This window comes from Penicillium subrubescens (genome assembly GCF_028828155.1).
Source record: "Penicillium subrubescens strain IBT 31985 chromosome Unknown utg000009l_segment0_segment0, whole genome shotgun sequence".
In the NCBI taxonomy this organism is placed as follows: domain Eukaryota; kingdom Fungi; phylum Ascomycota; class Eurotiomycetes; order Eurotiales; family Aspergillaceae; genus Penicillium; species Penicillium subrubescens.
In genome coordinates, this window is record NW_026643159.1 from 109,480 (window position 1) to 386,788 (window position 277,309).

The following is a 277,309-nucleotide window of genomic DNA, read 5'->3' on the forward strand; positions in this document are numbered from 1 at the left end:
GTGCAGCCCACGAGAGTTGACCGTAATCCGTGGCAAAATGAACGGTGTTCCGCTGTCGGTCTTGAGAAATGTTGAGGAATCAGCCTTATTTACCACTGGTGACTGTATTTTTCACATTGCTTTTGTATGACAGATAATCGTATTCATGGGGGTATAAAGTACCCTTCCACTCGGGGGTTCCTTCAAATCCCTCGAGTCTCCGATAATCAATTTTTGCTGCCTAGTTGGCGCATTTTCTTCCCTTCGCATCCAAAAACCTCGTCTCCTCAATAAGAAAGACCTCAGCCTTCAGCAACTGTACCTAGGGTTTTTAGTCAATGAACTTGCCTCAAATATGCAGTGAGTATTGCACGGTGGGTATGTTCACCAGGGGCATACTTGTTACGACGGGACCAAGATGAGTCAGCTATAAACAAACGGCGTTTAGCGGATAGATTCTACAGTCCTACTTGATATCACTATCGGATCCAATAGTCGAGGTCCAGATCAACGGAGGTGATATGATTAGTCGATCTGGTGGATCCCAATACGCAATTCGACACAAGCCCCTGCACGGCTACCGCACGGAACGCGAGTCAGCCGCAAGTCAATCATTCTTTTGCCGTTTAAGTTCACATCAACAGATAAGAACAACGATAAGTCCGTGGTTGCTTTGTCGAACCGGACGATGAGCCAGACGATGGATCTAGTCACAAAACGCGTCGCTCTATTCTTTGGCATCGTAAGTAAACAGTCAAATACTTGAAGTGCTCGGCACCCCCACTGCTCTCTGTCTGGCGGCTTGCTACATTCGCCGTCTGCCCGTTCCCCCAGTCACTGAGAAGTACATTCTCTTCGTCGTATTGGATGTATTCAATAAAAACAAGAACATTAATTCCTTGTCCGAATACAAAGTAATGTAGGTATCCCTGTTCCGTGCCAGAAAGAGATCAAACCAACTTGTGCATTTCACCCAAAGTATCAAGACTGAAGAGAGAAGAAGAGACAAGAGGAGTAGTATCTAGCTGGAATTTCTCTTCTGGATACCTTCCTGCCCGATCGGCCAGCCTTACCTCCTGCGACCCTGCCTGGTGCCTGAGGCCAGTGCAACTGAAATCGCTTAAACATCTCCTGTCGTCGCACTGTCGTCAAATCCTTAAGCCAACCCATCAGACAAACTCCCACTCGTGTCCAGGTCGGCACATTTGTCACAATCCCAAAGAAACCTGGGACATTTTTTTAATTGGCATCTCTCGGCATAACACGCATACGAATATGTCCATCCATCCATAGAGCCCTCGCTGCGGTCGCTTCGGATTGGTGATATACCGAACTACAGGCGCATAACGCCGACTGCAGTTGCAAAAAATGGGTACCCTAGCCTCATCAGTAGAAGACCAACAATCCGGGCTGCGGAAGACTAACTTGTGCCCCCGGCCTCTTCTGCCTCACCACACTGGAACTGAAAGTGTTTGCCGAGCATCCGCGGAATTCCTGGTCCCGTAACAAAGACTCCTGCCTCGACCGAGACACTTGACATCGTCTCATCACCATCCTTCTCCGTACCCGTCTGTAGGGGCGAAACGATCACATAAACATGGATAAACTCCTCAGCAGGGAAATTCAAGAACGTCTGGATTTGAGCCATCCCGGGCATCTTAACCATTGGCGCCGTATGATCCACTCCTCTGTGTTTTCGAGAGCTTTTGAGGTCCCCGAGAGGCAAATGGTGGCAAAGGGGTTCCAATAAACATCTCAGCAGGGTTGCTAACCTCCACCGTTCCCTGACGAGTACAGCATGTGTTATGCTTGGGACTAGCATATTCAAAATATTAGCCGTATGGCGTGTGCCACAATGGCCTTTTTATACCCATCCAATGGATTTCCAGGAGCTACTAATCGTTCGTGTTCGGTGTATATACTCCGACAGGTGGATCTCTGCCCCTTCGACCAGAATGACCACACTTGGTAATTTTATGCTTCGATCCGGATGATTCCACTCGCTGCAGTGATGGCTTCAATGGCCGAGGCTTTGGAGGACCTCATTTCAGTATTTAGAATTTGTTTGATGATACACTTTATCACTCATCGGCCAGAGGATACCTCATCTATTACGCTTCCCACTCCGACTTTTTCTCGAAATAATGACCCTACAAGTTGGGAGAACATCAACGCCGATCGATCATTAGAATGGGAGAAATATTAGACTGTTGTAGTCTAACCCTTGCATTTTGGGTTCGAGAGTATGTCTAAGAGCAGCATCCGACCTCGATACTATAGTCCAGAGGACATGTCCCGACATGCGGCCGTCCTTGGATGGCGTCCCGGACGCATGGCGAGCAGGGAATATCTGAGCGCAGGCACGATCCTACCCAAGGAACTATGTCGCCAGTCAGTCACGGCTCGTCCAAGGCACTGGAGGAAAAGACGTGGCGAACTGATCGTGCAAGGGTCGAGCCTGGTATCTCCAAGACATCTTCATCCATCGGGACCGCCCTCCTGATCGTCCATCCAAGGGCGGATATGTTTGTATAATAGGTTGAGATGAGCGGTAGAGTATAGGAGGAGTGATAGCATGTGCTAGCTATTACATGATATTGAAGGTGTCAATTAAAACAAAGATAACCCCGGAGTGGAAGCGTGACACCCTTCCCAAAGGCCCACTTTCCCATACAAAGCTAGCGTGTCTCTGGGAGGAGTACACTGCCTGGCAAGATTTTTGCACTAATTTATCACAGTAGATTAGTGAACTGGGGGTGGGCCGCACTCGCGCCCATGCAGTGACTACACAGACTTATGCCTGCTGACAGAAGCCCCCAGTCATATAATATTAACCAAGGAAGCCTCGGCGTTATTGACGACTGCTGAAACTCAGCATAGAGTTACGATCATGAGCAAGGTGGGAACATGCTGTACTATATCATTCATAAAGGTATCAAATTTTAGAAGGGAAGGAACGGAGAGAAGGATCGAGTAGAAAGGATCAACATGATACTGGAGCTCATTTCTTCACAAATGGCAAATCCAGCAAACACCTCGAGCCGATATCATCGCCCTCGCCATACCTCACGCCATTCCAGAATCAGCCGTTGTGCTTGAGCAACCTGACTGCAGCTCAGAGTCCATGCGGGCGGTCAAAGGAAAGTAATCTTATCCATCTCAGCATAGATCGGATCTGACGCCGTAATGTCGAACTTACCGGAGTGGTTCAACGTGGATTAGCAGGCGACTGGACCCGACGCTGACTCGAGAAATTAGTGAACGCTGGTGCGAAGAGATGAAAGGGGCGCCTACAGGCTTACAGCTGTTGGAGTAAATGGCGATAAGCCAGAATTGCCAAGACCAGGAGTCCCGCTTCGATATGGACGAGGATCGCTGCAAGGATAATCCCTATGATTGTGGGAGTGTTCCACGCGGACGTAGTAGCAGAAGCATTTGAGTTCGACATTTTCGATGGTGGTAATTGCAATAAATGTGGGCATTCGGCGGCCATATTATCTCTGGTTGTAGGAATTTAGGATTCACGAAGATATACAATAACCTAGTCCAGAGGAAGCTGCAACTGATACTACTAGTTACTAAGACCCGCAGGAGTTCACAATTTAGGAATTGTGCTAATAGTTACCTGAGAGTGTGAGGGACTATCTCGGACCCGGGTGCGGGACTAGGTACTGTAAGACGAATAGGAGGAACAAAATCTCTTCAATTTGTGAAAAAAACAGGATTCAAACTCTTAAGAGGAGTAGTAACGTTTGAGAAGTTAGGATCTGTAAAGAATTTAACCATCGCGACTGCCAGGCATATATGAACTACAGGCATACGGGTGGTCGTATCATCATTTTCCCAAATCGAGAGGATATACACATTGTAGCCCAAGGCCCAAAATGAACCGAACCCTAGCAGGAATGAGACTTTCCATTGGGAAGTTAGTATTCAGGCGTAAGAGCCGTGCTACGCTGTCGAAGTCCCGGAATAAAGTCGGTAAGCTTCCGATCCTCCTAAATCTTTAATTTATCTGGTGAAGCCTGGGTTCTCGGAAACAGAAAGGAGTGGATCATGCGGGTGCACCAATGAGATCGATAACATGTCTAAATTGCCAAAAGGCCCCCAGCCCCCGCCGGCAATTTGGGTGGGGCTCTAATATGACCAATCTTGGCGGGGAATATCAGAGTGAGCAGTTTGACTAAATACATGCAATGGCCAATCTCGGGAAGGAAGAGGAAATGTCTCTTCGGGAGGTAGAAGGATTCAGTATAGCTTTTGTTCCAACTAGAAAACATGACGATAACACAACGGGGAAGCTCAATAACAAAGGAGAATCGAAAGGGAAGTGAGAATGTTGGGATTCTCGTTGCTTTTTTGCTGAAGATGGATATTGAATGCGATTGTTGAGAATCAATATAAAAGAACCAAAGTTCTTGGTAAGTCAACGCCGGATGTTTTGCAGAGACCCGGCAGACGATTTCACTGAAATAGTTCCTGCCTTATAATTTAGGCAATAACACCCAGGGTGCCCATATATGATATATGCTGACACTGATATATTTTTGGTAAATGCAAAGCGTCCCTGCATGGCAATGTTAGCACGGCGGTCGTCATGTAAAAGCTCGTAGATAGGGCGCATATTTGTATCTATACCTGATTGCGACTTAAGCTTAATCATCAAATGTAGTCAGCTGCATCTGAGATACAACTTCCTCAACAGTGCGATGATCATCCCACATGAGCTGAACGACAGCGTCTGCATCACGAAGGCACTCAAAATCCTCCTCGTTGAAAATCCGCAACGGTCCAGTGTAATAAAAGTCATCGTCTGCCTTATCAACGTGAATTTGGTGGGCCGTCTCCACATTGAACCATTTCAACATTTTATAAACGGCAGGCACGTTCTTCGACCAAGCGTGATCGGCTGGATTTTGGCTCTTCTGGTCTTCATCGAGTAGCTCCTCTCCAACCATCTGCAGGGTTCCATGAGGGCAGATCTTTATCGCTGTTATCTCAATGGTCGTCTTCTTGATGCTTGTCAAATATCTCTGAGCGACTTCTCTGAGAAACTCTGGCTTTCCTGCTGTTGCACATCTTTTAGCCCATATATCGATGGGTTCAAAGTATTGTTGGTCGCAGTGGTGGCACTTATCAACGCTGTGCAAAAAGCTAACCCGTTTTAGGCAGTGCAGTGGAGCCATGCCTTTAGCATATAATACCGTTCTCAATCTCTTTAAAGGTGAAGTAAAATGGTTGAATCCAGTTTACCTGTCTCGGCGAACTAGGCTTATATGGTCGGTAGAAGCTTGTACAGTTGGTAGTAGTTCCCATTGAAGCAACCTTTACATCCTCTACTGTTGATCCATTTCTAACCCTACATAGCTAACTATGCTCTAGCAGAGTCTCGCCGACGCTGGATCTTACTCAGTAGTGGCTGGAATTCTTGATATTAAATTATCTATGATAGTTGTGGGTGTAGGAATGCTAATAGGGTGTCAGCACTTGAAGGTGGAGTCTCAACCGGCGCATCCCAGTGTTCGAGTGTGATTCCACCTAACTGACGCCCATGGTTCTGCCAAGGACAGGTGCGAACCATGTCTCTGGTATTCGACAAGGCGTGCTCGAAATTGGAAAGCATGATTCCTGTGGCTTAGGCAATGCGTCCCCACGAAACCATTGGAATGGAATTGCCCTGTGTGAATAGCCTCTTTCAAAAGCCTCAGACATGTGTAAACCTGACCATTAATTGGCCAGTGGCCTCTTATCTGGGCTTTACCTCCTTACCCGATTGATTGGAGCCTTGCTTACACAGACGTACGAGCAAATATACGCAGCGATTGGGTGACCAAGAAATTTGATGCCACCATCACTGTCCCTTGCATTAATTTCCTGGGCGGCGCAAGCGAGGGGGTTTGCTCCTGTAAATGCGAGCTAGCACGATGGTCCAACCATCAGAGGAAACAGACTGCATTCTTCATGGATCATTCCTCGGCCACCGCCGGCAACGGCTTACAAATTCCATAGTCTTGACGGCTTGAGTTTGTCTTTAAATAAGCCTCGCTCATCCTCCAAAAGTGGGTTAGTTAAAAACCAAAGTCTCTCGACTTATATGTCATTGATTTTGAACGTAATCTATCGGTCATGGTGGGCGAAGTCTTAGGGAGGCTTTGGAAGCCATGGCTGGATAACCCTCCTGAGTTCAGTGGAGAATCGATCTATATTGCGGTCGTTGGCATGACCGGGGCAGGCAAAACAACTTTTATCAACAAATCTACAAACGTTAAAATGTAAGTTGGGCGTAAATTGAAGTCTTGTAAGTATCCCACAGTCTTCGGTTGAGACTAGGCCTTTCTAATTGTTGTTAAGGCACGAAGGAAATCCAGATTGCGACTACCGAGATGGACAGATACCAAGTCAATCTTATTGACACCCCGGGCTTTGACGACACCAAGATGGAGGAATCGCATGTACTAGCCATAATTACCGACTACCTTAAGAGCGGTGTTCGCCTTTCGGGAATTTTATATCTACATCCCCTCAACCGTGGACGAATGGGTTGGGCTGCGACAAGAAATCTGGGAATGATTCAGAACTTGGTTGGGCCAGAAAACATGAAAATGGTTCGGTTGATAACCACTATGTGGGACAGAGTTTCTCCTAAGGATGGTCAAGATGAGGTGGAAGAGCTTCAAGAAGAATTCTGGAGCGAAATACTTGCTGCCGGGGCAAAGACGGATCGCTGTATCGATGCTACCGAGGATGGCAAACGTATCATCCGGTCGATCCTAAAATCACCTCCTGTGCGATTGAAATTCCAAAAAGAAATCGAGAACGGCGTTGAACCGGCGGCGACGGCTGCTGGCAAATTTGTCGCCGATAAAATTGTGGAACTGCTGGGAGAACGTGTCAAAGAAATAAAGGTGTTACAAGATCAACTGGCCGGGCTTACGTGCGATCGCACTAAGGAGGCAGAAAGGGAAAGAGCGTCCCAAGAAAACCTTCAAAAGTTGAACGAAGCTCAAGAATCAATCAAAGATCTAAAGGAAGAGTTGAGAAAGTTGAAGGAAAGTGTGGCGGACCTTGAGAATTCGAAAAGTGGTGGGTGCATTATACTGTAACTAGGACATGATGACGCACGTTCATGAAGTCACTTTTTGTACTTAAGTTTTCCTGGCAGAAGAGCTAATGCCATGTAAACACTCCCTTTGACGTTGCGGCGCCGTACCTGTTGTATGCCTCGGGGAAAGCCTGTTACATCGAACTCTGTTATTCGAAGTAACACCTGAGGCACAAGAGCGATAGAGTCGAGATGCGGCCACTATGACCGAGGCTGACTTCATCGACTATACTTTAGTAGCCCAAGATATTTACCAGACCCCGTCATAATTCTGCTAAGATCTTTTTTTTTCGACTGCCTCCATTGTCAGTTCATGCGGACGTTAATCTGCTGTTCTTGCACCTTCCTTGAGTATTCTTGGGTTTCTCGCTGTTATGGGGCATATCGATTTGCCGGGGCAAAGATATGTGTCCAGCCCCCTTAATCTCTGAAACTCTTGTGTAATGGAAATTCCCTAAAGAAAGGACGACGGCTCTCGATATCTGAAAGCTGCTTCACCGGAACAAAGATGCCAGGACTGCTTCAGGTTTTGAATTTCATGGGTCATGCGCAACCAATTTTCTGTTTGAGCCTTCGCTATCCCGCGTCATTTTGCCAGATGATCAACCCACCTCAACAAAACGCAACCCCCCAATCGGAGTATACAAAATGTTATCTGTTCAAACGATTGGCATGATATTGGAACTTCGTCGTGACGAAAAGACGTCAGACTGACACTGTGGGTCCAACGCGATATTTCAACACTTAAGAGAAACTGAAGAAAGACATTCACCGGGCACTGGTGTGTTTCCAACACATACTTCCTCTGGTAAAAGACAAAATGATATCTAGAGGAGACAGTCCGGAGGCGCAACTTCGGGGTTATTCTCATGTCCTCCTTCTCCCTTGTCTTCACCACAAAGTCACAACTCCAGTCACAAGCCAGCAATACGAGCCATACAAGTTAGTCTCAATGAGCTTCTCTCGGTTGAATTGGCAATGATCCAACGGCTCCGGTGCTCAGTATGGCATTTGATGTACGAGCCATCAGCAAACTTGGCACATATATCCTCCATTTGTAATGTCGACGAATCTCCTATCGCGATCATCTAAGCGTCCACTTGGCGTTACCGCTTTGGACCGGTATTACGCATGCTGCCCGTCCGTACCCCCACCTTTTCATACTTATGAAATATTACCACAGGATTATGGTAGAGATCCGAGGTAGTACATTCAATTTCTCCGGGAGCGCGTACCTCGCGTTGAAACAAGCTTTACTTTTCGGTGACGTCTGTAACTTGATATGGCAGAACAAGTGCCGGGGAACATCGCCGGACAATGGGCGTGTAATGACGGATCATACCTTACACGGGGTGAACTGAGTGGTAGATTGTGAAAAAAGGAAAATTATATGGGGGGTCTCTTGAACAGCCTGCACTACCCTATCCAAAGAGATTCAATGATCTGGGCTCATTAACGAAGAACCAGGGCTGTAATCACTATCGATGCGGCCACGCTTAGTGTTTTTCCGTGCCGCTTCAGAGTCAGACTCAATTGGTGAACTGGAGTCATCCGAGGGAGTCTCAGTCCTTTGCCGTTTCAAAGCACCAGGTCTGACATTGTTGACTGAGCCAACTCGTTGTACATACGCTTCTTGCCTTGCTTCCGCTTCCAGCAAATAGCCATATAATTGTTCGGACGAGATGGTAATCTCCTTGTCAAGATCTGGCAATTCATGCGTCAACTCTTCAGTTCCGAAATCCTTAAGCGTAAGTTGTAACAGTTTGGGACTAGATGGCTGGCCATCATTTGTTCGGAAAATCTTTCAACCAATGAGCTTCTCCGTGTTTCGCTTCGAAAATTAATTCAACTGACCTGTTCCCGTATCACGCACGTAGATCGAAATTCAACAGCGCCATCTCTCGTATAATAAGTCGGGCGCCACACAGAAAAAGTCGCCTTTTTGGATGCCTTGTAGTCAACGTTAATACATACCACCGCGTTAATGCTACCATCGGTGCTCAGAATATAATCATCAGCGAGGCGGTAAATTTCGCGGCTCTTCTGAGAATAGCAGACTTCGAGTACCACCCCGGGGTATCGAGCTTGACAGTGACCAAAGGACGCATCTAGCTCTCGTCTAGAAAACCTCCTTTGGCCATCAATAGATTCTTGAGGCAGATCTATTCGCGACGAGCCTAGGTTTCTGATTTGCTTTGCAAATTCTGCCTCAGACCCGTTCCCTTTCTATAGAGCCTTCAATTGATTTGAAATTTCCCACACTATTTCGGACAGAGTGTTTCGTGGAGAGGGCTCGGCATCCGGACTGAAAGACGGGAATAGCGCGGGTCGTAATCGTATCTGTCACACCCTCTCTCCTTTCAGCAAATGCGTTTCGATGTCACCGGGCCAGTAAACCTTACCGGATCTTATCATCGACGTAGGTTCGAAGTCTACTGTCAGCATCAAGTAGACTTAAAAGGCTCTTATAGTCGCCGGAGTCGACCTGGTACTGAGTCCACGCGCCTGGCCGGAAGCCCCCCGATGACGTCGGAAAAAGTTGATGACGGCCTCGGTTCGCTTAGATGAGGGTTTCTCCTCGGTTGGTGGAGGGGTAAAAGGACGCCCAGCAAGACTCGTTGGGGTTGTTACGCCAGCAGCCATGGGGGAGAAGGAGGGCGTGATAAAGATGGCTAGTTGTCGACGCGCTATTTGGGATTTGAGGTTTAGGGTGACCAGAGGACAATATACATCACGTGACACCCGCGGGTCAAAACAAAAACTAGCCCGTATTCGTATCCGGGTGAGACAGGCAGTTGACTATGGGGCGCACGGACAAAAAGCGTGAAATGGTCGACTATTCCACAAGAGACTAGTACAGTAGTAGTGCTTGAGATAAGAAGCCTATTTCGTCTGAATATTACCTTAACACGTTATGAACCATTTTATCTTATCTTATATTACCTTATACTAATTATAACATTATAGAGGGGTCCTCATCCTGCTTTAGGTTGAATATATATCACCACGTTAGTCAACCTCAACTATGTTACGCGCAGCCGACTGGTCACTGCGAGTTAGGATAGTTCTGGGTTATACTTGCCTTATCCTCGGTCATTGGGGACCTACATCCGGCCATAACTCTATTCGTAATGTTGCACGCCTCCTCTGTTGGTGCACTAGACGGCGGATAGAATCTGCCAAAAGGCTGCCAAAGCGACTGACATATAGCTTTTGCGATGACCGTCTCCGCTGCCCGGACTCAAAGGTACTTAGATGCATTGGAGGCAGTCAGGAGGACAATATGGAATATCTGGAAACGGTCACGAAGAATAATTTGGCACTGATAGATATCCTGTCAACAGTAAGATATACGTCAGACCTGCCCGAAAGGCGAAACTTACAAAATCATCAAGTGGAAGCTCTCCGAAAGAAGCATCTGCAAGTGCCCTAAGACTGGACAAGATTGTATGGGCATTATGGTCTTGTTGCAAATTTCAGACATGGTTAAACCGTCGACTCACTAATACCATAGACAGCCAAGACTTTTCATCGATGAATTCGAGGATGATCAACAATATCTCAGATGGTAAAGATGCTAAAGCAGTCTTGACGGCCGGGATCTATGAGCTACGTTAGAGACCTCCAAAATGATCGGTAGCATGAGCTCTTTTTTCTCACGTACAGAAGTTTGTCACTCCTTTTGTGGGCCCTTCATTCTACAAGCAATGTACTCTAATTCACGCAGGCGCCGCTTCGTGCCTCGAGTTGGCATTCTGGCTAGTAGCTATGGACGGTAGACCTGCGTAAAATTGTATTTACTATCTAGATAAAGGAGATCGTGGGAATCTCGAAGGAAACCGTGTTCAAGGCGGCTTACTTGTCCAGGGGAAGGACGTTGTAGGTAGATGCGCAAGGTAGAACGGGAATGAGGGTGGTGGTAAGCCAACCTTTTCAATTTCTACCACTGGCAGACAGGGGGATAAGCAAATGGCGCAGAAGGCGATCGGTTGGTTTCGCGACCCGGATATGGATCAAGTCGGACTATACATTTGGACGGCTTTTCGCATGGCGTCTGCTAGCTGAAAAAAAACCTTTCGCAGTATTTACGGGCTTGTTTTTTATTCAGCTTTTTGTTGATCGTTGCGCTCCGTCTTTCTGGTACGCTTGCACTCGATAAAACGTTATGACCTAGACTTTCTGAATGTTTCGGTGAAATACGCCGCAACGAGGTCAGATTTCAAGTCGGACTTTGAGTGAGACGGCGCTTGTGAATTGACCAGAACATTTTGATAAGTTCGAAATAGTACTCGTTAAAAATACCTCCATGTGTAACACCATCAGTCCTCCAAGCAGATGTCCGGAAAAGGGATTATTCGTACACAGGTTCGTCTTCAGCGTACATCGAGTCATCACGAGCACTGTACGCTGGGACACGCAGCTTTCTTGCCTTTGCTTTCCACGGTGCTTCCGTCGCTGGATTCAACGTTTCCATCATGCAAGAGCCCAAAGCCGGCCTGTCTTTCAGCACATCGTGGAATTGAGTCACTTGGCGCAACCTGTCCAAGCTCCAAGCCGCATATCGTGCCAGCCAATCTAAGAGGTCATCACGGGCTGGCACTCTAGTGAACGCTTCTTTTAAACAATCCACCACAGCCAGCTGCTCGTTGAGTGTGCCCGGCAGCCCCATTTCAATGAGCCCGGCAGTTAACTTTTCAAATGCCAAAGTTCTCAGACCCGACACCAAGTAGGTATCCGCAAAGATGTAGACTCGGAGGTGACAGAGTAACGTATGATGCATAAGTACTCCCTCTGCATCCGCATTATCTTCACTTGTTGCTATAGTCATTTCAGCCCCTGGTGCTTCTTGCTTGTGCTTGTGCTGTTTCCATTGACATTTATCCACTGCAGATAAATCTGGTTCGTCATAATCTCCTTTGTATGCCCACTCGACGAATTGTGATATCGTCAAGTCCGCCGTCTCAGAAAAGGTGTAGCGCTTTGATTCTGCCTCTGGAAACTTATGTCGAAACGCCCCCGATGCCGCCTTGCATTTATTTTGCAGGAGCTTCTGGTGAATTCTGAATGTACATGTTGAGCCCGAGGCACACAGCTCAATCATATCCGATTGCAAAAATCTAGGAGAAGTTGTGAGCCAGTGAATGCGGCAGTTTTTTGTTTCACGTACTCGACGTATGTGGACATTTTGCTTCCCCATACAGAGAGAAATGAGTGGCGGTGAGACAGCCTTGTAAGACGAACTTAACTTGTTAGAGGAGATTGTTTGAAAATGTTCGATGTATTCTGGTTCTCAGGAGCAGCGCTTGTAATTATATGATTCGATGGCACGTATGGGGACTGCGCAGGTGGAATGTGCTTGGGGTTTCGGAATTTCAATTTTTTGTCTCATTCCTGACAGACGCGACCCTTGACCGTCAAATACACTTGAGAAACATTCCAATGCATAAATACATGGACTGCGCACAACCTTCACTTCTCTTTGACAGCCGAGTTCCTTGGAAATGGGAATCGAGGGCTTCTGGGAAATGGTCTGTGGTAAATGATCGGAATATTGTGAACAACCAGCATCTTCAAGAATCCAAGGTGTGGAACCTTTTCTTATCAGTTCGCATTACGCTACTTTCGATGACCATTCTTGTTTCGTAGAAAAAATAACTATCCCCAACATTGCTTCCGTTACCCGTTCACCCAACACTGAAAACACCCTACTTAGATCAGCTAAAACCGGGAATACCAGTGTCGAATTACTGATTTCGACTTGCCGCAACGCGACGCTTTTTGGGTTCAGGAGTTTCATTTGGTTGCCTGCTAGTGCGAAATTGCATTTCGGCTTCATGTTCGGCAAGTAGATGGTCTTCGGTGGGGTGGTGGTGTGGGATCCAAACATAATAGGGAAGAGTACAGATATCCCTGGGCCTTGGACAAGGTTAACAGGGATACGCTGACCTTCCGCCAACCATCGACACAGTACAGGATGTTCAACATCCCTTCGGGCTCTACCAAAACCTCCTAACGAATAGATCGTGAGCACCACGGCGGAGATTATGGTATCACTAGGTCTCTATACGTTTCCATACTTAGTTGCCATAACACTTGAAGTATTGTAGGGTATCGTGTTGCTGGTATATGGCCAGAAGTGTATTGCTGTTTTTTATGCAATTGGCTATGCGGCCGATGAGCATCAGTCTTGAGACCTTTCAACTTCCCAGGTCGCCAGAGAAGATTATCAAGATTTATACTCCCTATTGTACAGTCATGACATTTTCTTACCAATATCCCGAATTGAGCAAAGTTCCTGAACTCAACAGAAATGGCCTGTGCAGCTATGGAAATATGTTGGATCTACTGGATGATGTGGATTTTGGCGTGAGTCACCCGAGATACCTATCTTATGTGCAACGCTTGGCTCGATCGAAGTTACAGGTGGCGAAAATCTCATTTAGTGGACAATTAACTGAGTTCCAACCTGCGGAGGACGCGATTTCTGGCAGTCACCCAACGACGGAGGCCATTACAAATGGCCTGGCAGAAATCCTGTTATGTCTGTTTATGCCGTGGGAAGATTTGGGCCCCGTCCTTCGTCGGTCAAGGGAGCGAGGAAATAATTACTCACAAATATGGGCGACTGTTGAGCCTACTCTCTCTCCACATAACCAAGATTTCGCTAGAAATATTGACCTACTGCGAAAGTTCAAGGAAGATTGTCAGGCAGACGCAAAGCTACGTGAATCAGCCACAGCAAGCGCTGCTTATGAGCCATATGATCACGACATTGAAGAGATTCAGCCGACCGATTTCTATTCGGATGATTAGGAAGGTATCGACTCTGTCCATCTTCAAGATGAGACCTTTTAAGGCAGAGACATTGACTGCGGCCTACGATTCTATCATCAGGATGTGGCAGAAAGAGCTCCTTGCTACTGGACGACGCATCCCTCCATTAGTCCATGGAATAACGTCAACCTGGACCGTAGTGCCGCGAAATCTTCGACCCGTCAATATTCTCCATGACCTTGCGGAAGACACTTCCGATCTCCGTTTTCTCCCCCGTCCACCATGAGCGATTGGGGGGTACAGTTAAAAGATCTTTCCAAAGCTAATGATGAGGACGCACCTGCGCACAGTAGCTCACTTGCCGGCATTGGCTCTGACTTTAACTTGGAAATGGGCGACGGGGCTTTACAAACCATGCTCACCACAGTGAACATCTCATCGTTCGATGACCGCCGACTCCTGGTTGGTCGCACTCCAACTGCTAATTCTCTAACCGCCTTAGTAGGGGAGCAAATCCCGTTGAACGTCAAGCAACGCATGGTGGTCGCAAATGTTCTCTCCGAGGCTTTGGCCAGGACTGAGCACCCTTTTGATTCGTCCCAGAGGAAGCAGATGCTGCTCTGCATCATGGGCGAGGGCGGGACAGGGAAGAGTCAGGTCAAAGCCATTGTGGCCGGCATGGATCTGCTCCATCATAAAAAGATGTAATTCTCACAGCAACAACTGGCGCTGGGGCTGACAATATTGGCGGAAACACCTACCACACGTCTTTCCTTTTGCTCAATTACAACATGTCGGAGCGAGTTGAGACAGTAATGGCTAGTAACCTTAGTAGGCGAATGAGATTGACCAAGCGGAACCAATCTTGGATGCAAAGGTTGAAATACCCCGTGGATGCTAAGGTACACGGTGTTACGACAACCGTAATGCCAAGGATATCAAATTACATTACTATACAAAACATAAAGGAAAGCGGGTCACTCAGTATAACCGGCCCCTTACAAAAAATAACGTGCGTCCCACCGCAGCCGTGTCCCCTCGTACCCGCTCGGGATTCAGGTACTTTGAAGGACAACGCCAGCAAAGTCGACGGTCTGGTGGCAGACCATCAAGTTCGAATTGAAATAAGTTTTCAATATCTCCATTATACAGGGTTTTATTTTCACACAAAATTACGTTGATCTGTTAGCATATTTCATCGCAAATTGACTTCCGTTCCCGAACAAGGTTTCTGTGGCAAATTGTGCTAAGCTTCCCTAGTATCCAACCAGCTGTTTTTTACGGAATTAAGCTTATAATTCTTGGTAAACCAATCCCACCGAACAAAGATATACTAGAAATGATATACTCTACATAGTGTTCAACTCTGAAATAACTTGTTCTTTGTTCACACATGAAATTCTTAGGGTACCCTGATCTGCTAATGAAGGTTGTTTTGTAAAGTCGATTACATACAAAGCGTACTGAGCATGTACCGTAAGGAATTCTAATTCTAGATATTCCCGGCCACGTGCTTCTCGGGGTCAGTCGTGTTGCCCACCTCCAGAGCCAGCTTTACTTTTTACCTGTTACACCAACACGCGCTAAATCCCATGACCGACTATAACGACCCAGCAGCAACTGTACTCGCCCTTAACGAACAGTCTGGACAGCCTAAAAATTACTCTGCCCTATCGAAGTCTAGCGGTATTCCAATCTCCACGTTACGGGATCGTGACAATGGTAGGATTTCTAGAAAGGAGCGAGCTGTGGACCAGCAATACCTCACTCCACAGGAAGAAAAGTCGTTGCTCGAATATGTTCTACGGCTATCGAAAAATGGTTACCCTCTCCCGGTCAAATTCTTACGTGCTCTCGCGTGGGAGATCGCTCGCCGACGCTCATCAGCTATGCCAGTCCCGGTCGCCGATGAAGACACTCGCCCACCAGGAAAGAACTGGCCACAAGCCTTCTACAAACGTCACCCGGAGCTAACATCGAGGACACTGAAAGCAATAGACTGGAAAAGGCATGATCACAACATCTATGACAAGGTGCAGGATTGGTTTCGTGTCATCAAGACGGAGCTGAGCAATCCAGCGATCCTCGCTGAGAATGTTTATAACATGGACGAGACAGGTGTCTTACTGAGTGTTTTGGGCGCTCTCAAAGTGTTAGTAGGGCGGGAGGAAATGTGTAAATACCGTGGCGCTGCTGTAAAAAGGAAAATGGTTACCGCCGTTGAGTGCCTGTCAGCAGATGGTAGGTCTCTACATCCCCTGGTCGTTTGGCCTGCTTCTACCCACCGTAGTAATTGGACCACTTACCCCACTCCCGGATGGCATTTTGCCTGCTCAAAGAACGGATACACAGACAGCACTATCAACTTGTACTGGATCCAGCATGTCTTTGACCCTCAGACCAAGGCTCGTGCTGGTAGCCGGCCGCGCCTTTTGATCAGCGACGGGTTTGCTGCGCATGAGTCCCTCGATGTGTTGAAATTTTGTCTTGCAAATAACATCATTCCCTGTCGACTTCCGTCGCATACCTCGCATAAGCTTCAGCCGTGTGATGTAGGAGTGTTCAGTTCACTGAAAACTGCCTATCGGGAACAAGTAGAGCTCCTCTATCGGGGTGGAGCTAATGCTGTGCGGTTGGAGCATTTTACTTCTCTCTATAGCCGAGCACGTAATGCCGCCATGACGACCCGGAAAATCAATGCCGGTTGGTCCAAAACTGGAATGTTTCCTTGGAACCCCGAGCGGGTACTGAAGGACATTCAACCGCCTCCAGGAGGAAGTGATCCCACTGAGAGAAATATTGTCACGCTGGCCCGTCGCTCCGAAGGTGACGAGCTGGTACAAACACCACTAACACCAATCACGGCTGACAGCCTAACATTACTGTGTCGTAAGGTGGACAGAGAAGCTCGTGGGTGGGACACTGATTCTAGGCTTCTCATCAAGCGCCTTGCCCGGGCCGCGGAGAGGGCGTTTGCGGACCGTGCACTTCTTCGCAATGACAACGAGCGACTGTTGGCACAAAACAATGAAAAACGAACTCGAACATCTCAACCAGCCAGAAAAGTAGGCAATGCTAAAGTTATGAGCTACGAAGACATAGTCGAGGCCCAGAGCAAACTTGAAGCAAAAAAATCTTCTGAGACCAAGAAGCGCAAGCGCAATTCCAGTATTGGCTGCCGACGAACACGGTCTTGCGCTGATGATATACGAAATGCTGAAGATGAAATACAACGTTGGGGCCTTGGAGAGTACTGCTCGGTTATTAGTTTTTGATATATCGACTACTTCCCTGGAGTTGCGAGTTAGACTACTTTTGATTTTGCACTTTGTGAACTTCTTATATGTTGTCGAGGACCCTTGACGCTTGTAGATGCTTTAATTGGCTAAATTCGGTATCATTCCACGTTAGCCGCGTACTCCGGAATGTAGGATGCTATTACATATCACTTAGATCCTAGCAAAGCCGGATACGGATACGGCCTATTGTTGACCTTCATCCGGATAATACACTTGTGAACAAGTTTATATGCCTGCTATAGTTTTAATTCAGACGAATAAGCCTCAGCTGATGAGACAAATTAATCACAGCACTGTTAAGCGGTACAAAAGGCGCATATGTGTTCAATCATATACCCTGACCTCTCGCAAAGGATATGAGAAAGTGAGCAGGTACACAGATAAGATAAGTGAGATCAATGAACAGATAGGGTGAGCCATCCACCAAGTCGCAAGCCCGCAAGGGATCCCAAATTTGTTGACCCGTCCTCGCTGATATCTAATTGCTCCATGTCCCTGAGGACCCTTTCAATATATTCACCTGCGCCACTCAGTTTCAGAATAAGCGCAATCGCACGATGGACATCGAGGAGCCGGGAGGATGGAGGATCTATTGTATGGGTGGGACTCAAGGTGAGGTCGCGAGTGACAGGAAACAAAGGGTCACGCAGGAAAGGACTCTGCTCTGTGGAGTTAATCCTGTACTGGTGAGGTATGCCAGTGGATTGGAAATAAATCTGAAACTCGCCGAATAACCGGTGGTAATCGAGGGTTAAAGTGATGGCATTTGAGGGGCTGTCGATTTTCGGGCCATCAATGAGATGGCCAATTCCAGGATCGAACATATCTAAGATGCGGAGAACGTTTTTCTTTGAATCACTCTAGGCACCCGCATTAGCAATGGTCAAATAGAACGTCCATATCGAACATACCAAATCCGTCTCTCCAGAAGCTATTGTTGTCAGACAGTGGGGCAGAATATGGGCAACCTCCAAGAACTGAAACTGGTCATTGGACTCTTCCTTCAACAGGTTATCGTCATCATCTGTGCAGAGCTCTCCATCCTGTGCGAATCGTTTTTTGGCTTCGGCTCGGTCAAATTTTCGAGAAATTACACAACGGTGGCGGTCACGCACAAGACAGCTCTGTCGTAGGACGGATACACGTTGCCTGGTTCCGGTTGGAGTAGAGCTCTGCAGGGATGACAATGATGTGGGAGTCGGTTGTGGTGTCTTGACAGATGAAGCTCTAACTGACACAAGTTAGCCTACACTTAGTATGTCTGAAACCATATGGGTGGGGGAGCAACATACGAGGAAGCAGAAAATTTTCAACAATATACTCAGCGCATTTTTCAAGAGCTTCCTTGAGGTTGTTCAATTGTTCAGGTTTCCGTGAAGCCAAGCCATCGAAGTGCGACAAGGCGTCATCAATCTTGAAATCAACCACAGTTGTATCCTTTGGGCGTGATTCTTCGTAGATGTATGAAACGAAAAATGTTAGGAAATGATCCGTAGATGCGACATGCTCAAGGGTAGCCTGTATAAGCGCCGCTGGCTTGTAACCCTTCCGCCCGACCTGTTCAAGGCCATACCCATGTGAAAGCCAGGTCAGAAGGTCCCTCGCCGACTGGCGCTGTTGAGCTGTTAATGATAAAGGTATTGAGAAGTCTATAACTCCCTCCAAAGAGGACTGGTGACGGTGACGGTGACGGTGGGTGGCCATCGTAGTATTCTCTTTTGACTAGCAAGAGTGGGTGAGGAGGGAAGCTTCGATACACGTGACAAGGCGACATATCTCGGGTTTAATCTCGGACCGGGCAGGGGCCCCACCTACTTCCCCATGATTCGAGAAAGTAAAGGTACAGGAAAAACTGAGTTCCGTTCTAGGAGTAGTTTCATGCTGACTTCACGTGACCAGGAAGATGTCAAATTTGGCCTTGTTTCATACAGGACAGGGTTGTTACTTCGCCTCTGTAATGGTATTTTACAATCATCATTACTAAGCGATTGAAAGTACCCCAAGGATTTCAGTTGAAGAAAACAACAAGCATTTTACCTGATACAATGTGAAGAAAAATTTTTATTCTCGTTTGCGACGTATTCATATACGCGGCTTTGATAAGAAAACTGACGCTTCCCTCTAGCCACTGGCCGGTTATGAACTACGGCTAGATAACAGAATTTGCCACCCAAAGCCCTGCTCGAGACGGCAGTGGTTTCCACGATGAAACGAACACTCAACCGAATGTAATTTTCGATCAAGTTAGGCATGGCAAATAAAGGGGATAATGGCAATATTATCATCATTTCATTGGGAGGTTCCGACAATATATAATGGTAGAATTTTTGGGGTGACTTCGAAAGTATCTCGGCTACGAGCGGTGACGGCGGGAAGCGGTTTCGAAGGGATAGACGTAGTTAGTAAGTCACCCGGCTCGTAACTGGTTAACTAACTGTAGGGCGACAATTCAGGGAATATGACTGGTCGATAGCCATCACACTGAACCTCATCACACCGTCACCCGTGAGCACGTATCCGTCCACTTTGGAAAAACGTTTGGAGCCTTCGAGGTAGCTTCCTTCCCTTTTGAGAGCAGGGTATAATTTGGGAAATTTAAGTTACCCGTTTAGTTGGGTGGGTTCTGAGAGGCCTAACCCAAAAACTTGAGACTCGAGACTTAACCTACCAGCGTAGTGTGCCGCTGTTTGGGAACCCGGAAGATGAAGCGGTCGGGTCCCTGGTGGGGCGACTGCTCCGACCCGAACGGGCAGTCTCAAGACTTAGCCGCAGGGCTTGGAGAGATTTTTCTTTTCTGAAAATTACAGTACCCGAAGGAAATTAGAGTAATTTACCCCAAAAGTACACGTGGTAGATGATGTGCTCATGAGTAAGCGTATGAAGTAGCGTAGTTAGTCTATAAGTACCGGGTAGGGAACCCCCGGTTTTCTTTTTTGTTTATATTTTGTGATAGACAAAATCAAACATGGTCATGTCAGACGACAATTCTTTTTTCTCCAGAAGGAGACAGGCTCTTGTTTCTTACCTCTTTGATAGATTTCAAAATGAGTGGAATGTGTTATCCCCTATTCGTGGGAAGGCAGGGTCTGCCAGTGCCGACACGGGAGCTAGTTCAGAAGATATTTCTGAACTACATCAAATACATGTGGTATTCATGGAGATTTGTTTGGTTTTGTTTTGCATTGGTGATGTGTTTGGGTACATCTCAACGGATGTGCAAGGGCTTGTGGACCCTGTTTTGTCGGATGACTTATTCCTTGAGGGATTTCTAGTGTGTATGGAGATTACACACGTCTCTTGCTTGAAGCATTTGGATTCACAGGATACGGTGAAAAAGCCGGGGTTTGACGGTGGGCTTCCAATGATTTACAGAGCTGCGTTGGTCGATTCTCCATACCAGAAAGTTCTTTCGACGCGGGGAAAGTCAGTGGATATTACCCGTTCGAGGAAGGAGGCAGTCGCCTTGTCCAGTCTTTCCAGCCTGGAATTGCTAGGGCTCTTCTTGGATGTGTCCAAGGGTATGTGCGAGCGTGCGCAAAAAGCGTCCGTTCGGGATGGTGGTTTGCATGAGCCTAGTATGGTTTCATTGAACGCCTTTGGTGTAAGGCTTTTGAGAAGTCGCAGAATAGGCTCTTTGCAGAACAAGTATTCTTTGGCTATTGTGGTTCTTTTTAAGAACGGATCTAAATCTGCAGATACACAGAAGAGATTTTTACGATGGTTGAATGCTTATAAAGAACTTGATTGTGAGTTGGGATGTTATCCTCCGTCGAGGGGTATATTCGATGAGTATATGGGAAGATAGTGTTGGGCTTTCAATATGAAAGGTAAGTTGTTTTGAAATAGAATTAGATTTATTTTCATTTTCTGATGACCTACACAGTATGTGTTTGATTATGTAGGCATTGTCCAAGGGATATGTAACTATCCTCACGATTCACCACCGCTAAGTGGACAAACTAGAGTTCCGCACGATTCAGCGTTGGGTCCGAGTTACAGTTGGGTAACCCAGCCTGGGTCTGAGGCCCCAACTTGGTTTACAAACGTAACATATATGCCAAGGCTGTGACTACATAAATTATGCATTTTCCCGTGTGCCCTGAAACGAGGGAAACGGGAGATTTCGGCCACGACTACACGTGAAGGACACGGCTTATGGCCGCGAAAGCTGGCCTGCTAAACTTGCACCTTCGCCTATCTCCGATTCGCTCATTCTAAGATAATTTCTCGTTTCTCGTGGGTTGCCGACTGTGTTTCAGTATTGGTCTCTCTCTCCTGCTTGTTGTCTTTGCAATTGATCTTCGAATACTTCCCGTTTTGGCTTGACTTCATTGCTCTGCCACATTGATGCTGGATTGTGCTTTCCTCTACATTCGTGATCCTTGTAGACACTTCTGTTACCTCTCTTTGGCCAATATAGTGCTTGTGCTATTCGCCTACCTAGCCACTTTGCTTTCTATGGCTCGCGACATTTTCTATTTCATGTCTCCAACGGGGTAGGAAAATCAGTTAACACAAACCACCAGCACCATGACGCTTGTTGTACCTTAAATTTGGCATGATTAGAATCAAAACGATGGTCTTTTCCCGGAATTACTCTATCTTTTAATCGCCCTCCAAAGTGGTGGCAGGATAGGGCAAAAAGTGTTTCAGCCAATAGAAACTCGGACGAAAGCCAGACTGCCCCTGACCACGCGGCTGGTCCAGAAACGCTTGATGCTGGCCCATTCCTAGTTCCACCACTCACGCTGCACGGCTCATTGCCTTTGCCCAACGATCACGATTCCTCGCTGGATGATCTTGGGCTGTTCGATTCAGACGGCGAAAATGCTCCGTGGCACGAGGGGGCAAGTATCAACTTTAGCCAGTCCGCTGAAGCAGTTCTCCTAGACGATGAGCACCACGCTAGCGTTGGAGGTGGCGACCGGGTCCAATTCACTTGAGGCTACATTTCTTCGTCGCTGGCCGCCTTGTAAGCGATGTTTCTCTAATAGATGACGGGAGGAATTCTGTCGTGTGGTAAATCATGAACTCGAAAGTATTGCTGTAGTCGAGGTTTACTTTAAAATATAAATATACAGGCTATAGTCTAAACGAGTTCACACTAAATTCAAACATCATCGGTTGGTGTCACAATGAAATATCTCACTAGCTGACATTGAGTGAAGAAGGTCTGAAAATACGCCTGGTGCTATGGCATTCGTCCTTGATGAGAGACATATCATTGATGCTTCTGATTATAGTGCTGACTCATTCTGTCTATCCTGGTTGTGCGCAGGTTGCAGGTATCGAAGTGACAAAGGAAGTCTGAATGGGTAGGCAGGTCCCGGATTTCTGTGATTCCACTAAGCGGTTGCGGGACATCGCCTGGTGTTCGAGCCATTATCTTGAACTGCTCATCCTCTATGAACAGGCGCTCATTTCTCCTCATGTTATGTTTTTCGAGTAGGTGCCTTGAAATATTCTGGCGAGCATAGCAGCCACGGTGTGTAGTGCATAACATCACACGCCATTCTGGCAAGAGTTGCAAAAAGTGAGGCAATTGAGAGAGCGAAGGGCCTTTTGGAGAAATATAATAATCTTCAGTTGTTCCGTCCACCTCAGAGCCACCATGGCTGGTCCAGTCGTCTTGTTTCCTTTTTGAACAAGGGGTGGACATCGTGGTGGGCAATATTTCAAACGGTGGGCGATAAGTCCGCCCGGAAGCCGAGGTAGTTTCGAGCACCGGATGAACCTGAATGAAATTTCATGTTCCATCGAGACCCAAGGAGCGGTGCCATTGAGAAGTCACTGGCGAATAGATCCGAATTAATGTGGGCTGTAGTTTGGTAGGAAACGCACCGTCAAGTCCATAAGTCTGGGCCCGTTGCAGAGGTCGGTGACCACTCTGCCAGGCAAAACCGACCTCGGGGTCCGCCTGAGGACTTGTATCGTCAAGTCGATTGACAAAGGTCGCGGCGTCTTGAACGTGTTTCTGCGCCACGGAAATAGAAATCTGCCTGTACCAGCGAGGGTGAACTGCGTTGCGCCACACCCATTCCGTTGCTCCAGTGAGCAGCCGCCGAATCCTGCTAGTCGGCCACCGCTCGCCACATAGGAGAGATCGAAACAAAAAGTCACACACTGGGTCAGGCCAGGTGTGGAAGGAACCCTGTTGTCGACATAGAAGTTCGGCGAATGGCCGGATATAGACTAAGTAGAGAAACACAACGCTTGCTGCGCGGTAGGCCAAAAATCGTGCCACGATAGGCAAAAGGAGCAGAGTGCGACATTGAAAGATGACGGGGTCCTAAAATTCTAATCGAACAGAAAAGGAGTGAAAATGGCAGCAGTTAACGAGGAGAGCTCGAGAAACCCCAGGGCTTCTCCATCTGTACTACCGCTTTCTAGTAACGCGACGCGTCGCGTGTTGAGCGATGGAGGTATATTGCTTTTTCCAACCCCTTTTATCGCCATCGTTACCGATGATTTGGGATTGCTACCAGTGCTAGGGAGATTTGAAAATAATAGGTTCAGGTGTGTTACCCCCGAAGACCAAGTATGTGCGAAGCATGGTTCGATCTATAGTAGAGTACATGCTTGGGAAGCACACGGGCCAAAGTATGACTGTAATGGCGAGACAGGTCCTTGCGGTCAGCCAGACTCTTTACTATAGGGCGCACGGACAAAAAGTGTGAAATGGTCGACCATTTCCGAAGAGACTAGTACAGTAGGGTGTCAATCGAGGGGGTAATAGACGCAGCGGCAGAACGACCAGCACTGTAAGCAAGAACCAGAATCAAAGACCACTAGGGCTCCAGTGTATTCGTTGCAAGAAACCAGGACATACAGAAGAACAGCGAGTGATACCAATTTAGAGATAACCGAGGTTAAGGCCACAGAGGCCTTAATGACAGAGATCTGACGAGCAAGGCCTCTGCTGCCACAGGAAGTGCGGAAGCTATAGAGATACCAGACATTGCCATCCAGGTGTTTTCCGCGGCCAGCATACTACTAATCCAACTAATCCAAAAAATGAAATGAATTAAGACCCTTTATCTTTCTTGAACCCAAAATGATCATCCAACTCCAGTACACAATCGATCCCGACGAGAGAAGACCTGGCCGAATTCGAGTCATTTCTGCAGACTTAACTGCTCTGCTATCATCGTTGATATATTACTGGCTTTGATATCCGAGTCTGCTGTGTTTTAAGTGCCAAGGGTGTTATGCCTTTGGTTAAGGCATCCCAATTGATCTTCGAGATCAGCGACTGCGCGCTCGCTCATGCATCTGTATTCATCGTAGGTATTCGTGGAAAGATCGAAGCTATTGTAAGCGACAATGAACCCCGTTGGAAATTTCGAGCTAGGAAATCCTCTCCTATGTGTTGTTGTGATACCAGGCATTTGCTGCTCAGGAATGAAGCCGCAACATCGGAAATAATTCCAGCTCTATGTATAGGAAGAACCAAGTTGATTGGAAATCAACTTGGACTTCATGTTGTATATATAGCCTCATGTATTCTCTCAAGAAGAACAATCAACAAGCTTCCTTTTGCAAGTCAACAGGTTATGAGCCCGAGTGCAGTCACTCGGGTGCCGTCTCTACTCACACCGAGACCCATTTATCTCTTTGATTTGTGATTATATATTACCCCGCTTTCTCAAACATCATGTCGGCTCTTGCCCAGGACTCTCCTGACCGATCCGTCATGGCCATTGAGCCTCTGACAGGAAGCGATAACTTCGCAACCTGGAAACGTCTCATGACCTCCTACCTGAAAGCAAGGCAGGTCTGGGACGTCGTGTCGGGCGATCTCCAGCGTCCTGATTGCCAGTTCAAATATGCCAAGCCAATCACGGCGGACATCAGTCCGCTTGTGGAGCCCCACCTCAATGGAGCCGTGAGGCAGCGAGCAATTGAAACCCGCCTCGAAGTGGAGGTCCAAGCTTTCGAGCGCCATAAGGAATGGTCGCGACGTGAAGCCGATGCCTACCACATCATCTTGCGATATCTGTCACCTAATGTTAGCATCCATGTCGCGGGGCTGGAGACGTCCCGCGACCTGTGGAATGAACTCGAAGAACGGTACCGGCGCATGGAACTCGCCACGTTTTGCGAGCTGTTCGCCCAGCTTCGTGAAACGACAGGCGATAGTTGCGCCAGCGCGCGTGAATTTGTCGACCGCGTACGACTGTTGGTTCATCGATTGAACACCATCGCACCAGGATCCATTGGCGATCGTGCCCACATTGCGATCTTGTTGACGCAGATCGGACCGGAGTACATCCTGATTGTGGATGCTATCCAGAATGACAAGGATCTAGTCGATCCGACCACGGTCGGAAACCGTCTGGCTAATGCCGAACAGACGGTGCGGGGGAAGAACTCTCCCACACCACCACAAAGGGGGCCGGGAGCATCGATCAATACGATCCAAACCAACACACGAAAGTGCTCCCATTGCAAGAAGCGAGGCCATGTGCCCGCGAAGTGTTGGAAGAAACACCCTGAATTGCGTCCGCAGAAGGACCATGCCGACAAAGCAGAACGAAGTGCTTCCGGCTCACCAACATCATCAAGCCAGGTGGAAGAACGGCAGGGCCCGCCGACTTCCAAGAGACCGAGGATCAATATCGTGAGGGCGGGGGTGACGACCCTTTATACCCACGCGCCGCAACCCCGGTGGATCCTGGACTCCGCCGCCACTAGCCATATCTGCTGGGACCGAAGCTGCTTTAGTAGCCTGCGGCCCCACCATGAGATGCTGGACACAGCGGGCGATCCAGTGGAAGCCGAAGGGATTGGTACGGTGAAGCTCACGCTCCGGGGGAAGTTCAACCACCCCCTGGTGTTAAAGAATGTTTACTTCGCGCCACGCATCGGGATGAACCTGATCAGCGTGCCGAAGCTATTACGAGACCGCTACTCAGTGGTGGCGCACCCACAGAACGTCTTTGTGCAACGCCGAGGACGAACGGTGGGGACCGCCTACCATGCGGAGGAGGATCTGTTGATCCTGCGGTGCTATGTGAGCCAAAGATCCCGAGAACGAGTCCAACTGGCGAGGACGCCGACGGACCGTGTCCATGCAGATTCCCTGGAACCACAGGCGGTGGACATGGACGTCGACGACCCTCTGGAGTTAAGTGGTACGCAAGGCACGGCGACCACCTCTGAACTCGGTGGTGAAGCTCGGATACTCGAAGAAGATGCGAACACAGGAGTGGACCAGGCCACCGAAGCGCTGTGGCACGCTCGGATGGGACATCTGAATCGGGGAGACTTAAGGGTGGTCCTCCGTCAGACCGGCACTCCGTACCGACAGCTGACCCGGGCAGAACTGCTGGCAACGCCGCAGTGCCCGGCGTGCATGTCGGGTAAGCAGCATCAGAAGAGGAACTCCCGTGCAAGACGGCCACGTCTGCACTCGACAAGAATATTTGAAATGATCCATTCGGACATTATGGAAATGCCAGTCGCCAAAGATGGCTCCAGGTACGTCATCACCTTCACTGACGATTATTCTCGTGGCTCGTGGGCATATGCTATGAGATGGAAGCATGAAGCGCTGTCTAAGTTCCGACAATTCGAGGCCTGGGTGCACCGACAGTTCGGCGCCCGGATCAAAAGATTCCTTACCGACAACGGAAGAGAATACTTGCCTATCGGAACACACCTCGAGTCCCAGGGAGTTGAGTTTGATACCTCGCCGCCGTATTGCAAAGGGCAGAACGGACTGGCTGAGCGCACGAATCGCACTATCCGGGAGCGGATCAACACGCTCCTGTCCGATGCGAAACTTCCTCCTTCCTGGTGGCCCGAGATCCTGGAAACGGTAGTCTATCTGAAGCTGCGCGCACCAGCATCAATCCTACAGAAAAAGACACCGTATGAAGTCATATACGGGAAGCCGCCTAAGCTCTTGCATCTTCGACGGATCGGCTCCCGAGCATGGGTATTAATCCCAAAAGAGCATCGAGCTAAACTCGGACCAAGATCGTCTGAATGCCGACTGCTCGGTTATTGCGAACCCAATCAGTACAAGCTTTACGAAGTACACTCTGGAAAGACAGTCTTTTCCCGTGATGTCGAGTTCGATGAAAGGACCCCTGTGGCGCCGCTCATCGAGGGGGAAACAGGCAACGACCTCCCGGATAACGCTCCTCCGTCACCTGTCTATCCTGAACCAATGGCGCCTTCATCTAACGCACCACTTACGCCGCCTCCGTCCTATCCGTCGCCTGATGATCTAGAGAACGTGCCTTGTGAACCAGTTGATAACATGCCTTCTGAACCAGTTGATATTCCTTCACCCGTCAACCCGGTCCCTGGCGAAACACAAGCCACACAGGACCTAGGCTACTCCTTGTATGGCCGAAGACGAAGACCTTCCAGGCGTCTCTTGGAGTCTCTAGGCAAAGTTTATGCAACAGGGACATTAAATGCAACTGTCATAAAAGACATGGATCCCTTGACCTTCTACGAAGCCGTGTCAGGACCCAACCAGCTGGAATGGTGGGCCGCGATCCAGAAAGAATACGCTTCGCTTCTCGAGCATGGCACATGGGAGAAGGTTCCACGGAATGAAGTTCCCTCCAGGGATCGGATCATTGGCTGCAAGTGGGTATTCAAGACGAAGGCTAATGGAATTCGGAAAGCGCGACTGGTGATCAAAGGCTACCGACAGAAATATGGCATCGACTATCACGAAACCTTCGCGGCCGTGTCCCGAATGGATTCGGTCCGCAGCATCGTTGCAAGTGCCGTGCTGCGTGGATGGAAACTCCACCAATTCGATGCCGTCACTGCCTTTCTCCACGGTGATGTCGATTCGTCTATCTATATGGAGCTTCCAGAGGGCTTTGAGGAAGACGGATACGTCTGTCGACTTCGACGCTCCTTGTACGGACTGAAGCAGGCACCACGGATTTGGTACCAATGCGTCCAGCGTGTTCTGGTGGCTCACGGCTTTACCATGGCCCAGTCCGACAATTGTGTCTTCTATAAGCCAAACTGTGTCGTCTGCGTCTACGTCGATGACTTTCTGGTTGCAGCATCGAACGACGCCGAGATCCAGCAACTTCAAATGGCCCTGGAATCGGAGTTCAAGCTAAACGATCTGGGAACCCCCGTTCATTCCTAGGAATCCAATTTGACTTCCACGCAGATGGATCTATTTCCATTCACCAACATCAATACATCCAAAAGGTGCTTTCCGACTTTTGCATGGAGACCTGCCAGCCGAAATCCACACCGATGGCACCAAAGACTCTCCTGAATTACGTTCCCGAAGAAAGCGACCTGGATGAAGATGCGAAGGCTCGGTTCGGGACAGCAATCGGGTCACTAATGTATCTTATGGTCGGTACGCGCCCTGACATCGCGTTTGCGCTTGGGATGTTGAGTCGCTTCACATCCCGACCGCAGTCGCATCATCAGGCCGCATTGCAGAGACTGCTACGCTATGTCAAGGCGACGCAATTCTATTGCATCACATACCGCAGCGGGCAGTTGATCGGATATACAGATGCCGATTTTGGTGGCTCTGTTGTTACCGATGGTGCATACTCCACGTCCGGCTATGTGTTCAAACTTGCAGGAGCACCAGTTTCCTGGTCGTCCAAAAGACAGGGGGAAGTGGCGACGTCCACGACTCACGCCGAGTACATTGGCCAATATAACGCCATTCTTCACCTACAATGGCTCCGCACATTTCTAGCGGAAACCCACCTGTTTCGATCACCGGTGACCAACATCATGGCTGACAATCAATCTGCCATTGCTCTCTCCCGCAATCCTGAGTTTCACAAACGGACGAAGCATTTCAACGTGAAATTCCACTACCAGCGAGCCGTTCTGAACAAAGGGGAGATCTGTCTCGAATACGTTCCAACTGAGGAACAGGCAGCTGATGGACTGACCAAGCCTCTGGGACCCTCTCCATTCACCAAGTTTTGCAATCTCTTAGGAATTGGCACTGAAGTACACATGAAGGAGGAAAATGTGTAACGGCGATGGCGCTCTTTCCACTATTTCTTCTCTTTGAGGTTTTGAGTGGTTTTACCGAGGCCAGACCGATGTGCATGCATTCAGTATCGCCTCGCAGCAAGGCGATCCTGAGGGGGAATGTTGTGATACCAGGCATTTGCTGCTCAGGAATGAAGCCGCAACATCGGAAATAATTCCAGCTCTATGTATAGGAAGAACCAAGTTGATTGGAAATCAACTTGGACTTCATGTTGTATATATAGCCTCATGTATTCTCTCAAGAAGAACAATCAACAAGCTTCCTTTTGCAAGTCAACATGTGTATCAGCAAGACCGATAGCAACCACTGCTTTGTAGCTGGATAAGAGTCGACTGAACGCATCGATAACTTCACTAATATATCTCAAGTGGGCCTAGATCCGTTTGGCAGTGTTGAGTTACGTTCAATAGTCTCCTTGAATAACTTGCAAGCATTGCTGCAAAAATATCTTTGACGTGGTCAACATAGGTGGACATTCTGATATTCTAACAAGCTAGTCTAAGCGGTGTGGGTCAGATATCCTCTACGTATCCGAAAATTACTGCATCGTTTCCTGCAAAATGATATATCAACCTTTTGCTTATTTGCGTGAACAGGTAACCACCTATTTGGGTCTTCAGCAGGGTTTTGTGTGTGCTGTGAGCGGGTTCTGGCGAGGCCCAATTGGCCGATATACCTGATCACATGTGCGTGGCTTTTCTTCTTCGTTCAAAGAATAAGCTAACGTCCAATCATTTGACGCCAGCTCACTCCCGGGCCCCGCACGTATACAGCCCGCACCATCAAGATACCTTGAAACCAGTGAACTGAACGTGATATCGTACCGAGTGTAGCCTTGCCTTCCCTCGTCATCATAATCATCTGTCCGCCTCCGCCGTTATTTTCTGCCGAGGGCAATGGCAAAAGGCGGCATTTTACCTCTTTATCTCGCAATTTAGAGCCCGATTACCCTCCCTCAATTTTAGTACGGGGTCTTCTCTCTGTCTTATCGAATCTCTAATTACCAGTGGTCTGGGTATTTTTGGTTTCCAGGATGTCATCTATCGGCAAATTTTCTGACGAACTCGGCGCTTTTGGAAGCAATCAAAACATCCAACTTCTTCTCGCGCATCTACCTCATGATCCAAGCTTGAACGGTTTACTCGATAAGTGTTCAACTATACTGAGATCCCTGAATCGCCGTAATTGGGATATAAGAAAGAAGGTGTTAGAATGTGTCAGTCAAAATCTGCCACAACTGTAAGTCTCGCACCTTCTTTTGCCATGTTCACCCCGCTAAAGTCTGATTCAGGTTGGTAGATTCAATGTCCTTTCGGCGATATGTCGAAATTTTCCAAGATTCACTGGACAAAATATTGACTAGTACGCAAGTCAACTCTGTCCATCCCCTTCAACACCCCGAGCAGCCAACCATGCCACCTGTATTGAACAACATCCACCATGAATTCGAGAACATTCAGCAGGAACCTGGAAGCACGCTCATCATAATATCAGATAGACGGAGACCGACGGTGGTAAAAAATCTCAAAATTAGCACGGGATCACAGGTTATCCTGGGCCCCTACCCTTGAGGCATTAAACACCCCGCAAAAGACCGCAATCATATTAGGAACTATCATTGTTAGAGTCAGGCTACTGTCCTTACCAGCTCATTAGATGAGTCAACCTTCAGACGAATGCATCATTCCTTCTGCCTAAACCCCATAGTTGAGTGTCATTTCATGGTGGAGAGTATGTGTGGTGTTGTGCTCCAGCGGTGGGAGGTATAGAAACGACACCTAATGTTCCTGGGTGCGCGCAATGAGTCATGTCTGGTGTTTGCTCCCACAATTAATCATCTATTGATTTATATCTTGAAAAGCAGGCCTTTTGGGTGACGACAGCTACCCCGAAGCCTCCTGATTGCCCGAATGGGCATACCGACAGAGATGAGGACCGGAACGTCAACGGATGCCTCATGCTGGAAACCTCAAAAAACATTCCGCACCGCCTGTAAAGATTACATGACGTATGAAACCTAAACACTTTGTTGGGTCATTATGTCCAGCCCGCGTTCTCCTTAGCGCATTGTTTGTTTTGTCCTATTCTCATATTCCGGATCTCTTCATTGCATGACAGATTAACCTCTATAGCCGAGCAAAGTTTACATTTCCTCAGTTCACAATTGTGTCAATCCATCGTTTCTCAAAACCATTTGTCGCTTATCCGGACTCAATCAAAATTTGTAAAAAATGGAACGGGTTATTAGGTGAGCAGACAGTTCAATCTGGACAGGGTGATCTCAACAATGACCCGCAAGCCCAACGAAGCCTGTTTCCTATCTCGGCATTGTCATTCGATCGGCTCTACGGTGCTGAACGCTCTGTCCCATCCCATCAAAGTCACCCCCCAGGGCTGGAGTTCCATCGTCCAATCCATTGTCCTGGCTCCTTAGTCGCTGTACGAATGACCTCTGCATTTCTGACACAATCCCGCGTCCACCTGTCATGGCAGGAATAAGCGGCGTGCTAGTCAACAGAATATCTGGAAATCGAGGCCGATCAACCCACATGTAGTCCTCGGTTTCGCCGCTGGCATTGTCTTGCCGACGATGCGCTCGTTGATACCCCATCGCTTCCTCCAATCCATCACCCACGACATGGGATAAATGAACGGGAGAATACCAAGGCACACTACCAAAGTCGCTCACATCGGCAGAAAAGGGCTCACCGCCAAACCCCAACCCATCATCCCAGTGGTCTTCCTATTCGAGCGAAGAGGAAATAGGAAATTCCTCCGAATTGCGCTCGACAGGCGCCATCTCTTCACGCCCCTCCTCTCCTGCTTCAAATACAGTGCCTCAAAATCTGAGCCAGGAATATCATGATCCAGGTCCAGTTCCATCATCAGCGCATTGTCTGGCTGCTCGGGAATCCTGAAATTGTCCATCAGACCAGCTAATGCATCATGCTCAACCTCCCGATGCGCGGTCTGTTCTTCTTCCAGTCTTGCAGTCTTTGCGCATCCCGCAGATTTGATCCAGGAACGTCCAAATGATGCTATGTGCCTTTTGTGTGCTTTCCAAAGGCGTTCGTCGGCACGAACTCTTGTCAAATCACTGAGGGAGGAAGGGGGCATCCCGAAGCTGAAGTGCAAGTCTGGTATCGTAGTGAAAAGTATGGTCGCCATGGTTTTTTATAGGATGGGGCTTCCTCGTGAGGAATCACTGATTCAAAGTTGTGCGACTGTCATATTGTAGCAGACTGCTCACGTATTGATCAATGGTAAGTTCCTAATGCCTAGTGCGGGTTACTCACGTCATCCAGGTTAGGGGGAGGGAGCCTCGAGTCTTGCGGAGAATCCAAATCTAATATGCACATACGTTTCGTTAATCAAGCAATAGCGCAATCCTTGATGATGTCGAACTGCAAGAGGCTAGGATAGACCGATCGTAGTGCAGTTGCTAATTCAACCAGCGAGTCAAGAGTGAGAAAATGTTTTGGCCAGGGACTCCAAGTTAGCTTTACAGGCTTAGCACCAGTGGCTCTGCATATGAAACTCACACGTGGTGCAGCTAGGACAAAGTGGCAGACCCTTAATGAAAGGTAGTATGTCAACCCCAATGGGTTGCTACTCGTACCAAAACAAGGATGAACATCACGTCAATTGTTTTCTAGATGGTGCAACACTTTTATATGGCGAATCTCAGTCATTTATGTTGTCATTAGGCACCAGGATATTCAACATGCGTGGACCTCCGTTACACTGTAAGTTCATGGGTATTTCAACCCCCATGAGCGCCCTCATTTTATGTTCTTCAATCAATCAATCATATACTCAATTTCTCCCCTTTTGATTCCGTTGCCCTGATTGGCCTATCTCCAAGTACTCCGTAGCTGTCACATTGTTGATAGTTATGAGCCCGATAGCCCACTGGTGATCGGGTGTACTCAATCAGTTTATACTTCAATTCAATTCAACCCATTCGACCCAATCACCAGTACTTTTGTCGCAGCTTGGTATAGCTATCTCATCACAATGTCGTTGCTTCAAGACACTCCAAGTCAGACCGCAACGGAAATCCTTTGGGATGAGCGCCTCCATTCTGACGCACAATGGAGATCTTGGATCGGCCATGTTGAAGCTATAGCAACGAAGGCGGGGATTTGGAACTATATCAACCCAAGCCTCCCAGAGGATAAGGTGAAGAAAGAGCCAATCGATTCAAGGGATACGTTCCCCCAGGCCTCGGAAGTACTTGAGGTTGCGACAGATACATCTACCCTCGATGAAGCCCAATACACCAGATACATTAGGCTGGTCGATATCTTTTCAAAAGAGAGATCGTATAACGAGCAAGTGAGGAACAAGATCAACAGGATTGATTCGCTCATTTATCAGAACGTCGCTCCTGAGCACCGCCATATCCTTGAGGGTAAAAACACTCCGTACACGAAACTCGTGCGGCTCACTCAGCAATTCGCCCCACAGGGTGACAATCGTCGTCAGCGCGTCCGAAATGCATGGCGAGACCTAGTTAAACGACCTCTCAAAGGACAGAGCATGGACAAATGGCTCGCCGCTTGGTCAAACCTCTATGAAGAGGGCAAGGCACTGAAAATCCCTGAAATTGCGTACAAAGACGACGACGGCAACCCTGAAGACAGAGATGCAATCCGCGATTTTCTGCAGGCTGTTGAAGCAATTGATGAGGTCTTCGTGCACTTATGGAGAAAGGATCTTGATGCAAAGCCAATGGAGAAGGTTGCTTTTCAGGATATCCTTGCAGCGTTCCGAAATCACCGAGGATCGAGGCAGGTTGCAAAGCAGAATGTCAGTGCAGTGGCATTCGCTGCCACACTCAATGGTCGCAACAATTCGTCGCGTGGTAACGACATCTCATCTCGATCAAAACTCGGTTGCGTTTGCGGAAGAACTGGTCATGTTCCAAAGGATTGTTACCATATAAATCCTTCGATAAGACCCTCGACCTGGACGACCCCCGAGCACTTCAAGAAACGCATAGAAGAGAATATCAAGAAGCTCGGATTGGAGGAAAGAAGAGAAATTGAAAGCCTAATGAAGACCGAACAGCCGATAATCGCTAAAACCGCCCAATTGACTATCACTGACGAAGGCGATATCCCTACTGATACGGTTGCATTTTTCACAGCAACGATTTCGTCTCATGTCTTCAAAGCCGCTCTTACGCTTCCACTTTCAACGTGCTGGATTGTCGATTCAGGGGCCAACCTGCATATCTGCAACCGACGCGACGCATTTGAATCCTTTGTATCCGACCGACGAATTATAGCGCTGGGCACAGGTAAATCTGTCGCTCTGGGACTTGGAACTGCTAAAATTAGTGTCGTTCGGCCTAATTCAGGAAAATTTGAAGCGACAGTGCAAAACGTTTGGTATGTTCCCGATTTTCAGACCAATATAATCTCGGTCTCCGAGATAAAGAAACATGGGTATTTCTTCAACAGCGAAGGCCCTTATATCACCAATTCAAAAGGAGTGGTAGCCCATTGCACAGAGCAATATGGTCTATATTTATTGGAAGAAGACCCTCTGATTGCACCAGTGGCATTGAATACCCTCAAAAAGTCTGCGAAACCTCTGATGTCTGTCGCATCCCGGCAGCTTTGGCATCGCAGGCTTGGTCACATCAACATGGAACGCCTGGAAGTGTTGGAAAAAATGGCAGCTGGCATCAAAATCAAACCAGAATTGGCCGAACCCCCAGCATTAACCCCGGAAAAGTGTGAAGTATGTGAGAAATCGAAAACACAGCGACAGGTCTCCCGTAGGCCGGCTGGCAGGACCCATGTCCATGGGAAATTTGGACGACTTCATTTTGACCTAGTTCATATAAAAGTTGGGTATAATCAACACCAATGGGTCTCACACCTTTACTGCGAAGGAATTCGACTACACCTTGCCCAAACCCACGAAAAGAAGAACGGCTGTATCAATGCACTCATCGCTTTTATCGCTATCTGCCGCAGTCAATTCAAAATGGATATCCTCGTACTCAAAAGCGATAGAGAGCCTACCTTACACAGCGTGTTCCATGAGTATTGCCCGGAAGCAGGGATTTCGGTGGAATTCAGCGTGGTCGGCACCCCGGAGCAGAACGGCTTCATCGAACGTGCTGGTGGCATCATCATCACCACTGCGAGGGCTCTCATTCAGGAATCAGGCTTACCGAAGAAGCTTTGGCCGGAGGCTATCACTGCTGCAGTGTATCTGCTAAACCGCGTGCCTACCAAAATGCCCACCGGTGAGTATATCATCCCTTGGGTGGAAGCGATGAAGCAGAGAGACCCTTCTATTGAGCTACGTCCCAATCTGGCGAATGTGAAGCTGTACGGCTGCAGAGCGTATGTGCGAATCCAAGGAATTGCGAAGTCTGATAAAATGGCGGCACGCGCGGAAACTGGCTACCTGGTTGGTTTTGTGGCGTCAAATATCTGGAAAATCTGGTTACCCCGATTAAACAAGGTGGTGGAAGTGCGTGATGTGGTCTTCGATGAGAACGTTCACTATAGCGACACCGAAGCCTCGCAGCCAATTCCCCAGGACGTGCTCAACGATGCGATTTGGGATGTCCAATATGAGGATTCCGAACACGAACGTCCACAATATGACCTGGACGACATCGCATTAGAGATCCCACCGTCGGTGTTGCCATCAGCAACTCAGAACGAGACCTCAGTATCGCATCAAGAAGAGTTAGTGAGAACAATGGATCACTCACTGACCAAGACACAACATAACCGCATCAATTCGACACCTCCGCCAATAATGACGCCATCCCCGACGCCAACGCCCGTAGCACCAAGGAACGAAGCCCTACCGGGTGCATTTCCAACTGATCGCACCGAAGCTGAGGGGGTGAGGGCCCTAGATACCAATGCCAATCCTGATCAACAGCTCCTGAGCGACCTATCCAACACTCTCCAAGCTGAGACCCCACTACCAGGCTACCGGCTAAGAGGAGAGCTCGCACCAAGGGATATCGAAGGATCTATCACTGCCGATAATATCATCGAGGGAAGCCGTACTAGAAGCAGTAGCAAGAGGGCTCATTTTAGCGTGGCTATTGCTGATGAGGCCGCTGAAGAGGATCCTGATGAGTTTCATGAAGGCTTTTTGATGGCTTTCAATGCGGTGTTCACGAATAAAAGACCCCACCGGGAGGATTTACCTATCGGTACGGATTATTTGGGATTGCTGCCAGTGCTAGTGAATAAGGAGAGGAGATTTGAAAATAATAGGTTCAGGTGTCTTTTCCCCGAAGTCCAAGTATGTGGGAAGCATGGTTCGAACTATAGTAATGATTTCATAGGATGGGAAGAGTATATGCTTGGGAAGCACACAGGCATCAGTATGGACTGTAATGGCGGGACAGGCCTTTGCGGTCAGCCGGACTCTTTACTATGGGTTGCACGGACAGAAAGTGTGAAATGGTCGACCATTTCCAGAGACTAGTACAGTAGATCGAATCTGCGCAGAAAACGATATTATACCTCTTTGTATGCCTGCGCTTTCATCGCATCTATTACAACCACTAGATGTTGGGTGTTCTGCAGTGCTTAAACGCGCATACGGTCGCTTCGTAAGCGATCTTTCCCGCGTAGGATATAACCATATCGACAAGTTTGATTTCTTGGATGACTACCAACGCGCGCGGCTAGAAGCCTTCCAATCGAACACCATTTAGAATAGCTTTATAGCTACTGGTATAAATCCAGTGGATGCAGATAGTGTCCTTTCCAAGCTGAATATCTCTCTACGAACGCCTACACCACCAAGCAGCCGACCAAGCAGCAGATCTAGCCAATTTACACCAAAAACGCCTAGGACAGTGGTTCAGCTACATAAGCAAGCTTCAATGCTTAAAGATCTGCTAAAGCAACGGTCAAATAGCCCTCCGAGCCCATCAAAAAATATATTAGATCGCATTCTCAAGGGCCACTGCGAAGCGCTATATAACACTGCAATACTTGCGCAGGAAAACGCGAATCTCCGCGCAGCTAATGAGAAGAAGCGCCAGAAACGTAATCGGTCAACTAGGCAGATACCATATGAGGGTAGCCTATCGGTCGAAGAAGGCATACAGCTAGTTAAACAGCTAGACCAGCCAGTGGAAGGTGATGAGGTAGAATCGCAAGGGCAGGGCGAATTGCCTAGTCAGGCAAATCCACCACGTACTAAGGCCCCGCCTAAGTGAGTGGGTGTGGGGAAATTGGCCATAGGATCAATCGATGTAAGAATCTCTAGTAGTAATAAATTTCAATGCGTTTTGATTGAGATAATTAACTTTGAAATTCTCTTATGGGAGTGGCTGTCCCGCGCACCGGGTGTCCCGGTCGACCGGGAATTACGTTAGTTAACTAACTATTCCTCCCAAGAATGCCCCACTCCAACACATTATACTACATGAACCACACAAGTAATTAAAATTCCGTTTGAACAATCGAAAACTTCGGCACTGGTTATACTAGAATCCAGATAACTAGCCTGGGAGGATGTGGTGGTCCTGCAAGGGCAAGTCGGCTTCTCCTTTATGGCTCCAGCCAGGCAGAGTCCAGAACCGCCACTGAAGTAGGATCGTAATGCACATATGGAATACAGCTACAGGCTGAAAATGACATTGCAGGACCATCATAGCGCCTACAGGAAGACCAATAATAGGTCTACACGATGATGGGCAGCAGGCGCGGTGCGTTGGTCTTTTTGCGACCCGGAATAAGGCAACCGGCCACGGTCGGAGATAAAACAGGTCCCTAAACCACCCCAGGATCTTCTTCCTCGGGTCGTCAGTTCTCGGTCCGCAATCCGGTCTCTCTATCGTCGAGAGGAAAATAGGTCGACAATGGATAAAACGAACTTTGCTTGCAGTAAGCTATGTGTCACGCGCGTTGGAGGCCCACCGAATTGAAAAAACTACAGTTGCGGACGATCCCATCGAAGTGAGAGAAGCGGCGCGCAAAGGTTTGGGCGTTTTTGCGAGAATTGACATTCGTCGTGGCACCCGTATTATTTCTGAATCAGCATTACTCGAAGTAGGCGATGAAAAGAATTCGGAAGCAAAAGGCATTGTGCTGGCCTTTGAGCAGCTTGCTCCTCCCCAGCAAGAATTGTTCTTACAGCTGCATGGATATGCCTGCAACAAATTTAAACGTGCTGCTGAGCGTGAGATGGAACAGGCTTGGCAGGATATCTCGGAATTGCATCGTACAGTACTCTCCATCTATGCAGCGAACGCCTTTGGCAAGGTTTTCTGGCTTGGCTCCCGCATCAACCACTCATGCCTTCCAAATGTCAACTTTTCATATAATCCAGCGCTCAAACAAGGGACGTTCCACGCGATACGCGATATCGTGGCCGGTGAGGAGCTTACCGTTATGTATATCAATGGTACAAACCGTACCAAGAGCCAGCGCCAGGCAGAATTGAAAAAATGGGGGTTCTCGTGCTCTTGTCCGGCGTGCGAGGATACATTACAAGGCCAAAAGAGGGAGGAGAAAAGGGCGGAATTGTTTGCCCTGGATCAAGCGCTCGCCGTACACGCATTCTCTGGCACGGCGAAGTCTCTTGAAGAAGCACTCTTGAAGGCGCAAAGAATGGCATCGATACAGAATTCGGAAGGCCTCGTGCATAGAGAGTTGAGGGTGACGTAAGTGCTAGCTGCAAATGTATATTTACTGTCCTAACATCTTTCAGGTACCATGAGGCTGCCAGTTACAGTCTGAGAACGGGGCGTCTGAGAATGGCACTCTTGTGAGCCGAAAAGGTCTTAGAAGTTGACCAGTATTGCGTGGGGGAAGACCACCCAGACTATGTGGAAGAGCTTGAGGTAGTGGAACGATTGCGACTGTCAGCAGAAAAGTCAAAGCCTCTCGACAAGCTCGTGTTTGACTGGTTGACTTTGCGGGAGCAACCCACCGAGTCGTGTATAGTGATGTAATTCTTCGGTCTACAACGATAGTTGGCAGGTATATATTGCAGTCGACCAAGAGTTCAAGAGTGTTGTTGAAATGAGCGGACGGGAACTAGGAGGAGGAGTAACATAAGCCAGGAAATGAGTAATATTGAAGATGTCTTGTAATCTTGGACAACTCCTGGGTGGAAGCGTGTAAAGAACGCTTCCCAAAGCCCATTTCTCCCCCAAAGCTAGCGTGTCTCAGAGTGGACGAAGAGCAACGGAAGCCCCAGTCACATGGTATATATCAGGGAAGCCTCAGCGGTATCGAAGACGGCTAAACCTGACAAATGTAGATAAAGCGAGGTGTAATCGCCGACTCCTTGTTCGAAAGATATCTCTCGCTTGCTCCGTTCACCACGCCCTCCCACTGGCCTCAAGGAAAAAGGCGGGGCAAGACAGGTTGAGTTTGCCCGTTTCTCAGGCCTGGCCGACGGGGGCTGCATTTAGTTTCGCGGCAATCAACGCTCCCGATTCAGGTAACAGATGTCCATTGTTGCCGATGCGTTCTTCACACCAGGGTTCGGGGCATTGGTATGAGTCAGATAGCCTATGGTTCCACGAGACGACAATCAAATCGTAACCTGCAAGCACACCACGGAATAAGTCCCCTGCGTGCGGTTTCCGCACCAGTTGCCAATGATTTTTTTGCTTCAGTCGGTAACGATAACAGTCGCAGCAAAGGACCCAAGCGTGACTGATGCGTCCGTGGACCCCTTAACAACTAGATAATCAGTTGTGGTGCCTTTAGTAAAAAATCGTGGTGTCCTTAACAACTACCTTACACGGTGAGCAAAACCAAATTGATGCCATTATTCACGATATATGTAGCGGATAGTTTTACGATTATATTAATACTAAAATTACCTAGATAGGCCAGTAGCTAGCGAGATATTACGATCGTAGCTTCTGCTTGATTAGTGTCGAAGAGAGTGGAGCAGCTACTTACAGCTGCCTCCTCTTGGTTTCTTCAGTACCCCACTTTTGTTTATGTTTTTGGGCGGTTATGGTCTGTTGATGTCAGAAATATATATTTCCACCTGTCGCATCAGCCCGTCTCGTAGTCGCCCCCATCAAAAACACCCCATTTTGAAAACCTCATCACAACCTCAATTCAGTTACGATTCCTCTTATTTTGCAGTCTAGGATACATAATTACTTACTCTCAAAAATATAAAACCCTGAAGTCCGTAGCTTATCGGGAAGGTTAACAGGAATGGAGTGTAAAAAGAAATCGGAATGAACTAAAATCGGAAAAGTGGGACCATACAAAATAAATGGGGTGGGCCCGATCCCACCAAACCCCCATGGTGTAGGCTTTGTGACTAGCGATATGGACGACAATGCACGCGGTTCTTTAGTCGATAGAAGGCACGATAGATCCAGGATAGTAAGAATACACTCAACGAATTTGTAGTATACCTACAAGAAGTGATAGGCTTCTCTCCTCTATCCTAATGCTGTGCTTTAATCTTAATTGGCTGATCGTTCAGAATGTGGTAGCAAAGCGGGGTTCTCTCTCGATGGCCCTCCTCACACCAGACCACACCGCTAGTCACAACGTCGCGCTATTGTGAAAGAAACGGTGCCCACAAAAAGACACCGACCGGGGATTTCAAACAATCACCCCAGATCCTAGGTTACCGTACGCATAACATCCCCTACTCTCATCTGGAGTACGAACATGGGTTTGGTATCAGCATACTGCCGATCACGCTGGCACGGAGGCGTCCCGGCGGATGCCCCTCAGACCATAAGTGAGGCATTTGATCGTATCGACGAGGTTTACAATTCCGGAAAACCTTTCTTCACGAAAGACTCTATCCGTGCCGTCTATGTCCAGTTTCAGCGCTCCACTAATCGTGGGGATAAAGTCCTTGTCAAGGATGTGGCGGGCACTCTAATAGAATACACTCTTAGAACAGGGGAAACTTTCATCTGGAGGCTGAGTTCTGAGCAGGAAGAGGAAGAATGGCTGATGTCTGCCCCAAGAACTTGCTCCCCTTGTAGATCTTGAAGCTGATGCTTAGCAGCCAGCAGCCGATCCTGCACTACCACGGCCGTGGTCATCTCAAGGAAACTCTCCGGATAATGTACCAAGACGCTCACTACGAGCCCGAAAAAACAAGCCCCCTCCGCAGCTTGCAAGTTTATCATAAATCTGAGAAGCTCGTCTCTGGTACAGAAGAGCTATTTCAGGACCCAACTCTTCCGAGCTATGATGATCTCAACACGATCTTCAAAGAACAAATCCAAATTTGGCAGGAAAGTGAAATGTGTGAGAGAGTTACCCAGATCCTGAACTCCTCCGCTGCAGGACTGAATATCAGAAAAGTTGTGGCCGTAGCGCTAGGGGGGATATCCAAAGACGTTGGTCATCGCTCTGCCTTCCAGCATGCACTTGTCGTGACTTTACGCGAATGGTTTGACGATCAGCAGCAGTCAGTCTGCTGCTACGCCCAAGATCCAGAGTATAAGGCCGTGGATAAGGCTGTCCTTCAGGCGCACGGTGTTATTGCCATCGATGATCCACGTGCTTGGCTTGAAGTGGACGAGCGATCTATCCTCTTTTCGTGTGCTCCGAATGTACCCGTTAAGGAGATTGTGGCAGACATCACGCGGCCAGCGGTTATAATATGGGAGCGGATCGACAGTAAGGATTATGATGTCGAGGAGGAAGGAAAAGTGTAAGAAACTCAAATCCGAGGCTATGATGCGACCTGTTAATGATCATCTAGTACCGATCCATGTACACCTCGGGTGAGAACTATGCTTGAGGGATACGAGGTATTGGAATTCGGGGCTGACGATCATTTTTCTTCGACGGTCATCTATATCCGGCGTTGTAAGGGTTGAGGAAGCTGCCTTGTGCTGTCTACTACTGCTTGGATCCGGATCTTGCCCGGAAAGCCATGATCTCTCAGTATTATCGGATTGGTGATACTAGCATACAGGTCGTTAAACAGGCAAAACACAGCGAACTCATCACTTGCTTTAGGGTGCATAAATTGTGCAGTGTTAAGTGGATATGTCTTAAAATATATACCGCTAGCGCCCTTGTTCCGTTTGGGCGCAGCCACACTGTTCCCAATTTTTGCTTCCTGGCGAAGTGACATGAAAGTTGCGATAAGGGAAGTATGGAGGAAAATTCAACAGCCTCACATGGGATATCAATTTTCATCTAGCTCCTCCTGACTGCATCCATCACTTTCGTCTTTTAGGGTAGTTGCCTATTAACTGATTTTTGATCATGTTAGCTACTGGGCAAGCTGCTTTCGATTTGTTCATATGTGTCCTACCCCGCTTGTGCCTCTTCAAAACCAGCATATTTATTGTTTATAGTAAAAGTGTTCTCGACACGATAATAGAGTGGTAATTCATGAAGCGCCCCAAAAAGATGGATGATATAGGAACACCTTCTAATCAAAGCTGAATTCTAAAACTAAGCTGGTGAATTCATTGAAGAATGAACCACACTATCCCTACTGTTTGCCAGTCTCATTCGACATTCCACTGTGCTCAACTACAGCTACAATTATGTCAATTTTCCAAAAGATGTCTGCTTCAATCACATCTACTTAGCACCCCGGAAATTGGTTCAACCTGAACAGTCCAAAAAGTGAACGAGGCCCGAATACCAACTGAGCAGAAATTCGTGTTTTCTCTGTGATTTTGGAAAATGCATTGAGCTGGTTGACAGCCCAGTCGACACCGATAGTCGGCTTAGATTGATCTGTGTTACCTGATGCGAGGTATCGCTTAGAGCCATCCAAGGATTCCGCTGCAATAATCTTGAAATAGGCGAAGGCATGACCCGTTTACACCGGGTTACACTTTCTCACTAAAACCTGGAGAAAATAGCCAATGAATGATGTCAATTATGCGTATAGATCTCTTTCTCTTGTATGCAAGGTGTCTTGGCTTGGTTTGAATTTTGTAGAATTGTGCAGTCGCTACCTACCACTACCCACAACCCGGCAACATCCCACGAAAATACTCTCATGCACTTCTGTCTTCCCACCCCACTACCGCAACCAATAGCCCCGATCAATGACCTGATAAAGCGGATCAGATTCTTGAATCAAACCTCTACTAGAAGTCTTCGGCTTCGGCACAGGCGGGGGGAACATGCCCTTGTGCCCATCAGAACTAGAGCCAGTCACCTCCGATGGAGGCAGTGGCCTCAAAGTAGGGAGATGAAGCGCTGGATCAAAACTGATCAAGATAAGCGCTTTGTGCTGGCTTGGTAGACCGGGACAAGAAATAGAGTATATCAGGGAGCGTTCGTCCGCGAGGGCGATTACCACGCCAGACCGTTGATCTGGACAAAGCAGATTTTGTAGCTCGGTGGGAGGTTTCTCGGATGGCCACACGTGGACGCCACGAGAGACGAAGCGCTCTTCTGCACCTTGGATGGGAAGGCCATTGGGGTCGAGTAAGGTTGGCGGGAAGAGGAGACCTGGTATACCCGCTGTTCCTTCTTCGTCAATGGGGCATTTAGGTTTTCGCGAAACGGTGCGCAGGCGCAGGCGATCCTGGACACGGACGCCGGTTGCTTGGGGTGTGGGATCGTTGACTAGATCGATGAATGTGGAACTGGCGAGATCGTAGCGGTGATGTTTTGTATATGCGTAGATAAACTCCTGCCGGTCGATTGGATCGTCGCTGACCTCGTGTTCCGGGTGGTAGTTCCGTCGGAGACGTTTCTCAGGCCGGTGTTCGTAAGTCCGATTGATGACGGGGTCTTTACTAGGTCCTGCTTCTTCGTTGTCGGAGTCGTCCCCTATTAAGGGGGATTCGGAGTATCCTTCTGGATGGTCGGCTTGTAACTCCGCTGGTGTGGGAAGGGGTTCGATATAGGTTGTTCGGTGATTTTCACTGTTGCCGTTGGGCCATTCACGGCGACATTCGAGAATCATCGGGCGGCCGGTGGCCTCATCCTTGCGTATGGAAAGATCGGTCCACATGTCGTTAATGGGACCCTCGCGATTCTCGCGACGCCAGAGGCGGCCGCGCCATTTTCGGGTTTTGTTTCGGGGAGCAAAGCAGGACCAGTGGTAGAAGGAGGAAAATCGTTCGTCATCCTCCGAGATCACTTGTGTCGAGATTGTATAGAGATGGTCATGGTGGATCTCGAAGCATATAGTCTTGCCCAGATCCCCACACGCCACCTGCTCTAGCTGAATCTCGATGGTTTCGCCTGTGGCCAGGTCGACTCCATGACATAGCCAGGCTCCTTGAGAGCCGAGTGTTTCTACAAAGACACCGTACCACAGATAGGCGCGACTATGCCGTACCACTATCGGACCGGATGATGGGATTGGCTTATGGAAGAGTAGTCTCTTATGTCGACTCTGCCGCGGTGCCATATCAATTGCAACCAACGAGTCGGGCTGTGCGCTAATACCTTCTAAGCGAAAAACGACAATCCCATTGCTGCAATGAAGGGATTTAACCCTCGATGCGGCGTCCGGGGTCTCCTCCTGCAGGACAGCGTCAAGTCTCGGAATGACCTCGTATAGATTTAAAACCTGCTCGTGGCGGGCTCCATGATGCACATTGAGCAGACGGATCTCATGCGCGACCCGATAGCATAGCACACCCTGGTGATACACAAAGTCCGCCGCATATGCCAGCATCGCCACTGCATAGGGGGAGGCCGTGGCAATCGCTTCGCAGATATCGAAGCGGTGCCCAACAGCCTTGCGGTAGCCGGACAGGGCCGCCAGGGCGGTGCGTCCCTCCTTACTGTACGCAAGCACACTCTGCAGTGGGCCGTCAGCATCCCGGAATTTGTCGGCGTAGACTGGAAAGAAGAGAGTAGATTTGGGTTTTAGGGCTTGGTCATTGGCCCCAACAGCACCAGAGAGGAAGAAAGAGGGGGAAGACTGAAAGTGAACGTTTGACTTTTCGTATTTGGTTCTGATCAGGACGAAATGGGGAAAGTATGGACAAGAATGCGGCTCTTACCTCAACAATTTTACGCGCGATAAGGTCACTGTTCATTAATTCATGGATGGCGCGATTGGTGCGGCTCAGATGAATGCAGTCGCGGTCGCCCAACAACGTCGCGATCTGATAGAAGACATCGAATGGGAGGCAGTCCAGGGTCGCAGGAGGATAGGGGCCTGCCATTGTGGGAGGAGCGTAAAATGTGTGGCAGGGTAACCCCCTAATGATGATCAGTGGCGGAATTAGGATGCGTTAAAATGGTAGAGGAGGAGTTGGTCCGAGGTTAGCATAAAGAGCAGATGCTCTATGAAGTGGACAACAGAATATGGAGATAAGGCGTGCAGGAAGGAAAGTAGGAGGAGAGGAGCGGAGATGGCCAAAACCGGATGGTAGAGAGAGGTGGTTACGGTGAGAATAAGGAATGGAGAATGGAGAATACTAGGAGGAGAGGAATGGCGAAAAGAAGAACACGTTGAGGTATTTGGAGCCGCTCGAGTTCACAGTGGGTGACGAGAACGCAAGAGCAGGAGGCTTGGGAAGTAGCGTGAGAGCGGAAACAGTGAATGCCATTTTGGGTTTCTGATGTGTTCCCCTTTGAGCCTCAAGTCTCACGCCTCACGAGATTATCATGATTATGGCCCCTACCGGCTAATAGAGCCAGAGATGGGCTCATCCAGCGGTGAGCTACCTTTGGATCCTCAGCAGAGCCGCATGTTTTCTACGCGGTGAAGCAGCGAAGTGCCACTACTCCGTATTAGGCCCCATTATCTGATTGGGCCCACATCCGTATTCGTGCAAATTTGACTCCTGCTGCTCTGGGATCAAGGACCTCGAGTACAGCAGAGCCTCATCATGGAAATGATGTGATCGCCTCGAATGGTTCCTTGACCTGTCACCCCCCAACCCATTGCCTTGCGACCGGACCCGCTCGGATCGCCGATGCATGCTTCCGGACCAGCCTGGAGACTAGGGAAGAGGAGATGGTAAGAGATTGGGTATGGCCAATCAGAGGTGGAAGAGATGGAAGGGGATTGGGGACGACGAATGAGAGAGTCGAAGCGCTCGCTATTCCTTGTCAGCATAGCAAGGGAAGGATCCACCCTCCGAATTCCCCGAAATGACTCCACCCTTATCGATTATCGAAGTCTGGTTCTACGAGAAGCCTTCCGAGCCTTCTGCAATCCCCCGGCTCAGAACCTATACTTAACTCTGCCTCTCCCAATTACCAATTCGGAAGCATAGCTGCTCGGAAGTGTTAACGTTAGCTCCGTTTCATCAACTCACCGCCTCCTGCTTTTGCTGGTACAAAGCGGATCGTGATGTCGTTGTGCGTACTAGCATGACTCGTTGGTGACACGATGGAAAAGGCAACATGCACAAGCTCTTCTGTTGCCTGGACCATGTCATGTGCTACGAAGAGCTGGGGCTGCCCTGGTCCCCATTTCTACCAACGGCACTTAAATCTTAGTATCTTGCACAATTTGCTCATGGACTCGGCATGATGGTTCTCGGTCGTGAATGATTGCAGTCTCTTCAGCCGTGGGAGGTTGAGAGGTGACGGGTGACTTCGGCTTCTTGCCAAATAGAACCCAGGAACAGCCTACCATTCTGTCGAGGGAACGGCATGGAATGGCGTACCCAATTTGTAGTCAGATATATAGCGCCTCCTTTCGATTGAATCGGAAGGTTTGTCCGATATATGGAACAGATTTCAGCATAGAGGACGGGTGCCTTTTATTGCCTTCTTTTGATTGGACCCCGCCTGTACGGAGGATTATGGAGGGAGAACCAAATCGAGGTAGACGACCGACTTACAGTCGGCTGTTATTGTGACGGAAAAATTGGTCGGTAGACTGATTGACGGGTTACGAAACTTCCATACATATTAGCATTGAGCGGACCAATTAAAGAGTTGATTGGAGGACCTTATCCCGCCGCAGTATAAAAATGGCGGTGAAACTACATGAATAAAGGCTTAGTGGAGATTGGGACCGTTTTAGTATCCGTGCAAGCATCATCGAGAGAGGACAGCCTGCCAGGCTCTGTTTTTAGGTGATGCCTCTTCATAATGCCTGCCCTAAATAGAATACCTCCTTTGAGTGGCACTTCTTCAATCTTGATGCGGTCGAATCAGTCTGTGGAGAATCGGAGATTAAATGTGCGAGGCAATCCACGGGACTGCTGTTCTCTTTTGGCTCGGCTTTCCTCCCATTCTGCCTCACCCAGTACATTCTCTGTTTCCTCCACCATTGTCCCAAAACTCTTTGGTGCAGAGTCCAGGTGTACATAGTCTGGGCCTGACATGTAGAGTCATAATTTGTCGGAATCCGCGATTTTGAGGAGCATTGTAGCCTTGTATGGTATGGTATAATAATTGTGATTATGAGGTCTTGTTGAACCTGGAAATTGTCTTTCCCAGGCAAATGATTCCGAAGGATCAATCCGTGGAGTTCATTGGCCTACTTTGATAAACAGACTTTGGTGAGGGGGAAGGATAAATATCACGAATGCCCTGTATAGCTACAGAAATACGATGGATTTACTAGTCGATCGGCGTAACGGAACCAAAAGAGGAAATATCAAAGGATGAGGTGAAAAGAGTTTTGATTCTGGTTCTCTACGCAGTAAAGTATTCATTCTCTATCTGTCGGGAGATATCCTCCCGTCAGAATAAGCAAATACATGTTGTACGTAATCTTGCTAAGCTGCGGCTCCCGCCGTATGGATCCAGGGGTATTGGACCAAGCTTGACCTGGAACGTCTATCTACCAAAATCAATTGACTTTCGCCTTTCGAGCATACATGCTGTCCACTTAGCTGTGTACACAGTACCTAGCTGGTGATACCAACAGCCCCAGAATAATAAAAACAATAATAAGGTGCATACTGTTGCTATAGCAAATTGTTGGAATTCAGCAAATCTTACATAATATCTGATATTAGATAGTTAACCTAATCAGTTTAGGGTGTCCTTAGCAATTCCCGATCTGCTCACTGAGCAAGCATGATCCACTCACTGAGCGCTCTGATTTGCTCACTGAGCACAACCTGAGCGTTAGGCACCTCACTAAAACTCAACACGCTGGCGCCATCCACGTGAAACCCTCGTTCTTTGATTTGCCCCACTCTCCCATCAAAAAAGCATTGCCATCAATAACTTGACGTTTCATTTTGGTAATCACCCCGTCAGCCAATCAATTAAACTGCATGCTCCTGGGAACCCTTGCCTACTGGTTCCATGGTCTCTTGGACAGGCATGGAGGGAGTGCTAATCCTATAGCGAGTGCATGAATCTACTGGGAGACCCCAAGTCTTACCCTGAGCAAGGCTCTACTAAGAAAATAATATTCTGCATGTAATGTCGAAGCATAGCTTCTCTCTACATTGAGCACGCGCACCGGAACGCATGTTTGACGAACCGCCAGATCCCCGGAGCCAAGAAGCCCACAAAAGAGATTGCTCCTGGGAACCCGCTGGATAACCGATTAATTAATCTATTAATTTATAGACTGTTCCATCCGAGGAATCCACTGGATATTCCTGGAGCCCATCGGAATCCATACCATTCTGTGGACGCGCGTAAGCTGTCTTCACTAATTCGCTCATAGTCATAATCATCTAGGTTTCCAGGAACCCAAAACGTAGTTGGTACTCCTGACGACGTGCCAGAGACAGGGAGTGTCAATTCCACTGAGAGTATATATTTAAACCCACCCTCAAGAAGTATCGCCTCCATCGAATTCCAATTGACCATATCTTTCCAGGAGATAACCATTTCCTGTGTATTATTATTAATCAAGTTTATTGTCCGTATCGAGCCCTAAAGCTATGACAGACCACGGGTCTGAGGTTGGGTCTGTTTCCGCTTGGTATAGCTGTTTCCAGACCCCCGCTGCTATGAGTTCCTGGGCGTGAGCCCCATGTATATACAGTCAGGTCCTTTTCCTCGCCCCAAGCCGCCTATTTGCGCAGGGCATTCGAGCCTTTTGTGGCTCTCCTCGGTGTCTCAACCGGGATGGGTGTCCCCTAGGCTGAGTGCCTAGGCTACCCTTCCTGCTATCCTTCCCCCATCCTCTCAGTTTCCTCCAAGTCCTCTAATCCCCATTCATCATCTCGTCGAGCTCGCTCTGCCAAAGCCAGGTGATGGTCTTGAGGCAGGGCTGCCTTCGTCATGGCCAAAAATTGTAAGATGGCCTCTGTTGCCTTCGGTTCCCCAAGAAGCCTGCCTTCTGGGCACTCTTCGGCTGCTGACGGTCTGGTGACCCCAGCTCGATCCAGCGCGCGGTACAGCTTGATTCGCTGGTGCTGCCACGCTCGACATTCAAAGAGAACGTGATGCACGGTCTCTTTCGGTGCATCGCCTTTCTCACACGCAGGGCTTTCCCGTGCGTGAATCTGGTGGAGGTGAGCTCCGATAGCCGCATGGCCGCTCTTTAACTGGAAGAAGCGGGTGGCCAGCGGTTTCAGGGCTCGCGATGCGACTGGGTCCAGTGTCCAGCCTCGATACGGTCGATAGGTTCGCTGTTTATAGCGAGAACGCTTTGCTAAATCTCGGGCGAGCCAGACTTGTTTGCGGTTTTGGATGTTCTCCGTGCACGTCCGGTTGACAAACGCCAGTGAGAGTCCTGTGATTCCTTCTGGATGGCACCCCGGTCGACTAGCCGCGAGCTTTGCCGCTTCATCAGCTTTCTCATTTCCCTCGATTCCGGCATGGCCGGGCACCCATTGAATGATGGTTTCTCGGCCTCGCTCCTGTAGAGCTCTGGCTGCTGCGTGAGCTCGAAGCGTCAGTTCCTGACCGGGGCCTGCTTGCGTGTGTCGCAGCCTCGCAATCGCGGCTTGGGAATCCAGCAGAACTGTGATTGGACCACTGTCATCCACTTTCAGTGCGGCCTGGAGGGCCTGCACGACTCCCACAAGCTCCGCATCAAAGACTTCTCGTCCCGTTCCAAGGGGAAAGCTCCGGGTCCTCCACTCTCCGCAAGGCTCTTGCCAGGCAATCCCTGCTCCTGTCCGGCCGTTCTCGAGCCTCGACCCATCTGACCAAATCGCGCTGCCTGGTTGCACCGTCCGCGCTGCGGTGAGAGAGTCCTCAGTCCTTTGGACAATGATCCTCCCTAGAAATCCGCTGCCATTACCACGCCGAGCGCTCTCGAAGCCCGCAGATGGATCGGCTGGGAGGATGTTTGCTAGTTGTCGCGCTAGGTGCTGTCCTAACGACCATGGTCCCCGGCCGTGCGGTTCGGCCCAGAGTCGATTTCCAGGGGTGTGCTCCCCAGGTTGCGCATGTTGGTCGCCCTCCCGAAAACTAACCGGGAGGATTGATCTGGCTGGACTATCGTCCGGTAGGCTAAGCAGCCGAGCCGTGTACCGCAGCTGACGGCCCTCAAGGAGGACCTCGGCCGGCGTTAGACCCGCTTCCCTATTCAAGAGACCCACGGGTGTGGTCTTAAGCATTCCTGTGATCGCACGGGCTTGTCTGTTGATCATCCGCTGCATTCCCGTGATACAGTCCTTTTGGCCGCGCCACCAGAGTTCTGCTCCGTACAGGGCTACCGACTGTACCGCAGCCACCTGGATCCGATGGACCAGGCCTGGCGCTAGGCCTTGTACGCGACATAAGGATTGAACCCGAGATTCTGCATTCCGGGTCTTGCGAAGGCGTGTCTGATAGTGCATCTTTAGTGTGAGGCCGGCGTCTAGCCAGATCCCCAGCCACCGGGTGGCCTCGTGGTTAAATGAGACTGAATGGCCTCCTACCATGATGCGGGCCCGCTGAATTTGATTCCGTAGCTCCTGTCCACGCTTGCGGGTGAACAAGACCGCCTCGGTCTTCTTCGCCTCGAACTGCACGAGGTTGCTCTCACCCCATTCGATTGCAACCTGGGCAGCTTCCTGTAGTTTCTGACATGCTTCCTGGACCGAGTACCCTGGCGCTAGAAAGCCCATATCGTCTGCGAACGACAGCAGCCGTACCCCCGGGATGGCCCTTTCAATTGCGTCGAAGATCCCGCTTAGGTAGATAAGGAACAAAATTGGGGACACCGGGGAACCTTGAGGCACGCCTGAGTCGATCCTGTGGGCTGGACATTGTATATTGTCGATGACGAGCTGGACCAGTCGACCGCTCAGGAACGACTGTACCCATCGGATCAAGTCACCGTCGAAGCCTAGCTCTTGCATGCGAATCACGAGTTTTCTATCGTTGACATGGTCGAACGCGCCCGCCACATCCATGAAAAGAGCCGCCATGAGCTGCTTTTGTTTCCACGCATCGTGAGTGCTCTGGATCAAGCATGCCACGGCATCCACTGCGCTACGTTGTTTGCGGCCACCCATCTGTCCGGGGTGAAGGCTTCCTGTCGTCTCACAGTGATCTGCAATAGCCTCTGCCGCGATCTTTTCCACCACCTTCCCTAGGCAGTTTAGCAGGCTGATGACCCGATATGCCCTGACGAGCGTATGGTCCGGCTTATCGAGTTTTCTCAGTAAGATTCCCTTAGCGGTCTTCCATGCTTGTGGGTGAATGCCTAGCCGGAAGCACTGCCGGGCTAGCGCTACGATCCGTGAGCTATCCCATTCCCACACGAGTCGAAGGGCTCGAAAATTCAGCCTGTCGATGCCGGGCGCCTTTTGAACCGCCTGATGGAACAGGGCTCTCTTGACCGTTGCTTCGTCTATGCACTTGTGGAAAGATCCTGGGAGAACTTCAACAGCCTCCCTGTCGCCCGGCGCTGGTGGAAAGGCGGTTTCTCGGACCAGTGCCTCTTTCTCGCTGATAGACACGGCTATCTCTCCTTGCGGCCCTTTGAGGGTGGGGGTGATGGCTGTTGCTTTGGGCTTGGTGAGCCTAAGCGCTTGCCAGCATCGGGCCGTTTCCACACACGGGTGGTCTGGGGTGTCCGTCGGCCCTGCCAGGAAGGTTTCCCAGCACGTTCGTTTCGCCCTTCGAATAGTCCTGTAGTAATCGTTCCTTGTTTCTCGAAGGTCGATCGTGGTGATGTGCTGCCCCTGCCACGCTCTTCTCGCCTGGCAGTAGGCCTCGCGCGCCTCTTTGACTTCTCGATTCCACCAGCGTTTGGACCGTGGGGTCACTCGCACTGGCTTCGCATACTGGTTGAGCACTGCCGTAAGCGTTTCCTGCACCCATACTGCCTCTCCCTCGACCTCCTCCGCCGTACTTGCGTCGTCTAGGAGCCCTCTCTGTTCGGCTTCTGCTTGCCACATCTGTTTCGCTTGCTCCAGAGCTTGGCTGTCTGCCTGGAGAGCCTGGATCTGCCACCCCGTCACTTCGTCCGATGGGGGTTCCCATCCGTGCTCTATTGGGGCCCATTCCATCACCAGCAGCTCGTGATCTGACCCGGTTGTGTGGTCCTCATCCACCGTCCACACCTGCAAGGGCCCCATGTCCACTGTCGTCAAGCTCAGGTCGATAATTGAGATCCCCGGCGTTGTCTTCGGCCGTGTCGGGATCCCTAGCGTGTTGTTGATATAGAGACTTTCGCTCTCGATCAGATCCTCCAGTGGTCTCGCATTCGTGCGACTATTCGCTTGCGGGTTCCATAGCGGGCTATGTGCGTTGAAGTCTCCGAGAAGTAAACATCTACCCTCCAGAACATTGTCCCAGTACACATCCTCTATCGCTCTCCTGCGTTCCTCGATGTCCCCCTGCCAGCATAGACCCGGACCAAGCCAGTTATCATAGCAGTTAATCACGCGGGTTCTTCGCTTCTTTTCCTTCGCTCGGCCCAGCTCCCAGACGTCCACAGCCATGATATATGGGTGATCTATGAGATCTGTACGGGCTTCCACTACCACCTGGTTGAATAAGTCGCGCCGGATTGCCACGGCTACCCGGCGATTTCCCTGTGCTCCCGCCTCGGGCCAGTAGATCTGGTATCCGCCGTGTCGGAATTCATTGCCTATATAAGGTTCTTGAAGGCATACTAGGCCCACCCCTAGCTCTAGCCCAGCCTCGAGTGCCGCAATCGTAATTGCATAGGTCTTGCGGCAGTTGTGTTGTAGGATGCGCATTATTGATCAGATTGGTCATCCACCGTCGCGTTAGTCCCTTCCGAGGCGTCGTCACTGAGGTCCATCGCTTCCTCTGCTCTTGGCTGTCGGTCTGCGGGGGATTGCCGATTCGTCGGGGCTAAACCCTCCGAGGCTACGCTGCTACGCACTCCCGCGGTAGGCCTTTGCAAATCGATCGTGGGTGATCCCGGGCGATTCGGGGCCGACGGCACCGAGTCGCTTCGATAGGCTTCCCTGCTATCCCGTTGCTGCTTTCGAGCCGCACGCCTAGCTGGGCAATTTCCAGCGGTGGCGGAATGTGGCCCTCCACAGTTACCACATTTCGCGGGCGTGTGTTGGCAGGCGGTGCCTGCCTTAGCCGAGCATTCTACTACGCGACAAGTGTGCTCGTGTCCCTCATGTGGGCCCGCACAGATAAAGCAACATGGCGGATTGCTCCCACAGGCTTTGAAGCTGCGATGGCCAAGGCGGCAGCATCGAGGGCAGACCGTATCTACCCCCACTTCCCAGTAGTGTTCTGTCTTATACCGGTTTCCTCCAAACCGAATCCCATGGATCAGAAGCTCCCGGGCCTCCTCGAGGGACCCTACAGTGACGACGATAGTAGACCATTTCCTGCTGCCATCCTGCATATCCCTGTGTCGCCGAAGCCACGTAGGGTCTCTCTTCAGTCGGATCCGGCTTCCTAGTTCGATTTCCTCCCTGGCAAGGCCTAGTCCACAGCTTAGGTAGCGACGAGTCGGAACTCCGTGCACCTTGACTCGGTACCACTGCTCCGGTAGCTCGGCCGAAATGATTGCCGGATCTGCCTGTCGTGCTGCTGCAACCACCAAGTCCCAGTAGGCAGGTACTAGCATAGACCCTAGAGCTTCTTTCTCCAAGAGCACGGTGACCGCACCAGTGCTACTATATCCCGCATCAATTACCCGGACGAAGCCTGGGAATTCGGCTTGGGCAAGTCCGCGGTTGACCGCAAGGATGATGTCCTCTTTGTCCACACGGGGGGCCGTTTGGCTCTGCTCGCGTCGAAAGACAATTCGTCTGGCTTCTTTCGGGGCGTTTTTCGCCGGCGTAAGCGCACTAGGTTGGGCTTTCTTGCTTGGGTCGGTTCTTTTTGACTGTTTTCTCTTGTGTACAACTTCTTGCCAACCGTGCCCTCCAGGCTTGGTGGCCAGCAGTGCGGCGATGTCCGCGAAGCTCGATGACGGTTGGTTGTGACGAGATACGGGCTTAGGTCCTGGTACGTAGTCTTGAGCGCGGGCTCGGAGATGGTCTTGATCGTGAGTGCGGAGTGTTTTTGGCACCGTTGGCCCACGCTCAGTGGACTGTGGCACTGCGGTTTGCTCTGGCGTCGCCTTTCGAACTTGTTCTAGTTCAGCCCGAAGCTGGGTGACTTCGCTTTCCAGTGTGGCGATGCGTTCTTTGAGCAGGTCTTCCTGAGCCTGCTGTTCAGCCTTCCAGCTCTCTAGGTCTTCGGCCAACTGTGTCTGTATCTGTTCCAGCCGGTCCTGGTACACCCTTTGCACTTGCGCTAGGAGGCCTGCGAGTGCTTTACCCGTGTCCTCAACATCTGTATCCAAAGTGGCTCGCCCCAGCACCCGGGACGCCTTCCGCTTGACATTTCGAGCCTCGAGGGCCCTATGAGGAGTCGTTTCACGTGCAGGTTCGGTCAGCGACTGCCCCAGTTCAATCAAAGGCGCTGGGACTGTATCAGAAAGCCAGCGATTTGGCGTTGGAGTTTCGAGCCCACCGCACAGTGATGAGCTGCGGTCGGGAAGATCAAGGAACGACGCGTTCATTCCACCACCACCACGTGGTTCTAGGACCTCCATGGTGGTTTAAAGTGGCCGTAAGGCCTCTCTCGATTGGTTGACGCGTAAAAATTACGTGTTTTCGATAGGTGCTGATTTTTGGTTTTCTCGCTCCTTATTTTGGGTTTTTTTTTTCACACTGTGGTGGAGCGTTCAGTTTCTCGCGGAATGAGTTTAACAGGAGGGCGGGAAGGAGCAGCAGCACTCCCAGATGTCGACGAGGTTCTTGATCTTTTCCTACAGAGTCCAGAAAGGCATACGTGAGTGATCCTCCATTTGCCTATTCCTGGCATGTAGCGCAGGGCCACATTATGCTTGCCAATCCTTCCATTCATGTATGCATTCGCGTCGCCTCGTTGCTTGCCATAATGTTTGCCCAACCGATCATAGCTTTCGTCAAAAAGGGCTTTGCGCGTAGGTGGATAGCCGATTGTGGCCCGTGCATAGCTAAGTTAACAAGTATGCTCTGCTCCTGGCCAGGTTTCCGTGCAACTTCCTGGTCTGGAGTCGCACAGCCTGGCCCAGATTTGTAGCCTTTGATTCCATTTTGTTCAGCGAAGCTAAGAGCCAGTCAGCAAGGCACACGGCGGGCAATCCTCCTGGACAAAATACGTCACAACTCACTCCATCCAACGACGGACAGCGTCGGAAACATCCTCTTGATCTTGGGTATCCGTTTATCCTTTTCACGGATAGCGTCCTCTTCTGCATGAGCGCCAAAAACATAGCCGCTCTTTGCCAGTTGTTTGGTGGCCTCGTCTTGCTGAGCAAAGAAGGTCTTTTGGCCCATGACTGAAAGTATCCCGACAAACGCCAGAGAGAATAAATTGAAGTAGAGATTAAAATAAAGGATAAAGAAAATCTGTTCTGTAGGTTGAAAGGAAGGGACATAGCTGCAATTTGTACTTCACGACTTAAACACAGATCTTAGTGTCTGATACAGTAAGAGCAGAACACTTTTTTCTACGCTGGTGCATGGCAGGCGGTTTAAGCCCTCCATTTTTGCGTCATCGTACCCCAGTTCGTTATTTTTCGAGGAGGAAAAGAGATTGGAGGATTGAGTACCTCAAAAGACGTGGGCACGGTGAAAATTGAGGTCCATCAAAAGTTTGGTCGGACGACACACAGAACTGTGGGGCAAAGCGCTCCTTTGGGTATGGGCTGAGCGTGGACTGGGTGCTCAATAGATATCTATGGTGAACATCTGAGTGATCAGTGATGGCTCAGTGAGTGATCAGTGAGCGCTCATTGGACCTCACTGGACCTCACTGGTCATCACGTGATGACACTGAGCAGCTGAGTGAGTCTGATTCCCGGTCTGAGATTTACTTATTGAGTCTGACTCTGAGCGCCCCCATAAAAGCGGCGGCAGCTAAAATAGGAAAGCCCCACCTGGCATAGGAAAAATGTTACGCATAGTGTCCTATGTATCAGAGCTGGGAGAGTTGGGATTTCTGGATCATTTATGCAGCATTGGATCTTTTCGCCTTTGTTGTAATCTACTGGCAGAAGATCGAGACACGCTTTTTCGGGCCTTCTGAGAACCCTGGAGGGAGCCTGGAAAGATAGACTCGACCTGCTGGGTTAACCCCTATCCGCTGGTCAAAAGTAATGGTGGCAAAAGCAACATTCAAGTCAGCCTTGCCGTTGATTTGGCCAATCCTGGTTGGGTTATGCAATTGCGAACGCCAGGAGACCGCCGTTTCAGCCAGGTCAAAGTAAGCCAATAACACTATTTTAGAGCCCAGGTGAGAGGATCAGTGCGGGGATCGCACAACGGAGGGTGAGAATCACCCGCTCTCACACCGATTCTCACCCTGTCTATTGCGCACTCACCCTCTCTCACCCTGGTCGCGCGACTGTTGAATATCACGGTCACTGATGTAGTCACGGGAACGTGAGCACGTGCATGTATATATGTCTACCTGGCTACCAGCTTGTTTGTACTCAGAACACACAATCAATTCCTATCAACTATACAAACATTGAAGCGTCACTTATAACTCAACAGGTTATGAGCCCGAGACTGCGCACATCAAACTGGAAAATACCTCCTACTAAGTTTCCCCTACAAGTGATAGCTTCATCTATTGACCGAACTGGAACAGCTTGCTTCGAACTTCAGAGAAAACACGGTTCTCACGTCCAAGAGGAAGATAAATTGTGCGGATCATCGCAATAATCTCAGAAACAACCACCACACCGCTACGGGCATTCGTCAAATCAATCCTGGGATACACCTCTCTGTTACAAATACGCGACAGCCATCACACCGCTCCAGATGATTGTCAGACCAATGATATCCTACGGTCATGTTGCACAACAAACAACGTCCGGCCCACCGCCGCAGACACATCACATCGCCAGATACACAGGCAATAACCTGATTTCTGTAGCACACCGTTACCCTAGTTTTTCCTTCTCAAACCCCCGATATCCTTGACACGGGACGCGGTTTTTGTTCTATCTCATGAGAAGAAAACACGGATCACAGAAGGGACACAACTGGATTGACGAAGAGCTCAGTCTGGTGTGCTATCTTCGAAACATCCGCCATTGGCGCTTTACGCAAATCCAGAAGACGAATTTCCCATCACTCTCCCGACACTCGGTCGGAGGAGCCTATAGAAATTTACCTCCAGAAGAGCGAACACGTCGGGCGCTCGCTGTTGCCTCTGTGATTGCCGATTGCCACCACACTACAGAGCACAACTCTCTACGTCAAGCTCAAGCCGCACTCCCCAGTCCGGAACAAGGGCCAAGTTATCCCAGCTCAACAAACACCGATGCAGTTTTGACCTCGACCGGCAACAACCAAGCCCGGTACAATCTCCGACCAAACAGACCCTCAACCTTCACAGATCAACAATCACGATATGTGGTCGATCGCATCCGTTTTCCTCACTTCTTCGAATCGTACAGCCAACATCTGAAGCCCTACGAGCTACCAGACAGCGAATACGTTCCTCCGTCGCATACACCTAGCCCAAGGTCGTCAGAGCGTTCCCAATCCGTTCATTCCAGTCAACCAAGCAAGGCTTCGAGCCTGGAACTCTTTGGTCTCGAGCCAAGATCTCCCGAATTGTTCAGCTGCACACCTTCTGCCCTTTCGATCCACTCGAGTGACACTTCAAGCGCTGAATTCTTCAGCACCGAAGAGTCCCCTCATCAGGATGGATTCGAATAAATTCGAACAAATAGGCCTGAGCTCGTTCTACAATGCCATACCAATTCTTGATAATGCCAACGACTGGGCTCAGTGGAACCTAAAGGTCAAGGAGTTTCTTCGTATATCTCCAGTGGCTAAAGATGGACCGATCCCACCTATGGAAGAGGAGGAGGCACAGCATTGGTCCCACCGCCAGACATTCTATTCGTCAATGATTGCGGCAAAGCTGACCCACAATGCGGCTCAGCGGATAAACGCCTTCGAAATCACACGAGTCCAACCCCTGATCAAGGCGGTCAAAGAAAACTTCAAACCAGAGGGCTCAGGGACATATGTCAATCTTCAGCGAAGGTACATGTCTCTTACCCGAGCAAAGTGTGGGAGTGCACAAGCCCTCGGCGCCGAGATCAGAAAGATCCATGCGGAAAAACTCCTGCTTGACCCCGCCTGTGTCACGTCTGAAATCGAACGAACCTTCTTTTTCTTGCATGCTCTAGGTCCGGAATATGAGAGCTTCCGCGACCATGTTTTCAGACAAATGGATATTGTCAATGATAGAGATGAAGATGGAAATATCACCAAAGCCGCTCCCACATTCGACTACATTGAGAACAAGGCCATCGAGGAGGAGCATCGAAAAGGACAGCTGGGTAACAACCCTGTAGACACAAATGCGCTTCCTGCCTTCACGCTGAGCCGAAGCTTTGGGGACAACAAAAAGATCATACCGTCCTCAGACGGACAAACATGCCGAATAGAGATAAATAATGTCCCGTTCTGTGTTTTCTGTCGAAGGCCCTATCATACAGAGCCTGAATGCTTCGAGAAGAATCCCGATCTGAGGAACCCAGAAAAACGGAAAAAGGCTCGCAGGACAAGGTCCAGCGGTGCAAACGCCAACTCCAGTAAGCCACCTATGAAGCGTGCCAGTACAGACAATGAAGACGACGACTCTGAGGGGCCGAGGAACCCCAAAAGACCTACCTTCATGGCGACACAAGTCTCGAGACAAGACATCAATGAAGCGTTCGGAACGGAAGTCGAAGGGAACTTTGCGACCTTAAATCATATTCCCAGTCTGATGGTCACGAAAGCTCTCTCAATCCGTGACGCCTGGATCGTGGATAGTGGATGTGCCCAGCACGTCTGCAACAACGCTTCGAGATTCGTCAAGATGGACAAATACGATGGCCCACCACTAAGGAGCGTCGACACCTCTACGGCCCCTTCCGGCATAGGAGTGGCAAACATCCTGTGCAATGTACGAGGCAAAAAGAAGTGGCTGGTTCTAGATGACGTCTTGTTCGTCCCGACCGCCCATGCAAACCTCATATCTGTGTTGCAACTTCTCAATCGAGGGGCAAAGATTGACTTCTCAAGCAATGGCGCAAAGATTCGGAATAAGTCAGATGGGGGGAACCTGTTCACTGCAAGCCAATATCATGGAGTTTACGCACTCGACCTGTGGTCGAAACCCGCTTTCCCGGCTTACCACATCAGACCGCAATCGGCGCTTTGGCACAACAGGCTTGCCCACATGAGCGATGCAAACATTCAACGACTCAAAAGGCAAGCCTATGGCATTCAGGACATTGCACCACGCCAACCATGCAACCCATGCCTCCAGGGACGAATGACCGAAACCCCCCATCATCGTTCAGAGGCGAGCACAAGATCCAAATATGCCATGGAACTCCTCCATATCGATGTTGCAGGGCCATTTGAGGAAGGCCTTGATGGTAGCCGCTACTGGATGACCATTGTCGACGACTTTACTGGATGGGTTGAGATCATCCCCATACCACAGCGCCAAGAATTCGTTGTTGAGTCTTTGCGGTATTTTCTCGATCACAATGAGCGCCCCGAGCGCAAATGCAGACGAATTCGTCTTGACCGAATCCCTGAGCAAGTGGGAGAAGAAATGAAGTTCATCCTCTTCTCAAGAGCAATCCATGCCGAAGTCACAGGTGTCGATCAGCACCAACAGAATGGAGTGGCAGAAAGAGCCCATAGGACAATCTACGATCGAGTCGGACCAACGCTCGCGCATGCAAAACTACCGCCGAAGTTCTGGCCGGAGATTGCGCGGACGGCGGCCTTCCTCTCGAATCGATCACCATCATCCAAACGTAACATGACTCCGTACCAAGCTTGGTATGGTGACAAGCCCGACCTATCGCGGCTGAGAGTCATTGGATCCAAGGGAGAGTACCTCATTCCACCCAGACAAAGAAAGAAGTTGGCAGGACCAAGAACAAGGCCATGTCTGCTACTGGGATACGAAGGAAATACGAACTACCGCATCCTACTGGAAGACGGCAGGATCATTGGTACACCAAACGCAGAATTTCATGAAGTTCTCAGCACACCCTCCACACAGACTATAGAAGATGTGGGAGCCGATCAGCAGAGCTTACCTGGGGCAACGGCTGCTGCCTCAGGGGGGAGTGAGACGGTGGGACTAGTAAACCAACCTTCGGCAAGTGTGCGACATGCATCCGTGCCAGCCTCGGGACGCCAAGCATCCCTGGCGCCGCAAGGGCAAACACAGCCTAGATCATCGGACGACAAAGTGCAAGAGCATATGCCTCAGCCGAGTAATAATAACTCGCAGCCCACTGTTACTGGACAAGGAGAAAGGACCTTTTCACCAACACGGAGTGACGATATCTTCGGGTGTTTATCATCTTCTTTAGAGGATTCCGTCCCGGGGATTGACTCACCACTCGGCGGTGACCAGCAACAAGGCGATGCTCAGCAAGGGCGAATTCCACAAGATTGGCTGAATTATTCTGAGCTTCGAGAGGGTGGTGCAGAACACATCGTGCCACAAGGTACACTTGAACGTCACCCTGAACTCAAACTCCGAGAAACACAAATCTCTCAAGACACATCTGATTATGATGAAGAAGAACTTGCATTGATGAATGTCCCTGACGAGAATGTGATTCCAACTTTCTTGACCGTAGCTGCGGAAGAGACTGAACCCTTTGAACCAAAGTCCCTTCGTCAGGCCAAGAATGATCCACGATGGCTCGAATGGGAAAAGGGAATGACCGAAGAAATACAATCGCTCAAGCAAAACAAAACTTGGGAACTCGTTGACTTGCCCAACGATCGCCGAGTCCTAAGCGGGAAGTGGATCTTCAAACTGAAAAGAGGAGCTCGCGGAGAGATCGTCCGCTACAAGTGCAGATGGGTGGTCAGAGGTTTCACTCAAGAGGAGGGTGTCGATTATGACGAAACTTTCGCCTCGGTGGTCAAACCGATGAGCTACAAGGCTCTATTCGCAATTGCAGCAGCCCTTGATCTCGAGATCGAGCAGATGGATGTCAAAACAGCGTTCTTATACGGCGAGGTTGACCACGAGATCTATGTCGAACAGCCCCACCACACTACGGATGGCACATCTAGGGTCTGTAAGCTCCGCAAAGCACTCTACGGCCTGAAACAAGCACCTCGCATCTGGTATCAGACTCTTACCAACTTCCTTCGGGGCCTTGGCTTTGAGCCCATCAACGCTGATCTCAGCATCTTTGTTCGGAGTGGCATGTACATTGCAGTATATGTTGATGACCTCTTAATCGTCGGGCCAAGCATTGCAGAGATAAAGAAGATCAAACGGAGCCTCAGAAATCGCTTTCACATGACAGACCTAGGACCATGCAGCTACTATCTCGGCATGGCCATCCGGAGGGACCGGCAGAATAGAATCCTCTTTCTCAGCCAAGAGGCTTACGTGCACAAGGTCCTCCAGCAATTTGGCATGTCAGACTGTGCACCCGTCAGCACGCCTATAGACACTTCACCTCTGCCAGAAAACGGGCCCGAATACGTCTGCCCCTCAAGCCTGAAGAACAAGTATCAGCGCATGATCGGATCGCTGATGTATATCATGCTTGGAACCAGGGGTGACATTGCATATGCCGTCTCAGCGGCAAGCAGACATTTGGCAAACCCTGGTCCACAACACGTGAAGCTCGGCCAACGTATTCTTCGGTATCTCAAAGGCACCATATTTCTCAGCCTCACATACAAAGGCCCGCTCCAGATGCTTCGTGGTTTCACAGATTCAGATTGGGCTGGCTGTCGCCAAACGAGACGGTCGACGGCCGGATACCTGTTCAACATCGGAAGTGGAGCGATCAGCTGGCAGTCGAAACGACAGAGCACTGTCGCCCTATCAACCTGCGAAGCAGAATTCATTGGCCAGACACAAGCAACTAAGGAAGCTATATGGTTGAGGAGACTCCTTCACGAACTGAACATGAGCCAAGGAAAATGCGCAACAATCATTTGCGGCGACAATCAGGGAGCCATTGCGCTGGCCTCGAACCCTCAATACCATTCGCGTACAAAACATATGGAAATCCAACGAAAGTGGCAAGGAGAAGTTCAAGACTCTGGGACAGTAGAACTGAGATATGTCCCAACAATGGAACAGATTGCTGATGGTTTGACGAAGCCCCTTGCCCGAAACAGATTTGAATGGTTTCGAAAGGGTCTCGGCATTGAGTGATACTCTCATGACGCACCAGCTTTCAAACCAAACCAAAACGCAACATGCAGGCACCCTTTCCCTCCTTTTTACCACGGGTTTTTGGGGGGTTTTAATGGGGCTTAGCAACCGTGATGAAGTGTCGCTGACATCCTTTATGACGAAGGAAATCAGCGAGTGGGAGTGTTGAATATCACGGTCACTGATGTAGTCACGGGAACGTGAGCACGTGCATGTATATATGTCTACCTGGCTACCAGCTTGTTTGTACTCAGAACACACAATCAATTCCTATCAACTATACAAACATTGAAGCGTCACTTATAACTCAACATGAATATCACGCTACCAGGTCTGGTCTGCTCTAAAGTTAGAAAGCTTTCGCCGGTGCCTGCCGTGATGCATGGTCATTTTGATTTCGGCCAGTTCCTTTCGTCCCCCGGGGTATTTGCTGACAGGGACGTGAACGACGTATCCCTCCTAGGCACGGCGACGGCGCGAAATGATTGGATCACAAGTTTTTGAAGTTGGGGTGGGCGCGTGGACTATGTTTTCTGAGACCCAGTCTGCACGGCAGACTCCAGGGTGGACTCCGCCATAACTAATTGTACAGTGCCTTCACCGCTTCTTCTTCTCGCCTCGTTAAGTCTGAGCACAACAGCGCTAAATGATTGGCCGTCAGTCGAGTACTAAACAAGGTTGTTGCAGCGGGTCAAAGGTGTAGACAAGGCGGGGAGGGCAGGTTACAGTTACAGCTAATTCAGATTGCCGCCTATTCGCTTTCTTCGCCGTTCTTCTACGTAATGGCTGTTTTGATTTGCTCCATTGCGCTTATATTTGGAGTTTATTTGCACCCTAAAAATCCCTGCGGTGTCTCACTCCATCCAGCAGTTGGCTCGTTGAGCCCTCGTTTGAAAATGTTACGAGTGCCGTGCGTTACATAAGTTGGGACGCTGGTATTCCCCCTGCTAAAACTAGATCCTAGACACCATACACAACCCCCTTTTGCCCACGAATTCCCCCGCCCACGTTTTACCACACCCCGTGTGCAGCTCTTGAACGTTCATCACCGCAGCCACCTTCTCAACTGCATCCTGAGAATATCAGTTTGGGTCTACGAATAAAAACGACCTTGACGATTATTAGGCGCTTCAAATCTAGCGGTAGTAGGTTGATATAGAACGAGTGATCATTCAGGGCCTCCGCCTAGCAAGCCCCCAGGAATGATTGTTTAGTGGACATGGGGCAAATGACTTCTTCATCATCATAAAGGACAGGTATCGCTATACAGCAACCTAGGAAACTCATCCAGAAAGCACGAAACAGACGGAGTTTCCCTTCCGGTGAATACATAATTGACAAAATATTTGCGTGACGTGTACAGTCTGGGAAACACCTCACACCCTCAAGCAAGATGCCCGTGGACCGGTTTTAATCACCTGCTTGGTGACCAATATTTTTTGGACCGCTGGAAAGGTCTTGCAGATCTTGTCGAGTGGTACGATGATTCTGTTAATGGGCCCTGAGGTGAACACTGCCAGAAGCCGGACTGTCACTAGGTGGACAAGTCCAGCCAGTGAATCGCTTCAGGACGAGCCATGGACTAACGATCCGTATTGGGCACAATTATCACAAACACGTTTTTGACATATTTTTTCAAACTATAGGCCACGCAACCCACAAATTAACCCTCCAGGAACCCGGCTAGTTAACTAGCTCCGCGTGCGGCTACAATTGTGGGCATTTGGTTGACAATCATATAAGGCGTACGCGACGCGCGCTAGTACAGTGAGCTCCATTGATCGGTTATCGCTCTATATGGGCTGAGAGAGGCGATGGAAATTCCAGCTTGGAGAGTTAAATTATCCAAATCATGAAAGCGCATTGATAGTTCAACGAGCGGCTGAGGATCAGCCAAATATCCCCTCGACTGTCCGCTTGCGCCTTTTAGTGCGATTACGGATGTGTGAGATATTAATTACTTCATCAATGTACTAAGTTAAAAGGCTAGGTAGGCTATTGGCCATATGTGGCGACGAAAACGTACGGAGAGGCCGCAGCCAATGACTTAGTTACTCCGGCAAGCGCCCAGATTGGTTATCTTACAGGTATATGAGCAGTCTTTGACATTGCATGCTGATATCCCTAGCACGTGATAATAGGCAACGGTGTTACTGCAGGGGGATAACCTTCGCACAAGGAATAGCTGCCAGCTCTGTCAATAACCTTCATAATTGAGCCAGTCTCGTCGCTCTTGTATTGACATTGAGCTGCCCTCTCAGCAAATTGCGAATAATCCAAACATCGATCAGGTCATATCTTCGGGATCAGAGGCACAGAGAAAAAGAAAATTGAACAAAAAAGATTAGGCGGTAGGTACAGTACTCGCCTGAAGGCCACGTCAACTAGTCTCTAACCAGAGCACACATCCGGGTACAATGGGTAGACTTGTTCAGCCAGACACATGTCTGCAGGAATCAATGACCTATCTCCTCGAAACGAGCCCTCAACCGATCCTTGTATTCCGCGTCTTCTTCCATCTTTTCTTGAATGAAATTCCCCGCGTCCACGGACCAATAAGGGCTTACCGTCCGATCGAATATTCGCTGAGTGCAGTGCTCTTCACAGAAAATTCGCTGGATATGCTCGTTGAACACTCTGAGAAGGCCCTTAGGGCTATGGACAGCTTGAAAATACCAGAAGCTCCCTCTGTCCCAGCATTTTTTCATTATCTCAGCTTGAGAAGTGACAAGCGTACGGATAGATTTTTCCTGCTGTTCAAAAGCCTCTATGAATTCAAACATGACAGATTGGAAACTTTGAAGATGTTCCCCATGCTCAATATCGTCGATAGGTCGACCAGTCAACCAGTACGGTGGTGTCTGTAGCTCAATGGGGAGAGTGCATGCCCATTCCAAGTCTATTAAACACGTAATATGCCAATCTTTATCCACAAAGATATTACTTGGATGGAGGTCGGTAAGTGTGAGTAGAAATGGACCGTCGCGATATTGATGAGAAATGAACTGAGGCAATAGACTTCGCATCATAGTCAAAGCAGCAAGCTGTTCCTGGCCGTCGTGAAGATCATGAATAGCATTTGGCTGGTAGAGAAGGCGGTTGTCGTGACAGTGCAACAGATCCAAGATGTACGGCTCCACGCACTGATACGTAGAGTTCCTTGGTATGGTAGGGATGCCTTCATTTTCGAAAGTTTGAAGTCGCAGCGTTAGGGGACGATTTTTCAAATGAATCAAGCCATCATCATCTAAAGTCAAAGATCCAATACGTGGGAATTGATTTTGATTAAGTGTGAGCATGATCTTTGCAAGATCGCTGAAAAGAGCATGCCTTCGAGTCTTGTCCGTCAAAAGGAATTTTGACAAAGTGTCAGACAGCATGCTGCCACTCTCAACGAAGCTGATAATCATATATCCGATGCGCAGAGAACCGATTCCCTTCGTGCCGATAAATGGAGATGCCCTGGGGTACCCAAGCACTGATCGTATCGTTCGTTTCATACGGTGATACCATTGAGTACAGACACCCATGGATTTTTCATAGGTAAACTAAAGTAATTAAGCACCTCCAATCAAATAAAAGGTGAAAGGGTATTATCTCACAGTTTGCCCATTGAGGAACCCGAACCCATAAAGGAAAGGTATTGGGATGGTCGGACAATTTTCGCGAATCCAAATATATGTAGCCACTTCGCAGCGCAGTTTCTCATCTGAATTCCCAGGATGCTTCTCTTCCCCAACTTTGAAAGGCAGTGGGATTCGAATTAGGACACGTTCGCCAAAAGGCCGATTTACGTAGACTGGAATGCACACGTTGTAGCTCCCAAACAACCAATCAACCTCGTCGGCAATTTCACATAAATTCACGCCAAGATGGAATGAAACCAAAGATTCGATGTCCGTCTTGTGGCTCAGTAGATATGAACAGAAGTCATGCTGCTTTTGCGGGTAGTCCAGACGGTGCAGGATATTATCGTCGTCGGCCAGGGCATCTTCCAACGAAATCTTGTTCCGTCTGAGCAAAGGAAGAGTAGCCATATAGACAGTTCGCATACATTTGTGCTGGCCGTCCCAGCAAAGTGAGCTCAACTGAGGTGCTGTGTACCTCGATCTGAGACGAGATGTTCCGGGAAGTAAGGGGATGAAGGTCACATGACCAGCTCCTGTAACTCATTGCATCCAAATACTGCCTGAACGGTGAAATAATTATCCGTGGCCGCAAGCAAAATTGACCAAACACAAGCCATGTGTGATACCGGAAGTGGGAGACATGGATATTCCGTGTTAATCAATGAGCCCAACCAGAGGGCCAGTTAATTTAACGTAATTCACAGGCGAACCAGCCACACAAGTGAGCTGGCCACCAGTCAGCCGTGAACTACGTTAGGGACTAACTCACACTCGGTATTTTTATTTTCATCGCAGTATATCTACTCAAACCTGTCTTTCAATTCGACGTTACTTTCGCCTTATCCTACTTTGACGGTTTGTGCTACAGAAAATCAAAATTCGACGTTTCCCACTTCTCCCGTGTGCATTGACAAAATCCTACGAGGGCTTCTCTGACTGAGACACCATAACTGACGTACACTCGATTCTGGAGTTTCTCTAATAGAACGTTCCTTGAACCATGCGCAGTGGCTTTGGTTCCTTAGTCATGTGGTACAGATACAACAGATTGGGCCAAATAGTGCCTGGGGCACTCTGGTGGATATAATTTTCCTGTGCCAGATCGGATATGATGTTGTAACTTTGTTTTGGTACATTAGCCTTAGAATGGTCTCGGACGTTGCTGTCGAAGGTTTCCCTCAACTTACACCCACCACCGACAGCCTGAACCTCCACCGGACATCTCATATCGATCGCGGCGACGGCTGTAGATGAGACGTGCGAAGTATAATACAGTGATTCCAGCGGCAACTGGGAAGTCCCAATGCCTGATGGCCGATGTGGTCTGGGTGTAGGCATGTTTAGTCCAATCGAGTTTCCCACTTGGATCCTCAAACTCTGCTCTCATGTTGATGCGAGTTGATGAGACACGATCAGAATGAAGCAAGTAGATGGACCAATGATTGTCGCTGGTATTAGGACCTGCTGCACCAAGAGTGTGTACCACCACACGGACATGCGTGACTGGCGTGGTGTCCGCTTGAACGACGTCCGGAAGCAATGGGATAGACGGCATAGTGAAAAGGTAAGAATCGAGGAACCTCTCGAAGAAAATTCGGGTTGGAGGCTGGATCCTGTGGCTCCTTCGATTTTTTATGGGATACAGAACTGGGGTAACTGGGCAGGCGGCTACAAGGACTCGAAATCACGTATACGATTCGACAAGAAAGGCGCTGGGGCCATACTCACTAGCGTAAATCTCAGGAACCCTGCAAGCACCAACCAGTTGAGGGGCGGTAACTTGGGAAAATCGTTCTTAGACTAGCAAGATTGGATGTGTGAAAGGCACGCACGGTCCCTTAGGATTGAAATGAGATGAGAGGTCGGAACGTGGAGTGGGACGATAACTGGCATACACCCGTTAATAAGCCAAGCCAATCAACGGACCTAAGCTAGAGTCACTGAGTTGTGCCTCAAGCCGACTCAGGGTTTTCAAGGCATTACGTCATCAAACTTGGTGCCAATGGTCAGTAAATCTCCCCTGTTCTGCCCCCTTGGCGCGTATTTACACCGCTCCGCTCCGCATTGAAAGTTTGTATCGCCTTTTCCAAGCCCTTTTTGTCTCGCACATCTCTCGCAGGTGTGAGGGTTCAGATCCGAACCCTAGCCCCTTCGTTTCGTTCTTTGCACCTTTGATCTTAATTTTCAGAGGCTTCTAAGCGGCAAGTTCTTTGTTTCCGCAACCCTATTGAAGACATGTCACTTCCGGGAGAATTTCGAGCCTCTGTGATAGCATCTTGTTCAAAACCGCAGCCTGACAATATTATCAGTCAGTACGGAAATCGCATTATCAAGATCTCTGACGACCAAGTGGTCAAATGGGGCCCAGATGTCACGAAAGAAGAAGCTGAAAATCAAAGAATAGCGTATGAACTTGTGGATAATCGCATCGTTCATATCCCACGCGTGTACGCTTTTTTTCCGACGAGCAGGGCTGGGGCTATATTGTGATGGAGTACATAGAGGGGAAGGTTATCGATCCGTTGGAAGACATCAACGCCATAGAAAAGGTTGCGGGTGTGCTTGATTATTTCGCAACATTGCGACATGACATCCCCGGGCCTCTCTCTGGCGGGATCTGTCGCGGGCTTCTCTTCCCGGAGACTGAAGATCTGGTTTTCGACAGTATTAACGAGATGGAGAAGTGGTTCAATAGCCGGCTTTTTGCACATAATCCGAAACTTACTTTCCAGGGCTGCGAGCTAGTGCTTTGCCATCTAGATATAGCGCCTCGAAATATCTTATGGCAGGAAGATGGTTCTCTCTGCCTCATTGACTGGGCATCTGCTGGGTATTATCCAAGGTTGTTCGAGTTTTGCGCGCAGTGGATTATTGAAGGAAAGGACGGCGGGTTTAATTCCCTTCTCTTGAAATCGATGAATCCTTTACCATACCAAGAGATAGCGCAGAAAGAGTCCGTCCTATGTGCATGGAGGAATATCCAAAAGTATCCTTTGTAAGTTCAGGGGACTGTATCTGTTTGCTGATTGAGACTAATATCTTCTAGCCGAACCAAAAATACAAATTCTTCCAAAACATTATCAAGAGATTCAATCGATCGTATTCCTGCACCAACCCATCCAATGCCAGATTATCCGCCAGGCTGGTATGAGCAAGCTCAGCGGGAAGGCGTTACCCCGACAGGACCCACTTTTGGCGCTCCTCTATGCTCCTCTCGAGGAACCGGAGAACAAGATCGAGTTTACAATCGCGTCGCTCGTTATTTGCGCGCAATTTGGGCTCCGCACCCTAAACCATCTGATGCTGCGTAAATTCGGCTAGCCGCAGCCGTTTGGGTTGTTTAAATTGCTGTGGCATACACCACCAATTTTGACCAAAATTGTATCTGGGCTATTTGAAAGTTTTGTGCCATGTATGATAGCCGAGCAACTGCCCATGTCTAGCGAAATCCTCTTCGTATTGAGTTAATATATGGCCGTTTGGGCGTGTGTCACCGCGTGAGATTCGGCCATCGGCACGCGCATGCAATGTAGAGTAGGGTATATCATATAGCTTTGCTGCTGCGCGAAGAGATGCGATTCGACCATCTTTGATATCGGAAATGGCTAACAGTATCCTGCCCTCTTGATTTACCGATTTTGCAAGGATTCAGAAGTGGTTGAATTAGGTATGTCTGTGAGATTAATCATGAGACATACTATCGTAACCATCCGGCGGCCCAGGAGTACTTGTATCGGATGTATGAGGACTGGAAGAAAGATAATGAGCAGGTGACGAATGACGAGATGTCGGGGAATGAGGGGGAGGTGGTGGTGGGGAAAACAGAAAGCAAGTTCCTGGGCAGACCTGAAAAATATTAGTTTCTTGGATCGCCAACTCAGTTACACAAACAGTGCAACGTCTGAAGATTAGAGTAAGTTACTGTATTAAGACTGATACAGGAATATTTGAAAGGGTGTAGGTGGTGGCACCGGTTTCGAGACGCACTGTATTGTTGCGGAACGACTGTATTCCCAGGTACAGCATAGAGGGACTGTAGTTCAGGCACTGGAGGAAGTTGGCCTAGAGGAAAGGATGAATCCCCAGCCTCCAGATCCCAGGGCAGGCAGGAAGCCTTTCCCACCTCTCCGCCGACCGTCCTCTATCTCCAAATCCGCGACTCCCCCCACTCCACCCGAGCTACCTGCCCCACAACGGACCACACAGGAGAAATTCTTTATCTCGACCACCTATTCCACCATCACGGCCAGAGCGCTGTCATTCCGCGGACAGGTGCTCAGTGGCGTCACCCCGCTTCAGCTGGCCAAGAATGGCTTTCACTACCAACCTTTCTCCGGTGGCGGCCTGGCTTGCTGCTTTGCGTGTCAATCAGCCAAACGCCTAGACAGCTTCCAGCGCCTACCTTTCCAAGAGATACAGCAACTACATAGAGCAGACTGCATATGGAAGGTCATCTCCAGTGACTTAAAACAACATCTCGATTCCACCGACACGCTCTCCTCTTCAACCGATACACTCCCTCCGCCTCGGTCAGACCCTAGCCCCTTTCTTTCCTCGAAGCGCGAACAACCTAAGAAGACGACCACCGACGCGAGTACACAAACACAAGCCGAACCAGCACAAAAGGTGCCTCCTACAGCAGAGGAATACTCTAACGACTCCCGTGCTCGTCCGCCATCCAACACAACCGACCCAGAATCACGTTTACCTCCACCGACCGTCTCTCCTCAGCCTCCCCATCCAACACCAAGTATCACTACCCTACCCCTAAGCCATCAGCCAACCTATGCTTCGGTCCTCCAGCACCCCACCACGACTTCACCACGATCAATTCCTAGAACCCGAGAACCCGTCCCTCCCACTAGACCTATACTCACAATAGAAGATCTTCATCGCCGCTTTTACAACAAACCATCACCGTTCCAGCTCGAGTCCAAGACAAGGAAACGCTCAGCTAGTCAAATTCGCAAGAAACCCGTATCCGCAACAAAGTCATTGTCCAAATTTTTGACATCAGCATTGCCCGCATTCTCGCGCTTCCTAGCAGAGATGCAACCAAATCCGAACAATCCTATCAGGCCACGGCAGGCCCCAACGAGGCTCCAAGATCGTTTAAGAAGTGGTACACGATACATGTACGTACATTGATATATAGTTGTTGTATGCTGCATATCGCTTAGCGAGGGGTCAGCGTAAATGAATTACACACACACACACACACACTGTATTGTTGCGCACTATATTGTTGCCCGGGACATCCTGTTCGAAATGTCCACGTGACTTTCTTTTCTCCAATGCCCTTAAAAAGCAAGCCACGCCATCAGCTCCATTGTGCGTCACCATCTTTTAGGACTGCTCGCCATCCATTCAACCTAAGTTTGTCTAGACCTTACTTTTGAATTCATGATGGACAAGCTTCCGCCAGAGATTGTTCTCCATATAACGCCACACTTGGGTGCGTTTGATCTCTACCACCTCTTAATCGCTTACCATTGTCCGGGTCTCTACCACAACCTACGCCCACGTGTATTCGATTCCCACCAGGATGGCTCAATAGCCCTTTATCATGCAATCCGCATGGGGAGACTGGACCTGATAAAAGAGATTCCCAATATACATCAACTCATCACAGCGATCGATAAGTTTACTCGCTACGGTCAACTTGACGAGGGTTGTTATTTTGCCGGGAAGGAGAGGGAATTTGCAGCAAGCAACTGTGGCGGTTATATCAACCCTCTAATTGTTGCGATCATCCAACGCCAGGTATATCCAACGGACGATCTTGAAATAATTCGATTTCTTCTCGAAACTGGTGCGGATCCAGACGCACCAGACCTGTTCCATCGGCAGTTGCCACTGTTTGTTGCCGCCAACAGTGACGATCATGAGGCTGTGTCTCTACTCCTCGACTTTGGAGCTGACCCAAACAAATGCTCTTATGAAGGTAGCCTTCTTCTGCACGATGGTTCCTTGTCTGAAAACCCTACAATAAAGCAATGGAAGATTCGTTCTCCACTCGATGCTGCTGTCCGGGGAGGACATCTTCAGATAGTGAAGCTCCTCATTCAAAAAGGTGGTGGTCTGGCATCTTGCCCCTTCAATCTGCTAGATCTAAAGACCCGCAAGCCATCACCAGAGCTTATGGAAATCTTTCAAAATCTCCACGAATGTGCAGTCTACCGCATGAAGCAGTCTCAAATATTTCGGCTTTTCGAGTGGACCAACCCATCCGTTAACAGGAAAAGTCGACAATCGCCCAGAATTGAGAAGCGAACAAAGACCAAGACGCACAGCGTTAACCGGAAATTTCAAGAGCAATTCAATGGATTTCTCTCCCTCTTCACTCGCCAACCTGTGCAACTAGCGCACCAGACGCGCCAGATTACCTGCCCTCCGCAAATGACACCTTATCAGGACACGTCCACTGGGCCCGCCCCTTAGGCATAAGGGCCGCCCACCGCGTCGCTGTCCCTCAACAGACAAAAGCCGCCAGTCCCAACCTATCCCCAGATTCCCATTCTATCCTTAACGCCTACCCTGGAGATCGCTGCCATAAATTTGCGGCAAGGAACCAGTCTGGCAGACTCTTGTGAGAGACTATAAATTTCAATATGTGGTACTCATTACCTACTTTGAATTTATTCCTAATTTTCTTACACAGGAAGTTCTCCGCTTTGATGTTCCTGGCTCGACGGTCACATCTTGCCCGCCGCGAGATTTTGCTTTCCGAGACGAGTTTCGACAGGACCACGGCTAGACCTGGCCCTCACCCGCGGATGCACCTCAGGGTCCCTGAACAAGACAAACTGGTAGGAAACGTGACTTGCTTGCAGTGCATAAATTATGTGGATTTAGAGAGAATTTCTGGGTATCATTTGTAATTTTAAATATAGCAGTAGAGTAGAGAATTGAGAATCAAGAGATGAAATCATAAGAAATCATTGTACGAATGCCAACTTAGGATATATAGAATTAAACAGTGTAGTAATTATTGAGATCCAAATACATAGCCCTAAGTAGCTTCGAGCGCTTGCCCTTCCTCCTAGATACACGCTGCTGTGTGTCAGGCAAAGGAGGGTCTGTGTAGAGAGCGCCTTCGATACTATCTGTCATAGCGTAGTACTTCGACAGCCTCTCTTGCGCAGCCTCAAAAGAGGAAAGCATTAATTGCTTCCATGGCACCTTCTTTCGTCGGAGTTGACGGATTGAATTTTTAAGATAATCAAAAAGCTTATTGTAGAAACTAAAGACTATGTGGATACTTATATCTTTAGTCGTACAATCGACGGTTGTGTACTTAAAAAACGAGCTGCAGGATAAACGGTATATAATCGATTTGTAGCTACTCTTCGGTTTTAGTGTATAATGAGGCTGATCGTACTGTGAGCAGAATAGTCGAAAGTTGATTGGGACTCTTAGCCCGGCGAAGCATAAGATATGTTGAATTCCATGGGAACGAGTTTTGGCTCGTCGGTTTGAAGATTGTAGAAAGTGTCGCGGCGTTGAGGCTTGCGTTACTGTAGACAGCAAGACTACGAACCTTAGCTATATAGATATCAGTGTGACCATTATATAGTATGAAGTAAGAGAACTAGTTAACCTTATTTAGTGTATTAGTAATCTCTCGCTTTTGCTGTCGAGCACGTAGGGCTCGTACGCGATCCTCTTTCCACTCGAGCTCCGTGGTATCGTTATTTGGTGAAGCCTTTATCTTCGCATAGGCCTTATCCAGGAGATGTAGGGAGCGATGCGGAAATTAAGGCTATCATTAGCCGACAGGATTCTGAGAATCGGCAAGGTCCTCGGTACCAATTCACGGCGTAATAGCAGACTGCTTGGGATTAGACCTCGGAATTACCCTCGCGAGGGTCTAAGGTCTGGACCCTCGACCTTCACCTCGCGAGGGTAAGCTCAAAATTTTTGACCCTCACCCGACCCTCGACCATCGCCAGCCCTCGCGCGGGTGACCCTCACTGATCCTCATAGACCTCATTTTTCATAAAATTTCCACGTTTTGAATAGGATGGATAAAAATGCTGATTCATCTCATAAAATACTGTTTTTTACACCTGTTCTAGCACGTTAGATGATACATACTGTAAACCCACCAAGAATGAATTGAATCCTATTGAATACCCTCTCGCTTTGATTACTGCGCGCTCGAATAGCTAATATTTAGACTAGATATATAGATAAGTCTTTATGATTAAGTAGTTAGGATTGGTTGGTAAACAGATATACGCTGCTTGGGTGGAAGATGTATTTTTAAAAGTGCGGTGTATAGTGTCTCCTTACGACCTTCTATCCCGTATGCTACTTCAATGCTTATTTTCCCCTGAGATTTGGAAACATACGCAGTAGAGGTTTAGTAATTCTACTAGTAATATGAAAAAAAAAGAGTGCGTAGTCAGCTGCATAAGAGTCACATGGGATACTGAAACAGGTTAAGTTAGCGATTTTTATGCTAGTGCGGATTTCTATTGGATTTTGCGGACATCCAACGGATATCCGTGGATGTCCAACAGTTGGATGCGGATATCAATTTGACATCCAACGGAGCGGATTTGCCGCAACCTACCTGGATCTGCCATTGATTATTAGCAAGCTTTTTACCATAGAGTCGAAAGGGACATCCAGTTCGCTTTGTGCTTGTTTTCCGGCGCTTTGCACCATCAGCAGCCTTGATTCTATCGTGGTAGACACGCCTCTATCGCAACCAAGTGTGATATTCCTGCTTAGATTAGATGATATAGTAGTGATAGCGTAGCCATGAGATAGGGCATGCTGCTGTATAGAAGGAATTAGCTGCTCTCTAGTCCCAAAGACCTCTTCCTTCGGTGGCTCCATGATTAAATGAAGAATCAAATGAAGAATCAGATTGACAGCATAATGGATGGTACACTTCATCTGAATTACACACACAGAAAGAAAAGCAGTAGCCACGAAGAATTCAGAAATTTCACATCAATATACAATCAGTTGGAGAGGTTTGCTGACTGCCATTCTCGCTGACATTGTCATAGCCTCTACGGCTGCCGCACTCGCTGTCACAGTCACTCCCTGGCACAGGGAAATAAATAGGCTCAGAATCATGCAAATCACATTCCAAGCCGTGGGGTAAGAAATCGCTACGACAAGCACGTAATGAAGCACGACTGTGTCCTCTATGAAGTGCAGCGTGAAAGAGGCAACAGAAAGACGCTGCACGTGCCCTCGTACGTAACATGGAAGGTTGCCGTACTTGATCTCTGGATGGTATTCGCAGGTGCTCCCAATTTCCGTCTTCCCCGATCAAGCACTTTTCGGCTTCCTCCATGTCTCCATGCAAGTCTCTTAACCTTTCAAGAAGAAAGTCAAGGTGATTTCTGGTCTTGTCTATGCCTGATTCTCTATGTCCAACCTCCAATAAAAGCTGCTGCCACTGGTCGTTTATCTCCTCTTTGAGATTGGATAGTTGGCGGTTTTCTTGCTCGTTGGACCTTTCTAGCTCATCGATTGGAGTCTCAATGAGTTCTAAGTTGCATTGAAGACGTTCGATCTCATTACACACTGATAATGTCGACAGCTCGTGTCGAACTTTTTCGTATGTAAGTAGATGTGTATGTGCCCAATCAATATGCTGTACTTACTTCGAATCTGGTCTGATCGATCAGCGAGTTGCCTTAATGAAGAGGCAAGCGACTCAAGTTCGCTATTAGTCATATTTTGTGCGTTTTCTTGTTGCTTTTTGTAACTTATTTTAGGAGTGCAGTTGAGTACTTTTTTGAGGCTTAGTGTGTCAGTTCAACCTGAGCGTCCGTCCTTCATATACCAGGATTGTCTCCATAGCGGGTGACGCTCGTTGCATTCCGTTGCTAGGAGTTATTCTTGGAATGAGATTAAGAATCCGGGTTTCAAAACTAAATTTGCGCTCCAAATTCCGTTAGGGGTTTAAGATTTCGAAGAGCAGGCGAGGGAGGGCAAATTTCGAACTTCTTTGACTGTAAATACAATAAAAGCACTTGATATACCCCCGTTATTTCCCTGACCAAGGTCACATATGGACAATATACCGGCTCATGGGGTGCCATTCTGCCAAGAATCCTTGATAATGACCTCCGCCCATTTCCCTGCATTTCCCGATAAAAATATGACTGGGAGATTCCAAGTCTGCAGCTCCAGCTATCGAACCTTAAACGATCAAGATTCACTCTATTTTAGCTGGGCGAAGTCCTGATCTTACCACACCTTGGAGAAGTCCGCACTCCGACCACCGGTAAGTCCTTAGCTTTAAGCTCCAACACGAGAACATAACCACGACAAAATCGATTAGCGACCAAGAACTTTCTTCATATGGACTAGGACAACCAAGTCGCATACCACGTCGTCGCTTGAAGATGTGCCCGCCTGTCAATAGCCATTGCTATTCCTGGGTTTATTGGCCTTTATGATGTATCCCAACACTTCTGCAGGTATCACAGTCGACCAAGCAAAGAGGAGCTTTAATCGGACCGCACGCCTGAAACGAGACCTCATCGTGTCCAGACCTAGCTGACGCGTGATAAGGGCAACAGAAGGACAACGATCTGGGCCTTCTCGCCACTCTGACTGGAATTCCCACATGGGCTAGGTTTTTCGTCTTTGTGTGGACCGCATTTGCTCTCAAGCATTGAAAATGTTGGTATCACCAGCTAGGTACTGTGTACACAGTTAAGTGGACAGTGTTATGCCGTAAAGCAAAAAGTCAATTGATTCAAAAATGTAGATAGATGTGTGTTCTCCATCTCCAATGCCCCTGAACCTCAGACGGCGGGAGCCGCTGCTTAGCACGATTACGTACAACCTGTCTTTGCTTATTCTGACGGGAGGATATATCCCGACACTGGCAACTTTTCTCTTGTGCAAAGGCCAGTGTCCTCAAGTAGGAAATGAAGAACAAAACGAACGAATGAAAAAGGGTCAAAAGAAAGATCAAAACGAACGGTCAAAGCGGACAATAAAAAAATCAGACTGCGCCTTGTTGCACACCTAGACCTCGCTGTACCATTCTATTTTCTCTCCACCCATCCCTCAACTCGCACTCGTAAGGTGTTTGTGGTGATGAACTTCTCCAAGGCCTTGTTGGGTTCTGCCTTGGTCATTGCATCCGCTGGGTTGTCGCTCCCGTTGATCCACCTTATCTCCATTATCTCCCTTCGCTCGTATGACTGGCGAAGTGCCATGATATCGATCATCAGACGCTTCTCCTTGGTGGTTCCGAGTTTGACGAGGCATTCGTAGAGGGAGTATGAATCCGTGCACACGATGGTAGGAATCTTTCCAAAGCCAAGTTGGTCCATGATCATCTTGATTGTTGTGCCAATTGCAATTGCCATATCGACACCTCCTACCATTCCATAGATCTCCGATGCCAAAACGCTTCTGGTAACTCGTTTGCTCTTGGTTGAGCTCCAATGGATCAGGTTTCCTATGATCTCAAATTCCTCGCTCCTTGTGGACTCGTTTGCGAGGATGATCTCATATCCAATCTGGGAGCTAAAATCTTTGTTGTTCGCGAATGATCCATCGACGAATACGAAGAGCTTCGCCGTTGATAGGTCAATTGCAACATATTTGATACCCCTGTCTAGGTTCTTCATTTGCCACATGATGCGTTTGTTCAGCGCGTTGACGTCGGCTTCCGTGGGGTCCTGGTGTTGGGCGGCAACGGATAGGTCGAATGCAGCCTCCGGCTGGCAGATTGTTGCAATGTAAGCTCCGCGAGCACGTTGTTCCATGTATGCGTGTTTAAAGTCCTTGAATTTGTGGTCGATGAGCTTAAGTTTCTTGCCCTGCTCCTTCTGGCGTAACTCAACTGCAGCGTCTCCTTCCTTCTGTGTTAGAACGCAGCCATTGAATATCAGCGGGTACTCTGGAGACAGTGTATCCTTGGGCTTGGCGCTGAACTTTGCCTCCGCTAATTCCTTTTCTTCAAGCGCGGCGAACTCGTCGGATCCCAAAATCAGAGTATCGTCGGTTTGCATCCCGACCACGCCGAAAGCTCCTTTTGCTGTTGAGATCAACAAGCATGGGTCGTAAGTAGATGTGACCATCCCGAGCCTTTCCCGGTGGTGCTTGTGGTACGTTGCCCACCAATGGGTTCCGGCTTCAGGGATCCCGTATAACGGCTTCCGCACTACCATAATTGTGCCTGTCGGGAATTTGCTCTTGGTCTCCTTAGGGAGATGTGCCAGAATCAGTCTGTTCAATGAGGTCGTTGACTGGACATATGCCTGTGTTATATCCCGGATCGACAGACTGATGCCTTTCTCGCTTAGTGACGGGGCGAGTGCAATGATAACACGTTGGCTGGCTCGCTGAATAGTCGGGGATTGCGTGAGAATCATCCCCTTCCCTTCATCATTGTATGCCTGGATAACAAGTCGTGACTTCTCGAAGGGCGTACCCGTAGCCTTGCCTTTGATCTCGTTGACTAGGCGCGAATTGAAGATGCGTATGCTAGCGTGCTTGATTGGATCGTATTGTACGAACTCGAACACGCCTCTGGCTATCAATCCTTCAATCTCCTCGTTCCGGGATTGTTCGAATGGCAATCCAGGGGTCGTGATGACACCTTCATTTCTCAACTTGATAGACAGTTCCATATCGGCTCGTTCTTTATTTGTCATAAGCGCCATTGAAACGTCTTGTCCTTCCCAAACAGCGTTGATGAATTGATCCTCGAGATCTTGATGATGAGCAGGACCTCGTCGGGTGCCCCGCCGCACGACTGTCTGCGGTTTCGGTTTGTTCTTCGATCCTGGTGGTCGTCCTCGACCTCGTCGTTGGATTTCCGTCGGTTTATCGGGCTCGTCAATAGGTCTCGAGTCGACAATCTCATTCACTTGGTCGTCCTCTACCTTAACACAACGTTGACCTCCCTCTCCCTCTGGGAGCTCTTCTCTATAGTAGGGCTTAACAACCGTTGATCGGAACTTCGTAGGTCCATATGGCATATCCACAGTACAAGTCTCTCCATCCACCGCCAAGAGCTTATATGGGCCCTTCCATCCACCTTTCTCGCGCCAGACTCGAACATCCGACTGTAATGGTAGGTTCAATGTGGCGATTGTACTAGGGCCGTTGCGCATGGCGAGAGCGTCATTCACCTGGCGTTCCGCATGTAGGCGACGGACCTCTTTGGTTGCAGCGCGAATAGCCTCAGCTCTCTTGACTACCGAAGGTGATGGTGGATCCATTTCCGTCATTCTCGGGTATGCCCCAAAGGCAAGCAGTGTTGGGACAATTCCATCTGGTCCGGCTGAGTCGTTGACAGCCTTCACGGCCATTTGCAGGATCATCTCCTTGTCAATGTTCTCATCCTTGAGCTCATCTCTGAGAATTTCGTAGGCACGGCGCAGCAGTGTATGGTATCGTTCTACCTTCCCTACGCTATTGTGAGCTTCCACGGGGACCTCCTTAACTTTGATTGACATCGACAATGCAAGCTGCTTGAACTCTGTAGATGTGAAGTTCTTCCCCGCATCGTGCACAACGTAGTCCGGGGGTCCCTGGTAGGTATCGATCCAGCATGCACGAAGTGTGTCCCAAGCATTGCGTGCAGACATATCTCTCAGGAATCTCGCAGCACCAAATGACGTGGCTGTATCGATGACTTGCAAAACGGGCTTTCCTTCGAGGTACAGGATATCGACGATAACTGAGTAGTTGAACTCATAGTCATCTTTCAAAGTGAATTTGAATCGTCCTGGGGACTTGCCTTTCATCTGGCAATGGTGGCAGAACTTCGTGAGGTAGTCGATGCACTGCGAATTTATTTCGTGCCCGGCACGCTGAAGGATTCGGGTCAATCTTCGCACTGATGGGTGTCCAAAACGTCGGTGGAGTTGCCGTAGCTCCGTCTCAGTGAGGTGGCTCCATGCTGCTATCTCCTCCAGATTATGTAGCAACATCCATGGGTGTCCCCACTTACGAACGATGGGCACTCTCTTGTTTCCTCGCTCAAGTACGTTTTTCTTGTTTCTGAGCTCCACCCCCATAGCATCCATGTCCTTGAGGCAGAAGAGAAACGGTGTGTTCGTGGGAAGGATATGAAACGTAATGGATCCAATTGGGGTATCGACATCGGCAGTCCCCAAGGAGACTTTTGGATCTCCGACTCCAAATTTGATTCTATGTTCCCCAGCCCGGGACGTATCGAGTCTGACTCTGGGGTCGAGCTTGCACAATGCCCTAAATTGAGGCTCGCCAGCAGACGAAACACCAGAGGCTCCGGTATCCGGCATGATGCCTTGGAAAGTGTCAGATGAATACCGGTTGTCAAGTGTGAACACTTCAATGGCCTGTCCGTTGGCTTGTCGCTGCTGGAAGATGTCGTCTTTAGTGAAGAAATGGTATGCTGACTGGTCGTTTAGGATGGATATCATTCTAATCCCGTCGACTTCCCCGAGCTCTGTCAAGAATCCCTCGTGCCCGTCATCCTCAATAGTCATGTCTGCGAGCATCAGGGTTGATTCATGCCTATCATTGCTGTCTAGCACTTCTGTCTCCTCCTCTCCTTCAAAGTCGTTGAGGAACATCTGGAAATCCTGTGGGGTGGCCGCTTGGCCCGTGGTGAAGTAATGTTGCTGGCGGAAGTTATCGAGTGATTGTCTTCGTTCCTCCCCGGTATGATACTTCGACCAGCATCCTGGCTTTCCACAGACATAGCATCTCCCCTGGCGGGGTCCTTGATTGCCCCGTCGACTTCCACGGTAGCCTCCTCGTGGTCCTGATCCACGAAAGGGAGTGAGTTCACGGTTGTTACCGAGTCCATAGCTTCCTCTGCGCTGGCTATAACCTCCGCGGCTGTATCCACGACCTCTCCCTCCGTATGTCCGGTCGGTCCAATGCTGATCGTGCATCTCGTACTCCTCATAAGCCTGAAATTGCCCCGACCGTGGTGAAAAAGCCGCATTAGCAACTGCTGATCGCAGTTCCGCTTGCACTCCCTCGAGAGTGCTCGCCGGCCTATATAAGGAGAATTTACATTCCTCAACACCTCTACAGGCATTTATGGTTTGTTCCCGTAGGGTCGTCTCCGAGCGGTGTTCGGGGGGCAATCCTGGCTGGATCTTCTCGAGTGTTTCGAAGAGGATCTCGAGGCACTCCGGGCGCGATTTCTCCGGATTTTGAGCAATAATACTCGGAAAGGTAGTCTCTCTCCATTCCGTGATATATCTTTGACGGTTTTCTTCTGTGTCGAAGTGCGCCCTCATCATGTCTATCATTGTGGGGAAATCTCTTGCCTTTCCTTTGATCCGTGTGAAGTAAAATTTCTCCGCTCTCCCCTTGAGCATAAGGGAGAATGCGACGTGGAACTGATGCTCCTGTAGGCCGATCTTTTCACAGACGTCGTAGAACTTGACTAACTTAGTGTTGAAGTCGTCATACAGTCCTCCGCCATACTTGTCGTCCGTGTTGCTGTACTGCCTCGTTACTGCTTCGATCATTCTCGGTAACGGTATATCCGTGGAATATTGTTGGGGTCTACCGTAATCGGAATGTTGCTGTCTGTGATTGTCCACGTAGGCTGTATCAAGCGTGATGGATCTGGCTTCTTCCCATCTCTGGTCACTTCGTTCGATGTGTGGTTTCTCGAGATTCGTTCGTGGGGTTTGAGGATTTGGTGGGTTCACCGAAGTAGCTCGTGCTGCTGGGGAGTGTGGTCGGACGGTCGGTGATCGGTCGCGTGCAGGGTTCCATCTGGAGCTGAAGTTGTCTGGGTGCTCCTTGAGATGGTCTTCGATCTCTTCTTTGGTCCATTCGTGCTGGGTGACCTCTTGGAGACAGTCGTATAGTCCCTTCGCGTAGGATGTCCCTATGCGTACTCTGATCCATACTCCGTGGGTAATCAGGTAAAGTCGAAGCATCTTCAGTGCGGTTTTGTTGGCCACCTTGAATGTGTCTAGGGTCCACCCGTTGAATTCTTCACGAAAGTCATTCCATAGGGCACGATCGGTGATGCGCATTATGTTCCATGCCTGCATTGTACATGCTATATGTCCGTTCAATATCTTCTCCGTCTGGTTCTTCTCGTCGAGTGTATCGATAGATTTCTGCCATGTTTCCTCCTCAACAGCGTATCCGAGGTTGTCTGGGATTGGCATGGTTGTTTAATCGACGGTAATCGTGAATGAGATGGATAAACCAAATGAATGTGTTGGGTTGCGTGTCGTGACGGTACTGCAAGGTGTTTCCCGTTAACGCGTTGTTCGCGTGGTAGACGCAGATCTTCGTTGCGGTTTCAACTGTAGATCTTTTGGAAATCCTCCGTGTCTCAAAGGTACTGCAAGTGTTTCCCAATGAGATACTTTGATGTCCTTTAGCACACCTTCCGCAATGAGGGTACTGCAGAGTGTTTCCCCGTTCCCTTGCGGTCAATGCCTCTTCCAGGTCGTGTAAACCGAGCTGTTCTGTGGTTGTAATCAACCACTGATCAGTGTTGGTATCACCAGCTAGGTACTGTGTACACAGTTAAGTGGACAGTGTTATGCCGTAAAGCAAAAAGTCAATTGATTCAAAAATGTAGATAGATGTGTGTTCTCCATCTCCAATGCCCCTGAACCTCAGACGGCGGGAGCCGCTGCTTAGCACGATTACGTACAACCTGTCTTTGCTTATTCTGACGGGAGGATATATCCCGACAGAAAATAATGCAGAATCTCTCGAAAGGCTTTGGCAAAGTACATCCGCATACCGTGATTCATCGTCAAAACAAGCGGCCATCTCATTTCATCTTCAAGGACCGAATATACCGAGACTCGGCGGAGATCTTCCTCGAGCTCAAATTTATTGAGAATACACTGGGTCTCTTCCTGGGCCAGCTCATGAAGTTGCGAAATCCTTTGGTTCAAAGTACGTCGTAGTATATCAGCTCTCGCGCTTAATGCATTGATATTTTTCTCCTTGGCAACTTGTTGCAGTCAGTCAACGGCTTAACTGTATTTTGCACTCGGGGGCACATACATGTCCACTCTTCTTCCATGTCTGCTAAACATCGCAGGAAGGTGCCCAGAGAGTTTGAACTGATTTTACACTGGACCGATCCCTGTTCTGGTGTTTCATAAGGGCCGGCATCGTTACTGGGAGGTACACAATCGTGGTTCGAATGCATTGTTTTCGCGAGAAACCAGCAGCGCTTGAGCTGTGCACCTCGTATAAGGGAAAAAGAATTGGAGCATGCAATGGAGTCTTAAGGTAGTTTGCCCTTTATCAGTCTTGGACTGGACGGCCAAGCGATATGTGTTCTGTTCCCTTGCATGGCGTAAGGAATGAGAGGGCTGGGAATGTTCGTAAAATGATATAACCCTGGGTCATTTTCAGAAATACCACACGGCAGGTACAATTCGGAAATGAAGCCAGACTCCAGCAGAGGGGGAAACATACCTCGATCAACAGTAGCAATTACATTAGATGGTAGGCGTGCATGGTGGGAAAGCACATGGGCATCGATGTAGACTGTAATGGCGGGACAGGTCCTTGCGGTCAGCTGGACTGTTTACTATGGGGCGCATGGACAAAAAGCGTGAAATGGTTGACCACTTCACAAGCGACTAGTACAGTAGTAGACTAGGTAGCTCATGTCATTAGTCAATGAAATCAGTTTAGAACCATAGCAATTAATAACATAAACGGGGTTTCTCCCGCATTTGCGTTTAAGGAATGGGAAAACCCTTTAGGAAAAAACCATCCCGGAGAAACCAAAGAAAACAAGAAGCAAATAACCAATATATCACCACATTGGCCGAGGAATCCACTACCTGACCATATTCCTGGACCTAGATCCCACGGCTGAGCGATATCAGAGCACAGCCCTCTTTGCAATTTCTAGAGCTTCTCGAAAACGGGCAGCTTTGGAAAGCAGATCATTTCGTCTGCTTGCCGTTGTGAAGTTCTCACCTGCAATTTCTGTCAATTTATCCTCCTCAAAATCGCCTATCAAATCAGGCGAGAATGTTTTCACGGGACCTCCATCGCCCAAAATGTATCGCTCACAAACCTGGATGACCACGTTATCCATGAAACGTTTCATAGCTACCTTGTAAAAAGCCTTCAAGATGTCATGGATGTCGAAAACAGCTTGATCCTCGTTGCTCAGATGTACTCCTTGCAGCACCCTGCTCATATCGAAACACATCCCATTACTGAGTCCTAGTTGTTCAAGTCTAACCGTGACTCTTTCTTGACGAATTGAAGACAAAGTATCGGCATAATAATGATTGACAGTTTGGAGGACACCGTCTCTTTCGTCATTCACAATGTTGAGGAGCTGATCATGTGCTTTGCGGTATGTTTCCTGTTCTGGTGGAGATAGGATTCCCCACAGCTTCTCCCTTATGTCGTCGTCAGGCAGGATGGATGACAATGTTTCCTTGTTGAAAGAGTGAACTGACGAGGCCACATTCTCTAGGTAGCGGAGCGCTATTTTTTCCCACGGACTCGACTGCTGGCGGAACATATTCTCCAGCACGACTGGGTTTACAGTTCCCGGTAACTCTGAACCTCGAGATTCAAGATAGCAACGCCTTATCCAGTCGTATATGTTTTCCGAGTCAGCTGCTGGCCTTTGAAATTCAGGGTCACTTTCATCACGGATTGTACGAAAGACTTTCGCGTGCCCGTTCGTTGCCATCGACTTCGCAAAATCCTCCGCATGTTGTCGTATGTGCATCCGAAGTTTGAGTGGGCTAAGCGCGTCCAAGTCTGCGCTATAATTTCCCCTCAATGCCTTTTCAACCTCATTCTGGTATGTTGTCGAGATACGAGTCAAGAACCTTCTTTGCTCCGCAGGGGTCTGACGGGATGGACCAAGGACCTCCAGCTCTTTTTGGGTCTCCAGAGAAAGTCGTTCAATATCCTCAACGACAGCAGGAAATTCTGAACGAATGTGGTCGTACAAAAGATGACCCAGGAAGGACTTCAGCGCGTTGATGCCGACTCGATCTTTTCTCAGCTCGGTCCAGGGATGGGCCGTTGAGAAAAACTGTTTCTCCTTTCGATGTCGTTCCTCAATAGTGACACCCGCTTGTATTTCCTGTGTAGAGCGATTTCTAACCACGAACCATCCGTGAGTGAGACGTTCGACTTCATTTTTGGCGATACTCAGAACCTATTTCGCATTCAGATTAGGAATTTCATTTCAGTGCAAATGGGACGTACGCCAGCTTCGTCTCCCGCTTGGAGAGCATCGCATTTGGTAATGATTCCAACGGTCCGCTTACCCGCTGGGTCGGCGGCTCGGGCCATGGAAAACCTGCTGACCGTCAACACCCTACATTTAGTGGTGCAGAGAAAGACTTCTTACACTTCCTGGTTGGCAAGATTATTGCGTGCATCCATAACAGCCCTTGTAAAGCAAATAAGCCAAATGCCCGCCCAAACACCCTAACGGAAGTGTACCTGACTCACAGAATGATAGTACGTTTGTCTGTCAGGTAGTCTTGGATGAGCTTTCGGATAATGGCGCGGTCCTCTTCAGTTTGAAACTTGGTCGGGTCTTCATAAATAATCAGCACCAAGTTCAATATGCACGCGTGGTTACCTTACTGTGAAACAAGCCTGGAACATCCACAACGCTGAGGTGCCGATGATCTGGTCCTGAAAGCTCAATCTTGAGGATATCATCTGAGAACCTTTTTTCTACATCTTCCAGGTTGGCTGTCTTTGGGCCAGGTACCCCCATACAAGTCGCCGCCTATTAAATAGTTAGTGAAAATGTCTTCATCCCTAACAGTCCACATAATTCGCACCTCATCAAAGATGTCCTCAAACTCCTGGTATCCAAACTCGACGGCTGCCAGTCTCCTCTCAAATGCAAGAAGTCGCTGGTTCAGGGCTTCGTCTAGACGCGAAGTGGGTCCCGGGATGATCGTAATCCTTGCTTCGGCGTCTTCCGCGGGCGCTCGACGAAGGACTATCTGGGTGGCAAATCTCGTGCAGAGATCACTGGCTACCGGAAAAGAAAGGCCTGTCAACCCTTCCAACAGGGACGACTTCCCGCTGGATTGATCACCGACCACAACGAGCTGTGATAGTTCAGTAACGCGTCTCTTCAGAGGAGCTTTTTCAACCTACCTGAGGAAGGGACACATTCTCACTGATGCCCAATTCTCGGAGTCTATCGATGATCCCTAAGAGCCGTAGACGCTTTTCATTGTCTAAACCTTCTGCCTCTGTAAGGTCGATCCCCCGTTGCCTGGTCATGCTGGATGAGATATCTGGATTCTTAGTTTGAGAAAAGTAAAGGAGCGCAGCGTAGAAAAACCTTGATTTGCAAAAACCAATAACCGCCCAGCAGAATCTACGTAGGATTCTGGTATTTATAATTGATGGCAAGTATAGGACAAGTCCGTCTTTTGGCAGTGTGGTTGCAATGTTCCCTTGCCTACGCATGCATGCTACATTCTTTGGCTGGTATTAGCCAGGCCAAGGACACCAAGATACGCCCTGGACCAGCCTAAAATTGCAAGATAGGATTGTAAAGAATGCAGTCACCTTAATAACAAACGTAATGCTAAGATTTCTCATGAATAATGTGCTAGCCGCGTTACAGTGTTCCAATTGTTCTTTTCATAGGAATGGAGTGTAAGTGTAAGTTGTGACATTGATTTGCATATCATTGACTGCGTGCCTAAAGAATTCAGCTTACAATACATGATATCTCGTGATGATGTTTAGTTGCTTCTTTCAAAATAATAATTCGGCTTTGCCACCAAGAAACCTTACTAACAAATATATTTGGAAGCTTAAGCATCAAAAGTTGTTTAGGTTTTAGGTGAAGGATTGGCGCTAGGCAGAATTGCCATACCTGTGAATCAGCAAGATTTGCGAGCGCAGACCGGGGGATCGATTGGCATTTGGCCATGCGTCGCAAATTTTACTCGTGCAATACTCGCTTCAGTCCCTTCTTACAGAGGCCTTTGAGGAAATCTTCAAACTTCTACATACGTATTGAGATCCTGGGAATCTAGTTGGTCGTGGAGTCATAGATTATGAACGAACCCGGGGGATATTTTGCACGTGTTTTCAAAACGGGACTCTGATAGTGCCCAGGAGCAATATCTTGTGAGAGTCTGGTAAACCTGTGGAGATGGGGTTTGACCACGCATGTGTTCCGATGCGCATGGTCAAAATAGGGACAGATCGCCCAGAGTACCGTAAGACTTGCGTTCTTCAAGTATGTTCATAAGATTCCTCTTAGTCTCTTAGACTAGCTCCGTACCCGACTAGAAAAGTGTAGAAATCTGTAGGCAAGGGTATCCAGGAGCATATAAATTGACTAATAGCTTGATTGACAGTCAGGGTTCACGAGGCACAATGGTTGGTCTGTTGGTTGATACCCTGATCCCTCGCAATAACAAGTTGGTTTACCCAACTAAGCCAAAATACGAACCCGTACCTAGCCTAGGAGGCTGTGCTTTATAATCCAACTTGACAAGCGATAACGTAATTCACGGTCGAGCGAGCCAACCCAAAACACCATACTAAACGCGATTTTTTAGGTCATGATATATCAACAACGAGAACATATTTTTATTTAATTTTCAATTTACTATAACTCTCTAGTATTAGAAATAGTTTGGTATAACTTATATATTCAGGAAATGATTATTTAATTATATTACCAAAAATATGCCCCAATCAAGGGATAGGGATATATATATGTACATTATCATGCCCTAAAATATTCTTAGAGCCTATAAAAATAATTAGTGTAACATATTCAATACCAACATATTTCAAAGACTATATAATTAGCCTTCAACGTTGGAATATGAAGTTGTGAAAAATCGCATTTAGTACGGTGTTTTGGGGTGGCTCGCTCGACCGTGAATTACGTTATGCATGCTACCTCAACTATATTATACGTCCGTGTACGTATGTGTAGAATTTTCCACTTCCTGAAGACGAACTAAGAGTGTTCTCCGGTTCCTTTCTGATAACTTTTTAACATCCGCATACAGGTAGCTTGTTATTGTACTCTTGGTGCTATAAGATCTCTGGGTATAGTCCACCTGCTAAGGGTAATACGGCTAGGATATCGTCAATCTCAGCCATCTCCTCGTTCGAGGTACCAATCAGCTTGCTATTCTCCTCCACTCGTTCTGCAGTGGTGGCCCTGGGAATAGGAATGATAGTAGGAATCCCGGGACGTCTAGATGGCGCTGTAGTCCTGTTGATCGCGAGCTCGGCCGGGGTGGAGCGTTTCTTCTTCGCGATCTCCTCGACCTTCTCCACCAGCTGCACATTTTTGTCGAAGTTTTCCTCCTACTACTATAACAAACCTGCGCAACACCTGCCTGTATGGCAACCTAGTGAATTTCGGCGGTATGCCAGAGCAGACTTCGAACCAGGAGAACATCGAAAACTTGTCCCTATCTTTTGGCCTACCCGAGACTTCGGTTACAAGGTCGAGGCCTACCCCCGGACGCAGTTCAGACTCATTTCTGCTAGACCGTAACGGGCCATAAGAGGGTGTTGCGACCATCACACTAGCGCCCTCGCCTTCTTATCAGTTGGCCAATCTCCCTCTCTCTTTTCATATTTTCAGAATCGCTGGAAGTTTAAAGAGAGTAACGGCGAGCCTTGTGGAGGGTCGTCCAATTTTCTGAATTGGCCGGTCAATATGCCTCTGCCAATAGGCGAGTAGGCGAAGATTGGAATCCTATACCGGGCCCAAGCCAGCTACGGCACCAATCTCTAGGATATCGGTAGAGATGGCAGAGAAGCTATTTCTGTTGATATCTATCATAGTGTTTTGGAGGGCTGAGCTCTCTCTGTAGGTTGTCTCAGCCTCTACGGCGAGGACCCAAGTGTGTTTCACGGCCTCATGAATAGTCTCAGCCCGAGCCTCGGAGACCGCAAATCCTCCGATCTTGCCGGTTTTGATATACTCCTTCTCGATTGGGCCAAAGATCACATCCAGAGGGACTGCTAGGTCCCGACGGCCGAATTCAAATATATCGGTTTTCTTGCGGCCATTCGGGTGCGCAATACAGTCATCTAAATCCTCGGCGCGTATTCTCCGGCGAGGCATCGTTCTGGTGGGTTTGGGGGTTGACTCCACCCCTAATATTCAGGGAGTTCTAGTACTTATCAGTATCTTCAGGGTACTTTCCCAGATATTCCTTGAGGAGAACGTGGCTGTTGTACTTAAAATGGCCCATAGAATTCACCGCCGTTCTGAGTGTACTTATAGCAGCATTAACTGAGAAGTGATCATAGCCCAGCGTCTTTCGCCGCTAGCAAAGGTCATCTCAAGTCATATCACTCAAAACAGGAAGGAGATGTATCCTTGGTAGGGGAATGGGAGCGGGGGAAAACACAAGGCTTGTGTAGCCTCCACAAGGGTCTTCCTTGCAGGAGTTCATACACGTACTGGCAGCGAAGCTCCAGTGAACCTCCGCCGAAAGCTTGCCGACTTACCAGGGTCCAGGTAGTCTGAGGCACCGGCATCTGTGGATAACCTCATGTCAGGTATATCGTAACATTTTCGAGCTGGTGCTGCCGTCAGAGAATGTGAGCTATTGGGAGGACGAAGATCCGGACTGTTGACAGGAGGAGGGGGAGACCCAGGATTCCAGTTCCTCTTTTCCTGGAGCTTACCGATGAAGGGCAGAATGTCGACCTTGCATAGCAAGAAGAGACTAGCCGATCGATAAAGTGCGTCAGAGAGAGACGTGACAATCTCTAAGCCATCCAGATCGGATGCTCTGCCAGCCGTCATCTTTCGTGGCGCATATCAGGATGAAGAGTGTGAGAGCCGCTAGGTGTGAGTTTATGGCTGATCTAGATGGTCCATTCGAACGGGCTTCGGAGCCTTTTGTTAGCACAAAGCTGGGGAACCCGAGGAAACCACCTTCGTGCAAAAGTTTTTATGACTTCAGAACACCCACAGGGTAGTGGCCTGTATCATACAAAGTACCGTCAATACTAAATACATGGCCATCTCCAATCTTAGAATAGGGGTGCGCGTATACGCGGAGCGGCGTTGATCTTGGGGATAAATAAATCCAGAAGATAAATCATTACCTTCGGAATTTTTCAAACTTGGCCGTCTTGAAATTGAGATTCTCTCCCAGCATCTGCATGGGCGTAGGACCAGTCTGAATCACCATTGACTGAGAGAAGCCGAAGAACCCCGCGTGAGAATTGAGTCTATTCAGGGTCAAGGGTCAACTATGCACTGATTGAGCACTAACCATGCACATTATCTTGCACTGGATTGAGCATCATATTGGTAGGCTAGTCATCATCCATGGAATATAATTTGCACTACAAGTGAACCCCTCAACGGTTGAGTTCCGGTTTTCGCGAGACATAACCATGTTGTTTCGAGCTGTTTGCACATATGTTGACATGCCACTTTCACAATTAGCTCAAGCCTCTTTTCCCCCACTGAGTCTCTGAAATATATTTGCGGACGTCGAGGGGCTTCATGCTTATATACGGACCTATCCCCGCCGATGGGAGAATAGACACTCGGCCACTCCATTTCAACAACCACAGATGATTACGAAACATTTCGCAACACCGCGCATATCATTTCCTTCTTATTTACACCGTCAAGGATGCGAAGAAAGGTTGTCGGCCACCTGGCGGACACTAAGCCCGCTAACAATAAATCACGAAAGCCATCACTTCCTCAACCAATTGCCTACCTGTCCATCCAACCTAAGCCCTGAAACCACCCCCCGAGACTGTTTTACTTTCTTTACACCTAACAATAAGATTGAATGTGCCTTGCTGATAAAAGGCTATAGCTGTTCAACACATGTGGCCGAGCCTCCTTTTTGGCGGGATATACAAGGGTAAAGGCATCCTCCATGAGTGGATAAAGTTGATTGCGAACTCCCGCCTCTTCTACAGCGCGTGGCTTCACTCAGCGCAGAGCACCTCCTCCTTCGGCGGAGAGCACCAGAACAGGTAAAAGCACTGCTAGTTTCATTTGAGTAGCTCTATTTCATTGCTATACTTATTTCTGAAAACAGCCACAACTGAGAATGGGCCAACAACCTCTGAATCAAAGCCTGCACTATTTCTCTATAGTGGGAATCAAAATCTAGGCAGAAATGGAATGCACATTTACCGGATTCGGCCAAAGGCAACCGCACGTTATGTACAAGAGATAAATAGAATAATGTAATGAAATCTCTGGTGGATATGTGCAGGGCGGGCAGGGCGGGCAGGGCAAGGGAAAGTCAAACATAGAAGGCGACGCGCATAAGGGATGGAGTGGCTGAACGTCTAATGAGTTTCGCGATACAAATTACCACATAACGTGCATTCAAGACGAAGGGAGCTAACTGAACAACACGTGGTTGTTTTGAATTGGGCCATGTCGATGATGGGATGAATTAAATACACCAAACGCTACACTACTGAAAGCTACTGCGCGCTTTGGGTGGGCCTATTGGATGGGGCTAAAGATAGCGTTAATTGACAAAAGCACGGAGAATACGGCCTGGAGTTATATGCTGAGCGCTAGGGGTCGCTTCAAACGAAGCATACGCACACGGCAGGCAGAGCCCTGATTCACGACAGTGCCTTAAGCAATTGTCCATCCGCAAGCCCCCAAAAAATAAAACGCCATAAAAAGGAATCTCTATATAGGAGTATTCCGTGTTGTCGAGTTGTCGAGTTTCGTTTCTTCCAGGTCATCCATCCCTGACCCAGACTAGAACAGGTACTCGCCCAGCAACCTAACACATGGTGGGCAGGCAAAGAAGGTTGTTCGGGTGTCCGGCAGTGGTGCGGCGGTCAGGAAGTCATCTACAATCAACAAGGCTTGGGAAAATCCAACGATGGGGCTTGAAAATGGAGCCAAAGATCACTCCATGCTAAGCGTGTAACTTCTCTAAGAATATGATACGGACGGTCGTTTGCCTGTCATTGGTAAGTGTCTCGAAATTCAGTACCATTCGGGGACCCCAGGGACTCGGACGATCACGATCAGTGCCACGGGAAGTAATGTGGGGGCTCATTGAGTAAGTGGGGTGGGTTGGAGTTTGTCTCACTTCAGCCATCGGGGGGCCCCGAACCTTTCTCCTTTTGGGGCGGTGTCCCTGTCATGCATAGCTAGCGCGGGCTGCGATTGGCTCAAAGCCAAATTCTGCAATCGCGAATTTCGGCCCCAACCGCAAAGCCAATAAAATAGCCGAGCACCGATATTGTATATCGTACTTTTGTTAGCTCCTCAACCCCCTTATTGCCAGCCGTAGACATCTTTAACCTGAGAATTTTCATGGGACTTTGACTGAATACTGGCAAGCCTTCCTAACAGTTTGGAGCGATGTCCGCAACAACCACAATCCTCCCTCTAACGACGACTTTCATTGCTCCTCACGATCTTTGCCTACAGTCTGCCAACGTTGAACTGTCCTTCAATGGAATCAGCACCGACACCTTCTATACACTCGGGCCAACAACGAGTGACTCACGATGTTTCCCGCCGGGTTATACTTCGGCCTCGTTTTTCTCACCGGGGCTGTGTCCGAGCGGCTATTATTACGCATTCAACTCAACAGTCAACATTGGGGACCTGGTTGAGACGCGCGCATCTTGTTGTCCTCCGTAAGTAACCAAAAACAACTGCTGTGCTCGGTAATAGTATCTTTAGTTAGAGATTTGCGCTCATATAATCGCAACCCAGGAAATATATTGCTAATCCCACTAAAACGGGGGCGAGATGCTCAGCGGATTACTACGGAGGACCTACTGTCATAGGCACAGTCTATGCAAATGCGGTATCGGTCCGATGGCAGTCCACCGACTTCATCACAGCCCCCAGTACTATAATATCCGGAATAACAGTCCCAACAACAACACCCAATATTCAGAATACATCTACCAAATCTGAAGAACTCGCTTCAAAGAGCCATCCGGTGTTGACCACAGGTGCAAAAGTCGGACTAGGCCTCGGGATTCCTCTGGGACTAGTCTTTGTTCTTGCTCTATTCTTTTTCATCCGACAAAAACGACGCGGAGGTCCCCAAAAAGATCCTGATGAATTCGTTGACGGGACCGAAGATGAGAAATTGTCGCCTTTAGAGATGCCTACATCGACCTATTTCACGCCGGAGTTGCCCAGCCTGACAGCTTCCGGTGTATCCAAGCCAGTGGAGCTAGAGTAGTCAATATTAGCACCGCTGGCAAAATGCGAGGCTGGTAACCGATGTCGGGCGGGACAAAAAGTTTAGGGACCAGTTTTGTACTATGATATGTTCATGGATTTTGCTATACAATGGGAGTTTCGGTACGAATGAGGACAATAATATGGAGTACCGACCTTTTCTTACTTTTTGGTAGGACTCGAATGTCAGATTCGTCAGGATACTATTTGGCTGATATTCCTGGAAAAAGTGTTTGTGGCCAGGGTGGTTCTGCTGGAGTCATTCTCCGGTAATGACTGAAGAGACCAATATCTCTTGCTAGAAACCAGGGGAATGCGCGTTCATTACCACTGGGACACTTCCACTTTCCTGGACTCCTCTGCTCAGCATGACTACCCGATATCCGAGATGAGAGACAATAAACAGCAAGGACGATTCCGCTCGTATTAAAATGTGACAGCATTGATCATATAGCAATGTCTAAGCAAGTAACAGCAATCAATACCTTGAGGGCAGACTGGGCCTGGTAATCAAATTTAGTTCTCTTGAAGACGAATAAGGTGATAATCAAGGTCCTGAACCATCTTCTTTGTGTCCCTGTGAGCCGAAGCTGCAGCCACTGTATCCCGAAGCAGTTTCGCTATCCCAGCATAATGTAATACTCGTAGCCTCTGAGTTTCTTGCTCAGAGAGCTGGCCTGAATTTGCTTGAGATAAGTTTGCGTTCTCCACGGTTTGGGAGTCTAGTAGCTCCCAATGTCGTTTACCGCGCAGACATACCCAGTCGCATACGTCTGCACAAATGTTCCGCAAAATCGATGGCGCAAGGTCCACCAAGGGTCTTCTTCCAGCATCTTGGTCGGCAGGCCAAGGTCTTCGGATCAACTCTGCCAAATCTACGGCTTCGAACATAGCCTGAAGACTCTCGTATTCTATACGGTGGGTCACTGCTTCCGTCCGGATTGAACCGTTATCCTGCCAGCCGTATCGAGATACACAATCATCAATTTGCATGTAGCAATCGATTTCAAGAGCCCACAAAATTGTGTGGTAGAGATCGATTTGTCTGCTTGTAGAAACTGGAGTTGATTTCCAATAAGAGCGCTCTTCTAGGGTGAGTTCGTCCGCTCTGTCCTTTGGAGTCCGTCGCTCTGAGGGGAAGGTGCGCTTGCGCCACTCGTGAAGCAGCTCATATAGACAGATTACATCCCGGTAGTCGATACCTGCCTCAGGGGCTGCAGGATTGCAAAGAGTTCGGAGTATCCTCCGCGCGATGATGGCCAGGCCGAGCATGGCATCCAGATAACCTCCTCCACCCCGACACGAAGTATCCTCAATCATGCTCAACTCATCATCTGGAATGACAGAAGTTGTCTTGCGCGAGAGACACTGAAAAGAGTCAAGCGTATACACGTGAAAGTAGAGTAGCATATAACGCTCGTCAGCACGTGCTAACAATCCCGAGGGGTCCGATGCCATTGGCTCTCGATTCGGACCCTTTAGAGTTTCCTTAACAAGGGAATCATATGCGAAAAGTCGTCTCCACTCGTGTTTATAGCCCAAAAATAAATGTGGACTCTTATATTTCAAATCCATCATGAGTGCCATCGCTTCAAGGTCATCAAGGCGCAATCGCTCAGAGCCATCGCGGCTCACCCCGACCTCCATGATTTCATCCATGCACATGACAACGAGTAACTTTTGTTTTTCCCATTTGTCTTTCGCATTCGTGAACGGTATACCGCGGGACGCGATGGCTGCAAGAAGTGTCGGGCTGCATATCCCTGCTCTCAGGTCTTCCCAAAAAGCATCTTCTGGGATGAAGGGATGAAAAATTCCGGGAATATCAAAGTAGGCACGCAGTGACTCAGCGAGATCTTTGACCGTAAGGTGGCACTTCACAAAAATATCTTGATCGAACTTTTCGCGGGAATGCACCAACCGATCAACTAGAAATTGTAATACGTGGGAATGTGCTAAGCGAAAATCGTTGGACGCGATATCTGGTTGAGGGAGCTTCGGGCTCACCGGCGCAGATTGCAGGCTCGGAAGGGTTGATGAATCCGGCGAGTGCGAAATTTGTGAGTCTGGGAAGGTGGATGTCACGCTTGGGCTCCGAAAGCTCGCAGCTTGTTCATCTACGACGAAGATACTTCGTAAAAATGCGGCCCCGCTGAAGCTTAGCCGGGGGGGCTTTGCAAAACTTGATGGAGCCCGGGCTCAGATGAAGCAGCAGTGACCTCCATGGTGGACGGAGAGGAGAAATGCGTTGGGTCACTGCGCAGGCGAGAGAGTTCATGGGGCTCCACAATGCTAGTACTGCGGCTGCTACTGGGTGGTAGATCGAGCAGTGAATCCTGGGAAGTTGACCCAACGGGGTTAATTCCGTTCTCCCACACACTGGACTCTCGGCTGGGGCTCCGGGCCATCACACGTTGGCGCTTGGGTACATCTGTTTGCTCAAAGGCTTCAGAATGGCATTCCCTTTTCTGGGTGATGCATCTTGAGCAACCTGCCCCTCCTTGGTCAATCCGGGAAGAACGGTCGCATTTCCTCTTCTGTTGATGGCAAAGATCGCAGGACCTCCGCGGGGCTCCTCGCTTAACGGGCATAGTGAATATAGTGAATGTTTGGAAAGCAGTGACGAGTCCTGATAATAGATAGGAGGGGTGAGATGTTGAGAGAGAAGAGCTGGAGGTTCAGGATGGGACCTTTTAAAGGGCGAGATGGGATGGCGCGACTGTAATCGCCGCAATAACCTTATAAGGGGTTAATTCGCGAATCTCCGCACCAATTCATCGCCGCACCAATTTCCCGCACCCAATTTCCGCACCTAATTTCCGCACCCAATTTCCCGCACCCAATTTCCCGCACCCAATTTCCCGCACCCAATTTCTCGCACCCAATTTCTCGCACCCAATTGTGTTCATTTTCCACAGCGATAAAGACTGAAATTCTCTAGTCAGTACCGGTGAAAGTTTCTAGACTGCTATTTACGCAATTGTGTAGATGAAATTTTACATCGAGCTCTCACGCAGTGATCGGTGCAGGGTATCACTGATTGGAAGAGTCTGTCAAGGCGTTTGCTTGGCGTGAATTTTATGGCAGCTCTCTCCAGGGTAAACGTGTCAATGATTGACTGGAAAGCTGGGGACTTATTGAGACTGGTGGCGAGGATGCGAAAAGCTGCACGACGGGGTCTATGTCCGCGAGCTTTGTTGTTGTTTTTCTATTTCAGCCAATGTGGTGGGAAGTGTTACAGTAACTAATGCAGACAGTCTCCTCGCGGGCACTACTGACCGAAAGTCAATTTAGGGATCGTATGTGAGGAAAAACGAGTAGCTTGAGGCTTTCAGGAGAAATAGAATCTCAAGCAGAGTCCAAGTATCGGCTTATTGTGTAGTCGTGATCGGACAAGAAAGCCGGGTCGTGCATACAAACGTGAAATGGGCCGGGGTCGCACCATCTTCCTTGACTGCCTCGCTTGCTGAATGCGTCGGGCCCACCAGAGACCACGATGGGACCTTTCCGCTCTTATACCGGGCAAAATTGGGGTACCAGCTAAAGCTCCACAACGGTCGTTATATCGATTTGATTTCTTCTCACGGGGATGGGTGGTCAGGTAGCTTAGAATTATAGGTAACGACAGATGCGGGAATTGATAGGAGCTTTGTTACAGTACGGTACGGAACCACCGATTGAATTTGGCGGTTCGAGTTAAATACTGTCTGTTGGTCGGACGCCCCGTTGGTGGTTCAGAATCGCGACACTGGAAGAACCTGTGCAGCCGCGATTCCTTTTTGCGCCAAACCATACGATCTCCAGGAGTTTCTATCGCGTTAAGATCCTAGGAGGGTACAGTAATGTCCCCAGGGATGTAATCAGTGTTTCTGGTTCCTTCCAATTCGCTGCGCCGAAAGGCCAGAAGAATATCGGAACGGGAATCCGAAGTGGGCTCCAACTTAAGGACATACATCTAGTATCATCTACCTACAAGTTACTACAGGCTAGTATTTCCACTGACTTTACACCGTGCTTCTATTGGTCGAGCGCCCTTCCAGTGCTTTAAAACAACGACTGCGAAGAAAGCTATTTCGAACAGCCACCTGGTGAACCGCCACTTTCTTATGCCACCAAGACCTTACGTCGGGGACTGCGTCGGAGTGCCACGAAGCGGTGGTGAGGCTGCTACTGGAGACAGGAAAATTGCAGATAGGGCAGGTACGTCTTTTCTGTTATTTGGAAAGAGTTTCCGCTGACTACTAGCTTCGTTATGCACCTTCCTCACAGCGAGATCATAACGCAAGTTATCCTTTCGAAGCAAATGGCTTTTATTGGAGGACGGAAGTGGCCTCGCGAGTGATGCAATAGAAATAGTCGTCTCGCTACTGTGACTGTACTTTGAGGATTGGAAGGAGGACCGAACTTATCCTTATACTGACGAGGCAAATCTAGATACCATCAGTCGGCGCATGTTTTGGAGACAATGCCTGAAACCAACCGGAAGTTCCGTGCATTAATGCCTGAGGCACTGATTGATCTGAGCCAAGGGTTGAGTAAGCGGGTAAACAACCAGACTCGCATCCTCCCGTAACAGTCCATTCCCTGTGCCACCTGGGCCCCCCTACTCTGTTGACTTCAATTTGTTTCGTTCAATTGTCTGATAAATACTTCTTTCCACAAGGGATGGAGGAAACGATCGCCGAATTACGACGTCAGCTTGAAGAACAACAACGGCTCCGAGAAGCGGCAGAGCGCCGTGAAGGGGAAGAGAGACAAGCGCGAGAGGAAGAGAGAAAGGCGCGAGCAGAAGCAGAGCGGCGAGTGCAACCCAACACACTGTTTCGCCTTCTCGATCGCTGTCATGTCTCTCTGTCTCAAGCAATCCGAGTTGAGACGGATGCGACCCTCACGACACAGGGCGACGCGACCGACCCAGTGAACCGACTTTACCCTAAGCGCATCGTCCCTTGGCTTGACTTCCCCCAACTACAGGAACAAGTCTGGGAGAAATTCGACCGCACCGCTGCCTTTACCTCGCGCGCCCTTTTCCCTTCTGACACCCAAATCGATTATGTTGCTACGAATATACAGAATAGCCCAATCTATTCAGAAGCGTCTCTTCGGAATTTTGAGCGAGACACGGTGGATAACTTTGTTGAAAAAGTCATTAAGGCTTTGCAAGACGATGAACCCCTTCGACAGGAGTTTGGAATCCAAGGTCGAGTCACGTTCTATGACCGCGCAAACCCATCGGAAACTTCCCTGGAGAACAGCCTGGAGCAGATGAATCTTCAGGACGCGCGGACACCCCAACGACCGGCGAACGCTAGACGTGGAAGAGGCAGAGGAAGGGGAAGAGGAACGGCGCAGAGCCAGAAGAGGGATGGTACTGGACGAAGACGCAATCGCCGCGCCGACCAGTTCTGCGTGCACCTTGTGGCTGATGAACGACAAATACCAGTGTATGCAGTGGAGTTCAAAGCGCCGCACAAGGCGACAATCCCCGAATTAGTGGCGGGTCTACACCAGATGGATCTGGCTCGCGATGTCATTGACCAGGAAGGCGACACATTTGAATTTTATGCCACCCGCCTCGTTGCCGCCGTGGTCACTCAGATATTCTCGTACATGGTCGACAGTGGAGTTCGATACGGCTACATCTGTACTGGAGAGGCTTTCGTTTTCCTCCACATCCCAGAGGATGATCCTACCGTTGTTCAATATTTCTTGTGTATCCCGAATCAAGATGTGCAGGCGGACGATGGATTGCGTCTCCACCGGACAGCCATCGGTCAAGTGCTTGCGTTCACCCTTCAAGCGCTGGCCGTCGGACCTCCGACTCAAGAATGGCACGATGCGGCACACGATAAGTTAACGACCTGGAAGGTCGAATATCTAGACGTGCTGAGAGAAATCCCCGAAACTCTCCGTAAAGACCCGCGGGCCTCTAATTATCGGCCCTCGCACTGGAAACGAGAGCGGAAACGAGATCGGAAAATACACAACACACGCTCTCGCGCTAGCTGTCAACCAGGTGCATCTACACCGAAGCACTCCTCGACTGAAGGCAGCGGCAGTGATCAAGAATCGCACTCGCCGTCTACCGCGGCAGCATCGCGCAGCCGATCGAGCCGCGGCCGAGGCAACAACTGCCAATCAACTAGAGGAAGCGAAAGGACACGAGCCGACCGGGGCAACAAACAGACTTCTCGAAAAGACAGGCATTCTACACGACCATACTGCACCATCGCCTGCATCCGTGGTATGGTCAACCGAGAACCTCTGGATACAAAATGCCCTAACTGGAAACTCCACGGTGGTCAGAGACACTCCTTGGGACCGCAGGAGTTCACTCGCCAGCTTCATCGTCAACTTGCCCGAGATCGAGATCTTGGATTCGAACAGCTGCACGTCTGTGGTCGGACAGGCTACCTCATGAAAGCCACCCTCCTTTCGCGCGGATACACTGTGACCATTAAAGCTACGACTGTGGAGAAGCAGCATCGCCTCCAAGCGGAAGTGGACAATTATCACCATCTCAGGAGTTTGCAGGGACAACACATCCCTGTCTGTCTTGGGGACTTTAAGCCTCGCGTTGCATATTGGTACCACGGCGAATTAATGGCCCGAATGATGATCTTGAGCTGGTCTGGAACGCGGCTTCAACATATCATCAATGATGGGAATTCTAGCTTCTTCCACCAAGAGCGCGACAAAGCTCTGGCTGTGCTTCGGTCGCGCGGAGTTATCCACGGCGACAGTGCGTGGCGTAATATGCTGTGGGATAACCTGAGTGGCCGTCTGGTCGTCATTGACTTGGAGGATGTGAAATGGTTGAAGCGCCCTCGGGCCCTTGAACCCACGTCTGGCAATACGCGACGCAATCATTGCGTCCGAGCAAGGGAATATAAGAACGGCTTGAAAAGAGTGGAAAACTGCGATATAGCGGTACATTAAGGTTCTGGCTGTTCATTTGAAAACAATGCAAAACATTACTTCACAAAACTTCGAGACCTCTCCAAGCCCGTGTACCAACTAGGTATGGTGCAACAAGAGCCCAACTTCTTCAGCAACGCAATTACCTCTTTGTCCTTCCCAGGTATGCTGCTAGACATACATTCCATCAACCGGCCTCTCTCTGTCAAACACCCTTGAAAATTTCTTGCTTGATTCCGCGGCTAACTCCAAGTATTTATAGCTCACTTGATTGGCGTCCGCCTCAGCAAGAGCATGTGCGATTGCCGCGATGTTTTTGATCTTTCTGGCAGTCAGCAAGTGAGAAGTACATATCAGCGCTCTGGAACCCACCTCTCGTCCATTCAGGGCTAAAGACTCCAATCGTCGGAGGTCGTGCTCCTCAACAAGGGCAGGACCTTGCATTGTACGTGCTCTGGCCAGAAAGGTTGACCAGAGACCTCTACGAAAGTCCTTGCTCAGGTCTTCATACTCGATGATCAAATGGATCCGGCTCAGAATTGCATCGTCAAATTGAATACCCCGATTCGAAGTCAAGAAGAGAACTCCTTGATAATATTCCAGCTTTCGCAGGAATATGGTCACCAGTCGATTGTGGTTGTCATGGAGCGCTGTGCGGCTTGCCATGAACGCGTCCGCTTCATCTAAGAGTAGTATAGCATTGAAGTGCTTCGCGATTTTGAAGATGACTTCAAGCTGTGCTTCAAGCGCATGAGAATCTCCGTGGTCAACAACAAGTTCGCCTGCAGATATCTGGCAAAGTTAGCATGGCCACAATCAGCGCGACGAAGGGTTCCTACCGAATAGAGAGGGAGCTTGAAATATTCCGAGGTTGCCTCAACCGTGAATGTCTTTCCGACACCTGGTGGGCCACTAGGAAGAGTTAGCTCTAAGTCATGGTATATTATAGACAGTTTCTGACGTACTTCAGAAGGATGTTGAGACCTTGGCCCTTTCCATCAATTATGTCGTCAAATGGTATTGTCGGTATCAGGCCTAGGCGGGTTTTCGACATCGACAAGAGGAGTTTCTTCTTCTCTGAAGGGATTTGCAGGCAGTCGAACGATTCGGGTGACCAATCCACGTCTCTAAGAGAACTGACTGCGCACTCCACTGCAATCAAATTAGTCGGTCGCCAAGCAGTTGTCAGTCGTCTCACGTACGGAACATTTTCTCCTGGAAACTGAAACAGCATACTGTTGGGCAGGCGACCAATAAATCGGTCTCGCTCAGTTTTTGTGCATCCACACCGTCTCCTCTCATTTTCTCCTTCTCTCGCTCGCGGTCCTCCATCAGCATCGCCCCCAGGTCAATGACTGCAATTCCATCCTTGTCCTTCACCCCTAGGTCGCGGAGTGATGGTCGGGCGTAGTTTGGCTGCATTTCATGAAAAAATGCGGCGTCCACTGCCACTCGACTGCTGACGTTGACTTTGATCGCCTTCCCCTTGTTCATAAAGAACGCACTGCCTTTACACTGCCGAGTATGCGAGCCGGCCAAATCCCGAAACTTTTGGCCTCTTTCGACCAGGTCTTTCCGGACTTGCTCGTGCCTTGGATGGTAGCGGAGAGGAAAGGCCTCAAGGCTCTCGATCGGCTTTGACCCCCGAAACTTTGCCACACGCAGGAATATTCCGGCCTCGCCGAACTTGACTCCGTCATAATCCATGAATCGGCACTCGAGATTCCACCACGTCTCATCCCTTTGTGTCATCTCTTCCCCCGCGTCGAATCTGACACATCGCGGCTCCTTTGTGCCAAGGCATGTGGTATAAACATGGCCACCAGGCTTGAAAAGCGCCCAAAGAAGGTCATATGTGATATGACCGTGCTCCAACATTGATTCGAGACGCTGCGAGATAGAAGCATATGCGTGCTTGAGGTGTTCGATGAGCAGGCGGAGATGCTTTGCATGTGCCGAGTCATGGTCTGAACTATTGTCTATGTTCTCCGCACATCTGTCGAGCTCTGGGAGGAAATGGAAAAGGACTTTTTGCTCAATCTAAATCCACGTCAGCACTGTCGTTGGAAATAAGACTCTGTCTCAATTACCGATGGCTTGTCCTCCGTTAGGCTAATAGCTTTGATGTCGTGCAACGACGTACGCAGGGTATCGCGTAGGCCTTCTGATTTGACGTCTATGTAGGATGTCACCTCCTTGGAATTCCGGTCTAATAAAATTATTAGTATGATTCGATCCCCTGCGCGAGGACATTACGTACCAACACGTTCACGGACAATGAATGCATATTCAGCATAGTCATCCAGACCACTGTTGGTCTCCACCGACTCTGCTATCTTGTATTTGCATGCTTCTTTGTCCCAACTTCACGCATGTCAGCCAGTTTCTAAAAAGGAATGAGAAGTGAAGTTGGTGACTCATACGTTTCCACGACTGTCTTGAATTGGGATGTCGAGGCCCACTTTTCAAACGATTTAAAATCGTCCGGGGTAGTACAGATTGAATGTTTGGGATCAAAACCACCGGAACCAGGAAGCCTTTCTTGTTCCTCGCTCACAGAATTAGACTGAGTAGGCTCCGTTGCCATGGAAAGTTCAGCTGAAGCACACTCCAGCACCTGCTGAACCATGTCGGGACCTGGTGGGGATAGGTCCTCGGAGGCAGGAGTGTTTGGAGGTTCTCGGTTGGTAAGATCGAGCACCTTTTCAAGAAACACACCAAAGAGATACTTCAGATCCTTCACGATAGCTTGAGACGTAACTGTCCCCTTCGTTGGGCTATCTGGGGGCGTCAATCCGTCGTGACAGGGAGAAGGCTTCTTCAATTCCATGTTGTGCTCGGAAGGTAAAATTGGGCAATTCTGAGAAGGTGCCATGATGTTTGATCCAGCTGATGGAATTCTTTTTGGTACAATGGAGGGGAAATGTTGAATCTGCAGGGCAAATCCAGATGAGTATACTGTTAAAGAAATCCAAGAATGAGGGAGGTTGCTCTCATTTATAACCCCCTCTGCAATCCCTGACCCCTGGTCTCAACAAAAAAAGTACGTCTACAGATGGAATGAATGGACCGGACCATGCACGGTCCTGGGAGTATTGAACTGCCGTCTAAGACAGTGTTAAGCCATCTAATGTGATTCTCTTTGGCATGCAATTTAGGAGCCATCCATCGTTTAGGTACAACAGATCTGCGTAATGCTACTTTGGAGAATTATGCCTTCCAAATTGTGTTATGAGATGAGAAACATTGTCGAATTCTTATCGATTTTTCGACGAAATTTCGATGAATTTGCGTAGGTCAGTCTGCACAGATATTCATCCTCGATTGTATTTATTTCCCTCAGATGAAGTAACAGAGGTGCTTGGAGAGATTAGCCTAAGAGTTCGACCATTATTGTTTTTATTACATTGACCTTGAATATGGCGAAAATTTTCTGGTCTCTTTCAGTAGTTCGCTTCGCTGCTTATTAAGGTCTTGCTTGATGCCAAGTGCCTAATCTTCGGGCCAAAGTATCATCACGTGATGATATAAGGCGGGACTTCTTCCTGCCCCTCATCTGCCCACTCGCCGATTTCCCAGCGCTTTACAGTAACTGCTGCCTGACTCGAAAGTGATACGGCCCAAATGAGTGTGGTCATCATCCCCGACTGAAAATTTTTGTCACTTGAGAGAATAACTTGAAAGCAACGTCGTTGGTGATGATCGTTAATTTCTCATCGGATTAACCGGCGACGTAAGTAATGCGTGCTTCCTTCTCGTCTTGTGTTCTTGTAATGGAATCTAATACTGGAAAGCGTTTACTTTGGCAAGTTCGCCGTTTCTACCAGAAAAGCGCACAGAGAGACCGATACTATGGATAAGGCAGCCAAAAAAGTTCGCACCGAAAGCTCAACAGACAGCGGCGTTCTCGAAGAATGCAAGAAAGAAGTGAGGATTATCGGTCATCAAGTGACCACCTAAGAAAAGTGCTAACTACTCCAGGTACAATGTGACTTATGCGATCGAATAAACTGGACAACACCATCAAAAGGTGTTCAGACTACCCCTCCCTTGAGAACGGTTGCAATTGTCGTGGATCTTGTTCAGAACAGAGGCGCAATACGGATTTTCGAGAAAGAAAGCGGGGAATATGTTGACGGAGTTGGTACTGAGGAGGAAGGCTTCCGGATCATCATACCATGGCGAGACACTTGGCGCTTCAGAGCATCGGGCGTCGTTGAAGTGGGATATATAACAGCGAAGGATGGAGATTAATTTGGCGGCTGGTCCCACGTTGCCAAGGGACGGTGTAAGATCAATCGGTCCGTCAGCTCGTTACTGACTGGAATTGTGACAAAGGAAGTTGTGTTCACTCCGTATGTGTCTGTGAGCCATATTACGCCAGATATCTGACCTGATTCTATGATATCTCGAATATCTTGCAAGTTGAGCTCGTAGACATCTCCAGTCAAAGGGACTTCAGTTCCAGTTAGCCAGTTAAAATCCACTTTGTGCTGAGGCCATACCTGTGTCATGCTGTTTCTCGGGCTGAAAAGCAGACAAGTCCGGAGATGGGGCTACTGGAGGTCCTTCACCATGTTAGCCCACTGCATAGCCCATGGGATTAGAAGCCATACTAAAGGTCCTTTGACCAACTTGGTAGCTCCCTTGAACCTGCTCGTGACGCTCGGAGAGATTATGAGACACCGAGACTTGGTCAACCGTTCCACCACCGGCTGGTAAGGGAGGGCGGGAAGCGTCTGAGTAGACACCAAAACTAAAATACTGACGTGCAAGCCGTCGGAGCACAGGGTTGTCAAGGCCAGGGTGCTTTTGGATCTCATATGGAAGGTTAAGTCGTACGCTCTCCTTTGCGATAGCAATTGCTGACAGTCCCAAGCCAATAGCACAAAGAACGACCATCGACTGGCCGTTCAACTGTAGAACTTTGAGAAGGAAGTCGAGATAAGTCGACTGTCGACCAGCTCCAGCAGAGTCCTTAGGTGGGTACCCGTTCCTTAGTAATGTGGCCGCCGCTTGTATTTTTTTCTTTTCTTTTTCTTTCACACCATTCCGACGCTCAACATCTCTTGAAGTCTGGACAAGCTGCTCGAAAGCACTTGTAAGCGACAGAGGCATACTTCAGATCATTGAAGTGAAGGTTTAGTTGAAAAAGAACTTAAAGAGGGTCGATGATATGGCCTGATTACCACAAATCAAAGTAGAAAACTCGAGCTTTCGAAGACGAAAATTAATCGAAAATCAGTCGAAAATCAGTCGAAAATCAGTCGAAAGACTGCCTTATAGTAGCGCTCCCTAATAGAGGGGGTGCATGCGGCACTTTTGCGGGTTGATAAGTGACTGGCCAGCGGGTGCGGGCCCCACCACGCTTAGGAGACAGTGTTGCATGCATAGCTGCGCTCGTTATTGGTTCTTGCTCTCTACCATATCAGCCTGGGCGTGCTGAGGCCCGAAAAAGTGGGGCAGTCAGTGAACTTCTTGCCCGAACAAAAAGACCATGCAGCCTCACGCTACGTGGCCCACCAATCCCAAGGATTGTACAAGTACCCGGTCCACCCCTACATCGATGTAGCCGGCGGTCTAGATTGTGCGCGAGGCGCTAATAAAGCGCTGGCCGTGAGCCGCTCATTCGCTAATGCGTGGTGGTCACCTACACGCCGGGAGCCTCTTATTCCTGTCACAGATATGCCTGCCTTCAATCAATCACAAGTGCATAGAGGCTGGAGCCTTGACGAACAAACCACCGGAACCCCCTTTGGACGTGGTTTTGGACGGAGTTGCATAGATCGAGCGGGGAACCCTGTCTACAAGATATGGCTACGTGACTAGTATATTGCGGCTTGCCTGGATTTCCATTTAGAATAAATAAAAGGCCGCTTATATCTCAGGACTTACCACCTCAACGACTTCAGTTGGTTTTGTATCTTCAATCTCGTATCATATCGTATCCATCGAAATGGCCTCCGTCTCAGTCATCAAACAAGCTGTTGTGCCTGGCTTGCATGTCGCCCCGACTGAGGCTGATCTGAAGCAGTCATCCGTCCTGTATGTTCTGCTACCCGTTTAAAAATTAGCCCTACTAAGAATAACTCCAGGTACAACCAGCTTCCATCTGACGAAGCACAACCACCGCTTCTTCACAATCATTCGCAAGAAATTCGAGAGATTTTGATTCGCCACAATGTCCAGGCCAGAATCGGCATCCATCTAATCCATGGGCATTTCCAGATTCCGAGTGATCAAGTAATGCTTGGACATTATTTTGAGAACCCCACTGGATGCTGGACAAAGCCCGTCCCTATTGAAGAAGTTGACGCCTCTAATATACACGGCCATATTTTCAAGCTTTCCAGGGACGGAGACCTGGTGGCTTATGAGTACCGGGAAGGTCCGCCGGCAGATCTTAGCGAAATTAACACTTCTTTTTTCGAGGAAGTCTTCACGTACCTCCTTGATCACAACCTGACGGACACTTTCGGGCTGCAAGCACTACACCATGGGCCGTCTTCGCCAATGATAGAGCTTGTACTTGGCAATTCTGGAACAGTGATGCTCGATGAGACCCAAGCCCAATATGGAAAGGTCTACAGAACAACTGGATGGTACGTTGGTAATGGGAGCGAGAATAAAGGCTTGGAGGATGGTGAGAAGCATGCTCAGACCACGAAGGGTACTCACAGAGTCTTCGTGGATGAAATTCCTCTTTCTCATATTGGGGAGCTGAAAGGCTTCCTCAAAAAGGAGGAAATCATTCAGTAGCTAGAATGAGCTGTCGTTTTCCGGAGTCCTTTCTGCAGCACGTCCTTGTTTTATTTGCCTTTTTCACGCAAACGTTAACCTATTAACTAAATACATTCATTTCCGGGTTACTCACTGGCCCTCATTTTCAATACTAAAACTGCTGGTATAGGCTGGAACTCTAGGGAGGTTCTAACCCCCCAAGCGATCTAAAAATGCGTCTAAATATCTAATCGAAGAATCTTGCTCATTCGCAGGCCTTTCCACATTCCCATCTTCCCAGGTGAAACCATAACGAAGAACCAATCCTGTCCGTTCCGCGATTTTCATGGCCTTTTTCTCAACATCGGAGATCTTTCCCACCTGGCTATGGAACGTATCCCAGAAAATGCCTTCCAGTCTGGAAGAATTTTCATGGTAATGCCAACCGCTTGAGTTCATAATTCCAAGCATGTTCTGAAATCCCCATAGCGACATTCCAAATGGCAAAATTTTTGCTTCGGCCCAATCAACAATCCCATTGATGCCACCTAATTTGGCATCGACGATAAGATTCATCTCACACAGGTCAGCATGAGTTAGAGCCAACGGATACGTGGGAGCAAAGATTGCAGGAAGTTCTTCGCGAAGCTTGGAGATAACGGCTGTAAATCGGGAAGGGAGCCCGTGCACAAGTATATCAAGCTTGCCTTGAAGATCTTCTAAAGACTGCTCGGAGTGATGAGCCTCCGATAGTCGGTTCAACCATGAATTGGCAAAAAATCTAGCAAGATCAGTTGTGGTCCATAGCATAGCGACATTAAATGTACCTTGAAAAATCCGATACTGTTTTCTCTTGCCATGAAGTGGAATGTAGTGTTGTTAAAGGCACTTCAATGTAGGTTATTCCGGGAACTTTCTTCATGACATAGATAGTGAGCGAAGGCGACGATCCTATGACACCTTTATTGACACAGGAGGGAACAACGTTGCCGAAAATCTTCCGAGCGAGACCCAGCTTTTCTGTATCTAAGAGTGACTCGGGAACACGGAATTGTACCAGAAGCCCCCTAGCTGCTACAGTGTAACTGAACGCTCCCTGAAGCCGAACTGGCTCCACGGCTTCACCCGTAATTTCAACAGCGATTTGGTCACATTGCTCCCGCGTGACGGTGCGGCCAGAAAAAAAGCGATTAATTGTATCCTCAAGCGAATAATAAGACATTCCGACAGGAATGGAAATTTCCTAATAAAATGTGTCAAGAAGTTGGTTGGGGGGAAAAAGCAGGGAGGCAATACTTGGGCCTTAAATAGCGTAGCGGTCAAGTTTGCAAGAGGGTAAGTGCATGGAAGTTAATTACGCATCAGTCACGGTGGACAAACGTACTGACCAATGGCATCGGTAGGATATCATTCACGTGACTAGTTGGCTTAGTCCAGAACCTTTCGAAACTTTGAATGACCGGATAGACTGTCACATAAAAATGGGGCATAATACCGCTAGACCAAAAATGCACCATGGGCAACATTCTTAGTCTAGACGGTCATTTATTGTTCCGACAGAACCGTAATCGATCACGTGGCGCTTAACGATCAGGTCGGGCACTGTGGGGTATACTTTATGCTTCGCGGTTAAAGAAGTTTGCGGTTCCGAATAGCCACGCTTGAACCTCGGTCCTGAAGCAAAGGATATGTGATGCTAGCTACTTAGCCACTATCCGTGCCCTTCGCTACGCTGCGACCAACCCATACGCGGATATGGAGGTTCCAAGCCGAAGAAGAATAAATAGAGTACACATCATAACCCACTAAACAGCACCCATTATTCAGGCTAGAGTCTTAGCAGTGGGGGCCTCCACTTAAAAGATGAATCCCATGGCCAAAATATATATTTCTCCGTATACATGATCAAGACTCCCGAAGTCCGCTCCCAGTCGCGAAGCTCGGAACGGATCTGAAGTTGCAGACGTCCTGATATTCTCACACTCCGCGATAACTCAGCGTGGCTCCTACGCTATATACGTCCTCAGACAATTGAAATCCTCAACTTGGCGTCACTTTTTTAACCCCTGTCCTTCTCCAACTATTCTGAGGAATTTTCCTAACTATTTGCATCTCGCACAATCACTTCGTTCCAGTCTCTCCTCCAACCCTTTTTCATGGGAACATCTCATCATACATCCTGTTCTGAGCTCCCAAGCTCTTATATAGACTAACTCCATTCATTCAAAAGGGGACGCATACGTAATTTGAGTGACCTGGGTTGCTTTCATAATCCTCTAACTATCTCTTCAGAGTATCCACTGTTGCTGCTGTTCCATCAGGGGTTGCTAAGCCCAGGTTTGCAGCCATAGCAACCAGGCCTTAGAGGCCTCGATTCGCCAGTTACTATGCAGCCTACCGTAATATGTAGGTTTCTAGCTATGATTTACCCGAGGAAAGAATGCTCGGTTGAGGGGTGTTGCAAACGAAGGGGTCTAGATATAGGATGGAATTCGAAGCTTTCAGCTGCAGGGGTCGCATCCCGTTTGACTCGTACGCGAGATTGCAACTAACTACTTAGTTAGGGGGTGTATACCACTCTTCTACCTAAATGATAGCCCGTGCCCTGCGACAATTACTCAACATATCAGCCATAAGACCTCCACAGAAGACTCGAATCATCAGGGTCTCTTGTCAAAAGGGCAGAACGAGTGATCGGGTCGGCCGGAAACTACGTTAGCTATTTGCTATAAAAATAATGCTCAACAGAGTTTTTACCATCAGCTCTTGATTGTGCCCCAGACTCAGTCTTCAATACCTTCAATTATTGGGACTGTGATATCGACCAATGTCAGCCCCACAAAACATCGTCGAACGGCGAATCGATAGTTCATGAGTTCTAAACATATTTTGCCCCTATGTAATCATTATTGATGAAACGTAAATGCGCGATAACCGCTCCCATAACTTGTATTTACTGTCAGATAGAATCTCTGGGAACCAGTTAATGCTAGATAGATCTTATAAGAGGTTCTCAATTGGATGTTGAAACTGAGCAGGCCAATCTGTCACGTTAGTCGCGTAGAGTCTCGCGTAAAATGACTGGAGTATGTGTTGACGCTAGACTGTGGCACAGTTTTGGTAATGGTTGACCGCGCCGATCATCAAAGACAGTGTCGATAGATAAGTTCCATAGTGTAAAGGTTGGATTTTATCGTGTGTCATGGGAAATGTTGGCTAGCTCTCCTTGTACCATACACCTGCAGAATTTGACACCTCTCATACCCGGTTGTTCCGCTTGAATGGGGTGCTCAGGACGTGTCCGTCTAATCCCATTTTCCCTACCGTATGGCCGCCTCGGCTCCACTTCCCGGCATTCAGCCTCAGTGAAATAGGGGTAGTTTTGCGGTATTCTTGCTTCCGCGACAAAAATACCACTAATGCAGTCAATGACTCGCCATCACACTTCCAGTTCATACCCATGTCGTTGGTCGATTTGGGGGGAACATAACAAAACGTTGGGGAGGACCCAGCGGAAATCGCCGGAAAAAGTAGCGTATGCTCCGTAGAGCCACACAGGAATACAACTGGCGTCTGCCTGCGTGATGCCCGCAGACCTGCATGGTGGAAGACCCTGTGCTTTCGCGCTTGCACAATGATGCGCTCACGCCGTTCAGGCTATTCAGGTACAAATATGCCGTGAAATATCTCAGTGCCGCCATTGGAATCAAGATAGTCTGGCTCATCCCGAAACCAGCCCTCGCCAACCTGAATCATGTTGGAATTAGAAGCCGAGTCCAGCAGAGCAGAGTCCGGCAGAGCATAATCATTTTAGATCGATGTGGGATTGGCAAACTTCCCTAACTCAGGGACAACATTAGAGTCACTCAAGGCCATTTCAGGCCATCCACACAATCAAGTAGATTGCACAGGAGACAGAATTGTTCTGCGTCCCTGGTGATATGATTAAACGGAGGGTGACGAAGGCGATGGCTTCCGTGAGAGTAGGCATATATATATATATATATATATCCTACAGGGAAATTAAACCACTTGTTTGTTGGACATCATCACAAGTTTTACTTATGTTTTGAGTTCCTGGGAATCCAGATGATCATGGATTCCGAGCGAATTGCTTGGCCTGTTGATTTATTCAAAGACTGTCCCCAGCCGCCCTATCTAAGCAGCTATGCAGCGTTCGACTATAAGTGTAGATACCCCCGTCCTCGCTTTCAGAAAACAAGCCGTTCCTAGCACGAATAACATCCTCTGTCCGCTCGAGTTAGTTACATCCCCCTCGTAGTCTTGGTGACCGTTCTGTTTCTATCCACCTGTTGAACCTTTCCTGGACCTCCCCTGCTTCGACATACCATAAATGACTCTGCTTCGCTATGTGCATTTGAGTACCGCGGACGGCACTGCCCCGAATTGTGCTAGCTGTCTAGTCCTCAAAATTATCTTGGCTGCTTCTACTACCATCTCCCTAGTTGTAGATAATGAGCTTGATGCCAATGCATGGAGCCTTATTTGCCCACATTCAATGACGTTCTTCCATCCAATTCCGGCATTCGAGCAGGATGTGTCGTACCCTCTGTGGTTCATGGCCACACTGATCTTGGTCTGTATCGGCCTCATGGATGGCGTGAAGGCAGGCCCGTAGGCCGATCTTGCCTGTACGCATCTGTGTGGTTGCAGGGCTGATTGCTCCATCTGCCCCAACGTGTGTTCGAGAATCGCTTTCACCGGTCGCACTCCAAGCATAAGGATCTCTCTGCCGTGTTTGCATTTCTCCCAAGTCACGTCCCACTCCTTTCTCATCGCTCAGCAATGGTATTCTTGGCGGTTGCTGTGAGCGTTCGCAGGGAAGGTGGCGGTTCGGCGTTCGCTCTTGCGTTCGGACCAGCCTCTTTACCAGTCACTCCATGATATATTATCTGCTGTTGCAACGACTATCCAACATGAGGATTATAATGGGAAGAAGAATTGATTCTCATATATCACCCCACAGGTCGGGTGCAAGACTTGTAGAAGCACACGCGGCGGGCGACCGTTATGCCTTAGCGATGGCTCAGTGGACGTGACCCAGCAAGGCGTCGTTTGTGGAGGGTAACGAGTCAGGACAAGTTCGGCGCGCTAGATGCTAGATACAAGGGTGGGCCGAGTGAAGAGAGAGAGAAAGTTATCGAGTTGCTCTCCGAATTTGTGATTAACCCTATCCCTCCTCTTCTTCGTCCGCTTCTCAATTCGCGACGAATGTCGACATTTCATGTTAACGGATGGATTGGCCTACTTGAATAGCCTCAATATTTGAGACTGGTTCATGCAGTACACTGTATGATTGTGGAGATTTTGAAAAATTTCCATGAGTTCTGGTGATGGCTTGCGGGTGTTAAGATTTATCAGTCTGAACCGCAAGATGCCAGACCACCGCCGTTTCCAATGAGGAGCTTCACTGTCTGAAGATGGCCTCCCCGGACAGCACCATCGGGTGGAAGAAGCGTGTTCTGAGAGTATCTATTTTGGTTGGCTCTAAAGCGAGAAGTAGAGACAAAGCATCATCATCGCCTCTGGTCGCGGCAACAGACAGAGGCGAATGTCGATGAACTAGGTCGCATCCGTCTGGAACGGCACCAGAGTCGAGGAGAAATTCCATAATTTCCAGGGCCTTGGTTGAAAGTGCCTGGCGTTGAATGATTGCAACAACTAGCGAATTGATATAGCCGCCGAAGCTACTCGCTGCAATTGCCTCTCCTTCCCAGCAAAATAACAATCCTCGTGATGTTGGCCAGGGTAGCTAGTGAAGTTATCGATCGCTTTGATGAGTTGGCGTATGTTGGGAATCTCTTTCATCAGGTCCAGTCTCCCCATGCGAATTGCATGATAAAGAGCTACTGAGCCATCCTGGTGTGAAATGGATACATGTGGGCGTAGGTCGTGGCAGAGACCCCAACACAGATAAGCGATTAAGAAGTGGTAGGTCTCAAACGCACTCAAGTGTGACGTTATTTGAAGAACGATTTCTGGCGGAAATTTGTCCATTATGAACTAAGAAGCAAAAATCCGACAGACTAAGGCTGAATGGAAGGTATGCAGTCCTCAAGATGATGACACACAGGCGAATTAAAGGCGCGGCTTGCCTTTAGGGGGAGTTACGTGAACACTTGAAACGAGGTGACACAGTGCATGCTATCTATCATTTGGTTTGGATCGCTTTTGGACCTTTCAGTCCTGACGTGACAATCCACCACTGTCTCAATCCGGAAAATATTCTTGTCTTGACATCCAAATCGGTGAACCAGAATGCCCACATATCACATCTTGTCGTGAGTCCCGTGATAAGAAAGTGAAGATCTAGCAGCGCTGCTATTGAGGCCTCCGCAAAATTCTGCAATCTTTGCGTTCCCAAGCGCGTCCGGAGTAACGTTGAACCTGCGATTCTCGTATGTTAACCAACGACGGAACTGCATGTCAAATCGATCAGCTTCATTTCTCTCCATCTCTATCAAGAACATATTCGAGCGCTAGAACCAAAGAAAAATGCGACAAACCGTTGCTATTTGCACGCCTAGCCAGAGGCATCTTTCCATGCGAGGGATGGGAATGGTATCCGGTTCAATAACGGGTCTGTCGTCCTCCGAGGGGGCTCCTTCGAAAAATTTGTCGGGGTAGTAGAGCTGGCTCCAGGATTGACCGCGGATAAGGAAATCCTCCGGTAGATGACGCGTCGGCATATCCTCCAGTGGGAAGTTTCTATCTTCGATTTCGTTGAATTTGCTGTCGGGGTCGATCTCAGATTCACGGAGAGCGTTGAGGAAAGCGTCGATAAGAGTGTTGAGGAATCTCCCGATGCTGACCCACGGGATGAATGCGTCGACTGGTTGCATGGCGAGCGGGTGGAGGGCAAGGCACCAGATGAATGATAATGAGATATGTACACTTGGGTATATACTAGGGTCACCTAGTTGGTCGAGCAAGACTGAAAGTGTGTGGAAGGCGAGAGTACTGCCGTGAAAAACCATTGGAGGGAGATGGGCGCTAGGATGTGTTGGCTGGCCCTTTTCTTTGATCTTCACTTTCGAGCCCAAGTCCAAACCCGACGTCCAATTGAGCGCAAGTTCAGAAGCACCTGCAGCCGATGCATCATTTTTATGAGCAAATTCCATCACTATATCGGCATCGACTTCGTCGTCACCGTATTGAAGGATCGACGCGAAATTACACGACATAATGTAAACTCCTGTTTGACCCTGACGACCCAGGTGCCGGGATTCTTGCCGCAAGAGTATCAAGAAGTGATTTGCCAAGGCGACGAATTGATCAGCCGGCCATTTATTGAATAGGGCACTGTGAGTAGCTATAAAAGCAGTGACCATTGTGTGCTGATTCAAATTTTGATCTTGTCCATTATACGGACCGAAGAGAAGGACCACACTCTCTCGCGCATTGGGGAAAGGACGTACACTCACTAGCGCTTTGGTGTAGTGGAAAAGCTGCAGAAGCACGTCTGGACGAGCTAATACTGCAAGATGATGTTGAATACGACCAACTTCAGGGCTGCGATCAGCGTCTTGATTGTACCAGTATCGCGAAACTCCGGCCCAAACCTCCCGGTCTCTCATGTCAGACTCTTCCACAGCCATGCGATATCGTGCTAAATCACCCAGGCACTCGATCCAAGTCTCGCTGAATGCATCGACGCTTTCAAGTAAGAGTGTCATCATCGGGTATGCGAGGTAGATGAAATTCAACATATAATCCAAAGAGCCGGGCAGCTTTTGCCGAAGCAGCTCCAAAAATGAGTGAATGCCATATCTCCACATGCGTGCAGGCATTGCATATTTGTCGGCCAATTCTTTCAACACCTGACTGGCGGACGGGTGTTGGGAGGCCAGAAAAAAATCATGGTGTTCATAAAGTAATGTTCGATGCAGGGATATCATTGCTTGCCATTGTAGGCCAGATAACTCGGCATTGGATTCAGTTTGTTGTTTGTCGACCTCGATGCATTTCTTTTCCACCATCACTAGTCCAGCATAGATCGAGCGCACCTCTTGGATCAACTGATCTTCTGTGATGTCATTGGTCTCTGGCTGCTTGTACATCGGGGGTGGATCCGACGACTGTGACCCCGATGGTGGCTCCAAGGAATGGGATGAATACGTGTCATTGAGATCATCATTGGGTTCATTTTCTGGGCTTTGTTCAGGGGATGGCCCGCCGAGATCCATTGGAACATCACCATCATTATCATCAGCATCATGATCTCTATCCCCCACCCTATGCCCGTCTTCATGCACATCATTTTCACTGTTACCGCCATTACCATTTTTTGTAGCCGTTGTTTGAGGTACCGCGGGGTCTGCATGGTATCTCCACGGTTCTGCTCGCGGCATCTCATGTCTTGTTTGATAAACAGATACTCGAGTGAACTCCGATTCAGTGAGCTGTGCTTTCGACAGTACCCCACTAGTATCATCATAGTTGGTGGGTTGATTCAAGGCAGACGTGGACCGCCCTCGATCCCGCTCTCTTAGCGTGCGTGAACTGTCTCGGCGGCGAACGTTCTTTGCACGGGCAGCGAATTTTGTGCGCGAGGATGCTTTGGACATTCGGGCACCCTGACTACTGGAGGTATCCACAGTACTATCATCGGATAGCATCCCAGTAGAGAGTGGCAGGCTGGCTGATGAGCGCAGGCGAATGGCCGTGGGCACTTCAGCCGACAACTCATCCAAGTGTGCCCGGCTTATGGGACGCCTAGGATGGCAGTTAGTTGGGAGGCCTCGCAATGCCACGGAGGTGACCTTCCTAGGAGATAGATATGGTGAGGACCTGTCTGCACCTCGCCAACCGGGTTTGGGATCCACCCGAGAGGAGCCAGATTTGACTCCGTGGGAGCCTCGCCGTCTTCGAAAGGACGGCCTGTCCATCATATGTCTCTGTGTGACTTGATTATTTTCTTGTTTCAGGACTTTGTGCAGTCGCATCGTCTGACCTGAGAAGTGACTATATTAGCTAATCGGGCTCGCCTAAACCAATTGGGTGTCCGTGCTGGCATTTAACCCTGCAGGTGGGTGTGTATTTCAATCGGAATATGACGGGAAAATCAAAAATGGTCGACTAAGCGTGGCAGTGGCGAGAAGGATGAACATAGAAAGATGCTCGGGTAGAGTCAGGTTGAATGGGAGCTAGACTGACGTTATTGTTGTTGCGATGGTTGGGCTTTCCGTCGCACATCGATGGGGTAAAATGGTGGTTAATGACCCTGGTGCGGCATCTCAGAGTTTATAAAATGATATCGATGGACATTGGAGCCTGTGGTCACCTGGGCGAAGCACCCCGGGTTGTGGGTAGGAAATTATACATATATAAGACGTTAAGAAATCCTGTGGAGAAAACAAAATACCGGTAATAACACCCTTGGCCTGACGACTCAGACGAGCTGTAATTGTCTAGGCCGCAAGGGTGTTGCCAGAGGGTCGTACCCGCTTTCCGGGTTTCTAGGCTTTAGCGCTGGTTGCCTTCTCGACCATCTTAACCCTCCACCCATAGGGTTGATTAACCGTGGATCCTACAACGGTGACCCAGGTGATAGAACTAGTGGAGGTAGCTCATCAAGGCCATTGACCCCACTCCTTGATCTTTTATAATCAATGCCATCAGTCGTAGAACCATTCTTATCCTCATTTTCGCCAGTATGCATTAAGTAAATGAGGCTAGTTGCTCCACAGCCCTCTCTAGCCTTATGATCTGAACTATACGTTGAGATTTAGCTAACTAAAATAGCGTCGCTAGCTGTCCGAGGCCACTAAATTCACTCTCTCGTTGGATGGTGTGACGGTGTCACGTAGACGGATGCGAGATTTGAAGCAATAGAAGAAGTGATTTGGGTGAGAGTTTTGGAATCTATAAAACGACGCGATGTATCCTTACTAGAGACAATACTCTTCGAGGCCTAAGAGCTCAGGCAGTAGGTAACTGGAATGACAGGGTTTAGCAACCTCTCTGGATCGTATTCTTTATTGGCTCAGTCCCAGGGTTAACTTTTAGTGCCAGTTGCCTTTTAGCGGTCCTTCGAGCAGCAGAGTTAAGTCCAAACATACTTGATATCCATCAAATGCGTCTACATTCACTAGAATATGGAAGTAAGCTAAGTCAGGGACAATCCAGCTAAGCTATCAGCCGCACTGACTCCACTACGTGCCCTCTCGGGCTTATTTTGGCATCTGCTGGTGCTCTACGGAGTACAGCCTCCGGGCTGGAGTTTCACCCGGGTTGACATAGATCACACAGGTCTAGACTAGCCGAGCAAGCTTCTGCTAGCTGTATTGGATTTCCCGTATCATATTCGAAGGGGAAACCTGCGGCAGCAATCCTGTACAAGGGCTTTATCCCTGCTAGCTTATTCAATACTTCCACGGGGGATTTCTTGTCATTCGAGCACAGAAGTACGCTTCATCGGCGAACCGGGATGTGGAGAGCGACAATCAGGGGGCTCCTCGACTACCACCTCTCGTATCCGCTCATTTGAACCAAAGGTTACCCGTTCTAACTCTGCACTTGATGGTTTGTCTATTTGCAAGGACCTTGCGGGGCGTACAAGTGATGAAAACCCCCAATGCAGCATTTGACCTATCAAGGCGCCATCCAATGATCCAATTAGGTGCCCATCTCACTAGCCAATTATCTGCGTTTTCCACTTGTCAAAATTTCCAGATGACTTATTTCGGTCAGGTAACCTATCATGGACGTATTTACGGAGCCCATACCATGTATGTATGTATCTCCACCCGCACGTTGCTCCGCCCACACTTGATCGTCCTAGTCTATCCGCAGAGAAAGAATTGAGGCTGAAGCGGATGCAATGAGAAGAACGCGATAAATTACTCAAAATACGTTCTGACAGTAGGAAAGGTCTCAAATCGTAGTGATCTTAATTCTGGACACAAAGTCTTCTTATCATAAATATGAAGCGTTCAATGTCGCCGATTATTTTCGCTTGGCCGCATCTAACATTTCCAAAAGGTTCAACTCTCGAGTTGCAGCTATCCGAAGTTCGGTGTTTGTGTTGGCGAAACGTGTATATTCTTGCGTGTATTAAATATCCCGCTCGATAGTGGCCTTCCCCCCAAAGGCCCTTGGAAGCGGCAATGCTATCAGCGAGAACTAACCACCAGACGCCTCTCAAAGATAATTCCTCCCCTCTCACCAAGCCCGGCCAGGATACAATGGAAAAGCGTATCGTAGCCATTGGGCCGCACTCATGGTAAATGGAGTGATGAAATTATGCATGGAGTCAAATATGGCTGGGCCACACGGGGCGGTCATAGAAGACTGACGGTACCAATACGTTCACTTGGTTTGCTTGTTATGAATGTCCAATTGGGAGGTTGTGACCCTTTACGATCCTATACGGCTCACCAAAATTCTGCATTACGTATGGAGATAGCAACCCACTCATTCGTACACGTATGTAAGACCAGCCCCCGATGCCTAATCATAAGACATACGCCTAGCACTACTGGGCCTGTATGTACCTGCCCAGCATGAATTCTACGCCTACTGGATCGGAAGGGCCTCCTGCAATCAACTGTCTACGCAAAGTACGCGCAACCTTTGAACCGTTGGAGCCGCCTAAAGGCCATGAAATAAGTCTCAAGGCTCTTGTCCGATGAAGTTTCACGGCTGTAGAAGGCCTTGGGGATACTATTGACAAGTTGAATTGGAATGACAACGTTCCCATCCATCAAATACTAAAGTAAACTTTGTTGCCTCGATGTATAGAAACCTCGTCACAGAACTTAATCGCGCTCGACTTTTGTTCAAGATTGGGATTTTGATGATGGTCAAAGGTATTCCAGGCCTGCGAGCAATGCGATTGATCATTGGGCGAGCCGTGCCTGCCTGGATTGAGCTATGACCACCTAGATCACCGGTGAGTCATTCTCACATGGAACTCTCGATAGCAATATGTGGCAAGCACTGCTAACTCATTAAAAAAATTGAATATATATTCCGACGTGGTGAGCGGTGTAATACGAGAACTGTCGTACAGGCCTCTTGGCCCAAAAATATATCTGGACTTTCAAGCCCCACACTCCTAAATTATGACTCGCGATGAAGCATGACAGTAAGTTGATTTCTGGTAATCTGACACGTCATTTCCGTGCGCTGCTGCCTCTACCCGATGCCTTCCTTACCGCCCTTTCTTTGAATGGTATACCCACATAGGTCGGCTCCTAAGCATAACAGGATATCTCACTAGATAAACAAAGGTTTTCTAGTTCCAGCAACCTCTCTGTAGCTATTGTTAGCGTCCTTCTTGCTCGTTTCCTGTACTTCCAAGCCCTTATGATTCAACCAAAAACTGCTGGACCGTTCCGAAGACTTCCAGGCCGCCGCATGCACGAGAAATGTGCCTCCTCTGACTGGCTCTTCCATATGGTTCTCATTCTCAAGGCGCTATAAATCTTGGTATTGTAACTGAACCCCTAATTTAACCCTCAATGACCCGGCTGGGGATTCTCGAATATACCGGAACTCGGAGTTTTCCAGCAGAGATTCAATGAAAGGCTAGACGAAATTCTCCGACACAATACTTCATTAGGCCTAGCGTAGAGCAGAATGCTTGTTTATCTGTTTCCGAATGAAAGCAACCTGCTTCCTTTATCAGATTCGTCAACAACCGTGAATCTACCGGAGCTCGTACCAGAGACATGGAAGGGAGAATATCCGATCGACTCGTGTAGTATCCTGTCAAGAGATTTTCCCAATAGCAGCCCCTCGTCGGCACCCAGCTAAAATACAAACTCGGGTTCCCCTTCCAGGAGTTCTGTCGAGATCGTTTACTTAACCAAGGGGAGCTAGACAACAATTTTGTGAATTCCAGCAGACTTTTCCATCTTTTATCGCAGAATCACATGAAGTACATCTCGGACTCGAGAACAAATCAAGCGCAGGGACTGGAAAATAATCCTTGGGCTATTGTATCAAAAGAAGTACGGCGGACAAGCTTCAATATCAGGAAGAAACTTCCTGTTGTTGATGCGCAGTAGCTCAACGGTGAAGTAATATGTCAGTTGTCTGAAGATCATGCGTTCCGCCTCGCCGCCGAGGATGTGGTATTGAAGATTACAGCCAGGGATGGATTGAGGATAATGGCTTCATCGAGGCTCTGTATCTTTAAGCGGCGGTTGTCGCTCGCTTGTAACAACGATGGAGAGAGGGTGCAGTTGTTGCAAGTACAGGTGAAACCGAAGAATTGTTCCAGAAACCTCTTCCTTGCGCTCGACGGGCCCCCATGATCATATGAAGTTGTGAATTCCGTTCCACTTTAGATAGGTCGGATCGCGTGAATAGTTTCCTGTTCCTTGCTGCTGTTCCAGCTGTTGTGGGCGTTCAGAATGCAGCTGTGGTTGATACGGCTCACAGTTGGGTAGACGCCGGCAACATAAGAACCAGATCCACATGGCAGAGCATTTGTCTTGACGATGCCAGTGAAAGGGTACTTGCCTGGGAAGGTGTTGGGAAGGGATAAGAACTGACGCCGTGACTCCCTTGACAGGGCCTTTAGCTGCGCCGCAAGCAGCAGCTTCAATTCTTCACGTGGCTGGTGTTGGGAAATAAGGGGCGACTTTTCGCAAAGGATGTAGGTACCGCTAGATATATCAGACGAGCCACAATGCCCTTGCTTTTTCAGTGATGTTTTTGATTTTAAAGAGCGGATATCGATTTCGCTGAGCACAATCATTCGGCGAGAACATATATTTAGAGCTTCTATAGAAGGAACTAACTGTCATTCTATTGTATTTTCCACTCGGAAAATATATGGTTATCGTATTCATAGTTTTCTCGCCAGCGATGGACTGTCTTGTAGTTGATATATGTTAGAATAGTACTCAACCTACTGACTGTCCGAAGAAAAGAAGCAAGGAACGGCTGGGGAACACCCAATCCAGGCTCTATGGATACTTGCAGGTGCTGATGTAGTACAAGCGTGAAAGTAAACATGCCTGGCACAGCGGCGGATATAGGAGCTCTTTTTCCCCTTCGCAGAAAGAGAAAAGTCATTTCCGTCGTTGCCACTGCCGTTATCAAGACTGCTCCATATGTCAAGGTTGCTCAGACCGCCCAAGACCATTGACAAAGACATCATTCCATTCCCGTAGGCGTTTTAGGGTCCCCGCGAGTACATAAAACTTGAGAGACCATTCGGCGGCCGGCTTGCAATGTTCCATTGTGTAGAGGCTGGTAGAATCTTTCTGCAACAGTTGCCAAGTGCGCTATGATGCGTGACTGTAGAAGCAGCTACATCTCAGCGTCAAGTAAGACAAGTGCCAGACGGCAGAAATACAAGCTAATGATCGTATACTGCGATTTGGTGTATTGCTGGTGGAAACATTGTTCATCTTGGCATACCTAGCTTCTCAGTGGTCTTTCATCCTGCCCTATCCGTGTCCCTACAGCACCAACAGAGGAGGCGTGCATCATCGATATGAATAAAGCGTTTGCGGGATATAGGCCCCTAGTGACCAGGGCTTCATTCTTGTCACACGGATTCGGTATTCCGAAGCTCCTGACTAAAGCCGTTCCAATGTCATAATCACGTTCTGGTGGTAGGTACGGTGAACCGCTCAACTGCGGAAAGCTTGGCTCGAATATAGATAAACCACGTGGTGAATCCATCGACTTGCTGGTTGGCCGAATGGGACTGGTTGTAACATGACTTCATCACGTAGATTTAGTAGCAACTTGACCGGGTGACTGTGCTAATCTTGAAGCCATATGCTGCTCTGCGGGATAGAAAAGCCGCAGGAGGGCTTGATGGCACAACCCCCACTAATCAGAGGGCAGCTGAAAGATTCGAAGACAAAGCGTCAATATCTGGATCGTGAATGGATAACAGGAGCATGTAATGGCCGTGACGGAATTGGAATATCACTGCTATCATGCTGTCGCTTCGGTTGGAAGGCGTAGAGCAACTTGATTATCACAGACTGAGCTCCGGATGCGGAAATTCTAGAGCCTAACCAGACCAACCGGTATACGTCGTTATCAGTTGAGGAAGCACTTGATCGACGAAATTACGGCTCGCAAGATCATTAAGCAGCACCCAAGCCTTTCCCAGAATCGGATGAGCGCAAATACGATGCTCAATACGATTCTTTGGAGTCTTCATTCTAGATTCGGCGGCGATGTCCATTTCTCGTACTGCTGTTCGTATCGCCTTGGCTGATCTACTTGCTGTTCAATTTCAATCGAACACCAACTAGCAGACAAACAAAAGGGGGTGTAGTGACACCTCAAAAGTGTGTCAGCTTGGAATTGATAATGTGGCTGAAGGTATAGAATTTCAAGTGTTGCTTCTTGGATTTGATGGAATGCCTCCAAGCCGGGATCTTTGAATAATTCTACGATCCGGCATCAAACTTCCATCGTGGTGCCTCTCTGACAGTAAGATAAGCTTGCTGCTGTTCCCACGACCGGAAGTTCTTCACTGACACAATGCATTCTGATGTATCTGAGCACTAACCTCAGTCTGACTGCGGGCTTGATGACCTTCCCGGTGTTACGCTCGGTATCCGATGATTATTTTTGACCCTTCAATGGGATCCGCAACGACGCGAGGAATCAGTGCCCTGGCAAAGTCTACCAATATATCACAGGGATGGTTTCTACGTGGCAACTCCGAATGCGACATGTTGCTCTTGATTCAACCGCTTCCGCAGTGCTGTATACTAAGCAGTGTTAAAGTCATTGAATGATGTGAGGTTTCGTTACACGTATGACGATATAGGGAGGTTGAAAATGTCTCAAAGAAAATAATTTCCTAAGTCGTTCATCTTTAAAAAATCTTTATGCCTTGGGATCGACCCCGCGTGGTGTTATTGGTCGTGGGCAGTAGGCAGGTGATATGAAAACTTGCCCTACCGTGGAAGTAGGTCGAACCGAACCCTTCGTTCGGTAAAATTAGGGTAAGGATGGAGCCCACGAGTTCGTCCAGATGGTGCTATTTTATATATCGGAGTTAGTACGGTCTGATATATGGATGTTTCTCTCTATTCACATGAGGAAATGACAATTGACATGAATAATCGGCCGGCCATGATTCAGTATTGGCTTGCGCTGTGCGGATATTGGCCTGCTTGTCAGTAATGAGCCACAAAGGGCTCGTCAAATAGCATGTGATGGCGGAGAAATCGGTCTTGTGAATTTGCTCCTCAGCGTCGACAACTCTCGGTGGACAACACTCCAGGGGGCAGTACGGTACCGATGCGACACGATGGTTCAGACCTTGCGACAAAATGGGGATTTTGAAAGAATGAAAAATACCCCCAGTTGCTTATGGGCGGCTCCCAATCCATTTTGCTACCTACGGGGCCTGGCTTTAGGACGATGCAGCTCCTATGGAATTTCCATTCAGGTCCGAGATTGGGAAGGGTGGAACATAATGCATACCGCCCCAACACGCAGAATAGAAACTCAAGAGCGCGAGAAGGCTCTCAAAGACATCACAAAGTGCTCGTCGACAATGGCTGCGATTATACCGCTCGAAGCAGTGCAGGAGAAACCCAGTACGAATACGCAAAGTGGTTACTGGCACCACCACAGGCGTTTGGTTCCGGCCACTTCAAGAGGTCACGCGTACTAATAATGCGACGAACCCGAGATTTGAACATGTGGAACATGCAGCATCGGAGCCAATAAGATACATTCTCGGAGGAAGCTACGGTCATCCAATTGTGATCTACGACAATGCATCACGAGGTGACTCCTACATTATTACTTCCGGGAAAAACCAACAATCTTCCTTCAGGCCACCCAGTCAGCCTACCGGGCGATGCCAGCAAAGGGAAGAATCCTCGGGAAATAGTGGATACAACCCCAGAAAACGCCCACGCCAAATCCATAGTTCCTCCCTTCGTGAGGACCGCTTGTCGTGAGCGATGTATCTCATAATTCTTGAACTTAGGACTTGTTGATGTGTACCTTGGCTATATGTTCGATTTGACCGGCACCGGAGAGATCATTTAGTTTTCGAACTGTCTCGTGTAGGGAACTGTCTCGTGTAGGACATCTTGTTTCTCTCGTGTGATTGCACCCTTTTTTCTATTTGCCTGTTTAGCAAATTTCCTGAATGATTCATTTGGCTCTTCCCGCTCGCATTTTCTATATCCCCCGCTTAAAAGAACCGCGAAGAGAAATCATTCGGTGCTAAGTTCGCATTTCCCCCGCTAAGTCACAGATTGATAGGGTGGCAAGACAGAAACGAGTCCGGAATTTCGGGTAGCCGAGTGGAAAGTCCTTGTTGGAGATAGAAAACTTCTTGCGTGCTTTGTGTAAATTAGGAGCATCATCTTCAGTAGGATTTCGCTTACGCGTACGGTTCGCTCAGCAACCAATGGCAATGGCTGCCATCATTTAGAAGAGTTCATTATGGGAGGGGTATATAATACGCAGAATGTTTATCTTCGGCTCAGGTTTTTCGGTAGGCCCGAAGAGGAATTCCTTGCTTCTAGAGCATCAGACGATATATCGTATTTCACTTCAACCATCTCTATCGCTATCACCATTTGTCTGAATATAAACTTCCTTTTGGGGAGCTTGTGATTGTATAAGCACCCATTTCACAAAGGCTTTTCAAGCTTTTTCGTTCGCGGAGGCTATGGCAAGAGGCGCTAGAATAGAAAGAGCAGGACTGGAGGGCGAAAAGGGCCTTGTAGGTTATAGCTCGATTATACTGCTTTTCTTGCTGCCAATTTGCCATTCCTTCGAGACCTCACATGAATTCCTCGACACGCTCACTAGATGTCACCTTGGAGGCACTTTCCTCCCTTTCACTCAGAGGCGAGAGGAACAAACTGGAAACTCTCATACATGACTGTTTCCTCCCAAACATACGAAGCGGCCGACGTATATCTGAATTATCAGCAGATGGCCCATTTCTCCAGGAGGCAAGAGAGATCAGGGGGAGGGTAGGCTGGGATAGGTTTACTAAACTAAATTACTTTACATTGCGGGATATTGAACTGTGCAGCTAGTCTGTTGTTCAACTCAAGTGACTGGGACCATCATTCATGGGTCGAGATGACTGGAAAGTTACCCATATTGACAAGGCTTGAACGAACTTTATGTCTTCTGCTTCATTGCGATTGGAGACAGCGGACGAGAGGGGATCTAAAAACTCAAATCGGCTTGCCGGGACCAATGGGCGAGAAAACATGTCACAGTTTTTGATCGAAAGAAATAAACGCTTGGAGACTTTGTGAACGTCCAAGTGGTTGACCCGAAATACACACGAATGCCTCTCGATGGGCATAGAGTGGTTGCTATGGCGAAGGCGAACCAGAAGCTTACCGACTGATTCAAATTGGCGGCACACAAACACTTGCCACTCGGGAAGCTAATTAAATAGCTGCTCGGGGGGGGGGGGGGGAAGGTGGACAATGTGTGTACATTATGTACCTGGGATTTTGCTTGGGGTTAGCCCCAGAACGCTCGAGTTGGACGAGAGTCATCTCACTAGATAACAGAAGCCATTGGGTAGCAGGTCTCCAGCTTTCGAATACCAAAGCATATAGTTAGAGTATTCGCAGATCATCTGTGGAAATTATGATCTCATTTGCCCGTAACAGAGGATACAGAGACAAAGCTGCACAATGATAATATTCTTGGCTATGGGCAGAACCATGTGCATGACTGTAACAAAACGAGTGCACCTGTGTGCAGAAACAACAGAAGAGTTTCGCTTTCTCATTTTCCGGTCGAAGAAAATTGCATTGCTCCAAGATGAAAATAAAGAAGAGAAAAAAAGAGTGCTTGCTATTGAGATCCCTGCAATTGGAACTAGTAAGAGGATTGTACCAGAAGGCTTTGTTCTGCGTGCTGTTGCGGCACTAGGTCGATGCCTGCCATTGTTGCGTAGCTCCTGCCGAATGGACTCATGTCCTCGTCGTATGGCTTGCGGTACATTCCCTGGGCGCTCACTATGGGACCTAGGCTAGCAACTGGCTCGTCATATTCGGTGAACGAAATATTGCTGTAATACACCGGCATTTGCCGGTAGGGCCGATGGCCGTCGTAGGATGGTAGTGGTAGGCAGGAGAAGACTGGTGGCGGCGAGGCGGATAGTTGGCGGGTACATTGTTGTCCGAACATACCGCGCTCATCTTGTGTGGTGTTGTTGTAATACTCGTAAGAGGCTGGGCGCTCGCTTGTTGAGGCCTGTACTGAGTGCGCTTTGTTCTCGGTGGCTTTGTTGGCTCGTTGTTGTTTCGAGCGAGCCTTTTTAGGCGCAGCCTTGGGACGTGCCACCGGCTCAGCGTGTGAGGCTTCTGGGGAGGCAGAAGATGCTGCACGGCGCTCTAGATCCTCCAGTCTTCGCTTCAGCTTCTTGCCTGTGGGTGGGTGCGGTTAGTAGGATGAATACCGGGTGGTTTGGGGACTCGCGATGGGAATACTAACGGTAGTTTCGTTGCGCAATGCGGTTTTGAATGCGCCGACGCTCCGCAAGATCGGGGATCTTGGTCCAATCCTCATTTGGGTTTGCGTTGGGACTGAAAGCGCTGCTGTTCCTATGACTAAGGGAACGATGCATTGTGGGCAAGCAGTAGCTGTAGTGGTAATAGTGTATAGTATAGATCTGTTTGGCGATGTGGGGAAGCAGAACCTATCCGAAGAGATGAAATAATTGTATGTAAAGTATACTGTATGAGAGGTGTAGAGTTATAGAAGTCAAACCGAAGGGTATGGGAAGAGGCCAGACAGGAAGGGGGGCGTTTAGATTCGTTATGTAGCATCGGGGCTTCGGTGTACAGGAGTTAGTTGTGCACTAGGCAGAATAGGGCAGATACGAATTATGATTCATCCCTACACAGCCACATCACACAAACAGAATAAAATGAGCGTTACGCGCATAGGCGGGCAGCTATGGATCCGGGCTGCCGTTCAGCCTCGACTGGGTCCTATACGTCTTGGACCAACCTCCTCCACCCCCCGACCTGGGCCATGTTATTCGATTCCCACAAGGCTGCACGGGGCGCATCATTTTTGAGATGGCCCTCTCGACTTTGCCACCCATCCTAAACCCGAGCCAGGCAGTGGGGTTTGTCGGGGCTGTTTTGAATGCCAATCTGTGACTCCTCATCTTAAAATGGCGTGGTTTAGGCAGAAGTTCCTAATCACGCAGCCAAATTTTGAGTGTTGTGTGATATGAAATCGTCCAGTCAGCGACAGGTTACTTTGATTGTCTTTCGGCTGCATTTCATGTTGGAAGCTCGCGTCGCGAAACATCATTTCCCCCGTCACTAGTATTCACCACACTCTACGGCCGAAGGGAGGTAGCAAAATAAAGCCCCAAATCCCGCCAAACGAAGGGGGGGGAGTGGGGGGGGGTCCATCTCGGTTTGGACGGCCTCTACGCGAATGAGGTGGCCGCACCGTTTAGCAATTTGCTGCGCCGTACGAGCCATATTAGCCATAGCCCAGTGGATCAGCCATAATGGATGCAGAGGATCCTGCTCTAGTGGCTCAATCAAGGAATGGAGGGTCTCTGCTAGCTAACTCACTATGTTTTGGGACTACCGCGTACGACAGAGTCATGGCGTAGCCTAGTTATCTCCACCGTCTCAGATCTGACGGTGTTGCTTTTACTAGCTAGTCAAGAGGTTATCTATCGTAGAAAATAGTGGCTCAGGCTCTGCTGCCCATGATTCTACGGGGTCAATCACAGCAAAGTATACTCGCGTAACTCGTCTTAAGGTGTGAAGAGCAAGAGGGGGTTTAGGCGATTGGGAAAAGGAGTAAGCATATCCTTGGTGGTGAGTTCGCCACTTTTGATTTATACTCATCTTCGTACGACAGATGTAGTGGCTTGAAGCGGTACGAAGCATTGGATTCGGTCCTAATGAACAGGAAGATGTTTGAAATGGGGTGGCTGACAGGGGACCATATTGAAATCACAGCTAGATAATGACTGGGGCCACAGGGTGGGGAGTTAATTCTTGAATCTGGAAAGCCGTGCGACAAGGAAGAGGATGAGAAGGAGCTTAGACGGGCTACGAGTTAGTTGATTCGTACTGCTGATCGGCAGTGGTAGCAGATGAGAAGAGGAAGAGTGGAAAAAGGGGGGGAACGGTCTTCGGTAAGAGAGGAAATATTCGTCTCCATATCAACAGTAAAGAATTGTGAATGCTAGAAAAAGCAGGAGTTAAAAATATATATGCAGGTTTTGTACTGGATTACCAGCCTTGGTAAAAGGTTGAAGCGTGCGTCTCAAGACGAAAAGCGGTGTCCTGTGATCGGACCCCCGGGGTCAGGTGAGCTAGGCAGAGAAAAGAGTTTGATTTGCGACTACTTCTCAAATTAATCGTACTCTACTGAAAATTAGGAGCTCTAGCAACCATAAGTCTGACGCAAGACAGTTCCTCAAATGGAAAAGATTGTTATAAACTATAAAAGGAAGGAACTTGACGGTTTTCTAGACCTATATTCCACTAAACATAGCCTGCAGGCGTGGATACGACGACACGGACATGGAAGCGCCCACAACTTGGGTATTCTATAAAACACCGTAATATCGCGCAACCTAAAGATGATGCAATTTATTTGTCGTTTTCTTCGTTTTCTTCACTATCAGGCGAAGGCTAATATAAATCGGGAGTTCTAAGTCGTCGGTTCATACATGCAATTTACACTAAATGATCTGGGCGTTGACAATCAAAGGAGAGTTCGGTCATAGCCCTACTCTGCTGCTTTGCATCTTTGGATAATTATAGAATTACTATTTTACTGATTTACTATGTTTACCACGATGCCGCTTGTTTTTTCGAGTGAAGTGAAACATTACTTGCCAGAGGAATGGTACAAGCACATTCTAAATAAAAGCCAAGACTACGAATCTCTTCGCGTCGTTACCCTGACTCGAGTCAAAAACCTTGACTCAGCTTGGGGCCATGAATACATACAATTCATTGTTGAGGATGAATTGTCAAATGAACGAGCGCGTGTCTATGCGGAGCGTGGAGTACCAAAGAGTAGCATCGACGCCATTGCCACGGGAGTCACTCCCATCACTTTTGGCCGTGAGTCGGTGGATGGAGTGACAATTGGCTTTGATGAAAAGGGCGAAAAAGGCCGATGGAACGGTCCTCATGACCTTCCTCTCCCTTTAGAGTCTTACATTTACACCGCCAAGAAGCCCAGCTTCATTAGCCTCGCTGAAACCATTTCGTGGGTGAGCAAAAAAGGGGGAAGTTACAAACCGATTGGGAATAACTGCTACTGGTTTGCCTACACCGCGATGAATGATTACGGGGAAAAGAACAAAGGGACCCCTAAAACGGTCTATGCCACCATAGGCGGGAGGGGCGGTGGTGGATTGCGTGATATAATCTCGTATCATAAATTTCGGTTGCGCAAAGAGTACTATAGGGTGAGTAATGCTCTTTACTCGCTTTTGAAATTTGGCTTGCCCGACACTAATAAATTCCTCATACAGAAAGACGCGGAGAAGTTCAACAAAGAGCGCAGAGACGGGGGTCTAATGGACGCACTAACTTTGTCTCGTGGTTATATCACGTCAGTGAAAAGATTGAAATTTTAAAACAATTGATTCTGAATGTGAGGACTGTATCCGCCTATTTGGAGATTCTCACGGATGAATCTATGCTACGAGACCAAACTACGGTACGAGCTGAGTGCTTTTATTCGAGGTATATCGGCAGGTCGAATCTTATCTTAATATCGCTTAAAAGGGCCAGGGAACCGATAACAGGGAGGTGGAAATGAGATGGACTGAACAGCGTGATTGCCCAATTTTGCACAGACATAGTAAAAGAATAAGATGTGTTAGCCTTACCCATTGAAACCGAATTACCCTGGAGTTTGGTTTACTTCCATATTGTGCTGGCCTGGTCATTCCCCAGCGCAGGAATGGACATCAAAGTGCGCAAGAGAGCCGGATAAGCTGGATACTGAAAGCTATGTTGATCCATTACACCATATTTCCCCTATTCATCGTGTATTCTAATAAACCCGTCAAAGCTACCCGTGATAGCTCCCAGGAAGTCAAGATCGTTCCAATCTGGATAGTGCTCCTAGGAGCGTACATTCTCAAATCGCCGTAATCATCTGTAAGCTGCCTTGCACTAAGACAAATGTCATAATCCAAGATATAAATAGTACGTAACATTACTAGTGCGTATAAACAAATAGTAGGTAGAATGCCATGGAAGCCCTCGAGGATCTCATAGGCTTTTGATCACGACTGGACTATACATTCTCCAAATAGAAGGGCTCTGAAATCGTACGCTCTTTCGCCTTATTCAAATTTCGAAACCACGATAGTTTGTGTGCGACCTAGACCTCGAGATCAGTTAACAGAACTGATTAAGCTTATCCACCTCTCTTCATCTTCATCTTATGCCCGCTGCTTACTGTGTCGATTGTACAACTTTGGCTCGCATATTCGACTATGACTTAACTCTTCATGTCTATGAACTTCCTGAAGAAGGGATTGCCCTGAGAGTTTTTCCAACAGAGCAGATAAATACTTAGGAGAACCCCACCTACCGAGTCCGCAGCAAAAAAAGAGTGTTGATGGTACTACGTGGTCGGCTGGATATTTCGCAGGGATGTGTCGACGTGCAATACCTTGACCTAATCATAAAGCTGGATGATGTTGGAAACTTTCAACAATACCTCTTCCAGGGAATTGACTTTATGGATAATACCGATAATGTACAAAGTAAACCCCCGTCTCTGCAAGGAGGAATTCGCTCACTCTACTCTACCGTCACCGTAACCTTGATTTTCTGCTTTCAAAGGGAGGCTTCTCGAGCAACTCATACGTTCGAATTAAATCACCACATTCAAACTAGTTGGCAGTCAGAATCCTACCCTGCTTATAATTTCCGCTAAGCCCCACTGCAATGAGATGCTAGAAAATAGAGATAGTAGCCTTTCGAGCTCTGAGAATGTGAGATTGAAACTCCTACTGACCATTCAAACGTGTTGTAAACTTATATCTCAATTTTGATCTCGCTCACTATTGTTGCTCGTCGCTTGTGTCATCCTGAAGAGATAAACGGAATAATGCTTTCTCACGCTAGTTATACATCACGGGGCGGATGGAAGTTGCTGTAGAGGACTTGGTGCTCCCCCGTCTCCTTTTAGATGACGATCAACATAAGACCGAATGGCTAAAGAGTTCCTCCTGTTGCATCGGTAAAGCCTACTTAGTAAAAAGCCTGGTGGTATCAAACCAATACCGGCACTTAGGAGAATTCTGGCAACCATTCTGTTATACACAGATCGAGGGATTTCCAGACCAATGTTCTTGATCCTATAGATTAGCATTAACGCAAAAGCAGTGTTAACAATATCGCCGACCCTAGAGGAAGAATCAGTAAGGTAGAAAACAGTACGTCACCTAAGGAGAGTATGCAGAAGAAGACCAAAGCAGCATGATATAGATGACGTACACCGGAACTAGCCCAATAAAAAGGCCCCATCTATCGAAGAACTTGGCCTGGTGTTCAAGCTCCTTCAGTTGTATCCCTTTCCTTGATGTCAAGTGTGCACGGGGATCGTCCACACCTGCCCGTTGGGTTTGGCATGGGTCGTTTCTTGACAGGTTCCATGAGACTTCGACGGTCGGCGACAACATCTGATTGAGGATCTTTGCGCAGCCCCCAATGATGCTGTATGTTCTTTTTAAGTGAAATTGAGCAGATACGTAGAGAAAATCAAATATGGTTCACAGAGGGGGTCATATTTGGATTAACCTCCAGTGCGACATATTTAGCATGAGGTTCTTCATTTGTACATTTTTGAGTTCCATCATCTATCCATGTTAAAATGGGTGATAGTTTTACTCCTCGGTCAATTTATAGGCACTCCACTCACAGGGCTGTTTGTTTGACTGTGGAAAGAACTCTCTGCATGTAACGTAATGCATGACCAAAGGATCACACTAAAACACCATACTAAATAACATTTTTTGATTCGTCCATTTATCAACCACCCGCAGTTTTTTTCTCAATTGGAAATTTAGAAAATGTATTTAACTAACGTTAATCCCGCTGCAACCGCTTCCCGCTGCGCCCGCGCACACTTAAGGTACTTTGGAAACCAAACGCTCAAAAAGCGAATAATGCGAATGATATTTGCAATTAAAGCAAAATGATGTTGTTTCATACTACTGATCCAATGAGATACTCTAATTTCACCTAAAATTACGTTTAAAATTGGGTATATTTCATTGGGAGAATTGCTGCCGTCTGCTCTGAGATTTCTCTTACAGTTCGGTCAAATCTACCATGGCTCACAACCACCGACTCTTTGGAGTAATAAGAATTTATTGCCTTGATATATAGATACATCATAACAAAGTCCACGAAAAATTAGATCCTCTCCTCACGTTTTACATCTGAATGAGCTTTATATACGCTCGCTCGTGAAACCTTGGGAATACATTGTTTGCTTAATAAGGCGACATGTAAAATTACAATACCGACAGCAGTGTAACGGACCTGTCCCGTCAGAAACCAAATTCTAAATTTGACCATCATCTAGTCACGTGATTCTGTCCTTGTTGAGTCCAAAAATGACTTCAGCACTCGTCATTGGCATCATTCGGACTCCGACGGCCTTATTCACGCACCAAACATCATGGACCACCGTAAAATGGTAGCGGATACCAACCCATGACAGTGCGAGATCATTATCCATATGACACACAAGATAAGAGCCGTATTCTGCAGCCAAGTTGACAGGCGTAGTGAGTATTCTGTCACCAATCGTACAGACTCAAGGACAGGCACCGGGCAGGATTATCAAATACCCCCATTCCATGCCGGCCAACATCCAGACGCCACCCCCGTCATGCAAAACGTCGTCAGACTCACTGAGTCAAGACGTTGGGAAGAATCCGATCTGATGACTTGACGTCTTCGTCCGGGTGGCAGGGCAGGTTCTGATGCTGGTCCAAGCCAGGAGAAAGCCGGATGCCCTTTTAAACATGGCAGTCAGGGTAAAATAAAAGGGTTGAATGACGACCGGTGCTAAAACATGACTGCTATGGAGCATGGGCAATGCGTTTTCGTTTACCCTCGAGGCGCTCGATCAATAATACTTTGTATTTGGTCTAAGACCCTGCTTCTGGTCGTTATTCTGATAAACACATCGTCAGTTCATGATATTCAAAACAAAGAAAAGGGGCCTACCAAAAGCTCCCCAAAACTTCTGACGAGATTGGTTTCATATTCGCAATATGCAATCTCGAAAGGACCCATATTTTGAAAAGTTGTCGCAACATCAAAATCGGTCCAGACAACCCTCTCACCACGAACAACAAGCATGTTCTTCGGATAAATGTCACGGTGGTGCACGAAGGCATTATGGATCTCTTGTATACCCTCTACCGCAGAGCGAAAAAGACTCTGGGAATAATTCACACAATTCAGCCTTTCCGAATCTGGCAGGTACTCGAGAAGAATGGCCCTTGGTTGGTATTTATCGCCAACAAATCGTTCAAGCGGTGGTTGAAAAGCGGATGGATCCAGTCGATCGATATAGCCGTAAAATGCGGGAACAAAGCCACGGTCGCATACACCAAACTTATGGAGATTTTTATAGGCGTTTAATTCGCAGCGGAATCGATTTAAGTCTCGGCCTCTCTTCGTGTATCCTGGGTCGCCGTTATCATGGAACTGACAAGTCAGCGCTGTTCTGCGGGCGCAAAAATCGCACTTACGAGTTTCATAGCACACGTATTTCCATATAGTCCTATTTCGTATACCGTAGAGGCATCTGAGCGGTTGATCTCTCTTTTGATGTCAATATCGAACGGCTCCAAGTCCAAAATGTAACCAATTTGAGAACACATGGTCGCTGCGCAGGCCGATTTAGAATGAGAAGCGATGGATGAGGTTGAATCACACCCCTTGAATTATGTAACATCAGTCATCGATCATGTGATCTAAATATCATGTGATAGACCAACCCCGCAATTCCAGACCTCAACCATGGTTCCATTGCCATTTTCTTACGAACATGCAGATTGGATTTACAGATAAGAGATGGCAACTCAAACGCTACTGCACTACCTTTCTGTCGGTCTCCCAAGAATCCCGACCCAAGGAACTACTTCTAGTCCAAACACTACTAATCCCCAGTACGATGCGGGCGATATTGCTCAGATCGAGCCGTGGCCTGAGTTCAGCTATCCTTCCGTCATTGCCCGATACGGACAGCTATTACATTCGAAATTGATCCGCGCGGAGCCTTTCACATCTCCACCAGCCCCGATAAAAGATGAACCCACTTTTCATCTTCGCTTCGCTGATCTTGTTATGAGCCGGGTTAGGCGGGCCCTTCGAGCTGGTTTCCAAGAGCTTGCCCCCGAGCTACGAGCCCGACAGCTCTCCGCAATCACAATAGACGGAGGGGGATCTGCAAGGATCATTGATCAGTTCCGACCAGATGTCGCGTTTATTGTAGTCGACGCTAGCCTCTCCACTGGTGTCAATCGTGCCCCTGGGGATTTGAAGGTTTCGTGGAAATGGGAATCATCAATGCAGTTTTCGCAGAACTTGGCAGACCGGCGAGAATATAAGCAAGTTTTGGCACAAGTGAACTTTTATATGGACCAGCACAATGCTCGGCACGGGTTTATTCTAACCAATTCTGAGCTTGTTGCCGTCAAACGACTGGATAGAGACGGCCACCTGGCCGTCGCTAGGCCTGTCTTATGGACAAGCGGCGGGACTGGACAGCTTTCAGTATTACTAGGACTATGGTACCTTGGAATGCTAGCCGCCGAAGATAATCACTGGGCTCTGAGTTAGGGAAACAAAGAAATGAAACTAAACCCATATCGCATATACCGAAAACTGTATGGTTTAATGATCATTGGAAATACCAAAAATGCCCTGTGATCTCTTCGACCGTATGGAACACGTAGTGCGCGCACTTAATCGCAATCTAAAAATAGTCTAACTGACGAAAGCTGAAAGAAAGGCAGCCTATCAAAAGCTAATAACTGAACAGTACTCTCTAAAGCCCCAGCTTTGTATTTCATCTTCAGCTTTTCGTACATCATCGCTGCATGACCTTTTTGGTCGGCACCCACTGCTAGAATTGGTCTTGCGCTTTCCAGGCCGGGAGGCCTTTTTTGCTTCAAGGTTGCGCTTGGCCTCGATTATATCTTCATAGCTCATAACTTTAGCGTTGCCTACCTTGCGTGCTGGTTTCGAAGTTCGACTTCGTTTTTCATTGTTCTGTGCCAACAGCCGCTCGTTGTCATTACGAAGTGCACGGTCCGCGAATGCTTTCTCCGCTGCATGGGCAAGATGGTTGACGAGAAGCTTAGAATCTTCGTCCCACCCACGAGCTTCTTTCTGCATCTTACGACACAGCAATTTTAGACCGTCGGCCGTGATGGGTGTTCGTGGTGTTTGTAGCAGCTCTTTACCGTCAGAGTAACGGGCCAGTTCAACAACATTGCTTCCGGTGGGGTAACTGGCACCTGGAGGTGGCTGAATGTCCTTCAACACCCGGTTAGGGTTCCAAGGAAATAATCCACTCTTAGACCAACCGGCGTTGATGTTCCGGGGCGTCACGGCAGCATTTCGTGCCCGGCTATAGAGGGAAGTGAAATGCTCCAATCGCACAGCATTAGCTCCACCCCGATAGAAGAGCTCTACTTGTTCCCGATATGCGGTCTTCAATGCACTGAATACTCCCACATCACACGGCTGAAGCTTATGCGAAGTATGCGATGGAAGTCGACAGGGAATGATGTTATTTGCAAGACAAAACTTCAAGACCTCGAGGGACTCGTGGGCAGCAAACCCGTCGCTGATCAAAAGGCGCGGCCGGCTACCAGCACGAGCCTTGGTCTGAGGGTCAAAGACATGCTGGATCCAGTACAGGTTGATAGAGCTGTCTGTGTATCCGTTCTTTGAGCAGGCAAAATGCCATCCGGGAGTGGGGTAAGTGGTCCAGTTGCTACGATGAGTAGAGGCAGGCCAAACGACTAGGGGATTCAGAGACCTACCATCTGCAGACAGGCACTCAATGGCGGTAACCATTTTCCGTTTTACAGCAGCGCCACGGTATCTACACATCTCCTCCCGCCCTACTAACACCTTGAGCGCGCCCAAAACACTCAGAAGGACGCCTGTCTCATCCATGTTATAAACATTCTCAGCGAGGATCGCCGGATTGTCCAGCTCCGTCTTAATGACGCGAAACCAATCTTGCACCTTGTCATAAATGTTGTGGTCATGCCTCTTCCAGTCTATTGCTTTCAGTGTCCTCGATGTCAGCTCCGGGTGACGTTTGTAGAAGGCTTGTGGCCAGTTCTTTCCTGGAGGTCGAGTGTCTTCATTGGCGACTGGGATTGGCATATCTGATGGGCGTCGGCGAGCGATCTCCCACGCCAGAGCACGTAAGAATTTGACCGGGAGGGGATAACCATTTTTCGATAACCGTAGAACGTATTCCAGCAATGACATTTCTTCCTGTGGAGTGAGGTATTGCTGGTCCAAGGCTCGCTCCTTTTTAGAAATCCTACCTTGGTCACGATCCCGTAACGTGGAGATTGGAATACCGCTAGACTTCGACAGGGCGGAGTAGTTTTAAGGCTGTCCAGACTGTTCGTTGAGGGCGAGTACAGTTGCTGCTGGGTCGTTATAGTCGGTCATAGGATTTAGCGCGTGTTGTGTAACAGGAAAATGTAAAGCTTGCTCTGGAGGTGGGCAACACGACTGACCCCGAGGGGCACGTGGCCAGGAATCTCTAAAATTAGAATTCCATACATTACATGTTCAGTACGCTTTGTATGTAATGAGCTGTACAAAACAATCCTTAATAAGCAGACCATGTACCCTAAGACTTTCATGTGTGAACAAACAATAAAATTATTTCAGATGTGGACAGTGTATAGAGTATATAATTCTAGTGGATATTGATCGGAGGGATCCATTTACCGTGAATTATAAGCTTAATTTCGTAAACAATGGCTGGTTGGGGACCATGGAAGCTTAGCACAATTTGCCACAGAAACCTTGTTAGGGAAGGGAAGGTAATTTGCGATGAAATATGCCAACAGACCAACGTAATTTTGGTTGAAAGTTGAACAGTGTATACTGGATATTATTAAATCATATTTCTAGTTGAGCTTAACAGTCTGACACCAGTTGGTCGACTATGCTGGCGTTGTCTTCCAAAGTACCTCAATCTTGAGCGGGTTCGAGGGGACACGGTTGCGGTGGGACGCACGTTAGTACACTCATATATTGGAATGGCTCACATACATTTTGAGCCATTTGCACCATAATTTGGATACGTTACCATCAAAAACACGTATTATATACGTCTCCATCGGTAATTCCATTAAATTTCTTATAGTATACCAGTGTATACCAGTGAGCTAGCAGTAAGCTAGATACACTATTTAAATCATGATGCCTTTGGAATTCGTCATAAAAATATCCGATTCTTACGGTTGTTAAGATATGAAGTTGTAAATTATCGGACTTAGTATGGTGTTTTGGGGTGATCTGCTCAGTCGTGAGCTAGTTACAGTCAATATCCTAAGTCACGCTTAGGCCTTTCTCGGCTTTTAGTGCAAGTTTTCCACTAGGGGGCACTGAAAAGTGCGAAGCATAGCGGTATATCTGATAGGCGTGAAGTGCTATTGTATAGAAATAATATAGGGTTTTCTAGTACAGAATACGCAGCACTTCCCACTAAAATATTAATACAAAAAGCGTGGAGATGTACCATGACCACAACTTGCCTAATCTTTATGTATCTTCTCTACGCCTAAATATCCTCATGAACGGGACAGGGTATGGCCAGTATTACCCAGCAATGACTTTTCGCCTGTCAGATATCTGCTTATATACTCGACTAGCGGCAAGCCTTCATAAATGGTTAGCGATTTGGTAAAGATTTGCTAAGAGCTTGCCTACCGCAATACCTTTGAACGAACCGTCCTCCAATGCTTTTTGCGCTTCTCGCTGTATAATTCCTGGCAGTCGACGAAGGCCGTGTGAGGCTAGTCGTCGAAAAATGAGCGTGCATAGGGACCCTATAGATCTATCCTCGAATCGTTGATATGTACATCTGCGAAAACCAAATGATGTGTCCGAAAAGGTCAGAGGTTTTTTTGGATATATTACTAGGCGCCCGTTAAACTGACGAGAGCACCGAGGACACGTTCGGAGATAAGCTGAAGAGAGGCGGTTCCTCCCTCCTCGCCGCCTCTCACGCCTTGAAGCCCGTAAGAGAACTAATCTGGCCATAGTAGATTGAATGTTACAGCACATATCCAGGTGAACCGTGTTTTATCAGTCAACAGTTGTTTAACATCCATTTACGATCCCACCCCCCCCTTCCTTCTTCTAGTCTCCGAAATAGGCATACCTGATTTAGCATGTGTAGTGAATTTCATGATAGCGTGCTAGATTTTACTACAGATCCTATTAACGTGTGGTTTGCCAGAGTTGACCGTCATTCAATTGACGCGCCTTTGCAGTCAAATGAGACAAATCCGTCTCAATTAGAACGGCTTCCAAAAATGGAACTGACAGAGAATTAGTGGCTTTGAAGGCCTATTGAGTTCATTCACCCCGGAACATTCTAATAAAAGCCCTGCCTTAAGCCAGATTGTAGCTCCGTTGGCACAAAGCTCCGACTTTCTAGGTGGATACCCAACTAATTCCAACGCCTGCTTCGATAGAGTAATTCCGAGCTCCCCCCGGTGAGGTTGATTTACTAAAATTGGATCGACTCGCGTATGTTTAGCGAATGGGCCACTTCAGTCCGCATACAGCATGCTGCATATCATATGAATCATTATCCGACCCTGCGAACCGTTGGAGTTATAAGCTTACGATTACGTTTTCTACTCTCTTGGCAGTAATATTCTGCCACAAGAGCAGAAGCCTATTCATTAGTTCCCACGGTCGCAGCTCAGGTACATAAGAGCCACAACATCATCTTATAGAGCCCACATAAATCTGTTAAGGAATTTACATCAGAAAGCGGGTAAATCTTGGTGATAAAGTAGGACCATGATACGGATATTTAGACCATGTTGGGGCGGTCAGCTTCACTTATGCTGTCTCCTAAACAGGCGCCTACGGTACGAATTTTCGCGAGGGCCGCTGCTCTTAACTAATTCTACCTTCTCAAGAGTGTCACACGCATATTTTAGGATTCAGTTATGAACACCTAAACTGCGTGCAAGCTCTAATTTTGATTTAAAAATGGAGTCGAAAGGAGTCATGAGGTGCTTATAGCATTTGAGTAATATATTCGCGATTCAACGGAGTTTTGAGAGCCGAAGTGTCGGTATCGCAACCCGGCTGACTAGAGTTACATATCGATTACCGTATAGTTAAGGATGTGATGAAACAGCCTAGTCCAAACCGATCTAGGAAGCCTTACAGCGTACCGTACCGAGCTACTCAAGGTCATGTGGAAGTCTCCATAAATATGGCACACCACCTGCCTCATGCTGTCTCCGAGGAAAACGAAACTATTTTCCTGCCCGTCAATATCGCACAACTTTCCCCTAGCTTGTCGAAACCCCTACTACCAACACCATCTGAAGTAGAGAGGAATCCATTCTAGCCCTAAAATTTAAGAGCCTTGGAAATGCCGCCATCAGGAGACACGCACATCTACGAGCATTTTTTATACCTCTCTCAGCCCGGTCAAATTTTCAAGATTTCCAATCTCCCCAATACATGTACACCTTACTGCCTCGGTAGGATACCTAGTCAGATATTCTCTGACACCTGCCTGGAAAAAACGCAAGCTCAAGAGCTTTTGATGAAAATACCTCTGGATAAGAAGCTGCAAAAGAACATTCAGTGTTGCCCTGTATGACGACTCCAAGATTTTCATTATAAAATCGAGCTAAGAATAGAATTGCTTCCATGTGATTTACAGTGGGATTATAATAAGCCCGTGGACGAGAAGTACCGAGAGCAAGCTGGATCCGTGAATGAACCTCGCGTCAGATACGCACGAACATTGATCTCAATTCCATATCTTGGAGAAAAATTTGACAATTGGCTGATAGGAATCTGATACCCTACCACCTGATTCAAATATCGAACACTGGTCACGGTCTTATCAACTGGCCAGTGCATTGCCAATGCTCGTACAATGTTCATTGGGCGTCGAGGCTGCCTGTATCAAGGGACTCGATGCGATATCCTTGAATTATGATCCTTCAGTACAGGACGCTCGAAATTAGGTCCAACAGTATTTTAGCAAAAAATTATGCGTGTTGTTCTGGGGCTTTTAGTACGTTGATTTGGTCCCATGAACCAGCTCAACTCTAAGGCATTTTGTCTAAATACATTATTTGGGATTTGCCTTGCAGAAATTAACAATATCTATAATTACCAAGCCTCTTTCAACTCACAAAAAAATGCCTTTGCCGACCCGGGAGCACATCCTAAAGTCCGTGAGACCTAGGGCTATCCTGTGGCCCCTAAACACGATCATTGTATTGAGAGCTTTTTCTTGGGGTATGAGCAGTCTGGGATAATTGGAACATATGATTATAAAGGACTCGGTGTATAAGCATTGTCAAATGCCTTACAAAAGAAGTGAGATGAAGGGTTTTAGGGAACATGGATATTCGTTGTGCGTGAGGCGTTGCCCTGAAACGAACGTAGTGAGAGAAAGGCTTACCTTCATGGGCAGGGAGTACCCGTGTCCAAAAACCTTTCGTTATGATTGTTGATATTAGCCAAAATCTTGTTTTTCATTCGTCGCTTTTTTTTTGCCCTTTTTTTCATTCGTTCCCTCTCTTTCCACGCTCTCTTCTCATTGCTCTCCTGCAAGTATCAGACTGTGAGTGCTCATATGCCGCCGCCTATTCGCTATTCTGTGCTTGCATGCTTTTGCTACGCACTTCTATAAAGTCTCCTTCTGATTGGACTTACCACCCGTGTAACATTCGTGTTCCACTACACATATCAATCTAATGGACAGCTGGAGGAAAGCGGGGTTAGGCAGCAATGCGTCAAAATTTTATTCTCTAAATATGGAGCAACATCTGCGGTCTCCAGAACAAACCCCTTATTTTGGCTCACCCATCCGTGTTCAAGGTCTGCCAGCTTCGATTACATTTTCGCTTCTTCCATTACGCTTCCCAATGAAAAAGAAAAAGAGCAGGCCTTTGTCCTCCTCTAAGTTGGAGTATAGAGAGTCTTGCCCTGAGGAATCCAACCCTCCATCCCTGGAGGCACAAACTACGGAGGACCAAGAGACCATTCTCGGGCTCATTGCGAGGTGAGAAATAGCTAGCTCATCTACTCCGACTTCAGTACAAATAAGGCCAGATCTTTAACATAGCATAGCTTGCATCTCAATTCTGACTACAGCGATTTGGCCATTATTTGCAAGGACAAGATTCTCTCGGCCCATAGGCTTGTTGTTTGCCCTAGATCAAAATACTTTCAAAATGCTTGTTACGGCGGGTTCAAGGTATTTTAAGGTCTATCTGTTACCATCCACTGAACCTAAGACTGAGACTCGGTGATGACTTGCAGGAAGCCGAACATCCGATTTGTCTGAACGAAAAAGATCCGGTCCTTATTGAAAAAGTGCTGGAATTCCTATATACAGGAAATTACAGCGCTCCCCGGCCTACACATACCTTGGATATTACACAGGCCGATCCTGGATACGTACCTGAGATGGATAGGCCGCCCGCAGAGGAACTATCGCCGGGGCCCCAACCAGAAAATGATGTCATTGATGAAGTTGAGGTCCTTTCAGACGAGCACTTGAATGGAACAGTTATGAGAAGCCCAGGGAACGCGCCAGAGACACTTGCGCATGGCCCACGGACGAATGGGAACTCAGCTCCAATTGATAAAGTCCCACCAAAATATGGAATCGAGGAAGGGGATAATGGGGACATTACAGACCCTCCGGTCGATTCGTTACTTGACTGTCATCCATGTTACTTCCACGTGCGCATGTATGGTGAAGCAGACTACTTTATGATCGACGACCTGAAAAGCAAAGCAGAGGTACATTTCTGCGCATCATTCATGAGTTCCCCTGAAAGGGAGTCCTTTGCAGAGACCATCGAGGAATTGTATTCGACACGAGCCAATTACCACGAGCTGAGGCAAGTGGCGATCGAAATGATAGTTGGTAATCTGCCGAATCTGCGAAACGGACACACGTCGATAATTACTTCAGAACTGATGAAGTCAATTCCCGATTTCACATACGATTTGTTTCAAGCCACCCTAGATAAGTATGTGCGAGAGCCGTCCGAAATAGAACGAAATGATTCTCAAGTGAAGTTTGATTACTGGAGTCCCTCAAACAAGTACTAGTTTGCCTTTTGGGTTTTGTGATATACTGTGTTATATATTTTTCCTATCCCAAATCGACAAGATAATCAGGTTTCATGTCAATAAATCCACATTGTTTCACCTGGACTTTCACATCTTTGCAGGGCTTACATCGTGCGTCAGCGCGCGTCACCAGTACCTTCGTGCGCAGGGAATACCTTTGTTAGAAGAAACCTTATCTAGTTATAATTTTTGCATTAGTCAAACTCTTGTTCTCATTCCTCGCTCTTCGCCTGCCTTGGTTCTCATTCACTCTCTGTTATTTTCATGCTCTCTTCTCAATGCTCTTCTGCATCGATTGCGCTTTGTCAAATTACATAAAAGATCGAACTCATGTTGAGAGATGCCAATGCCTAGGGCATGCTGGTGGCTCTCGCTTTCAATCCTGATAACTTTGAACTCCGAATTCTTCTCTTTAACGTGTTCGGGGTCATGCGTAGTTGAATTCATCAGCTAGGTAATCAAGGTGGCATTAAAAAGGATAAAGTAGGGCAACATGTAAATTACAAACCTGAATATTGAGCTGTCTTTGGGATGCCTGCCTGTCGTGAGATAACAATATCTTTCATGGAGAAGGTATTGTTCTTCAGAAGACCCGTTCGTTCTTGATTCGCAACTGGCAGAGCATTGGAGATTGTTACCCCGTGATAGCTGGGGGGATTTGCTACTTCAGAGCGCTCCTTCGGAGCGCCCACGGGATGAGTAATAAGGACCGCCATCCCGATGAGGATGTTAAGGGAGGAGTTGAGTGGTGTAGAACGAGAGGATGGCAGTAGAACGTAAGCTACCATCATGGGATCTGATGATTGCTTAGCGCCAAAGTACGTTCTCCCCCCCCTCTTTATTTAATCAAACGACGTGGCATTGGTCGTCTTTGATGTGAGGGCCTGTCAATCAGGTAGAAGAAACCAAGTCAGATTACTTCAGAGACTGTTTCTTGAGGTGGTCGATACCTCATGGCTCAATTTATGTACAGTCTCTTCTCCAGAACAGCAAGGACGGATAAACGTCAGAATGAGAGATGACCAACTGACGAGGTCACGCATGTAGAGTTCCCTCTGGTGAAGCCTATCGGAAGGCTGACGATCCGCTGCCTGGCGTCCCGACAGGACCCTGAGGCCATCACACAGCCTTAGGCATCAACATGGGAATGTCATAACACAAAAACCGCAGCCGTACATAAAAATGAAGAAATCTAAAAACACGAATCAGGAGTAGATCAGATATATGCATTTCAGCTCGAAGTTAAGTTCCTTCCTCTCGGAGATTGGCTTCGCTTATTGCTTCTTTTTTGGTACCATTCTATCAAGACAGTCACTGCTATCTTTGTAGTTCTATTTTTATTCCTCGTATCGACCCCCTATGAGTGACTGTGGTTTTTAGACCGCCTGGTTTGGTTTTTAAACCACTAGGGTCTTATGACTGTGGTTTTTAAACCACCGTGGTCTAAATACTCCCTGGGCTGGTTTTTAAACTACTAGGGTCTTATTACTGTGGTTTTTAAACCACCGTGGTCTAAATACCTCCTGATCTGGTTTTTGAACCACTAGGGTCTTATCACCGTGATTTTTAAACATTTTTTAAAAATATAAAGCGTGGGTATATGCTGCTTCAAAAAGACCTGATGTTCATGTCTATCTGTAACCCGAGATCTGCTTTAGGATTGCGAATATCACTTTATCACTTTATCATTAACAATAAGCTCACCCTCATACTAGCCGCGTTTTGTAATATGCTCAAATTTTCAAGTATTTTGGCACCAGATGTCCATCTGTGCAGCTGCTCCTACGTTATCCGGTCATCTTGGAAAATCTATGCATCAACTTTCGGAAGTTAGCGTGAAAGTCAAAGGATCAAACAGATTCATGCTAAAGTCTCTTGTCTTCGACACTGTTAGAATCGCAAGAAACATCCTTTAGCCGTAAGTCTGGCTTGTGAGGTTAGTAAAATTTGTCGCTAGCTTGCTTGTAGCTACCGTTTCAGCTTGTTTATATTTCAGCTTGTTTATAACCCTCGGTCTCGCGCTCTGGTTAGGATGTTCCGGCTTACCCCATCTATCCCAGATATCCCTCCTCGCATACGGGCTTACGTCAGACAGGTTGATAAAGATGTCAATACAAAATAATATATTTCAATCTTTACGTACAACAAACAAAGCCTCTGAATGAAGTCCTAGAAATTCGAAAGTGCACACATACCAACCCATGATTCGTAATTAGACATTCATATCGAATAAAGATCCGTGTCAAGATCAAAGCCGGCTTGAATTCGACCGCAGGCCTGATTTCTATTCCATAAGCCGGATTGGTGCGCTCCAAACTACGTCTCCTGATAGATAAAGCTCTCTATTTTATAAACCTCGATCCAGCCGTCGGCAGGTACTGCTGCGCCCGACAATCGAAGAGGACAAGGTGGACTGCCTGCGATGGTGCATTGCCTTTCCTTACGCCAGACTCTCTAGTAAGTGTACTGTGTGAACCCGGCATAGGTGGCCACTCTTCAACTGGAAGCGGGTGGCCAGGCTGATACTTGCCTTTGGGCTCTCAGAGGCACGTGACAACGGACAAAATGTAAGACCAAGGCCCACTGGGCCTGTATTATCTGGAACTTTGGGCTAATTTTGGAATGATCAAGCCAGGCAAGTCAATTTTTGGTTGCGCGGATTCTGAGGAAGGCAAAGCGGGGATCACGAACAGCATATAAAACGTGTTGTGATACCAGGCATTTGCTGCTCAGGAATGAAGCCGCAACATCGGAAATAATTCCAGCTCTATGTATAGGAAGAACCAAGTTGATTGGAAATCAACTTGGACTTCATGTTGTATATATAGCCTCATGTATTCTCTCAAGAAGAACAATCAACAAGCTTCCTTTTGCAAGTCAACAGGTTATGAGCCCGAGTGCAGTCACTCGGGTGCCGTCTCTACTCACACCGAGACCCATTTATCTCTTTGATTTGTGATTATATATTACCCCGCTTTCTCAAACATCATGTCGGCTCTTGCCCAGGACTCTCCTGACCGATCCGTCATGGCCATTGAGCCTCTGACAGGAAGCGATAACTTCGCAACCTGGAAACGTCTCATGACCTCCTACCTGAAAGCAAGGCAGGTCTGGGACGTCGTGTCGGGCGATCTCCAGCGTCCTGATTGCCAGTTCAAATATGCCAAGCCAATCACGGCGGACATCAGTCCGCTTGTGGAGCCCCACCTCAATGGAGCCGTGAGGCAGCGAGCAATTGAAACCCGCCTCGAAGTGGAGGTCCAAGCTTTCGAGCGCCATAAGGAATGGTCGCGACGTGAAGCCGATGCCTACCACATCATCTTGCGATATCTGTCACCTAATGTTAGCATCCATGTCGCGGGGCTGGAGACGTCCCGCGACCTGTGGAATGAACTCGAAGAACGGTACCGGCGCATGGAACTCGCCACGTTTTGCGAGCTGTTCGCCCAGCTTCGTGAAACGACAGGCGATAGTTGCGCCAGCGCGCGTGAATTTGTCGACCGCGTACGACTGTTGGTTCATCGATTGAACACCATCGCACCAGGATCCATTGGCGATCGTGCCCACATTGCGATCTTGTTGACGCAGATCGGACCGGAGTACATCCTGATTGTGGATGCTATCCAGAATGACAAGGATCTAGTCGATCCGACCACGGTCGGAAACCGTCTGGCTAATGCCGAACAGACGGTGCGGGGGAAGAACTCTCCCACACCACCACAAAGGGGGCCGGGAGCATCGATCAATACGATCCAAACCAACACACGAAAGTGCTCCCATTGCAAGAAGCGAGGCCATGTGCCCGCGAAGTGTTGGAAGAAACACCCTGAATTGCGTCCGCAGAAGGACCATGCCGACAAAGCAGAACGAAGTGCTTCCGGCTCACCAACATCATCAAGCCAGGTGGAAGAACGGCAGGGCCCGCCGACTTCCAAGAGACCGAGGATCAATATCGTGAGGGCGGGGGTGACGACCCTTTATACCCACGCGCCGCAACCCCGGTGGATCCTGGACTCCGCCGCCACTAGCCATATCTGCTGGGACCGAAGCTGCTTTAGTAGCCTGCGGCCCCACCATGAGATGCTGGACACAGCGGGCGATCCAGTGGAAGCCGAAGGGATTGGTACGGTGAAGCTCACGCTCCCGGGGAAGTTCAACCACCCCCTGGTGTTAAAGAATGTTTACTTCGCGCCACGCATCGGGATGAACCTGATCAGCGTGCCGAAGCTATTACGAGACCGCTACTCAGTGGTGGCGCACCCACAGAACGTCTTTGTGCAACGCCGAGGACGAACGGTGGGGACCGCCTACCATGCGGAGGAGGATCTGTTGATCCTGCGGTGCTATGTGAGCCAAAGATCCCGAGAACGAGTCCAACTGGCGAGGACGCCGACGGACCGTGTCCATGCAGATTCCCTGGAACCACAGGCGGTGGACATGGACGTCGACGACCCTCTGGAGTTAAGTGGTACGCAAGGCACGGCGACCACCTCTGAACTCGGTGGTGAAGCTCGGATACTCGAAGAAGATGCGAACACAGGAGTGGACCAGGCCACCGAAGCGCTGTGGCACGCTCGGATGGGACATCTGAATCGGGGAGACTTAAGGGTGGTCCTCCGTCAGACCGGCACTCCGTACCGACAGCTGACCCGGGCAGAACTGCTGGCAACGCCGCAGTGCCCGGCGTGCATGTCGGGTAAGCAGCATCAGAAGAGGAACTCCCGTGCAAGACGGCCACGTCTGCACTCGACAAGAATATTTGAAATGATCCATTCGGACATTATGGAAATGCCAGTCGCCAAAGATGGCTCCAGGTACGTCATCACCTTCACTGACGATTATTCTCGTGGCTCGTGGGCATATGCTATGAGATGGAAGCATGAAGCGCTGTCTAAGTTCCGACAATTCGAGGCCTGGGTGCACCGACAGTTCGGCGCCCGGATCAAAAGATTCCTTACCGACAACGGAAGAGAATACTTGCCTATCGGAACACACCTCGAGTCCCAGGGAGTTGAGTTTGATACCTCGCCGCCGTATTGCAAAGGGCAGAACGGACTGGCTGAGCGCACGAATCGCACTATCCGGGAGCGGATCAACACGCTCCTGTCCGATGCGAAACTTCCTCCTTCCTGGTGGCCCGAGATCCTGGAAACGGTAGTCTATCTGAAGCTGCGCGCACCAGCATCAATCCTACAGAAAAAGACACCGTATGAAGTCATATACGGGAAGCCGCCTAAGCTCTTGCATCTTCGACGGATCGGCTCCCGAGCATGGGTATTAATCCCAAAAGAGCATCGAGCTAAACTCGGACCAAGATCGTCTGAATGCCGACTGCTCGGTTATTGCGAACCCAATCAGTACAAGCTTTACGAAGTACACTCTGGAAAGACAGTCTTTTCCCGTGATGTCGAGTTCGATGAAAGGACCCCTGTGGCGCCGCTCATCGAGGGGGAAACAGGCAACGACCTCCCGGATAACGCTCCTCCGTCACCTGTCTATCCTGAACCAATGGCGCCTTCATCTAACGCACCACTTACGCCGCCTCCGTCCTATCCGTCGCCTGATGATCTAGAGAACGTGCCTTGTGAACCAGTTGATAACATGCCTTCTGAACCAGTTGATATTCCTTCACCCGTCAACCCGGTCCCTGGCGAAACACAAGCCACACAGGACCTAGGCTACTCCTTGTATGGCCGAAGACGAAGACCTTCCAGGCGTCTCTTGGAGTCTCTAGGCAAAGTTTATGCAACAGGGACATTAAATGCAACTGTCATAAAAGACATGGATCCCTTGACCTTCTACGAAGCCGTGTCAGGACCCAACCAGCTGGAATGGTGGGCCGCGATCCAGAAAGAATACGCTTCGCTTCTCGAGCATGGCACATGGGAGAAGGTTCCACGGAATGAAGTTCCCTCCAGGGATCGGATCATTGGCTGCAAGTGGGTATTCAAGACGAAGGCTAATGGAATTCGGAAAGCGCGACTGGTGATCAAAGGCTACCGACAGAAATATGGCATCGACTATCACGAAACCTTCGCGGCCGTGTCCCGAATGGATTCGGTCCGCAGCATCGTTGCAAGTGCCGTGCTGCGTGGATGGAAACTCCACCAATTCGATGCCGTCACTGCCTTTCTCCACGGTGATGTCGATTCGTCTATCTATATGGAGCTTCCAGAGGGCTTTGAGGAAGACGGATACGTCTGTCGACTTCGACGCTCCTTGTACGGACTGAAGCAGGCACCACGGATTTGGTACCAATGCGTCCAGCGTGTTCTGGTGGCTCACGGCTTTACCATGGCCCAGTCCGACAATTGTGTCTTCTATAAGCCAAACTGTGTCGTCTGCGTCTACGTCGATGACTTTCTGGTTGCAGCATCGAACGACGCCGAGATCCAGCAACTTCAAATGGCCCTGGAATCGGAGTTCAAGCTAAACGATCTGGGAACCCCCCGTTCATTCCTAGGAATCCAATTTGACTTCCACGCAGATGGATCTATTTCCATTCACCAACATCAATACATCCAAAAGGTGCTTTCCGACTTTTGCATGGAGACCTGCCAGCCGAAATCCACACCGATGGCACCAAAGACTCTCCTGAATTACGTTCCCGAAGAAAGCGACCTGGATGAAGATGCGAAGGCTCGGTTCGGGACAGCAATCGGGTCACTAATGTATCTTATGGTCGGTACGCGCCCTGACATCGCGTTTGCGCTTGGGATGTTGAGTCGCTTCACATCCCGACCGCAGTCGCATCATCAGGCCGCATTGCAGAGACTGCTACGCTATGTCAAGGCGACGCAATTCTATTGCATCACATACCGCAGCGGGCAGTTGATCGGATATACAGATGCCGATTTTGGTGGCTCTGTTGTTACCGATGGTGCATACTCCACGTCCGGCTATGTGTTCAAACTTGCAGGAGCACCAGTTTCCTGGTCGTCCAAAAGACAGGGGGAAGTGGCGACGTCCACGACTCACGCCGAGTACATTGGCCAATATAACGCCATTCTTCACCTACAATGGCTCCGCACATTTCTAGCGGAAACCCACCTGTTTCGATCACCGGTGACCAACATCATGGCTGACAATCAATCTGCCATTGCTCTCTCCCGCAATCCTGAGTTTCACAAACGGACGAAGCATTTCAACGTGAAATTCCACTACCAGCGAGCCGTTCTGAACAAAGGGGAGATCTGTCTCGAATACGTTCCAACTGAGGAACAGGCAGCTGATGGACTGACCAAGCCTCTGGGACCCTCTCCATTCACCAAGTTTTGCAATCTCTTAGGAATTGGCACTGAAGTACACATGAAGGAGGAAAATGTGTAACGGCGATGGCGCTCTTTCCACTATTTCTTCTCTTTGAGGTTTTGAGTGGTTTTACCGAGGCCAGACCGATGTGCATGCATTCAGTATCGCCTCGCAGCAAGGCGATCCTGAGGGGGAATGTTGTGATACCAGGCATTTGCTGCTCAGGAATGAAGCCGCAACATCGGAAATAATTCCAGCTCTATGTATAGGAAGAACCAAGTTGATTGGAAATCAACTTGGACTTCATGTTGTATATATAGCCTCATGTATTCTCTCAAGAAGAACAATCAACAAGCTTCCTTTTGCAAGTCAACAAAACGCACCGCCTTAGTTGCAAGAGTAGATGTTGAGCGCGATCGATAGTGCACCTGAATTGGCTGATCATGCGCATACGAAGAACAAAACATTTCCTTCTTGACCAGTACGCCCTAAAACGCATCCTGGGTCTCATTCATTCGAGGCTAATAAAAACAATTGGAGCAACATATGTGCTTTTCAAACGAAGGCAAGGCTCTGTCTCCTTCCTGCTGTATTTCATCGCTCTGATGGTCACCGCGAAGCCATATTTGGCCGGGCTAGCTAGTTTATTTCGGAACTATCTTAGTGAGCTCCCCCACTGGCACCAGCTAACTTCCATCCATACTTACCGCCAACAGCGTCCACTGTCCACATTCAGTCCTCAAATGAAATGCACGACATGCTTACATCGTGGATTTCTTCCCGTGGGTTGGAGAGCACGGCAAGGTCCTTCCTGGCTAAAGTGGATACCGCACCGGGGGCTACGATGAACGACACAGATAAAAAGCTGCTGAAACTGTTGCCTCACCAGGGGTCGTTTTATTTTTGGTATAAGGGCCAATTGCTATTCTACGAGGCTAGGCAGGAAGACTACCGCTACTTCGATCAGGAGAAGATCACATTAACTTCACTGGGGCGGTCATCCTACATCCTGAAGGATTTTCTCCAGGAATGTCGTTCCGAGTATCTGAATAAAATCAGAGATAAGATCACCATATTCGGTCATCGTGGCGTTCAGTGGAAACGGGATCGGGTCAAAGAGGCTCGGCCCTTGTCAACCGTGATTCTCCGCGAGAGTGAAAAGGCACCCCTGGTAGCAGATATGAAAGACTTCCTCAATGCACGAACCAGAAGATGGTATGCACAACGGTCCATCCCGTATCGGCGAGGCTACTTACTGCATGGGCCCCCCGGCACGGGCAAGTCTAGTTTTAGTCTCTCCGTAGCGGGGGAACTGGGCTTGGACATTTATACTGTAAGTATTCCCGCCGTGGACGACCAGTCGCTCAAATCTCTATTTCAAGAACTTCCAGCGAATTGTGTCGTCTTACTCGAGGACATCGATGCCGTAGACTCGGCACATTCTCGAGATTCAATGGCTGCTACGCCTGCTTCCGGGCAGGAGTTGTCGACAGTGACAAAGGGAGTGAGTCTCTCTGGGCTTTTGAACGTCCTTGATGGCGTGGCCTCTCAGGAGGATCGAATTTTAATCATGACCACGAATCATGTCAATGCATTAGACGCAGCACTCATTCGGCCAGGACGTGTCGATAGAACGGTCCGGTTCCAGCTCGTCGACCAGGACGTTGCCATGCAGATCTTTCATTACATGTTTGCCCAGCAAGGGGATGCGTCAAATCAAGACCCTCACAGTCAGCCTAGACTAGGCGTTGAAAGTCAGGCCAGGGAGTTTGCTCGGAAGATTCCGGAAGGAAGGTACAGCCCAGCTCAGGTGATGTCCTATCTGCTCCAACATAGAAACGAACCAGATGTCGCACTAAGCAATCTCGAAAGATGGGTGGAGAGTACCAATGGACCAATAGCCCCCGTCCAGAGACGCTCAGTATCAGCACCGTAGCCTTGGGCAAAAGTCCAGCGTAAACTGGGATAAGATGATAGCATGTCATATAGTCAAATCTCAGACTAGGTCTAATACTGATTGTTCTCTAATAATGGTAGATTAGAGACTATCTTTCCTCAATGGAATAATTCATATAAATTAGTATATGGGCAACTAGAGCCTGGTGCCTAGAGCCAGTCGTCGAAGCCGAGCGGATAACACATCAAGAAAAGCTAACAGTTGTTATCTGGGTAAGCTCAAGGTTCATAACATAGCGCTGTACAATCTGTGAGGGTATGGAAGAAAGGGCAGCGATTCCAGGGCCGAGTTCGGACACTCGATCTTCTCAAAATAGAAATCAAAGTGCAGTGTTGTTATTTCTACCATTAAAGAGAACTTAGCACCAGGAGTGTGGCTAAAAATTGGTCTTGTAACAAAATCTAGCGGATAAGTATCTAGGCAACGAATGCCCTCAGTAAGGATAATATGCGATTGACTCATTTCCAGTTTTCAAGTCTTAGGATGGGTCCGATATCGATCGAGTCTATTAGGCACCAATAACATCCAGCTCCAGCCGCCTGTTCTTGCCTCTCACGACATGCAGAAGCGCAAGTAAAGCCATGACATGGCCCAAAATAATGACCAGTATTGTGCTTCGCTCTGGACATGCCAACTGAACACTTTGAAACGGGCCTGGTGGACCAAGAATGGTCGAACGAACAACAGAGTGCTCATTCCATACTAAAACTTGATAGAGATTGTATGGTTTCCAGGGTTGGCTTTCTAGGTTCGGTTCATGTCCGTACTGCTCCGTAGCCCATTGCTCGTAATCTTTTTGTGACTGGCGACCTAAATCCTCTTGAGCATGTACAGGAGACATCGATGACTATTTGGCTGATCAGTTTGCATGTAACTTAGGCATTCTGTTCTGGGTATTTCTGTACCTACAGCGCGCTTGTAATGTGTTTGAAAGGTAGAGAAGGTTGCTGAGAGGAGCTGCCTAGCAAATTAAGGCGCCTTTCTGTGAGATTGTACACTCGATGGTAATTTAGTATGCCTCTCCGAGAGGAGCCTACGGAATTCTTTTGTCCAATCAAGTACGTCAAATTTCGTACAGAATTCTGTTCCTACTATGTAAAATTAGACCTTTATATCAAAGCGGATTTCCATGCTTAAGAAGCTCACCTGTACCGGGTGGGGTGTCGGCTGCAGGAATGGTAATATCATGTTTAAATTACTTCGTTCTTTTGTGACAATTCAGGTGGGGCAGCTAGCACCCTTGCCTCATTTTTTAAGCTAGCCAGCAAACATAACGCTATAATGCAGTCAACATTACTATACAAGTAACTTCACGGAAAAAAGGATTTCACACGAAGCATAATTAAGATTGGCAACGCTCACAACCAAACCAGATGACGAACACTGTTTAGAATTTTCAGACATCGTCACACCTGATTTGGCGCTGAACAGTGAACGTGCCTGAAATATATTTCGATCAAGATCAGCACCTCGCTAACCCCTTCATCATGATGCCTTGGAACTTTCTGATCTGGAAAACCACATATATGCGAATTGAATATCACATACCTACGTCCTCAATAATCCAGAGTTGGGACAATTTCACATCTTGCCCATATACCCACATCATATGTTGAAGACCAGCGAGGTGGTAGCGCCTACTCGTCGCATTTCGGTCAATGGGAAGGGACTACCCGCCCCCCTCGGCTGGTATTTCGTATCATTACGTCCATAAACGCTACTTTTTATGCTATTGTCTATGTCGATTTCCCCTCAGCTCAAGCGCTTATTACCTCTTGAAAAGAAATGTATAGTATTATGTTCGATACGTACCTAGATTAGTTCTATTTCTTTCAAGTAGCTCTTTCGACTTTCAGTGTTTCCTTTGAGTGGGCACTAGCTGCAGGTTTTGAGAAATTGGCGATATACTGTATCGACCTCTTTTCAGTATGGAAGTAGACTCTTTATCTGACTATACTTCTTGTCGAAGACCGCTTTTAGAAGCAATCTCGGTTCATAAGACATAAAATGAACGATCCAACATCATTAGAGTTGGCCCTCTCCTAAAAGGTCTATTATTCCCGTATTATTCAATAATTGCAGTCCAAGCTATGCTCTCTCATCATGCGAGGGCTGCCCCTCGGAAGGCCTCAATGCTATGATACTAGAAGGGAGTAATTGACGTGAGTTGGAAGAATCACTGGTTTCCTCCATATTTCGTACAGGATCTTCCCATCTATGCGAGTAAGGCGTCCAGTGATTAAGACAACATTTCTCTACAAGACGAATCCGATTGAAAATAATGCTTCATCTGTAATAGATCACTTCGATGTCACAAAGCGCAAACTGTTCATTCCATATGATGATTGCGACTCAACAATATTTTTGCCTTTCATATGATTTGCTATGTTTATCTTGCGCGAGGATAGTCGGCTGGAAAAGTGAGCTTCTCGATAGGATTGAAGCCAGTTCGCGACAGATCACTCGAGAAGCGACCGTACGCACGGTTTCGTACTGCGAAACACCTAACATCAAGTGGTTGTGGTAGATGCGAGGAATGCGAAGCCACGTAGAGCTTTACTAATTTCGGAGCAAATTCGATCCAATTGAGGTCTAGGTGGCTATCGCGCCCGTCAAAGGTCATCTGCTGGTGTAGCTAGATACTGCTGATCTGCTGCCTTCTCGTCCCTTGATAGCCATCCTTTCCTTAAATTTGTTCCAGGCAAATGCCACCGCTGTCGTGGTAGCTGTATCCCAGCCAACCGGAAATCTGCTGAAAGATATCTGCGCCCACTTCCAATGGGCTGTGAAGCCTGAACTCTTCGTTTGGGTTTTCTCCAAAATTGCTGCAAATTCAAGATTTTGACTATGAAACATGGCTTTGAGTTAGAGCGTTGGAAACAAAAGCTCTCTGTTCTTTGGACGGACGGAAATTGGAGGCATGCAACAGTTGGAAGGGAGGATCATTTGCAACGTGAACAATAAGATATCCGTCCTGCCAAGTAAGGCAGATTGCCCATATATTTTCCGCCAAACTCATGCCGCGGTGGTGGCCAAATCCGTGGAGTCTATTTGTACCCGTTTGAGAACATTCCCAAATGCTGTTGCCTTTGATATTGATAAGATTAGCAAGAGAACTACGAGCCCCATTCACCGATTCGGCCAACAACACAAGAGGTATATGATCCATGCTATCTCGCACAATTTGCGTACAACCGACAGGGGCCTTCTGGCCTGGAGATGATTGTAGGCATTCGTCACTGCGCTGCGCTGATTTTTGTGACTGGCAGCCCGGCTTTTTATATTCATGGGCGTAATCTCCCATGTCTCCAAGATTAGGCATACAAGGCTACTGAACTCACCCTTGCCCAAGATCCTCCCTCTTAGTTGATAATTGATGGATGATGAGTATCGGTAATGCAAGCGAAAAATGGTCCTTGCTTATCTAGGGCGGCTAAGAGTATCTTCGGGTCTCCATGATAACCTGACCATGCTAGGATGGGCCGCGCTGTCCTTAACACGAGTCCGAGAATTGTCGCAGTGACACCATGTCTGACATTCGCTTGGTTACAGTATTTGCCCCCTGGTGAGGGTAGTCTGATTTACTGGAAATATCTGCTCTTATATTGAGGGTTCGGTAGAGGATTGAGTCGACTTGGCTGAGCCTGAACCACACAAAGATCGATATAATACGACGATATAATACGATGTTGAACGAGATACCAGGCAAACCTCTGGTGGCGAAAGGACAAGATGAAGTTGCTTGCGGAAATAGGTAGAGGGATTGGAGCAGAAAGCCACTGAGTCACACGGGGTTGGAAAAGACCAATAGGCAGTATGCTGATTCAATCAGTGAGCAAGTGCGAGCCAAATTTGGATGCCAGTACTGTATGTCCGTAACACTGGCTTACAATACGGTATAATCGTGACATCACCGTGACAAATTGTCGTAACACCTTTCGTAACAGATGGACTAGCTCGGTCACATGAAGTACCTAGGGCTGAACTTCAGAAACAAAGTTCGTACGCAACGGTAGGTACGCAACGGTAGGTAAACCTCAATACTAGTACAATAGCTCAATAATATAATTATATGTGTGAAAAGAGAATTAGATATTCTGGACCACTGTAACGAGGGGAAAAAGTTTATTCTATGCGGGTTGGCGCGTGATTGCGCAGCCACCTCCGATCAACACGATGTATTATTGATCTAAAAGTAGAAATCATTCGACTGGAGAGGCAGTGGATTTACATGGTAAAATATTTTTAATTGTGTTGCAGGTATCTTGCGGCATACCTCCGATAAAACCCTTCATTACTGCAAGGAATTCGTAGTTGTTCGTAGTTGGAGCATAAGAACACGAGAAATAAGATTAAGGCACTGTAGCAGACTTCAGTACTGTAGAGACTCTACTTGTGAGCGAAAGCGTAGACGTGAACCACAAGAATTGGAAAGCCGAGACCTCCTTGCATTTAGCAGGAAGATATGGTTACACTGACGTGGCTCAGATGATAATGGAAGTCGACAAGGTTGATATTAACCTGAAAAACGCAAATGATGAGACTCCTCTCTTCTTAGCGGCTTACTATGGGCAAACCTCTGTGGTTAAGCTATTGATAAACAGCAGGGACGTGGATATCAATGCAAAGGCAACGAACGACTTCACGCCTTTGTCGGTGGCGGCCTATCAGGGTCATCGAGAAGTGGTTAAATTGTTACTTGCCGTACGGAATATCAAGGTTGCGGAGGTAACCTTTCTGGCGATATCGCCCTCTCTCTGGCAGAACGCCGTGGGTGGGATGATATAGTACAGTTGTTGTTACAATATGATTGATAACTTTGAGCGCGATAGGAGAAATTTTCAATTTTGCTACAATATCTTAGAACTCAAACGACAACATTTATAGCGTATATACAAGAGCTTCCTGGGGGGTTGAGTCTTCTTGTAGGCCATCTTGGCCGAAGAAAGCATTTAGAGTTGCTCTGAAACTGCCCATTAAAGTTGCGAAATTTGGAAATGCTGAACTTTCCGGCGACAGCAATCATGCCGTGGAAGCATTGCAATCTAAGAATGCAGAATTTTACTATATTAAATTGGTGGACCGTGGCACATCTCATAGAGAGATTTACCTCTCAGGAAAGTCAGCGAGGACGGTAAGTGACAGTGGCGTCCGTTGTCACATTCCATTTTGGGAACGAGAAAGTGGTCTTTCAACCCCTAATCACATAATGCACCGATACCAAATATGAATAGAGCGTAAATTACATGTCCCCATAAGCAATGTATTGATAAGAATGCGACGGAATTGCTAAGGGAAATGAACTGACGACGTCTTGTTAGCCGCTCGATCTCCACAACTCTGACATCAACGAAGAGCATTTTCAAAGCCTCAAGACAGATCCAGAAAATGTGTCTGCTTAATTTGCCTTCCGAATTACTCCTCGTCGTTGCAGATTTCCTGGAGGCCGAAGGAAACATTAACTCATTAGCTCAAACCAACCACTATACTTACTCTCTACTAAATCCGTACTTATATCGACGCAATTCGCTGCGCTCTGGAAGTTCAGCTCTATTATGGGCAGCCCGACATGGTATCGAGGCGACAGCTCGAATGTGTTTGTCTGAAAGAGCAAATGTTGGGGCGATCGATGGCGTCGCCAGAACACCGTTGTCTCACGCTGCCGGGAACGGCCACGACCGGGTGGTGAGCCTGTTAATAGCAAATGGAAGGGTGGATATCGATGCAAAGGACGACTTCAACATCACACCGTTATCAGAAGCTGCGTTCGGTGGCCACGAAGGGGTGGTGAGGCTGTTACTAGCGACTGGGAAGGTGGATGTCAACGCAAAAGACTCGGAAGGCTGGAGTCCGTTGACTTGCGCTGCCCGAAAGGGCCACGAGGAAGTGGTGAGGCTATTGCTAGCTACTGAGGGGGTGAACATCGACGCAAAGGACTCGGAAGGCCGCAGTCCATTGTCTCACGCTGCCCGTAAGGGCCGCACGGGAGTGGTGAGGCTGTTCCTAGCGACTAGAGGGGTCAACGTCGACGCAAAGGACTCGGAAGGTCGCAGTCCATTGTCTCGCGCCGCCCGGAAGGGCCACGAGGAAGTGGTGAGGCTGTTACTAGCGACTGGAAGGGTGGATGTCAACGCAAAAGACTCGGAAGGTTGCAGACCATTGTCTTACGCCGCCCGGAAGGGCCACGAGGAAGTGGTGAGGCTATTGCTAGCGACTGAGGGGGTGAACATCGACGCAAAGGACTCGGAAGGCCGCAGTCCATTGTCTCACGCTGCCCGTAAGGGCCACGCGGGAGTGGTGAGGCTGTTACTAGCGACTGAGGGGGTCAACGTCGACGCAAAGGACTCGGAAGGTTTCAGTTCATTGTCTCGCGCTGCCCGGAATGGCCACGAAGCGGTAGTGGGGCTGTTACTAGCGACTGGATGGGTGAGACGGCTACGCGCCGTTATCGGGAGCTTCCTTGAGTGGATATGAGGCTGTGAAGCTTTTACCTGCGACCGGAAGGGTAGATATCAAATCTAGAGACTCTAGCTGCCGGACACCCTTGTTATAGGGAGGGAGGGAGGGCTATACGAGTTGGTGAAGCTGATGTTGGCGACCAGGCGAGTGGAGGCCAACCTACAGAACTCCGTCGTGAGTGGGGATAACGAAGTTGTCTCCTGCGACTAAGCGGGAGGGACGATCTGCGAGATGCTTCTGAGCGAGAGTGATGTGCTTAAGTTAGTAACTGTTCCTGACGTCGCTATACGCGGTCGCTTGAACCCGAATTCTATACGAGATCTCAGGACAGAGCTTCGTGAAATCCAAGATTAGGCCTACCCCTGGCACTGACCACCCTAAGCTATGCTTAGTTTCCGGCCAAATCGTCAACGGCTGAAATGTCCCGTTCTGCCGAAGAAATAGAATCCTCATTAGTTTGTTAAACAAAGTGCTGACTCAACTCACCATTCTAATGAAAAAAATATACATCTGTGTTTCCGGATTTGGAAAGCAATACCAGTTGGTACTGTACTATAGGCCTCATTACCGTGCGTTCCTAATCTTGAGAACGTTAGATCATTATCTCTGCACGAGCCCGATTTCTAAACAGGTGTTTGTTCTAAGCTTGAAATAATTTGTTCTCGTAGCAACTTTCCGGCACTCCTGCGATTCAATCCGTCCCTAATGAGGTAGCATGGCTTAGTCCTGGCCTGAGCTCTAACCTGCGGTTATTTAAAACCAAACTACATATCAAGATTGGCAAACTGGCAGATTTTCACATGTGTGTTACGGGACGTGGAGACAGAATACCCTACGGAAGACAATAGGGCCTTATAGTTGTACCGGAGAGAGCGGTCTACTATCTTTTGAGATGCCACACTTGATGTACGTATAAGTTACCGTGCCGAAGTATCGCAGAGATATTTTCTTCAGTAACCATGAAATATTCATCACCCTCAGCAGTAAGTTCGGAAAGTTCATCGGACGCTCAACTTGCCATCTGCTCTTTACTACGGCCGTATCGTTATAAAAAGGAGTCTAATGATCCTGGCTGCGACAACAGCGAACCTTGATCACTTAAACCCTATGAGATCGTCATTGTGTCACTCACATGTTGTACACACCTCAAGCAACTTTTTGCTCCATCCCAAAACAAAAGCCAAGCACAGGGTAACCGCTGTAGCAATAAAATGTACATATGATAGAAAGATCTCTAAAAATACGCGTCCGCCATGGGGTACTCATGTCGATTTATTGCTAGGTCTTTATTTGCATTTAGTCAGAAGTCTTTCCTCTACTTCAAATTGTAAATTGGAATTTATTTTCCTGTGGACTTGAAGGGAATACAGCCATGACTAGGACACCACCGAGCGGGCTAGGGACAGCTATTCTGTTACGGGTTGTAATTAATTTGGACGAATGAGCGCGGGTCTACATTTGGGGGAAGTAAATTTGACTCCAGAGGCTGCTGCTCTCGTATACTCTCGTTTCTCTATTTAGGGATCACGCTTCGACCACCGCCTGATGCTAATTTTGGATCTAAGTGACTGGAATTAGACACAATTCCCTTCGCGACAAACTTCTCTTTACCCTTCACCTTTGAAAGAGAAAGGAATATCCACAACTGCACAGAAAATTGAAGAGAATTAGGAAAGTCTGCACCTTTTCATACCTTCCTAAATCATCTGATACCGCCGCACCGTCTGTGGCGCCCGTTCCCTCTACGCGTATCTCCATCGACTCGGAAACGACCATGCGATGTCGACGCGACTCATTCAGGGCCAAAGCTATCCAAAAAAAAAAAAAAAAAAAAAAAAAAAGCGAGCGGAATCGGGTGCTTGAGGATCGTTTTCAGGCAAGTGAATCCGTCCTTGGTTTAACAGCGATTCCAACCAATCGAGTGATCAAGACAATAATTTACACAAAACACAATGCGCAATTTAAGATACGACAGTAAGCTCTTAATACTACTTTTGAGTCTGTGAGAAGTGCTCCAGTCACTAGTAGAAGACTGCACTTGTGTGGAGTGGGTGGCTTCGCAGGCAAGTTAGTGGGTCGAGTGTGATTTCTTGGATTGAATAAGCTTCAGTCACTCGACGATCAAGTACTTTGCTATACCCTAAGTATCGATCTAGCCCCCCTCTTATAAATCGAGATGGAGCCATAGCGAGCGAGCACTCCTCTCAGTGACTCCTCTCAGTCATTACGTCCCGGCAACCCGAAGAGCAGTAGAATTGTATCCCAATCTTCACCATATCTTAGAGGTGCATTTCACATTTCCGTTATCATAATGTTAGTAAAAATCTGGCAGCTACAAGAAGAGAGCCCAAAGTCCAGCACGGGCTTAACACGGGAGAACCATTTATCAACAGCGGCGTTGAACTAGGCAACATCTGTGAGGACTGGTGCGTCCCAGTTGCTCGGGCAGTTGCCATCTCCTTCGGTGCCATAGAAGATTGGTGTGCCATAGAAATATGTCCCGCAGAGGCGGACGACACTCTCGTTGAGGAAGGGACTGTCGTAATTGAGGCTGGATCCGCCATTCCTGACACTGTTTTAGAGGACTCGGTTTGTTTCATCCTTGTGGTCAACGCGGAAAGCAGAATCGCAGTTGATTTGGGGCTGTTTGACGTCAATTTGGTCGCTTTGAGAATGCTTGTCGAGGACTGGATGGCCGTCAAGGCGGTTTGGTTATGTAAACCGTCGCAATAGAACAAGAATTGCTGAAATTGTGGAAGGACAGTAGCGGAGTTGCGGGGCAAGTCAAAGGATGCTACGCAGGACTGGCATGCTCGAACAAGAGTGATAAATGCCGCGGCCGTAGGGCATAGATCAGTGGTTTTACCAGTAGACTCCGCTTCTAGCATCGCGTCATTGCATGGATCGTAGCATTTCCCAGGAATCCGCACCGACAATTCTCTCTTTGCATTCCCTGGTGGTCCTGGGAAGATGAAAATATCATAGTCCAAGCCAAATTCGTACGGGTTTAAGTTGAAATATCCTGGCGAGACTTCGAAGAAGCTGGCTTCACCCGTTGCGTCGGACGCTTTTCCGAACTGGGGGGTTAGCAGTGGCGGGCTTGGTACACACTGGTCGGGTGCGCAATAATAGGTGTCTGCGGGCGGGCCAGCCTCAAAATTGCACTCCCCGTCCGGTGTCTTCTTATCCGGCTGGCAGAGGTAGTGTGGCGGACAGCCCCACGTATAGTCAGTTGGCTGAGGGAATGGAGCGGTATATGTCGGGTTTTTGATGCGAGTCGGGCAAATCGAAAGAGAAAATTCTAGAATACGATGAGCCAAAATCAATGGGCCGGCACACGGGAGCGATGATGGACGTACGAGTCGGTTCTGAGGTAGTACTCCAGTTCGGATAGCTCACAGAAGTTGCTGGAAATGCGCTTCGCGTAGGCTCAGTTGTGAATGGGGGGGCCACGTTCACAGAGGTTGTTGAGACCTTATATTCCGTCAAGTGATCAGAGACTGTTAAAGCACATGTGCAGTCTGAAAAGGCTGTAGCTATCGACGTAGATGTGACGGTAACAACCTCTCCAGCAACAGAAACGTGTGGGCCATCAAAGAGGAGGAAAGAGGCCATGAAGAGCCTCGCCAGGAGAGCCATAGTGACGGTCTCTAAGATATTCCAGACATCTATAAATTCCACTTTGCCGGGAGATCTCTATTAAAGGATCCGTTGTGAGAACTGCCTGATGCGAAAGGCCACGAACGTGCGGCACTTGACCTTATGTAAAGATCTCGTAAGTTAATCCATCATGTATGAAGCAACGACTAATGGTTTAGCTCTAGCCTAGTTTCCTGTCGAAATATAGAGATAAAATTTGTAATGAGTTTACATTGAATGATGCGCTATGTGAGCAATACTTCACGCTGGTACTGAGTTTCACAATGTAGGCAATCTTTGGACAAGATTACACCAGTGGGTTTGAATTCCATAGAGCAAGCTGACTTTCGTCAAATTTCTACGCTGACGGTCGCAGGAAGTGCGCAAGTAGACGAGCATAGCGGAAGGCCCAAGCATGTAATCCTGCTTCACCTGAAAATCCATCTCAGTCTTGGGAAGTTCCAATTTTCTCGCGACTTTTTCGGTCTGCTCATTTAGTGCATCGTCGATGGCTTCCAACTTGTTTCCTTCGTTGGCAACCAGCCTCGTCCGATGACGTGCGGTCATTTGTCATCAGCGCGATGGTAGTAACAGACCAGGGAGGGGTTCCATGGCACGTTGCGCAAAGACAGTCTAGGTTTCCGTCACCAAAATAGTCGTCACAATAAAAAACAGTAATCTCTTCTCCGTTTTCGATATTGCGAAGAGCCTCTACGACCATTCTGCCGGACCTCACAGTGAACAGACGACAGTTTGGATTACAATCATGGTTGACAAACCGCGCAGGCCCTAGTAGTACGGATACGGATTTCTTGCCCGATTCGACTATACTGAAATCCTTCCCTGTTTGGCGTAGACAAGCCTCTTCCTTGTCACTCAGGCGGGCAGTAGTCCCTATGAGGTACTTGACAAACTCACCGGCTTTGATGGGCTTTCGGGCAAAAACGGCAGCTTCGAACCGCGTGTAATCGTACGCATTGATAAACTTAATTTCGAATGGACATTGTGGCCGAAACATACGGAAATATATGCGAAGGTGTCTCCTCAGCAATTGTTTCTCGGTGGGACTAAGAGTCCTTTCTGTCAATTTTTGAAGGCCGGGTAGACCGAACAGTTCTTGTTCAGTCTTGGCGAAATTCCCCTTCGCAATCAAAACATCGCGGATGATACGCGAGGCATCAGCAGCAGGAAAACCTCGGAGCGGTAAGTATTTAAGACTACTTTTGGTTGTTTTCAAAATGGGCTGATCGACGTTGGCTTGAGAATCAGGGCTCGGACACTTCAAGAACAGACTGTCAATTAATACCTCTATGGCAATGTCATCATTTCGGGCCAGCATTCTCTGCGTCAAGGTAGTGCGGGTTGCTCGTAGAGAGCGAGCGCGGGCTTTCGCGGCCATTTTTCTGTGGGTATTCCTTCCAGTAGACTGTCCCGGACGCGAGAGCAACTTTTTATTGAAGGACGCATTCGGTGCCAAAATTGGACAATCAATCAGACCAGTCCCCAATAAATAGGGCTTCGTGCCAAATATGGCAGTCTCGCCGGTGCCACGGGTAGACTTTTGTAACATGGGCCCTACACTGGGTGGAACAGAGCATGACTCTATCTACTGAGAACCATTAAAGTTCTATGGGGTGAGGAGTATCAAGCGTGTTTGTTACTCCGTAGAGCCAAGATGACGCACAGTGGATTCTCGAAACAGTTCACCTACGAACCGACTTCTTCAAATGAGGCTTCCTAACAATTATTATACAGTGGCTTTCTAGCACTCTGGCCATCACATACATGACCCGATATTCTCTTTTCACTTCCTCAAAATGCCACCGGGCAGAACATATATCCAAAATCGTTCCACGATGTCTCCCAGACTGTAGTTACTGTCGGGTCAGTGGCGAGCGCTTGCCGTCGCAGTCCTCGGCCTTCGCTCCGTCAGAAGGGTAGTCGTAAGCCTCACTGGAAAGCTCCACTAGCTTGTCATTACCTGGCGCCTCATATGACAAGTTGGCATCGCAATACATCTGAACTGGCGTCGCGGCAATGGAAAAATCATTCGAATTCCGGGAAGGAAGACAAGGAGCGGGTAGCTCGCTGATCATGTCGCTTAAAGTCCTGACCGGGCGTGTTGCCTCTGGCTCTATTGGATTCCCCTCAATCTCACCGGGGAGATATTGATTAGTTCCGGGGCAAAACTTGTGCACCCAGTGTCGTTTTCCAGGACTACATCGACACTGTCCGGGCCGGAGGTGGTGTTTCCGCTTGAGTAAGACCCATAGGATGATCGTGCAGGTGATTCCGGCTACAGGGATAACTGTGCCAACAGTAACAGGCACAATCCAGTGGGCTTCTTGGGCATCTGAATGGGGGGTAGTCGTGGAGCTGGAGCTGGTCGTGGCAACGGACGTGCTATATGGATACCAGGTGGCTATTGATTTTGTGTAAGTGGCACCGAATAGGGATTTCAACTGTGGATCTCCCCAAGAGGCGGGTGCTGTTTGAGTTGCTTTCCCCTTTGCCCTGTCAGTATTGCCCTATGTCAGCGAACCAAAGGCCTGCTTTTTCTTCATCATATGTATATAGATATGTCACTGGAATGGCTCTTGACTCACGTTCCCCCAATCTGCCTGGTCACAACGTTAGGCACACGATACTCCTCCACCGACTCTGGAGAGTATGTTGTCTGGAACTCTAAATCGTTGAGACTGAATGTCTGTAGGATTCCACCCTCGAGGCAGAATGACGGATCTTTGTATAGACCCCCGACGACCAGCATATGACTAGGTAGCACACCAAAGCATTGGTGACCACTACGGCCGTGCCTAGAAGTGCCATTGTAGGCTTTGATCCACACGAAGGACGGTAAAGAGAGAATATACACATCATCATATGGTGCGGATGTCGAATTCTGTCCGCTGTAGCCACCGTAGATGTAAATGTTGTGAGAACTCCCATCCGATGAAGACGCAAGAGTAGAACAAAAAGAGGCATGGCCGTTTGGTGGCACGTCGCCCGTCGTGTTTTGGAGATACCTTTCATTCAACCCTTTAGCTGTCTGGTGCCTTGTTCTATAGAGCGGTGATGAAACACACCATCTGTCTTGTGCAATGTCATACAACGCGATTTCTCGCATGAAGTTCGAGTCGAATTGAGACTGTGCGAGGTCAGTCAGATCTGATCCCCCCAACGGGGCAAGAGAGGTAATAGTACGTCTTGTTCTTGCTGGGACGAAGAAAGACCGGACGGAAAGAGATACTCTGGGGTCTTCACCCCACCAATGGCTACTAGAACCCCTTGCTCAGAGACTGGTACCCAGATAAGCTGCGCATCAGCTCGACTCATGATTGATTTGGGTAGCGTTGAGTTTCTCCAAACCTTCTGGTCTCCTACAGCTGTCAGGTTAAGCATGATCAGAGTGTCAGCTGTTGTGTTCGCAGAGGCATCATCTGATGTGATGGGACCCCATCCTTGTCCTCGCATACCCCCAAAGTAGAAGGCTAAATTCTCGCTGGGCACTGAGACTTGTCCGCCACTTGTGACGTATCGCGTTAAATCAGTTGGTAGCGATGAATTGAAGAAATACACCTCGTTTCCAGTGGACACGCCCTTGGAATATCGAAGCCCGAGCAGTTCCCTGGGCCCAGGGGTAGCCTGGCTATCTGTTGGTCTGGTCAGGCCTCTATTGCAGCGGAATTAGCGAAAGCGCTGAAAGACCGAAACACCTTGCCGAACTAACCCGTAGAGGATGATCTCCTGGTTGTTGCCAAACATTGCACCGCCTTCAAAGTTGGCTTGTTTGGTAACTGGGTTGGGTCCCCTGGAGAAAAGTCCAGATAGATTGGTTGTCTTCACATCGAACGAGTCAGCGAGAGGCAAGCTGAAGAACGTGCCCTCAGCGTTTCCTTCATGGGCCGATTAGCTTTGATTGGCCTCATCTTTTCATCCAGCGTTCCAGAGCTTACCATCACTCTCAGGAACATCGATAGTTCCATCAGAATACCCACTGGGTTGGGTTAGTGATGCTACAAGGGACGAAGGGGTAACAACCGACCTTTGCCACCACAAGGAACCACCGTTCAGGATGATGGTTTGCTGGAGTTGAAAGGCTTTAGGTGATCAGTACTAGACAAGGGGATAGTTCCCGGTTTGGAGTGAGCCGAGGCGTACCGCAAAATTGGTTCCAGTTGCACATTGTAATGTTAACCTGGGTCTTCCAAGATTCTGCAGCGACAAGCAAATGACAAAGAATCAGATGAACCACCGGCCATGGTGATAGACGAATACGCGGCATTGAGGGTGGGATGGACGGGCGAAATGTTGGCATTTTATGGATCTAGCAATGCATTTTATACAATTGAGCTAGACGTGCGGTTTGTTACTATAACGAAATGTTACATGAACCACGGCCAACTCGTCCAACACAGGCTGAAGGAACTGATAACCTCGTCGCCTGTAAGTAAGCTCTTCCTACCGCAACCAATTGATCCAAGTACGGTCAACTGGTCTGAACCGAAAGATTGGCGTACCCTTTGATTTCTCAATACAATCGGTAATATATACAGCAGTGTTTGCCCTCCTCATTAAGCCTGTTTGACGTGTTCGGTTTAGCCTCCATATTCCTAATTGCTTGCGTAGATGGTTTTAACTAAGAAGGTGGCGAATTCCGTGAATTATGGAAATTCTGGAACTGTCCATTAGGGGAAAGCAGAAGTGTGTAGCCATTCAGTCCAAAGTCTGCGGTAGCCATTTAGCGGCTCGGCCCACGTACCGGTGGACGGCCACCTAGGAGGTCGGGCGGATAGTCAGTGCTGCCAGAATTACTAGGAAAATGTTTAGTTGAGGAGTATAACGTAGACGAGTTTGCTATTCTCGATAAAAAAAGATCCGAGTGTCTTTTGACTAGCCGCCAACCCACATTCTCACCATCTGCTGGACATTATACGCAGGGCTGAAGTGGACTTGATTGATTCAATTATCTAAAAAAAAAAGGCAGGGATGGTGAAAGTGAAATAGACGGAAAAGCAAGCCGTAATTCACGGAATCCATCCAATACCGCTCAGCCACTTATCGCCGATCCGAGGCTCTCGCCCTTTTGCGTAGTCGCCGTCATTGGAAGTCCTATGTTACGCGTTATCACGTGTTCTTCCACAAGGATACTGCTGATCCGAGCGTAGTGCGACGCCATGAGTGCTACAACCCCATGATTAAAAGACAGCGTTAAGCGGTTAACATAACGACTTTATTGAACAGGACTCGTCTAACTGACTTCCCTAATAGAACGCATCTTGCGATCCCACCGTCCATTTAGAGTCGCTTGGAGAATTCAGTCGCAAACCACATATTTCTCACAGGAACGCCACACGCGGCCGCAACGTTTCCCTCGCACGGTCACAAAGGCGTTTTGCCGGATCCACCGCTACGGAGATCAAGGGCATGAAAAGTCAGTACATGACATACCTTTGCCGCGAAGCTTGCAATCAGCTTTCTGTTCTAGATCCAGTCTGGGTATATTTCTGATGGTCACGAAGGCCTGGACTAAGTTGGCCCTCGTTACAGTATTTTTGTACAGAATTGTAGTATCCTCTGAAATATTAGGTGATTTTATATACTGGAAAAGTGGATAGCACCTATCCCAATTGTCCTGGCGAAGTTAGTGCTCTTTTCGGCTAAAAAGAATGCAGCCGACGGAGATCCCGAACAAGCGAATATAACATTTTTAACAGCAACGGCCTCTTGGAGAAGCAGGTCAATATAGATTTACCGTAGCTGGCCGGATAGGTAAGGTAGGCATTGACCGTCTCGACCTACCCACCGAAATTTTCCCGAAGGTGCTCCTTGACCGTTGTTAATATGTACTCAAAAAGGATACAAAAACGGGAGGCGGGTGAAAAGTGCCCCCCATACATTTCTGCACCTGCTAACAAGATTTAGCTAGGTTAGGGGAATATAATTATTTCCACTCATATCGCATTTCCAGTCCAAGAACATCTGGCTGTTGCGGACTGATAAAACATCAGAACTGAAATGAATGAAAATTCCGTCGCTATTAGTAAAGACAAGAGAAAGGGTGGTGGTATCTTACTCGTCGCTGCCGCCCCCTCCCCCGCGCGGGCAGAATCCTTATAAAATACCTTACAGAATCTAGGCGGTATTTCATCCGACTATACTCCGTAGAGCTAGCTGAAAGAAGGAGCCAAGCGATCGGAAGGTGGGACTTCAAGAAGGCGCTCAGCCAAACTAGGAAGGAGTCTGTCTACATGGTGCGCTATGTGGACTTCGGGCGAAGCTTCTGGCTCCTGTACCACTCGATTGTTTGCCGAACATCTTAACTAGGAATAACAATCAACTTTTGTACCATGGGGCTTGGGTACTATGGTGCAGGTTCACACAATCTGACTGGGGAGTATATCTCCCATAGCATATCAGATTATGTTGAAGCTAAAGGAGATCAGATATAGTAGATAGGCCAGATTATCAAGCTCGATAAAAAAGGCCATAGACACTACTGTATTGAGCCGATCCCCGAGGCCCCGTCGATCTAGCGCGTCTCCACCAAAGGGGGGACCGCGGCTCAAGCAGCTGCAGGGTCTATGGATGGTTCATGCAAGGCACATACTGTAGCTAACGTAATTCCCGGCCGATCTGGACACCCGCCCGAGCTGGACGCCCCAAAACACCATATTAAACGCGATAAATTACAACACCATATCTAGGCAACTGTGGATATCTTGGATAATGAATTAAATTAGTGTATTCTAGATAGTATTCCTAGCTAGCTGGCGCAGTATTGAAAATTAATTCTTAAGTAGTTGTAGAGAGATATATATTCTCGCCTTCATTGTCTAAACTACCTTATATTTTATGGTACAGTGACGGAATAATTCTCTAAAGGGTTTATAACCTGACTATGTTGTTCCAGATGCTTAGAAGATGCTTAGAAAAGCGTTCCTCCTAAATTCCAACCAAATGTTTTGCTGGTTGAATGATAGAGGGATAAAAATATGGCATTTAATATGGCGTTTTGGGGTGTCCAGATCGGCCGGGAATTACGTTAGTTAGCTAAGCGTCTGCTGAGTCATGGATTCAAATTGTTGGTGGGGGAGAAGGAGGGTAAGATAGAAACAGCTTTATCTCCGGAAGAAAACTGGACCCTCCCTTCCTTTCCTCTCTCTCTTTCTCGCGGCCTCTCTCTATTGGTGTAATAATGGGTGTAATAATTCATGCGAAAGGTCATTTTCGCCGGCTCCGGAGTCTCCAAGCCACCAAGTCTAAAAGTGGAAGGTACACATAGGCGCGTCCATATTTGGATCGCCCCAACTATGCCTTTCTAATTGACGCGCAGACTGTGGGGGAGCGTCAATTGTATACTGTCCTAGACGACGATCATTTCTGGCAAATCACGCGTTGACGGGCATGCCATCATGAAATCTACTGTGCTGAATCAGGCATGCCTTTTTTGGGAGACGAGGCGATGAGGTAGGTTATAAACAGACGTTGGGCAAACCATTGATGAGCCACTTAAAAAGACGGTTCACCTGGAAACATGCCATAACGTCCGATCTACCATGGTGAGACTACTCCGTACACCCACGCCCTTCAAGCCGTTAGTGGCGGCGATGCGGGAGAAATCGCATCCACTCGGCTTTTCTCCGAACGTGTTCTCGACGCTCTCGCCAGTTTAAGGGGTGCCTAATAATGAATCTAAAAGCCTCTCTGTCATTTTCATGCGCAAAATTTCATTTTAGCAGATGTACACCGTACACCGTACATAGAAATGTCATGGGTTGACGCCAATTACGACGGGATTTGGTATTAATCCCTTGGCATTTCGTACGTCAAACCTTCTCGGTAGTAGGAATATTAATATTCCCAGAGGCGTAAGCCGCAAATAAATTCCAGCTCCCCGCGACGATCCTAATTTTATTTATTCATTACTGGCCAATGAAATGAGCGTCCGTTTGTTTTTCTCGCTTCTTCTTTTTCTAATTAATCACAAGAGCGAATCAGGGGAAAGAGAAAAGAGAGACCGTAGCTGCAAGCCGACTAGCGCGGTGGTTATGGTCCCACCCTCCATTCGAATTTTCCCGGGTCATCTTTTGACAATAAGAAGAGAATATCGCCACAAATACAAACGGAACACGGAGTGGGCCTTTAAGGAACTACCGGATTGAAAACCTACATTCACCTGCTCATCATAAAGCCTGAATTAAAAAAAGAGGAGCAGCAATGCAAGATGCGCCTCTGGTAAAGCCGTTGATCTCGAGATCAAGACGGTAGTCTAGACTCGATCGATCATACACCCTGGCTCCGCAAATGACCCCACTTGGTATACTAATATAGGTTCGTGTCGTTCCTGAAAGGGAGGAGCCCCAAAGCTCCTTCGCGCCGATCCAAGAATCCTAGGAGCCATATCTAATTGCGAGGATGTTCTCGGGCTTGGCCTCGGTTCGTCTGCCCTCTACGAGTAACCGTAGATTCCAACTATTAGTCAGCTACGATCTTGCGTTGTTTGCGAAACGGGGGTGGATCATTCAAGCGCCGCAGCTCTGACAATTTGGCGTCGTCCTTTTCTAGAGGCTTGTGTTTTAGCGTACTTGGTGTACGTACTTTTGGCGATCTGCGAGGATCTACGGCCGGTCCAGTTCTCGCTGAGGCTAGGAGGGGAAAAAAGGATCAAGCACGGGCCGCCATTTGCCCATAAAGCGATGGTGGGGTTTTGGGGGGGGGTGGGTGTGTCGTGCTTCGAAATACGGTCCACCCCCGTAGCGCCTAGCCGTAGCATTTCAAGTCCGGCCCGAAAGGGGTAGCGGGATGGCCCTGAACCTTAGTATCCTCGCGAGCTATCACCCACCCTCTGTATGGAGGTGCTAGAAAAGCGCCCCTCCAAGGCCGTTCAGCCCCGCTGACGGCCTGCCTTTTTATTTGCTTTGCTGTTACATCGCACCACCAGGTGGATTGGTTCCAGTGGAGCACTGGGCTGGGGGGCCGAGGGTTAGGAGGGGGAGGGAAAAGAAGAGCATCGTCCGCCCTGTTTTCCCCCTAGGCTACCCACCCTACATCCGATCGGCATCGCTGGACTGTAGCTCCGTACACATTCTAAAGTATGTTATTTTTCATACAATTTGACGGATTCTGCTTGCCTCATATATACAGACAGGAGATAGGGGAAGCTGGCCAGGTTTTATCTGACGGAGCTCCGGTGAAGTGGTGCTCAAAAGAGTGCAAGGCAATCCGCCACTCTGCCAAATTCGCTACTCTGCCATCTTGATCCCAGCTTGCTAGCTAGACCGACGGCGCCCCAATCAGAGCTAGTGAGACTTTGGCGACTACGCATGATAGTGCTCCGGCGGGGCCGTTAACGCAGCCGTGCACAGCTCTCCAAATGCATGGTCGATCTCTTAATCACTGCCCATCAGTTTTTTATAATTGACTGTCAGCTTACAGCTGCGTATATTCAGAATGCCCAGACCAGCTTCATCCTGAACGATTTATGCTTCGCTTCATGATATCACGCAGGTTAAGTCCGAAGCCGCTAGTAACATTAAGCAAACGCAAACAAGCAGCATCGCAACTCGGCCCACTCAAGTCTCAGGATGTATGCTTTCTAAGAAAGATGTAAGAAAGAAGTGAGCGGGTCTGGACTGCAGATTAGTTCTTGTCAGTTCCTGAGTAGGCCCGTCTGGTCTCGTGAACTCCTCTTTGCCGCGAATCCCCGGCCAATGTTGGAGCCCGTTGTGGGTATCTTACGGCGGAAGATTTGCCACAACCGTCTGTGGCCATTTGGACGTCAGAGGTGGTCCGCCGGCGCAGATCCAGTCGTGCCTCACATGCTTGAGTTCACAGCATCATGTTCACGTTTCTTAACGCAATTACTCTCCTACCACCGCCTGCCACCCTCTACGGGCTGATTTCCGCTTCCAATCCCTTGCTCGGTGCTATCAACTTAAGGTATGGCGGGGTGAAGATGACGTGCAGCAGATGATAACAACCGCAAGGCAAACACGGGCCTATACTATCCAATATGTCGTACCTTTGTCCAGAACTTCCGCGATGCGCTAAGAGCTTAGTCCAAAAGCGAGCGATTGTCCCTATACTCATTTGGATCAACGTTTGGCCCGCTAGTGCCCATCAGTCAGTTGTAGCGCCGTGATGCCCTGGTCTGTCTGTCGCTTGCGCCGTTTCACTCATCATCCCTGTCTTAGAGCTAATGCACGGGGGTACGCTAAAGCGCCTGTTTAATGAGCCAACTGTGCCATTGAGAGCGTTTCGCTTTTTGCCGGAACGGAGTATAGGCTTCAGGTAGTCACTATAAAGAGCATTAAAATCCTGCATTTCTTGGTTCTTTCGCAATATCCCTCAGTTCTCTTTGAAACCTCATAATGATCGAAACACCCCAGGCAGGCGCCCCATGCACTCCTTCTAGCTCTCGGCAGGCTCGTTGCGAGCAGGCTGATGACATGGACACACAGGCTCCACAGCAACAGCCATCTCCACCGCCATACCCCCATGAGGCAATCCGTGACCAGTCCATGGATGATGGGCGGCCATCAAACCCCCCATTCCAGTCTATGCAGAACATGCAGAATATTCAAAACATGCAGAATATGCACAACATGTTTGATCCTTATTTTGAATATCCCTCAGCGTCGCAGGAGTCCGATCCCATCATATCAGGCGTCGAGAACGTATTCTATCAGGCCTTTGCACAGTTCTTTTATGTAAGTGACTATCCCTTTGGAAAAGTTCACTGCAGAGATTCTGACCCGTAAAAAGGCTCGTTTTATACAAAATATGGCGACAATCGACGGCAGAGCGAACGTTGTCTACTATTTCACCGAAATTCTCCGACATCAATTTCCGAATCCAAGCCCTGCTGGTAGTAACAATCACTTTATGGCCAACCAGGAGATGAGTTGAACTCTCACATCAAGGTGCAAACACCGAAAGGGAATCGTGGATGCAAATTTCCCAGGGAGATGGGGAAATCGCCGTCACATTTCGTGTAAATAAGTATTGCGAACACTATTAAGTCATTGTTATGAAGTTCATCGTGACACCGTTCGCGGTAAAAGCGTTATCGTTGTTTATAGAAGACTGTTGCGCTTCACTGTGTTCAACAACCTATATATTACTCTATTCAGTCTAATTTCACATTTTTCCTGTTCGATAGAAAAGGCTAGCGTGCAAGGATCAGTATCGTGCTACCCAGCTGAACAGAATAATCATCGAGCCAACCGTCCCTTACCAAGCTCTACTCCAGGGGAGAGCTGAATCGGTCAACAAGTAAAGTAAGGGGATTTTGATCACTTTCCAAACTGCAGAAGTCAGGAACCTCATCTGGAATGTTCAGGCAGCCGGAAATCAATCTACAGAGGCGGACGTTTCAAAGGACGGAAGGAGAATAAGCCGTTTGAGGAAATTTGGGACTTGACGTCAGTGGAACATGTCCTTTGCTTGGTAGAGCTTGATTCGCGTTTCCTGAAAGCTATAACCAACTTCCCCTTTCAAGCTCGTTGTAGTGGGTGACCAGGTGACAATCCAACGGCGTCTTTCCTCTTGAAAAGACTTTCTCTTAAAGAGCTTGACAAACCTTCCATTCCCGGTAGTTCGCAATCACTGTACGAAATCTTTCACTCATAGTGTTCTGCGTCGAGCCTGGGCTGATGGAAATGAAATCTGTTTAACCCGGTAGGGGTAGGGTCGCCCAACTTCCCGTGGATTTTCCTAACGATAAAAATCTCTTCGTTAAATCGATTATTTTAGTAAAAATTAGTGAATTGTCGCTTTTGCAAACAGAAATTTTCGAATACTTAAAACGCGCTAATACGAGCTTTATAAGAGCACAATGGTTTTTTTTGCCTATAATTTGATCAGATTACGAGAGTACTTTTACTCATAACGTAATTATAAAAATACAAATACTTGAAGTCATAAGCGGTTGCCGTTTAAGATTAGTATTCATTTTGCGGTTAAAAGATTATTCGAAATAGAAAATTCGTGGTGCTCTTTACGGTGTAATAACTCAATTAATTTATAAAGATATTTATTCAAGTTGCTACTACGAACATGAAATAGTATATAGCTTCTGGAGCCTCTATTTCTCTGAAATTACATTTCTAATTATACACAACTATAAATACTGTCTTAATATCACGAGTAGCCTTGTGAAAGTTGTACGATTTTCACACTCTAGTATCTATACTGCAAGTTGTACTTTTGTCGTTAATTATATGGCTCATAAGGAGATAACATGCTATGATAATATATACTTTACAAAATAAATCGCAACTGGTACCAGCACCAATACGGTGGACGCTGATTTCTAAAAATATCTTCATGTAAATATGGACATTTATTGCTCGAGAAATTACTCTCTGTGTAGTCTGTTTTAAAGTGAAGTAGAAAGAAGCATGAGGTCTCTATAACGCATGAATGACAAAAAATCACGATTCAATGGGATTCAAAGGGCTAAATTTCGCCGTTGTCCCAGCTCGGATTATTGGACTCCACTTTGATAGTGCTAGGTAATAGTCAAGAGTAGATGGCAAGATGAATGTCCGAGGCGTTTGAGGTACTGACTGCTAGGAGTAATGAATATTTTCTGGTCATTGAGAGAAGCGCTTCTGCAGAATTTCAGCATGGTTACTCCGGTCCCAACGGTATGTATACTTTAAGTTACAGGTACAGTAGCGACCGTTATTTCCTTCCATATCGGGAAACATAAAGACACTGTTTAAAACCCCAATCACGTAATATGCTAAACCCAATATGGATCTCATGTATATTATCGATTTTGTATATACATCGTAATTCTACCTGGTATTGTACTGTACCTATCTGTATGAATACAAGTCTCGAGGGCCAGAAGCATGGACGACTGGCTCCATGCAAATCGAGCAAACTAAGTGACCGTTGGCAATCTGTCAACTTCCCCCTCCATCCCTCAGTTGCATTCACTGCAGAGGGTCTGGCGCTGCCCTGGGTGTCCATGTCGGGTCAAGTTGATAGGCAAGGCTTGACAGTAAGGTTTGTTTCGTGATCACCATCACTTATCGTCATGTGGCGGCTTCGGGTCTTTATTGGGCGTCAGGCATTCCTGGATAACCGCTTACAGCTCTAGGCTACCCCTCCCCCAGCGATAATTTGCGATGACCCATAGCTCTTTCGGTGACGATACCGATTAACCCCGGATGGTCGACCCATGGGAAGAATATTGGCAGTATTCCCCCGCTCCTGGTAACTTAGGTAGCACACCCCGCAACCTTGTACCCCCCTAGCCTTGCCCCGTATCGTGCCACGGATGAGTCACAGTAACTCCCTGTGAGCCTTCTCCTGGTCCTTCGTGAGGGCGCCCCGTAACATCAACGGCCTATTGGGCTGCCACCACCACTTTAAGCAGAAGACAGCTACTATGACTTACAAATAGCTATAGTTAGAGAATGATCATTACACTTGAACCTCAGTCTAGGGTCTCAACTTAGCAAGAGGTCAGCGTAAATAAAATCATCCATCTTTCCTTTTGACTGTAGTTGTCCGTGATGCCCATTATATTATTGTCACTGGATTGTCTACTGAAGTAGCTGGGCTATAGCCGTATGTCATTCTCAATCGCAATGGTCAATGCCGTCCGGGCCTGGTCGTTTTTGGCATCCATATCAACGTGCGCAATGTCTAGCAATCGTTCACGACGGTTTCGTGGCCCCCTTTCGGGGCCCACAGTAGTGCTGTTTGGCCATACTCGTTGTCTGGTATTCGCATCCGCCTCCCCGATCTCCAGTAATAGTCCAACTACTAATTCGTGCCCCCACTTAGCAGCCAATAACAGGGGAGTTATGCTTTGGAGTCTTTCGGCTGGACATCGACGCGGCTGGACTGAAGCAATAATTCTACCACGGCGGCATGTCCTTTCCACGCAGCCAAATGCAACAGGGTGCGGTCAGTGCAGTCTCTGGCGTTCAAGTCAATCTGTTTCGTTCCAACTAGTAGCGGTACAACAGTCTCCTGCCTATAAAGTGAGGCCCATGCAAGTGCTGTCCGACCGAACTGGCGGTCGCGGGGATTGACCTCAACAGAGCCAGTTGCCAGCAGCATCGCCACCACAACCGCATCACCCTTTCCGGCCGCCCAGGAGAATAGAGTACGGCTATGCGGACCTTCTGAGTTCGCATTCACCTGGCCAGTCTCAAGCAGTAGCTTCACGACTGCCAAATGCCCTTTAAATGCCGCCACAAATGAAGGTGATAGACCTGCGGAGTCTTTCGTCTCCACATCCACCCTTTCATCCGCAAGTAACAATCTCACCATGTCTTCACTCCCTTTAGCGGCCGCGAACGACAGCGGAGTCCATCGGCGAGAATCTGAGCTTCTTGCATTGATATTCTCTCCCCCATTCTGCAATAAGAGCACGGCCATCGGTACATCTCCTTTATGCGCTGCCCAGCATAGCGGTGTCAGACCCCAGCTGCCCATCGCAGTCATATTGGCTCCGTGACGGAGACTGAGGTGTGCCGTGGTCTTCTGCCTATATTGAGCCGCCCAGATGAGAGCTGAGCTTTCCGAAACTTGCACATTGCGCTGGTAGAGGAATGCATTCAGCCAGTCGTAGTTCAATCTGTTAGTTTGGGCTAAGGACTTGATATCGGCTTCTCTCTCGAGGAATGACGCGATGAGCTGAACCAGCTCTACCGGAAGAGAAATTAGCGACATTGAGGAGAACAGGTCGGACCATGGATATGGATTGTTGTATCTGAGTCATCTCGAAAAGGGACAGCGTGAACGACGTTGTGGTGGTTGGGGTTATTATTTTTGGACATGTAACAGTACATGACTATACAGTTTTATACTTTCATCATTGGTACAATATAAACCTGGAACAAGATTTAAAATGCCCTGAAACGAGGAACGAGTGAAGGGTTTATACTACCCCGCGCGAGTTGCCCGCAAAGTTTTGGTGTGTTTATACCGTAAAATCACGCGAATTCTCGCCGCCAAGACGTGTTATGCTTCGCTGGAGTCTATTGTTCGACTTCTCAGTTGTTAGGGTTCTAGGGCTTCGTTCCGGACTTCTAGGTACGTTTCCCTTCTATGACTGGCTCATGCTGGCTCGTTCTTGGTTGTCTGACTCTCTTCCTGAATTAAACTTTCTTAAGGCATTGACATTAACTTGCAAGGTTATCGTTGCTGACTCGCTGGATTCTGTGGCTTGGCCTTCGCTCATCGCTTCACTGATCTGTGAGAGTACACTAAGCGCTGTCGGAACTTCGGTAGCCACTTAGCTTTATAGTTTGATTCGATTGTTCAGGCTATTCATGAATTGAAAGATCCTATCGGCTTCATCTGCTGTCTTCCGTAACTTTATGCACGCTATCGCTATACAGCCGTAGCGTAGTCCTAATATCTTCTACTATTACCTCATAAGGAAAATTTAAGTATAATTCCCTACGACTATAAATCCAGCACATACGACCATAGGGTGTGGAGAACAGGGCTTCCCGTCCGCTCAGCCGTACTTAAGCCACACGCCGGCCTGTTAGTAGTATGGTGGGTGACCACATGCGAATCCTGGCTGTTGTATGTTTTTCCTTGTTTTTTGGAAGGCAAAAAAATATTATTATTACTGTTTTTAGCATATGGCTAGTGTAGCTTCGGCTTTATAGTGATCAATACTGCACCACGATTTCAAAAGTCGTTTTTTCATATATTTTTGCATCCGTACTCGTCCAATCACCACACCCTGTGGCGTACTTTGCTTCACAACTCGGTATATATAATCGGCTGATCATAGGACAAACGTATGTACCTTTCCCGTGCCTTGTTAAGTCCATACACGTCCGACTTCTATGTTATCGCTCAATTTACGATTCATTTTTCGTACTTGTTCCGTTTCAGGGTCACAGCGTGCGACTGCGCACGTCACCAGTTTAAACACGGAAGTAGCTATATAAGGTTTACCGTATCATATGATTGGGGTTTGAAACAGTATCTCTATGTTTCCCGATATGGAAGGCAATAGCGGTCGCTACTGTAAATCTATTCATGGTGTCTGTCAATTTAGGCAGAATCCCACTCTTATATGGACGATATATACTTTATATCTGCACAATACAATACCTTGAAACTGGCATGCGATCAATGATTGGTGTCTGGTTTCGACTTTTAGGTAGGTGCGTTGGTTGAATGCGCTTTATGATGTTCGTTTTCTCACATTTTAGTTGGTGCCGACACACAACCTCCACAATGAGTAAATTTTTTATGACCAGAAACCAGAAAGATCTCCGTTTGTGGTAAACGAACGCCAGTTCCCTAACGTTTATATACCGTGGAAAATGGAGTAACCGTGGTGAAATACTGCACAGGTAGTTCACCGGCCGATAAAGATATATCATCCTTATCAGTCAGTCGATATCAACAAGAAAGTTGGTTTTTTTCTATTTTTAATAGTATGCAGTAGCAATTTTAAGCATTACAAATAGCATGTATACTGTACCTAAGCTATACAGGAGATTATCATTTGCCTGCATTTCTAAAAAAACGCTCCCGTCTGGTGACGCCGACATACATCTCTACAGTGTGAAGCCATGGAATTCGGATGGATGAAATATCGCATTTACTACGGTGTTTTGGTGTCCGAATTGGCGGGAACCGCGTCCATCTAGCTATACAGTACCTATTGGCTCTCACCTGGTGTCTACCAATGCTGTTGTTCCAACGGTGCCTGATTATCGTGCGTCTAGGCTAGACAAAACCGCGTATGTGTTTCTCGTGCTTGTTGACTGGTCGCCATTTTTATCTGATGTATTAAGGTATCTGAGTTGGTACGGTATTGTACCACGCAGTCAGCGCCCTTAGCAAATGTGGAGCTTCTTGCTTTTCCCCCTTACGCTACGTAACCGAGAGACCACAAATTCGATCAAATTAACTATAGGTTTAGGGATCTCCTTCGCACTGGTCGCAAACGGATTCCTGGGTTTGGTGTTTCTCCAGTGGGCAGCAGCGAGATCACGAATGTCACTACTGGGGGATAGGTACAGGACCTGTATCTGCTTTCTCGCCATATTGGACCTGGTGATAATTTGTCTAGGCTCTCACTAGTTGCTGATCTTTTCATAATGGTGACAGCGCTGATTCTGGCGGCAGGTCAGGCAGTATGCTTCGTGACAGCTGGTATCCTACTTGTGGCACATGATCGACGACTAAGAACGCTTTTCACAGTCCTTAGAAGCGATTATCCAGCCCAAGAGCCATTTACTCGTTTATAATTCAGGGATGAAAGGCACAGTGCTGACCTTGAATGCTCGTCTGGCATGCAATTTTCTTGAGACCTGGGACCTTTTTAACGCACGAATACCCACTTCAACTTCATTTGGTTCGGCTCTTCCCCCTAAAGGGGAAGAAAATAATGCATCTCTATGCTTTGCAGGCATGGCGATGTTGAAATCACTGCCTGTCGAGCTTTTGGTTAATAATTCTAGCCTATTACCAAGACATGCTCTCCTTTAGCGTAATCGACAAGGATAATTATGACTCTCTTGGCCGTTAACGCACCCTTTACAATATTCGAGGACAACTAGCTCTGGAATATTGCATTCGGCGGAATATGGTGCAGAACCAGCGACTATGAAGAGAGTTCTGAGCAGATCTCAATGCCAAATCAAGCTTGGTCATACACCGATATCACTAGCGTCCACATATAGCCAAAGCAAAGTGGTGGAGACTTTACACCAAAAGTCCCTACATCTAGCTACAAGGTACGGTAGTACTGATGTGGGTAAAAGAAGTGTACACTGGCCTGAATAACTCAAAACGCAAAGGTCCTCTGTCCTAATTAATAGCTTACTATGGGCGCACATCAGTGGCAAAGCTCCTCAATGGAACTGGTGTAAATGTCATTTCAATGACAAAATATGGCTTCAGCCTGCTGTGTTGGAAGCGGCGCATCATGGCCACCGCGCAATGGTGTCGCTTTTATTTACCCTGTCCAATCAAGTACGCTTTCTGCCAAAATGAAGCCGGTTTTTCCGTCAGCACATTCCTGAACTTCCTGGAGCAGCAGTTCAGCCCTGCAGTCAATGTACTGCCCCTCTCAACAGGCAGTACTACCTCAAACAGTCGGGAACATGACGCATGAAATAAGATAGGTGGTAACGTAATCCAGGGGTTGACCACTCACACCAAAAGACCATACTTAATTTCCTCTGTAAATTCAACCACCATTGCTTTTTGAAGTCACTTGGGAATAAAATTCCGACAATTTAATATTAAGTACTGCGTAGAATTTCCATTGGACACATAGAATATATATTGTCATCCATACCTAAAGTAATCTTCCCATGTACTTCAATCATTGTATAAGCTGGTATCGTTTTCATATCAATTATGGCTACGGGAATATGAATTTGTAATTTATCGCGTTTAGTACATATGGTTGTTTGGGTGTGGCTCGCCCGTGTGAGCAGTTCGCTTGTGAATTACGTTATCATACGGCACTCGGGCCGTATCATACTGCTCTGATCTTGGACTGTACAATTAGTGTCAAAATCTGGCATTGGAGGAATTCGGTGAAGTAATCATACGCATATGTAGCGAATAGTGCTCAGTAGACCTGATCAATAGCTAGCCGGCTAAAATAAAGAGGGGCTTTCATTTGATAATAGGTTTTCGCAATTTCTGGTATTTCGAGCAAATATCGTTCAAGCAACAGCGTAGCATCGATCATACAACGCGGAAAGCAAGCCAGCAGGCCCTTCAAGAAAGGGGCGTATCATGGCGATAGCTCCAGCTTTGGGGAAGACATGCTGGCGGCCATCAGATCCACTAGCAATGTGGTTTGCCTGCCTTATCAGTTGAAGATAACTTTTGGGAAGGGGATTGCAAAACAGAAGACAGTGCCCACAGCAATGAGACGATAGAGGAAGCAATTTGCTCAGCTGGTTGCTGTACCTTCATTGGTCGGAAAACTGGAAGTGACACGACCACTAAGTCTAGAAAGGTTTCGATTTCTGAATGCGCGACGTTTAGAACTTTTCCGAGAGTGCTTTGAGCCTCTCGCGTGTGGTGACCAAACACGAATAGGAGTCCCCCGAAAGAGGATCTTCCACAATGTCATGTTGCCGCATAAAAGGTCTCTGGAGCTTGAGGCGGTATTTTTATGAGCTTCTTTAATGGTCGTTGGAGAACCTAAAAATAGAACGAGTTCACACCCTTTTCTGACCATTGTAGTCGGGAATGGGTCTCTGTGCCCATCTAAATTAGGAATTTACATGTACTCGTTCATAGTCCCATTAGCGCCCTTTCGTTGGCAAATGTATTGATTTAGAACCTCAGTTCAAAAGGAAAACTGATCTGCACAACCTTAGGCACGTTTCCGGGTCTCATTGACTGCCAATTTTTCTTGGCACGAACTTGCCGTGGCGCAAGTGGTCAAGGTTAATCTAAGGGGACTAGACTAGCATCGCTCTCCTTTCTATAGATGCTGGAATGAATTTTTTGATTAAAGCGAGATGGCTCTGCAATGGGACGGGCCCTGCATATTGCGGTATTCAATTGAGCCCCAGCATCCAGTGCTCTACAGCCAAGCAAATAAGAGTTATTTTAACTAGGGTTGATGTGTTTACCCCGGAGAAAGAGGTGGCGCTTGGACCAAAATCTTCCGTACGAGTGACAAGAACGAAGGCAAAACGTCCCACCTCCCCGATACCATCCATGGCGGATGAAAATTCCTGACACGGAGCTCACTGTGCTGAGCTCGATATAGTGGCTGGTATGTACCAGAAATAGAGAAAGGTGAATGCGGCTAGCAATGCCGACACAATTAGGTACCTGACATCAAGATCAACACTGCGCTTTCAACCTTACAACCAGGAGAAGGGACACCACAATAGCCATTATCACGTCCTTTCTTTTCAATTCTGAGTATATATGGTTATTATTCATTTCTGACACCATCTTAAGACAAAACTATGATGAATGACATAATATAGGCCATAATCAATTAAAAATTACCGCGATGATTAATACATTGTGTTATATTTGGGAATGATAGTCTGGTTTTACGTTGTTGATTCAATATTTATCATCGACATGATTAAAGCCTGATACGTGGCCCACACAAACAATGTACATAATGATCCGAATAATACGGAACTGCTAATGGGAGTTGAGCTGACAACCTCTTGCTAGCTGCTCGGATTCTACAATTCTGATAGCAAAGAAGAGTGTTTCCAAAGCCTCGAGACAAATCAAGAAAATGTCTCTGCTCAGTGTGCCTTGCGAATTACTCCTCCTTGCAGATTGCTTGAGTATCGGGAAAAATATAAACTCACTGGCTAAATTCAACTACTCTACTTATTCTCTACTAAATCCGTACTGATATCGACGCAATTTGCTAAGGTCGGGAAGTTCGGGTCTGTTATGGGCAGCCCTACAGGAGAGCGAGGCAACTCTCAAAAATGTGTTTCAGAAAGGGCAGTTGTTAACGTGATCGATAGTGTCGGCAGAACACCGTTGTCTTGCGCTGCCGGGAATGGCCACGAGGGGGTAATGAGGCTGTTAATACGACTTGGAGGGTGGATGTCGATGCAAAGGACAACTTCAACGCACAATGTGTTATTTTTCGCGCTGGAAAATTGACTACAGATATTGAAGCTCGGGCAACAGTAGAGGGTGATGAATGCAGCGTTCGGAATCTCTTCCAATTACCTGGATTCCGTGTTCCGCGATCCTTTACTTCTTGCCCCTCTGTGCTGACCGTGGACCGTCGGCGCATTTCGTCGTATTTTTCGTGGCTGCTTCCATGGAGTGCAGGTCAAGAGAAATATCCCCTTAGATATAGATGGTGAGCATATTCCGCGTTGGCCTCTTTTCAATTCTATGTATCAATGCCTCAAGCTTTGGGGCGTAGTACTAGAGATGCAGCTTTTTTGGGCAGGCCATGATAGACTGGCGGCTGTCAGATAGGACGCTCGAAGTTAGACGTTGAGCACAGACTCGACTCGCCCCATAGGTGGGACGATAGCCTTTGAGGAAATGAAGTTTTTCGATCAGAGACAGGGGTTCAATTACTGGAAATCGCAAGAGGTGAGAAATCCCGATGTCTGGGTGAGCTATTTGAAGGCCCTTCGACATCTTCTTGTGCTTCTCGTCTAAGGGGCAATTCATGACTCGAACTAGAGCCACCCGGGAGTCGCAGTTGATTGCCCCTTATACAGAAAGCAAGACCCTCCGATTGGAATCGGTAATTCGAGCTTTTCCAACATTTCTGGGTGAGCCAAAAGAAAGTATCGAAAGCAGAGCATGCTTTTCCGACGGGTAAGTTAAACCCCTTGTCTAACAGGGAAGGATTAAGATTCTCTAGACTACGTTCATATTCCCACGCCCCGTCTACCGGTTGAAAAGCTCAGTGTTTTCAAAACTTTCCTAGTACTGCACTATTCCTCAAAGACAAGAAAGGCCAAGAAGGTACCAGAAGTCTCACAGCCAAGTTCAATCAAATCCAAGCCTTTGAATGTATATCAAATTTAAGTATGTGGACCATCTAGGAGAGCATGAGGTATGTTTCCAAGTGCGTTATATCGCCTTGACAAGACTAATCGATTGGGAGCTATGGCACTTGATCGAGTGGCCAATGGGTGAGAGGATCGAGTTGACCATCAGACCCAACAACCTGTCGATTGTTCCTGGCTCTTTAATTCATGATCACTACTGTACAACTCAATAACAACAACAAAATCACAAATTGCTGGCAACCAGCTGGGGATGAGGGAGGGGTTGGGAAGGGATAACGTAATTATTTTCGATGTAACACTGAAGTCAACGATTCCGCTAAAGTCCAAGGTAAGCTCAAGTTGTTTGATCTCTGTTGAAGCCCAGGGTTGATTGAATCGAAATAATAGGGGATCTTGCTGCCGAGAGCTCGTACGGGGACTGCACAGATGACAGTCTTGTTGGGATACAATGTGATCGTGAACAAATCCCGTACCGTGGATACTTGATCGGTTCTAACTCATGCCATCGGCAGTACGACCGAGAACGACGTTTACCACAATTCATACATCGCAAGTCCTCTCTCGGCTTTGTTTGCAAACTCGTATAAGGAGGGGGTTGCATCAAATTGCCCTGCTCGTGAGGCTCCAGATCATATGAGTCTATCATTGGAGAGGCTGCGTGTCGCGACCAACTGAGACGTAAGAGCATGAACCTCACGGAGCGCCTTCTATCAACATACCTATCTGATAGTCGAAACCACACACCGGCCATGAACCGCATGCCAATTTCAGACTTTGTATTCTACAGAGATGAAGTATGTGTTGTCACTTCTGATCGCCCATATAAGAGTGGAAATTTGATTAAATCAACCAACACCATAAATAGACTTGTGAAAATAAACGCACATATAACAGAAAAAACAAACTAGTCTTCCATGCTGTCGGCATTATTTTTAGCAAGAAGAACGGGAGGCTCGTCGCAGGGACAGCTACCAAAACGAACTCACCCTGGTGGTATTTGCCTTGCACTCATCTTTATTTAGTAACTCTCTGGGTCATTTAAGCATTAGCGGGGCAATCCAGGAATATCACACTCTTGGAACATTAGACGTCCATGGCGACAATAAATACATCTAAGGATCTTGTGTCTATCGACATCAATCGTCCCACAGGGTGTTGGCACAATGGAAGACTCCAATCTGACCACGATGACAGAGGTGTGCTGTGCGAGTGAGTTTGTTGCAAAGTACGCCTGGTTCACTTCTAAGGGTTCAAAGGCTATCATTCTAACATCAGTTCCTCAGCGTTCTTCCACTCTACTGTGGTCCCTATGTCAGATTGCAAGTGGCGTCCAGTGACCGAGAATATACGGTGTCTAAAAGTCTTCTCTGTACCATGTCGTCGTACTTCTCAGCAATGCTTGAGGGGCCAATTCTAGAGACCCAACACAGTGTGTTCGCTCTCCAAAAAGTTGAAGGCGTCGTTTCAGATCAGAGCTTAGAGGCTCTGATTCAGTGGTTGTACCTCCGTGCGGTAGTTTTCGCCGTGGATGACCCTACAGAGCAGATCTCCGCAGCAATAGAGCTAGCAAGGCTGGCCGATATGTGTCGTATCAGTGGGTTAGCAGCGCCCATGGCCGAGTATATCCAAAAGGTTGTTCTCAGTAACCCAAGCCCCGAGTCTGATCCTTATTGGCGGCACGCAGATACCAATACCCACTATATAACTTCCCAACACATTGCTTCCGCATGCACGCTACCACCAAAACACCCTGTTCGTCATGTCCTCGCTAAAGCGTCGGTGGAGGGATATCTTCGGCAACAAAATTACAAATTCTTTGAGGAGACCCAACTTTATCCCTCCTTTGGGGCTGACTTGCTCGCAGAAGTGAGCATGGCCCTCGGTGGCCTTATATCCAATAGCAATGTGGCTTTTGAGGATCCTATCAGTGGAGTCAGAGTGGAACTCAATACACGGAAACCAATACAATGGGGCACTGCTGATAATGGAATGACAAGTTAATGTTACGTCGCCATAGTGATAATTAGATGAATTTCGTGCAGTACACGTTGTCCTTGTTGGAAAGCAGAATGCATTCATCCTCGCCAGAGGGTAAAGCACGGATGTGCGAAAATTTTTGACCCAATCATTTGTGAATTATTTTATGATAGAAAGACAATCTTACTGGCTCAACCGATTGAGAGACTCTACAAAGACACGAAATTTGCACCTGAGTACTGATGTAAATGTGTTCTTTAAGAAGTGGGACCAACAAATGTATAGTACTCTAGGTGCAGCAGCTCCACCTGCTTGGTCAATATCAGCAAGGAAGACGAATGACTCGTCTTGACCACTATGGCAGTTCCAACCAACGGTAGGCCCTGTAAGTTAAGTTGGTCTTCTCACAGAACAGTGAGAGCGCAACTACAACAAGACTAAATGAAGACGAAGGCTTGCGCAGAGGAATCGCCCTGAGGAAATTGTCCGACATTCGTAAACAGCGTCTTTACATAATCATCAGCAGTGATCTAAAAATGGCGGTCCACAAAATACACCAAAGACAAAAATGGCCGTCAAGAGCAGATCCGGTATGAGACTCGATATTTGATTTTCTGGGAGCCTGGATTTCATATTCTAAGTTGGATATCAGTGGACTGTTTCCGCTGTAGCCGGGTCTCCTTTTCACTGTATTCCAAGTTTATCGGGAGAAACCCATGCCGCGCAGAATACTAAAATCATGGCCGATTGATGAAGACTTCAGCTTAAGTAATGATGACGATATATTGAAGTCGCTCTGGAGGCTTCCTTGTAGCAGCGACATATCGTCGGTTAAAGCGCACAATCGTCGATGCCAGGTTCTTCCCATAGACCATGCTTCCACAGGCCTGCGAGAGCCGCCAAAGAGCGTGCGCCTTATGCTGTCCGTCAGTAATGGTCAAGTTGAAAACCTGGGCCAAGATGCAGGGTCAGACTTGCAAGAAATTTCGCGTCTAGCCGACCCGCAGAGCTTGCCAGGAGAACAAAATGACGTAGTAGCTACGACCTCCGGAGTTCTGATACGCGAGTCTCATGACGACGACGGGCCACCATTCCTTATGTTGCAAAGCGCCACCTCGTTGGATGAGCTTTTTGAGCGGGCTCGAGTTCACGGAGTGAACCTGTCAGACTATCCCACTGGGTTGTTTTTAACAAAATCTGTGCTCAAGAAGACGCACCCCGAACAGTGGGAATTGAGAGAGATGGGGATCTTCTCCTCCTCTTCGGGGCAGACTCCATCGCCCGGATCGTGGGAGTATTTTGAGCACCTCGTACCGAATGACAGAAGAAGATCATTGGACTGGAATGTCCAAAGCTACTGCGACCATTACGCATACGAGTTGTTTATTTGTGCTTACATAACAGGGGCAATCCTCACACAGTGTCCAATGGCACCGCTATTTGACAGGAAACGGTATGATGTGCTGCGACTGGCTCCCATGGATCACCAAAACCCACAATGGAGCGCTATGCATCGTGCTCTTTGGCGGATCTGGAGCTTTTGCCGAATTTTCGGATCAGGTAAAGGACGCGAGTGTGATCTCCAAGGTCAAAAAGCCTGGTTGGAGGGATGTGCTACCGATGGAGGCAACAATTGTGCTCTTCGCCGCACCAGTTTTCAGAGTGAAGTCCTCGATAATCCTCCGGAATCATTTGCCTGGGGCAATCAGCGCGGATTATCGATTGATGAACTAAAAGACATGATGTTCTTTTGGCGCTGCCTCCAGCGTCTCCTACGAGATCGCTTAGAGAGAGATTCGCTTCCTGAATTCCTGTGCATTGGCCATGGAACAAGTTTTGTTGAGAAAACCAAGACTGGTTGGAAGGTTACGGACCATGGGATAGACTCATTGCTAGCCTTAGGGTTGGCCGCGACCCACCTCCTTCTGTCGCCTCATGATTCGCACCCTCTCGTAATTGCTTACAAACTATGTTGGACAACCAGTCCAGTGATACCAAACGAGTCCTCTAGTTTTGCATTTTTATTGTATCCGTGCAGTGAGCGGCTAAGGGAACTTGAGAACATGGAGGGAACGTCGATATAGATGAAAATTTTCTACTGCAGTACAAATATAAATCAGAAAACGAAGGCCTGGTTTGATAACAGGGCTCGATTATGGCGCGCGGAGGTGGCATTGCATTAACACCAGTAACTTACCAGAAGGAAATTTAGGTACTGTAAATGATATTTTGAACGGATTGTGACTAAGGGCTTGTGGAGAGAAATTCTGGGCCAAAGACGCTTTCATGTCCATTTATGGATGTGTGGACACATTCATGTCTATTTTTGGCCTAAGTTGACCTACTGTTACTGGTGTTATAAGCTGGACTACCTCAGGCAATCATATCACGGCATCAAATAGCCGTTGTGATTGACCAAGATGATTTTGCAAAAAAACCAGCATGAAGATATATTGAAAACGCTAGGGGATTTTTCAAAGTTGTCGTACTCAGATATGTTGGACTACCCACAACGCCTGGATGAGTGTTCAACGCCGAAATTCTCACGTAAAGTCTATCTGATTCTCCACAAGTATATTGACCACAATGAGGGTGGTTTTTCCGAGACACTTCAACGGACTCCTGGTCTAAAGAAAACGCTGGAGGATTTACTCTGGCTACAACGCGCCGTACTCAATACACCCAACCCATTGGATGGGGTGAATCATACGCCACAATCAAGTACATCTGGGCCGACAATGAGCCTCTGTAAACTTTTAGCCGAGGCAGAAGAATGTGCGTGGATTATCATCGATGAGCTGCCACACTATGAATTGAATGCGCTCGGGTGTTGAGTGTTCCTAGGTCTGATTGCCAATGGTCAAGATAGGTTGAGGAGAAGCATCCGACGTATCACCCCTGGAGATGTCTAGGACCTTATTGTGTAACGAAAAGGAATTATGTATCATGATAAAATATATTTCCATCAAATTCTTTTTGGTCTGAAGTATTGACCTGACCTACTGTAATCGCGCCTTGCGATTTCTCCACCACAGCCTAAGGACGATGGATTGAATCCATCACCTATCCAGGGCCAACGTCCGGCTGCATGGCTTCTGGATTTGTATTTGCTCTAACTATAGACAGACTGAGTCCAAAAATTGCTGATATAAAATTTAATGCCAGACAAAATCCCCTCTACGCTAGCATTTGGGGCCTTGCGAATACGAAACGGTTTGAAACACCTGAGACGAAATGCGGTTTGCGACTATTCCACACGCCCAAATCCAGCCTGAAGATAATTTTCATAAAGTCCGGAAATATGAACCATGCAGGAACTCCAGAAATAACAAGAGAAAAAGAAAGGAAAAAGAAAGCAAGAAAATCAAAAGGGTAATGCTTACAACGAAAAGGAAACTGCTATTCAGTATTTGAAATCCTATGAAAGCAATCTCCCCGGAGAAACTGCCAGACTTTTGTGATTCACGACAATTCATCTGGATTATAGGAGCAGCCCATACATAACCAGATGGCAGTTCTATTAAGGTCAATATGGGTCACAATCATGGCAACAGTGGCTCTAGGTAGCAGTCTCAGTCCACTCATTGATAGAGATCATCAAACCTCCTCTTGGATTAGTGCTTCATCTACCACAATCTGGACGGCTTACCCATCAGATGGGATCTATACAACATCGGGGTTTGGAGGGTCCACTGAACCAAGTGGCTCCGGCGATACGTATGTGGGCAACGTAGGCAAGCCCTATGGAAGCAATATCATCATTATTCCGCCCGAACAAGCAAGTAAATACAAATATGTCGCAAAATTTACGGGCTCGCCAACAGGGGAATGGAAAGTGGTTATCTGGAACAAAATAGGTCCTGGCGGTAGAATGGACGGGTGGTATGGTAATGCCTGTCGTTCTTTCGCGCTGGCGGCCGGGCAAACGAAATACGTTGCCTTTGCCCCAAACTCCCAGGGTGGTTGGGCCATGACAAAAGCGGCATCGATCCCCAAAGATCAATATGGCGGCTATGCCTCTACTTGGGGGGAATTCGATTTTGGCTCCACCGAAAATGATGGCTGGTCTGGCTTCGACGTTTCTGCAATTCAAGCTCAATATGCACAATTAGAGGTCCAGGGCATGCAAATCTGCTCCGCTCTCAACAAAGGTCTCTGCTCATACATAACAAAGGGTGCAAAGGTTGTTCACAATGCCTACACTACATCCACCGCAGAGCTCGGAGGCATTGGGGGCAACCTATTGCCTGGCCCAGTTCGGTTAGCGGTGGAAATTGGGTTTGAAGAGTGAGCTCTTCAGTGGGTACTGCGCGCTGTTTGTCGACCATCTTCGCGTGATTTCAAATTGCAAATGTTCGCAACTATAGAATGCCAGAATCGCAGCGAACTATTCAAATTTGACCGTTGATTCTTTCGCCGTATGACCGATATACTGTAGTAGGTGGGGCTAGGGCACAGCCTTGGCGGGAATTTTTAAAGCAGAACCTGAATCCGAAAATACAAATCCGTCACTAGTCTCTTGCCTATTCCTCATGTGTGTGTAGGCTACGTTTATCCTGCTCCGGCCATCTGAATCGGCTCGGGGACGTTCTACTTAGACATCCTAATGCCAGACAACCTAGAAGGCTACGCGAGAGCCATGAAAATGGTACGAAGAGACCATGTTCTACGTCAACGTCGCTGATATCTTGAAGCAAAGACGCCCCGACACAAAAAAGGCATCTGGATATTATCCGAGGAAGAGCCCTGCAGACACCGACCCTCTGGTCGAGAATCAAGGTTTGTCAACCACTGTTCTCTTCTGCATCAGAGTCTGATAAGATTTATCCAAGAAGGGAAGGTCACAGTAAAGACGGAGCGAGGCTCGGGGCTCTTCAGTCCGCAGAGCAGTACCCTCCATCATGAAAACGAGCTATACCGACAATTGAGCCCAAGCCAAGGAGTCCCATCAGTTTATCGGCACGGCCATCACCGGTTTAAGAGAGGACATGCCTGCGGATGGCGATATTATCTGGTTATGGAGCGGCTGGGCCCTACTCTTCACCACGCTGTGCAAGTTCGACTGGGGAGACCGCGACTGGCAAGCAGCGGCCTTTTTTTCTCGCTAGAAGAGATTGCGGACATTGGAAAGCAGATGGTTTCCACACTGAAATTTATACACAGAAAAAACTTCATCCACGGAGACGTGCAACCGCGAAAAATTGTCTATGACCTGTCTTTCAAGCGCATGCTTCTGATCGGGTTCGGGGCTACTCAGGACCTGGAACCGTTACCTCGCCTGCCAGCAGGCGCTGAAAGTTCCATTGTATTTTCAAGCCGCTTCCATCAGCAAGGGGATGCCCTGTCGCGGAGAGATGATATGGAATCACTGGGATACGTCCTGGTATTTCTCTTTCGCGGGCAGCTCCCGTGGCAAGCGCATGGTATGGCAGCTGATTCAATCTTGTCAATGAAGTCTTCCATCGCAACGGAGAATCTATGCAGTGGTCTGCAGCCACTGTGCGAGTATATGAACTCGGTCAAAGCCCTTGCATCTGACCAGATACCAGATTATGACAATCTCAGCCGCATGTTGGGGCTTCTGGCTTCGTGAAGTAACTTAATGTCTATGGTAGCTATGTATTTTCGGGCTGTCTTTGGGCCCAGAGTCTTGTTGACTCTGAGGGCCAAACTCTGGTTCCTTACTGAATGATGAACTATAGCTTCTTAACAAGCCTACGGAAGGTCGCTTGACATCTCCTTTACTACACGATCGAGGCCTCATGATCATGGAAATATTTCAATTATGGATTTAAAGCCCTCTGAGCTGGATAAGTCTTGATCGAAAGGCATTACTTTGCACCAATGGCACAGACGTTATAGGAAATAGAACCAAATTCCAAGGCTCGGTCACGAGCGAGAATAAGTTCGGCCTATGTCTTAAATTCAATACTCTACTTCACAGAAACACAGAAAGTTTGTGCGTTGCTCCACATACTGTACCTGCTTTTTACATTACACAAGCCATTGAAGGTAGCTAAATAAGGCAGTTTCTCGCAAATGCGTGAATTTGGAGATAATTTGGAGATGGATGATAAAGGAAACTTTCAGAGTTGGGCCCACTCCTTGATAATTTGCGAATGGATTCGTTGCAGCTCATTGTAAGACCAATAAATTTAAGTTGGATATTACCCTCCAATGGATTTTCTCGGGTGATTGCTATTTGATATGTGCTGAAAAAGCTAACACAGAATTATGAACTACGGAACTATAGAAATACTTTTCTCTACCTCCATATGGTAGAGATACGTAGAACCGTCTTAGGGGGAACGCTTTGATTATTCCGGGATTAAGGTACGGAGGCACATTACGTATTGAGCAACCGGCCAACGTGATTTCAGTGTCAGCGAAAATTGTACGATTACGTATTGTTCGATGTGCCCTTCATTAATGTTGAGGCCTCTAGCAAATGACCCATAAACGTATCTGGAGAGACATATCGTGAATTTGTGCAGCGTCATGCTGTAGGAGGTCCCTCGCTTCAAAGTATCCAACAGCTTGGCTATAAGCACATTAAAGAAATATATTGAGGAAAGTTGAAACAAATGCTCGTCTTTACCTCGATTGTGGAAATTATCAGTTGGGTACTTGAAGTAGACAGTCGTCAATCTCCGATATATGACTCTTCGCAAACTGCGCACAGATAGGGCGCCAGCCACCGACATCTGAACAAACCTTGGAGTACAACACGATACCGGTGAAATGCCCCATTCATCCATCTCAATTGAGAAGCAATATCGTGCTTCATGACACTTGTCGGTCAAAGCTTAAGAATGCATGATTTCGTCATTCTAAGCCAGAAATAGCCAAAACAGCCCAAGCCTAGACAAGTAGAGCGGGGTATTTGTATCTCAATGGCCCACCAATTTAAAGCAAAGGAGCTGGTCACTCACCTACGGCTTATGACAACGAAAAATTGTTCGCAGACGACCGCAACTGGACTGACCCAATGGAAGGCTGGTCTCGAGATGCCAAGATGGTCAAGACCGTAGAGGAAAGCGACAAACTGCGTCGGACATATCTCCGTTGGCATTGGCGAGTGATCAACTTCCTACCTCCAGTGCTCATTCTCATAAGGTTCGTCAAGTCTCAAGAAAATACTTCATTTTGGCTCTGACAACTGCGCACAGCTTTTTGCTTTTCCCACTTGCGCTACGTGACTTCAGGACCACAACCTCGAGCAGCTTGGGTGTAGGCTTAGGAATGTCCTTCGCGCTAGTCGCGAGTGGATTTCTGCCTTTAATCCTTCTCCCGTGGGCAGCGGCGAGATCACGACTGTCACTACTGGGGAATAGGTAGTACAAGATCTGTTTCTTTCTCCGTGATCAACCTACTGATCGTCTGACCAGGCTCTCACTCGTTGCTGATCTTTTCGGTGTGGTAAACATCGGACTACACATTGCTTATGGCTTGAAGCTGAGTAACTTATTGGTGACTGCGCTGGTCCTGGCAATAGGTCAGGCAGTATGCTTCGTGGCGGCTGGTATCCTACTTGTCATACATAACCGACGACCAAAGACTGTGTTCACAATTTCTCGGAACAATGATCCACTTCAACAGTTACAATTTAAAGATCGAAAGATGGAGCAAGCCGCGGGGCCCAGCCTCGTCGACCCAATCTTATACCAGACAAGAAGATAAAGCAATCCGCTGTCGATTCCGACCAGCAACCAGACAAATAACAAGACGTTGGAATTTTTGGGTATCTCGTTATGGAGGCCCACCACCAGAGGCGTGATCATAGTGTATCTCACACAGTCTCTCTCTTCCCGGCGAGATACTCGGTACCAGCCAAAATGTGATATATCGTAATATGATCGACTTCATTTTCCTAGCGTGGCCTTTCACAGTTTGACATATCGTCACTTTCTAAACTCCCTTGCTAAGAGCTCATGGCTAGCCAAAATCATTTGCCATCCTTCCGAGAAAAGTAATGGCCCTATTCGTCTAATTTATCATAACTGCGGATAATCACGACGGCTGTCTTTTCCGAGATTGATCCAGGAGCAACAATCTGCAATAATATATCACAGATTTTGTGATACCATTGCACCAACCTTGACTAAAGGTTTATCGAAGAGGTCTCAAGGTCGCTGCAACTCCAAGTCATTTTACATCGTTCCATATCAATGGAATTGAATTTGTAGCCACCCTGTTCCCCAGTACGGAGATGGCCAGTCGATTGGTAAAACCATATGACACCACAATCTTTCCTCGGCGATGGTACGTCTTCAACCAGTGCCTTGGTCCGGAATTCTCGCTTCTCGAGCCACCCGCTAGGCTGCTTGAACTTGGGCCTGGTTGTGCTGGAGGACAATCAACTAAGTCCTGCAGAAAGGCAACAAGTTGCTTGCGAATTGTGGATGTGGAGCATAGTAAGCACCTGAAAATACGAACATTCGCGCAACCTGGCAGTGTTTGGCGAGATTCTGATAATCCTTGTCTGAAATTACGAGCTCGTGGGGCTCAGGGTCCCAATCGTTAATAATACAGGTGTATGTGTGGCAGGATCATAGATTTGTCGTAAAGCGGTCCCACCTGGAACCACTGAGACGAACCGCGACGCGAAGTGCCCGGTACTGTATCTGTGCTCATATTTTTTATTATTATGCAGCAATTCTTCATTCAATACCAATAAGTGGTGATATAGATCATTAAGCCCCTTTTAGAAGTAATCGTCATTTATTAACCGTCGGGTGCGGCTAGTAACTAATAGGTTTAGCCTAGCGCGGAACGGTTAGGTCCTGCCCTTCATGTGAAGTAAAGTGGAGAGTAAAATCATGCTTGATGTGAGTTTGGGGCGTAATATACACAAACTGATATAGTACCTGGCTGGTAGAAGGCATTTGACTTAGAATACTTACAGCCCAAGGCAGTACTGTTTGTCGCTGTGGGTGTGGTCTGTGGTCTCTCACGTTAGCTATGCAAAATCATGACCGCAGTACTCCGATTCGTTCTCAATGCCTCGCTAAGCGCCCGGTGGAAATTTTACTCTTAACATTACTGCACGATTGCACTATCGTCAATGCATACTGTCTTGGGATAATGTGCCGCCGCCTCTATAATATTTGGGAGCGACACGAGCGTACTGTATCGTTGTATATTGTGGTACGTGATGCGCCAGTTGCACTTCTGTAGTTGGAATACTGATCAGGAAAGAGCACCTCTTGGCATATCCCAGATTTGACGCTACCTTTGTGTTTGCTGGCGTGTAGATACCCACTATGGCCACCACACGAGAGACGAGGCTCATCTGTCTCCTTAGCCGCACTGTTCGGGCAGCTTAAGTCGTCATGGATAGAGTGAAAGGTCGCGGTCTCCTTTTCTGCGGCCTTGATCCTCTTCGGCTAGATGAATACGTACGAGTGTTGCTCGATGCCCACAGAACCGGAAATCTAAGGACCAGTAAGAGGGCAACTGCTTTTGCTTTTCAAACAAAACCTATGCACCTCACCCAAAACTCCCGTCTCCTGCAATATGTTAGATCTGGAGGTAATTTGTGAAGTAAAAAGACTTTCTACCAATGTTTTCTCTTCATAAAGTAATCATAGTACCAATGCTAGGTTTTTGACCACATGTACTGCGTTATTTGTATCGCAGATTAAAACTGTACTCGTGGACGAATCTCCCTTGTCTTTAATAGACCGTTGTTGCAAAGCAGCTTGGCTCAGCATGATACTGCCATTCTGTAGGTCTAAGGAACGCCTTGAGATATTACATAGCTTTCATGAGAAGAACCCTCCTAGTATTATTGTGGGGACGGCGAATTCTAGTCCAAATCAGGACGAATTAATTCTATTTTACGTCACTCCTGAATCTACGGCCTGCCCTATGATGCTCGCCTTCGCTTCAACTAATGCGGGCATTTATAGGTTTCAGTCGGGATATTCAAGGATGGCCCACTGCCATTTTTCCTGATTTCTCCTGTATCTTTATGCGTAGATATTTTGGGAAAACACGTTTTCATCGCGTCACGACTCATAATTTCCCTGTGGTGAGTCAAGATCCCCTGAAAACAAGACCCCTTGAAAGACAAGATGTTACTGAGAGGCCCTTCTCTGATAGTATGCCCAGTAGGCTGCGGACGATATAGCGAAAATTTTCGAATATAAAATTAAGGCAAATTATTAAACAAATACCGCTTTCCAAGGTTGAAATTCACCACAAGTCGTGATGGAAGGTCCGTGTGTGGACGCTTAGATAGTGGTTAGGGCCTTTTTCAATTGAACTTCCATGAGACCACTGTAACAGGCCCGGAGTGTGACTACCCTCACCACCTCGTCCGAGACATAAGTCAAACCGAACTGGATGCCCGTGACAATTTCACATAATTGTCGAGGCCAGTACTAACAATGTCGTGTTGAGAAGCTCAACGGGGAGTACCTTCAATGTATCAGTCATAGTATCTTTCTCATGTACGAGCTAGGAAACTAGCTGACTCACCACTTATACATTATCCAACTCGCATGACTCGCCCCATGTCTGACAAGCAGATGAACCATTTCCTGATTACCCTCTAAGAGGGCCCAGGCCAGGGCCGATTTTCCACCGCCATCGACCTCGTCCGGGAGAGCTCCTCTCTGGAGCAGGAGCTTAGCCACAGACACATTGCGATATATCACGGCCCAGATCAGGGGTGTCCTGCGGTCGCTCGACTGCTGAGCGATGTCAGCGCCATAGCTGAGCAGTAATCGCACCATATCATAGTTGCCTACAATCACGGCCCAGATAAGTGGTGAGTGTTTGGCCGGAGATGTCGAGATAGTGGGCGTGACCGTCTCATTGGAGAGAAGAGCTGCAGCAATGGAAATGTCATCCGAGATGACTGCCCAAGAGAGGGGTCGATGGCCACGATCATCAGGAAGCTTCATGTCAGATCCGCCCTCAATCAGTGCTTTCACCAAGTCAAGACGCCCTTGAATAATGGCCATGATAAGTGGAGTGAAGCCGTGACAAACCATATGATTTGGGTTTGCACCTCGCCGCAACAGTTCGCGCGTTAGGGCCGGCTTGTTGTGTTTAACGGCCCAGAAAAGTACGCTTTCACGCTTTTCGTTTTGCCGGTTCACATCTGCTCCTGCATCCAACAGCATTCGGAGACTCTCATACTGTTGATATCGCGCTGCAATTATGAGAGCCGTATCACCTTGACGCCTCTCTGGTGTATCTAAACATGATACGTACTGCGGAATTTGTATCAGAATTCTCATTGTCTTGTGATGGCCCCATGCCGCTGCATAGTGCCACGGTGTCATGCCCTCGCTGTCACAAAGGCTCATGTCGATATATTCGGAGTTGATCAGAAATTCCGCCACCGTTTTTTCATTCCACTTTGTGAATAGGCGGAGCATTTCGCACCAATTGAGGGGTTGGTTGAGCATAGCTCGTAATTGTTTGTTGGCAACTGCAGTGCTTGAACGGCCTCACAATGGGAGATCTTCACCGATGAAAGCCAGACCTTAGCAGTTATGCGAGTGCAGATTAAAAAGTTGACAGATTTGGCCAAGGAAAGAGGGACGAATGGTATAGGAGAGAGTGAGAATCCGTAGACTGAGCTGCTCCATGATCAATATATGAGAGAGATTGAGGCCATAAGTTGCTGATTCCTTAACCTACCAATGAGATTGACCACGACGATGTTATGATAATACTACGCATTGAGATCACATTACTTCCGAATGTATTTGTCAAACTCTCCATGCGCAGAATATACTCCGGTTACTAAGTCTTGATAGATAGTTGCGGTCCGCAAAATTAGTAGCTATTTCAATACTGCTTTGAAACAGATATTCTACCAATCTTTCATTAAATACCACCCCTACCTTTATATAACGAACCTGTAGAACCTGGAAACGATGACCAAAATGGATTCTGCCCGCGACAACGGCAGAAGTGACTTTGAGTGCGTTTCCCTGTCCCTCAGAGAACGGTTCTAGCAACAGTGCTAACAACATCTCAGGATTTTTAATGACCCAGACGCGGCTCCAGCACCGGAGCGCGATGTACATGAGATTGAAGATAGTATTGCAAGTTATATCGCCTCCACCACACCGAAAGACCTATTCCCGCATCGTCCAGGGTACGGGACACTCGGGCAACCGAACATCTTGCAAACGAACCTTGCCGCTATTTGTCTACCCCAGCAAGACTTGTTCTGTTACGAAATTCGGATTGAAAGTTCGATCTCACCTGCAGAGCTGAGACCCGCCACAGTTCGGCGGTTGATTTCCTTGCTGCTCAAGTTACGCTTTGCACGAGAACGGACCCTGATGGTGACTGACTTTCAATCAACACTGATTTCTTGTGTAGAAATCCCTAGTATTAAAGCATATCGACTCAAACCGTCGTTTGAAGCTCGAGGCACAGACACTCATTCCAGACCGATCTACAAGATATACTTCCTCCTGAGATGCAAATCGAGCGCTCAAGGAATATCAGAATATTTAAACCCCGCCCAGTACGAAAGGGTCCCCGAGACTCGACCAGAATTGTTCTGCACATTACAGACGATATTGAGCTTCTATGCAAACCAAAAAACACTTGGAATGAACATCGCTGGTGATTCTCCGCAGTCTCGCTCAAGTTTGAGCGGACGAGAGCTAGGGTCGAGTTCGATCTCTGTGAGAATATACAGGGCAACGGCTCGAACGCTGCTTATTGTGACAGCGAAGCAAAATCAGGGCCGTTGGTCAGAGCCGTTCTCTGCTTTGATAGGCAAATATTTATCCAGCTTCCCAAACAGACTCGATCAGCTCGAGAAATTGTTAAAAGATGTCCGTGTCCTTATACGAACTACTTCTCGCCGCCGGCACCACACCGCCGTTAGATTGATCCAAGGTCTGGCGGCATGCACGGATGGGGGGCATCTTCGACACCCCCCGAAAGTAAGCCGCTTTGGGGCCGGACCTGAGGAAGTTGAGGTTTTTCAGGAGTCCTCACATGCCTCACTTTCACAACCCCGTTCAGGCCATGGCTATATCTCATTAAGAGCGTACTTTGAACAGAGTAAGTGTTTCGTGTCATTGGCAGAACATGTACTTGTCTTATTGATAATCAAGAATGTGGGATTACTCTAGATCCAAATCTGCCTGTGATTAACGTCGGAACATTCGAGCAGCCCCTGTACTGCCCTGTGGAGCTCTGTGAAGCCCAGCCAGAACAGCTGCTTGTTTGGTTATCAGCCCGCTCACAGAAATGCCAGCAGGGGTTTTCTCAGACTTCCACGACGGAAAGCATTAAGAATCCAAGTATGACAGGGTGGTGTGAGAACTGGAATGCACGACTTGTTAGTACCATGATAGCCTGGTATCTGTCTGAACCTATGGATAAATGCTCATCCGTTGAACCCACCAGGCTAGGATGAAAATACAGATTTTACCTGATCCAGTTTCTATATACAGTCGCGTCCTCGCTCCTCCGCGAGTGCTATACGCGGGGCGAACCACAGTCCGGATAACACACGGAGCCTGGAGACTATGCGATCATCGAGTTATGAAGGCCGCCCAATTCCGGCCCTGGTCCTGGCTCTACCTCGATCTTCCGAGTAAAAACGTCGCTGAACTGAAATCTCCAACCCTTAGACAGCATCTCGGTCATCTTCATAAGAGGCTACGACGTATGGGAATATTTGCATCTCCCGTTGCCACTGGCCAAAGGATCCAAATGAACGAGCTTACTGCGCAAGCGCAAATCAAAGAGGCTGTGGGCCTCCTTCACGCAAAACAGCATCCATCGATGATTCTTATCATTGTCTCGCCTCGGGCTCAGCGGTTCATTCATCTCGCGCGGTGGGCTTGTGACATCATCCATGGCGTGCCTTCTATCGAAGTGAAGGACGACTGGCTGACGCGGAACGATCAAGATCTGTATGGTAAGATTGCCCTTCGGATGAATCTAAAACTGGGGGGTCAAAACCATTCAGTCGACCCAGCCGACCTTGGATGCTTCGCAAATCGTTCCACCATGATCGTGGGCGTCACTATAGAATCTGTACCCGCCACCAAGGGCGGAGCGTCCACCGTTAGCATCATTGGCATTGTGGCTTCTTCGGGCCATGGTATGTCTCAGTGGCCCGCGGACATTAGCATCCAGGCGAGGAAAACCGGCCTTCTCCACTGTCTTAATACATTGATAGAATCCCGACTTCATTCATGGCGGGAGGAACACGGCAATCGCATGCCTGAGGACGTTGTCATCTTTCATAGTGTCGAGTCGGACGGGGATGACGAGCTTTGGGTTGAGCAGGAGCTACCTCTTCTTCCGGATATGTGCAAAAAAATGGCGCTCGGGGTCGGTCAACACGGTCCGTTGCCGCGGATTACAATAGTGCTCGTTGATGAGCATCATGATGCACGGTTCTTCCCAACAGCCGACACGGAGAGCTCCAAATTTGGCCAATCACTTGCTGGGACGGTGGTTGACCGCGGAATCACGCAGCCGGGTTGCTGGGACTTTTTCCTTCAGCCACTTGGTTTGATGCGCATTGAAAATCGGCCAGTTCGCTATTTTGTGATATTTGATGAGGTCTTCCGCCGGCGCAGTTCTTTTCCTAATGCTTGCCTTGGACCAGCCGATCTACTACAAGATCTCACCCACAAGTTGTGCTATCTGCCTGGGGAGTCCACACGAGCACAAGGTGTTTGCTCACCGATACACTACGCTCGTCAGGCTTGTGCCAGGATGCGTTCCTACCTCCACCTAACCAATTGTACTCCTCTCGCGTCGAATTTCGACGGATCGGTGGACAGCAGTCGAGTTGAACTTCACTCAATGGTGCGAAATACTATGTTTTACCTTTGAGGATCTCTGGGCATAAATTGATTTCGAGCATTTAAAAAAATGGATAAGTTCCTGCCAACACGACTTGCCGTACCGGAAGTGTTAGCGAACGACCAGTTAACTGGTCGCAGGCCATCTTACCCCCTCCCCCCAAATTATAATAGGATGACAATTTTCCTCTCATATGCCACTCAACTATTACGTCGATTCTGGTATCTTTCATCGCTATTTGCGCTAAGCTAATTCTATTCTATAAATTGCCTAGAGTACCCAGTTCATATTACAGCATCGGGCTCTGGAGAACATTCATTACCTCCAGGTGGCGGTTCCGCGATCGGGATAATCGTTGAAAAGATTGGCTCGCTATTCAGAGGGTAAAGCGATACAAAAGATACCACAGACACCCATCCTGATCGGAGGCCGACAATGGGTGTATTGTGTCATGGATAAAACAATCAACACACTTCGACGAGACAATGACTCTGGAGTGGAGGCGGCAGTTCGCACAGAACAATGAACCGCAAAGTCTAGCATCACAACGAATAAAGTAGGAAATGGTCAATGTGTGAGCTATAGAGATGTAATTCCGGGCCAGCGCAAACTTGGAGACAAAGGCGTCCCAAAAAGGCGTCTCTGACTGGAGTGGGTAGAATCAATAACAGCAGTTACTGACCCGCGAGGATGCTGAAACTAGGCTTAGCGACGGCTATAGTTCACTTGTGTCAGAAGTTGCTTAAATACTGGCCGGTTAACTTACGCGAGTATTGTTTCTCAGAACGGCTTCGAGAGGAGTTCTGTTCCCACCAAAATCAATATTGGCTACAGCAATTCCGGTAGTAGTATCTAGCTTCGGCCACGTGAAATACACGTACAAATTCCTCCAAATCCCAGTCCCAATTTCTGCAAAGCTCTCCTCCAACTTTCCCTTCTTTCTTTTCACTCTTATCTTGCACCGTCCCTATATATCTTCTTCAGGAAGCAAGGATGCTCCTTTGAGGTGGAATGTATTACATTGAGTGGAAGAGCGCTGGCGACCGTCTTCGACAGCTATGAGGCACCCTACGATCTCAAGATGTCTAGATTCTGGAGTGGTATCTATGGGGTCTACACAGAGTGCCCGGGGTCCCCAGATCCCGGGCTGTTTGTGTATCGGGCCTGTGGGATGGACAGAAGCTCAATGGACTCTCTTGAAAACGAGTTCAGTTATCAAGTTGCGAAAAGCATTCGCAAGGCTCTGAAATAAGGGGGGTCCAGGAATGAAGCAGCGGTCCTCTGTGGGCCAATGGGATGCTCGTGGACCGTATTGTTGTTGATAGTTCTTCTAGTTACAATTATCAGCTCTTCTGCCCTCCTTTCTAAGGCTATGTCACTGTGAAACACCATTATAATGAGTCGCCGTAGGCATGAAAAATTGCCTTGTACATGTTGCGCAAACCACATGCTTTGATACTGGATATGGTGCTGCACAGCAGGTTCCACCCGGTGGCTGGTTCTACTTGGGTCCTGTTTTCATGTCCTCTGTGGTGTCCCTGATGCTGAATTTGTCCGGAGCCTGCCTATGTCTTTAGCTGATACCGTGCTTCCGAGCTCCGTTTCCCAAACTGGCTCTGACTGCAACGCTGCTTGCTCTGAGGGGGCGCCCTGCACCGGCGATATAAGCATATTACAATGCTGCCACCGCAATTTTCAATCCTAGCTTCTGCTATGCTACCAACAATGGTTTAACAGAACTCGTGCTCGCACTGTTCCAGAGCATCATATGTTAAGAATTATAAAGAATGTGTGGTCACCAATTTCAAGTGATACTGTAGGTTAGGCGGAGTACCGACGAAGATACTTTAGCACTCAAGCGACTGTTCGTGGCTACGATACATCCCAGTTCCTCGTCGCCGCTCAGGCTTTTTCCATTATTTGCTCGCATTCATGCTTGTGGTGAGAACTGAAAATCGTTGTCGACATTGATTTGCTCTTTCAATTTGCGTATTGTATATATAACTCTTGGCGAACAGCCACCTCGAAAAAGTTATACATTATCATTGGCCTTGAGATTATATACGTTACTATAAAATACACTGTATTTTTGCCTTTTCAGACATGAATATATATATTTCCATCAGAACTCCAATCAAATTTCTTCTCATATGCCAGTGAGCTAGAAATGCTATTTAAAGCATGAACCCTGGATATTCCGTCATAAAAGTATCCGGTTGTTCAGATATGAAGTTGTAATTTATCGCACTTAGTATGGTGTTTTGGGGTGATCCGCTCGGCGGGGAACTACGTTATAGTGATGGTGTAATTACAAAATTGGCCGACTCATTACGAAATATTGAAATTTCACTTTTTTTTCTCATTTCAATTACATTTCAAGGGGCTGGTAGTTGCTGAGTAATCAAATCTGCAGCCAATAGGAGCTAACACATCAGGGTCCTGCTGAATATCCTGAATATGTTGTAGCTCATGGCAACAGGTATTGGAATATATATCTTTGACATGTTTAGGCTGCTCCTACCCCTTCGTAGCTACACGCCTTGGATATGGCTAATCAGTCTTCCGGAAAGTCTTCCTACACCGAGCTCGAGCTTCAGAGGTGTTTTGAAATCATACAGGGCGATAAAAAGGTAATACTTGATCCACGAGCTTATTCTGTACTCTCCTAATTTCGGCTAGGTTCCTCAAGCAAAATGCCTCGGATGCTTGAAGATTCGCGCTAAAAACACGACGCGTCAGAGCGAGCATGTTAATAAATGCACGAAAGCACAAGCTCTGATGGATCCTGAGACTACCACGGGGAAGAAACAGAGACTGCTAAGTTTCTGTGCTTCTCAGCCATCTCGAAGTATTGATCAGTTAATAGCCCAGGTCTGCTTCACCGGAGCTAGGCCCTTCAACCTCTTCGAACAGCAAGAGATGCGCGACCTTATCTATGCATTAAGTCCAACGTACCAAATCCCTTCCCGCTACCGAATCGCCGATGATCTTCTGGATGAAGCATATAATGGACTACGGGAGGAGGTGCTAAAGGAACTGCGGAGAACCGAGTTCTTGAATATAACGGTGGATGAGACAACTAATATCCGATCTCAGCGGGTAATTGTGATGACTATAACAACGCCAACGAAGTCATGGTTTATCCACCTGAATGATATGGAAGATAAGACACTTGATGCTCCTGCTATTAGTAGCTGGATCTTGAACAGGCTCCAATGCCTTCTGTTACAGCTAGACAAAATAGCTGACTGGAAGAGAATCAATTCTATCTCGACGGACACCTGCTGCGTTATGAAGTCGGTCTGGGAGAAGCTTGAGCAAACACTAGAACTCCGACACTGTATTATGATTCCCTGTGATTTTCATAGACTGCAGTTAATCATGAAGGATATAGTTGACCTAAAGAACTCAAAAGTCCCACGAGCAGGGTCCGTGTTTAAGCAGGCTCTTGAAATTGTTGTCTTCTTCCAACACTCGCCACTCGAGTACGCAAGAATGCAAGCAAAACAGCTTGAGAAGTGGGGTAAAAAGAAGGCTTTAATTGCGTCGGTTATTACCAGATGGGGAACGCAATATAATATGCTATCCTCGCTTTACGACTCTCAAGAAGCTATCTGCGAGTGGGCAGTTATCACTCCTGCTGCCTCGACTGCTAGGGGAAGGGAGATTATTCGGATAGCGAACTCGCATTCGTTCTGGTGGCAACTCAAGGAGCTGATCAAAGTCCTTAAGCCTCTACATGTTGCCCAGAAACAGTCCGAAGCTCAGAACTCGTCGATTATGGAGGTAACGCAGCGGTGGCTAAATCTTCATGAAGATCTACGAACATTAGCCAATCAAACATCTCTTAAGGACGATTTCTTGTCCTATCTAGATGGCATAGGTTGGCAAAGTCGAATACTCCGTCAGCTTGAGCCTATTCACTGGGTAGCCTATCATCTTGACCCCGCTAGAGTCCCTGGGAAAGTTGACCAGAACTCTCGAAATTATATCGAAGGTATCCTGCGGCCTCTACAGAACGACGACAAAAGCTCTTCCGCTTGGCATGAATGTTTATCATTCAGGCAGAGAACAGGCGCTTTTTATAATGCCTCCCGCTAGAAGGCCCAGAGCCCATCTCTCTTTTGGCTTGAAGCAGTACGTTGTATTAACCACAATTAAAAAGAAGGACTTACTTACGATATTCTTATATAGGAGGACGTTGCTCCGCTTCTTGCACCATTTGCTCGTCGTCTCTGCAATACTGTAGCGAACTCGGCGGCAGCAGAGAGAGCATTTTCACAGATGAACCTTCAGCATACAAAAGTCCGAAATAGACTAGAGCCTCAACGTGTTGAGAAATTACTCTTCGTGCAGATTAATAAACGACAATTCCGGGCAGAACAGCCTCCCGAAGTCGCGCAAGAATTACTACTTCAAGAAGAGGATGACGAGGTAGAGAGGGTTTTGCAGCGAAACCAAGTGCTTCACGATCTATCAGAGGGCTCAGATCAACATCAAGAGCAACATCATGAGGAACCACCAGAGCAACCACCAGAGCAACCACCAGAGCAACCACCAGAGCAACCACCAGAGCAACCACCAGAGCAACCACCAGAGCAACCACCAGAGCAACCACCAGAGCGATCGCCAGACCAACCGGCAGACCAACCATCAGAGAAGTCACCAGAGAAATCACCAACATCTGCCCTAGTTTCAGCATTGAATTCAGCATTGAATTCAGCTTCAGCATCAACGAATCCTGCCCTCGTTTCTGCATTGAGTTCGAGGCTTAACTCATTGTTGAAGCCAACCTCGGAGCTTCCCCTTAGTCCAATAATACCCACAACAGATTCAGGTTCAGCTAATCTTACACGGACGAGGTCGAAGCGTGTCTCTGAATGTTCTCATGGAGCTCTAGATGATTCCGAGCGACCAACCCGGCGGCGGCGAGGATAGATAGCACCTGATATCGATGTCCCGCTCTTCACAATTGAAGCTTTTTATTGGTAGAATAGAAGATAATCATTACCTTTTTAGGACTAGCTCAATTTCAAGATTTCAAGGCCCATTTCAAATTACATTTCAAGCAGCCAAATTTCAGAAATTTCGAAATTTTGAAATTTCATTTTGACTTCCCTACTACGTTACTATGGCGCAAACAATGCAAATAAAGTTCTTTCCTCATTGTGGCCCCTCCTTTCATGATCGTCAAGTAAGCCAAGTGCTCGTTTCATGGCTGATTGACGGTGTTTAACAGAGCCGGAAATGACCCCGGTTGAACCATGATCAATATGAAATACCCATATCAAATGACGATGACGTTAAAGACTTTTACCAATACGAAATATGTAATTTGTTATATGCCACTCATTTTTGGTCCAGCGATGCTGTAGTTATGGTGTTTGATGCTCCATAAGGGTCAGATCAATTTCCTACTGACCGTCATTCCCGATAATTATGCTACCAATGAAGCGGTTGTACTATCATCGGTCAGAAATAACGAGAGAACACTTGAATCTTTGGTTTTCAACAGCAGCCAATTTTGGAAGAAGTCAGCGGGAAATTAGCGTCCGAATATACCCATACCATTCAAAAGCATGGTTTTAAAATAGGCTTGCGACTTCTCGTGGCTGAATATATTATTGTAAGCATAGCGAGGGGGCATGACCGCAACACTCACTTACTGCATACCAGGAGATGAAATTTGAAACCCGGAGACATAGACCAGGACGCTGGCAGAAAAGGAGCGAAAGAAAATCTCCGCATCACGCCCTTCACTATGCCCGGTTCGTTGATAGACAGTGCTACTTCGCTAACCCATCTACAGGTGATGCAAAGCGACGAATCCACTTGGATCTTGAAATGTACTGGTACGGACTTCAACGAAGAAACGTGCCACTTTTAAGGCATGCACGTCGCCACTTTATTCAGCATGCATACCAGTCTTGGCCGATGGTTTCCGCGCAAGTCATCCGGATGCTGTTCCATGATCCGAGATTTGTTCTCCTTGGAGAGCTGAAAGAATATGCTGTGAGAGTGGCAAGAGACTATATTTGTCGGAGAGGACGAGGCTCTAGCCGACTGACGAAGCTGTGTTGTGATAGGATTGCTATGTGGAAGCAGCGTGAATTTTATCTGATGCTGCAGGAAGAGCTCGCACAGACCTGGGTTACTGGAAAGTATGGGGCACATCGCCCAGCTAATACGTGGCATCGCTACGAAGAAAGGTATCGCTCGGATTTGGCTGGCATTGATACTTGCAATGATAGATTCTAAAGTGGATCGACTCTTGTGGTTTCCCTACACTGCCGAAATTTTCAAAAGACCCCCCAAGTCACGAGGTGAAGAGCACATCACAGGAATCTGTAGTCTTTCACTCATATCGGGAGCACGTTCGGCATATCTGCTCCGGGCACGTAAAGAGGCTCCTTTCTTCCGCAGTACCCATGGAACAGGGGCTAAGCATACCAATGCCACTGCGCAGGCAGTCATTGTCCAGGCAAATCCAATACTGTCAATTAACTGCACGGTAAACAATGGAAAGACGGACGAAAATAGATAGCGCATGGCGACATCAACCGCGAGAGCGGAGGCGCCAAGTTCGGCCCCGTAGACCACGTTTTTGTATAATGGATAAGTCAGCTACGACACACAATCCTGTTAGCAGCTATTTTTTTGAGTGGAGGGCGGAAGGCGGAGACATTACCTGTGACAACGCAAACCCTAACCCATAGAGAACACCTGCAAGAAGGGGACAGATCCAGTGAATTGAAGGGCGTGCGGTCCAGGCGAGCCTAAAATCAGTGTCAGCACATTGAGGCGAAAATGTGTCTCGCCAATACGGCTCACCATAGTAGGCTAACTGGTAGCAATATAGCCGACAGCATAGCACCGACGAGGTGGTCTTCCGGCGATGACTGGTCTGGGGCACGTTTCCGGCTATCAAGTATGGCGAGCACAGGTGCAGCGAGCAGCGTTCCGATCAGTAACGGCAGAAATGATAACCCGACTTGATAGGAGGAAAAGTGGTAGGTCCGCTCGAGAATGACTGGATACCCAGCGTAGAGGATGAAAACGACGACCTGGCTCATTGTGACCACGGCGGCCGTGGGTAGGATGATGGGTTCAAACCAAAGCAGCTCGAACGGGCGGCGACATGCAGACCCAAAGGCATTTCGCAGACCACACCGCGGGCCCTTTCGCGATCGACGTTGGATTTCTGGGCCAAAAGTCTCTGGCACGAACAGCATGCCTGCAGCGCAGGCCCCAACAAGGATAGCCGTCAGCCAGAATGACGATCGCCAGCCATGTACGGCCACAATGGACTCTCCCACCAAAGGGCCAATGGTTGGCGCTGCTGCGCCTCCTAGGCCATACATCACGAACAGAGGAACACCCAGTCGGTCTCCGGGCATTTGCCACAGATCATTCAGAACTCCCGCAAATACGCTCACCGATGGTGATCCCACCACGCCGGCTAACGCGCGACAAACAGCGATGGTGCGAAAATTCGACGCCGATGCCCCCACGATGGTGAAAATGAAGTGTAGCAGCAGCGACGTTTTGTACAAGTACTGTCTCCCAAACTCCTCTGAGAGAGCCGAAGTAAATATTGGGCCAATAACAAAGCCCAGAGCATACAGTGTGACGGGCAGGATGGCCAACGTTTTCCCGATTCGAAACTCTCCCATAATGCCTGGTATACTGGCGATATAGATTGATGTAGCCAGCGTTCTTTGTACATTTCAAGTTAGCGAGGAAGATTGAAGACCCGCACCAAAACTGCTCACTCACATTACCAAGAAACATAGGATGGCTCCAATGGATACTGCTACCTTTTGGCAAAGCGGCCAATTTCGAGCACTGTCACCCACGCTGGCAAGATTCGATTGAACACTTGCATCATTGCGTGTTTGATGAAAGACCTTCTCTGTCGTCGCACCTATCGTGATACTGCTGGTGACGCTGCTGGGCGATGACGGATCCTTGTCCAATACAAAGCCTTGATGCATCTCCGGATAGGGCATTGTTTGCTCACTTTAGAAAGCAGGTGACTAAATTGGGATTTGGGTATGTTCTAGCCAGTTGAATTGTTGACAGAAGGCCAGCTTGTGTTGGAGGATTTGCAGTTTAAGTATCTATCTTGGATGAGGGTGTGGACCTGGATCAGGATTCATCGAAAAGAATTCTAATGAGTTTCTTGTGAAATAATTTGGCATAATTTGCTAATATCATTGGTATGGTCGCAGGACCCTGGGCTTGATATTGCCCTGCATCCCATTCAAATTATTAAGATCTATTCGTCAACAGTGAGTACTAGAGCATGCGTTATACACTTCCTGCAGTCAACATTTCGATCCAGACTATCCCCTAGAAGGCGAATCGGTACGCATGCTACATTATGCATCGGAGATACCCACGATTCCGTTAATTTCTTCGACCAAAGCTACGAATTGTCGAGTTGGATCCTAGTCACCCCGGAGCTACAGGGATGGATCGGTTCTTCGCGACTGAGGACGTTCTAATTTATCAAAAAACCGATCACATTGAGTTGAATCCGGGGATTCTTAGGAAAAGATCACTCATGCGGTACTTTCAAAGAAAAGGGAACTGGTGACCTCCGCATCTCGCAAGCATGCCTGCCGTTCTAGGGCTCAGCGAAGACGTAAACTGGGTCCCAGCGCTAAACAAGGCCATATTGGCGGATCGAAATAGCTATTTTTGGCAGAATATTAATCGTTTCGTATTATTCACAATTAACAATGCTAAAAGCGCGGAAAGGAAGAAGCAACGAACAGCGAGGGCTGAATGCATTCTGGATGGATTGGGTATTGTTGGCCGCCGGGGTTCTGTAGAGAGACTATCATAAAGTATACAAAAGGCGCCGACTTTGTGTCGAGACTGCGTCCTGAATGCGACATATAGCGACGTGAGTATGCTGATAATGAGCACACAAAAAAGTTCATTCTGGACCTCGTCTTTCCAAGTCTGACGGAAGGAATAGACCAAAACACCTCTTTATGTTAGTTGGAAATAAGTTTCTTCGAAAATTTCTCGCCTCAGCCGAGCACCATGCCATTCACTCAATGATTATAGAGTATAGTCCAAAGAAGACGTCGTTCTCAAAGAAGCGGTGCTAGTACAGACATTTCTGAGCGATGTATTTCCAGATTTGGAATCCGGGGAGAGTGCATGCGAGATGCGTTCGAGATATCACGGTCGTTTAGGTCCTACTGTGTGCCGAGGAGATTGGCGTCTAAATCGGGTAAATGATTCAATGGTCATCATGTCTCTCCAATGAACTCCAATTAAAGGATTATCGACACTTTTTCCTGCTGTTGTATCGTACTCCCATTTTTTGGAATGTTTGATAGTAGAAAAGGAAATTTAGATCGGTTATCCATGAGTGATGAGTATACGTAGCCTCTAATTTTAGTCACTAGGTTTGATGTCTAATCAATTTAGTGACTTTATCCATAAATGGAAGAGCTAGGCAAACGAAGATCAAAGCACCCACGTATATCCTATAACTCTGAATATTATTAGGCAACGAGATGCGGCACCCACCTACTGCTCTGTTTTCGCTTTACACAATGCCAAAGACTGAACCAAGAAAACGCTACAATTTGCGACTCTCCCGACCCCCTCCGCCTCGTACGCCCACGAGCCTACAGGGTAGTCAGCATGCACCTAAAGCAACGGATGAATCTGTGACAACAGCGTCCGGCAGGAGGAGGGGGAGACCGCGCAAGGCACAGAGGCCCGAGCCTCAGCCGATGGAGACTAGCGAGGATGAAACCTCACCGATAGAGGGCCGCTCCCAGGAGCAACCAATCGTCCTCGATCAACCGACAAGCGAAGAACAACCGATAGTTTTCGACCATCAACCGACACTCCAGTTCTCGACCGAGCACGACAACTTTCAGTGCTCTGCAGGACGCACTTTCACAAAGTCGCTCACTCCTTGTGAAGATGAGACGATGCCGAAAATCGAACTTATGGCATTGGGCCGACTATCCGATACGCAAATTGTCAATTCTTTGGAAAGCCTACTCAAATTCGCAACTCAAATTCAAAAGATATTGAATACGGGACTGGATCCGGCTCTAGATGAATTGATTTTTGCACTTTCGGGAACACTGAATAATACAAGCCCAATGATAAAGACATGTCGAGGAAAAAGGCGTACATAGAGAGGGTGTCATGTCAATTGCCTCCCATATCTCAAATATTCCTGTACACAACCAAGACTAAGGCATAGCTTTCCATAGCTATTTACTTTGTATTGTTGGTGACTGGCATTGTGCGATGCGTGATCAGCTGAGTTGGTGAAGTAGTCTGAACGTTGATTACGTTCGCAATTCAAATATGTTTAGTCAAGCTCCAATGTAGACTAAGCTCAGGCTCAATGTGATGTCTATCCATCTAGTATCTTACTCTGAAACAAACATATTTCGTCATCTCTTCCGATTGAGAAATCCGTGCGAAGTAGCGGCTGATGAAATCCCGAATCTCTTAAACCACGTCATCTGAATTCGAGACACTTTCATATACTCCTCTGAGGTATTTTAACAAGGTGCGCACTACATAGGAGCCATACTACCCAGTATAGAGAGACTTTATTCCCGGATAATACAGTCCAGGACAAAAGTCACGAGCTCTATATTGACTCGCTAGGTACTTATAAGCTAACCAGGGGAATCCAACTTCATACTCCCTTCTTCAATTTACCCGTATTTTGGCTGAATGGCGCCACCTCGGTTGTCAACAAGACGTTGTAAAACCGTATCTGTTACTATGCGCTCTAGCGAATGAAGATCAGGCGGAAATAACCCGAACAGGATGAATTGAATTGATTGGTTAATAAACTACAAAATTGAGTATGGGCGAGAACACGTTGAGTTGTTCTCGCTAAACCAGGACGAAAGCTCGCTAAACAGGCAAGTGGTCCCTACGAAATCATGGAAAACGTTGATCATTCATACCGACTTGACTTACCGGACTGTATTCGTGTGGATACGAGTAGAAATGATTCTGTGTCAGATGCTGGGTTTTATGTCCCGTAACGAGACCTTTCAAAGTTCCAGATATTGACTGGAGGAGCTATTGTACTGCGGAATACTTTTCGATAACCTATTCTCCTCTCCTGCAACGCAGAATTTACTGGGACCTAATCTAAGGGCTTCTATTCGGCCATTTTTCTTAGACAACGCAACTCAGTTTTCGTTTTGGGCAGGCAGGTTTTTTGACCTAATTCTACCTTTTCTGAATTAGTGCGATCCGTGCAATACAGGAATTTAGTTCGCCTTCCTCCCCTCTCCGTTTTCTCTTTTCCCCATTCCTCCACTGCCCAAGACAAACATGGAAGAAGCCTTTGAATCTCTGACCGCGAGGAAGATCCATGAACTGCTAGTGCTTTGTGGGATTGGTGGCTGTAATGATGAGCCTATCAAAGAGCATATTCTTGCCATTTCGAACTTTAGTGAGCTCTCGGATCGCAGCTTGGGGAGACACTGTTTACTGACGCATTGAAGTCCGTGATCAATGGCTGCGGTTAGGACGTACGGATGCACCGCCGAGACTGACACCGCGACGAAGCCCGACCCCCGCCACAGCGGCGAATGAATTTTCGACATCAGATACACGATGCAGACCGGACTACATAGGACCAGAGTCTACGAAGAAGAAAAGGAGATGCAACAATAAAGCCAAGGGTGGGGCAGATAATAACGTGCAAAAGGAAAAAGATACTGTGGCGACTCAGGAAAGCGGCACGCCTGTCCCGCGTCCCTCGATGACTGAGGAACCGGCGGTCATTGGCCCCTACCTCCAGCTCGAGTCGCCCCTGTCAGTCCTATTTTCTGAAGGTCTTTATCTCAACCAGCCAGGCGCCGCAACGGACACGCCCACGCCCAGGATGAAAACGGTCGTGAAAAGGGTGCCGGGTAGTATCCTGGAGAATATACTCATCAATTGCGTACGGTTGAACGATGCACTTGGAAGGTACGGGCAACGATCTGCACAAACTACCGTGACGACTAGCGTCAAGGCTATCCAAAGCTTTGTCGATGAAATTGTGCAGCTAGACTACCCCGATGCCATCCAAGCGATCAAGCAAGAAAACGCCATTTCAGCCAGCAAAAATGTCCAGACTCGGTACAACGAAACTGCGTATTGGGAGATCATAAAGAAAGGTGCAGACCTCCTGGATCAAAAGAGTCTGCCAACTCCTAAAGGGCCTCTCGATGAGTTCACAGTGGCCGAGAAGGTCGCAACCGAGCGCTTCATGAGAGAAGCGGGTTATGGCCTCAGCCTTGCTAACCAGCGACAGTGCCGCCTTTTCTGGAGGAGGCTTTTCGAGATGCGGCAAGCGGGTGTTGACAAGATCCTCCTGTATCGGACAAAGGAGTTCGATCGCTTTTGCAAAAGTTATCCGTCAGATGCTGGAGCGTCCCTGGTAGAACTGGTTCGGCTCTGGGAAAATACGTACGGTTTGCAGATCAAACAGCTGGAAAATCGGGTAACTCGTGAGAGTATGGGCGACTTCACGGGAAGATTGTGGCTGGGTCAAACCAATCTCGCGGAGAGATTGAAGATTCCAGAAGCTGCGTGGAACAATGCGAGTAACCCGTGGTTTTCCAATGAGGAAGCAATCACTTTCCAATCAAGTGGGCCGCACGAGCCGTCGTTCGCAAAGTTTGGTGGGTTCCTTGACTTACATCCAGGTGCAGAGGCGATGAGAAACAAGTCTATATTTGTCACTATACTACCTGACGAAAATAATTTCTTTTCTGTTTGCCCCATCATTTCCGTCCAGGAAGGAGATTTTCTTGGAGTCTTTGCTGGGAAAATTCGCTACTCGGGCCGCTGCGACGCCACATATGGTGTTCCAGGCCCCGAAGGTCTCTGGTTAGATTATTCTACAGTCACTGGGGCACTCAATCTGATGGGTGTATCTCGCCCTGGAGGCGACGCGAACGTACGGCTTGATTGGGAGCTCATTAACGAGAGGAAAGAAGGAAAGCCGTTTTTGTTGTGGAGAGTGGCAGTTCGGGCTCTCCGAGCGATTAAACCCTTTGAGGAGATTGTTCGAACGGCTCCACGGAAAGAACAGTACCTTTTGCATCAGTCAGCAGCTTGTGCAGAAAGGGGATTCAGGAAAGTGAGAGGTAGCAGCACGCACGCATTACCAGATCAACAGCTTCAAACAGATCTCGAAGCCTCACTCCAACCAGAGGTGTAAGACCAAGTCGGAGGATTTTTTTCTAATCATAGCTCTGAATACAAAACATCATCTCGATCGAGATAAGAACAATAACTCGTCCCCGCACGCTCCCGATCCGCCACTTCCACTGTTGCTCTACTTGTTCCGCAACTGCAAGTTTTTTGTAAATAGGTTGTGGCCTTGCTAGATTGGAATGCCTCGACTCTTCACACTACCAGCCTTGTTCAGCGTAGTAAGAGTTTCGAAAAGCCATTTCTGCGCTGTTCTGTGTTATTTGACCATAGCGCAAGAGAGCTGTATCAAAGACCTAACGTGGCGTCTCTATGCAATATACATTCTACAGGGTTTAGCGTGATATATCCAGTACTAGAAAAGCCTATAAACGTGCATGTAGCCTTGAGTTTAAGTAGTCGCATTCTTGGGGTTTGTTGTCGAATTGAGGTGATCTTGAGCTAGCAAAGTGACGATTTTTATTTCGTACAGTTAATTTGAAGCTACGACGTGTATATGAGGTGCGGAAATACAGCGGTGTGCCGAAACTTGACAAAGATACGTTCACCGTAGTTGAAGATAAATTTATCGAACAACAATATTATTCGTAAATTCAGACTGCCTAGGTTATCGTCTGTCTCTGAAATTAAATAGCATTCAATTTTACCATGAAAACATAGGATGCTGGTCAAGTGTGACTCCGTGAACAAGGAAGGGCCTGCGAGAACAAAAAATACACCACCGAACTATAATCACAGCCCACTCCACCATTATGATATACCTAGCACTTATATGTTATAACGACATTCAAAAACAATAACTGAACAATGTTCTTCAAGGCCCTAGCGCTGTATTTCATCCTCAGTGTTTCCTATATCATCAGTGCAAGACCTTGTTCGCCGGCACCCACTGCTCGAATTTTATTTACGCTTTCTAGCTTGAGGAGCGTTTTTTGCTTCGAGGTTGCGCTGGGCCTCGATTATATCTTCGTAGCTCATAACTTTAGCATTGCCTACCTTGCGTGCTGGTTCCGATGTTCGACTTCGCTTTTCATTATTCTGAGCCAACAGTCGCTCTTGGTCTTTACGAAGAAGTGCACGGCCCGCAAATGCCTTCTCCGCTGCATAGGCCAGACGGTTGAAGAGAAGCTTAGAATCCTCGTCCTACCCACGAGCTTCATTTTGCACCCACGAGCTTCTTTTTGCACCTTACGACACAGCAATTTTATACCGTCAGCCGTGATGGGTGTTTGTGGTGTTTGTAACAGCTCTTCACTGTTATGGTAATGGGCCACTTTAGCAAAATTCCTCCCGTTGGAGCAACTGACTCCTGGACGCGGCAGAATGTCCTTCAGTACCCGGTCAGGGTTCTAAGGAAATAATCCAGTTTGAGACCAGCCCGCGTTCATGTTACGGGGCGTCACAGCAGAGTTTCGTGCCCGGCTATAAATGGAAGTGAAATGCTCCAACCGCACAGCATTAGCTCCACCCCGATAGAAGAGCCCTGCTTGTTCCCGATATGCGGTCTTCAATGCACTGAAAACTACCACGCTATATGGCTGAAGCTTATGCGAAGTTTGCGATGGAAGTCGATAGGGGCAAGACAGGACTTCGAGACCTCGAGGGACTCATGCACAGCAAACCCGTCGCTGATCAAAAGGCGCGGCCGCTGACCAGCTCGAGCCTTGGTTTGAGGGTCAAAAACATGCTGGATCCAGTACAGGTTGATGGAGCTGTCTGTGTATCCGTTCTTTGAACAGGCGAAATGCCATCCGGGAGTGGGGTAAGTGGTCCAATTACTACGGTGGGTAAAAGCAGGCCAAACGACCCGGGGATTCAGGGACCTACCATCTGCCGACAGGCATTCAACGGTAGTAACCATTTTCCGTTTTACAGAAGCACCACAATATTTACACATCTCCTCCCGCCCGACTAACACCTTGAGAACACCCAAAACGCTCAGGATGACGCCTGTCTCGTCCATGTTATAAACATTCTCAGCGAGGATCGCCGGATTGACCAGCTCCGTCTTGACTAGCTGTAAAATCTTACTTTGGGGCCGCGCTGCTATTTGTTGGCACTATGCGCAATGGTTCTTTTTCTTCCCAAATCAGATATGCAGACACGTCGGTGCAATGTTTACGGCCAGAGAAGCTGGAAGATTGTTTGTTTGCCAGGACCCATTGCGTATAGGTTCCGATTAATTCCATCGAAGTTGTATCCTACTTTCTATTCACGTAGACGAGACTGGGTCTCTGCACTTTCACAATGCCTGTATGATTTCTTTTGGTCCGCCAGCGCCGGAATTCGTCGTAGAAGACCGTTTCCCATTGCCTCGCTTTTTCCCATCCTAGATTGTTTAGATAAAAGGTGCTATAGTACCACAGCTGTAGATATTTAGTGTCTTTTGTACCTAAGCTATTACATTCTATGGGTAGCTGAACATAACTGCAGACAGACATATTCTGAAATATGAGTCCGACATGATTTAAGGCTGATGAGATCTAATATTTGATTACAGTTACGTTTCAGCACAGAGAGATAAGTAATCTTCGAATTCATGTGGCTTTGCACGCTTTAGACTTGATGTCAAGAAAATATGTTTGATATAAGCTAATTCCGTTTGGGGGCACCGCTCTACCAAATGGGCGGAAATAGAGTGGGAATCACTCTAACACGTCTCAGGACGGATTATACTAAGTCTGCAGTTGGGGGTGTTCATCAGGCACGAGAATAAGGTGGTGTGCCGAAATTTCACATAGAAAAACTGAAGATAGTTTCGGGATTTTGACGGCGTTGCCGTGGCTCTCACGAAGTGCTTTTTGGACAAATACAGCCATTCCTTAGAATTGAGTGTAGGCGACGGCCACATGAAACTCCTCTACAGTACCACTCAAACGTATAGACATTGGACCATGCCGACTGGACTAAAACTTTGTAAGTTAATTAAAGTGTCTGGAAATTTCGCTGTCCGTAGTCATATTAGCCGTGTCCGTAAATAGCTGACTACACGTAAAACAAAATCTCAACATGCATAGAAAGATTCTGTGTCACTATTTTAACCCCAAAATTATTTTAGAAACACAGGAAACACGACTGTAGACGAGAAATCGGCAATATTATTTTTAGATCGGATCTGCAGTGCTGATCGGGCAAACAGGTGCCATATGCGGATTTAGTAATTCATTTTGAAACAGAACGGTTTTATCTATTGTCGAACGGATAATGATTGATGACTATTTAATATATTGCCGTAGCTTAACCTCCGCTCTTGTTCTTCAGTGCCTCAGACACGAATCTGAATACCTTCGATCAACCATGGTCTCCCATCTATCATCATTGTCCCAGGAAGAGGTGCAAGCATTCAGCTCTGAGTTGATTCGAGCCATGAATGAGAACAACAAATCGAAATTTGACTGTTTACTCTCAAATACCGCGTATGGCGTGTCTGGATACGACCATTACGGCCGCCTTCCTCTCACATGCGCCGTGCAGCACAATCGCAGCGATTATGTCAAGGCCCTGCTCGATCGCAATGCCAATGTCAACCGCCCATCACTAGAACCATTATATAAGGGCTTCACACCTCTTTTTTGGGCAGTGGCCAAAGGGAGTGAAGAGGTTACGAAACTCCTTCTCGATGCAGGAGCATCAGTAGATTCGCTCAGTGACAACCGCACGCCACTCTTCTTGGCTGTCCAATACAAAGACCCGAAGAAGATCGAACTTTTACTTCGTTATCACGCTAATCCTCATGCTGTATGCGCCTGGAGGCGCGGGTATTTCGAATCACCTTTCTCGCTCGCTATAAGGCTACGCTTCGCTGAGGCAAGTAGTCTCTTACTAGAGGCACAGTTCCACCATCTAGTATCGTCATTGAACCGATCTACGACAGATAAAATCAGTATCCACAAAAACTCAGTGCTGCTAATGCAAGAGAGGCTTGAGACTTTAGCCAAACGGGCCTCCGAGGAGAGTCCTCTAGAGGTGGAAAGAACGAAAATTGAAAAGACAGCTCCAATCATCCATAGAGGTATCCCGAGTTTTGATTGGACGGTAGACATCAAGGCTGAAGTTGAGCATTGGAACTTTATAGTCTAGACTATAAACTTGATTTGGATTGACTAGTCGGAGATGTACGATTTTCGGATTTGTTTGTATCTATCAACTCTGAGATTTCAGGCTATTTTAGTATCAATTCATTCGCTCTATCGATGGAGTTAGCTCTCTACATTCATGGTGGGACTACAGTAAACCATATATCACTGTTCAATCGCATTACTTCATGATTTATTCCCTCTCTTCGTTGTGAACAGGGGTAAATAGCGTTGGCGTAGGGATATAACGTAATTCACGGCTGACCGGGTCACACGGTTGAGTGGGTCACCTACCCCCGTTAAACAATATCGAAATCGATTATCTCAACCAACACCCGTTAATTTAACTAAATAATACAATCTTTACATGAAGTAATCCTGTGGCCAATTCCTTCGCATCCACTACAGGTAGGTTGGGTAACAGACTACGTCTACTTTGCTGGTAAGACTTCGCCGGTAGTTGACGATACTCATGTTTTTACCGTTGCTTTAGTCTACTGTAGCAGACTATATTCTGGTTCAAGTCCAACAAGGCAACCAATTCCTACATATATTAGGATCCTGATGATTCAGCTCGAGCTACCTTAAACCTATATGAAGAATCTTTGGAGTTCTGACGGGAGATGATACTGCCTGCATCGGAGTCCGAACCTTTTCTATTGCTTTCAAGTGTTCGAGGCGGGTGCATCCTGTATATCGGAGCACGTAGATGCGATGCTGAATTTGTGCCCCCATGTCGTGGTTTTGTGTTCTCATATTGGACTATGGCAGTGCCGAAGTTGCTGACAGGGGGACAGGCATTTATTTCAAGACCACTCGCGTAGATGAAGGATGGACAATTTTGCGTACCACGCAAGGACGGTAAACAGAGAGTTCCAAGATCCCTAGTTTCCATAACCTTCAACATTGGTAACTGATTGATCCTAGCTTTGACCATGTCTCAGTCGTTAGTCTTTTACATTTTCCACTGCCTCCTGAAATACAAAGTCTTCTATTGATCAATAATTCTGGAGAACAAGTTGAACGACAAGGTCAGAAGTACCTCCTCTATTCAGTCCATGGTAGCATTATGTCCAGGTATAGATTTAACCCCCGAGTGCTGTATCAAACACTTCTAAATGGGCCCCTCTTGCTCCTAGATGAGGTATGAGTTTTTGACAGGTAAAGAAACAATCCCAAGTCACACCTAAATTCGGCTCAATGGCCTCGTATTAAATACAGTGAGCTTCGACGTTGGATAAGTAGATAAATTCTGGAAATATTAAAAGTTTTCGATTTGTACACCAGCTGCTTACCGCAAATACTAAATAGAAAATATGACACAATCTTGGAGATTTTTCGCATTTACCACTGGTTTTGAGGCAATCAGGCCGGCAGGGAACAAGTTTTCCCTGATTTTTAAGAGACCCAATTAACTAATACGTTCTCGCGATGAACTTCTCAATATCTCCACTGCATAATGTTTCGAGAGGCAACCGAAGAAATTTCGCTCCAGCCCAGCGCAGAAAAGTATGAAGCCCACTGGAAGCCATGAGATAGACTAGAATGATTGCTAGTAATATACTGAAGCGATAGCTCTGTAGTTCTTTCATATATAGCCGCCATGGGGACTTTTTCAATAAGTACACTGGTCTCTTGCTGCTGGCAAAATTCGTTCGGGGGCTGGTGCCCGCTCCTCTGGCTGTCTTTTGGCGCAGTCGTTCGTCGAAGTATTCTTGAGGGTGCTGCCAGCATTGACGGGGAACCGGGGGGCTATCGGATTGGCTTCTTTTCTCGTACTCACGGCGCTGGGTCCTGCATTCGACGTTTTTTTGATTGCCGCTTCGACTGCTTCGCAGACCTTAACCGACATCTTCGCGAGTACCTCTTCCACCCCTCTGTTCACCTCACCAGAGAAGTCCTCGATGGCACTTTCTGCGAGGACCATGATAGCGTCATAGTCAGGTTTAATGTTGCTGTTTGCTGTATGACGACGACTCACGCCCATATTCCTATATAAAATCCTTGATCCCTGAAGCAGACAATCACTGAAACGGAATAGCTCTCCCTTTTAATATTTCAGAAGAATGGAGGCCAAAACTAGAGCATCTGTACTACTTAGGCTAACATCCCTTGCCAATTCTGGTGAAAACGTTTGCTTGAGGAATTTGCCATTCTGTGTAGACAGTAAATAACTTCGGTCCTTCTAAAAAAGACTGCCTCTCCACTATGGAAATGGATAACCATGCGTCCCTAATTTAGTCTCATTATGGCCGCTTGGGATCCTCTGAGATGGACAAGGCAAAAACAATTTTGTGCCGTGACGCCGCGCGTTCAGAGCAGGATCTTAGGTGGAGCAGCAGATAGCGACTATGGAGGCGACGTTCTCTATTCTCATGTTTAACGCGTACGATAAGTGTACTTGAAATGGCGTTCTGTACACCAAATGTCTCCCTCCCCATCCCCGGTCTATTCCGACCCCTCTTTTTATTATTGGCCTTAAGACAGAGCACTGAGCTAGAAAACATTTTTGCTCTCTTTCGAAATATCGTGATCATCTCGTCAACATCAGGACAAGAATTTGCGTAATGCACATCCTACCTACACCCAAATCAACTCGTTATCCACAGGAGGGCAAATCTGAATTCATATTGTCTGTGCTTACATTAATGCGTGCTTTAGACTTTGACGTGCTCTTCACTTCAAATAGCGGCTTAAATGGGATTCGATGAACAGCTCATGCTATACGTTCTCGGCTACATTATTTGACCCATGGGATCTCGGATCAAAAAATCGATAACATCTCATAACAAAAATCGTGCGTCAATTCACCGGATAGTGTGGCTTATGAAGGACTTTTACTTAAGGCCGAACTGAATATGGCTGGCCAGAGTGTAATCGGTGAATACAGTACAATTAAATGCATATAATTGAGAAGCGCTGCAGAAAATGTAGTAGATTGTGCGAACAGTATGTTGACCCACTCAAGAATGAATAGTACCAAGACGATTCACTGGTATCAACACCATGAGTAGAACTAGACTATTTAATCCTGGTTGGGCTGCAGTCACTCCCCGCTCGCAAATTGCCCTCTTCTTCGCCTAAGTTGAAGTGGGTTGAACGTTATATTTTCTTCCATCCCAATTAGCTTGTCGATCGGATTCGTGACCTCCTCTCGCCAACAAACAAACGACTTAATTCCGACAATCTGTCAATCAAAAGCCAAAAATCTGAAGACATGATTTTTGGAGGCGGCCCAGAAGAATATTATTCAAAAAATGATGCGACATCACCTTCCAGCGGTCTTCGCAAAGCTATAGACAAAAGCAAACATCGACAACGAGGCATAAGCTCTGCCAAATACGATACATCATGCCTTTTCTCAATGGATGGATATACATTACCACAGTGTCGCAATTCTAGCTTTCGCGGCCCCGTGACATGCGATTTCAATATGATTTTGCAATCGGAAGACGTGCCCCGTCCGCTACAGCAGACCCTATTTTGAGGCAGCCGCCAATCATCCATTGAATGGAGGTTTCAGATCAGAAGAAACAAAGCCATCGAGAGAGTTATATGCGTGGCCTTGAGTGAAAGCATTTTCGCTGCTGGAGTGTAAGTCCAAACGACAAGGGCTAGCGCATGGATGATATAAGAGGCAAGGCGGGGATCAAACATGTTAAAGGAATTTGTAGATACAAAAATTTGTTCTTCTAAGGATTTTGCACGGTACAACATATATGTTCCGTTTACGGTTGATAAGGCGATCGAAATCATGTTATTCATATTAGGCAGTACGGATTCTTAGGGACCCAAAGAAGGTACTGCCCTGATCCTGTAGTACCAAAAGCCCCTCTCGGGGGTCTTCAATGGCTGTAATCCCTATACCGTCCAGCCCCGTAGGCCGGGAGAAGACACGAAACAACCAGTCCTTTTGAGGTTGGTCGGAGCGTGCACGAATTGGTCATGATCAGAAAGGTATTGGTTCTAGGTGGAGATGACTCTAATTGGGATAGATTGTATAGCAGTGTTAAGTCTGAGATACACCCAAAGGCTATAAGTAGCTCAATCGGTAGAGCGAATCACTTCTTATGGTTTGAGTAAATGTTCATGTCATTTCAGTGGTCTTATATGCCCACAGACAAGGCGGCGCTCATAAGTCTGTATGTTGATCCTCAACAATTGCATCGAATAACAAGCAATAAGAATTTCAACACTCTCGTATTGCCTATCCATTATTTCGGGTATTCTTCGACTTCTCCTCTACTCCTTTACATTGTACCGCATGTTATACATGCTGCCCGTTTCCCACACACTAAGTGAACGAGCTTTGACAGCGTAAAATTCCTGACTAGAGTCTCCAGGCCCACCTAGCCATGGCATTTTGACCCATCACTGTTCGACATTTCTGTACTGTATAATGAATACTGCTCCCCTTTCTCGGATATAGTCTCTCTTCCATAATCCTTGGTCTATGGTCAGATCGCATGACCTTATCCTACCCGATGTGCACGATCGCTTCTCGCACACACCTGAATCTATGCACAGCGTGTAGATTCGATGTGATCCGAGTGCCGTATATGGTTACAGTCAAAGTTTTAGATTAAAGGGTGCAAGGCATAAATGTTTGACTGGTTTCTCATATATAGTAGGTTTTATTATTGGCAAAAAGGCGATTTTGCATATTATTTCAATCAAACCCTAGGAATTTTATATAATAATAATATTTTGTAATAAAGCATTATTTGGCGCTAGAGCTTTGCTGACGATTTTGGCAGGAATTATATTTATGCCATACCCTACGGTATCATTAGCCGGGACTATTATAGAGCATAGCACTGAGCACTCAACTATAGCAGATTTACCCGATGTTATTGTCGCACTATATTTAGATTGATCGGCATCATACATAGATTATTGAAGTGTCCGAGACCATGACCTAAAGCAAAGATTCTCAATCAAGTTCGCCTATTGTGACCAAATTATCATTTCCTATGCCATAGTTTAGCAGACAGCACCAGCAGAATTTACCTCCACAGAGCTCACTTCCGTAGAGATACCGTCAAGGATATCGATGGAAGAAGACCTCGTAGGGTTAATTCCTGGGTCCTACCGACACCAATGGAATCATCACATGATCCACTATCTGACAGTATCTTCCTCCCTGACCTAGGCCCGTCAGCCTTCCGCAATGATGACTCGTACCAAGAAAATGAGTTTGAAGGTCATTTGGAGTTGACGTCGCTTCAGCATCAGTTCAAACGTAGACGATCAACTTCGGTGGCAGATCGAAGTTCTTTTCTTTAAAAGAAATAGCTTCTGTTAAAACTCGAAGAGGCTGATGAGCTGCTGCAGGACCTCTCAACTGGCCCTCAAACATTTGACAGCCTATTCTTCATGCCAAAGCTAGCTGATGAGCAGGAGAACTTGATGAGCCCTATACCATTCCAGACTGAAATCTCTGTAGGAGTCCCTGCAAACTCAACAAGGATACTTGAGGATGAGGGGAGTGTCCATTGATGGTTCCTCGTAGCATTGGAGATTGTGCGCAAAACAGCCTGTTTGCCGTCCGTTCAAGAGGCTTAGCCAGGACCCAGCATTGAGAAAAAATGAGAGGAGACCGCATTGTGCAAAAACATGAGATTCTAACTACATTAGTAGAAAGCTGGCATCATAAACAGCAATCTTGAGTAGGTACATAAAGTCGATCTGGCAATAGTGCAAATAATTTCGGTCTTGACGATGCCAAGCTGTGTCCGCCAACAGACAGATGCTTTGCGGTCGCACTTCCGTCAGGATTCGCCTAGCGATCCATGGAAAGGACGCCCCTATCTGACTTGGCCGGGAGCAAGCTCTCCGGTTGGAGGATGTGAGCACAGAACATTATTTGGATAGAACATGTACCAAAAATGCTGGATCGATAGAGGATTTCCGCCCGAATTGCTCCAAGCCACCCATGACCTGGTAAGCTAGAACTGACGTTTGCATTTAAGGCTATAGCCTGTGTCCACACAGGTTCCTCCTGGAAACGTTCGGGGCAAAATCCCGTAATATAAAGGTCCACCAATTGCAACCACGGCCTTCGGAGTTCTTCTCGGATGTATCTCAAGATGTTCCAGATATCGGTAGAGGGATCCATCAAGCTAGGACCTCGCCACTCGCGCATTGAGGAGGTATCCGACATAGCCGACTTCATGCAGTGCTGTCTTCATTATTAAAGATTCTCCCAGAGTGGAAACTTTGGGCTGCGTACTCTAGAAGTAGATGAGAACCTCCAACTTTCAAAAACCCAGTCGGGAATATAGGACCAAACATTGCCTAATGGTACCGTACTCGAACCATTCACGTGATGAATATCGGTTGATCTAGGGTTTTCCTTTGTGGGTGGCTTCGCAATAGCTGTTGGCATTAATGGCGGCTTTGGTATCGGAAGGTCTCTCCCTGGTGAGATGCTATTCTCTAACGGGTTGATTTGAACCTGGTGGTTTTCGATCCGTCTAACAACACACATGGTTCCACTTCTCGGTCGGAAAGCTTCTGGTTGATGTATCTGACTCGGCCGGTTTGGCAATAGAAAGGACGAGGGGAACGGAAGCTGAGAGAGTGGGCAGTCATTGATTGTATATTTATGTATTAGCGCCAAATTGAAGACCTAAGATGGACCGACCATTCGAGAGCGTTCTCTAAGCCTACACATGCTCAGACACCATTCCGATGTCTCTCAACAGACCTATCCACTGTGATGGTTTGAGACACCTACTAAGAGATGCGTTAGGGCGGGCATTTGGCTTTGACCCCTGACCGTAATGAACTATCACCTCAACACAACATTAGTGTCCAACATGTTACTTCTCGGTCCACTTCTTGCGGTGCTCCTGTGGTTGTGAGCTTTACTTGCATTGAAATCTATTCTCTACTCTAATCATCATCCGATCTTCCATCGATAACAACGCACCCATGATGTATTAGAGCCGGATTGGTTGGCGCGCGCAAGTCTTCACTCAATACTAAGTAATCAACATGGCCTTCCTGTCTCCCTCTCGAGCGTTACAAAGTCAACAGGCTCCGCAAGGGCTGAGACCAAAAGTGCAGACTTCAAGTTTTGCATACTCTGGTGTATGGCCCATCCTAGATGACGAAGAATGGACTGAGTCAAGGTGTTTTCCCACATTGCGGGACTGTTTGTCACGTCATCACGCCAGGCTTGGAATCCTCGAAGACCATCTCGGAGCTCGAGAAAAGGTTGACCGTCATGTTTCTCTAATGAACACAGCATCAACTCCAGCAACCTAGTATTACACGAATGTGCCGATTCTCCACCACGACATACTACTGTACGTATGAATTGATCGACATGGTAGGCTAGCTGTAGTAGAAAGCAGAAATCTTGCACTAAATGATATAAGTGATAGAACAATTCGATCTGGGCGGTACCTTCGGCGTATTGCTGGCGCCTTTGAGTATATCGAATCGTCTCCATCAAGTGTATACGTTCTTCCATTGAACCCAAAACTGTCGACTTGAAGGGATCAGCAACTGCTGATAATGCGCAAGCGTTCTTTGTACATACACATTTTGTGCTATATTGCGACGAATCTGACACAGCGATACCTCGTGAGAGCCGCCGCAGCAATAATTTAAGTTGCCAAAGCCAGACATCAGGAATCATTTTGTGTAAAGATTACGTTGCAGGCCTGAGGGGTTGAAGGATTTAAGCGATGCCTCTGGTGCTTGCTAAGTAGGAGGGCTATTTAATGAAAATTGGCCAACTATATTTACTATATTTATATACACCGCCATTTAAACGACCATGTCACGTTGCCAACTATTTTAAGAACATATCAGCTCTCGTAGTATTTTTAAATCGAAAATCAATGTCACACTCCTAATCCTAACCCTCACAAAATATGTCCTAAGATGCTAGTGCTTATGAATGTTATAGTAAGCTAAATTCTACCTACTTTTTGATAGTACTTCTCGTTTGCTGTACGCCCTTAGTATTATGAAAAGATTATAAGCTGAGGGCAATGCTGCATTGTCTTGCCAAAAGCATTCCATATTAAATGTAGATTTAAGCGGAATGATCTGGCGCTGCATTATACATAATGTAGTTCTATCGCAATCAAAGATACCCAACTCTGCTCACACCTCCATTAGGTTGATCTTTATCTCTTAGGGCTTTTAAAGTTGAAGTTGGGCTGCTCCAGCTCTGTGGGGAGTTGCAAAAGGGAAAATCACAAGCCAAGATTTGCGAGCTCTCGTATATGACACTTATAAGACAATTTGACGAAGAAAGCGATATATTGAAAGGATTATCAGAAAATCTCCTGTCAATTTAGCTGATACACTGACAGCAATTGATTCACCTCTACGATCATGAGATGGACTTGGTTCTTTCGCCTGCAATTATGAAGGGTCTCCTATACTGCACCTGACCATGTCCCTGAAATCGGCCCTGCAGTTCATCGTCCATCGAATCAAGACCCCTCCAGGTGCATAATTGAAGAATTGGCTCATACAGAACCAAAGACCAAAGGCTGAATCATTGGTACCTACAATAGTCTAATCATCTCGCACGGACCTTCCCGTCAAAGTGAATAAGGTTCGAGTATACCTGATTTATGTTGCTCTAGCATCAAGTGGAACTCGGCAGGCACCTCAAGAGGCTCCATCCGAATATAAATTTCCGCAACCACCCGCAGAGTGGATGCATCATTTATTTCTGATCTTCGCAAACAAGAGACTCTCCATTGAAATGAATCACACTTCTTCCCGTCACCTCAGTGGTGAGTCCAAATCTTTCTGTCTAGCCAGCCCAGGGACTTAACAGTCCTAGACTATGCAAGGGTACACACAAATGACTCTGATGTTGTCATTTTGAGTCTGTACGGAATCTTTGCCTCCTACCACTGCTTAAACCGAGGCCGAACCTATCGTCCACCACATAGAGGTACGTGAGAGATATGCCGGTCAAGATATATACTGACGTACGATAGCCCTACCTGCACATATCGCTTCTGGGCTTGTTGAAGTCGCCCTATACTACGGGGGCTGGCAATGCTCTCTCGCGGCGGTCGCTGCCTGTTGGACACATTCCTTTACCTCTCTAATGCTGGTTCGTGAGCTCCCCAACGGACATGCTTGGCATACACGTAAGTGTCCCCGACCTTCTGTAATTACGAAGTGATGCAAATGACCTGATTTCTTGTTATGATTCAATTTGCCCTCCAGGGCCAACATACCAAGCTGGATCATTTCTGCGAGTGGGGATGATGGCCCTGGCCTACGTCACCCAAGACCCTATGGACTATCATGACGCAGTCATGCCATTGCATGGCTTTGTCTACACCCGAGCCCTTCTCTTTCTATTTGGTGTCATGGGGCCCCACTCCACGCTCAAAAGCAATATCAATCTTCGCGAGGGATACAGTCTGGCTGTTTTCGGAGCTGCCCTGATTGCTGTCAGCCATTGTAGTAGCCCATGGGCGGTACCTCTATACCTGGCTATGGTGTCGTTGTTAGGAATTCTGAGCCGCTGTGCCTCGCAAGTGTACGTGCTTTAGCCACTTCTATAATCGAGTCCTGCTAATATCTGATGACAGACCGAGGAATGTACCAGTGAGGCGACCGATAGTAGTACTGATCAATACACTGGGTACAATCGGGATACACCACTCACAAGATGAGCGCAAAGCACCTCCCATCGGAAATCTGCGCGGTGACCGCTTAGGCGAGTTTCTCATGGATCTCATATCAACAAAAGTTTCATGGATCCTGAGCCGAGAATGCCACAGGTAATGGCAAGTTGTGGGCGGCTATGTCCGTCTCATGTATTCTCGGCTGCCGAAAATTTGAGAGCTGAATCATCCTACTGCTCTTCAGCGAGGTGGCATTATGCAGAGAAATTTGATGTAAATTAATGAGTGGGGGGGTTGACGATACTATAGCTATCCTTAGGTTACTATGGAGGCACCTAATGGCCAAACAATATCTCAGTTATTAGACTGATTTCAATTACTGATTCTCCATAGCCATCTTCAATTCTACAGAGCAAGGCAAACTTGCCCAATTTAAGTGCGCAATTGTGTACTGTACTAATTTACGAGATGTTCCTTGTATTGTCTTCGGTGGGCTCGATGAGAAGCTTTGTGACTGAGAATTGAAGATCTATCGTGTCTACCTTGGAAGATTACGCACTATCCAAGTAATTAGGAGGAATTGGCCTATGTTGGTATATATGGCATATGGAAAACAGACTCATATCTCGGAGAATGTATCGTTGTTCCCGTTATAATATTTTGGTATTCTCTTGGATAATGGTGATAAAAATCAAGAATTTAGCTTCCAGAGGACAATCATTTTGCTATCAGGAGCTACCGCGTTTGCCTTGCTGTGTACGGCTTGGTCGTCGAGGTGAGCTAAGGCTCCCCTCACCTCTGGCTTTGTAGGAGTTCCATCATACTCGATGACGATATATCACGAGCTAACGATAATGCCGAATCCCCATACATATTTTCCGATTGCACGTCGACAGCATGGAAGCTTGTTGTCAGCAGTAAACGAACCATAGCAGTATCTTGGTTCTGAACCGCCTCCATCATGGGAGACCACTTGTATCCATCAAGTCGCATAGGGTCGGCACCTTTGGCGAGAAGCATTCGAGCTAGAGTCATGTTCTTGTTCGCTACCGCCCACATAAGAGGATCCTGAACCTTGTCTTCAACATGTTGGGCGGAAGCCCCTCGAGCCAGTAGCAGGCGAGTCATTTCTACATCGTCCTGCGACGTAGCCCAGGCAAGAGGTGTCCATCCAAAGTGGTCGACGGTCTCCAACTCAGCACCACGGTGCAGCAGCATCTGCACCATTTCTACGTTACCCATCCTTACAGCCCAGGCGAGAGGGGTTCGGCCACACCGATCCACTATCGCGGGATTTGCACCGTGACAAAGGAGTTTTTCAGTGATTTTCACGTTACCCCTCAAGGTTGCCCACGTCAGAGGACCGCGCCTGAGCCTGTCGGTCTGGTTGGGATCAGCACCTCGAGTAAGTAACAGCTGAACAAACGCCTCATAATTACGCTTGATTGCCCAATATAACAGGGAATCTTGAGAGGCATCCCGGGTATTCGGACTCTCTCCTCTGCAGAGCAACAGCTCAGAGAGTGATAAGCTACGATTCTTGGCAGTAGCCCATAATGCTGACAGACCTCCGTGAATTGTGCGGTCGGCGTTCATGTCTAGAAGAGCAACTACGGCAGAATAATTATCGTTCTGGATGGCCCAATAGAATGCCGTTTGGCCGATTCCATTTTGTGCATTCACGTTTGCGCCAGCGTGGAGCAGTGCAGACAGCACCTGGTAGTGGTTGTGTTGGGCAGCCAAGATCAATGGCGTATTACCAGAAAGTCCTCGGGCGTTGAGAAGTGTTTTGACCCGAGGATTGGTGAGCAATAAGCAAAGAATATCACTATAGCCTCTTTCCGCTATCAAGTGGAAGACTGTATTTTTATGTGCGTCGGAAACAGTGAAATCGATAGAATTGTGGGCCTTCACAAAATCAATAGCAGCGCATTCCCCGTCATGTTCGAGGCTGCGAAAGAACCGATACCCGAGAACCCTCGGTGCCACCAGACCAGATAAGTACAAGCAAGATTTGCTTAGATTCAGGGAAGCCGTTCGATCTAGATCTTCGGCAACAAGCAGCCATATTTCCGGCGGGAAAATTTCCATTGTGGCAATCTATTAGAGGAAGACGTCGATCGGCGCAATTTTCCCTTAAGTAAGCTAGCTACACGCAGAAAACCCAAATTTGGCACAGTATCCCAAACCTTCTTAGAGTGGCCATTGCATGCTTATGGATCATGGTTTTTGTTCTAGGTAGTTCTTGGTCCTTCACGGCGGCTGAGGGAGGGCGCGCCTATGTCCGGTGTTTCCATTGGAAATAGATAGATCAGGTTAATAAAACACATGTCAGATGACTTGAAGGAATTGAATGGTGAGGGTAGAGGATAGTTACCAGTCGTTAAGGGGAGTACCTCAGGAGTATTTCCAAAAGTACCCGCGGGAAAATAATAGTCCCGAATGTCTCGAGACTTTCGTATACTATTGGTACATTTTATTATTGATTTGATTACTATGTGGTTACTTCATTCCGAAATGGAGTAGAATAGAGCATAAGGTGCCTATAGGGCATGAGTGACACATTCATTTTCCCGGGGGTATCGAGGGGTCAAGTTTCGCCGTCGTCGCAGCCCGCCTTAATAGACTCATTGTGATAACAATTTTGACCATTGTAAGAGCAAATGGCAAGATGAAAGTCTGGGGAGATCCAAGTTCCCCCGACACGGATGGTACTAAAGTTAGACGTTATTTTTAGCGTCCTCTAAGCTCGAAAACTGACGACTGACGTCGTTCGTCAATGGAAACGTCACGGTATGTTAACGTGGGGTCAACCATCGGGCCGATTGGAGGCCAAATAAGCGTGTCAGCGGTTGATACATTTACGCGTATAGGTGACCTATCAATTGTACTTCATATCGTACGTATAATAAAATCTCTCGACACGTGATAAAGATTTTGTGCTAAATCTGGAAGATTTGTAGATCACAAAAACTTACGGAAATTGAGGTGACCAAAACAGATCGAGAAGCCAACTTTCAAGGTCTGTCAATCAATATATTGTATATTTCCGAAGAGTTATACACTTTCGATACCAGCGAAAATTGGTCTAAACCGAGTATCATGGATGATGGGCTGATTCCACTCATTCCTATAGCTCTAAACCAAAGAATTATGACCGGATAACTTGGCAGCAAATTCCATATCCCTGGTATTGGAAGCAGGGGCAGTCGAAAATTAGGAATTGATAAATGCGTTCTTTGGAATAAAAGTTGATGCCTCCCGGGATCCCTGGCCGCCTCCAGTCAGGCTGAGGGATGTATTTCGCTAATTATCTTCGGACCAGACCGGTCGTGAGTCAAGCTTGTCCGATAATGTTTTGTGTGACAGTCTGTATTGCACTAAGACAAACTGTCCTTTAAAACCGGAATAGGCTGCATGCTTCGGATACAAAGTTTGGCTGCCAGAGGCTTAATGGCCTGAGAGTAGCAAAAAGTGCAAGATGGAAGGAAGGTTCATCACGGCTTCGTGCTTCTCTGATACATCTGCGAGGCTATCCAGTATCGGACCTCCCATCCAATCGAATGGTTCAAGGTCTACGCCCCGGTGGTCATTTGTTTTGCAGGTCGACGTTCTAACCCCATGTGCAGAACAGGACACTCGCTCCAGCTTAATGCCAGGACATGGTACCAATATGGGAGCCCATGCGGACGCCGTTAGAGGCGCTTTAGATCCGTCGACTGCAGCTCAAAGCTCGTCTTGAAGCACAAATCTCTACTGGAGGGCATGCTCCGACGTCAGATTCTAACTGCGGATGAACTTCAGCGGAGATTTTAGCGTCAGGAAACGCGCAAACTCCGGGCAGAGTATCTTTTTGAACTAGAAGGTATAGATAAGCATTCCCTATATTCCATTACAAGATGGGAATGCGTTCATGCTGGATTAATGACAGGTTAGAGAGCAGATGAAGGAACGGGATGAGGACATCATGGGTTGCGGAATGAATACAATATATGACGTCCTCTCAGAAGAGGTGATTGGTTGAGATGAGATAGTTCTTGCAGAGATCCTTTCAGAGGACAAAGCCTAGCACTATCTAATGGACAGGGTCGGAACAGGACGGGCCCTAACGGAAGACTGTTCGTAGCCGCATGTAAAGGTTACATGACTCAGATGCTTTACGCCCCTGATCTCCGTACTACACAATCATACATCGATTGTTGAGTTAATCTGATGCAAGACAAAGACTTGAGGGTAGAGGCAGGTTCGTGATCCGTCTTTTGTAGTCAATCATAGTAAGCCTGTCTTTGATAAATTGGAGTACACGGGCCAAATTGTGCATCCGTCAAACCGACAACGTCGCTAAATACGCACGTGGTCCTCATACGCCTTCATCGTGGGAAGACTGTTGCCGGTAAGGATCTGCTCCGTGCTGCAATAATCCCATTCTATCGTCACCGAGAAGAAGCTGATGAGGTGGCCCATTCTGTGGCGTATAAAACATTATAAGCCAGCTCTCTCCGCCCGGAATTTAAATTTTCGCGGCACCCATTCAGCAAGCTGTGAGTTTTACGTTCATGAGGATTAAACCGCTTCCATCGGAGAAACCAAGACCAACTATGTTTTCCAATATTGAAAGTACTCTCTTTGCGACTGGTGTGCCATCAATCGACATGAATCGGATTCGCAACATAGTGCATACCGCCAGCCGCCTGTCTCCCATAGGCAGGATTGCCGCCAGAAGCGAATCGTCTGAAACTCGCACGCAGTATTTTGAGCAACGAGAATCGCCTTCCGTTTTAGCCATAGGTGGGGAACACAAGCCCGGGCTGGAGAATGTTCAAGGCGTCAGGAGGCCCAAGTCAAAGGGCAATCAATCTGATTTCATCTCGACATGTCCCACCAACCAAAACCCGGGACAGGATATGCTGCGCCCTTCGATGGTGCGGGTGGGAGGGCCACTGAAGTCAGCGAAGTCCAAACCTGGGGGCTACGGCCAATTTGGTGGGCGATTCGTACCAGAACCTCTGATGGGATTTCTTCACGAGCTCGAACTCGCAATTGAAGCCGCCTGTTCAGACCCTTCTTTCTGGACCGAGTATCAGGCGTACCAACGTGCGCAACCTACCCCGCTGTTACCAGCCTATAACTTGACTGGTCTAGCCTCTGGAACGGACGAATATGGCTCTGTGGCGACAATCTGGTTGAAGCGAGACGATGAGAATGAATACGGCACCCATAAGACCCGCAATATAGTCGGGCAGCTTTTATTAGCCCGCCGACTTGGCCGCAGGAAGATTGTCACCGACTGCGCGTCAGCGAAACATGGAATCTTTACAGCGAAAATGTGCAAACAACTCGAGCTTGAATGTGTGATCACCATAGGTGCGGCGGATGCTCTGGCTCAGGTAGATGGTATCCATGCGATGGTAATGCTAGGCGCCAGAGTGCTTACGGCGAGTCCACCAAGCGGCAATGGAACACTACGAGCTGCAGTCAATGAAGCAATTCGTTATTTAGCCAGCAACCATGACACCGCATATTATCTTCCTGGTGGTCCAATCGGGCCAGCACCCCTGCCAGATTTGAACCGGATTTTCCAAGCGTTACTTGGCAAGGAAGTGATGGTCCAGATGGATGAAGCCATCGGTTGCCGACCAGATGCACTTGTTGCCGCTGTTGGCAGTGGATCGGGAGCAGTCGGGCTCTTTGGCCCATTTGTGACTGATCCTTTGGTTCGCCTAGTCGGCGTTGAGGGTGCTGATACTGCAGTGTTAAGCGCAGGTTCACCTGGAGTTCTCCAGGGGGCGCGTACACTAGTGCTACAAGATCACAATGGTCAAATTCTTGACTCCCATTCCATCTCGGCAGACATGAACATTTCAACTGTGGGCCCTGAAATTGCCCACTGGAAGACGATTGGCCGCATGGAAAGCGTCCTTGCAACCGATGCGGTTGCTCGGGCAGGGTTCCGGCTTTTGGAAAGGTATGAAGGTATTCGGCCAGGCCTTGACTGCAGCCACGCTGTGGAAACGACAATGAGGATCGCGAAAGAACTTGGGCAAGGAAAACACGTGGTTATGTTATTGACCGGTGACGATAGCGGCAAAAGTATCAGATCTCAGCTAGTCAGGGAGATCTAGTGGATCGAGCAAGCTCACTTTCACCCTTACTGCGAAGGAAATTGTAGTTGCTTGCCCAGCAGTTTCATGTCTCTAGATTTGTTTTGTCCGTCTGAAAAGCCGTGCATTATTTGAGAAGTTCCATCTGTGCGTTTCCCACTTTTCCATCTTTCTCGATATCTGGGTGCTGGCATCCGAGATCCGAAGTTGTGATGGGGCCACTTGTGCAGAGTATGGTAATGCCCACGAGTCAACTGGTAATATTTCAGCCAGCAGAACGACGAGGGACCACAGAGCGAGCTTGTGGTCTCTGCCAGCCTGCCTGCCTGATGCCGAGGTCCTCACCACCAATGGGAGAATAATCCTTCTTCGAGAGGTTGTTTTACCCTGAGGTGGAGCAGGTTACCATGCAAGCTGTGTGGATGACAAGGCCCTCGTTGCTTCTGATATTGTGGAACATCCTGTACTTCAGTCCGTTAAATGGCGTCATTCCAACTCTATTGCCCTTATTGAGCTGTTCTATTATTCATTCTAGATGGATGCTCATTTGTGGTTGCTTATTTGTGGTTGAATATTTCTTTCGAAATTCCGCATTTACTAGAATTCCCTAGCGTACAAATCAAAAGAGTAAACTCAAATACAACATAGATATTAACATGGAGGGCTTTCGCACACCCCAGCCCATGGCCCAGCCCACGTCAAGGATCAATAACACGTCCATCGTGGACTCTAACTTTCAAAGCTGGAAGCTGTTCCTTTAAAGCTGCCAATTCACTTGCTCTAAACCCACAACATGTCAAAATGACTTTTTGGAGAGTACCATTAGACAGTTTATGACAAAATGAGTTCAGACTGTTGCCCTCCCGGCATTCTATATTGCTTGTGAACATCTCAGGCATCGACAAGATTTCAAGCGTCTCCACTGAACGTGGCAGTGCCGGAAGAACGTTCAGATCTGTTCCCACGTCAAGGTTGTTCCAGTCGATAGCAAGGGTGCGGGATCCAGTGCTTTCGACTAAGGTCGACAACGAAGAAATTGCATTCGGTTTGAGCATTTTATCACGCTTTTCCACTGCTGTCTCTTCTATACAGATCGCCGTTTTCCGCCGATATTCAAAGACAGTCAACATGTGATTGGGATCCTCTCGCTGATTTTCAGGGGTTGTCATGGAGACGTCGTTGCAAGTCGATCCTTGTGATACGACTCCGATCGATTCGAATTTCTTCACGTCGTTATCTGAGATTGCCATTTTGCCGTGCGATGAAGGGAGAAGGGGTTCACTGGAGGGAAAGCTCAGGGGTGTTGCTGAGTATAAATACCCGACCCGCACTTATTTTTGAGCTCGGCTGCTTTGTATCTCCAAAAATAGTCTTCTCAGATTAAGCCGCAAACAAAAGTACGATGCTGCTGGCCAATTTACTCGCACCCGTCCACGGCCTCTTTTCCGCCTCCAAATATAACTGCGAAGAGTCGTTTCGGTGGATGGTGCGGTCGATGTGGTGGAACCCCATAGAAATTCCCTGCATGCACCCACTTTAGGACCCATTTGTGGAATCATAATGAGACTTTTGGTGTTGCTTATCATATATGCAACCATATGATTGTGTCAGGGATTTAGGTTTCTTTGTAATGGATTCAGGGTTGAGACAACGATGCACCATCCCTGATTAATATTGGACAAATAATCAAGCATACGATCACAACTATCGTCCGTTTTGAATTTATCCGTACAAACCAGACACATGATCTGAAATATAGGTCAACCATGTTCTGAAGGCGATGATGTGGTTAGGATTTGAAAGAGCCACTCAATCTTCTCACCCGTGAGGCGATGCCGGGAGATACTGTAAGCATAAGTCAAAAAGCTTCCACAATAATCAATCATCAATCAATCATCAGTAGCCGCAGGGAGCTACTGCGGAATTTCTGAGGCTCTTTTCCTGCCGAATGAGATGATGGCCTAACCTAGCCTGTACATTGAGAATTGGTCTCAAGACCCCTTGGATTTGTACTATATGCCATGATTCACCTCTCTTTGTCTCTTGATAATACAGTGATAACCACCCTTTGAGGATGTAGTAGGCTAGTTTGTGAAGTTCGTAATCAAATCTAAATTCATGGAGTAAGCCAATTCGTCGATTTTGATATTTAGCGTGGAGCTGAATGTAATTTTGACCCTAACTCTATCAGAAGAAAAATAATTGTCGAACTCAATCAAAAATTGGAGAATGGAGCAATAATCATCCATAGCCCTCAAAGGTTCCTGGAGTCTGTTCCTCTGCATGAGGCAGAGTATGACTCGTTTCACTCGTTGAAGCTGATTTCTTCCTCCTCTTTGCCTCTCGAGCGGCTTCTTTTTTTCACGCTTTCCTTATGCCACTGCAATATCCTCAAATGTCACGATCTTAGCCTTCTCGACCACCGTTGATTTAGTACGCTGGCGATTTTTCTTCTCGTTATTCTGCTGAAACAAGTCTTGATTTTGCTGCAGAAGCATTGAACGCTCCGCAAACGCTCTTTCTGTTGCATTTAGCATCTTTGAAGTCGAAACCTACAGCTAGCGTCCAGTTGATGTGCATCCTGTTCCACTTTGCTACGTAGCAAAGCTAGTTCGCGGGAACTGACTGGTGTGTCAGGAAGGTCATTGCCGATATTCGGGGGAGTATCACTAGCCTCTAACTGTTCAGCGTTGGCGAGACTTTTTTTGAATATCTTTCAGGGCTCTCTCGGGATTGTAGGGCCGAAGTCCAGTTTTGGACCATCCCGAGAGAATATTCCGAGTGGCGAATGCCTGACAGCGAGCACGGCTGTACAGATACGTAAAATGCTGTTTCCCAATAGTGTTAGCCCCGCACCGCTCCAATGATTCGGCCTGTTCCTGGTACGCTGTTTTCAGCGATGAGAAAACGCCAACATCGCAGGGCTGAAGTTTGTGCGACGTATGAGATGGCAATCGACAGAGAATGATATTATTTAGAAGACAGAATTCTATAATCTCAAGAGACTCGTGGGTACCGAATCCATCGCTGATGAGAAGACGCCGCTTATTCCCAGCCAGTGGCTTGGTGTGGGGGTCAAAAACATGCTGGATCCAATATAGACGGATAACGCTATCAGTATAGCCAGATTTGGAGCATGCGAAATGCCAACCAGGGGTTGGATGCGTAGTCCACGAACTACGATGCGTAGTAGCTGGCCAGATGATCAATGGAGGGAGAAATCCCTAAATAGATTACAGGGGTACGCTGATTTATATTCTTGCGTAATGATCTGTCCATAGCATCTTCGCTCAAGTTCCGGATACCCCGTAAGTCGTTCTAACTAAAAAGTCCAGATCTGCATAGTCGATCCCGGTGCTGGGGTGGGAGTGGAATGGTTCAGTTTTCCAAAGGCCTGAAGTACGGTTTGACACCTGAGCCACTGTAATCGATGCCGAGAAGGGTAGGTGTCTGAGACACAACATTGACAGAACAATAAATGAACCATGAGTGCGACTCTGGATCATCCATATAGATTGCGGGCATTGGATTGTGCAGAATAAGCCTAGGCTGTCTCAAGAAGGTAAGCTCAGTACAGTCGCCTTCCCCCTTGGAGCCATTCGTTGAGTTACAGTATGTGTTTACAGAAAAATTACAGAGATCGTGAAGTTTCCACGGAATTACTAAAAAAAATAACCTTTTCGTACTTCCAGCTTCCAACAACATGCCTATCACCGTTGGGGCCGTAATGTTAATTCCTTATGGGCTTGTAATACATCCCCTGAAACCTTTGGCCTTGGGCGGCCCATCAACCACCGCGGTCAAGTTCCCTATCGGAAAGTGCTCCGGCGAACATCTTGGCAACGACAGCAATCGGCGGCAGTCTCCCTACCCGGTCTGGTTGTGGTGGCAGCTTGGCTCATGTTAGGTAATTACTTCCACATTGACAGACTAGCCTACCATCTGGGAGGATTAGCGAGAACCTTGAACTTTCCATTACCAGTTCGAGAAAGCCCAGAGTAGATTGGTCTTGGCTGCTGAACAAGCAAAGTTGCCTCGGTGCGCCGGGCCTCACGGTATAAGAGGGAGAGTGACCCCATAGTCAATAACAAGGCGAGGCTGAAGCTGGCTTTGATATCTCGGGTTTTGAATATCCAATGCAGTCAAGTTCTAATGGGCCAATTTCAACCACTGACTCCAATATGACAACACCCGAAGATCAGAGAAACAAAACGGCAAGTATGCCTGATCTGGAGCAACTGGGTAAAGAGCGGCCTCACACCTTCTCCGGGCTCTGGCCTGAGGTAGCTTTTTGTTTCTCGATTGTGATGTCCCAAATCCTCGCAGTGAGACGATACCCCGTGCCTATTACCCCGTGCCTATCAAGGCGAACCATCTAATGTACCACTTCGACAGGAATTCTACATATCAGGGTCGAACATTCTTCTCCCGACTCTCATAAAAGAATTAGACATACCTGCAGCCTCGACAATATGGCCTACCACCGCCCTCTCTCTCGCCGTCACCTCAACGCTCCTCATATTCGGCCGCTTGATCGACATGTACGGTGGATATATCATCTACAATGCCGGGGTCATCTGGCTAATGATCTCTTCGATCCTCTGCGGCGTGTCTCGGACATGGTTGAGCTTGGTGGTCTGTCGAGCCCTGCAAGGGTTAGCTCTCGGAGCCCTGCTCCCATCTGGAATGATGATTCTAGGAAGTACATACCGCCCAGGGCCGCGGAAGAACCTGGTGTTTAGTATTTACGGCACATGTGCCGTGTTAGGCTTCTTCGCCGGATACTTCGTCTCTGGGATCTGTGACCAGTACTTCAGTTGGAGATGGTATTTCTTTATTGGTGCAATTTTATCGGCGATCATGGCAGTCCCGTCGCTCTTGTATATCCCGCGCGATTATGCCGAAAAGCGAGAGCTTGGGATACGGATGGATTGGGTTGGATTCTGCTTGTCCATCTCAGGAGCGACGCTCTTTGTCTTCGCTATTGCGGATAGCTCGTACGCCCCGCGGGGTTGGAGAACTCCGTACGTTCCGGTACTTTTCGCAATTGGCATCACCTTGCTGGGCGTCATGACGTATCTTGAGGCGTGGGTGATTCGTAACCCTTTGATTCCTGGTGACATTTTCCGAGTCAAGTTTATGACACCTTTGATACTGGCGTTGCTCTGTCTTTACGGAAGCCTGGGCATTTTCCTTCTCTACGGAGTCCTGTAGTAAGTGTGCCTCATCAATGGCTTGTGGAGCCAGATGATCACTGACAACTTCGTGCAGCATGTCAGCTTTTATGGGAGCCACCCCTCTCCAGGTCGTCGCCTGGACCGTCCCGATGGCAGTCGGCGGCCTCATCCTCTCAGTGACGGGAGGATTCATTCTCCACAAAGTATCCGGTACAGTACTGATGATTATCTCGTGTCTGGGATACGTCGGTTCAGGACTGTTATTTGCGATCATCCCCCTCGGAGGAAACTACTGGGCCTACGTGTTCCCCGCAATGATCTGCGGTACCATCGCCATCGACATCAGTTTCAATCTCGCGAATATATTCATCACGACTACTATGCCGAAGGCCAAGCAGGGCCTGGCGGGTGCGCTGATCTATTGTACTATGCATATGGGGATTGCGGTTATGCTGGGGATTGCGGGCATTGTTGAAACCCAGACGAAGTATCTCGGTACGTGGAAGAGTTATAAGGCGGTGTTTGGTTTCCAGACAGGACTTTCTATTCTTGGCCTTTTGATTGTTTTGGTATTCGTGAGGATTCGTCATGCCAAAAGTGAATTGACGGCGGACGAGAAGGAGGAATTAGAGGGGGGAACCTGACCACGGGGCGTGCTGAAGCCGTTCGACCACACAATTGTACCCGCGATATTACGCCGTTTTGGAAAACACCTTCTCACAGTATTAATGAGCACTAAAGAATGAGCACTGAAGTTGTAAGGTGCAAATATGGCATTACGTTTATATCAGGAGTAGTAAGATAAATGTCCGGTCCTCCCCATACGTCGCGTCGAGAGAGATTGATACTCCGACGCCCCTTGGCTATAGTCCAATCCAGGCACAGTATCAATTTCCAAATCCTTGCCCTTAAATCTGTCATGAGAATCTGCAGAGACCTTCAAATCCCACTACGATAGTCTCCGTACTCTGTTGACCGAAAAAGACTTTGATGCCTTTTCCAATGGCCGCGCGTTTCACTTGTAGCACAAATTATCCCCACAATCATAGATCTAGAATACCCAATCACCGTGTGTCTCAGCCAGCGCCTTTATAATTACCACACGTTGTCTACCATACTCACATGAGTATGATCATTCAACGGGCGATCCACCCCTCACTGGCCAGTCACTCATATATATACACCGGTAGCTACATTGCATAGCCTCTCTTGTCCTACTGAATAGAGAATCTGAATCTTTGTCAAAGTCCAAGTAATTCTGCAGAGAATTTGGCTACTCGGATTGGACTTGTTAATATAGCACTGACAAATGGATATAAGACACTAACCATGTCGTCTAGCTGAGAGTACATGTCTCGACGCATTATTCGAACGCATGAGGTTTCAACGCAGAAAAAGACTCTGCATCCTTTTGAGTTCGCAGGTTCTGATCCATGCCAGTGGAAAGAAATATAAGCTAAGTTACATATTGTTGGGAAGCCCAGGGAATCGTAAGATTCTTAATAGCGGGCTAGCCATCTCCGGCAGCTAGGTAATGCTCACAACCATGGGAATTGCTCTTTGCTGTCGACCGTAGCCGACTCTTACAGAAAAAAGAGCAAGGATGAGCAGAATACATTGAAGAACGATATGTAGGACCAGGGAATTAGTCCGAGGTCTATACTTGCTTTAGAAGCTTTCCAGGGTCTTGAAGCAGACCCATCTAGAGCACTGATTGCCTTTTCATACTTCTATCTTTCATCCCCCCGACCAGAATGGCATTCATCTTCTGTTCTGCATCTTCAGCTTCAAACACGTTGAACTTCTCCTCGTGCCACTTCCCAGCCGTTATCCGTCGACCCAGATGATCCACAAATTCTGCGTCATCGGCTGGGCGGAGGAAGAAGGCGACACTGTACCGATCTGATTTATTGTCAACTGGGACGACCCGGTGAATACAGGAGAACAGTTCCTCCTGATCGGAAGCAAAATGTAATGAGTCTCCAACGTTGACCACAGCGTAGCCCTTCTTGGGCTCGACAAACTCCCAGGTATCAGAGCGAGGGGGAAGGATTTGAAGGCCCCATTGTTCCGAAAAGAGGAGGGTGAGTGATCCGATATCCGTGTGCTTCAGATGACCGATTTTCTTGCTCGATTTCAGATCACCGGGTAGGTAGCGCATCATGGCGAGGGCCGACTTGGATGGTTTCTCGTTGGAGTGTGTGGTCTCGAAGCGGGCCATGCCTTCCCGACCGAGGGCGGTAGAGAGACAGGAGAGTATAGTTTTTGTAATGAAGTTGGAGTCGGCAATAAAGTTATAGAGCGTTGCGATGTCCTTTTCGTTATCGAGGATCGAGTGGAGCTTGGGGTTTCGCTTTTCGATCTCGCGGGGAGCCACTTGAAGAATCTCGTAGCCGTCTTTTGTACCATTGACTACGCCGGCATGATTGCCAACGGGCTCGTAGCTTGTAATCGGTTAGCTATATGTATGATGATGGCAGTAGATGGTCGTACCCATGTTCCACGGACGGGTCGCTAAGAATCTCGTTTTTCTGCTCGAGGGGCGAGCCGAAGAAACGATGCATGAGAGTAAGCAGTTCCTGATGGTCGTCCAATATCCGTTTTCCCTCAAGGTCAAGATAGAAGAATCCAGCATTTTTACAACATTGCAGAAGCTTCTCGACCTCAACTTGCTCTTGCGACAGAAGTCGACTGAAGTTTATTGTTTGTAGCTCACAGACGGGCTCCTCCACGCCGTTGTAGCAATAATTCTTTCTGGGGGGGTGGTAACAGGCATTTTGGCTTTGTCCTTTGTTGGCTTGGTGCTTGGTGAGCTTAATTGGAAGCGGAATCGTTTCGTGGATGATACTCTGATGGCTCTCCTGGCGAGAATCAAGCCAGGCTTTTATACTTGGAGGGGTCTCTAGGGAAACTGCTTCCACCGGGGATCCCCGATCCCGAATGAAAGCTCACATCTCAGGATGACGCGATACTCTCACGAAATCCTCATAATGAATTCTATCCCCTAATGTACCTCCGGCTTGATGATTGGGCCGGTTCGTTTTCACCAGCCTTCGGCCGTTTCAGGTATCTCAACTACGCTGCTTTCATGGCAGCAGTAACCGAGAACAAAAGGTTTCACCGGGGGCAGTAACCAAGGCCACTCCAGGTGTGGCCTATAATTTACCTAATATTATGGAAAGTATCACGCAGTTAGTATCTCGCCATTCTATGCTGAGTGTATCGCCGCAAATATCACTGGATACTTCCATACATTTTGATCAAATCTATTGCAAACAAGATCAGCTTCAAAAAAAATCCATAGAAGCCAAATTAGATTCGAGGTGACGAGCTAGCTATCATTCAGAGGGATATAGAATCTCTAGAAGTGAAGGAATCGGGTTCGATCGTCACACTATCTACCGTAATATGAAACTTAGCCATCCGAGAGGAGTACGCAAAAACAACAGCCGCTGCCCTTAGAGGTCACCAAATGCAAGAATCATTTGGTTGGAATTTCTAGAAGGATTGAAGAATATCAGGGCCAGATACAAACGCAAACGCAGCGAAGGGAAAGCGCTCAGGACGAAAGAAGGATGAAGTCAATACGTAATTCTGACATTATCTCCCTTCAAATGGTACTTGAAGAAACAGATACATTGATCGATTTAATTTAAGGCTACAAATGCCAGCCTTGTCGGACTCATTACTGATAAAAACAAAAGTGATTGCCTTGGATGAGGGAATCGTTCCTTGTCAAAACGATATGAAAGGTACGCGGTCGGATCCGAAAGTTCCGACGCTTTGATCCTTGAATATCATCAAATTGATGAATAGTTAATGTTAGTCCTTTTCCTTAGTAAGGGCTGCAGCGTGTTGATTCTCATTTTTAAGCTGGATGGCATTTCCAGCCTCTGGGTCTATACAGCGAGTGAGATATGAGCCGTGATGCAACAAGAGTCGAACGAAGAGAATCTCAGAGAAGCAGTTTGAGGCCGACTTATATCTCCGGAGGCTCAAGTGATTAGAGCCTTGAATGCCTTCACTACGTCCCCAGCATATGTTTGCATAATCTTGACCCGCTCTCCATTTTGCCGGTTTACAGGAAATTGGAGCGCGTACCCAGAAACTCTGCCGCAGGTCCGGATGTCGACCGTGTTATCGAGTCAAAAGCAAAGATATGCTAGACTCCTGAAAAATGCTGGGCGCTCCGAGAATTGATAGAGTTGCAAAGGCGCACCCCCTGCCTATGACAATAAAACATTCGGTCTCATAGATCATTCCGTTCTTCGCACTTGAACATCAGAGCACTGAACCGCTTTGCAACCCCTAACAGACTCCTATGAGGTGCGCGCGAGATGACCGGGCCTTTTGATATGGACACAGTAATATCCAGCTTTCTAGGTGTTGTTTCTGAGGATTTACAGACTACATGCTTCTCCCGCTGTGCTCCAAAGGTACGTGCAACCCATTTAATAGGGAGCAACAAATTTCCCGGAAAGACGTGTTTGGCATAGCAGGGTCTCGGCCAGAGGTGGAAAAATTCTATTGCTACTGTAGCCCTATTGCGCCTTTTGAGACACGGGCTGTCCTGAAGAAAAATCGAGCCTATGTACTCTCACAAAGACTAGGAAATTTTGGCTGGTGACACTTCCATATCACGTGGAGTCGACTGAATGAAATTCTGCCCACGACGCTGTAACGTAGATTGCGTCCGTCCTTCGTGGTATGGGCATTAATATTTTGCTGTAAACGCGTAGATTATTTTCTTATGGCCGGAACTCCTTGACCACAGAATTATTGAACAACTACACGGCTCCAGCATAGCTTACTTTCGTTACACATATTAATGTGAGGAAATGCGATTTTCCGTGATTGGGAGTCATCCAAGGAGCATTATCATCTAGAGGCTTCGCAATAAATTCTCAGATGAGCTCAGATATTGAAACTCGGAGGTCTGCACTGACTCTACAGTCCATCGTGGAGCCCCCGGGGGAAGGTATAGTCCCTGAGAGGCTATATCTCGGTTGTGGTCTATGTGATCTAGATGTCCCCGGGGTTCTGAGGCGGCTTTGCCCAGAGCCTGTACGCTGACTTTGCTGCCATTTTCTTGTCAGCTGCGTTGTTACTGGCATTTTATTCGTCTCGAATTGAAGTTAGGTCACCCGGCCGTGCGGGACACCCCAAGCACCATACTAAATGCCAATTTTCAGATCATAATATATCAACAATGTGATGATAGTTCTACATTGCTTTCCGTAGGATACAATTTATTAGCATAAGAAGTATCATACCATAGCTGACGTATTCAGAACATAGTTAATTACCCACCTACCCAAGTTGCGCTCGATACATCACCTCTTACAGGACCTGAGAAATAAATTCTACGGAATACTAACGTGAAAATAATGGACGCGGATTTACAGAAACCTTACTACGGTAAGCTGTATTTTCTTTTCACCAGGAATTATGCTATGGCTATTTAGCTTTGAACATGAAGGAGAAACGTCCACGCTTCGCGATTGTAACATCCTGACTTATTGAGGGTTTTGTAACTGATCCGGCCATAATGAAAAGCAAATGGTAAAATGAATGGCAGATGATTTTAAGGGCGTGAATTATGAGTGTGACAAATATTTCCTGTTGATATAAGAAGTACCTCTGCAACATTTCACCACGGTTACTCCATTCGCTTGGGTATATATACGTTACTGGTTTGCGGGGTCGACCGCTGTAATGCTAACCCTAACTGAAAGCATTGCTATTTTACCCGGTCTCTGGTAGGAGGAAGAACAAGAGACTTAGAAATGAAGTCGATAGTGGTCGTTTGACGGCTCAGACAATGACCAGCATTTCTACCTCCACTGTCGATTGTTTACTCAGTGACTTCCGAAATGGAAGTGGTCCAAAAAGTGAGCTGGATGGTATCAAGATTAAAGAGACTGGTCAGGATATTCTGGGGGCTTGTGGTCAAGCCCATTATATTGAAGAGGATTGGGCCTCCTTAGAACTTTATATCACAGAGGCAGTTCACGTAGTGTCCTTTATTGGTGACCTCACGCAGTCAAGGGGAGCAAGAAGAGTGTAGTTTGGCCATAACGGGTCACCTGTCGCTGCGGTCGTAGACCGTAGCGTCAGATTGGGCCCGTCCGCGCTCCGCTGAAGGGAGGCAATGTGTCTGTATTGTAGTGGATTCTATGTACAGAGGGAAGGTGGGAGGGACAAAATCAAGACTTGACTGCGTGAAAGATGACGAGCTACCCGCAGAGGCAAGCAACTGACTCTCGTGAGGCAGTTGTAGGAGGAGGAGGCCCTCCGTAATGTCGGTGTAAATATCACGTGGGGCTACATTGTGAGGCAACCCCAATAAAACCACTCCCTTTATATATTTTATATCTCACAGTCAATCCAGCCTCACCATTGATGCTTCTCCACCGCAATTACATGTTCTTCGTCAGGGATGATACTCTGCCGGAGAAGACGTCAGCCACTGAAATTCACCATTATGGGCTTGTTTACACTCACTTCCCAATCATCAGATGGAAAGACCGACTGGATAATGCGTACTTTGCCGCGAGAATAGCGCACCACCGTGATGCGAACTCCAACTAGGCCCATTTTTCGGGCAACTTTGGACAGCAATCGTGGCATAATGAGATTCTTAATCAAATCGTGAAAACGGAAGCTTCGGAATACAGTAGAAGGCGGTTTCCCTTCAGGGTGACACGGTGATGAGAAAGACGCCGGTCGGGTAGGTTAATAGTAAAATCAAGTGTTTATATTTCATTTCACCAGCTGCATAACAATATATCAAGCAATTCTGACACTATGTGGACAATTTTATCACGTAGGATTTTCGAAATGAACAACCCTCCGCGAATATTCTCCGTCGCTTGGGTGCTGAACACGGAATAATGTTGACTACTATTCTTACAATACGCTGTCTATGTCAGACCAGCAGAGCCGGTGAAGACAATCACTAGCCATCCCCAAAGTGTCGGCTCAGATAGCTTCAATGACGAATTTCTCCGTTCATGAGCTCAAGCGTTGCTTGAATACCATCAACATATAGCCACGGGCGTCACTTACACTCCACAGCTGGGACTGAATCTTACCGAGAGGATTCCCCAGATGGTCAAAAAAACGATAGCCACGGCTCCTTAAATTACAGCAACACCTCAATTTTGGATGCAGTAATTGATTTCCAGCAGACTTTCTCTAAGAGTTCTCGTAGTCCCTTATTGACATTTAGTCTCACCAGTGATGTAACGCTTGATTGATCAGAAAGAAAGGGATATGCTAATTATTTTGGAAAGATTATAGCAGTCTTTGTGTGGGTTACAACAGACATCAGAATCGGCTGTTGATCGGCTCAGGTTCTGCATTGATCTGTGTCACATGTATATGATCTTACTACAGTTGACCTGACAAAGGCTGTACGACTTGGTAATTTTGTCGCCCAACTTACTCAGGGGCTTACCAATTAAGTACGATTTGCAGCCCTAACCTTATCAAGATTGATTACCTGGTTTACTTTCTAATGCGGGTTAGGCGGTCTAATTGCCACGTCAAATAAATAACCGATAATTTCCAATCAATTCCCTCTCTACTCGCCTAAAGTTTCTTTATCCGTGAACACAATGACTCGAGACCTGAATTACCTTCAATATTCATTCAGCCGGGTCTTTGGTGATCCTTTACACCGCACTGAATGTATTTGGGCGCAATGTGACAACAGTGTCCCAAAATCGTTTCGGACGAACGCTGCCATTGTGTTAATGAATCAAAGATGGAACTCAACCGATTCCCTCGAGCAAGTTGTGCGTTCAGCGACACGAAATATGCTCTGCGGAAGTTGCAGGTAGGACTGGCAACGACATATCACTTGCGCGCGGGAGTTTTCAGCTTTGTTGTCCTCGCAGACCTATCGCCCAGATCTGACAAAGTGCAAACACCACCCCAGTCCACAGACATGTGTTCCTTACCATATCAAGGAAAGAAATCAGGACTGAAAATCTAGCCCATGAATATCACCATCGCCATCACTACCTATCTCAACATGATTTCAACGAATTGCCCGAGGACAACGCTGGATCGTTTCACGAAAAGCTGCACTGCGGTACTAGACGAGGTTCAACTGAAATAATAAGCACCACAGAAAAGGAAATAATAGTCAGATTTAGAAAGATCATTAACTCATGCTCACTAAAAATAATTCGATATTGATAAAGCTACTCCCAAGTCCTAGTTTTTCATTCCGTAGGGTACCACCATCCTGACTCTGCAAAATCATTCAGGAGAGATTAGAGTCATAATAATTGAAAATATCAGATCGGGAGGGTAGGGGTTGAGCTTAAGTTAAATTAAAGCTGAAGCAGGCCAAAGGCAGACAGGAATGAAAAGTCATGGCCACATCTCTTCATACGAACATGCTTTAGTGAATGCTTTGAATGTGACACTACTTGACGATGGTATAGATGCGAATGTATACTGCATGCATTTTTTATCAACTTAAGTGGCTTTGCTTTCCATTCAATAATGGGAAATATCATCCTGTACCATGCTGCCGTACATTCGCCAGGACCAGCAATTACGTCGAGTTCACACTATGTCAACCCCAATAGGTTGCTACTCGTACCAAAACAAGGATGAACATAACGTCAATTGATTTCTAGATGGTGCAACACTTTTATATGGCGAATCTCAGTCATTTATGTTGTCATTAGGCACCAGGATATTCAACCTCCGTGGACCTCCGTTATACTGTAAGTTCATGGGTATTTGAACCCCCATGAGCACCCTCATTTCATGTTTCTTAATCAATCAATCATATACTCAATTTCTCCCCTTTTGATTCCGTTGCATTGATTGGCCTATCTCCAAGTACTCCGTAGCTGTCACATAGTTGATACACTATCTCCACGAAAGTGCCTTTCACTCGCCTTTGTGAATGTGGATCTTGTTCATCAAAGATTAGTTGCGAGCAATTGATATAGAAAGAGGAATACGGACACAACGCAAAACCCGTCCAAGTATCTTATAGCCCACTGGGGCTACTGTAGCAGCACCAGGAACTTCTGCTGCCCAAGGATTCAGCGCCAGCCATATTCACGCGGACTACAAGGTTCCATACATTTACATAAATTAAGGGTCCGATCAATGGCACCACGTGAATTTTTCGTGACACTACAGGTTAAAAACCACTCAAAGGATCTATCTATCTCTTTCCCTGACCACTTGCTCGCGTAAGTTTCTTTACGGATCTACCGGTGGTCCCTTAAGGATGATGATGTCGCTTTTATGTACCTGGGACGCGGCCTAAGATATAGAAGAGTCCTCTTGGTGGCAGAAGATCATTGCTGGAAAAATGTCTTATAGCTAGTAAATCTGTGCACCAGCTCGTAATTATGTAACTGCCATAGTTTCATGAAACTCTCATGTAGTGCCATTTACCGGACCCAAAATTACACGGTATCGAGTTGAGGGAATTTAGACACAACCGGCATGCCTCCACAAGAACATTCAAAAAATCTTCCCTGCACCATCCAGCAAGTTCATTAGTATGAAGAGACTGCAAAAAGCAATACGCGAATCTGCTCCTGTCTTCCTCGTACCAACCGCCCCTGCAATAGGTTTCTTCCAGGACAGCAACTCAATAGTGTATCATTCACAGCAGCTTTCTGAGAAATTGGTCGGATGACTGTGAGTGGGACTTGCCATTAAGGCCTTACTATGCCTTAATGGTCTCATTCCTGCGGCAAAACATTTATAGGTCAGGACGAGCCCTGCAAGCAGAAATCGCAAATTCTCTGTCGACTCAAGTTACCAACAAAAAAGAAGGCAAAACTTACAGCCGTCGCATTCCATGCAGCATTGATACCAGGCCTGTCTATAATGTGCTTAGGTATTTTTCCACCTGAGGTGAGTTTGGCACCCCCACCCCCTGGATGGTTTGCGATCCTTCTCACACTATTTTCTATAGTTATGGGAGCTAATTCTTTGCCATCTGGCACGAAGATCTTTGATTAGAATTTCAAAAGTCTCCTTATGCTTCTCACAAGTGGCGCACTCCCAAGTGCGACGACGCATTGGATATCATTTTTCCTCGGGCACTCCGTTCACGCTCAAGATGGTACTTTCGGATCCAGCCACTATGGAAATGAACGAGAGCCTGGCACTTGTTTTGGCCCCTATATCACTTGAACACTCAATTCTGAGTGCTCTCTGTTCCATGCCGGACGTGCCAGATACTCTTTCAGGTTACACTTTCCTCGATGTCCGTCGCAGCCTAAAGACTGGCAAATGGGATGATCTTTATAGTAAGATCATTCGGTTTGATGAATTCGACTTTCTGTACCTGCTCCTCTTTGACATCTACAAGTGCAGACCTGATTCGTTGATTTCAGTTGGGAATCTTTGCGGGGGCCGAATGCGACTGATTCGTCTTTGGAAAAAGTGGTTCACAGAGAACGGGGCTCCTGACGAACATGGCAGTGAGACATCATCACAAACGCTGTTCACCAAAATCGTTTGGGCAGGTCCTAATTTTGATGTTGGATTTTTGGTCTCAGCAACCGAAAGTGGGCCCGATAAACAAGCTGGATCAGGGCCAAGTTCGCATGTCATAACAAGACCAGGCGCTGATACTAAATTCTACCGCGTCAAGATTGAGAAAATGCTAGTACAAGATCATTATCTCTTAGGGCTGCTAGAAGGCTTCAATCCCAGCGATAGATGAAGCTCAACTGCACATATTCAGATGTCCATTTGCATACCCTTCTTGTAGAACTGTTCACCCCCTATTTAGTCAACGCCTTACTGCCAAAAGCGGAATTTACATGCGTATCTCTCTGTAAATACTGAAATTAGACCAACACAGTCACATAGTTTCATGACACTTGCGCTTAATGGGAATGGTCCGTAAGGTATCATGTTGTAGATCCATCGCACTTGCCATGTGTTCTGGGTCGATCGTTTGACAAAGAATAACGTCAACGGGCGTGATCGAGCAATTCACTACCTAATACCCGCATTATCCCCCCATATTCAGTAACGTTTTGAGGGGATGATTGGGTTGCGTTGTCCTTACAACGATCCTTACGATGTGGCTCAAAGATGGCCCAACCTAACCCCCGACTTGAAGTTGGAGATATTAGGCTGCTGCTCAAAAGCAACGTAGCGACTATCATATTATGACGCGATATTGAACCATGAGAGACAATGTTGACCTTCAAATCCACCAAATTCATCATTGAAAAGATTGGAGATGCCTGAGTAAGAAAGGAAAGGAATCATCTTGCTAAGCCTGCCTAGAGAATCCGGGATGGAATTTACACTACCACGCAGATGAAACGCAGAAACAGAGACCACAGATAGATCGTTTCCTATGTTGTGAAAAGTGATATGACCACCAGTTAACATCGGGAGAATATCTATTGTTTTTTTCCAACACTAAGGCACCATTTGCAGCATCGCGTCACAGAGTAACAGACTCTCGATTACGTCACACTCTGGTCGATACATAAAATGAGCAAAACGGCAACTTGGTTGCTTGAGTGGGCTACGTGAATTTGGGGGGCCATAACCTGATTTTCCGGGTATCAGAGCGCCCCTCTTTTCCCAGCACACAATTGTGTGTTCTGGATCAAGGATGGTGCTTAATCTGTCGCTTTTGGTAACGATAAAAAACACACTGAATTTCTTTCAAACCTGGTCGACGTCGACTTGAAAATCGTTGATTAAAACAATGTAGCACCTCATCCCAGTCAAGGGAGAGATATTGCCGGTAATACGTGATGAACATAACTTCCTCGTCCAAGTACTTTCGATACGCCGAGGACGAAATATCACGTAGCGAGCGGCGCGTCTTCCGCTGATCCACAGCGGCAGGAAATGATAAGACTCCTTCAGCAGCTTGCTGGGTTTCATGGAATGTATGAACACGATATGGCCGCTTGTGCATGCCAGAAGGCCATTCAAGGTCCGTGGTGGGTTTCTGGGGCCATTCTCGGGCGGGGTTGAGGACGGCATTGATTTTTAAATATTTGGTGTTAGGATGCGCTGGATTGGGAATGTAATCCTGGGTTGAACGATCCTCGTCCGTTCAAATTCTATTATGGACACAAATCTCCGTATCTCCTGAGTTGCAAATTACAAATTGTGGATTCATGACTGTTAATTTCCCGGCTTGTACTGCATGCGAATAGCGCAGCTTGTCCGGCATGAGCTCTCAAGGTAGGATTGGCAACAGGTTCTGCCAGCAGTAGTTAATCCATTCCGTGCTTTCTAAGCTTTGTAACTAATACCAACGGCCCATTTATTTTTAAAGAACCTCCAATGCCCCCATCCTTGCTCCATGAATTTCTCGCTGTTAATTTGTTCCCTTAATGCAGTCCACGGCGATACCAATCCTTACTGACATGGCATCGCACGTTAGAGCGATAAAGATATGAATTCAATTTATATCTCTAGCACATAGGAAATAATGAGCAGTACCAGGTAAGAGTTCGTATGGTAGGTTAAACTGCGTAAGCCTGGATCTCGACCGAGGTTGCAAATGAACAACCGAATTTCAGTCTAACTTGCGACATTCCCGTTTATCTTTACATCAAATCTGATTGTCTCTGTCGCTCGCTACTCCCTTTAAATTAATTGAACGTATGGAGGTTGTAATCAAGATCGTCAAACGCGATCCGTCCCCATTTTTCTAGCCTTTTATATCTCAATACGAATTGTCCGAGAAAACACAAAAGCACATTCTCGTCGAATCACGGCTCATGAATCTCCCATATTACAAGGCTCGTCAGTGTCCCATCGACAACAGGTATTTTCGATTGGGGCCTACCGTTGTGCGTTATTCTGAAGTCAGCTGTAATCGACAGAGCGCAAAGTTTTTAATCCAATTTAAGTCAATTAGAGGCGTCCTTGTACCATCGGTTGACTCATCACTTTGTTCCCGCGTGAACATACTTTGTTCTGCTGATACGAGAGGAGAGATCCCGCATTCTAACCCAAAATCTTTCTATGCCTTTCAGGTGCTCAACTTGAGAATTCAACAGTGCAGCTGTGTTGTGCATGATATATATCTGAGCACGTAGATGCTGGATTTGTGCCTCCATTTCTTGTATTGATGTTCTCATAATGAATTCGCAGGATGTAGGATTGACCCTACCCACCCACTCAGCTCAGGATATTGGATCTATATCAAATGCAATGCCCACTTTTGTTAGTCAAAAATGGAAAGCTTTTGTTTGGGAGGGATCGTTTTGCCGGGCTGGAGGTTGAAAGCTCCACACGCATGTAGCTCCTATAATTGCAATGGCCGGGATGAGATGAGAAATTACTGTGTCGTGGATATGCTGATGGCTCACTGACGCCCTGCCTAGATTTGGATGTCCTGTCGCCTGGACAGTCTCATCAAAGTTGTTCAAATATTTCCATATATGATCTCGAGTATTGAGACAAAGCCTAGCCGCGAGTTGATGATCTTTCTTGTGTCCTAACAGCAGATTTCCATTTTCGGATGCTGCTGAGCGAAACATCTTATTATTGTGGTGGGGCCACAGGAGCGCTGCTTCCAATACCTATTATCCCGTATTCAGTATCGCATTTACTGGGTTAACTTACTTTACCAAAATCAGGTTATAAAATCGCATTCATTGAAACCTCGAGACTATTTGTCCAAGATATCATTGTAACAGATACATTAGGTTATTCTTACCAGCACGTTTCACAGTGCAACCACTACCAAGCAAGCTCGAATGAACGTGGAGAACCTTCCAACACACAAATACATTGGACTTGCCCTTTCTCTGGCTAAAATCCTTTGATCTAATACAATTGCTACCCTAATTGACGACGGCGATATCCACGTTACGGAATTTTTTAACAATTCAATGGCAATAGTATACTGTACCAAGTATACCAAATATGCGTCGGCCTCGTGGGGGCATTTTTGCTCCGCCTGATATTTACTGTGATGCGACAAGGCGCAGTGGCCGGTAAATGAACTTGACGCATCACTGACAGGTATAGGCTCACGACATTTCATTGTCTAGCATCCAAAGAGTATCAGTCGCTGCGCTGTCATCCCATACTGGATGCTCTAGTTAGGCTATTATAAGTGGCCATCACCGTATGGATCTTTTCAACTCTCGTGATAGGCTTGTCACTCTGTTGACATATCTTAGGATCAAAATAGGAAGGGAGCGCTCTGTAAGGGGAACCATGGCAAGCGGAGGTAGACGTGTCACAGGCTCGACCAAAAACGCTGTCCTTATGTAGCACAATGCAATTCTTGAAGTCTACTATACAACCACAGCGTTGGATATACCACTGTAGCGGATCACTTCTATATGTTTTAATTATGGAAGAGCCTTTCAACGTGCGAATTTGTCCGATATAAGCACAGAAGCTGAACCTACGACAAATATCCTACATCAAGCATGTTTTGAGAGCATCGTCGTCACCGACGAGCCTTACGCACCGCAAATGACAAGTAAAGAAGGGCTAGGATCTACGCGGGAACGTATTTTTCATAACTTTCAGTCTTCTAGCGAGATCAAGAAATAGATAACACTCGAAAATACGTAACATCCACATAAAATGTAAATGACCCCTGTCTGTGGGTCGCCTGGAGGAGCCACATAGTATGAGCACAGCATTCCAACAAAAAGTTCTACAGTTGCCAAGACAAGGAATGAAAAACACACTTGACGCAGCATCTGTGCACTCATACCGCTGTGTTCTTGAATGCGCTGAGCACAAAGTACGACCGTAGGCAGTGTTGCCGTGAACAGGGAGATTGCAACAAAAGCCCGAGGCACAAGAGACCTGTCAAATTCTCTCAGAAGAGGAAACATAACAGGCAGGAATGCAGCACAGAACAAAGCACATACAATATATTGTCCATGCTTATCTAGCCACTTATTCTCTTCACCTCCGCCCGGTAGCTGCAAATTTAGATCAAGGTCGTAATTATGCATCCGCAAGAAGGAATTAAAATTTGACAAAATGCTTTTCACCTTATGGTAAACTATATATGCAGGACGTCTTATCACGTGCAATCCCACATTCAGCAACCTTAGTAGTTATATTTTCTACTTTCGGCACGCCGCCTTATATCTAGTTACATCACATATATGTTCCTTGTGAAGTGAATATGGCTCTTCGCCTCCAAGGAGGAAACTGAGTGAATAGTTGAGCCCCTCAAAATTCGATATTCAGACCCTTGTTCCCACCCATTCAAACATTGGCCAAATATGGCACGCAAAATTTGACACTCTGTGGCTGAAAACGTCTAAAATGGACCACTCTATTGATACTAGGTCAGCAACACTTAGAAGTTTTTCTCGGACCAGCCTGTTGCTCTATCAACGAATGAGGAAGATATAACGACTCTCTGCGGGTCAAACTGTATTGAGAGATACTCTGGTAGTGGTAATCACAATGGCTTGTCCCAACGGTGTGGGACATCCCCCATGATAAGTTCAGAAGAGGTTAACCCCTATTTCTCTCGGGCTCGGGACGACGATCATCTTTCCTGGCCATCTGAAACGTCTTCTCCAATCTCTTGGACTAGCTATTCAGATTCCCATTCTCCAAATGAGAAAGCTGCTGAAAATTCTTCCCGCACTAACTCAGATAACACTTCGCCCCTTTCAATGGCGCTAGATCTGTCTGCGACTAAGACATCACGATCAAAGAACTTAGGGCAGGCAGAATGTCCCATCCGGCCTAATTTGGAGTTGCGTTGCCTATCCGAAAATGAAGATATTCGTCCGACCGGTTTAACCCCGTGGAGGAGGTGACAAAAAACGAATCCGTATGTTTCCACTCCCAAAATGGAGCTGCATAGGGTCAAGCCGTGCAGCCTATGTGAATACCGTGCAGCACAGATTACGTTATGGGGCAGTTCGCGTGCGAAGCAAACGGTGTAACTGGCCCTACGGCTATATATACCGTAAATCTGATCTGCAATTGCAACTAATATCGGTGTAAAGTCAGTTTGCCATTTGAAACATAACAGCAGTCAACAGCTATTGAGAAGTTGAAAGACTTGGCTCATCTATGAGTATAGACAACTCATCGTACAGGTGTTTGGCACCCTCCTTTGCCTGAGAATAAGTACCCGGTTTGAGAGTCTTGGTATATTCTTCAAGATATTGATAGAGGCTCTGATAGAAGCTCAGTAAGCCATATGCATTCTTGTTTTTCCGATAGGTTGTCTGACAAAAATACCAAAATAGAAGACAGTCATTTGAAAAGCAGCTGTTTTCACCAAACGCGGGCGGTGTCCTTGCAGTCGATATCTCCCGTATATGTGCTATGAGTAGCTCAAGGTTTTCAGCAATATTTAGGTATCTTTCAATGTCTAGTTCATCTTGAACTCTGAGTGCAATTTCACGCAATGTGTACAAAAGACATAGCATCTCTGGCACCCGAGAAGCCACTGGTGCCCGGCCATTTAGTTTCACTAGACAACTTGCATTCGTAAATATGTTCAGTTTCACTCCAAGTGCCAGTTTCCCATCCTGAAGGGACCGCCGTGGTCGGGAAGCCTGGGTGCCGTCGTAGATTTTGCTTCCCGGCATATAGCATTCACTGCGACTATCATCCCTGCCTTCCTCACCATCAGTACACAAGTGAGGCCCCCGGCAATTATCTGGTTGTAGGGAAGTATATTGGTCATATATATCTTCCAAATTGTAGTTCTTTAAACCGTGAAAAGTGTGGAGACTGGAATTATCACTGCTAGAACACAATTTGAAGGAGCAAGTCGCCGCACTGCTCTGACTGCTTTGTTGTTGGATTGATGACGTGCACACTGTTTCGCCTGGAATGTTGACGATGTCTGGATCCTGGTGAGCTGGTTGAACGTTCAGGTTAGGATTTGACGTAGTTTCCGAGAGTCGGACCTTTTTGTGACAAACTGAGGATTCGGGTGAATGAGATCTCTTATTTGAATCCATATCAAGATTATTTTGTTTACGGAGAAGGCAGTAAAACAAAGCCCCTGCTTTTCTTCCAACTTCTTATACTTCGCGTCTGACTACTCGGCCCCCCTTCTCTCTTCTCTGTAATAGCACTCGATATACTATGCAGCAATTTTAGATACCATCATATTCAAGTGCGATTTCCATTAACAGTTCCGAGCCGAGAAGCCATATTTGAATTCGGTGGATCAGAGTGTGTCCGCCCGACTAGTATTATACACGTATATTTTGACCTCTTACGTGGCTCGTGAAATACGGTGGACGCAGGTTTCCAGAGACCTTTATATGGCACATTGTGCCGGAAAATACTTATATCTGTTCGGTTCTAATTGCGCTGATGACAGGCTCCAAATTGGCCTTGCTATGTTTTCGCATATCTAGAATCACTTCGACTGATAACCACGTGAAAGTAGCTTCAAATGCAAAACCCTTTTTCCTAAGCATTCTTCACACCTATCCCCCAGAGGAAATCATGACCACCCTGTTCATAGTTCCCCATTCCCATGAGTGAGGATTAGACTATCCGCTATAACTTGCCCACGAGAGGTAGTTTGCGGTCGACGCGGCCTTGCTTCCCAAAATTGACTCCCGGCTATTCATTGGTACCTCCATCGTGGATTGGGAGGCTGCGCTAAACGGCCTCGTATCCAGGCCCCATTCGTCTGGCTTTTTGTGGGTATCCAGTCCCCCAGTATGTCTCGAAGTATGTCTCGCAGGGCCGGCAAAGATCTTTCTGGAGTATTTGTTGGCCTATACGGCATAAGATTTGACTCGGCATTTGGAACCTGCGTAGACCGGCCCTGAACTACAGGTCGGATTTCTTCGGCGGTCCTACCGTTAGGTCAGACTCTGCAGAAAATAAATCGAGTTCATACATGCATACCCTGTTACCGTGATCCTTCTGGATGTTGGCATAGCCGGAGGAAATTTCTGAGTCATTTTGATCGAAGGATGTGGGTTGCAGATGAAAAAAGAGTGGTTCAAATTCCTTCATGGGAAGTTGATAAGTCTTTAGACAGAATCTACGGTTCCTGCTCGGTTTAAATACAGCCAGGGACTGCTTTTCAGCGGACTATTGCATCATCGTCGCTGAAGAAGTGAACTAACAGGTCCCTGTGACGGAGAATAGGGTCTCCATCCCTCCGACGTTTGATTGCCAAAATATTTCATCATTTTTAATTCGTCTTTGACAGATGTGTACCAGCCGGGAACAAATAGTACGAAACTACAGCACCTAGCATTTGCGTAAATAGCGCATTCGCTTTAGACGGAAATATGCTGTGCTTTATCCTAACACCGTTGAAGAGAAAGGCTGCTGCATACAAGTCACAAGCAAGGATGGCAGGCACGGTGTGAGTGCTCTCAGTATTTGGGGGGGGAATTTGCTTAGCCAACAGTGATTCAAATATAAACCAGAATAGCTCAGTAAAAAAAGTATCTGTAACGGCTACTCTATGTCAATTATACACGATTTACGCTTTCTGGTGCTGCTGATCAGCGAAATCCATCGTTATTCAGACGATGCTATTCAATCGGATCCTGGCCGCGTGTGAACAAGCTTATCCCCGCAACGTAATCCTCTATTCTCAATTACAGTTTATGACTTTAGTGACATTGAAAATAGATGATATCCAAGGAGAGAGGAAAGGGAAGGCTGAGCCTGCTTTCCACTAAAATAGGAAGTTGTGGAACAATAAGGCTCATCTTGTAAAAATACTTGATTGGACTCGCCCTTCGATCGGAGTTGTTTGACTGAGAGTGAAAGAATCGAAATGAACTTCTTTTTTTCGCCTAGATTGAATAAGCAGGGTGCCTGGCTGCCTTCACTATGCAGTGGGCGTCAAAAAGGAACAGGTCCAGATTTAGCTTCGAATGGGTCCTAAAATTTCCCACTTTCTTCCAAATTGCCATTCGAGAGCCACCCCATAAAATGGCAATTATCCTCAGAAGACAGCAAAGAAGACAACCAGAGGCTTTACAGCAATCGTTTCGCAATGGCAATTACCCGCAGTAGCAACGGCTCAGGCGTAGAGTCAAATATTGCACCATCGGTGCCATCTCAAATCCCCCAGTCAGATTTACGAAGAAAGAAAGGGCATGGACAGTGCTTTACCGACGATCTTGACAAAGCTATTGTGAATCTTCAGGCCGTTGCTAGAAATATTCAGGCGCTTTTGACGATTTTGAAGGACAAAAGATCCCGAGAATTAGCGTCTATGAAAGACAACTCCGCTAGTGAAGGAAAATGGGAACTGCCTCTTCAGAACACCTTCGGATCAAAGATACCCACGGGGGATGGGCAGCTTCAGAAGCGTGATAAATTCTATTTCTCTGAGCCACTCTCATGGGCAACCCGTATTGGATCCGTCTGCATACTGGTACTTGCTATATTATCAGTAGACTGGAGCTCCTTTTGGAAGATACCTCCATCAGCGGCTGCCATAGACATGGGCGAATTCTCAAACCTCATGCGTACCTGGGCTGGAGCGGCCATTAAAGGGCTTTCACAGGAGTTTTCGGCTGGTCAAGAGGCCTAGGTGATCCACTAAACCTTTTGACAATGAGTCTTTGTCCAAAAAGTCGAAGTCTACCAAGCCATTTCTCCTTGATCAGTATTCTTTAGCTTGTTTGGAGAGACCAAACGTGATAGATCAATAAATGCTGTACATGATCAAATTTTCCAATCCTTTTTAGACAATGAAGGCTCGACTCCATGGGGTGTTCAACGGGCAAAGCTTCAGCAAAATGATTTATTCTTTTCAGAACACCCTGGAAAAACTGGATAACGATACAGGGTGGCCTTTGACGGCAAATTTTGGTTTCACGATCAATTAGTGCTGAGACAAAAGACTAGAATCCTCATATATCACTTCATTGGTCAAATATATTTTGAATGTTGGATGGGAGAACAATTGAACTGTTGGTTTAGTCAAAATTATCAGGGACAATACCTCATTCTGGTAAGAATATCCATGGAACTCAACAATAAGAACGTCGCTCTGAGGTACGCAACGTGGTGACCACATCTATTTACAGAATGTATAAATCCTACAGGTAATCTGGCTGTTTAGTGAAAGGCCATCTCAGTCACCAGTATGTCTTAGGTTCTCCATGGGCACTATTGTTCTGGAATCCTCTGGACAGTATAACTATACTTCCAGTAACGACGAGTAAAGGGAAACTAGCTATAGTGAAAACAACGGCGCTTTTCACTCTTAATCCCCGGAAGAACCCAAGGTTGAATCATTTGGCAATAATGTCAAGTTGATGATGAGATTTCAGTTACATGGATGAATCTGCAGCAGATATAAATCGGCCTGACGCGCTCTAAGTTTACATCCTTCCTATCTCTTCCCATGGGCACGCGGGTCGCATGAAGTCACAATGGACCATTCCCAACACCCATCATCAACGATCAGACTCATTGTGAGTACAGAGTCTCCTGTTGTATCACGATCATATTTGGCCAGTATTCAGAACTGACCAAGATTATGGTCATTTCAGCCCGACCCTGCAGGGTCGCAGTGGCTTGGACTCAGTACCACACGATGTGCCGTCAACTCGCGGGTTTCAGACGAAGATCTCAAATACACATCCGTCGCGAATTCCACAAAGACTAAAAGGTACAACGCAAATATTTCAAGAGCGATGGTTGATGAAGGATTTGACAATTTCTTTTCAGGGACTTTCTGGGATTACTGAAGCAACGGAGTATTCTGGAGCATCTCGGTATAGTGAGAGCCCAGCATAGAGAGAACAAGAAATCTTCAATTGAACTTAGCCGTGCCATCAGGCAAGGCAAAATTACTCAATGCAAATAACGGGTTACACTGGGTTGGACTGATGGAGAGGAGTGTTAATATTGCATACTGGGCTTGGTCACAAATCAGAAGTCAAATTGTCAGACACTTGTGGTGCCTGTTACGAGCTAGGACTACTGAGCGCGATATGGTTAAAAAAGAGGGAGAGAGAATCTTCACAATCGACGGAAAAATCTCTTTCCAGCTTGCTTTCTTCGCGCACACCATTATTGTTTATCCAAAGAGCTCCCTTCGAAAAGAAACTGTAGCCGCACCAAAGATTGCTAAAGGATTTTTCCAGCCCGGCGTTTCAGTCTCGAAGCTGTTCTGCAGAGATACCATCCTCGGCCTCGAGTTTCTCGCGGTAATCTCTGGCATTCGCCGTAGCATCGCTGAGGCAATTTAAGATGGCGTTGGGGTAGACTGTTGCTGTTGCTTTCACAACCGAGGCTTCGATTGTTGGAGAGAGTGGGGGCTACCGATTTGGTCGGATCGAAACTGGCGAGGTCAGAGTAGAGGCCGCAAAGGTGCTGCTAGCATCGAGAATGAGCCCAAAACTTGAATTTGGCCCTGAGATGAGCTCCCAGTCGTACTACCGACTGTGAATTCATCACAGTACATCGGTTCAGCCCAGTTAACTATTCCCTCAGATGATTAGCAATATCTGATACGCGGCAATGTGTTGAGCCTCCTTCGACCAGATTCTTCGACGAGGCAATCGACCCAGAGTTATTACAGCGAGCGGCCCGGTGTTACGCGGTCCGTCCACTCCCACCATTTGCGGCCAGATACTGCTTCAGACCATTCTTTTCATCTCTAGATTTTCGCCTCAGGACAAGCAGACACATTCTGGTTATTTTTTGTCTATGTTCCCGCATGATTCTGCACGAGAGCAGGGTAAGCTACACAATTATCGGTAGTACGAATACAGTCACATCCATTGCTTTCCTAGAAACCACGGCGATAATAAAGCCGGCGTCAACACCTGGACTTGGCTACGGAATAGATGCTCGACGAAAGATATGCAAGTTTCGCCTCTGAGTCTTTCTCCGCGTCAGATTGTACGCAGCTTGTACTCATGATGGATTTATTCAAAGGGAACATTTTCGCCCCGAATTTCGCATTATATTCTGTAACTCATGGTAGATATCATTGCGCCACTTATATGTCCTCAAATGATGGGACCTACTAGGCCATTGAGGGCCATCCGTATGTAGTTTTCCCATTGCCCCTAAAGACCGCAATGTACGTCTTGTTGCTTCGACTTGTAAGCCCCTTTACGGTTGTCTTTGTTCTAGCGCGCTGCCCATATTTACTGCTTTCGAACTTCCGAACAAGATGATGAAGCAAACGGCGCGTACGGCCTGAGTTGTGATCAGTATTTCCTCTCTCAAGGAGAAAACGGGATCTCAAACTATGGGGCAACGATCATGGTGCAAGCATTAGTGAACCACAGGTTACAGAGAACTCGATGTTTCAGGTTGGAGTATGTTATGTACTACGCAAAAGCGTGAGCGCATCGTTTTGAAAAGAGTGGCGTCCGGCCTGGCCCCTAAATGGGTCGGAGATAATGTATTTGGTTGTAAGTCAATCAGGATTGACCATGTAGAACCGATTGGAAACGATCTCTACAAGGGGCATAACAAAACGAGTTCAGTTACTCTTGTAGCTACTGTATTGGAAATGGAGTCATCAATTTCGAATATTGTCAAAAAATTTATCTCATAATAGATGGCTCTGTCTCCGCCGTTTCAACTCTTGGTTATTGAATGAGTGGAAATCTAAATTCCTCATTTCTCAAGCATTCCATGATTTCCAATTCCGTACGGCCGCCCTTCTGAGTGACTTCGCTCACATGGTAGAATATGCGCAGCCCGTTCCCATTGCATTTAAATTTGCCTTGACCAATAAAAGTCCGGTTTTTAAGTCCAGCAAATTCTTCGCTTTTACCCTACTCAAGGTTAGTGCTGTACTCTTTAGTAAACACTGCCCCCTTCAGAGACTTACATCGAGGCGAAAACACGCAACTAGACAGGTATTCTCTCATTAGATTCTTGGGGTATTTTTAATACAATTGGAGCAAACTTACTTGGATTTCCCAATTGCGTTTCACCCGTGAAGTTTCCATAAAGAATGCTGTCCTCATCCTTCCCGAGCTTCACATCGCCATACCACGTGAGTTGCACCTAGGGAATATCTTAGCAGTAGGACCACTTTCGTGTCTTGAACCCTTTTGCGCCGTACCTTAGACCTAAATCCTGTCTCATGACCAGACGCCATCTCATGATCAATGCTAGATTTGAAACATCAGTATTGCTTGGACAAATTGAAACCAGCAACCGTCCCATCTCTGACTTACAGTGCTTCAGCAGTGACCTTTAAGTGCAAGATCTTCTCCTTGTAACTCAACGTAGCCTCGTCAATCCCTGTGATTGAGGTCGATTTAATGCGCGGCGTGAACGTCTCTTCCGGGGTGATGCTTCCCCCGACGATTGTCTTACCGATCGGTCGTTAGACGTGGCATTGTATTGTAATTGTTAGGATTGACAAGCACTCACAAAATTCAGATTTTTCGTTTGCTGATCTAGGTCTGTTTCTCCCTCAGAGTACTTGTCCACCTGCACCTGCACCATCATTAACGAATCAGCAGCCGCTCCTTTAATGGCATCATATTTGCACGAACTTCAATGTCAAAAGCATGCTTTAAAGCCAAGTTATCGCTCATGTTGTAGGATGATCAGAGTAATATGAATGTCCAGTGTCCGTGGAAATGGGCTACTGAGCGTGCTTTTATACTTCCTTGTTGCCAAACAATTACGCAACATGTTCAAATAGGATGTTTGCCAATGTACCCACAAGTGTTCTATCTCCATATCAGACAATGTGTCCCATCATCCGGAATCACGCCACATGCGCCCTAGACACATCATTTTCAAGCATTATCGGCCCATGGTCACCATACAGTATACGGTGCTAGGGTGTACTAGCGTACAATTCATAGCGTTGGAATTAGATCGGTCAGTGAGCTGCTCTGAGATACAAGTTTCTACTATCGAACCGACTTGGACAAAACAGAGCCTCAATTTGAATACGTGTTCCAGAAAAAGCCTTTACAGCCAGGATCATCAGCAGTCAAGACGTCGTAAGGTGGCGACGAATGGATCATCAAGCGCAATATAATACTCTAACACCAGCGTTGCGGTCCTAATGACAACTAAGTTTCACACATTGTGCCGCAATTGCATGGGTTCAGGCTCGATTAAACGGCGAGACTTTAGTGATAGTCATGCTGTGCTAATGCCGTATGCAATGCAGTCGTCAATGTGTAACAAATGCTTGCATATTTGACGTGTTTCTAATCGCGAGAACCTTTTCAGGCAGTTTCGGTTGTATATGTGGTTCAGAACTAGATGGTTGATTTAGATTACTAGTCATATGGTCATCCATACATCTTGCAAGTCCGACAGATCACTTGACACCTCTTCACCTTCCATATCACATGCTTAATTGTATATCAATCTCTGTGGGCACGCGAGGCTTGGAAAATGTTTCACACTGAATTTATTGACCCTACCAGTGAAGCTCTCAAAGAGTGGTGTCATTTTGAATAAGACACCTCAACGGTCTATAGGGTATGACGGGAACAATGGGTAGAGGCTCAGCAAACAATAGAGAGTAATTTATTGCGTAAAGCCAATACAAAAAGGCAATCTTTGATGGCAAAGAGCGCACTTCAAAAAGGCGATTCCCGCATGGCGCTAAAATTCGAGCCATGAACCTGTCCCAGAAATCTCAAAATCCCCATCAACAGCGATCGGAGGATCTCCCCATATAACGACTTTGTTGGGGAGGGTGATGGAAACGGCTTTGGCGTCAATCTTTCCCAAAATTTCCCCTCTGCCCTTCAGATGCTTGTCATCATTGTAGGAAAGCTCAACTTCCTGGTCGAAGTCAGGTAATTCCTCTGATATGCTACCCTTAAAAGAGTAACAGTAGCCCTCGATGGAAAATGTTGCACTAATTTTGCCTTTGCGGTGCATGAGGCCTTTGCGGTGCATGAGGGACCCCTGGATGGAGTTCATGCCTATAGAGACTTAGTCAGCGGGGACACAAGGAGAAAGGACAAGACTTCAGTATCTGACTTATACGCGGAGTACGATCTTCCAATTGGCAGGACTGTCTGAACGAATGAATTGAGCTGCATGAAACCAGATTGGTGGTGGAAGCTGCGGTATATAAAGCTACCACAAGCGAGAGTGGGGGCCATAATAGAACGAAGTGCATTCACTAGTCTCCCACCTCATTGAGTGACGCGTAATTAGGGACGACATAATAAGATCACAAATCGAGCAGCCACTCTTGAATGATCATGACGTTGGTAATCAATTGGACATAAATCAAATTGAATAGCATCATGATGGTTCGGTTATTCGTCGTCTCCAGATCCAAGAACTGGAAGTCGATAGCAGTCATCCTTCAACAAATGTTCGCCCTCGTCTTTCTGATTGGGAATGACGCCACCCGTTTCGGCTTATATGGTGGTCACCTTGTATTTTCCTTTCATAAGAGGTTGGGCCACCGAGATTGATTGACGATGGCAATGCATGATAGTCTGACCTTTCTATGCTGCCCACCAAAGCCGCCCTGTCTTCTGAATCGGTACTTTGTGCAGGAAATAGAATGGAACGGCCGACTGCCCTTGAACAGCTTCCAAGCCACGAGAGTGGGTCACCTGCAACCACATCATGTTACGAATGCCTGCGGTACACAGCCCTTGCTTTCAACCATGCCCCGAGACCCCGTGTCTCTCACAAAACAATTGGTTCCCTTCGAATCACCCTCCCTATTTCGTATTCCAACCTCTTCTCTCCCTATATCCCGGACACTATATCCGTCATGAACTTTATTCCTGTTCTTTTAGCAAAGTTTGTTATGGCAATCTATTCTTCGGATTTTTTCTAAGGCATGGCTCGGTGGAGCTGGGGATAACCTCAAGTGCCTCGCACTTACTGCAATGTATACTTACGGTTACCACTTTCATCATCTTCGGGTCCAGTATTCAACGTGCCTGGTTCTTGAACATCTTCAAGAGAATAATGTATCGCTCTCAACCTTCCTCCACATCTTCGCCAACGCGACAAGTCCGCAGCGCATGACGCCATCGCTTGCTATTGTCCGGATCTTTGGATCCGAATCGTAAATCCTCCTATCGCAGATTAAGCGTTGGCCAGGACTAAGAGGAAAGTGGGAGTTACCAGCTGGCGGGGTATACTGGTCAATGCATTGCAGCGCGAAGTACGAGAGGAAACTGGTCTCGAGGTCGAGAGTTTCGACTCTTATGTCGGCCGGTACATGTTTCCCGGTGCATAGATGCTTTGGATGAACCACGACCTGAAAATGATATTCATCTGCAGCCTGGTTGTTGGCAACGACGGCTTGAAGGATATTAAACTGAGCCCTATGGAGTATCAAGCCTTCTGGTGGGCGACCAAAGATAAGCTCGAAAGCAAGTCTCTACATACAAACACGGCTGTGCAGCTGGTGATGGATGGGTGGTCAGCTCTACCAGAGCCACACCAATGGGAGCAGATGTCGTTCATTTCCGGAGATGGTAAACGCTATGCCATCAAAGGAGTTGGCATGGCCGAAAAATCGGCTCAATTATAGAGGAAGGAATGGAATTTATACTCACGAGGCATTCTGACATTTAAGACATCGGTTGCTTGTTAGATAGTGACAATTTCGAAACCGTGCATAGACCGTAGAACGTTTTCACGGATGTTACCATAGGCTGATCTGAAGAAAATTATCGTTTCGTGCTACACTTTTATGGGGGTATTCTCAAATATAGCAGAATTTGATTGAGAACAATTGGGAAGTTTGTTTAGTTGTCTTTCTATCGGTTTATCAAGTGAAGTGCATGCGTTGAAGCTTTCAGCCAGGCAGCGGCCAGCAGCGAGAATGTCAGGTTTCTGGCTAAAGCCAGAAGGTCGCATCAGGTCAGGAAAGTTACACGTGTCTCGCTCGGATGTGCTCAATGATATATCCCCCGGGACTACTTAAGGAGCGATTTGTTGTGCTGTGCTCGCAAACTGTAGTTCAACCCAGTCAAAAGCCCACCCTGTCTCAGAACAACAGTGAACCCTGCAAAAGATTCCACACAATTCCACATTTATACAGACATGCCGATGAAGACCAACTCCGTCGAAAATCCTACAGGGTGCGGATGTGTGGATAATTACTGCCGCAATATTGAGGGCCTTCGTGAGAGAGAATTCCCCGACATGCAAAGTGCGTATCATCATTCCCCTAAAATTCTGTCCTAACTGACAATGGGTCTGCTACGGTACAGGAAGCGTTTATCTTGATCATGCTGGAACAACACCCCATGCCGCTTCTATGGTTACAAACACTCACGACAGCATGCCTAAATTATATGGCCACCCGCATTTCACGTCTCCTTCTGCCAAGCGGTCCAAGATTCTAATAGACGATATTCGACTCCGTGCGCTCGCGTTTTTCAATGCTGATCCCGATAATTATGACCTTGTATTTGTCGCAAACGCCACCAGCGCCGTCAAGCTAGTCGCCGAATTCTTTCGAGACGTTTGGTCCTATGGATTTCAGTATGGATATCACATTGACTCCCATACCAGGCTTGTAGGCCTACGAAAACTTGCCACGGCGGGTTATTGCTGCCTTGTTGATGGAGATGTGGCAAATTGGATCGTGGAAAGTTGTACCGCATCGTCTAGCAGGCCCAGGCTTTTTGCATTTCCAGCACAGTCTGATCTGACTGGCCGTCGTCTTCCGCTTCATTGGTGTGATGCAATCCGTAACACAGGTGGCAAAGGAGCAAGGAACGTATTCAGCCTACTGGATGCTGAATGCTTTGTATCCACAGCTCCTCTTGATGTGAGCAAAACAGCCCCCGATTTTGTGGCTCTCAGTCTCGCCAAAATATTTGGATTTCCTGATTTGGGTGCATTGCTTGTTCGAAAAGATACTGTGTATGCCCTGGATGGACGTAAGGCGTTCGGCTATGGTTCGATCAACATGGTGAAAGCTTCTGGCGACAAATGGTACGCGAAAAGAACAGCCTCAATTCGAGAGCGTTTTGAAGACGGGACGCTTTCTCATTCTAAAATCATCGCTCTGGGCACCGCTTTTGGCACTCATGAGCGTTTATACGGTTCGATGGCCAATATCTCAGCCCATACCTCGTGGCTAGCTGGGGAAGCCTACGATCGGCTCTCTGTATTGCGACACTTCAACGGAACCAAGCTATGTCAAATATACCGGTCTGAATATGGAAATCCAAGATTACAAGGCCCAGTCATTGCTTTGAAGTTGAGTAACAGCCGAGGGATCGGGATTCCCAGCGCGGATGTCAAAGAACTGGCAGCGACAAGGGATATTCAGCTGTATGTGGACTCAGCCTGCAACCTGAATGGAACAGCGTCGTCTTTAATGTGCACCCGTACTGGCCGTCAGCGATTTTATGCAGCAACCCCTGGTTGTTGCGGTGATGACCATGATGTGCTAGTAGGTCGACCGACCGGCGCCCTCCGTATCAGCTTGGGTGCAATGACCAGTCTCAACGACATTACTGTCCTGGTTTCCTTCCTTCACGATACCTACGTGGAGGAAGGACCAGACACTACTCACTTGCTTCCTCCTCAACCAAGCGTTAAACCATTCGCTGCTCAACTTTTCGTTGAAGCCCTGACAGTTTTCCCCATTTTGGGCTGTGGTGGTTACAGTATTCCCATGGGCAAACGATGGGAAATCCACGAAAATGGGTTGGCTTGGAATCACACATGGTGTCTAATACATGACGCCACAAATGAGATCCTGGAGAGCCATAAGCATCCTCGCATGTTAGAAATTCGTCCGACTGTTCAGCTCCATCATCGCGTTCTTCACCTTTCATGTTTTAAGTGGACTGGACCGAATCAATTTAATGTCAAGATTCCGCTTCCTGTTGCACAGCCCAACCAACGGTGCAGACCAAGCACCGAATCTGTCAGGCGGCACAAGGATATACTGTGGGTGCAGAAATATGATATTAGTCCCGTCAAGACGTTCTTCTCGAAGGTCTTGGGTGAACCTTGCACCCTCGCCATAATCTGCTCGCAGCGCACGACTGAAACTCTGCCCCCATCTCCTCCAAGTGGGACCTACCGAAGTCGACTACGGAGGGTCTTCAGACCAAAGGCATCCTGGTCATGCTTCTCTTGTGCCAAGTCTGATAGATGTTGCTCTTCCGTGTGCTCCGTCGAAAAAACCACGCCCAAAGTACTCGGAACTTCTCTGCAGTGTGAATCTGTAACCAGGTTTTCCGAAGTAGAGAATGAGTATCTAAATCAAACATCTTTGGACTGTGATGAGAAACAAGCGAATATCATGGTGGGTGAGCAGCCAACGCGTTCAACGAACGAAAAGTACCCTTTTCGTCAGTGCCACTGGCCGACTATCCGCATTGGGCCTAGTAAGGTTCAATTTGACTCTGCGCGAAAAGTCGGGCCAGTTGATCATGAATTGCTCGAAGCCAACAAACCATCTGTCAGTGTGGGCGTACGTCAATTTACTGGCCACATTACATATGAGAACTATACGATCCAATCACCGAAGGGAGACAATGGCCACAGAAGAACAATTGCTGCCGGGGACATGGTTGTACCTGTACAATAGGTGTAGATCCATGGTCTAATCCTAGACTGGTCAAGTAGCGTTTAGAGTGAATATATAGCCATTAGCTTGTGAGCAGAGAGCCCTCGTAAAAAAAGCTTCCTTCATATACTATGATTAGACTTGTCTTCAATGCCACATCCTTACATACTAACTTATTAGTTCAATTCCTTACTCGGCACAGATCCAAGAGGGACATTGATGTTGTTGATGGCACGTTCTGCCAAGCTCGACGTTTCGGGGACATTATGAGCGATGTCTGTCACACTTTGTTAATCTAGAATGGCACAGGAGACATACGTTTCCATTTCTGCTACAGTATCCTGAGCCGTTGATGATGAACAAACTTGAGGCGAAGAATCGGTCAATTTAAGCTGCGTTATCAAGGACATTTATTTCTGACATCAACTAGGTCGTTAAACCTTCATGTAGTAATAGAGGTTCGTATTGGAAGAAGATCAATACTAAAGTTATGACAACACAGAAGATTAGGTTCCATGTCTCCAAGGAAGTGATCATTGCTTTTTCAAATGACTCTACAATACTTCAAGTTCGCTTAGGAGCGACCTTTCCATATTCTCACTATTTGGCGCTGCCAGGTATCCCTGGCTGCCCAGAAGAATCGAGCGAAAATAAATTTGAATTCAATAAATCGATTGCCTTTGTCCAAATACAGGTACGATAAAAATAGAGACTAAAACTGCATCCTATCGTAGCGGGCATACATGGCAACATGGACACTATTAGTCGCATCAAAAAAAGGTGTTTGAAAATAAACGGGAATCAAGCTTTGAATTGCTACTTATATGTCCCTGCTGTTCGCAGCTCTATCTCGAAAATACGTAAAACTCCGACCTCTTATTTGCGTAATGGCGCGGCTAAGGACTAAGCAGCCATTGACCTCCTCCGCGGAAACCCAGTTGTCTCCGGCACAGAGCAGCAACGTGATATCTGAGGTAAGAAGGCTTATTCATGTCCGAGTGCAGACGTTGACAAAATTCGGAAGACTCCCCTGCATAATTCGTCAAACCAGGAAAATATCGACCCTCTCGCTACGGGAGAAGCCAGCGTATGTCTAACGACCGTAGAAACGGATGACATAGACCCAAAATTTCAACGTTTGCATCAAGCAGTTCACAACTTAGCCGAATTTTGGTACTACTTGGCCGTGTTCTTGATCGAATTTTTCACTAGGCCCAAGGTGTGATCCCTACGGTTCCTGAGGCTACGGTTCCTGAGGCGGCGTGGTACAACAGCCATACTTGAATTCCGAGGAGTTGAAATGAAATTGCTAGTCCAATGATGTATCAAAACTAACGATTAGACTGCTTTTCCGTAAGATAACACACTTCCGTTGAAAGAGAGTTTTCAATGACCGACGAGTCAACATCACTGTGATTGTTGTGGTGGGCTGACAGGACCCATAATACCGCTATGGAGGTTTGGATGAAAGAACCGTGTTCATGGAAATAAATGCTGTTATACTACGAGAGAAGGAGAGCCTGGGGTGAGGATAGAGGTGAAAAGCGTGAAGCCCCTGGCGGGAGACTTACCCAGGCGAGGAAGCGTTCAGAGAGCATGTAAAGGAGACTTGGAATTCCACATTTCCTGCCCAGAAACAATATATTGTTTTACAACCCTTCTCCAGTCTTCTCCCGGAATCGCACAAAGCTTCCGGAAACCTGGGTCACTATTCACATTCGTCGATTGTTTCCTTAAACTTAGTTATTCATTAGACCCTTAACTACAGAAAGGAAATTTATCCAAAAACGCCTTGTCTCAGGAGCTAGCTTGTATTATACCTAAAACGGCCAGAACCTCAGCATTTATTGTAAATATACCCTACAACTCAATGCCCCACCCCACCTTGACGGTCATCCTTTAGCAGGAAATCAAAGGAGGGTGCGTCGTCTGGCTCCTTCCAAGCCCAAGCCCTTCATGTCATGATCAGCAGCAGGTATCTTTCAGCAAGCAGAAGGTAGAGGCTGCCGGCCCGGCTCCAGCAGGCATGCCATTTTGGAATCTTCTCTATCGTATGGACGTTTGGTAATCTGAAAGTTTTATTTTCAGGCAATACCCTGGTCGGCCGTTATCTGCATACATCTAGTGAATTTGAATAATCAAAGATTATAGTGTAACCCTGTCAACCTTATGTCCCCCCCCCCAAATTAGCACTTCCCGGCTTCTCTTGTAAGTTACTTCGTACTTCTGTAGACAAATTTTAGAACAATACCCAAAATCCCAAACACTTAATCGATGGAAATGGATATTTGCTCTCGTGAAGTATGCATGGGTCGATGGCCCAGCCCAATTCGCTTCACTCTTCTTTTTAATCCGCCCAATATCGTTTTCTGTTCTCGTCGCGAAATGATTTCGATCCAGCCCGCTTCTATCTTTCTCATATCTTCTTTAATCCTATTTTAGAAAAGGCGATAGAGATTATCGTTCTCAAGGGTTCGTATTTCCTCAAATTTTTCGACTGATACTCCATTCCGGTCGTTGTTTCACAAGAGTGGTAACTATGCTAGACTCTTGGTTTTGCGTTTGTTTTGCATATTTTGTCACTTTGCGTGGCAGAAACGGGCATTAGTATAGCCATCACGTCTCCTTAGTAGCCCTTTCCGTCTCTCTCTGCGTAGAGTCTAACCAGCTCTTCTTGGACTTTCGTTAATAGACTCGGCCCCTTGCGCTTATCCTTGAGCTGTCGAAGCTACTCGTCCAGCTCTGCTATCCTTCATCTTTTATTCGCTGAAACGTGTTGCTGATTACTATATCCTGTCGTATTCTCGGCGCTTGTCGACATAATAAAAGCGCTCGTATCTTCCTGAAGCTGATCGTAGTTTCATTTATAACACACTCTTGGGAAAGCTACTACTCAAGCTTACTACTTGGCTCGTCCCTTCGATGGTCTAGATGCTTAGCTGAGGTCAATCTTGTGTATACTCACTTCATAATAGCCGAATCCGCTGAGTGGGGAATTTTGTGGATTGCATAATAACAGGGATTGTGACAGGCGCCATTCATGACCGTGCCGAGATGATTCAATATGGATTGCAATGAAAGCCAATGAAAGGGGACGGACCGATCCGGAAGGTGAGATCGTATGTGGAGAAAATGGTTGGGAAATCTTCATTGGGGGGCATTTCTAACGTGGCGCTGATGTGTCAGTTGATGGTACGTTTCTGGGAATTACTGGAAAATATAACTCCGTTCTATTGAGCACGGACAGTGCGGGAAAACTCTCAATGTATACTTTGGCAATCAGGATCCGAGGAACAAACATGGAAGTGTGTTGGTGACGCACATATATTTCTGAAGACAGTGTACCAATGTTGATTCAAACATAGTCCAATCTGAAGATGATATTGCTTACCGACAAACGCTTCGTAACCGATGAATAAACAAAGGGCACTTTGTAAGTGTATACCATGCCGTCCGAATATTGTATATACCAAGCCAGTAGTGTATCGCAAAACACATGTCTTTTCAAGAAATTAGGATGGGGATGGGGCAGTTCAGTTAAACAGAGCTGCTAGTTACTGCAAGCTAGGGCAACATGACGTAAGCATTACTGGGTAACCTAACCAATACTCGACATTGGTTATGTAGACAACTAAACCGGGATCCTCGGCCCACTTTTCCAGTCTTCATGGGACTATCGCGGCATAGCTGCTTGGATCAATCTCTCACTGATCTTGGCAGAGTTATTCGAAGAGACTTCATTAAGCTGGCAATGAAAGAACCTGCTCTATGATAAAGAGAGTAAGTCGAATGTCGCAATGAAAGAAGGCACCAAGTTTGTCTTATCCTGACTGTCTCTGTCAACGGCTTTTGCCCCCTGTTCTGCGATATTGGCCACCGCTTCAAACCAAGTAGACATTTGTAGGTTCCAGTCAAGACTTTCCAGTATGGACAACTCCCATTTTTCCAGACTTATCCTGTATTTCATTGAGTATTGTTCTAGAAAATCCGTTCTTATAGCATCACGGCTCATAACTTGCCCATAGTCAGTCAAGTTCACATTCCCTTGCAAGAGAAGGGGCCACTGGCCGGGTAGGGGGAGAGGGGGAGGGGTTACCTTTTTGTGATAGTATAAAGCACGCTATAAACGACTGAATGAAGGATTTTGGATCTGAAATCAGATTTCCAAGGGGCGTCCTCAATATACGAAGGAAGAGGTCCACACAATACAACAAAATTATTTGGAATGCATTGTCAGAAACAGAGTGCAGCTTTCCTATAAGTCTTGGAAAAAGGGTTCGGAAAGGATGGCTTCTCGATATCGGGCACTTGAGGGCAGCACCCCACTCTTGACAAACTTTCTGGGTGCGGTGTTAGCATCTGTTCTACTTTACTATACATGAATACTTGCCTGCGCCAGGCAATGTTGAAGTTGTAGCGGTGGTATGGAGAACCACCTCGCAAAGTCTGGGCACCTATGCAAAGCCATGCCTAATAATTTCTGATGCTGTGCACTGCTAGCCCATGGGCCTCCTTAACATTTATCACGGTATCGATTCCAATTCTATATTAATGTATAATGTGAATCCCACTTCATTTCCTTCCTGCGTATGCGTGCTATATTTATTTAGTGACAAATCTAGAGTACATTCGGAATTATATCTTTCTGTCCCCCTATACCCGGGCTGGTGGCTGATTTGAAGTTTCCGTTCTGGCATCATTCGAAATGGCTGCCGCTGTTTGAAGACTTTGGGAAATTTCATTTTTTGCCTTGCAGGTCACGCTATTCCCGCCGCTAATCCCGCCCCTGGGCTTGTCTGTACCGACAATATCAGGCAATCAATTCCTGGCCATTTCAAATCCAATCAATCCATCCACAATCTACACTATTATCTAGTGGCGTATGGCTATGCAGGCGCTTCCTCCGGCGGAAGCAAGAGTGATCCGAAAACCAGCCAAAGCGCATGAAACAGTAAATACAAAGGAAAACGGCGTATTGTCATAGAAATCAGCCCAAAAATCAGTCCAGATAGTGTCGAAACGGTCTCAAAATGCCCTTGAAGCCCTCAGTCCCACAATGTATCTCTCAATTTTGACAACGCGTGGAATCTATTAATAGAGAAAATCTTCGAGCTTTCTCCTCAATTAGCCGATACAGGAAGGTCTAAGATGAATTGGGATCAATTTCTCACTGGGCTCAAGGTTGGATGGAATTTAATAGACCAGAGCAAGATTGATAGCTCTATCCAATTTCTCCAACGCAAAATTGCCGTGGTCAAGAAGGCGAAGGGCTGGTATGCTAGATATTGATGTATGTGACGGGTAGTCTAGCGTCACTATATGGAGTGCTCAGTTTGCATCCTGAAGTCTGCAAAATGAAGCGGGATGATAAGAGATGGTGTAGATCAACACCTCCCTGGTAGATAGATTCTCTTCTTCCTTCCCTTCTCTACACTTGTTTCCTTTGTCGAATGCACGGAATTGTACCCACTTTCTCTCGGCTGTAATAATATATTTAATTACTAGTATTATTATCTAGCTAATACAATTAATACGTGGTTGATAAATCGATCACAATTGGTTTTGTAGATTTGGTGGGGGATTGGATGTTCACAGACTGTATGGTGTTCACATTCACAGACATTTGGTACTTTGTGTACGTAGGTGGTACTGAAACTACTGTTTATAAATCCCAAAAACTTTTCACGATAGCGAGCTCCTACTGCAAGCTATATATCAATCTTTCCGATTTACTATCGATACAAATTTTCATTCTGCCTAATGAACTTTTGCGTCATATCGCTAATCTCCGGAAGGGCGGCCGGATATATCTTCTTTTTCGATAGTGTGCAGGGACCTTCATTTGTTGCTAAAGCGCACTCTCTACCAGCACAACATTCGTCATTCTGGTAGTACCGCCCTTCTCTGGGCAGCCCGTTCTGGTCTTGTCGAGACTGTAACAAACATCTTGGAGGCTGGTAACCGGCGGGAGCCAACGTTGATGGACGTAAGAGAACTATCAGCTGTTAAGGCAACACCGGCACTTATGAATTCGGATCTGCTCGCTGTCGCTCGGAACCACAGAACACTACCAAAAAGCTTGCACATCAACCCACGAAGCGTACGCTGAAGTGGTCTGCATACGCCAACCGTCAGCCGTCGAAATCTATGGCATATGTTGATTCGCGTTCTAGCGATAGCGGCCAGACAGCCTTGTCAATTGCTGCAGAACATGGACTCCAAGTCGTGCAACTCTTAACAGAAGTCCACTGTGATGTCGAAGCGTTAGATCGCAACGGCCAAACCGCGCGGTTTCATGCTCTACGAAATAAACATATGAGCGTGGCACACCATTTGCTTTACGCGGGAGCCGATCCCAATACCCGGGCTTACCCAAATGGATCGATGTTCTGATAGGCAGCCAGAAGCGGTCATCTTGAACCTGTAAAGCTGCTTGGAGAATATGGGGCATGCCCTAGGCCGGGGTCAGCGCCTGCATCTCAAATGCTCCTATTATGGTGGGCTGCATGTGGGAGGCATTATCAAGTGGCTGCATTCCTTCGGGAAGCCCTAGAGTTGGATTCCAAGACTGTACTTGAATGTAAATATATCCACCCTTTGCTTCTGTCGGTAGCCGCTGCGTGTGGCTAGGAAGAGTTTGTGCAAAAGCTCCTGAGGCATGGTTGCCCAGCGGATGCAATAGTGCGAGATGAAGCCATATCATGGTTACGAACAGAATTGGCGCCTATATGCATAACAGCCGCAAACGGTCACTGCCGAGTTGTTCAATTACTTTTGAGGTGTGATGTGAGCCCAAGTCCTCCGCCTGGGCTTACAGCGGAGGCGGGGCCTCTGTTTTTGGCAATCCAGAGTGGACATATCATGATCATCAAACTCCTCCTGGACTATGGAGCGGATCCCAATGCACTTGGCTCATGCGGGCGATCAGTGCTGACTTTATCTTCACCATACCCTAGAATATTCCGACTGCTAGTATGCTGTGGTGCCCGTGTTATTGACAATAGGTCCATTTTTTGCATGAGGATTTTAACGCTTTCTACTCTCATGATCCTTGCCTATTATATCCTTATGGTCTAGTATCGGAATTTGACCCTTGAAGATGTTACGCACAACGCTGCTACAGTAAGCTACTGTAATATAAATAGGAAAATATATAAGACCACAAGTACCGATAATGTTACTGTGTCTCTTTTACAATCTAGTCACAAAATCAGGCTACAGCCGTTCTACTTATCTTCCGAGTACTTTTATGACGGGGCGGTAGCTGAGTGTGGAAGATGCATGTTAACTACTGTGACGCCGAAAAATGAGAGTCCACGCAGATACACAGAACTCAATACATCATGAATGACTATCCCTGCATACAAAGGCTCGAATCTGATATTTACATGCTGTGGGTTGCCAGAGGCCATATGAGTGAGCATTTAGGCAAACGTCCTCTCGTGAGACGTGATAGAAAGCTCAACGCTGGATTTGACCAGCCTTCACTGCTTGTATAGGTCACATATAGAATGTGTCCAGATTATACTTTCTTGGGGACTGGGGATCAACATAGTCTCCTCTCAACCTCATAGATTGAATCGTGAAGACGTTAATATTTTCTTTTATGCTAGAGGCTACAGAATTTCGCGGACGGAACTTACCAGCGAATTCTAATTCAGCGAATATTATTGCCGGTTCACGGGGAATTACGCCGTAATAACTAATTACGTATCTTGATTCGTTATCGTGAAATTTGATCAACATAATGTGCAATTTCAGTCATCCAGACTGCCTTCACAACATTAAACCGTCTCGTTTTCAAGCCGAACTCCACAACTAACTTGGTGAGTTTAGAGCGGCTAGGTCTCCTAACTAGTCTCGATTTTCGCTTAGCTAGCCAACCCACTACAGAAGTTTACTACGAAAAAACCATTTCAGCGAAAGACCGTCACGACCGGATTCAATATCGCGAAATAAAGAGTTGAAAACAGTACGCCGAGAGGCCAAGAATGAACACATCGCTTAACAATCTTCCATCTATCTTGTATCTCTGCATTGTTTGTAATCATAAATCGAATTGTTCATAGAGGAACCCAGAGTTAACGCTTTGCATGCCCTTATAGCTCCCGTTAATATCGTGTACTACCTGTATTCACTCATTTTGCCGCACCCCTGCTCACGGCGTATGTATTCTATGATGTCATGTAGTGCGTCACAGACAGCTTCAATTTCATGTAGAATCCGCCCCTCAAGCCTATTTTGGGGAGCCTCGGCCACAGGATGCACACTTCCTTTGCCTTTTCGAGTTCTACCCCTGCTTCGAGGACTTTTCACTTCTTCCGCATCGAGCGTCATTTGACCTCTCCTGGGTCTAACCCTGCGCTTTGGGGGAGTTTCTGAGGGAGCCTCTGGGGGAGTCTCTGGGGGCGTCTGGGAACGGGTTGGAGGGTGTCTTGAGGGGTCTTGGGGGCGGGTTTTCACTTCTTCCGCCTCGGACTCGGGCGTCGTTTGCACATTGCCTTTTTGAGCCTTTTGATGTCTTTTGTCGACACTCGTGATGTCTTTTCTCCTATGGCCAGTAGAATGATGAAGTCTGTCTCTTTTCGGTCTATGACCCTGTACGTAGGCAACTGAATTAGTAAAATTTTGGTTTGATGATAATATGGCAAAAGTTCGTAACTCTCAGATAGGCCAAGAAAGAGCTGGAGTATGGATGTACCTTTTTATTTGAAGCTTGCTTTTCGCAGTATTGCAAAATACTGACATACATATCCTGCTCGTCTACTGCGCGAAGAGGACAATCTGTCAGATCTGCCACGCCCGAGGTCGTAAGCATTAAGTCTGGACGCTCTAAACATCCTTTGCCGAAATTCGTTATGACAATATCATGCATTACCTCATCGGGAATACACGACCTTAGCAATATCAGTAAAATACAATCAAGGACACTAAGCTTTAGTCTCGATTTACCAGTGTCGCCATTCCCACTGGATCTGTTTGTTGTTCTTTTGTTCTTTATGCCGAGAGCCGACTCGGAGCTCGTCTTTTCCTATTTCGCGGCCGCAACGATTGATGCAAGTAACCGAACGCTTGCCGTATTCTGAATAGTTAGGCAATCTCAAATCGCGCTCAGGTGGCCCTTAATGAGATAGGAGGGATACATACCGAATTTGTACTTTAGTTCCGGTTCCATTTTCTGATGGGCAAAAGGGGTTTCCAGTTAGAATGATCTTGAATTTCTGTTCTCCTTAGCCAAGGTATTTATTCCTCAACACTACAGTACGGAATCTAAATTTGGGATCACAGAAGAAACATTTTTGGGTATCCTTAGAACTCTCTGGGATCAGAAATAGAAGTACATATTATCTGGTGCAAATCCGGACTTACTTAGGCTTCGTGTATAGTATGACATTTAGAGATGTGGATCCTGGCAAGACCATTGTGCAGCTGAGCAAGCCATTATAAGCTTGGGTCCTACTTACTCCAATTAACCGAGACGGCACTGGCAGGACCCAAGCATTTCAGGAACATACGTAGCCAACAAGACGTGGTCATCTCGACAGGCGAACCCAGTCTTGCTTATTTTAGATTGTCATACCTCCATTAACTACTGCAAACAATTGAAGGTATTCAGTAAGAAGAACACTGGTCTATCGCTCACTTAGCCATATTTGTCG

General features: G+C 47.5%; 65 protein-coding genes across 65 annotated transcripts; 32 read left to right on the top strand and 33 right to left on the bottom strand.

Annotated features, from left to right (window-relative positions):
- Positions 1-1,312: 1,312 nt before the first annotated feature.
- N7473_011133 (uncharacterized protein) lies at positions 1,313-1,645 on the bottom strand (the record flags this gene model as incomplete). Its single annotated transcript, XM_057157072.1, has 2 exons — positions 1,313-1,356; positions 1,405-1,645. The coding sequence occupies 2 exons, from the start codon at positions 1,643-1,645 to the stop codon at positions 1,313-1,315; spliced, it is 285 nt and encodes a 94-aa protein (XP_057004194.1).
- A 2,989-nt stretch (positions 1,646-4,634) lies between these two features.
- On the bottom strand, positions 4,635-4,937 carry N7473_011134 (uncharacterized protein; the record flags this gene model as incomplete). The annotated part of the gene is made up of 1 exon (XM_057157073.1): positions 4,635-4,937. One exon carries the CDS (start codon positions 4,935-4,937, stop codon positions 4,635-4,637), a length of 303 nt encoding a protein of 100 aa, XP_057004195.1.
- A 1,425-nt stretch (positions 4,938-6,362) lies between these two features.
- N7473_011135 (p-loop containing nucleoside triphosphate hydrolase protein) lies at positions 6,363-7,082 on the top strand (the record flags this gene model as incomplete). The annotated part of the gene is made up of 1 exon (XM_057157074.1): positions 6,363-7,082. One exon carries the CDS (start codon positions 6,363-6,365, stop codon positions 7,080-7,082), a length of 720 nt encoding a protein of 239 aa, XP_057004196.1.
- A 2,453-nt stretch (positions 7,083-9,535) lies between these two features.
- N7473_011136 (uncharacterized protein) lies at positions 9,536-9,724 on the bottom strand (the record flags this gene model as incomplete). The annotated part of the gene is made up of 1 exon (XM_057157075.1): positions 9,536-9,724. One exon carries the CDS (start codon positions 9,722-9,724, stop codon positions 9,536-9,538), a length of 189 nt encoding a protein of 62 aa, XP_057004197.1.
- A 1,708-nt stretch (positions 9,725-11,432) lies between these two features.
- Positions 11,433-12,265, bottom strand: N7473_011137 (uncharacterized protein; the record flags this gene model as incomplete). Its single annotated transcript, XM_057157076.1, has 2 exons — positions 11,433-12,198; positions 12,249-12,265. The coding sequence occupies 2 exons, from the start codon at positions 12,263-12,265 to the stop codon at positions 11,433-11,435; spliced, it is 783 nt and encodes a 260-aa protein (XP_057004198.1).
- Positions 12,266-15,447: 3,182 nt separating this feature from the next.
- Positions 15,448-17,130, top strand: N7473_011138 (uncharacterized protein; the record flags this gene model as incomplete). Its single annotated transcript, XM_057157077.1, has 1 exon — positions 15,448-17,130. One exon carries the CDS (start codon positions 15,448-15,450, stop codon positions 17,128-17,130), a length of 1,683 nt encoding a protein of 560 aa, XP_057004199.1.
- A 419-nt stretch (positions 17,131-17,549) lies between these two features.
- N7473_011139 (HNH endonuclease signature motif containing protein) lies at positions 17,550-18,858 on the bottom strand (the record flags this gene model as incomplete). The annotated part of the gene is made up of 3 exons (XM_057157078.1): positions 17,550-18,014; positions 18,066-18,385; positions 18,447-18,858. The coding sequence occupies 3 exons, from the start codon at positions 18,856-18,858 to the stop codon at positions 17,550-17,552; spliced, it is 1,197 nt and encodes a 398-aa protein (XP_057004200.1).
- Positions 18,859-31,484: 12,626 nt separating this feature from the next.
- N7473_011140 (uncharacterized protein) lies at positions 31,485-32,335 on the bottom strand (the record flags this gene model as incomplete). Its single annotated transcript, XM_057157079.1, has 2 exons — positions 31,485-31,910; positions 31,976-32,335. The coding sequence occupies 2 exons, from the start codon at positions 32,333-32,335 to the stop codon at positions 31,485-31,487; spliced, it is 786 nt and encodes a 261-aa protein (XP_057004201.1).
- A 5,695-nt stretch (positions 32,336-38,030) lies between these two features.
- On the top strand, positions 38,031-38,942 carry N7473_011141 (SET domain-containing protein; the record flags this gene model as incomplete). Its single annotated transcript, XM_057157080.1, has 3 exons — positions 38,031-38,055; positions 38,108-38,834; positions 38,882-38,942. 3 exons carry the CDS (start codon positions 38,031-38,033, stop codon positions 38,940-38,942), a joined length of 813 nt encoding a protein of 270 aa, XP_057004202.1.
- Positions 38,943-40,710: 1,768 nt separating this feature from the next.
- Positions 40,711-42,265, top strand: N7473_011142 (SRR1 family protein). The gene is made up of 3 exons (XM_057157081.1): positions 40,711-41,120; positions 41,174-41,827; positions 41,879-42,265. The coding sequence occupies exons 1-3, from the start codon at positions 40,825-40,827 to the stop codon at positions 41,994-41,996; spliced, it is 1,068 nt and encodes a 355-aa protein (XP_057004203.1). The 5' UTR covers positions 40,711-40,824; the 3' UTR covers positions 41,997-42,265.
- Positions 42,266-43,165: 900 nt separating this feature from the next.
- N7473_011143 (uncharacterized protein) lies at positions 43,166-45,275 on the bottom strand (the record flags this gene model as incomplete). The annotated part of the gene is made up of 2 exons (XM_057157082.1): positions 43,166-45,028; positions 45,111-45,275. The coding sequence occupies 2 exons, from the start codon at positions 45,273-45,275 to the stop codon at positions 43,166-43,168; spliced, it is 2,028 nt and encodes a 675-aa protein (XP_057004204.1).
- Positions 45,276-49,148: 3,873 nt separating this feature from the next.
- Positions 49,149-52,865, bottom strand: N7473_011144 (uncharacterized protein; the record flags this gene model as incomplete). Its single annotated transcript, XM_057157083.1, has 1 exon — positions 49,149-52,865. The coding sequence occupies one exon, from the start codon at positions 52,863-52,865 to the stop codon at positions 49,149-49,151; it is 3,717 nt and encodes a 1,238-aa protein (XP_057004205.1).
- Positions 52,866-53,125: 260 nt separating this feature from the next.
- Positions 53,126-54,958, bottom strand: N7473_011145 (uncharacterized protein; the record flags this gene model as incomplete). Its single annotated transcript, XM_057157084.1, has 1 exon — positions 53,126-54,958. One exon carries the CDS (start codon positions 54,956-54,958, stop codon positions 53,126-53,128), a length of 1,833 nt encoding a protein of 610 aa, XP_057004206.1.
- Positions 54,959-57,407: 2,449 nt separating this feature from the next.
- Positions 57,408-58,124, top strand: N7473_011146 (uncharacterized protein; the record flags this gene model as incomplete). The annotated part of the gene is made up of 1 exon (XM_057157085.1): positions 57,408-58,124. The coding sequence occupies one exon, from the start codon at positions 57,408-57,410 to the stop codon at positions 58,122-58,124; it is 717 nt and encodes a 238-aa protein (XP_057004207.1).
- A 6,957-nt stretch (positions 58,125-65,081) lies between these two features.
- On the bottom strand, positions 65,082-67,809 carry N7473_011147 (uncharacterized protein; the record flags this gene model as incomplete). The annotated part of the gene is made up of 3 exons (XM_057157086.1): positions 65,082-66,173; positions 66,228-66,639; positions 67,442-67,809. The coding sequence occupies 3 exons, from the start codon at positions 67,807-67,809 to the stop codon at positions 65,082-65,084; spliced, it is 1,872 nt and encodes a 623-aa protein (XP_057004208.1).
- Positions 67,810-68,743: 934 nt separating this feature from the next.
- N7473_011148 (aminoglycoside phosphotransferase family protein) lies at positions 68,744-69,575 on the top strand (the record flags this gene model as incomplete). The annotated part of the gene is made up of 2 exons (XM_057157087.1): positions 68,744-69,218; positions 69,301-69,575. The coding sequence occupies 2 exons, from the start codon at positions 68,744-68,746 to the stop codon at positions 69,573-69,575; spliced, it is 750 nt and encodes a 249-aa protein (XP_057004209.1).
- Positions 69,576-70,328: 753 nt separating this feature from the next.
- Positions 70,329-72,695, top strand: N7473_011149 (ankyrin repeat domain-containing protein; the record flags this gene model as incomplete). The annotated part of the gene is made up of 2 exons (XM_057157088.1): positions 70,329-71,211; positions 71,641-72,695. The coding sequence occupies 2 exons, from the start codon at positions 70,329-70,331 to the stop codon at positions 72,693-72,695; spliced, it is 1,938 nt and encodes a 645-aa protein (XP_057004210.1).
- A 4,586-nt stretch (positions 72,696-77,281) lies between these two features.
- Positions 77,282-82,381, bottom strand: N7473_011150 (uncharacterized protein; the record flags this gene model as incomplete). The annotated part of the gene is made up of 1 exon (XM_057157089.1): positions 77,282-82,381. One exon carries the CDS (start codon positions 82,379-82,381, stop codon positions 77,282-77,284), a length of 5,100 nt encoding a protein of 1,699 aa, XP_057004211.1.
- Positions 82,382-84,075: 1,694 nt separating this feature from the next.
- Positions 84,076-86,477, bottom strand: N7473_011151 (dynamin family protein; the record flags this gene model as incomplete). Its single annotated transcript, XM_057157090.1, has 7 exons — positions 84,076-85,383; positions 85,434-85,527; positions 85,579-85,620; positions 85,683-85,770; positions 85,821-85,968; positions 86,024-86,299; positions 86,349-86,477. 7 exons carry the CDS (start codon positions 86,475-86,477, stop codon positions 84,076-84,078), a joined length of 2,085 nt encoding a protein of 694 aa, XP_057004212.1.
- Positions 86,478-88,262: 1,785 nt separating this feature from the next.
- N7473_011152 (uncharacterized protein) lies at positions 88,263-89,310 on the bottom strand (the record flags this gene model as incomplete). The annotated part of the gene is made up of 2 exons (XM_057157091.1): positions 88,263-88,541; positions 88,945-89,310. The coding sequence occupies 2 exons, from the start codon at positions 89,308-89,310 to the stop codon at positions 88,263-88,265; spliced, it is 645 nt and encodes a 214-aa protein (XP_057004213.1).
- Positions 89,311-92,565: 3,255 nt separating this feature from the next.
- On the top strand, positions 92,566-93,406 carry N7473_011153 (uncharacterized protein; the record flags this gene model as incomplete). Its single annotated transcript, XM_057157092.1, has 2 exons — positions 92,566-92,846; positions 92,926-93,406. 2 exons carry the CDS (start codon positions 92,566-92,568, stop codon positions 93,404-93,406), a joined length of 762 nt encoding a protein of 253 aa, XP_057004214.1.
- A 515-nt stretch (positions 93,407-93,921) lies between these two features.
- N7473_011154 (Zn(II)2Cys6 transcription factor) lies at positions 93,922-95,996 on the bottom strand (the record flags this gene model as incomplete). The annotated part of the gene is made up of 2 exons (XM_057157093.1): positions 93,922-95,577; positions 95,625-95,996. The coding sequence occupies 2 exons, from the start codon at positions 95,994-95,996 to the stop codon at positions 93,922-93,924; spliced, it is 2,028 nt and encodes a 675-aa protein (XP_057004215.1).
- Positions 95,997-106,279: 10,283 nt separating this feature from the next.
- N7473_011155 (uncharacterized protein) lies at positions 106,280-107,082 on the top strand (the record flags this gene model as incomplete). Its single annotated transcript, XM_057157094.1, has 2 exons — positions 106,280-106,368; positions 106,419-107,082. The coding sequence occupies 2 exons, from the start codon at positions 106,280-106,282 to the stop codon at positions 107,080-107,082; spliced, it is 753 nt and encodes a 250-aa protein (XP_057004216.1).
- Positions 107,083-107,220: 138 nt separating this feature from the next.
- On the bottom strand, positions 107,221-108,265 carry N7473_011156 (uncharacterized protein; the record flags this gene model as incomplete). Its single annotated transcript, XM_057157095.1, has 2 exons — positions 107,221-107,824; positions 107,871-108,265. 2 exons carry the CDS (start codon positions 108,263-108,265, stop codon positions 107,254-107,256), a joined length of 966 nt encoding a protein of 321 aa, XP_057004217.1. The 3' UTR covers positions 107,221-107,253.
- Positions 108,266-111,397: 3,132 nt separating this feature from the next.
- Positions 111,398-111,682, top strand: N7473_011157 (uncharacterized protein; the record flags this gene model as incomplete). The annotated part of the gene is made up of 1 exon (XM_057157096.1): positions 111,398-111,682. One exon carries the CDS (start codon positions 111,398-111,400, stop codon positions 111,680-111,682), a length of 285 nt encoding a protein of 94 aa, XP_057004218.1.
- Positions 111,683-113,333: 1,651 nt separating this feature from the next.
- N7473_011158 (DNA/RNA-binding domain E.t1.c1-type) lies at positions 113,334-115,682 on the bottom strand (the record flags this gene model as incomplete). Its single annotated transcript, XM_057157097.1, has 2 exons — positions 113,334-113,483; positions 113,571-115,682. 2 exons carry the CDS (start codon positions 115,680-115,682, stop codon positions 113,334-113,336), a joined length of 2,262 nt encoding a protein of 753 aa, XP_057004219.1.
- Positions 115,683-120,355: 4,673 nt separating this feature from the next.
- On the bottom strand, positions 120,356-120,772 carry N7473_011159 (uncharacterized protein; the record flags this gene model as incomplete). Its single annotated transcript, XM_057157098.1, has 1 exon — positions 120,356-120,772. The coding sequence occupies one exon, from the start codon at positions 120,770-120,772 to the stop codon at positions 120,356-120,358; it is 417 nt and encodes a 138-aa protein (XP_057004220.1).
- Positions 120,773-125,868: 5,096 nt separating this feature from the next.
- N7473_011160 (bZIP transcription factor) lies at positions 125,869-126,619 on the bottom strand (the record flags this gene model as incomplete). The annotated part of the gene is made up of 2 exons (XM_057157099.1): positions 125,869-126,419; positions 126,487-126,619. The coding sequence occupies 2 exons, from the start codon at positions 126,617-126,619 to the stop codon at positions 125,869-125,871; spliced, it is 684 nt and encodes a 227-aa protein (XP_057004221.1).
- A 4,520-nt stretch (positions 126,620-131,139) lies between these two features.
- On the bottom strand, positions 131,140-131,689 carry N7473_011161 (DUF4112 domain-containing protein; the record flags this gene model as incomplete). Its single annotated transcript, XM_057157100.1, has 3 exons — positions 131,140-131,189; positions 131,259-131,413; positions 131,505-131,689. The coding sequence occupies 3 exons, from the start codon at positions 131,687-131,689 to the stop codon at positions 131,140-131,142; spliced, it is 390 nt and encodes a 129-aa protein (XP_057004222.1).
- Positions 131,690-133,146: 1,457 nt separating this feature from the next.
- N7473_011162 (uncharacterized protein) lies at positions 133,147-133,909 on the bottom strand (the record flags this gene model as incomplete). The annotated part of the gene is made up of 3 exons (XM_057157101.1): positions 133,147-133,194; positions 133,248-133,733; positions 133,778-133,909. The coding sequence occupies 3 exons, from the start codon at positions 133,907-133,909 to the stop codon at positions 133,147-133,149; spliced, it is 666 nt and encodes a 221-aa protein (XP_057004223.1).
- A 193-nt stretch (positions 133,910-134,102) lies between these two features.
- Positions 134,103-134,870, top strand: N7473_011163 (uncharacterized protein; the record flags this gene model as incomplete). The annotated part of the gene is made up of 1 exon (XM_057157102.1): positions 134,103-134,870. The coding sequence occupies one exon, from the start codon at positions 134,103-134,105 to the stop codon at positions 134,868-134,870; it is 768 nt and encodes a 255-aa protein (XP_057004224.1).
- A 180-nt stretch (positions 134,871-135,050) lies between these two features.
- On the bottom strand, positions 135,051-136,541 carry N7473_011164 (uncharacterized protein; the record flags this gene model as incomplete). The annotated part of the gene is made up of 1 exon (XM_057157103.1): positions 135,051-136,541. The coding sequence occupies one exon, from the start codon at positions 136,539-136,541 to the stop codon at positions 135,051-135,053; it is 1,491 nt and encodes a 496-aa protein (XP_057004225.1).
- Positions 136,542-141,040: 4,499 nt separating this feature from the next.
- On the top strand, positions 141,041-142,519 carry N7473_011165 (uncharacterized protein). The gene is made up of 3 exons (XM_057157104.1): positions 141,041-141,345; positions 141,414-141,540; positions 141,606-142,519. The coding sequence occupies exons 1-3, from the start codon at positions 141,098-141,100 to the stop codon at positions 142,404-142,406; spliced, it is 1,176 nt and encodes a 391-aa protein (XP_057004226.1). The 5' UTR covers positions 141,041-141,097; the 3' UTR covers positions 142,407-142,519.
- Positions 142,520-150,283: 7,764 nt separating this feature from the next.
- On the top strand, positions 150,284-151,614 carry N7473_011166 (BCS1 and AAA domain-containing protein; the record flags this gene model as incomplete). Its single annotated transcript, XM_057157105.1, has 2 exons — positions 150,284-150,341; positions 150,395-151,614. The coding sequence occupies 2 exons, from the start codon at positions 150,284-150,286 to the stop codon at positions 151,612-151,614; spliced, it is 1,278 nt and encodes a 425-aa protein (XP_057004227.1).
- A 5,409-nt stretch (positions 151,615-157,023) lies between these two features.
- Positions 157,024-158,109, top strand: N7473_011167 (ankyrin repeat domain-containing protein; the record flags this gene model as incomplete). The annotated part of the gene is made up of 1 exon (XM_057157106.1): positions 157,024-158,109. The coding sequence occupies one exon, from the start codon at positions 157,024-157,026 to the stop codon at positions 158,107-158,109; it is 1,086 nt and encodes a 361-aa protein (XP_057004228.1).
- Positions 158,110-160,497: 2,388 nt separating this feature from the next.
- N7473_011168 (uncharacterized protein) lies at positions 160,498-161,733 on the bottom strand (the record flags this gene model as incomplete). Its single annotated transcript, XM_057157107.1, has 3 exons — positions 160,498-160,660; positions 160,708-161,395; positions 161,454-161,733. 3 exons carry the CDS (start codon positions 161,731-161,733, stop codon positions 160,498-160,500), a joined length of 1,131 nt encoding a protein of 376 aa, XP_057004229.1.
- Positions 161,734-162,223: 490 nt separating this feature from the next.
- N7473_011169 (SET domain-containing protein) lies at positions 162,224-163,132 on the bottom strand (the record flags this gene model as incomplete). The annotated part of the gene is made up of 1 exon (XM_057157108.1): positions 162,224-163,132. The coding sequence occupies one exon, from the start codon at positions 163,130-163,132 to the stop codon at positions 162,224-162,226; it is 909 nt and encodes a 302-aa protein (XP_057004230.1).
- A 475-nt stretch (positions 163,133-163,607) lies between these two features.
- N7473_011170 (Kelch repeat-containing protein) lies at positions 163,608-165,919 on the bottom strand (the record flags this gene model as incomplete). The annotated part of the gene is made up of 8 exons (XM_057157109.1): positions 163,608-164,247; positions 164,340-164,759; positions 164,820-164,881; positions 164,938-165,406; positions 165,464-165,629; positions 165,690-165,730; positions 165,779-165,833; positions 165,895-165,919. The coding sequence occupies 8 exons, from the start codon at positions 165,917-165,919 to the stop codon at positions 163,608-163,610; spliced, it is 1,878 nt and encodes a 625-aa protein (XP_057004231.1).
- A 6,187-nt stretch (positions 165,920-172,106) lies between these two features.
- Positions 172,107-172,644, top strand: N7473_011171 (uncharacterized protein; the record flags this gene model as incomplete). The annotated part of the gene is made up of 2 exons (XM_057157110.1): positions 172,107-172,445; positions 172,501-172,644. The coding sequence occupies 2 exons, from the start codon at positions 172,107-172,109 to the stop codon at positions 172,642-172,644; spliced, it is 483 nt and encodes a 160-aa protein (XP_057004232.1).
- A 2,913-nt stretch (positions 172,645-175,557) lies between these two features.
- N7473_011172 (ankyrin repeat domain-containing protein) lies at positions 175,558-176,433 on the bottom strand (the record flags this gene model as incomplete). Its single annotated transcript, XM_057157111.1, has 1 exon — positions 175,558-176,433. One exon carries the CDS (start codon positions 176,431-176,433, stop codon positions 175,558-175,560), a length of 876 nt encoding a protein of 291 aa, XP_057004233.1.
- A 7,960-nt stretch (positions 176,434-184,393) lies between these two features.
- N7473_011173 (BTB/POZ domain-containing protein) lies at positions 184,394-185,231 on the top strand (the record flags this gene model as incomplete). Its single annotated transcript, XM_057157112.1, has 2 exons — positions 184,394-184,455; positions 184,514-185,231. The coding sequence occupies 2 exons, from the start codon at positions 184,394-184,396 to the stop codon at positions 185,229-185,231; spliced, it is 780 nt and encodes a 259-aa protein (XP_057004234.1).
- A 3,520-nt stretch (positions 185,232-188,751) lies between these two features.
- On the top strand, positions 188,752-189,498 carry N7473_011174 (uncharacterized protein; the record flags this gene model as incomplete). The annotated part of the gene is made up of 1 exon (XM_057157113.1): positions 188,752-189,498. The coding sequence occupies one exon, from the start codon at positions 188,752-188,754 to the stop codon at positions 189,496-189,498; it is 747 nt and encodes a 248-aa protein (XP_057004235.1).
- Positions 189,499-189,728: 230 nt separating this feature from the next.
- On the top strand, positions 189,729-191,278 carry N7473_011175 (protein kinase). The gene is made up of 2 exons (XM_057157114.1): positions 189,729-189,986; positions 190,040-191,278. The coding sequence occupies exons 1-2, from the start codon at positions 189,869-189,871 to the stop codon at positions 190,798-190,800; spliced, it is 879 nt and encodes a 292-aa protein (XP_057004236.1). The 5' UTR covers positions 189,729-189,868; the 3' UTR covers positions 190,801-191,278.
- A 917-nt stretch (positions 191,279-192,195) lies between these two features.
- N7473_011176 (uncharacterized protein) lies at positions 192,196-192,887 on the top strand (the record flags this gene model as incomplete). The annotated part of the gene is made up of 3 exons (XM_057157115.1): positions 192,196-192,323; positions 192,377-192,541; positions 192,596-192,887. The coding sequence occupies 3 exons, from the start codon at positions 192,196-192,198 to the stop codon at positions 192,885-192,887; spliced, it is 585 nt and encodes a 194-aa protein (XP_057004237.1).
- Positions 192,888-195,685: 2,798 nt separating this feature from the next.
- N7473_011177 (ankyrin repeat domain-containing protein) lies at positions 195,686-196,597 on the bottom strand (the record flags this gene model as incomplete). The annotated part of the gene is made up of 1 exon (XM_057157116.1): positions 195,686-196,597. One exon carries the CDS (start codon positions 196,595-196,597, stop codon positions 195,686-195,688), a length of 912 nt encoding a protein of 303 aa, XP_057004238.1.
- A 513-nt stretch (positions 196,598-197,110) lies between these two features.
- Positions 197,111-197,526, top strand: N7473_011178 (uncharacterized protein; the record flags this gene model as incomplete). The annotated part of the gene is made up of 3 exons (XM_057157117.1): positions 197,111-197,148; positions 197,206-197,325; positions 197,460-197,526. The coding sequence occupies 3 exons, from the start codon at positions 197,111-197,113 to the stop codon at positions 197,524-197,526; spliced, it is 225 nt and encodes a 74-aa protein (XP_057004239.1).
- A 1,382-nt stretch (positions 197,527-198,908) lies between these two features.
- N7473_011179 (Piwi-domain-containing protein) lies at positions 198,909-200,045 on the top strand (the record flags this gene model as incomplete). The annotated part of the gene is made up of 1 exon (XM_057157118.1): positions 198,909-200,045. One exon carries the CDS (start codon positions 198,909-198,911, stop codon positions 200,043-200,045), a length of 1,137 nt encoding a protein of 378 aa, XP_057004240.1.
- A 2,889-nt stretch (positions 200,046-202,934) lies between these two features.
- On the top strand, positions 202,935-204,953 carry N7473_011180 (uncharacterized protein; the record flags this gene model as incomplete). Its single annotated transcript, XM_057157119.1, has 3 exons — positions 202,935-203,801; positions 204,117-204,152; positions 204,210-204,953. The coding sequence occupies 3 exons, from the start codon at positions 202,935-202,937 to the stop codon at positions 204,951-204,953; spliced, it is 1,647 nt and encodes a 548-aa protein (XP_057004241.1).
- Positions 204,954-206,297: 1,344 nt separating this feature from the next.
- Positions 206,298-208,024, bottom strand: N7473_011181 (MFS general substrate transporter; the record flags this gene model as incomplete). The annotated part of the gene is made up of 4 exons (XM_057157120.1): positions 206,298-206,639; positions 206,704-206,791; positions 206,847-207,731; positions 207,792-208,024. 4 exons carry the CDS (start codon positions 208,022-208,024, stop codon positions 206,298-206,300), a joined length of 1,548 nt encoding a protein of 515 aa, XP_057004242.1.
- Positions 208,025-211,257: 3,233 nt separating this feature from the next.
- N7473_011182 (uncharacterized protein) lies at positions 211,258-213,240 on the top strand (the record flags this gene model as incomplete). The annotated part of the gene is made up of 2 exons (XM_057157121.1): positions 211,258-211,479; positions 211,532-213,240. Exons 1-2 carry the CDS (start codon positions 211,359-211,361, stop codon positions 213,238-213,240), a joined length of 1,830 nt encoding a protein of 609 aa, XP_057004243.1. The 5' UTR covers positions 211,258-211,358.
- A 3,290-nt stretch (positions 213,241-216,530) lies between these two features.
- N7473_011183 (ankyrin repeat domain-containing protein) lies at positions 216,531-217,313 on the top strand (the record flags this gene model as incomplete). The annotated part of the gene is made up of 1 exon (XM_057157122.1): positions 216,531-217,313. The coding sequence occupies one exon, from the start codon at positions 216,531-216,533 to the stop codon at positions 217,311-217,313; it is 783 nt and encodes a 260-aa protein (XP_057004244.1).
- Positions 217,314-218,924: 1,611 nt separating this feature from the next.
- N7473_011184 (uncharacterized protein) lies at positions 218,925-219,296 on the bottom strand (the record flags this gene model as incomplete). Its single annotated transcript, XM_057157123.1, has 1 exon — positions 218,925-219,296. The coding sequence occupies one exon, from the start codon at positions 219,294-219,296 to the stop codon at positions 218,925-218,927; it is 372 nt and encodes a 123-aa protein (XP_057004245.1).
- Positions 219,297-226,014: 6,718 nt separating this feature from the next.
- On the top strand, positions 226,015-227,339 carry N7473_011185 (uncharacterized protein). The gene is made up of 5 exons (XM_057157124.1): positions 226,015-226,074; positions 226,125-226,238; positions 226,285-226,440; positions 226,520-226,838; positions 226,891-227,339. The coding sequence occupies exons 1-5, from the start codon at positions 226,044-226,046 to the stop codon at positions 227,084-227,086; spliced, it is 816 nt and encodes a 271-aa protein (XP_057004246.1). The 5' UTR covers positions 226,015-226,043; the 3' UTR covers positions 227,087-227,339.
- Positions 227,340-227,718: 379 nt separating this feature from the next.
- On the bottom strand, positions 227,719-229,017 carry N7473_011186 (ankyrin repeat domain-containing protein; the record flags this gene model as incomplete). Its single annotated transcript, XM_057157125.1, has 1 exon — positions 227,719-229,017. The coding sequence occupies one exon, from the start codon at positions 229,015-229,017 to the stop codon at positions 227,719-227,721; it is 1,299 nt and encodes a 432-aa protein (XP_057004247.1).
- A 2,561-nt stretch (positions 229,018-231,578) lies between these two features.
- N7473_011187 (uncharacterized protein) lies at positions 231,579-233,048 on the top strand (the record flags this gene model as incomplete). Its single annotated transcript, XM_057157126.1, has 1 exon — positions 231,579-233,048. One exon carries the CDS (start codon positions 231,579-231,581, stop codon positions 233,046-233,048), a length of 1,470 nt encoding a protein of 489 aa, XP_057004248.1.
- Positions 233,049-237,045: 3,997 nt separating this feature from the next.
- N7473_011188 (uncharacterized protein) lies at positions 237,046-238,848 on the top strand (the record flags this gene model as incomplete). The annotated part of the gene is made up of 3 exons (XM_057157127.1): positions 237,046-237,352; positions 237,423-238,240; positions 238,299-238,848. Exons 1-3 carry the CDS (start codon positions 237,164-237,166, stop codon positions 238,846-238,848), a joined length of 1,557 nt encoding a protein of 518 aa, XP_057004249.1. The 5' UTR covers positions 237,046-237,163.
- Positions 238,849-239,906: 1,058 nt separating this feature from the next.
- Positions 239,907-240,980, bottom strand: N7473_011189 (uncharacterized protein; the record flags this gene model as incomplete). The annotated part of the gene is made up of 3 exons (XM_057157128.1): positions 239,907-240,648; positions 240,698-240,876; positions 240,921-240,980. The coding sequence occupies 3 exons, from the start codon at positions 240,978-240,980 to the stop codon at positions 239,907-239,909; spliced, it is 981 nt and encodes a 326-aa protein (XP_057004250.1).
- A 3,328-nt stretch (positions 240,981-244,308) lies between these two features.
- N7473_011190 (uncharacterized protein) lies at positions 244,309-244,956 on the bottom strand. Its single transcript, XM_057157129.1, has 2 exons — positions 244,709-244,956; positions 244,309-244,651 (listed from the first exon to the last, which is right to left on the bottom strand). The coding sequence occupies exons 1-2, from the start codon at positions 244,832-244,834 to the stop codon at positions 244,598-244,600; spliced, it is 180 nt and encodes a 59-aa protein (XP_057004251.1). The 5' UTR covers positions 244,835-244,956; the 3' UTR covers positions 244,309-244,597.
- Positions 244,957-248,312: 3,356 nt separating this feature from the next.
- N7473_011191 (uncharacterized protein) lies at positions 248,313-248,921 on the top strand (the record flags this gene model as incomplete). Its single annotated transcript, XM_057157130.1, has 1 exon — positions 248,313-248,921. The coding sequence occupies one exon, from the start codon at positions 248,313-248,315 to the stop codon at positions 248,919-248,921; it is 609 nt and encodes a 202-aa protein (XP_057004252.1).
- A 9,640-nt stretch (positions 248,922-258,561) lies between these two features.
- On the top strand, positions 258,562-258,998 carry N7473_011192 (uncharacterized protein; the record flags this gene model as incomplete). Its single annotated transcript, XM_057157131.1, has 3 exons — positions 258,562-258,603; positions 258,682-258,800; positions 258,860-258,998. The coding sequence occupies 3 exons, from the start codon at positions 258,562-258,564 to the stop codon at positions 258,996-258,998; spliced, it is 300 nt and encodes a 99-aa protein (XP_057004253.1).
- Positions 258,999-260,739: 1,741 nt separating this feature from the next.
- N7473_011193 (uncharacterized protein) lies at positions 260,740-261,702 on the bottom strand (the record flags this gene model as incomplete). The annotated part of the gene is made up of 7 exons (XM_057157132.1): positions 260,740-260,928; positions 260,985-261,004; positions 261,067-261,163; positions 261,222-261,270; positions 261,337-261,473; positions 261,536-261,601; positions 261,661-261,702. The coding sequence occupies 7 exons, from the start codon at positions 261,700-261,702 to the stop codon at positions 260,740-260,742; spliced, it is 600 nt and encodes a 199-aa protein (XP_057004254.1).
- A 1,033-nt stretch (positions 261,703-262,735) lies between these two features.
- On the bottom strand, positions 262,736-263,059 carry N7473_011194 (uncharacterized protein; the record flags this gene model as incomplete). Its single annotated transcript, XM_057157133.1, has 1 exon — positions 262,736-263,059. One exon carries the CDS (start codon positions 263,057-263,059, stop codon positions 262,736-262,738), a length of 324 nt encoding a protein of 107 aa, XP_057004255.1.
- Positions 263,060-264,374: 1,315 nt separating this feature from the next.
- Positions 264,375-264,644, top strand: N7473_011195 (uncharacterized protein; the record flags this gene model as incomplete). Its single annotated transcript, XM_057157134.1, has 1 exon — positions 264,375-264,644. The coding sequence occupies one exon, from the start codon at positions 264,375-264,377 to the stop codon at positions 264,642-264,644; it is 270 nt and encodes an 89-aa protein (XP_057004256.1).
- A 515-nt stretch (positions 264,645-265,159) lies between these two features.
- On the top strand, positions 265,160-267,671 carry N7473_011196 (uncharacterized protein; the record flags this gene model as incomplete). The annotated part of the gene is made up of 2 exons (XM_057157135.1): positions 265,160-265,268; positions 265,330-267,671. The coding sequence occupies 2 exons, from the start codon at positions 265,160-265,162 to the stop codon at positions 267,669-267,671; spliced, it is 2,451 nt and encodes an 816-aa protein (XP_057004257.1).
- An 866-nt stretch (positions 267,672-268,537) lies between these two features.
- N7473_011197 (uncharacterized protein) lies at positions 268,538-268,934 on the top strand (the record flags this gene model as incomplete). The annotated part of the gene is made up of 3 exons (XM_057157136.1): positions 268,538-268,624; positions 268,675-268,737; positions 268,863-268,934. 3 exons carry the CDS (start codon positions 268,538-268,540, stop codon positions 268,932-268,934), a joined length of 222 nt encoding a protein of 73 aa, XP_057004258.1.
- Between the last annotated feature and the right edge of the window lie 8,375 nt (positions 268,935-277,309).

Bases quoted from the DNA above. Each gene is read 5' to 3' on its own strand.
- N7473_011142 (XM_057157081.1), top strand. From the start codon at position 40,825: ATGGGTTTGGTATCAGCATACTGCCGATCACGCTGGCACGGAGGCGTC. The intron at 41,121-41,173 runs GTCTGCCCCAAG...GATGCTTAGCAG, and splicing joins GAAGAGGAAGAATGGCTGAT to CCAGCAGCCGATCCTGCACT. The intron at 41,828-41,878 runs GTAAGAAACTCA...ATGATCATCTAG, and splicing joins GTCGAGGAGGAAGGAAAAGT to TACCGATCCATGTACACCTC.
- N7473_011165 (XM_057157104.1), top strand. From the start codon at position 141,098: ATGGAGCAACATCTGCGGTCTCCAGAACAAACCCCTTATTTTGGCTCA. The intron at 141,346-141,413 runs GTGAGAAATAGC...AACATAGCATAG, and splicing joins ATTCTCGGGCTCATTGCGAG to CTTGCATCTCAATTCTGACT. The intron at 141,541-141,605 runs GTATTTTAAGGT...GATGACTTGCAG, and splicing joins CTTGTTACGGCGGGTTCAAG to GAAGCCGAACATCCGATTTG.
- N7473_011175 (XM_057157114.1), top strand. From the start codon at position 189,869: ATGTTCTACGTCAACGTCGCTGATATCTTGAAGCAAAGACGCCCCGAC. The intron at 189,987-190,039 runs GTTTGTCAACCA...GATTTATCCAAG, and splicing joins CCCTCTGGTCGAGAATCAAG to AAGGGAAGGTCACAGTAAAG.
- N7473_011185 (XM_057157124.1), top strand. From the start codon at position 226,044: ATGAATCACACTTCTTCCCGTCACCTCAGTG. The intron at 226,075-226,124 runs GTGAGTCCAAAT...TAACAGTCCTAG, and splicing joins TTCTTCCCGTCACCTCAGTG to ACTATGCAAGGGTACACACA. The intron at 226,239-226,284 runs GTACGTGAGAGA...GACGTACGATAG, and splicing joins CTATCGTCCACCACATAGAG to CCCTACCTGCACATATCGCT.
- N7473_011190 (XM_057157129.1), bottom strand. From the start codon at position 244,834: ATGCCACGATTGCTGTCCAAAGTTGCCCGAAAAATGGGCCTAGTTGGA. The intron at 244,652-244,708 runs GTGAGTGTAAAC...CTTCTCCGGCAG, and splicing joins TTCCATCTGATGATTGGGAA to AGTATCATCCCTGACGAAGA.